The sequence below is a fragment of the Heteronotia binoei genome, chromosome 1 (assembly GCF_032191835.1).
Source record: "Heteronotia binoei isolate CCM8104 ecotype False Entrance Well chromosome 1, APGP_CSIRO_Hbin_v1, whole genome shotgun sequence".
NCBI lineage: Eukaryota > Metazoa > Chordata > Lepidosauria > Squamata > Gekkonidae > Heteronotia > Heteronotia binoei.
In genome coordinates, this window is record NC_083223.1 from 122,726,851 (window position 1) to 122,975,799 (window position 248,949).

The 248,949-nt window shown below is 42.6% G+C and overlaps 3 protein-coding genes across 3 annotated transcripts; 1 reads left to right on the forward strand and 2 right to left on the reverse strand.

The window, feature by feature from the left end:
* Nucleotides 1-33,120: 33,120 nt before the first annotated feature.
* On the reverse strand, nucleotides 33,121-42,549 carry LOC132572731 (p53 apoptosis effector related to PMP-22-like). Its single transcript, XM_060240101.1, has 3 exons — nucleotides 41,988-42,549; nucleotides 37,536-37,679; nucleotides 33,121-36,664 (listed from the first exon to the last, which is right to left on the reverse strand). The coding sequence occupies exons 1-3, from the start codon at nucleotides 42,187-42,189 to the stop codon at nucleotides 36,447-36,449; spliced, it is 564 nt and encodes a 187-aa protein (XP_060096084.1). The 5' UTR covers nucleotides 42,190-42,549; the 3' UTR covers nucleotides 33,121-36,446.
* A 6,155-nt stretch (nucleotides 42,550-48,704) lies between these two features.
* LOC132572738 (p53 apoptosis effector related to PMP-22-like) lies at nucleotides 48,705-58,367 on the reverse strand. Its single transcript, XM_060240113.1, has 3 exons — nucleotides 57,880-58,367; nucleotides 50,387-50,530; nucleotides 48,705-49,078 (listed from the first exon to the last, which is right to left on the reverse strand). Exons 1-3 carry the CDS (start codon nucleotides 58,091-58,093, stop codon nucleotides 48,861-48,863), a joined length of 576 nt encoding a protein of 191 aa, XP_060096096.1. The 5' UTR covers nucleotides 58,094-58,367; the 3' UTR covers nucleotides 48,705-48,860.
* A 32,143-nt stretch (nucleotides 58,368-90,510) lies between these two features.
* ARFGEF3 (ARFGEF family member 3) lies at nucleotides 90,511-243,273 on the forward strand. Its single transcript, XM_060240126.1, has 34 exons — nucleotides 90,511-90,601; nucleotides 100,748-100,799; nucleotides 122,320-122,401; nucleotides 125,547-125,678; nucleotides 152,227-152,295; nucleotides 154,239-154,361; nucleotides 156,802-156,841; nucleotides 158,779-158,857; nucleotides 176,667-176,771; nucleotides 182,865-183,189; nucleotides 185,876-185,988; nucleotides 188,231-189,141; nucleotides 190,195-190,361; nucleotides 191,751-191,916; nucleotides 194,693-194,800; nucleotides 197,307-197,522; nucleotides 197,872-197,982; nucleotides 200,360-200,510; nucleotides 203,478-203,792; nucleotides 206,407-206,540; nucleotides 206,651-206,796; nucleotides 209,304-209,483; nucleotides 215,911-216,055; nucleotides 217,590-217,712; nucleotides 226,150-226,253; nucleotides 226,429-226,573; nucleotides 227,179-227,307; nucleotides 227,473-227,649; nucleotides 230,862-230,976; nucleotides 232,292-232,394; nucleotides 233,070-233,201; nucleotides 234,290-234,420; nucleotides 238,162-239,389; nucleotides 241,696-243,273. The coding sequence occupies exons 1-34, from the start codon at nucleotides 90,517-90,519 to the stop codon at nucleotides 241,885-241,887; spliced, it is 6,534 nt and encodes a 2,177-aa protein (XP_060096109.1). The 5' UTR covers nucleotides 90,511-90,516; the 3' UTR covers nucleotides 241,888-243,273.
* The last annotated feature ends 5,676 nt before the right edge of the window (nucleotides 243,274-248,949 follow it).

A 248,949-nucleotide genomic window follows, 5' to 3' on the forward strand; every position in this document is an offset into this window, starting at 1 on the left:
GCCCTCTATTTCAACCCAAAGCATTTCTAGAAGGGAATCTAATTCTCTGACCTCAGTCTTACTGGACCATATGCCCTCTCTGACATACAGAGTCACCCCACCTCCAACCCTTCCCTCCCTATCCTTCTGATATAATTTATATCCAGGAATCACCGTGTCCCACTGATTCTCCTCATTCCACCAAGTTTCTGAAATTCCCACGATGTCTATGTTTTCTCCCAACACTAAACATTCCAACTCACCAATTTTACTTTGAACACTTCTAGCATTTGCATACAAACATCTATAATTTCCCAGGCAAGCTAGGCCCGCAACCTTCCTCCTGTCGCCTCGAGAGTTTGGCAGACAGTCCATACTGTTTGTCACCATCTCAGTGGACAACTCTGATCCATTACCCGGTAGAAAAGTAACAGCTAACCCTTCATCTCTATGAGATGAGTCCTCCCGAACCAGAGACATTTCATCTCCTGTTGGCTTTCCCCCAAGATTTAGTTTGGAAACTCCTCTGCCACCTTTTTGATTTTAAGCGCCAGCAGCCTGGTTTCATCTGGGGACAAGTGGAGACCGTCTCTTTTGTACAGCTCCCGCTTGTTCCAGAAAGCATCCCAGTGCCTAACAAACTTAAACCCTTCCTCCCTACACCATTGTCTCATCCACACATTGAGACTTCTAATTTGCGCCTGTCTCTCTTGCCCTGCACGTGGAACAGGTAGCACTTCTGAGAAGGCTACCTTGGAGGTCCTGGCCTTAAGTCTCCCGCCTAGCAGCCTAAATTTTTCCTCCAGGACCTCACGACTGCATTTCCCCACATCGTTGGTGCCAACATGCACCACGACCACTGGCTTCTCCCCAGCACTGTCTATCAGCCTATCTACTACACGCGTAATATCCACTACCTTCGCACCAGGCAGGCAAGTCACCATACCGTCAGTACGCGGTTTCACCACCCAGCTGTCTACTTGCCTAAGGATCGAATCACCAACTACCAAGACCGCCCCTCTCTCCCTGCCCAGGGATGGTTCCTTGGCGCAAAAGGATACTCGCTCACCAACTGAAGAAGAGGTCCCTTCTGAGGGTGCATTCCCCTTATCCTTAGCACGGTGCCCTGTTCCCTCTCGACCCTCATGCTCCCTAGCAGCAACAGGGCTGCCATGTTCAGAGTGGAGCTCATCTAATATGTCCCCAAGAGTCTTTCCAGAGTGCCTAACTGACTGTCTCTGCTTCTCCAGGTCAGTCACCTCGACCTCAAGGGTACGAACTCGTTCCCTGAGGACCAGGAGCTCCTTGCATTGAGCACACACCCAAGACTTCTGTCCTGTGGGCAGATAGTCATACATGTGACACTCAGTGCAAAACACTGGAAAGCTCCCACCCCCCTGCTGGCATTCTACCTTCATGATAGCTTTTTAAAAAAATATACAGTCCCCTTTTAAATCCTGTTTGTTTATGTGGCTCCCATTCTGGAGGTCAACTTACCTTATTGGGAGCACAAGAAAATTAGGGATCTGGGTTCCTGGTCCTTACAGAGCCCCCAGGCTAAGAGCCACAGGCCAAGAGCCCTTTAGCTCTCGCCCTCAGAGCTCTCTGAAATGTGCTCAGCCTCTGGCAAGGCACAGCTTAACAATGCAAAGAGGGTGGGGAACACAGCCACTCCTAATCAATCAGCAACAATCACCTTCACCTTCAGCCCACTCAACCAAACAAACAGCAGTTCCCCAGCAACCACAAACTCAGAATTTTCAAGTCACACAAACTCAGAAATTCTCAGCAACTTCCCCAGCTGCTCACCCTTATATCAGTTATTCTCTGCTCTATCTCAGAGCTTCTCTGCTCTCTCTCTCAGAGCTCTCTGAAATGTGCTCAGCCTCTGGCAAGGCGCAGCTTAACAATGCAGGGGTGAGACAAAGAAGATGCCAGCATGGCAACCATCGCTGTCCTTATGCAAAGGCTTGGTGGAACATCTCTGCCTTACATGCCCTGCAGAACTGTAAAAGATCCTGCAGGGCCCTGATGTTTTCTGGCAGAGCGTTCCACCAATTCGGGCAGCCTGACATAGTGGAGGAGGCGGTCCCATAGATATGTCGGTCCCAGACCGTTCAAGGCCTTAAAGGTCATAGCCGAAACCTTGAATCTGACCCTGTACTCAACCAGCAGCTAGTGTAGCTGGCACAACACAGGTAGAATATGTGCCACCCATGGTGTTCTTGTCAGGACTCACAGTGCCGCATTCTGGACCCATTGAAGCTTCCAGATCAGACTCAAGGCTAGGCCAGCATAGAGCAAGTTACAGTAGTCTAGTCTGGAGGTGACCATTGCATGGATTACTGTGGCTAGGTCTGAGCAAGATAGGAGGAGAGCTAGCTGCCGGGCTTGACTGTGATGAAAAAATGCCACCTTGGCAATATGCAGGACCTGGGCCTCCATTGAAAGTAAGGTATCCAGTGTCACTCCTAAGCTCTTGACGGTAGGCACTGGTGTTTGTAGTGCCCCATCAAGAGTTGGCAGTCTGCACTCCAACTCCAACCCCACTCCCCCCAACCACAGAACCTCCATCTTTGATGGGTTCAGCTTCAACCTGCTCTTCCTTAGCCAGACCACCATGGCCTCCAAACCCTCAGCCAGAAATGATGGAACTGTAGCCAACTGGTCATCCAGCCCGAATCTCCATACCAACTGTGCAAAGGGGTGCGTATAGGCATTGAATAGCATTGGGGAGAAGAGTGCCCCTTGTTGAACCCCACACAAGAGGAGATATCTAGTGGACACATCCTCACCTTGCGCCACCCTCTGTCCCCAACTCTGCAGAAATGAGGAAAGCCATTGCAAGGCCACTCCACATATTCCCACTTTGGCGAGGCAGTGAGACAAAAATGCATAGTCAACCGTGTCAAACGTTGCTGTAAGATCTAACAATGACAACAGTGCCGACCCGCCTTGATCCAGCTGCATACAGAGATCATCCATTAGAGTGACCAAGACACTTTCAGCCCCATGGCCAGGGCAGAAACCAGACTGAAATGTGTCTAGCACTGATGTGTCCTCCAGAAAGCCCTGAAGCTGCTCAGCTACCACTCTCTCAATTATCTTGCCCAGAAATGGCAAGTTTGAAACTGGGCGATAATTAGCTGGATCTAAAGGATCCATTGATGGCTTTTTAAAGAGCAGTAAGATCACTGCTTCCTTCAGGCCCTCTGGAAACACCCCTGTCTTCAAGGACAGGTTGATGATTTCCTTCATAGAGCCCCGGATCTTCTCGTCACCAACCTTAACCAGCCACGAGGGACATGGGTAAAGTAGACAAGTGGTGGGCCTAACAGCACTCAGGACGAGTCGAAAACTGAACCCAAAGACAGCCACGGGGCCTCCAGTTCACTTACTGTATCAAGATTGGCAGACAACCTAGTGGTGCATAATGCAAAAACAGTTAGAATTTAGGGCTGCCAGACAATCTTCAGATTTCCTAACTATACCACACAAAATGCCATATGGTAATTATTTATTACTGGTTTCAAAACCTAAATTATAAGGGCAATCATAATGAGTGTTAATCGTAGTTAATTGCCTATTGTTATAACATTACACCTGTATTTGTGAAGGGACAGATTCATATCACCACTGTTATGCTATCATATTATAAAGTTTAGCTTTCCATATAGCAGGAGCTGCATGATCAGCCACAATCATCTGAACTGTCCAACACATGCTGGGTTCCAGTTACACAATGAATGAAATTGGAAATGTGGGTGACCTTGGCAATGTTCCCTCTAAGCTGCAGAGTCTTGTGAGCAAAAATTCTACTTTTTGAGCTACTGGCATTAAAGTTGTGAGCTACTCCATAAATTATTGTGCTCTGGGGTCATCCTTCCTGAGCTAAGACAAAAATGTGTAAGCTGGAGGCTAAAAATCTGTGAGCTAACTCACGCTAATTCATGTTAGAGGGAACACTGGACCCTGGTATGATTTTTCTGCAAATCTGTGAACTCTAATTATAACCAACAGGACATGCCAAAGGGGGAAGCTTTGGTCAATGTCATACAACTGTATCATGTTGTGCATAGAACTGATATTTGTATACAGATTCTACATGCTATGGAATCTAAAATTATTTTTAGTATGTTGCAATGGGGGGCATTCATTTTAACAAAAATATATTTGTTAAATCTGAAGTCCTATTAAATATATCCTATGCAATTACTGGCCCTCAGCAATTAGTGGAATAATTGTTTTAGAATCAGCAGAGGCAGCTTAAAGAACTTTTTAAAAGTTTGGTGTGGCTGGTAATATCTGACTAGCTGCTGACACATTTGTCCAAACCTGTTTCTTGTGAAGTCATACATCTACAAAATGAATATTCTGCCCCACCCAACCCAGCCAATCTTTCCACAGAACATCCTTTCAATTTCCTAAAATAAACACATTATTTATTTATGGTGTACATTTTATACTGTTCTCTGAATTATTTGGCTTGTTTTTCTAGTATGATTCTCTACATATATAGAGAGGGGGGAGGGGGGGAGAGAGAGCGCCTAGTGTGCCTAGCGCAACAGTAATGAGTCATAGTTGTAATAGCACTATGTCTACCATGCAATGTACAGATTTAGTTTGTGGGGTTTTTTATTCTAAAGGAACTACAATCTACCTGTAAAAATGCATAAACTCTTAACTGGTCTCAGAAAAATGATAAAGACTGACATTCTTTTGAATTTATAAACTATATTTCAAGCCACAAAATCAACGTTTATTTCATTTTTGCCTTTCTGAGTTTCATTAACAAAAACAAACCAAGAAGAATCTAGAGAGGTATACTGTCAAATATGAGTCAGGCAGATCTAGATTAAGAAACTTCTTCTGCTATGAGGTAACCTGGGCAATGCCAGGCTAGTCACTGTTTCTCACACTAAAATAATTCACAAACTTGTGAGAGTAACACTGTGACTGATTTCCCACTAGCCTTATGCTGCTCTCATGCTCCTCTTCTCCATGGGGCTTCTGTCAGATTTCACACTATCTGTCCCGGGTCTGCAGCTAGCTTCACCTTTTTCATGCGGCAAACAGAAACTGGTTTTTAGAGGATCTTGTTTGCTGTGCGAAAGAGGCAGGGCGAGTTGCTGCCTCAGGGTAGCTTGTGCGACACCTGATGGAAGCCCTGCTGAGAAGAGGAGAGTGAGAGTGAGGAAAGGCTAGTGGGAAATTGGTCTGTATATACCAATGTGAGGTCCTTAGAAGGTAATGTAATGAACAGTGTAATGAATAGATTGCAAGATTGTGTGATGAACAGAAAAATGGTACATATATGTAATCTTTCCTGTTAAAAGATAATCTTCAGACAATGATTACTGATTTTTAACACATATTTACTATTTATTCACACAGCCTCTTATTGTTGTACCTGAAAGGGGGGCTGGGTGAGAGTCAAGAAAGGTGTTGTGCTAAGTTGCTTTTGCATGCCCAAATATGTCTCCTCTTTCTAGCAATGTGATGTAGTGGTTAGAGCAGTTTGGGAAGGAGCTGTGGCTCAGTGATAGAGCATCACTTGGTATGCACAAGATCCCAAGATCCTGGCATCTGCAATTGAAAGGACCAGTCAGTAGGTGATGTGAAACACCTCTCCCTGAGACCTTACAAAGCCACTGCACCAGTCTGAGTAGACAATACTGATCTTGATGGACTGAGGGTCTGCTTCAATATAAGGCAGCTTTGTGTGGTTGCTATGTCTTGCTTTCTGCATGTACTGTACTTTCTACACTTCTAACCAAGCTGCCTACATTTCTCTTTATAACAGTAACAAATAACACTTCAAAGAGCTCTAATCATCAAAGGACTGTAGAAACATGGATTCATTAGACACCTCCAGTCATTGACAGTTTGTTCTTTCACTTTGGTTGTTTATTGCTTTCCATGTATCTGTACTTCTAGCAACTTATTGTATCTTCTCAGAATAAAATCTGTTTCCACATGGATGCTGAGATCTGCCTCACCTCCCAAATTACAGCTTTGATATTGGGACTTCCATATGATAATATTGGGTGATTGTCCACCTTCCAAGTATTCTCTTGACTCTTCGTTATTATTATTTTTAAAAACAAACCTGCTTTGGTACAACTTGTTTGGAAATATCACTGTGTGGAAAGGTGCAGATTTTCAATCTTTCTTGCCTTTACCATACCTGGCAAACCAGTGTGTGTGTGGGGGGGGGGGGTTAAATTTTTTAAAATGCAATTTAATTTAATTGATAGCAGTTATATCTTGATGGACTGAGGACTTATTAACTGATTTGTTAATAAGCTGGAAAACAACCAAATGGTGGTGTGGGAGGGTGATGGCAGTCACAAGGGGATAGAGAAGGGAATGTGGAGAATCTCCTGTGTGAATGCTCTTCTGTCATTGTGAATGCCTCTGGCAATAAGTGTACCTGTGTAGAAGTGGCTTTTCTAGGTAAGTGAAGCAAAAACTAGCAGTTGGCTCCCACAATAGCTGTCTTCTCTAAAGATTTTGATCATTACAGCAGCATATCCAGTCTATGCTGGCTACCTCTGAAACATAAGATAACAATCTCTAAATGTTCCCTCTTAGGTGCTCATGGTGAATCTCTCAGGGAATTAGATAGATAGCAAACAAAGAGAATAAGGCAAGGGTTGGGCAGGTTTCTTAATAGCAAACAGCTTGCAAGTTGAAACAAAATATTTCTTTGCAGCTGGCAAAAACTGTTTGATGAGAACAAATTAAGCTGGAAAGCAGATTGCTAATTATCTCTATAGTACTTTCATACCTTGATCACAAGCAGATTTATTTTGGTCACATATAGGCACACTGGACATGCATGTTTGTAATTGACTTCCATCCTTGGTTTATAATCCTGCACATTGTTAAACTGCTTAAATCCCACTGATGTCAATGCAATAGGATTTAAGCAACTTAATTTTGCCCAGAATTGTAGCAACGGCAGTTTAAACATAAATGACAAAGCATATTTAAGCCATATGATTCTATATGACTCCTGAATGTGTATGTATTATATGAGTTCAAAGCACGTTACAGCTAGCTATCTGGTGATGAAATCGTCTCATTGCTTTTGTTTCACAGTCAGATCCATTTTCAACATATGATGGGGTTCTGAATAAAAACTACAGCTCTCACTGAATGTTGAAAAGTGCTTTGGCTACCAGGAAAACCAACTGTAATACGCTTTGACCTTGTTTCAGGCCCAGTATTGGGGTCATAGAAACAAGCTTCCTTTTCTTTGCAATTGTGACAGACTGTCAAGGGTTAATGTTCTTACAGAGTCTGAGAACCTTTGAGTAAGAGGTAGATCAAATGGAATTCTGTTGAATGTTGCTTAAGAAATGACAGTTGAGAACTGACAGTTGAAGAAGAGACAGTTTAGCACTGACTGTGGACTGGGAAAGAGACTGAAGGAGTGAGTGGATCACAGTGGATCCCCATTAAAGCCAAAAAGGGACAGAGCTTCTAGTCAAGAGAAAAATCCTTGGCCAGTGGAAAGGGAAACAGCTGTAAAACAAGGAGTGATCCCTAGTATGTGTATAGAGAAGGATTTTGGGAACTTGGTTGTTATATTCCTGTCTTCTAAACCTAAAGTCAGTGAGACATAGGAAACCATACTTGAGTGTTTAAGCAGACACTGAAAAAAAAGCCTCTGTCCTCAAAGTTTGAAAGACCTTGTTGAGAAGCAAGAACATTTACTTGTTGGCAACATATTATCTGGATTTAGTGTGATTATAAAGTTACCTCAGTTTTATTATTGGTTCACCTCATACATTCTACCCCTGATTACACCTGACTTTCCCCCCTCCAAGTTAAATAAAATATTTTGTTTATTTTGAACTTTCAAAAGCCTCTCCTGTGCCACTATAGGAGTAGAATATAAGAAGGTGATTTTGCTCTTTTTCTCAAGTTCCTGGGCTGGGCCAGCATAAAAATATATAATAATGTGACAGGGTGGGACAGCCATAGAACAACAAATAAACAGGAAATAGATATAAGGGGCACTCACAATCCTGTGAGGGAGCAAAAAGCACAAGACTGCCATAACATCACACGATCAGTTGCACATTTAAGCAGAAAAGAGCCATTTTAAAAATTTAATATATATTCTTAATCAACACAAAGTTTATTGTGTTGTCGAAGGCTTTCACAAATGGAGTTAATTGGTTGTTGTAGTTTTCCGGGCTGTATGGCCATGGTCTTGGCATTGTAGAACCTGTGTTATACTTCTGAGGATGCCAGTAACAGCTGCTGCTGAAACATCAGGTTCTGCCATGCCAAGACCTCAGCCATACAGCCCAGAAAATCTACAACCAACAAAGTTTATTGTTAAACTGCAGATACAAGAAATGCAAAGATCATTTTGGATCATTCTGACTCTAAGTGAATATAGAGCAAGGAACTCTATTATTGTTTATATGCAATATATTACATTGAAGCTACCACCTTTCATGTTTCCTGTGAGTATATTAGTTATTACTTCTTTGTGGTCATAAGGGTATGTAAAGGCAATTGAAAAGGAAGGAGGGGAAGGGAGTAGGCTTCCCAAATCCCCCGCCTGGGCAGGGGACCCCCGATTTGGAGCCTCCTCTCCCTGCTCGCAAAAATCCGGAAAGCAGGGGGGAGGGGGAATGGCGGCCCTTCCCACCCAGCCCCGATCCCAGCAGCTTCCGCCCCTTCCCTTCCCACCGATCCCCGATCGCAGCAGCCGTTCTTCCGTTTTCCCAGGCTGCTTCCCGCAACCCTAGAAGGGAATGACAAAATACACAGTCAAATTGGAGTAAAGCAGGCCACAGCTTTATTGATTATAGCAGATGGAGTATTGCTGCAGTATGGGGCATGGATCCAGGCAACGGCCCAGCCCACACGATTGGAAGCTAGTGGTCCCACAAAGGTACAAGCTTATGAGTGGAAACTTTGCCACCTGGAAGTGAAGCCAGGCAACTGCCTCCAAGTCCGACATGCCGCTATAAGGCTCAACTCCCAAGACTCCTTAAGGGGGTTCCCACCTGGGAAGATAGGCATGCAGGGGCAGCCTCCTACCAAATGGATCCAGCCAAAGCCTGAAACCATAATAAAACTGTGACAAGAACAAAATAACAAGAAAATTTAATGACAAAAACAACATAATAAAGAGAGCGAGGAGTGCTTGAAGAGGACTGCATGGGGACCACAGGCTCCTGGTCTTTAAATAGGGCTGGAGTGGGCCAGGCCAAAGCTGACTGTCACTCAGGCCCAGGCTCCCACTCCCAGTGCCTCTTGGAGTCTTTGAGAGGCACGGGCTGTGGGGCTTTCTTCCTGCTTTTGCAGCCTGGGGTGCAAAAGCAGTAAAAAGATCTCTCCCCTGCAGCTCTTGGAGTCTCCATGAGGCATGGGCAGTGGGGTTGCAAAAACAGGGGGGGAAACTGTGATGCAAAAGCAGGAAAATGATCTCCCACACACACGTCTCAGAGTCTCTGAGAGGCATGGATTGGTGGGACAACCCCTTCTCTGATGTGAGGCTGCAGCAGCAGCCCAATCTCTCTATTCTATCCTATTGGTCCAGGTGTGTGTATGCATGCCCACACATCTGGAAGTCATGTCAACCTCTGGTGACTGACCTCTACTGGGGGCCTGGAGGATATTCAGAGAGGGGGCTGAATAGAACCTGCCCTCCCAACTTTGTTATTTCAAGGAGGTCTCCCATCCAAATTCTTGCCAAAGTTGGTCCTGCTCAGCTTCCAAGATCTGACAAGGTAAGGCTTGCCTGTGCTACCCAGGTCAGGGAGCAATTTCAAGTTTTGTGTTTTTCATTTTTCCCATAATTCATCTTTTTTTGAAAATTGGTTATCAGTGCGGGGGTGGGGCACAAGTAGTTAGCCTTGCCTAGAGTGCCGAACAGTCTAGGTCTGGCCCTGCATTTAAGTACTAAACAGGTCTTAGCTTCTAAGGTCTGATAAGACCAGTCTAGCTTTGACTATCCATGTCAGGGCATGGTGATAGACAGCCAAAAGAGTCTATGTGCTCTTTTTATCAGTAGGAAGTTGCAAAGGAAGTGCTGTAAGCACAGGATTCCTAAAAGCCTCTGTGACAGGAAGACCATCCTACTAAGCACTCCCCTGGAATGATCACCCTGTCATTGCTTCGGGTGTCAAAATTTACCTTTCAAAAAATGGCAAAGTAGGCACAGGTAGAGATTTAAAACAAGTTTTGCAGGGCCAGATCTACTCATGTTTTGAGTAGGGGCAAAACTAAAAAATGGTGCCCCCACTCAAAATGTTACAGGGCATCCCCCCATTCCCTTTGGGCAAAGCATCCCCAGTCTTCTCCCTCCCACAGGTGCCTGTACAGACTCCCATGCAGACCCTTACTAGATTGGTGGCAGCCAGTATAAGGCCCTTCCTGGTCTCCTGCTGTGTGACATGCACCCACAATGTTCCCAGGTCCCCTCAGGCCCAAACACACAGACCCTCTAGTCAGAACCTACCCCTAGGTAAAATTTCTGGTTATTCACCACTAGCGGAACACATTGTACAATTAAGAGATCACATGTTTGGTGTAGTAGATAAGTGCACAGACTCTTATCTGGGAGAACTGGGTTTGATTCCCCTCTCCTCCACATGCACCTGTTGATGTGACCTTGAGTTCTTGCAGAGGAAGGGATGATGCTTTCTGCTCACCCTGTGAATCACTGCTGTCAGAGTCCTGCTCTCCATAGAGCCCCAGGGACAGATCAGGGGAAGGAAGCTTGTAGTCCCCTGATAATGCCCTGCTAGGCAGTGGACTGGCAGGATGAGTTTGGAGCCCAGGAACAAGAGCCTATAGTATGCAGGGGTCTAGGATTTCTTTACCACACAACAAGCACCCTTTGCACCCAGCCTCACCCTCATGGCACACAGATGTGTTCACAATCAGGACTGTTGGGAAGGTATAAATGTGGGTCCTCAGCTGAGGCACCCAGAAGCTAAGCCCCCCTGCTCAGTGTGAGCAGAGAGACAGGATGGCTCAGAGCCCTGAGTTCACCCAACACCCAAACCCCAATATGGGAAAGATGTTCACAATCAGGAATAAATGAATGTGCTCTGCTTTTAACAAGTTCCCTGCCTCTCTAACTGCCAACAAGCAACAGAGGAGAGGGTGCAGAGCTGAGCTGAGGGTACATATAGCATTATGATCCCACAGAGCAAAATTGTTACTGGCAGCAAACTGTGCCTGTTAAGCTTTGGCGCCCCTATTGGTGTTTCCAAGGCTGGTGAATTCCACCCCCACCCCCATTGCTTTGAAGTTTGGTAAACATTTTGACTGAGCAGAGTCAGTCTGTCTGGAAATTTAGCCATTCATGAACTGCCACAAACTACCACAAACTGCTTGAAAGTTTGTGTTGGTTGACCAAGTCAAAAATTTCAGTTTGCAAACCATGAGCCAGCCAAAATTCATTATGAACTTCAGTTTGTGAGTTGGTTAGTACCCATCCCTATTCAAAGCTCACCTCAGCCACAGAGTCACGAGAGGGTCTCAGGCACCACTCCCCTGTCAACTTCTGTCTCCTCCACTGCCCCATGGGATAATAATAGTGAGTTCACTTCCAGAGTTGTTGCTGATATATATAAAGTACTTTAAGCACTTTAATATCAAACTACTGTTATTATATAACAATAAAGGAAAGCATCACACTGCCAGTACATAATAACCAGATGAAAGAATGATCTTGTAACTTCATTTTAGGATCAAGCTTCCAGCTCCCCTTGAGGTATGGTTTTGTTCTAGCGCAAAGTCTAATTTTGTACTTCAGCCATGTATAACAAAACGGAAGAGAAGCTTTTGTAATGCAACTCCAGTATTATGTTCAGGTTAGTTTTTACATTCATAGTACCAATCCAATGGAAGCAAGAACCATTTCCAGCCTCACTCATGGTTACCAATCCCCAGGTGGTGCCTGGTGCTCTACTAGAATTTCAACTAATCTCCAGAATAAAGAGATGGTAGAGGGTGAGCTCTGTGGCATCACATTCTTGCCAAGCTCATCCCCTCCCCAGACACTGCCCTCCCCAGGCCCACCATCCAAGGAATTTCTCAAGCCAGAGTTGGAACCCTAGCCTCACTTGTTAAAATTTTCCCAAAAAGCCTACCTTCCTGACTTTCCTAAGCAAACCTTCAGACCTGCAATCCCTTTATCCAGGGGTTCCCAAACTTTTCTTTCCCGTGACCCGGTTATTTTTACACTTCTCCTTCATGGCTCATTAAAATTTGGGAGTGGAGCCAGGAGACTTTGGGGGTGGAGCCGGGAGACAGGAATTATGTCATTTCCTATGGTGTCAAGGGCCAAGTGATGTCACTTCCAGGGCACACTAAACCAAAACTCCAAAATTTTTCCTGTGATGTCACTTCCAGGGCATTCCCCCAAACCTGCCTCTTCTTTGGAAGTAAATTCATTTTCAGAAAAATCTCTCTGAAAGTCATGCTGAGCCAAAATAGGGGTGGAAAGTGGGTGGTCCTCTCTTTCCAGTCCCACACCTGCATGCACCTATCTGTTTGTGTGTTCTTCTCCAGCTTGCAAGCACTCCTAATGCCCATGTTCAATTGCCTGCACCACCTACACATCCCTTCCTCAACAGCACTAGCCAGTGTATGCAGTTGGGAGTGCTGTTGCCATTGCCATCAGGAATGCCAGCACTGTGTACCACCCATACTGGGCCTTGGCAGCTGCTCTACCTCAAAATATGCTGACACATTTAGTAGTCTCTTCCTTCAGCTGCTACTACTGGAACCCTGCCTCAAGCTACAACCAAGCTTGCTTAGTTTCAAGAAAATCTTTCGACAGCTATTTTTCATACTTTTCTTTTGTTGAAACGCTAGGAAATTGCTGTGAAAGGTAGCAGAGAATTGTACTACAATTAATGAATTAATTTCAAGTTATATGTTCATACAAGCTTTTCTGCAGTTATCCCAAAAAGGATATTTATAAGGGGCTTGCAGCTTTTTACTGGCTGTGTTTCTCATGTCTTTAAAAGCAACCTGTTGTGCAGATACTTAGCCAGTGAACTTCTTTCATCCTTTTTAATATCTACAGGAGGAGTTTAATTTTGGTGTCAGACAGATATTAAAAGCAGGACCAGTTAAATGGTGCCAAGTTCATAGTACCATCACTTCCAATGCTGTTGAGATACATCGCAGTAATCTCCAATAATCTCTTTCTGCCCCACACCTCTCACTCTCACTTACTCATACAGAAATCTCATAGAAGGCCAGCTGGCTACAACTGGGGGTGCCAACTTTTAATTGGCAAAGCTCCTGTATCTGCAACACCAGTATGATGAACAGAAAAGTTTCATCCAGTAAAAATGGAAGGAAAGAAAGAAAGAGAAAGGGAAAGAATGAAAAGGAAGGAAAGGAAAAGAAAAGAAAGACATGGAAAGAAAGAACATAAACATAAGAGGAGCCATGTTGGATCAGGCCAGTGGACTATCCAGTCCAAAATTCCCTCATACAATGCCCAAAAAGCACCAGAATGTCCTCCAGTGGGGTTAGGGCACTAGAAGCCCTCCTGCTGTTGCTTCCCCCAGCACCAAGAATAGAGACAGAGCATCACTTGCAGGGAAAGAAAAAAAGAAGGGAGGGGGCAAAGGAAAAAAAGCCTTCCTCACCATCAGATGACCCCAGCCAGCAACAATTCTGCCCAGAGGTTGTTTGGTAAAAAAAAATAGCTACTGGAATGCCCACTCCCTGCCCCTCCCAGCTGAAAAAACACATACACCCTTCTTTGCCACTCAGGCCTCCTAGCGAAATCTCCCCAAAAGAACATACTGCAAGGCACATGAAAGCTCATACCTTGAAGAACACTTCATGGGTCTAAAGTGCCAGTGGATGCCAGATTTTCTCACAAACACTGGGAGCGGGGGAGAAGGAAGGAGAGGCAGCCCAGCTCCTCTCTGCACAACACAGAGATGGGGCGGGGCTAGCTATGCTGGGGGCGGAGCTAGCTTTGGCTATTCTTGTGACCAGGTAGTGAGGATTCCGTGGCCCGATACCGGGTCACGACCCTGCAAATGGGAAACACTGCCTTATGTGCTCTCTTTGCCTTTGCACCTGTTCTTTTCAAACACTGCTTCCACCTGTGGATTTTCCCCTACATGGCAAGTGAAGAGCCTCCTCAGTTAAGATGAAACAACATCATGCCAAGTCTGGGCATTAATAATCTGTTTCCCTTTTGTACTAGAGAAAATAAAGCTTTATTTTCTTCGGTTCATATAGGGAACTATGGTGTGACTGTGGGCAGAATGTCCATTTGGGTACTCCCATAAGTACTAAGGGAAATGGCATGGTGGCACTGAGCTACACCTTTTCATTACGCACCATTTAACTCTTTCCATACTGAATCAATACTGTAGCATTATAATGTGGCTTGATAAAGAAAGAGAAGGCAGGATTAGGATCACATTGACCATAGTGAGCAAGGGAAGAAGTACACAGGGTGGTGGCAGCAGCAGACAGCATACCAAAAATGGATATCCATTGGACCCAGAAGGTTGGACCAGAACCAATGGGTTGAAATCACTTACGAAGAATTTTCATATGAACATATGAAGCTGCCTTATACTGAATCATACCCTCGGTCCATCAAAGTCAGTATTGTCTTCTCAGACTGGCAGCGGCTCTCCAGGGTCTCAAGCTGAGGTTTTTCACACCTATTTGCCTGGACCCTTTTTTGGAGATGCCAGGGATTGAACCCAGGACTTTCTGCTTTCAACTAAACATTAGGAAAAACTTTCTGGTAGAGCAGTATCTCAGTGGAACAGGCTAACTTCCTCGGAAGGTGGTGAGCTCTCCTTCTTTGGAGGTTTTTAAAAAGAGGCTAGATGGCCATCAGATAGCAATGCTGATTCTGTCAACTTAGGCAGATCATGAGAGGGAGGGCAAAAACTTAAATTTAATAAAGATACCATTTATCAATAATGTTTGGAACCTCTTCTTGCATAATCAAATAATCTAAAATTGGAAACCAAATAGTTATGAAGATAGTCGTCTGAGTTGGATATGTCATAGATCTTATGTTTTCTGTAATTTTACTCATTATATATATATTCCAAATCTTTTTGTGCCATAGTTCAATTGTAGACTTTTGAGTACTTTTCCATAGCACTGCTATCGTTGTTTTTGCAGCATATAATAAAATTGATATACTTTTATTTTCAATAGATGGTATATTTTCATTCAATCTCAAGTTAAATAATAAAGTTTGCGGGGAGATCTCAACTTGGTACCCAGGGATAATTTTAATTCTTTGAAGTACTTCTATCCAAAAGGGATTAATTGCTGAGCAATATAGCCAACAGTGGAGATAATTGCCTTCTTCATTGCAATTTTTCCAGCAATTTGGTGTTACATTTGGAATTATAAGTGATAATTGCAAAGGAGTAGTATACCAGAATGTAATTATTTTCAAGGATTGCTGTCAAATTTCAATTATTGGTGAAGTGTTTTCAAAGCTATTCCAAATTTGATCCCAATGTGTATTAACCAGATCAGTTTTGCATATTTTTTGCCATCTGGTTTGATAAGATAAAGTCTTATTTTCCGTACAAGTTTGCAATATTTGGTATACATTTGAAATTAAATGTTTGGATTCCCAATATGCTGCCTGTATTATTTTTTTCAAATGGATATAAAGGTTGTTTTAAGATGCCATTTAATTTTATAGATTCACAGAGACTTTTAACTTGAAGATATGTTAGCCAGGAGGTTTTTGTGCCTAATTTGCCCTCCAATGAGGTTTTATCTAATAGTTTTTTATTCATAGTTAGGTTCTGCAGAGAAAAAGCCGGTTCTCTTTGATGTGTGCTGCGGCAATTACACAGCCCCCACCCTGCTGCCAGAAGAGGCATGGGCTGCACACATGCAAGAGAAGCATTCAGACTGCTCCTGTGCATGCAGGGGGGTGCATCACACACCCCGGCTGTTCAGACAGCTGGGAAATGCACCCTGCATGCGCTTTAGAGATATGCTACCAGGAATTTCTGGTAGCTATTTAATCTGGTCCCAGTCCATCCTAAGATGAGGTAAGTATAGCTGGGACTGGGGGCAGGGGAGATGTGTGCATGTGATCACACACATTAAATACAGAGGGGAGGTGTGGCTAGGTCAGGGCAAATCTCTTGTGTGATCACACCCACAGACAGATTGGCTGAGCCCCAAATGGAAATATCATACAGACCAGATGTAGCTGGAAAAACATATTCCTAGCCACTGTTTTAAAAACTCCTTTATTAAAAGAAGCACAGGATCTAATAGAACTCCCAGACTTTTCATAGAATCTTGACAGACCCCATCTAACATGGGGTCATGAATCCCATCAATGCCATCAGCCTTACGCACTAGCATCTTGGCTGATTCAATCAGAGTTAGGCATTCAATTAAAGAAAGGTATGTTGCTTTTGCATTAGAGAATAAGGCTTTAGAGGGTCTTGCATTAGAGAATCAGTAAGATAAAGTGGTTTAATAGTCATTTCCTCTCCCCAGGAGAGGAAAACTGAAGTAGCTTAAGGGGACTGTAGCTTAAGGGGACTGTACTCTAACAACAAATTCTCAGCAGTCTCACAGAATTACAGTTGCCAGCATTGTGTGTCAAGTCGCATGGTAATTAAATTGCTATGAGAGTGATGCACATCTGCCCTGTGCTCTAGGATGAAATCTTCATTATGTAAAGCTGTCACTTTTCTGCCATATATAAACTCCACACCTTCTAGCCCAGTTCTGAAAGGCTCTATCCAACCTCATAAAGTCTATATCATGATAAATAACTTTGTCTTTATCTTTGCCTTTATCCCCTCCCCCCAGTGTTGCTGCTAAACCTACAGTTTCTCCGCTGTTGTTAATAGCTCTCAGCCCATTTAAACTTCCTGCCCCATGCTGCTGGTACTGACCTTGATGCAGGAACATTTTCTGGGAATCTTGTTGGCAGTTGCCGGTGTTAGGTGGTGCTTTAAAAAGATAGGGAGCATGGGGTCTGCCAGGGTTTTTTTTCCTGGGGAAATGTAGCAGAATGGAGTTCCAGAATCTTAGTGGAAACAAAATCCTCAAAGTTCTCAAAAAATGTTAAAAAGTTCATGAGGGGCAACCATGTGTTTCTCCTTCTTGAGAGTTCCAGCACCATTTTTTCAAAAAAAAAAACCCCTGGCGTCTGCAGAGCCAGCTTTCCCTGATTAGCTGCCACCTGCAGCTTAATACAAACTTCATCTGCATTTTTCCAAGTGCATTTACCAAGTGCATCCAAGTGCACTTACACTGTAGCATGGTATTTGCAATCAGAACTAGGAAATGACTGTATCTGTCTTATGAGGTTTCCCCAAAGCTAGCTCATATGAGAATTTCAAATGCCTTATTTTGTCCTTCCTGTACTCCAGGACAGTATTCAGTTTGAATGCACTTTAGGGCATGGCTGTTTCCGCCTCTGTGCTGATGTCCAGTCACCCTGAACATCTCTGTAGCATACTATGGACCCAAGTTAGAAACGTGAAGCAGGTAAAAACTGAGGAGGCCCCTGCACTAAATGGGAATATTCACACAATATTGTGCTCATTCTGACCATAGTTCATGGTGTTCCCTTATGGATATTTCCTCTGTCACCAGTATGGTAAGGGGGATAGAGCTGAATTCCATTTTCAAAATGGCATGGGGTGACTTGCTGAACCATACTGCCATATTACAGTGTAGCTTAGTATTGGTATAAAAGGGGGAGGGGCCATAGTGGGTACCTGCACAACTGCTTAACAACTGCATTTTTTAATAGGCGGAAGGGGAAAAGGGGGAGGAGTGGGTGGCAATGACAACAGTGAGCAGCCTGAGAACAGGAGTGTGTGGATGCTTTTGTGGTCTGTTCCCACAATGCTTGCTGCTGCTGTAACAGAGACATATGTTCTCTGTTACAGGAAACAGCCCTGGTGTGAGTGTTTTCCAATCCATTCTGCCTGTGAAGTAATTTAGTAGCAGAATCTGATGGCTCAGAGCTTTTTAGGTATACATTTCCAGGGGTGAATTCAAAGAAATTAATGGAAAATTTCATAATCCTGTAGCAAGAAATGTTGATAATGCTGTCACCAAGAGTTTATGACTGTGTATGAACTGTTAGCATATCAGCTAAATACAGTTATTTTCAAGTTCAGAAATTTTTACTTATTTATAATAGGCATTTTCCTTACCCCAAAATATATTTTTCCTAAGTCATCTCTTACCAGAGGGCAGACTAGACCTTTGAAATGGTCCAGAAGTAGGCAAAGTCTACTAGCCCTGAGACACTGTGAGTCATGCCAAAGGGCTATTCAGCTCAGCCCTGACCAGCTGCACTGCTTTGAATCACTCATGGCTTCCTCCCTCGCACTTCCAGCCAGAAGCAACTGGAGAACTGATGCCAGCCACCGTTGCCTCAAAAGGGTCTGAGCCACTCAGCCCCCTATGGAGCTGGCTGAGCTGCTTTCCTTGTTTCTGGCTGCCAGGGGCCCTCCAGGATAGCAGCCCACTAAGAATTTCCTTTTAACAGCCAATCTGCACCATGTTCTGCTCAGTCACTATATCTAAAGAGAGACTTTCTTCTGCTATGATCACATAAGTGTGATAAAGGATATAGTGATCTTGACAAATATTCCCTAAGCAAGGGCAAATCTTGGGTGGGTAGAGTTGGGAAGAATAAGCAGGTGAAGTTGGAGCACTGCTACTTTTAGAGGAGGCACCATTAATTTTTTTAAACCTAGGAACTGTCCTTGGCTAAAAACAAGACCTCATTATTTGCATGGAAGTTGTTATTACCACACATTTAAAAAGTCTATTGGTGTTAATTATTAGGTGGGGCAAATCATTGCATTCACTGCCACTGATCACACCTGGATGCAACCGTGAAGCAAGGACAGGGAATGGAGCTAGATCTGCACTCTGGATGAAGTGAGAACCAAACTATACTTTATGAGATCATCGTCCATCATTTTGTATAGCTCTTCTAGTGCTGCTCTTAAAAGTATTAAATTATGCCATGAAATGTTCCAAGGAATCACGGCTAGTCAAGGAGCCTCAGAGCATAAATAATCTTCACATTTCATTACGGTTATTGCAGAAAACAATGCTGTAATATAATTATTCTATCTTCTCTTTTTCTTGCCTCTTTTGTTTTTTTTAATTTTGCTTTGGAGCAAAGTAATGTGCTGATTAATTTTATCCTCTTTTGCTGTTCCACAAAATGATTGTATGTGACTTGCTTGAAACATTTGTAGCATGGGCTTGTACTAACCAGTTGGGAAAATGTGATTGAAAGGTGGGGCAGCAGAATACAATTATAAGGCTTTTGAAACCACCGCTGCAGCTCTGCCATGGGAAAGAGTCACGTAACTTTGATTTCCATGCTGGAAAAGCTTCCCTAGCAATCACCTTAATGCCCTCCAGCAATGTTAGGAATGCAGCTTCTTGGTACACAAAGCAAAGGCATTGCTTATTGGCTGTCTCATCCAGCAAGGTGTGGCTTTGTCCAGCCCTAGCTTAAGGCAGAGGTGCAAAACAAGTTCCAACTAATGTCTGACACTGTCATATTAATAAATAAGTGTTCTGCTGATTCAGGATTTCAGCTTAGTGTTTTTCGTTTAAAACAATTTTATTGGTAACATATGGTCTTTCATCTTTAATAACTTCTTTTATCTATCCCATATATTACTTTCTACCCACCCCTCCCCCCGTTACTTGACCCCCGCAGGTGTTATTTATTTAAAATGCTAATATTTAAAGGTACCCTTAACTATTAAATCAAAAAATTATATTCTTCTTCTTTCTAAAACTTAATCATTATCAAAAATTGTCCAATGTCCTTTTATTTTCCACTCTTTTTCTACATATCTTCTAAACTTTTTCCACTCTGTCTTAAAAATTTCTAAATCGACTTCCGGGATTTGGAGAATGCTGAACTGACCTGCCTCTCTAAGGGGGGGCAGACTGGAGCTTCTGTTCAGGGTAGTAAAGGGCAAATTTTTGCCTTCTGCCTACTTTTCTTAGTGAGAGATTAGTCCAAGATATGCACAGGAAACTTTGAGGTGATTTACCTTGGCTAAAAGGGAGTCCCGGGGGGGGGGGCTCCTTTGAGGCTTTGAGGGATCCCCGGAGAAGAGTTGCATATTCATCCTCTGCAGAAGCTTACAGAGTCATTTATTTGACATAAGCTTGACAAGATCCTAATCTTCTTTGAGACCGCTAAACATCTGATGCTGTACGAGACCAGTGTTGATTTGGATAACCTTAGAAAAAGGTACTGATTGCTATCTGCCATTCTGGGACTATTTTAAAGCAAACAAAATAATATTAGAAGGTGGGAAAGAGAAAGTTTGAAAGCTTGGAAGAAGAAGAAGAGAAGGGGTGAATTTTGGACTTTGTTAAATTAAGGACAGTGTTAAAAATTGGAAAGGAATTTATTGTTTTGTCTACCTGCGGTCGTGCAGTGAAAGCACCATCATCAGAGATCTGCAGTTTCTACAGTCAACACAGGAAATACATCAAGTATCATGAGACTTTGTTACCAGTGAGAACATGACTTGGGGCAAGCAAAGCAGGAAATAACTATTGAAGAAGTGGACCTACTCTAGGATTGTTCTACCATAGAAAAACATGGGCGGCCATTACTGGGAGGCTAATTTTTTAAAAAAAATTAGTATCTGAGCCTGGGAAGGTTGGAGGACAGCAAAATTAGGCTCATTTGAAAGGAAAAGTTCTACTCTATCAAACCTGATAGTTGAAATTTAACTTGGTGATATCAAATTTTTCGCTGTTGTTTTAATGTCATAGTCAAAGGTAACTTGTGCAAGGACTGCCTTATTGGAGAAAATGCAAGATCAGTTAGAAGCAATGGAAGCTAGGATGATGAAAGGGGTGGAAAAGATGATAAATGCTTGCAAAAAAGAACTTTAAAAAGATATTGAGGACTTTAAAAAATAAATGGAAGATGTCAGGGATCAGTTCCTATATGAGAGAAACTAAACACATTTTTAGTACTAGTCATTTAGATGTCTGTGAATGCACTGCTTAGGCACACACCAGGTGCAATTGATTACTACTGTGGGGGAGATGACATCACCTATGCTTATGCAAAATGCTGAGTCAGAGACTGATGCAATCTCTGGCCAGGTTGCATGATTGACATGCGTATAAAGTGGGGACAGCAGGTTGTTCTGCAGTCTGGTTAGGATTGTGAGTTCTGCATAGCATGCTGTCCGTCTGTTTGGTGAAACCGTGAATCGACCTAGGGATCTGTATTTGGACCATTCTCTGTAACTACTGCTATCTTTGACTGAACTGTATGATTGACCCTGGCATGGCTAAGATTTCGAGTATTGGACACTGTTCTGGTAAATATATTCACTGAAACCAGAGTTTGCCTCTGTCTGCTAACTGCGTGTGCTCTTCTGTTCATACTATACGCTTCCCCAGCAGCAGCTTCCAATAACTATGCTCTGCTAATTCTCTAACAGAAGAGCTTAGAAAGGAAACAGTGGTGGTGTCAAAAAAAAGTGCAGGAGGTAGAAGGGAAAGTTAAACTCCAGGATTCCACCTTATTAAAAATGCAAGAAAAAATAACAATCCATGACTGTAAATTGATGGAGACACAAATACGTCTGAGAGGAGTACCTGAAGAAGAAGGGACAGACTTAAAAGAACATGTAATAAAAATAATTGCTGATTTCTGGAAGGAAGATCCTGAAGGGACTAGAAATATGTATGATTATATGTATAGAGTGAATTCATCATATGCCAAGAAAACCAAGAGATGTGGTTATAAGATATATGACAAAAGGAATGGTGGGGAAAATCTTGAATAAAAATTTTGAAAAGACATTGATAGTGGGAGGAAGCAGAGTGAGAATAATGAAAGAATTGCCAAGACAAGTGATAAATGACAGGAGAACATATAAGAAATTAACAGAAAAACTACATGACAATGGAATGAGGTATAGATTGATAATACCTGAAGGTTTGAGCTTTGAGCTACAAGGAAGAAGGATTACAATTACAAATGCACAGGAGCTGCGTAAATTTTATGAAGAGAATAAAGCATTTGCACCATGATGGATTATAAGTTATTATCTTGGAATGTAAATGGACTAAATTCACCACAAAAAAGAAAGGCAATATTTCATTGGATTAAAAAACAAAACTGTAATATAATTTGCTTACAAGAAGTTCATATTAAACAAAAGGATTATAAATTTTTATGGAATAAACAATTGGGACTGGAATTTTTTTCATTGGCTGAACAGAAGAAAAGGGGTGTGATTTTTTATATTAAACAAGAATTGAACCCAAAAATAATATTTAAAGATAAAGATGGAAGATTTGTGGCAGTGAAAGTAATAATAAATGCGAAAAAAAACTTATTATTGGGACTATATGCACCAAATGGTGCAAAAGATATTTTTTTAAAGACATTATAAAACAACTTGATGAAGTGACATATGACCAGGTCATGATTATGGGAGACTTTAATGGAACAATTCAGAATACATTGGACAGATCTGGGGGAAAAAATAACAATAAAGAAAGAAAATGGCCAAAATCATTCTTTGAACTGGTTAAACAAGAAAACTTGGAAGACATATAGAAAAAATTTAATCCTGAAGTACGAGATTATACATTTTTTTCAGCAAGACATAATACTTTTTCCAGAATTGACATGTTATGGGGTACAAAGGACTTAGGCCTTATAACTAAGAACATAGAGATCTTACCGAAGATAGGTGCAGATCATAACCCAATATTATGGATTACAAAATTGTCTAAAAAAGTGAGAAGATGGAGATTAAATGAAGATTTACTACAAAATAAAGTATTAGTGACATCTCTAGAAAATGAAACTAAAGATTTCTTCCAAATAAATGACAAAGATGATATAGAATTTCAGATGTTGTGGGATGCTTAAAAAGCCATAATGAGAGGAATATTGATTACATTAAACAATAAGGACAAAAGGGCAAAAGAAAAACAGATGTTGGACATTCAAAATGAAATAAAGAAAAAAGAAGGGGAACTGAGGAAAAGGCCAGGGAAAAAGAAAATTATAAGGGAGATTACAATACTACAAGCACAAATGAGACATTTGTTAAATAAGGAATTGGAATGGAATTTGAAAAAATTACATCAGAAGTCCTTTGAGGGAGCAAATAAACCTGGAAAGTATTTGGCCTGGCAACTGAAGAAAAAGAGAGGAAGTAAAATTATTAATAAAATTGTGGTTGATGGAAGAGAGATGGTAGATCAAGAAGGAATAAAAAGAATTTTTCAAGTACTATGCTAAATTATTTAAAGGTGTTAAAGTAAAGAAGGAAAGGATGGAAGCGTATTTGTAAAAGATTAAAATAGCACCCTTAACTGAATATATGAAAAAAAATTGAATGATCCAATTGAAAAAATAGAAATTGAAGCAGCGATTAATGCAATGAAAATTGGAAAAGCATCTGGGCAAAATTTTTTAAAATTTTTAAAGAAGAATTTGTACCAAAACTTCAAAAATTGATGAGTATGATAAGAATAAAAGGGAAAATACCAAATACATGGAAGGAAGCTGTAATTTCTTTGATTCCTACAGAAGATAGAGATGTCACAATGTAAACAACTATAGACCATTACTAAATAATGACTATAAGATATATACAAGAATTTTGGCAGAACGACTTAAACAATATTTGATATATTTCATAAAGGAAGATCAAGCGGGATTTCTCCCTAAAAGGCAAATGAGACAATATTAGAACTGTTGTAAATATTGTAGAATATTATGAAAGACATCCAGAGAAGGAAGTTGCATTATTCTTTGCGGATGCAGAGAAAGCTTTTGACAATTTGAAATGGGACTTTATGTTTGCAGTAATGGAGAAAATAGAGTTGGAGAAAAACTTTATAAGAATGATAAAGGCAATATATACTGAACAACGCGCAAGGTTACATATAAATGCAGATCTTACAGATGAAATGATAATCAGCAAAGGTACAAGACAAGGTTGTCCGCTTTCACCTTTGTTGTTTATAATGACTCTTGAAATTTTATTGATGCAAATACAAGATGATAAAGAAATAGAAGGGTTGAGAGTTAAAGGTTTTATTTACAAATATAGAGCATTTGCAGATGATATAGAGCATTTGCAGAAAATCCTACACAAGTAACACGTTTGTTGTTAGCTAAAATACAAGAATATGGAGAACTGGCGGGATTTTATGTTAATAAAGAAAAATCAAATTTTTTATGTAAAAATATGCAAGTAAATAAACAAAAGGAGTTGCAGAGACTAACAGGATGTGAAGTTACCTCTAAAGTAAAATATTTGAAGAATATTGACCTGTTCAAAAATAACTATGAAAAGCTATGGTGTAAAATGGATGAAGATATGATAAAATGGAATAAGCTTAACTTGTCATTGCTTGGAAGAACACCTGCAATTAAGATGAATATTTTGCCAAGAATAATGTATTTGTTTCAAACTATTCCGATTGTGAAAGACAGTAAACAATTTAACAAATGGCAAAGGAAGATTTCAGAATTTGTATGGGCTGGGAAGAAACCAAGGATTAAAATGAAAGTTTTAATAGATGCTAAAGAAAGAGGAGGATTCCAATTACCACAACCAAATACTTTACCTTGGAGGTAACTTCACAGCCTGTTAGTCTCTGTAATTCTTGTTGCTTATTTATTTGCATATTTTTACATAGAAGTTTTGATTTTTCTTTATTAATACAAAATCCCGCCAACTCCCCATATTCTTGTATTTTAGTCAACAACAAAGGTGTGACTTTAGTTAACAACAAAGGTGTGACTTGTATGGGGTTTTCATTTATAAACATTATATCATCTGCAAATGCTCTGTATTTGTAGGTAAATCCTTTTATTTTTAATCTTATTTCTTTATCTTCTTGGATCTGCATCAGCAATATTTCAAGAGTCATTATAAACAACAATGGGGAAAGTGAACAACTTTGTCTTGTACCTTTGCTAATTATCATGTCTTCTGTAAAATCTGCATTTATACATAACTTTGCACGTTGTTCAGTGTATATAGCTTTTATCATTCTTATAAAGCTTTCTCCCAGCTCCATTTTCTCCACTACTGCAAACATACAGTCCCAATTTAAATTGTCAAATGCTTCCTCTGCATCCGCAAAGAATAATGCTACTTCCTTTTCTGGATGTCTTTCATAATATTCTACAATATTTACAACAGTTCTAATATTGTCTCTTATTTGCCTTTTGGGAAGAAACCCTGCTTGATCTTCCTTTATAAAATTGATCAAATGTTGTTAAGCCGTTCTGCCAAGATTCTTGTATATATTTTATAGTCATTGTTTAATAGCTAAATTGGTCTGTAATTTTTAACATTTGTGACATCTCTATCTTCCTTTGGCATCAACGAAATAACATCAACAGCTTCCTTCCATGTGTTTGGAATTTTCCCTTTCATTCTTATCATGTTCATCAACTTCTGCAATTTCGGTATTAACTCATCTTTAAAGGTTTTAAAATATTTAGCTGTATATCCATCTGGCCAAGGTGCCTTTCTATTTTTCATTGCATTAATTGCTGCTTCAATTGCTATTTTTTCAATTGGATCATTCAAAACTTTTCTCATATTTTCTGTTAAGGGTTCTATTTTTATCCTTGTAGATACTCATCCATCTTTTCTTTCTTTATTTTAACACCTTTAAGCAACTTGGCATAATACTTAAAAAATTCTCTTTTTATTCCTTCTTGGCTAACCACCCATCTACCACAATTTTATTAATAATTTTATTTTCTCTCTTTTTCTTCAGTTGCCAAGCCAAATACTTTCCAGGTTTATTTGCTCCCTCAAAAGATTTCTGCTGCAGTCTTTTCAAATCCCATTCCAATTCTTTATTTAACAAATGTCTCATTTGAGTTGGTAATATTGTAATTTCCCTTATAATTTTCTTTTTCTCTGGCCTCTTTCTCAACTCCTCTTCTTTTTTCTTTATTTCATTTTGAATGTCCAACAGCTGTTTTTCTTTTGTTCTCTTGTCTTTATTATTCAAAGTAATCAATATTCCTCTCATTACTGCTTTATAGGCGCATCTCAGACCATCTGAAATTCTATATCCTCTTTGTCATTCACTTGAAAGAAAGCTTTAGTTTCATTTTCTAGGTATGTCACTATTTTTTTTATTGTGTAGTAAATCTTCATTCAATCTCCATCTTCTCAACTTCTTAGACAATTTTGTAATCCACATTATTGGGTTATGATCAGCCCCAATTTTGGGTAAAATCTCTATTTTCCTTGTTATAAGACCTAAATCTTTAGTGCCCCACAACATGTCAATTCTGGAAAAAGTTTTATGTCTTGCTGAAAAAAAGGTATAGTCCGGCACTTCAGGGTTAAATTTCCTCCATATGTCTTCCAAATTTTCTTGTTTGACTAATTCAAAAAAAAGACTTTGGCAATTTTCCTTCTTTGTTATTATTTTTTTCCCCCAGACCTATCCAGTGAATTCTTAATTGTTCCATTAAAGTCTCCCATTATCAAAACTTGGTCATAAGTCACTTCATCATATTGTTGTATAATGTCTTTTTAAAAAGCATCCTTTGAACCATTAGGCGCATACAGTCCCAATAAACTTTTTTTTTTGCATTTAATATTATTTCTACTGCAACAAATCTTCCATCTTTATCCTTAAATACTAATTTTGGCTCCAATTCTTGTTTAATATAAAAAAATCACTCCCCTTTTCTTCTGTTCAGCCAATGAAAAAAATTCTAACCCCAATTGTTTATTCCATAAAAATTTGCAATCCTTTTGTTTAATATGCACTTCTTGTAAACAAACTATATTACAATTTTGCTTTTTAATCCAATGAAACGTTGCCCTTCTTTTTTGTGGTGAATTTAGTCCATTTACATTCCAAGACAATAATTTGTAATCCATCATGGTGCAAATTCTTTATGTTCTTCATAAAATCTACGCATTTCCTTTGCATTTGTTATTGTGATTCTTTTCCCCTGAAGTTCAAAGCTCAAACCTGCAGGTATTATCAATCTAAACCTCATTTCATTGTCCCGTAATTTTTCTGTCAGTTTTTTGTATGTTCTTCTATCATTTATCACTTGCCTTGGCAACTCCTTCATAATTCTTACTCTGCTGCCTCCCACTATCAATGTCTTTTCAAAGTTTTTGTTCATGATATACGAACATATGCGAAGCTGCCTTATACCGAATCAGACCTTTGGTCCATCAAAGTCAGTATTGTCTTTTCAGACTGGCAGTGGCTCTCCAGGGTCTCAAGCTGAGGTTTTTCACACCTGTTTGCCTGGACCCTTTTTTGGAGATGCCAGGGATTGAACCTGGGACCTTCTGCTTCCCAAGCTGATGCTCTACCACTGAGCCACCATCCCTCCCCAAAATGAAACACGCTTATGAAAATGAACATATGAAGCTGCCTTATACTGAATCAGACCCTTGGTCCATCAAAGACAGTATTGTCTTCTCAGACTGGCAGCGGCTCTCCAGGGTCTCAAGCTGAGGTTTTCCCCACCTATTTGCCTGGACCCTTTTTTGGAGATGCCAGGGATTGAACCTGGGACCTTCTGCTTCCCAAGCAGATGCTCTACCACTGAGCCACCGTCCCTCCCCGATGATCTTTCCCACCATTTCTTTTGTCATATATCTTATGACAACATCTCTTGGTAAATTATTTTTCTTGACATAGAGTGAGTTCACTCTATACATATAATCATACATATTTTTAGTCTCTTCAGGATCTTCCTCCAGAAATTCTGCAATTATTTTTATTATATATTCTTTCAGATCACCATCTTCCTTTTCAGGTACTCCTCTCAGATGTATCTGAGTCTCCATCAGTTTGCAGTCATGGATTGTCACTTTTTCTTGTATTTTCAACAAGGTGGAGACATGTACTTTCATTCTCCCTTCTACCTCCTGCACTTTTTTAGATGTTTCCTCTATCTCCTTTCTGAGATCGTCCATATATTTTTTTAATCTCTTCTATAATTTCTTTTTTTGATGCAGTTATCATCTCTCTCATGCCTTTCATCATTCTGGCCTCCATTGCCTCTAATTGATCCTGCATTTTCTCCAATGAAGCAGCCCTTGTATGGGTTTGCTTGTGTTCTGACATTTAAAAACACCAAAAATTCTGATCTCACCAATTTGAAATTTGACTATCAAGTTCAAAAGATTAGAGCTTGCTTTTTACAACAAGCCTAATTCCGCCGTCCTCAGAGCTTCCCAGACCGAAATATTAATTTTTAAAGTTTTTAAATCCTTCAAAATGGCGGTCGCGACTTTTTGCTTCTCTCTAAAAAAAAATTTTCCTTTTAAAAGCTTCTAAAGTCCATTATAAACAATATGTCCAATAGTATTTATCCTCTTATCATCATCTCAATTATTTCCAACAGTTTTTAATGTCCCGAACACTTTAAAATATTATTTTAATTTTGACCTCCTTGCAATGGCCGCTGATGTTTCTCAATGGTATTATAATTCTAGAGTAGGCTTTTTGTCAGCTACTTCCTGCTTTGCTTGCCACCAAATCTCATTTTCACTGGTAAAGAGATCTCACGATACTTGACGTACTTCCTGTGTTGATTGTATATGCTGCAGGTCTGTGACGATGGTGCTCTTTTTTCAAAACCACAAGTAGACCATACAATAAATTCCTTTCCACTTTTTAGCGCTGTCCTTTAAATTTACAAAGTCCAAATTTCACTTCTTCCTCCCTTCTTCTTCCAAGCTTTCTAGATTTCCATTTCCCACCTTCTGAATTCATTCTGTTTAACTGTAAATAGTCTTGGAATGAAAGATAGTAATCTGTACCTTTTCTGCCAATTAACCAGATCCACACCGGTCTTCTGTAGCTTTAGATGTTTAGCAATGTCCAAGAAGGTTAGGATTCTGTCGAGCTTATGTCAAATAAATTATTCTGAGAACTTCTGCAGATGATGAAAATGCAACTCTTCTCCGGAGACCCCTCAAAGCCTCAAAGGAGTCCCCCCTCGGGACTCCCTTTTAGCCAAGGTAAATCTTCTCAAAGTTTTCTGTGCATATCTTGGACTAATCTCTAACTGAGAAAAGTAGGCAGTAGGCATTAATTTGCCTTCCACTACCCCGAACAGAAGTTCCAGCCTGCTCCCATTATGAGAAGCAGCTCAGCTCGGCATTTTCCTCCCCCGGAAGTCCTTCAGCTTAGTGTTTTTCAAAACTAAAAAGCAGAACAATCTGTTTCTTTCTAAGTTTAGACACTTTCCTAAACAAACAAGCAAACAAAAATGAATTCTAAAATATTTTTGTATGTAATGTGATCATTGGCAGAAAGATACATGGTTTCCAATATGTGAAAAAGTTGAGTGACAATGTATCCCATGTTCAGCAACAGTCAATAAATTATTTAGCCAAATATGACCCATTAAGAGCTGACCCTTTGTCCACCAGCCCCCATGTTTCTCTTCTGCACCTTCTTTTCCCTTCATTCCATCTGTTCCCCTTGCTTCCTCTCTGGTTTCTTTCTTTACTTATTCTGATGCCACTTGTAAGCCAGTGTGGGCTTCTATGGCAGAGTGGGGCTTTGAGCCTGGGTTTTCCAGATCCTAGTCCAACACCAACACTTTCCATGCTGGCTCATATGTCTCCAGTGCTTTCATCATTCTCTGCTCCATTTGCCAGGAGAGGGCGAAGGGAAGATGGTGGTTAGCAAGGAGAGATGACACAACAGGAGGAAAAGAGTTCCATTATACCCTCCTTACTGTAACCTTACTCCACCTCCATTGCTCATGTGCTAGTACCTCATGCCCATGTATATATATCACAACTGTAAATGCAGGACGAATCTGCAGTTATTTAGGGAAAGGGTTGCTGCAATTTTTATAATGAAGTTGAACACCAGCTTCACCCCACACCTCCTTGACTGTATTCAAAGAGAAGACATACATTATTTCCACAGTAAGGCTGCCTGACAAGTCTTGCTTTTATTAACGCTTTCAATTAGCTTCATTCTCCCTTTCTGAAGAACTGGATCTCACACAAAATAGTTACAGATGGTATGAATTTGTGTTTCATTTGGCTCAGGCACTGGGTGATTCAGAGACACACCTGAGGAGTGTCTGTGGGAGAGCTGACATACAAGCTGAGGCACATATTTGGTTTTCATAGGCTTTTCTCACATGTTAACCCCCCTCCCTTTTGCAGCTTTTTCACTTCTTTATTTACATTTATTTGTCACAAATGCAAAAAGGATCCTGATTTCTCTGTTTTACTTCTGTTCTTTTCATCCACACAATAAAAACCATTCCAGGTATTCAGGATCTGATCAGATGTTTTCAGTTGTTGATACTTTCCCCACTTGCTGTGTATTTAGCAGCAATTTCATTGTATTTTAACTTCTCTGAGGTTCCATGGGTAAGCATGTGTGGATTGCTAAAAGAAATAAGCAGACTATGTACCCCCAAAGCTGATAGAACATCTTCCCTCCTTCCATCACATGGCCAGCTAAACTTCTGGTGTGTCTGACACACATGATAAGAACATACTCTGCTGGTCCATCTAATCCAGCAAGCATCCTTTCTCACACAGTGACCAACCAGTTGCCCTAGAGCAGGGTTTCCCAAACTTCCTCCGATGGCCTGGTTTTTTCCCCGTGGTTCGGGCGGAGGACGCTAAGGGAGCGATACAGAGACTGCACGCTGGCCAGGAGCTCTCCCCATCCTTCTCTGATGTTTCTGAACATCAGAGAGGGACAGGGGAGGGCTTCTGGTCAGTGTGAAGTCTCAGTATTGCTCCCTGAGCGTCCTCTGGGCAGAGGACGATCAGGGAGCGATACCGAGACTGCGTGCTGGCCAGGAGCTTTCCCCACCCTCTCTGATGTTTCTGAACATCAGAGAGGGACTGGGGAGGGCTTCTGGTCAGTGTGCAGTCTCAGTATTGCTCTCTGATCGTCATCCACCTGGAAGATACTCAGAGAGTGCTACAGTCAGCAGTGGCATGGGGGGCAGGGGCTGGAGCATGGCGCCGCATGCAGCGCTGAAGATAGAGGGGGGAGGGGGCTGTTGGGCTGCCCCTGGTGACCCAGTATTAAGGCTTGTGTGGCCCGGTACTGGGTTGCAACCCTGCAAATGGGAAATGTTGCCCTAGAGGGTCAACAAACAGGACATACAGTAAAGCCTAGCATGAGCTAGGAAAGAAATGGTAATCATTTCTGCTTAAGGTTGCCAATCCCCTGGTGGGGCCTGGATATCAACCATAATTACAACAGAGCTCCAGACTACAGAGATCACTTCTGCTGGGGGAAATGGCTCCTTTAGAGGGTAGCCTCTATGGCATTGCACCACACTGAAGTGGCTTCCCTTACCAAGTTCTGCCTTCTTCATGTGCCACTCGCCCCAAATCTCCAGGAATCTACCAACCTGGAGCAAGCAACCCTGTTTCCATCAGTGGATGGTTGCCGCTGGTAGTGCAAAGGAAAGGCTATTTCAGCTTCAATGAACCTAAACAGGTAGGTTCAGACTCTAATCTTATAGAATTCTAATAATATATTTAAACAGATGATCCTGCACATTCCTAAAAGTGGGTTACTTTCTAAAAATGACACAATAACAATTTAACAACTAATTTTAATGACACAAACTTTAATAACTACTATAATACATAGCTGGCTATTGAAAATTGTAATAGAATGGTGTGGGTGACTGGAGTTAAACAATGCATAGTGCAGTGCAAAATGTAAATGGGCATAGAAGGGGCACATAACTATGCTTAGAATTGTATTTGTGTCTTACTCTTAAGTACCATCAAGTTGCTTCGGACCTGTGGCAGCTAATGACTTCCCAAATGTCCCGTGCTATTACAACTATTTAACATTACTCTATCAATTATCATCTAGTAAGGCAGGGCATTGTGGGCATGTTCCTCTCAGTGGCCAAAACCCCCCACAAGATCTTTGTCATGTCTTCTCAGTTGCTCAGAACTTATCTGAAATTACATGTAGTACAGCAATGCTTCTTATGCACAGATGGCATTCTCCCTGATTTCATGAGTTCTGATAGAACCAAACTAATTCTCTGTGTGGATATTTCACCTTGACCAGTTTCTCTTTTCATTTTTCTTTAAAAGATTCCGCACAAACACATACATTGCTATTATAAAGTCATAAAAGTCCATCCCTGCATATGAAAAAGTTTTTATGGATGAATGATGTCAAGAAATTCTGGCAATCAGTGAGAATATCTGTGGCCTGGAAAAAATATTGATGATTGGCCAGCCTTGCTCAGTCCCATCAGAGCTTGGAATCTAAGCAGGATCAGCAAAGATTAGTCCTTGGATTGGAGAGAGACTACCAGGGAAGACTGGGGTTGCTGTGCAGAGGAGGCAATGGCAAACCACCTGTGCTCATCTCTTGTCTAGAAAATCTTATGGTCCTGGGGAGTTGCAATGAATCAATTGCTACTTGAAAGCACACAATTAGTATTATATATAATGGAATATGACTGATAATGGTTTTAAAGCATGACCATATTTGAGCAGATGGCATGATTGTGGCAGACCCACTGCCAACCTGAGGGGTGATTCTTCTCCTGGTGGAGGGTCTTGACAGGGAGTGATCCCTGTTTTAAAAAATGGCTCCAACAAAATGTATTTGGAGGAGAGGGAGAAACACAGGCGGAGCTTCAGCTTCAGTTCCTCCCCTCCAGTTTACCCAAGCTATACTTTACCCACCTACACCTCATGCACTATTACCTTTAGTTCTATCAATCTACCAAAATACATTATATGCAGAATTTACCCAGTTTCTGTCCAGATAATCAAAGACTGAAATCCTATGTGGATTTAATTGGATTCAAGAACAGAATTGAGCTGTAAAATGTTCAGAATAAAGAAAGGGTTTGGTAAACACAGATATACTGAAACTAATTACCAATTGGCATTTCCCTATGATCCTCATTTAATCCTTTAAAGGAGCTTTCTAATTCTCTATACTCTGTACAGATTACTTCTTCCTTTCTGTATCAGCATTCAGTTTGAAGTGATAGAGGTACTGTGGTACTTCTTAGCAATTGTGGTATAATAACTGCTTCCGTGAAAGAACCGTGATAATGATTTTTAACCATGATACCATCTTGTTACAGATTTTTATTCAAATATTGACTTCAAAGGAAAGCTGTGTAGTTTATTTAAAGTTCAATAGCACTATTAAAAGATACAAATACAAAAAAGCAGGAACTTTAATAAAACATTATTTTACATAGTTTTGCTTTCACTGTAGTAAAATGAAATCCCATTCAAGGCTTTTTTTTCTGGAAAAAGAGTGATTCTATGGCTTGGCACCCTGCTAAGTTCCCTCCCCAAGCTCCACCCCCAAACATCCAGGAATTTCCCAACTTAGAATTGGCAACCCTGTTTCAGGAAACATTGTATATATAAATATGTATTCCACATAGGTATACAGTAGGTATGTATTCCATAAGTAAGGGTAACTTAGGTTACTATCCCAAATCACATGTTAAAACTGTGTGTAATGGTGGCAAAAATTTTCCTAGTCATCTTTGCAATGTGAGTACAAACACTGCTACAGGAAGCTTTATGAGCTGGATGCTCCAGACTTGCACTAGATAATCTCCACATTATATATTTGCAGCCATTGTCTGATTCTGCATGTACATTTCTGAAGTGCAGACAAGTAAAATATCAGTAATAGAGCAGTAGTGCTTTTTGAGTTCCTAACAAAACTCTGGTCAAGCAGTCTGGCTTCAGAGATCTTAGCTAAGCCTCTCAACGTCAAAAACTCTCTCTCATGAGGGCTAATCGGTATGGAATGTGGCCTTCAAGTATCAACCACCTGCTGGAAGCTGGTACCATCTTTAACAAGCTTCCAGTTAAGAGATTCTTTACAGCTGAGGGTAAGCATCTAGCCTGAGAACCAAGGACAAATCAATAGTCATGTGGCACTTGGTCTCCGGCGTCAAGGAAGAAGATTACATCGCTTCATAGACTCTGATTGGCTCCAAGGCCCAGGAGGCAATCTGACTCTATTCCTATAAGTCACCCTATACTTTGCTTAGGGGTCAGCTGCTTAAACCATTGACTCCTCATCATCATGTCAGTGGCAGCTGGCAGTTTGAATACTGCACCCAACTAAGGGCTGAAGCTGTTGTCTTGTTCTGAGAACATATTGTTCATTTGGAATCTTGGTAACTATATGCTTTGTGGCTAGTTAGTCTGGAGAAGAATAGGTTATATTGTTTTGTTCCTTCACAAGTCTTGTCTTTAAAAATATATTTGCACTTAAATAAACCATTTATTTTTAATAATCCTATATGAATTTTGTTTCTACAGCCTCAAAGCTAAATCCAGGTACCTCGACTTGCTAATTCACTATTAAAAGTTTTGTTTGGAAACTCAGTCCTGCATGCCTACCTTGCAGGATGGACTTCTGGAATAACTCCCCTGAAAGGCTCAGAGGCTGGCTCTGCCTCTGGAGTTATTCGGAATAGTCTCAGAGCCTTGTGGCAGTCTACTGTTTTAGCCTGAAGAAAGGGTATAGACTTTCTAAGATTTTGGTAAAAGTATTTGTCCCTGCCTGTGTTGAAAGGGCTTTCCCTTTTCCTGAGCTTGGGGGAGGGGAAACCCAAGACAAGAACTAAATGGGCCTGGAGGGCAGGGTCTTCTGATTTTGGTTACACCTGCATTACAGGGAAGGGCCTAGTAGTTACATCTCCCAGATACTGTCAGATTCATATTCATCTAACTGGTTTTATTTAATCTTGAGGGAAATACAGGCAATTGGTATATCTCTGGGCTCTCTTTTTGTGTTAGATGAACTTCAAGTATTTAGATCCTTCAAACAGAGACTCCTTGACATTGAGAAACAAACTCTCTGATCTCTTATAGCTAAAACTTGTTCCCCTCTGCAGTTTACTATGACAGCAAGACAGTGGCTTTCAGCTGCCTATTTTACACAGCTTACAGCCCCACAACTACATCATGCTTTTATGTTCACACCATTTAATGTCTTCTCATCAGATGTTCTCTACGGGAGATTTGTGAATTTGCCTTACCACAAAAGAATCTGCCCATGCAATAGTAGAAAAACAGAATCAATTGCTCATATTTTGCTTTGATGTGAATTTTATGTCCAAATACAGCCAGGATGTATTTTATACAACAGGGACAGCCTCCCAGAAGTTGCCCTTATTTCCCATCTTTATTGGATCAGTGTTCTCATATCACCCTCTCAATAGCAAGGTTTCTTCTGATTCCTATAAAGTTCTGGAGAGAATCATCGATTTCTGATTGCATTCTGTATATTTTATTATTGGCTTTCCTTTATTTTAATTTATGCCAACAAAGATATTGACTGACTGGCTAAATTAATTTTCTTTTGTGCCTCTAAAATTCATTTTCCAATCATTAGTATAATGCTCTAAAACAGTAAAACTCCCTTCACTCATTCAGCCCTGTTCACAAATTACAGTGAATGCACATACAATTCATTTACACCGTACACTTGATTGGTCTTTGTGTATGTGCACTAAGGAAATCTCATGCTTCGATACCTGTACAACAGAACATGAGATGCTAAGCCTACATTTATCTAGGTAGTTTCCAGTTTCATTTGTGAAGTGTACACATGTTGTCTGTTTTTTGCAAGCAGATGTATACATGTACAGGGAAGATGTACGTGCATTCATTGTAATATACCAACAGGGTGAAAGATACCTCAGAAGAAAAGCATTTACCTGCAATATATGAGCATCAAATTGAGAAGGCCATAATACTTACAGATGTCAGGAGCTCAGATGTCAGATAATTAAATAATTCCATCACAGATAACAGATTTGATTTTAATTAATATACTAGCCAAAACAATTGTTTCATACCATAATGTTATTGAATATTTTAATAAAGATACCAGAATCCCTTGGCTAAATAATGCCATCACTGACACATTATTTCTTCTGCCTGACACAACAGATCTACATTACAATGATGTGATATTTATAAGTATATTTATAAGTGTCATAAGTACAATTCAGTTTTACTGGAGACAGAACAGGTTGAGTTAAATATATAACAAATCAACTGCACCATTATAAATGGATCATGGATTAATCTTCTCTACTTAAAAAATACAACTGTATTGTGACCTGCTCAAAACACACAACCATAAAAAAACTTATTATTTCAGCCCCATCTGGGGAGCTGGAGAGGTTTAATAGCACAGCTAATTTAAATCAACCATAAATTGAGATGTCTTATTTTAACACATTTAAAATGTCCTTAGTGTGTTTTTTCAAAGTTATGGACTCTCTTTTTAGTTCTAATAATGCGTAGCCAGGTGGGTGTTCATAGGGATACAAGGGAAAGTTTTCCTCTGTATGCATCCTTGGAAACCAAACACCCAAGGAAGCAAGACGGTGGCCTTGGTGCTCTTAGTATCAGTTATATATCAGGATAATAATAAGGTTTGACATTGCCCAAAATATGGTCCTCATAGAGGGGGAGACAGCAGAAGAAGAAGCCAAGACCTATTCCCATAATACACATGGTCCATCCAAAGCCATAGGACCAGTCAAGCTGAGTAACCATACCAGCTGTAGGAGGAATATATTTTGTGATCATTACTGCATAGATGACAAGGCCCATTAATGAGAACACCGCTGAAAAAAAAGAAAAGATGGAAAACTTAGTAAGTAAATTTTAAAAAACAAATCTGGCAATACTTACATCAAAGAAATGTGATGTTCTGAACTTAAACCTGACATTAGAACAGCTAAGACAAAACATATCATACATTTAAAATTTAGCAGATCATATTGCTATAGGAACATGCAAGCTTTTGAACTGCTCAGAAGCTTTCAGTGGGAAGAATGAAAGAGTAGGCCCTCAGATTCAAAAGTTTCCATAAACAAAAACATGTCTAATAAAGTATATCCTATTATTTTTAATATCTCTTCCTCATCTTATTTCTAAGGGCGCCATTTAGGAAAAGTCGGTCTTCTGTTTCCATAACGTTTCAGGATTCATGTATTTGTATTTTACTCATGGTTTAAATTGCTGTAAACTATTAAATGGACCTTTACCTTTTTTATGCCAGGAATGCATATCAAAGTATAAATTCCTTTGCTTATTAAATGGGGCTTGAGTTGCCTCCATGTGGAGCCCTGAGATTTTTTGGAATTACAACTGATTTCCAGACTATAGAGAATGGTTATCCTGGAGAAAATAGCTGCCTCGGAGGATTAGACTCTGGCATTATACCCCACTCAGGTTACTCCCCTCTCCAGATCCCACTTTCCCCAGGCTACACCTTCAAACCTTGGCAACCCTAAGTGGTGTGTGTGTGTGTGTTTGGACCTTGCTGAATTTTATATGTCCTTCTCTTTCTCTGACCTGAAATGACATACTTTTTAATGCTTACTTGCTTTTTAAAGGTACCAATATTTTATTACAGTCACAGAAGCAGTTAATCGTTAACTCCAAACCCAAACCAGTTGAATTTCCTATAAAATAAACTGTATATAGTCTTACCAGCCACAAACAAAAGGCCTCCTATTCCTCTAATGAAGTTGAAACGAAGCGTAGGAATGGCAAATGCAATGATGGACAAACAAAAACAGATTACGATGAGTACAAATCCAACCATGAATGTGCCAGCTGCACCTCTTCCCCAAGCTGAAAAATACAAATACAATGAGGCCAACTTCTTAATCTCAGCTATGATATAAAGATATACTTTTTGTATGTAAACTGTATTGAGTAAAAATCTGTGTGTGGATACTTGCAGCCGAGACACTTCATTTTAGGTAGTTCTCATCCCTTTTTGTATGAATGGTAAAATTAGGTGGATGCTCTCCCTCTACCAGTTTAAAAGAGGGATTACTGCTCATGATTTGCCTCTGGTAGGTGGATTTTGAGGGAGTGGGGTTGGTGTTGTATTATTTCAAAATCCTATAAAACCTGTTTAACTTGCGATTGCTGGTATATGCATTATGGAAAGCAACTTTCAAATGACTTTTGGTTCTTTAAATCTTGAGACTGGTAATCATTTTTAAAAGCCTTATCTCAACAGCTCTCCTGGTCCATTTGGATTTGGTCCATTTGGATTGCATAGAAAGGAAAGAGGAACATGTTTTATTTATTACATTTCTCTGCTGCTTTCCACCCAAATAGGGTCCTCAAAGTGGCAAACATCAAATATTTCAACTTAAAAACATTTTAAATAAGGTATATATACAATAATTCAATTTTAAAAACTTTAAAACAGACATAACACCAAAATTTGAGAAGCAGGCTAGGCTTGCCAGGTTCCTACTTGTGAATAGGGGAAGAAAAATAAGTGGAATAATTGGGACACTCCCCATCACCCCTGACATGCTAACGCCACTACCTGGGTGCCTGGAAGTTAGTGCATTACTGGGGATGTTTTAGCACTATACTAAAACCACAGAGTTTAGCCCAAATGCTAGTTAGCCACCAACACACTTACTGATTTCTCACTAGCATTGCTCTGCCCCCAGGCTTCTGCCCTCCCCTCCCCCCCCCCAACAATCAATTTCCCACCAGTTGCTCCAGGCGCACATTTTGAGGTGTGGCTCCCTGCAGTTTCCCTTACAGTTTCTTAATCCTTAAAAGACAGCGTCACAAAGCCACAAGGGGCACTGGAGGGAGCTGTGCCTTAAAATGCACCTGCAGAGCAACTGGTGGGAAATTGATCGCTTGCACCAGTAGCAACAGTAGCAAGGCTAGTGAGAGATCCGGGACTGACATAACTTTCAGGAGCACAGGGAGGAAGTGACATCAGCATGTCACCAGCAACATCATTACATTGCTGGTAGGCCCTTCCACCAGTTACCAGCTTTGTGGTGGCAATTCTAAAGGAGCAGAATGACATTTATAGGGAAGGGAGGTTATGTCAAACCATCCAAAATATGTAGGAATGGACTGAAAATAGAGCAAAACCCAGGAATCCCTTGCAGCTCAGTGCTTAAAGTTATGGGAGGAAAGCATGAGCCTATGTTGATTTTCATTGCTGCTGTCATGAGATATTCTAATCATGTGCATAGAAATGCACACTAATCTTAGGACAGTTTGAATCTCACAGACTCTGGCACATAAAATTCCAATGGTTGGATGCTTCCAAATACTTAACACTTCAGTTCCGGGTTTCCACACTGGAATTTTGATATTAGCAGCAAAACACAATATACATTTTCAGATTTTTTTTTAAACGATTTCTAGCCTTCGGGTCTTTAACAGTACAATCCTAAAAAGAGTCACTCCCTTCCAAGCCCATTGACTTCAGTATACTTAGAAGCATTTGATTGCTCGGGATTGTGCTATAATTCTGCAATGCATGGGAGAAATGACCAATAGGACCAAGACTAGTGATCTGAATAATGTCATAATTCATCTAACTCAAAGACTGTTGCTGTCTTGGTACAGAATCTGGATTACACCTTGGCACTGAATTCTTTTTGAATATCCAGGGTATATATCTGCTTGAAGATAAGAAGCAACTTCAATTTTTGTCCATTAAAATAGTTAGTATAAAATGCACTGTTTTTGAAAGCAGTTCACATGCCTTTTATATATACAATTTATAAAAGGAGTCCACAAAAACTTCATGGCTGCAAAAGGCCTTTGCAAAAGGCATAGCCTTGCAGAACTTTTTAGAAATCTCCAAGAACACTCCTCCCCCACAAACATACACACCTCTTCAAGGCAGGGGCCAGAGGCTCTAGTAGATAGCAGGGTTGGAGAATTTACCAGAGGGTGATGATCAGCAGAGTGTAATTACTTGGGAACAATCTTAAAATCTGCAAGCAGCTGCACCCATGAAAGGGCATAACTGTTTGGCTGTTCCTCTCACGGCAATGCTTTAACAAAAAGGCCACAAGTGTGCACTAGTAGTTGGTTTTCCTGCTGACTTTTTACTACCTCATTATCAAAATATTCACTTTTAGCTGAAATTCATAGCTATATACAGACAATACTTGTGATAAGGAGGAACAGGTGTTTGCTTGTATAAACAGTTAGTGTTCAGGGGTTCTCTTTACCCATTTCTTTCCTGTGAAACCAGGATGACCAGTGAAAATTTCTGTTCTGATATGAAAATAGTGCAGAAGTAGCAAATGCCATTTCCCTTGGTTAAAGGGCAGAAGAAACAGAAGTCATTCTGTAAAAAGCCATTTATCTGGTAGCCAGTTCTCATTATGGTCCAATAACTAAAACTGGTACCTCTATGGTATTTAACTGTGACACTGAAATGCGGTGCTAAACTGGATGTTAATGCCCAGGATTAACTTTCCCTTGCTTGTAAATGTACATGTTTATAAGTGCATATTCTGGAAATCTAATTACAAAGAGTAAAAGGAACAGAGGCTCATGACCATAGTGATCTGTGTCTTGGGTGCTATAAAATGAAGTCAAACCATTATCATTTAGAGAAATATCACTTCTAGTATGGTAATATGGGTACCTTAATCCAAGCCAATATGCAGTCTAAACCCTAACATATGGTTGGGTACAGCACTGTTATAGAAGTTCTCCTTCTCAATAGGAGGTTACTTGGGAATTCTATACACGCTGCCTTCAATTCCGTGGTGGAAAGCCAGGTGCTTTTGATGATAGCTCCAACTTTATGGAATGTACTTTCAAGTGAGATCTGGGCCCTGCGGGAGTTAGTTCAGTTCCGCAGGGCCTGTAAAATGGAACTGTATCGCCAGTCTTATTTGTGAAACCATGGAGTTTTTGTTTATATACTGCCCTCTGCTTCTTTCCTTCATCTCTTCCCCAGGAACAGTGACATGGTTTATACACTATCTGGTTAACTGTTGATTTTGAACATACAGATTTTAACCTTTAAAAAATTGCTTACTTATGCTGTAATCTGCTCTGAGTCCCACAATCATGAGGGAGGGTGGAAGAGAAGTTGAATAAATATGATAATATATACAAAAATAAGTTTATAAAGGCATATACTATACCCTCCCCAGGAGTATGACACATCAACAGGAGTATGACACATCATAGGCTTGAATGCACTATTACACAAAACATTGCCACTGATAGAAATACCAGAAGACTGAGAAGAATCATTGTCCCTGAAGTGCTACATTCACATTAAATCATACAATTGCTTACATATAGATAGTTGTGATAAATCCAACAAGGATTCTAAGTGTGATAGTTCTGAATGTAAAGCAAAGCTGTATGCCAATTTCTCTGTCCATTTTTGCTTTAGCTTTCTCTGATTTGTTGGTCTCTGCATCTTTACTTTCTATATACTCCTTGTCATCCAGAAAAACAGCAGACTTATGTACAAGAGCTGAGTGTGAGGTTTTAGATGTCAAATCATTCTTGTGAGCATATTAAAACAATAGTCATTCATTCCATCAGCTAGATCCAGAATGTAACTGCCTTCTCCTTCTTTCTCTAGATTACTGGTCCCTCAGAAAGTTGCCCCTGACAAGTAGGGGCTTCTCATGAACTGTGTGGAATATTGTGCAGTGACAGGCAATAAGATGGGGAAATTGGCAGATGTCCCCTTTCCCACACAATCTCTCTGTCTTAGGCATACTCCAAAATGAAGCGAAGAACTCTATGAATTCTGCTCCATTTGCCAAAGTTTGGATCCAACTAATTTTTAATCAAAATTTATCACAAGAGTTGATGTTCAAAATTGTTAAAATCAAATTTTCCCTGTCTGTTACAGTTCCCTTTTAAAAGCAAAAAATCCCAAATGCTAAGCATTAGAAGACAGACTTGGGAGCTATTGCTACACTGGTGAAAGGGGCAGGAGCAGTCAAGTATGCAGTAACAGAAAAACATCACAAAACTGCAGCAATAGATTTTCCCCATCTTCTTCCACAAAACCTCCCCACATGTTTATTCATTTTCTAATACCTGGTACTGCTATAGCTTTATGAAGCTGCACATTTTGTCTCACCGGAGCATAGCCAGCAGTGCAATGATCCTTACCGTAATTCATTAGAGACCTGCATGCCCATCCTTCTTCCATAAGACATATATTCCATAAAGAAGCACGCCGTATATATGGGAAGGTTTGTGTGGTCATCCAGCCCCTACCAGCCAGCGCAATGATGCCAAAGATCATTGCCAAGCCCACAAGAAGAGGCAAGATCCACCTGCACCGGGTATAATCCAGGCCATATTTAACCATCTTGCTTAAGTTTTCTGTGGCGTTGGCAACAAGCAAAAGTGCACTCTTTGTTACTCAGTAGCCTGGTCACAGCTAAGCTTCAGGGAAAGCTTCTAAAAAGATTTGTGTGAGTGTGTGAGAGAGACAGAAAAAGAGAGGATAAGAAAAAGGAAGGCAGAGATCAGAACAGACACTGAAGAAGAGAACTCCACCTAAATTTCCTGAGTAAGTAACTGCAGCAACAACCTGCTGAGCTGGAAAGAAACTTCAGGGCTGGAACTCATCTTGGAACCTCTTCTCTTGCCAGGTGATAATTAAATTAAAATGAGATGACACACCCTACTGCTCTTAGCATTTAACCTTTGCCTGACTGTTGAGTTTCACAGCAAGAGCAACACAATCTTTCAAGGGGGGGGGGGGGGCTAGGGCAGGAGTGCAACAGGGATGCCAACAACCTGGAGGAAAAAAAGTGCTCCTTAATATAATACTATTTAGCAGATGATGTTACTCTCTCTAGAAAGCTTCAGCTGCCCTTTTCTACATATTAAACCTCTGTTAAAGGTGCAAGAAGTGACCTTTTTAGTTAATTTTCCTTCACTGAAAATTCCTTTCAAAAAGCAGTTCATCAGCAACTGTGCAAGACTTCTGTCCAAAGCTATTCCTAATATGTTATGCCACCCAGAAGCAGACTCTGGATAGGTAAGGATTCCAGGGGAGCAAGGAAAAATAGAGTTGCAAAGAGTTGCACAGGCAGAATTACTGTGGAATAGTCAACAGGTAAATAGTAACAGTCAGGGCTTTGATTTTTTAGCAGGAACGCAGTTTCTGCTGGCTTTGCATCAGGGGGTGAGGCCTAATATGCAAATAACTCCCAGCTGGGCCTTTTCTACAGAAAAGCCCTGTGGGAAGCAATGGTGCCATCAGGGAGTGTGGCCTAATATGCAAATGAGTTCCCACTGGGTTTTTTTCTACCTAAAAAGAGTCATGCAGATGAGTACAGAATGGTGGTGGTTGCTGATACAGTTCCAGAGTCCATTCTTAGCTTAAGGGGCTGTGATCGGCAATGGATAGTGATGATACATCTGAAAGAGGGAAACTAGGACTCCAGTCAAGCTGTGTATGTGTAAAATTAAATTTGTGTTTGTGTATGTATAATTTCATTTATACTAGTTGTACTGCACTGTACATAACCTGATTAAGAGATCTAAGCTGCTCATGAGCATCCATGCTGCCTGATGAAAAATCAGCCCCACTTGCAGAAAGTGAGCCAAACCAGCAGGTACTCAAGCATTTCCAGTGGTCTATCAGCTATAAGTAGTTCTGCTCACTGTACCCCATTCCATTGTCTGATGAAGTAGGCATGCACACGAAAGCTTACATTCTGAATAAAACTTCATTGGTCTTAAAAGGGCTACTGGCCTCCTACTTTACCCTTAAAATATATTGAAGGAAAGAGATGTAAGTTACTGAGAAAATACGAGTGTTGTGTGTGTATTGGTAGCATTATTTTCAGATCTTCAGTGCTGCTGAAATTTGTAAATACAAATTGGAAAATGTTGGGAATCTTGATCCCACCCCTCAAATCTTCCCATCCAGACAGGATTCTATGAACTCCAGGATCTGAGCAAGCTAATCCCCCCTCCCCACAATTCCCTTTTACTGACTCGGCTGTTGTCAACATTCCAAGCCTCCGGAACATATTCTGTTACCATAAGACTTTATTAGGGGAATTTCTTCTTCTGGTTAATTTACAAATATTTTATGCCTGTTGGGAAAATCCCTAGACTGTTGATTCAGCTTCCCAATCTATGAAGGGCATGGGAACTTTCTGATCTGACTAAACTGTGTCCAGTGGCACCTTTAAGACCAACAAAGCTGGATGCTAGGTATGAGAATTCATGTGCAAGCACACTTCTTCAGCTACAGTAATTCTGCTGCCTTATTGTCTGATTTCATTCACCTGGGTAGTGAAGGCAAGCAGGGCAGCACAGGGAGGCAAAAACCCAAGAATATGTACCTTACAGGGATGTCATTCAGGCTTCAGCAGAACAGTCAACCAAGCTTCCTGTCAAACAGGATCATCCCAGCAGGCTTTTCTGTGTAAGTGCTGCCACGTTCTGCTACTTTTACACCATATTAATGGCTTTAGGATGGCTTTTTGACTTCAAATAAACATAAGCCTCATGCTTGAGCTATTTCGGTCTCTAAGCCTACGCCTGCCTTCTTAGAGGCCACAAAGGCTGGCAAAGTGGGTAAAAGGGGGTGCAGGGGATGGGTATAATATTGAATTTAACACAAAACTACTGAATTGAGCATGTTTCTGCACAGGTTATTTGTCCCAAATTTGGTATTGTAGGGAAGTAGGAGGTTTTTCTGCTACCTTACAGCAATATGATACATTTGTGCATCTCAGGGTTTCTCCTAGTTTTTCTCCAAAATCTTTCTCAAACTTGCTTTGCGCTGAAGTTTTGGGAGACTGTAGAAAAGTCTAGATGACTGGCATGTGAGTGGGAAAGTTTGGATCTTCCTGGTCGACATAGAATCCATTTCCTGCATGCTAGCTGTTTCTTCTTCTTACTGCAGAGATAAGCTTACTGGCCAGCAGTTGGCAACTGGCAGGAATCATGCAGTGCAGGAACATGGTAGTGTCACTGTTAAATCATTTCCAGGGAAACCCTGTGACATTGTGCCTTTCTACAAATTTCCATGAATGTTGTTAGTCACCCTGAGTCCGCTTGTGGAGAGGGCGGGATAGAAATTTAAAGTAATAATAATAATAAACTCTCTAGTTTCTGACAATTCCTAGAGGCTGTGGGCATGATGACACTTCACAATTTTCCCTACAAGTGATGTAACACCATCTCACTAATGACAATTTTCAACCTAAATTTTCTCCTATTGGCTCCCAGAGCAACAGCAGGCAATAAGAGCTGGGTGGGGAGGGAAATCTCCCTCCCAGTGTAGCTGGCAACCCTATGCAATAATGCTATAAAAATCACCATTAAAAAAAACTACCACCAGGAAAATGTGGTGCGGGAGCTGCGATGCCTTTATGCTATAGGAACAGCTGCAGCAAGGGAACTAACCAAGCCTGTTCCAATGTGGTAAACACCCTTGATTAATCCATTAATTCAATACTATTTGTATAATCCTAGTTCAAGAATATCAGCTTTCTCACTCACTGTAGGCATTAACGCTGTGCAAATCCCACATTTTATGAATTTGGCTATAACTTAATAACTTTCTAATTGGGTCTGCATTAAGGATGGGCACAAACCATCTCTCCCACATGATCAGCGTTTCTTAAGGCTCTGCTGAGGTACCCGGTTGAAACTGGGCAGCACAGCAAAGCTGGCAAAGCAGCCAATCCTGCGGGGAGAGGTTTCCCTGCAGGACCAGCTGTTCTACAGACTCTGCTGTGCTGCCCAGTAGAAATCAGCAGAGCCCACGGGGAGAGGACTCCCTGTCTTTCTTTGCTCCCCCAGACAACCTGCCAGGATTGAAGGGAAGAAAGGTCAGGGAGCGATCTCTCCACTGTAGCCTATGGGCCCATAAGATACAATGGAGAGCACTCCATTTAAATGCCACCCCCTCCCTCTGCCAGCCATAACAAACCATGAATCCCCAAGCCATGAATGGTTTGGGGAAATCATGGTTTGATTGGTTTGTGAATCAAACAAACCACAAACTGAAACAAACCACCTTTTCCCCCAGTTCATGCCCATCTCTAACCTGCATACATGTTTTATCCTATAACTTCCTGGTTTAGAGTTCAAGTTAGTACTACTTTGCCCACTTATTAACAGTTGGTTGTGGTCCTCCTCCATTCCAAATCATTTATTATTATTCTCATTTGGTGTTGCTTCAAACTGGTTGCTGGTATCACCCCCCTTCTTTCTGTTGTTTGCAGCCTTTAACATAAATGTATCAGCCTAAACACATGTATCAACCTTAATGCATCTCATGAAGTGAGTTCAGGAAAACCTGTGCTTGAATACATTTTACTCGTCTTTAAGGTGCCACGGGACCCATATTTTGTTTTGCAACACCCTTGTTAAATCTTTATGATCCTTTTAAGAGTATTCACTTCTAAAATGGCTACCTTTTAAATGTCATAATTTTAGAATTTATATGGTGAAAATTCAACATTTTTAACACTTTTTTATTCTACTTGTAACATTTTTGTCTTTGCACTTAATACTGACTGAACAGTTTATAAATCCAGAGATTTCTCTTTTAAATCTCTTTATAAATCCAGAGATTTCTCTTTTTAAAGCGGATTTAAAAAGGTAAAAGCAATGGATAAGTTTTATTTTTGAATCAAGTACTCCCAACTGAATGTATAAAAAGGTTTATTTAACTGAAGTTCATATGCTATAAAAACTATCATTAAGGTAATATCACTTTTTGCTTAATGGGTTGCCAGCCTCCAAGATCTCCTAAATTAGATCCCAGGTTACAGAGATAGTTCCCCTGGAGGAAATGGAAGCTTCAGAGGGTAGAATCATATACCCACTGAGTTCCTTCCCCCACCCAGATTCTATAAGAATTCCCCAAGCTGGCAATCTTATGACGGAAATGACAATTCCTTGCTTTTTTACTTTTTACTTCTTCCATTTAACCATTTCTAATTACTTGTTTTCCCAATTTTGATTAGTACAAAAATTTACAAAATGTAGCAGATACTTTATTTTCTTCAGAAAATTATTTACACCACTATTTCTGTTCTTGCATGTAGCTGGGCCACAATCTAATACACAAAAAGAAGCACACATGAGACCCCTGAAGTCAGTGCAGATTGCAGCTTCAGCATTTTTGTAGGAAGCCCTTGTTCAAGAATCTTGATTAATATTTGTGCCATAAAGTCATAATTAGCACAGATTCCTCTGTCCAATTAGAATGATAATGTATCAGCCATACTGCAAGTACAGTTGCCATATAAAACATTTCAACTGATTTTAAAAAACTACAGTCAAAGGTATAATACAGATGTGTGCAATACAAACTCTTATTAGTGACATATTTAATTCAATAGCTATCACAATAAATGTAACATTTGCAGGTTTAAATATTCTCAAGTAAATAAAAATATACCCACATTCCACTCCAATTCCCAGTCACTTTATGTCTTTAAAAATGTCTTTAAAAATGTCTTCAGAATGAGTGCTAGGGTTGCCAGTCCTCAGTTGGGAGAAGGGAATCCCCTGGTTTGGAGGCCCTCCCCCCTCTTCAGGGTCATCAGAAAGGGTTTTTGGGGGGAAATGCCTGCTAGGCACTCCATTATATCCTGTGGAGACCAATCTGTGGGTATCTGGGGGACTGTTTTTTGAGGTAGAGAGGCACCAGTTTTTTCAGCATAGCATACGGAGTCTCTCTTCAAAACACCTCCCAAGTTTCAAAAAGATTAGACCAGGGGTTCCAATTCTATGAGCCCCAAAAGAAGGTGTCCTTATCCTTCATTATTTCCAAATGAAAGGAAGGAATTTAAAAGACATATGGTCCCTTTAAATGTGATTGCCAGAACTCCCTTCAGAGTTCAATCATGCTTGTCACACCCTTGCTCCTGGCTCCATCCCCAAAGTCCCCAGATATTTCTTGAGTTGGACCTGGCAACCCTAAATGAGGCACATTACTTTAAAATCTAATGGCTTTTAACATCTACAAAACCATCTTAATCTCAGTTGGAGAATATATAATAGACTGCTCACATCAAGCAAGTATCATGAAGTCATCTTACATTTTGAACCATTGGCTCTAGGAAATTTATATGCTGGCACCATATTTCCCTTTTTCTGTTGTCCTATTGAAAATGTGGGGAAGCATACAACTGTGTTTTGATGGCAGCTATGACTTCTGTTATATGGCCTTTTGTAATTCCTTAGTGGCACTAACGTGAATTTTACATCTCTGAAAAAAACATTAAAACTTATCTAGTAATTTTGATGTCCATTTAGCAAAGAAAGAGTTATGATACAAGATACTGATGTGGTTGGTGATGGAAATATAACCGCAAGGCTGTTTTTTACCTCCCTAATTTAAAAATTCTCAGTTATGGCACAAATTAAATGAATAGGAGAGTTTGAAATATTTTGTGGATTTGCATAAATCACAAGGAACTGAAAAACGCCAATATGTATTATATACTAAACACACAGTTTCTTTAGGTTATAATCCTCATAATTCTTACTCTAATGTGAACTTCACTGTGTTGTAGTTCCTACAAGCATTGCTTCTGTATAGGGTTTTTAAGACGTTTATAGCCATCTCTTCTAAAATCCATTTTAGAAAAATGAAACATAATGATCCTAAATGACAAAGCTAAGAACAAAATCAATGAAATTATTCTTACAACCCACTTACTCAGTAATACATTAACATAAAGGAACATCACACCATCACATTTCTTCCCCACAAAAAAAGCAATAATTATGAAAAGGAAATCCATATTAGCTGTCAAAATACAGGATGCTGTTTCTTTTTCCTTCCTGTAATTTAACAGCTCCCAGACCGAAAAAAGAGCACATCTAAAAACAAACTGCAAAATTGGTATATTTATTAGAAAAAAAACAAACTAGTACCTCAGTAATTATCTCAGACAATAATAATGGCATCACAGCAAGTTCTGATTTTTCATGTAAAGCAAAAACAACATTGTTTGTATTATTTATTCAAATAATCTTTTCAGCTTCACATCAAATTCCCTCTGCACCATAGTAGAGGGGCTTTATGTTGCCCAGGACTTCATCTTCCCAGTTGGGAAGACAGCAGAAGAAGAATGCACAGCCAATCACAATAATAGTGGATGCCCAACCAAAGCCATAGGCCCAACTGAACATGTTTGCTCCTGTCAGCGGAATCTCTTCCGTGTACATGACGGGATAGATCACCAAACCTATAATTTGGAAAGCCGCTGAACATAAAAAAGGAGGGGGGGGGGAGAAAAAAAATTAAGAGTTGCAAATAATCATACTTTTGCCTCTACAGTCATTTGGGACAAATCTGTATTCTTGTTACTCCTAAACTAGTTACTCCTTAAGCTACACAATGCAGAGACTAAAAGAATCCAAAACATTCAATACAGTAATCAACACAGATATTCTGAGCACTTTAAGTCATGCATTATCAACTGAGTACTTGGTTTGCAGGTCAGATGTTACTGCTTTTCCATACTACAAAAATAATTGCTTTAACAGTAATTTCCTCATCCCAGCCAAACCCAAACATTGTTGGCTGAAGGAACCAGGGATAATTCTCAGCATCTAAATAGACAATAAATTCCCAAAATCTATAGGGTAACAATGCACTGTAAAACAGCAACCCCCTGGAATTTGGGAGGGCTTCCTCCACACCAGTGTCAAATGTTCCAAAGAGAGTCATCATTGAAAATCTCTACATTAGAAAAGGTGTTACTTACTATATTAGAGAGCAACAGAAAGTTGCTATCATGTAAATCAGGAAACACAGTCTGGCTATGAATGAAGTTGCTTTTAAACATGACAATACTAGCAGACTGAAAGCTCTATGTGTTTTTCATACGTATAAATCAACAAGTGATTAAAGCAGATATTGTTACATTAGGGATCATGGCTCAGTGGTAGAATATCTTCTTGGCATGCAGAAGGTGCTAGATCCAATGCCCAGTTTTCCCAGTTTTAAAAGAATGCAGTAGGTGATGTGAAACACCTCGGCCTGAGATGCAGGAGAGCTGCTACCAGTCTGAGTAGACAACACTGATGTTTGATGGCCCAAGGATATGATTCAGTATAAGGCAGCTTAACGTGTTTCTGTGTACATTACCATAATGATTCTTTTTTAAACACATACTCAGGTTTCATCAGAATCAACTGGTGGTGGAAAGTTCCATTAAGTCACAGCCAACTTATGGTGACCCTGTAGGGTTTTCAAGGCAAGAGACAAAGGTAATTTGCCATTGCTTGCCTCTGTGTAGCAACCCTGGACTACTTTGGTGGTCTCCTATCTGAATACTAACTACTGCTGACCCTGTTTAGCTTTCACTTCATTTGAGCATTAAAGATCAATCCAGCAATTTTATGTGCCCAGAGCATTATATCTTATACTTCGACCACGTAATGTCCTGTGTCCACATTTCAGATAGACAGTCTTTTGAGTGTGTGTGTGTGAGAGAGTGTGTGTAACAGAATTGGCCAGAAACAAAACATCTGGGGAAACATGTTTTTAAAATGTAGGTCAATCTTACCAACAATGAAGAGAAGGCCTCCTATTCCTCGAACAAAGTTAAACCTCAGTATTTCAATAGAAAATGCGATGACTGCTAGGATGAAACAGATGACCAAGATGACAAAGCCAACAAGATATGTAGCAGCTGCAGCTCTACCCCAACCTTTGAAGAAGAAGAAAGGGGGAGGGAAAGAAAATATTTTATATTCATTGACATAGATCAGGTCTTAGTTGGGTCTTTTTCTTGACTAAAATAATACAATGCAAGTATAGATCCCAGAATGCAGAAGGTAATTTTAGAGTGTTTTATCATCATTATCCTATTATATATTCACCATTGAAGACCAAACTATCATTTGGTTAGACAGCTAACAGAGCAGTAATGCATGTGTCATCGTAGCAGCATGGGTTAACAATGTGGTAGCCCATAAAGCATTATTTAATTGAAACATTACCATTCCTTAACTAAAGAGGACAAATTCTGGGTCACAGAGTTATAAAATTTTAGCCTGAGAAAGAATACATGAATCACAGGGTTTATCCAGTCCAAAACTTTATCATCTTAGTCTGCAAGCTTTAAATTTATTAAGTATGTAAAACTACAGTCCTATGCATATACTTAACAGTAACTACCATTGAATAGTATGTGTTTATTTATGAAAAGACATGCAGGATCAGGCTGGAATACAGGGGTATTGACTTCTCTAAGAGAGAAAATGTGTATGACATTTTTGCAGTCGAGTGTTACATTCCAGGAATGCTCTCTCTCTCTCTCGGCTTGGCTTCGCGAACGAAGATTTAAGAAGGGTGCAATAGTCCACGGAATGGTTAATATCCAGTTTTCTAAGGTTACAGCATGATGCCCCCCCCAGCAGCTCATCCCCAGGCCTGTGTGAGAGCAAAGGAACACAAGGAGAAGCAAGACATGATGGACTAGATGTGGCCAGTATCCCTTGTCATCATCCCTCTCACTATTGTTTCTAATGTAAACTATCACTGGCAGAGGCAGCATTGATTTACTACAATGAGTTTCTCCTTCCACTATGCAGATCATCTAAGGATACAATTTGAGAAGACATTGAGGACCCAGTGTGTATAAAATAATTCCCCCAAACAAGAAGGGATAATTTGTAAGAACAGGGACTAAGGATGATCACATAGTCACACAAAGAACCTCATTCACACTACAGGCAACCTGTACTGTGAAAGAGATGGTGTCATGGTGGGGCTCTTTCACTGTGCCTTTTCAGCATTAAGCCCAGCTGAATGTATGAAATCAAGAGAACAGGTGAAAGAGCATTTTGCAGTAGCCACATGCATAACCTGATTTGTATACTATAATGCTGCTCCAAAGGATATTTTGCCCACTATTACATTAGTGACGATCACAAAGAGGGAAGGTATCCGTTCATCATACAGACTAAAGCTATGAACCGAGTTATTTTAGAATTATAGAAAACCTAAAATGGCTGCAGTCAGACATCAAGTTTGCCGTGCTCTGGAGCCACCTCTGATTTATCTGAGTTTCTTTGAAACGGAGAGTTTTGATCAGACATCCCCCCACCCCAACTTGTCTTACTATGCATTCACCCCATGGTTGATAGATCATATGCAGCAGCCATGGAGAGGGGCAGAGGAGCAGTTTTTCTTAATCATTTGTCTTCTGGCCATGTGCATAGGCACATTAGGGAAGCAGCACTTCAAACTCCTGGCAGGATGGCTGCAGTTGGTGGCCAGTGGGATTGCTGGAGGAGGCTGCTGGGATCTGTAGTTCAGTGTGGGGGGTTTTAAGCTGAGCTTTTAAAAGCCAAGGGGAAGGGAAGAAAAAGAAAAGCCTCCCGCCAGTTCAGCTGTAGGGGGTGGGGGGGGGGGGTAGAGAGGCAACAAAACCTACAAGTACTGCAATGACCACATTGGTAACACAAGAAGTCAGCAAACTGACTTCCCAAACAGCTTCACAATGCAAGAGCGATCACACATCCACAGAAGCGCTGTGAAACATAAATACTGCATTTTCTGCGATGCTGGGAAAGTCCGGGGTGAGCACTGGGGGCTGATGACTGTAGGATGGGAGACAGATATTGCTGTCTGGATGAGCACTTTAAATCCATTGGGGAAAAGCAACAACAATGGATCATAGTGCTCGTCTAATCGCAGCCTAAGTCTTAGAGGACTTGCTCCAGTAGGACTTCGCAATGGAACGTGGATCCATTTAGTTGTCATGACAGACATTACAGATATTAATACAGCTTACTGCAATACTGCTGTCTGCTTCACATCCTCTTTCCCTTCTGAATGGAGCTTAGGAAGCTTTGAATCAAACTGCAGCTGGCCACAACCATTCAAATGCAGCAGCTGGGCAAATGTCTTCCTTCAACAAAAACAAGAATTTAAAACCTCAGTGTAACCCCCCTTCAGAATTTCCTATTACTATGGTGGGGAAGTGGAATGATTTAAATCCAGAAGCAGATTCAAGATGTCCCATTATATATGCAAACACTGAAACTTACTGATAACTCTGCAACAACTACTACATGTTTATCGCACTGCATTTATTCATTTTGAATACTTCTGTGTCATCTCTTCAGAATGCTGCTCAAGGCAGCTTATAATTAAAAACAGCACTTTTATAATTAAAAGCACAATTATAATTAAAAGCAGCACTAAAAAAAACCCCATAAAATTGACGCAAATAATGAAGAAGCCTGGGTAAAAAGATGTATTTCAACCTGTTGCCTAAAATAAAATGAAATAGGCACTAGGTAAACTTCAAGGAGGAAAGGAGTTCCAAAGGTGAGGTGCTGCTACAGACACCATCTACCTCACTTCTGATGGTTGGAGCCACAGACAGCAAGGCCTGAGAGGCTGGTCTTAACTAGGAGTCTGGATAGTACTGGAGGGAATGGTCCCTAATAATGATCACCTGCTCCACTACCTTTAACTATGACTAATACTCACTAGATATCCTAGTATTAACTAGGTCAGGAGTGTCAAACATGCAGTTCAGTGGCTGAATCAGGCCCCCAGAGGGTTCCTATCAGGTCCCCGTACAACTGGCTGTCATCTGCTTCCTTCTCCCTATATCTTGCTTCCTTCTGCATAACAGCTTTCTTTGCAAGGCTTGCTCAATCGCACAGGAGCTATAGAGCAAATCATCTAAATCTAGCACCTAATTTATTGTAGTTTTAAATTTTTATGTAACTGTTTTTAAATGTATTTATTAACTGTATTTAAAATTGTTTTATACAAATCATGGCGTAGACCATGTCCTGTTAGCCGCCCTGACCCTGCTTCGGCGGGGAGGGCGGGATACAAATAAAATTTATTATTATTATTATTATCATCATCTATTTTCTCCATTGGCTGGGGCTCCTCCCTTGGGGAAGAAGTGGGAAGGGAGAGTTTGCTTTGCCAGGCTCTCTCAATCACACAGCAGAGCTACTGAGTCAAGCCTCTCTTCCTTCAATTGGCTAAGGCTCCTCCCCCCAGTCCCCTCAGGAAGGAAGGAAAGAGCCAGAGCTTCCTTTGCTCAGTTCCCTGGATCCCATGGGAGAAAAACAAAGAAAGCATCTTTAAGACCAATGAGTGCTAATGTTATAAGCATGTTTTAAGTTTTAAAAAAAAATATGTTTGTGTTTGTCTGTTCTTTATAAAACATATCTCTGCTACCTAATCTTAAATAGGTACACACATGGCCAAGCCCAACATGGCTCATCTCAACCCGACACGGCCTGCTCCAACAAGGTCTCATTTATTTCAGTTCCATCCTTCATAGCAAATGAGTTCAACACCCCTGAACTAGGTTATAAAGCCAGTGTCTAAAGGCAGTTTGAAAACTGTGGTTAATATGAAATCTAGTGAGCCTTGGCTATGGTTAAGATCAGAACTGATGGAGAAATTTGTCAAGGCATAAGATGCATAGCTGTCTCAGCTCACACCCAACACTTCAGTTCTGGTCACCCGCCTATTAATTAAGCCTTGCTGCTGGGACTGAATATTAATCAGCACTTCTACAGCTAAAAGGATTAAACATTATTTTATAATCATAAGGATGAGGCTAGCTCAGGTACATTCTTCCTATACTGCTCCACCTATTCTAACAGCCTATAAATATGTGTCACACAAAATAATGCATGTAACTCTTAATTATAAAGCTGTTACTCCATTTATTAGAAATACTTTGTACATATATAAAAGTCTGGAAAGGCTCATACACCAAAATAAACTTTTTTGGAATTGATTTCAAGTCATGTAAATTGATGGGGCTACAATAATAACTCCATCAAGCAAGCCTTTCTAAAACATGTGTGTCTACTCATGGCTCAATAAATTACATTTATGGAATCACATACACCTTTCATACAGCATCATCTTTACAGGGTAATTCCACCCTTCTTCCACTGCCCTACATTATTCCAGAATTACACACAGATAAATGTTAACCACAGTTACAACTTTTAAAAATTTCTTCTTAATCAGAGCTTACTAACCACCTTAAAACTCTAGTAAAACAAGGACACCAGTGAACATTGACTATGATTAATATGACAAATATAACACTCATCCATGGTTAAGTCCAGGGAAGAACAGAAGTTCACAGGAGATGATGGAGTCAAGATGAAGTCCTGTGTAGATGACTCGTAATAGTTTGGATTGGGGCACACAAATCACACACTGTTCCCCAATCCACAAAACTCCTAGTTTCTCACACTTCAGTTTCCATCCCCAATAAGCATTCTGTCAGCACTGGCATAAATCTTATTGTTAACCATTGACTCTATTTAACCAGAGTTTGAAGGGAATCTGGTTTGTCCTAGCCATGGGTAATATTTATGCTGGTTAATGAGAGAACACACTTCTCTGGATACATGAGTCCCATCTCACACTTTTGAACTCTTGAGGTGAGTTTCTTGAGCTGATTTGGCTATTATGAAATCCATTCATTCTCCCACATTTTCCTACACACACTTCTTTTATTCTATGGAACTGGTTTTACTGTTTGCTTTGTGTTTCAGTTATCCATTGGAGTTGGTCATATGCTATGATTTCAGTACTAAGATTAGTTATCACTTGCTTGATTCCTAAACATATAGTGGAACCCTAAACTAAATTCAAATTAAATTTAAACCAATGAGCTTCTAAAGGTGTAACTCTACTTCCAGATAGCACTTATATCTTTCCCCCAGAGTTTGAAAAGCAGCTGCAAGGAGGCAAGTCAAAAGGGAGAATCAGCCAGGAAGGAAAAGGTAATGCAGATTCACACCTCTCCTTGCCTTGTTCAAATTCTTAGGCTCCCCAGGCTGCTTATGCTTAAAGAAAAAAAAAAAACCCTATCAAAGGTAAAAGATGCACACAACTGCATGTTATAGCTAGTTTGGTTCTGTGACAAGTTTTGAATTAAAAGCTTTAAATTTAGGAATCATTCCAAACTGAGGATTTTTTCCCTTATAGAAGGAGTGGTTCTTTCCCATCTTTCTATAGCAGAAATGCCAAACAAGTACAAACTTGACTGCAAAGCTTCATCCAATGAAGGTTTATATTCATGAAGGGTGGAGTAAAAGCGAGGGATGAGTTTTGTTTGGCCTTTAACTTATGCACTGACTACTTCTGCTCCACTTCAAGATATTTTCATTGCTACTTTTTACAAATAGGTGCTGAAAACTGATGGTAAGCAATATGCATCAGGGCATCTAAGAAGGCCTGTGGCCATTTTACAGGCCACACCACCTGTATAGGATTCCAGGTGCAACATACAATAATGTTAGACTATATAACAGTCCAGTTTTGAAATTTTATTATTTTTAAACTACTTGCAATCTTTTATTCAAAAAGGGGTGGTGAGAAGCATCATAGAATGCATGGAAGTCATCAGGCACATGTGAACTAGTTTTTGGGATTCTTGCATTCAGACATTTATTTTGTTTACAGCATATCTGTCTAATAGCAAGCTACTTGACCCTTTATGGATGGATAAAAGCTGCAAGCCCAGACCACCCACAGACACATTAGTGTTTTTTGTGCCTACTCTGGGAACTCCCCAAATGAACAAAAAGAGATTACTTTGTAAATTAAGGACTGCCCCCCACACAAACTTAGCTGATTTAAATTGTCTTACAAATCAAAGAACAGTTGTCAGCAACTGTCAGTTAAATAGGTGGATTTTTTTAATGGTGTGGAATCAGGAAGATCAAGGCCTGATAGCTTACAGAATTTGAGAGAGATTTTGAGGAGTGGGCTTTCCAAACTCCCCCCCCCCCCCCCGCCAAGCTGGTTTATACCTAACATTAAGTCCTTTGTAACTTATTTGGTTGGCAAAACATAGCTTGTTTTTTTATTTTACTTTTTTTGAACATTGCTAGCTAGTGCAAAGTATGAGATTCTGTATGATCTGGAATTATATATTTAGGCTATCTAAATGTGAGGTGTTCAAGTTACACGCTGAAAGAAAATGAGTTAAATTTTTTATTTTTAAAAAAATAGGCATTCTTTTGCAGGCTGTGCCATCCGGTCTCTTGGAAGCTACTCTCTTGTAGCGATCAGTGCCCTATGACAAACATTTTTGTGAACTTAAACAAGCCTGCCTTAGCCAACTAACACTACTAGAGGTTTTTTAAAAAGTGTGATAAATTAAGTGGTAGTTTTGTAGTCTCATCCATAACTTTTGAAGGGATGGAAGAGATAGCCTAATTGAACCATGCTGTCTTTCTACAATTTTCTTGTTCTCCCTGCTGAACTACATGAAAGCGAAAGGCAGCCACCTGGTTTTAACTGTTCTCTTCTCTCTCTGCTGCTCTTTTCTCCTGTGCATGCTTTCCTTGCCCTCTCCCTAGGGTTGCCAACCTTTTCAAGTGGCCTCAGCAGCAGCATCTTTAATTACACTTTTATCTACACAGCTTGCAGGTATTAATATTTAGCTCCATACCATTAAAAGACTTTCAGGGTGATTTCTGCATATAGACTCTCTGTTAAAGAACAGGAGGAGCAGGCTGAGCCAGTTTGTATTTTTATGACTGGTGGGAACCCTCTTTCTTTCCCGCCCTCTGTTGCTTTTGACATCATTTCACTTCTTCTATGAGCATTCCCTTGATCAACCCCTGCCCACCAAATCACAGCTAGATGGAATTTACAACCATTTCTTGCAAGTGATAACGGATAAACATATTGTAGCCTAGCCTCCATAACAAAGAACCATTTCTTCAAATCCAGGTCTGTTGCCCAAGAAAATGTAGCTCATTTTAATTCTAATTTTGTAACTCTCAGTATTAGATATGACCTTTATATGGCTTCCTCAGATATGTTTTACACAGAATAAGATACTTTAGCCATGTATTTGACCACAGAATCAGGATGCTAAAAGCATTACAAAATTGTGGCCTCCTCCCCCATTCTCTCAATGCATGTTTATACATGACAGGTCAGTTTAAATTCCTATTAATATCTGGAAAGTCAGCATAAATTACCAGCAATATGGTTTAGACGCCATCAGGTGGCTTCCCTGCAGCAAATACTTACTATAATCCATGAGAGAACTGCAAATCCAGTGGTAATCATCTGCGCTTTGTTTGATGCAGTCAGACCACAGAGAGGCTTGGCGGACATAGGGGAACGTCGCTGATTCCAGCCAGCCTCGGCCAGCCAAAGCAATTATGCCAAGGATGATCGCTAAACCCAAGAGCAGAGGCAGTAGCCATCTACAGCGCCAACAGGCCAGGCCGCACCTCACCATCTTGCACAGACAACCTTCAGCAACAACAGCAGAATCGGACAAGACTGAGGGACTGGACGGAATATTCTTCGAGAAAGTTTCCTTCAGCAGGGCTTGCGTGTGAGGAGTGAGTAAGCTCAGGTCTTTTTAGTCAGCAGAAAAGCTCCTAGGGAGGAGAGGGCCGCACCTAGATTCCTTTCCCTGAGAATGAAATGGCTGCAGCAACCTGTTGAGCCAGAGAGAAACTGGCTGATAAACAAACCGTGGCTCCAGGAACACTCCCAAGCCTTTAACCCTTTCCTGGTAGACTCGGTAGGCTGCATATGCAGAGGGACTACTGCTGCATTCTTCCTACAAAGAAAAATGCTTAAACCCATGGTAAGCATGTGTATGTGCAGGTCTGTTAAAGTAAATAATATTCCTTTGCAGATGTTAGTAGCCTGATTCTGTGCTTGCTTTTTTTTTAAAGTTCTGAAACATTTATTCTTCTTAGATAAGGCTTACAGGCCTATACAAATTTATTTGGAAGCTGATTGAAATCATGGTTAGGATTAGAGTCTAATCATTAGATAGTCATTTTTCTCCTTGAAAATCATTCATGAATTAAAACCCACCGCACACTCCTCCCAGTTGTTATCTAAATGGTAGGGATTTTTTTTTAAGAAAAAATTGTGCTGGGTATTTTTTCACCCAGCCTACATTCTACACTAGACCTTTAATTCTGATTCAACTTTGTCCCTGAATGGACATTCTGCACTGAACCTGGTTTTATCTTGGGTTAGTTTTCATTTCTACACACAATAGAGGTTGCCCTGGGATTGCCCCACTGTTGTCCAAGGTTATTATGACACTGATTGCTCCAGGGTTTTCTTGTGTGTTCCGTGGTGATCCCAGGGCAGATTAGTGTAGAAACATTAACTTGGTTTGGACCCTTTCAGCCCCTTTACCCCTTCACCTGCAGTTTCATCAATCTGCCATCTGTCGGCACATTTCGGTAGGAGGGTTCTGTTATATATTTTTCACCCTTCTGTTCTTTGTCATTCAATTTGGGTTGCATGCTGTGCAGTTGCTACCAGCAATCCATCTTCTTTTGTGTTTGGGTTGTGGCTCTGTCAGAAGTAGGCTGGGGGGGGGGAGACTGGCTTCTCCCCCCACCCACATCAGATGGATTTGAGGGACTCGAATGTGTTTTGGGTGCCCACCCCTTCTGGATTGTGGAGGAGAGAGCTGAGTGGGCAGCCTATGTCAGACTGCTAAGATATTCTTTTTCTCCCATTGAGAGAAGAATGCCTTCCTTGCTAAAGCTGTCCTGCCTTGCTTTCTCCTGTGTTGATCCCCAGGGTGTTGGGGTGCAGGATCCCAAGTCTGGCTGCCCCTTGGTAGTCTGGAGGGCCCTCTACCAAACTGAGAAGGTCTTCCCCTCACACAGCCTTCAGATTCCCTAAAGGGAGAACTGTTTCTTTCCCCCCACCCTTCCCTCCAGCTTTCCCTCTGTGGATGACTAGGAATTTGGATGTAGAATTAATAACCTGGGACAGACAGGCAATTTGAACTGGGACATGCGGTGGTGTAGAAAAATAACCAGGGATAAATGGAAGGTAAATGGCCCTAAGTCAAATTCTTTTTTTTCCCCCTTTAAAACAGATTTAGGTCCTAGTGGGTTCTTTGTGACCTGACATAGATGTGTACATCAGGATTACTGGCACATTAGGTTGAAAGGAAGATGAGAATATGGCATGGTATATCCCCATTTCCTCAGATCTTGGAAGCTAAGCAGGGTCAGTACTTGGAGGGGGGAATGCCAAGGAAGACTTTGCAGAGGAAGGCAATGGCAAACCACATGTGTTCTCTCACTTGCCTTGAAAGCTCCCTGCTAGGGTCACAATAGGTTGCAATTTGATGGCACTTTTCTATGTAGGTTGAAAGAAAGCAGCACAAACTATGGATCCTCCAGAGAGAACTGTTGTAACAGTCCCTTCCCCCTTTATTTACCAATCCCCAGATTACATTCCTAGCCCATGAAGTCATGTGTTCTGTCTGTGCAGCCTATCTAGATCTTCAGCTTTAAAAAACACAGGGCTCAGTGAATATATAAATATAAATAATAATAATAATAATAATAATAATAATAATAATAATAATAATAATATAAATATATAAATAATAAACAAATATAAAAAAGCCCCTCACATATACTATATGATTTGGTCTAAGTAGGGACATAGGCAGGGCAGGGCAAGGCAGAATGGCATTCCAAAACCTCTTTGTGGAAACAATTTTTTCAAAAAATATTTAAAAGCTCATGAGGGGCGCCAATGTGTTTCTCCTTGACTTCCCTCTTGAGTGTTATGGCACTTCTTTTTCCAGAAAAAAAAGCCCTGGTCATAGGATGCTTAGCACATTATTTATAGGCTGGCTTTCCCACTGATACTCAAGGGGAATTACACAGTGTAAATCAATGCAGCCAGCAGGATGGGATATCCAGTAAGCAATGTAATAGGATTAGGACTGCAGAAATCTGAAACATGGCATGTTAATGCAGAAATTACATTATATGATATACATGCACACCAGATAGTACATACCATACACCATTGTATAGCCCATCCTTTCTGTTTGTGAAACATATTTCTAAACCATCATCATCATCTATATAGTATTAGCCACATCTGTGGATACCTAAATCTGCAGATCAGGGCCACATGGGAATGAAGAGATCTTTTTGTGTACTTGGGAGATTCCTCCAATGTGCAGAAAAAATTGAAATATTTTAAAAATACATGGGGGGAGCCACACAGGGCTCACTGTCATTGACAGTGTGTGGGGGAAGAAGGTTTGGCAGGCCTGCAGTTGGGAGCTGCGTGAGCTTGCTGCTGTCACTGAAGGGCGAAATAAGCCTTGCCTGGTCTGGGAGGTGGAAGCCAAGCTGGGCTCACATCCATTGATGGTGAGAGGTGAAGGCTCTGCTGACCTGTGGCTGGGAGCCACATGGGCTTGCTGCCATCATCACTAATGGAAGCGGAGGAAGAAGCCTTGATAGGTCCAGCAGCTGGGAGCTGCACAGGGCTTGCTACTAGGGTTGCCAATCCTCACGTGGGGGCAGGGGATCCCCCAGTTTGGAGGCCCTCCCCCTACAGGAGGGGGGAAGGGAAATGTCTGCTGGCATTCCATTATACCCTATGGAGACCAATTCCCATAGGGTGTAATGGAGAATTGATCTGTTAATATCTGGGACTCTGGGTGGGCTGGTTCTTGAGGCACCAAATTTTCAGCATAGCATCTACTGCCTCTCCTCAAAACACCCTCCAAGTTTCAAAAAGATTGAACCAGGGAGTTCAGTTCTGTGAGCCCCAAAAGAAGGTGCCTCTATCCTTCATTATTTCCAGTGGAGTGAGGGCATTTAAAAGGTGTGTGGTCCCTTTAAATGTGATGGCCAGAACTCCCTTTGGAGTTCAATTATGCTTGTCACAACCTTGCTCCTGGCTCCGCCCCATGTCTCCTGGCTCCACCCCCAAAGTCCCCAGCTATTTCTTGAATTGGACCTGGCAACCCTACTTGCTGCTACTGTTGTCATCAACAGTGGGGAGAAGCCTTGGTGGGCTCAGCAGTTGGGGGGAGCTGGAGGGGTCTCACTGCCATTCATGGAGGAGGGGGAAAGCCTTAGCAGACTTGATGGCTGGGAGCTGTGTGGGACTCACCTCTGTCCGTACTGGTAGAGAGGAGAGAAACCTTAGGAGGCCAGGTGGTGATGGCAGGGAGAAGCTTTGGTGGGCTGAAACCTCTGCTGATGAGGGGGCGAGTGCTGTGGTGGCCCCAAGGATGCTAGCTATGATGCGGGAGGGGGGTAATTAAGATGGGGGATGAATTCTCCCCCCCCACACACACACACACACTTCAATTGTTGTGAGTCCCCAGTTCTAAAAGCAAAGTTAGGATATCTTTGGATACTTCATTCCAGTGACTGGAGCTGTGAGCAGGCAAGACCAATCTTTCTACAAACCTGAAAAATACCCCAGGCTTGCAGAAAAATGTGAAATTTTTTATATATAAATGGCAGCTTAAAAAATCTGAAAATGATAAAAGGAGTACCTGTCACATTAAGCAACGGATTCTCTCAGAGAACGTTGTTAGCCAAGGTCAGTATTGTAGGCGTCAGTTTCTGTGTGTAAAAAGGCAGGGGGAGGGGGCAGTGCCCTTTCCAGCCCTACTATGGCCTTTGAGGGGGAACTCATTGGGCCCAGCTAGAGTTCACAGCTCCAGGTTGGGAGATTTGGGAGTGGAGTCTGAGGAGACCAGGGAGGAGAACAGTCATTTTATTCAAGGAGACAGATCTATGTTACCTGGAGCTCAGCTGTAATTCTGGGACATCTCCAGGTCCTGCATAGAGGCTGGCAACCCTAGGCCTAAAAGCAACCTCTGGGTGACTTGACACCACCAAACTTGCATGATGCAGCTAGGCCTGGCTGCTTGCTCCTGTTCAACAGCAATTACTCTATGACAGCCAGTGTAGGAGTTGCAGTTATAACTTCAGAGTAGACCCAGGAAGTCCACTGGATGATTTTAGAGCAGTTTCATATTTCTAGTCTAATCTACCAGACAGGGTTATTGTGCAGGAGAAAAGGAGAATAATGCAAGCTATTTTGGTTGCTACTGTGGAGGAAGGTGGAGTATAGGTGAATTGGGAAGAGTAGGATAGAAATGTGAAATAATAAATAGGGCTGAAGATGGGAAGCAAACAAAAAAGTAGGTTTGTGAATGGTTGAGAAGGAGATAATGAGGCAGGTAAAAGGGAGAGGCTATGGCACTTGCCAGGGTGAGGAAACAAGGAAATAATGTGGGGAGGGGGATACAGAGGAAAGTGAGGCATCCCCCCCGCATGTCTTTCAGGGTTCCCTACCATGCACATGGGCCTGTTGCAATGGCTGAAACCAAACAACTTGATCATAGTTTTCTAGGTTGAGGCTGCCAGAGGAGAAGGAAAGCTTAAGACATAGAGGCAGATATGTTGGCTGGGAAGTAGATAAGGTTGCCAACCATGGCCAGCACGTGGGAGTAAGCCATGCAGGCGGCTGCCTAGGGCACAGCATGGCCTATGGGGCACTACTAGGTGTCCCCTCCCCACACGCTAACTGGCACTGAACCACCTCTTTCACCTGCCCTATACTCAAGTGGAGGAAAGAGGTGGCTAAGCCTTGCTTCCAGGCTGCCTTCCCTTGCAGTTAAGCAGAGGTGCCGCCTCTTTCCCTCACCCAAGACTTTCTCATGACATGGGAAAGTCAAACAGGGGTGGTGTGGGAAAATCAAGAGGAGCCCTCCATGCAAATGGGGCCATCCAGCGCTGTTCAGCTTTCCCACAATGCAGGAAGGTATAGTGGGGCTGGTGTTTGCACAGCAGGCTCCTCGAGGGGTGCCTGCTGTGCAAATGGGACCATCTGACCTCGCTTGGCTTTCCGTGATATGGGAAAGTTGAGCGCGGTCGGCGTTTGCACGGTGTAATGCGGGAGGGTTGAGCAGGAGCAGCATTTGCATGGAGAGGAACCCACTGCGCAAATAGGGCCATCCGGTCCCACTTGGCTTTCCCACGGCATTTGTTCCTCCTGTGCAAACAGTGCCAGCATTTGGGTGGGCACTTGGGGCCCTCCCCCATTGGAGAGCAGGGAGTGGGACCTTGCCGGGAGTGACAAAAGCCCCAGCACCAGCCCTGTTGCCAACTCCAGGTTAGGAAATTCCTAGAGATTTGGTAAGTGGAGCCTGGGGAGGGTGGGATTTGAGGAGCTGTGAATGGGAGAAATGGATCTTTCCACAAACCAGAAAAGGGTCTCAGGTTTGCAGGAAAATATGGTAAAAAAACATTGCAGGGTTTTTTTTTTTTTTTTTTTAAGGGACAGAAGCCTTAGCCTTAAGCAGTGGATTCTTCAGTGGCTGTTGCTAGGCAACCACAGTATTCCAGGCTTTTGTTGTTATATATTTATTTCTTTTTTGGGGGGGGGGTTGTAATTGTTTTTTAAAAAATATTTTAAAAATACAGTCATACTGCCTGTCTAAAAAGTGCCCTACTGAATAAATCTGTTTTGCATACTTTGCAGAATGCCTGTAGGATGGGAGTCTTCCTGGCCTCATCAGGCAGTTCATTTCCTCATGGAGGAACCTCAACAAAGAATGCACATGTATGTGCAGTTGCTGATTTTGCCTCTTTGCATGGTGGCACCTAGAGATGCCAGCCTCCTGGTGGGACCTGCGGATCCCCTAGGGTTGCCAGGTCCAATTCAGAAAATTCCTAGGAACTTTGGGGGTGGAGGCAGAAGACTTTGGGGGTGGAGCCAGGAGACTTTCTTAATGCCTAAAATAAATAGATAAAAACACAGCAGTGCAGTTCCCCTGAATTCAGTCTTCATTTCTTCATCCCTCAGCAGCTGCATATCCACTAAATGAAAGTGATCACTCACTCAGACACACACACACACACACACACACTTACACTTACAAAGCAACCAAAATAGACAGTTTGCAAGCCCACACTTTTGTGATCTCCCTGGGTCAGTTTACTCAGGGGAGCTGTAGAATGTAGCCATCTCCTGTATTTCAACCAAGTTCTTCGGACTAACACAGGGAAACAAAAGGTTCAAGTTTACTCTTTACTATCTGTTTTATTGTGCAAATGACCTCTAAAACAAAAGCAAAACAAATGGAGGGTCTCTTACTTTCTCACAGCTTCACTATATATTTTACTGTGCAAACGACTTCTAAAATGAATGCAAAATGAAGGCTCTCTTACTTTCCCACAGTTTTTCAGACTCACCAGGAAGAGGAAGACCCATGTGGCTCTGCTGGCTCACCAGAGAGCCAGTTTGGTGTAGTGGTTAAGTGTGTGGACTCTTATCTGGAAGAACCGGGGTTGATTCCCCACTCCTCCCTATGCACCTGCTGGAATGGCCTTGGCTCAGTCATAGCTCTTGCAGAGCTGTCCTTGAAAGGGCAGCTTCTGGGAGAGCTCTCTCAGCCCCACCCACCTCACAGGGTGTCTGTTGTGGGGGAGGAAGGTAAAGGAGAAAGCCACTCTGAGATTCGGAGTGTAGGGTGGGGTACAAACCCAATATCATCATCTTCTTCACCCTGCCCCCATTAAGCCTTGCTTCTACTCAGATTTAAAGGCATACATGCCTTCCGAAGTACAAGGAGTTTTTAAGCTTCTTCCCACGTGGTGTCTATTGGGGCATGGAGTTGGCTGGTGTCATGGAGGAGCCTGCAAACCAGGGGGTATCTCCCACCAGGATCTGGGGACTGGCAAGTCTAGTATCCCATGGAATTACAGCTCTTTTCCAGTCAACAGAGATCAGTTCCCCTGGAGAATATAGCTTCTTTAGATGGTGGACTCTATGGCATTTTACCCCATGGAAGTGCCTGTCCTCCCCAAGCTCCATCCTCAAATCTCCAGGAGCTCCTCAATCTAGATCTGGCAGCCCTGTCTCCCCCTGCCTCCCCCCCCTGCCATTCCCTTCTAGTGGCCACCCCTAGTGGCACCTCTAGGAGACCCTGCTCTGATAAGTGAAACTGTTGCAGCAGAGTACAGGGGGAAAGGCAGTCCTGCCAATCACCGCGTAATTATTCCTTCCTACAAATTAACAAAAACCATTTCGATTTAGCCTGTTTTGCCAGTTCCTGAACACTTGGAGGTATGGTAATTCATATCTATTCTGAGTGGATCATTTGCTCCTTTGACTAGATTCCCTATTCACTTGTGATGTGTGCTGTCTTGCAATATTCCTTCTCTTGGAAACTGGGCCTTTTGGCCTCTCTTGGAATACTCTTTTCATCACCCCACATCTCCTGTTTGTAGCCCAGGGTATAAATCGCTATCAACTGAACATGAGGCTCTGTTATCAGATGAAGTCTAAGCTTTAAGTGTTTGTCCTTAAGGTGCCTGGCCCCCAGAATTCAAATAGTTTTGGCTGCTGAAGAGTCATACAGGTATCCTCAGGTGCTTCTCAGGGACAGAAAACATGTTCTCATATCTCAAGTATTTGAATAACATTTATCAAAAGATCTCTGCACAGTTTTATTTAGCTACTTGCTTCATTCACAGTTCATCTTTCTCACTGACACTAAAGATGGATCCCACAATTAAAAACAATACAGTCAAAACAGTATAATATATGCTATCAACATTGTGATAAAGCGGTATTACAAAATGAGATAATGGTGTAAAGAAAGCCCAGCAGGAACTTATTTGCATATTAGGCCATACCCCCTGACATCACCATTGTTTTGCATAGGGCATTCTTTGTAGAAAAAAGCCCAGCAGGGACTCATTTGCATATTAGGACACACACCCTGACATCACCATTGTTTCACATAGGGCATTCTCTGTAGAAAAAGCCCAGCAGGGACTTATTTGCATATTAGGACACACACCTGACATCAAGCCAGCTGGAACTGCGTTCCTGTGCATTCCTGCTTTTAAAAAGCCATGCTCAGTCTATACAATAAAACTAAACCAAGTTATAAAATCAGCAACTCGCATAACATTATAATGTATACTATGAACAAAGCAATGAAAATGACAATATTTCATGGACATTATGGCTCTATTCCCTTTATGCATTTATTCTCAGAGAATGCCATAAACTTATGCAAACTTACTTAGGAGCAAATACTATTGAAATCATTATTAAGTACTGACAAAGTTATTTTTTCCATGAAAATCATTCATTAATTAAACCTAAACTGTCGCCCCCCCCTCCCCAATACTTATCATCTAAATGGCAAGGACTGTTTTAAGAGCCCCATGGCGCAGAGTGGTAAAGCTGCAGTACTGCAGTCCTAAACTCTGCTCACGACCTGAGATCAATCCCAGCAAAAGCTGGGTTCAGGTAGCCGGCTCGAGGTTGACTCAGCCTTCCATCCTTCTGAGGTCAATAAAATGAGTACCCAGCTTGCTGAGGGGAAGATGTAGATGACTGGGGAAGGCAATGGCAAACCGTAGAAAGTCTGCCATGAAAATGTCATCATGTGACATCACCCCAGAGTCAAAAATGACTGGTGCTTGCACAGATTACCTTTACCTTTTTTTAAGGACTGTTTTATATTGTGTTGGTCATTTTGACCCAGTCCAGTGATCCTTTTTGTTAAAGAAATGTACATCACAATACATTATCTTCCCTTTAAATTGAAGAGGAGTTGGACGCACAACCTCCAGACAGAACAATTGCAGCAGCAATCCTACCTTTTCCATCAGCCAAGAAATTACACACTCTTTGGAATTACAGAAGTTTTGGATATGTCCTGACCTCACCAGGCAAGCCATTTCACCAGGTGGGAGGGAATCACAACAGAGAATGCAACAGTGGATCTTACCTATTTCCAGGGTGGCATCTTCATAAACCTTTGCTCAAATGAGCAAACCTGTCAAAGTGGAGCATAACAGGAAAGGTAGTCCCTTGTAGGTGTCCTTTTAACACCATTTAATTCAGGCCAGAAGCATTTTTCCCTCTGCTTCTCAAACTGCCTTTTAACACAACAAATCCCATACAAAGTATCTCACAAGAAAGAAAAGTTTGTTTTATTTCTGAAGTGACATTTAAGTAGATCATATTGTGACAAATGTGCCCCTGAAACTGTTGCGTCCACCTTGCTCTTCAGACTAGGGTTGCCAATCCCCAGTTGAGGGCAGGAGATCTCCTGGTTTGGAGATCCTTTTCCCCACTTCAGAGACCTGTCTCTATAGGGTGTAATGGAGAATTGATCAGTGGGTATCTGGGGCTCGGAGGGGGGGGGTGCTGTTTTTTTATGTGGAGGCACTAATTTTTCAGCATAGCATCTGGTGCCTCTCCTCAAACCTCCCCAAGTTGCAAAAAGATTGGACTAAGGGGTCCAATTCTATGAGCCCCAAAAGTAGGTGCCCCATCTCCCAGTATTTCCAATCGAAGGAAGGCATTTAAAAGAAACACAGTTCCTTTTAATGTGATGGCCAGAACTCCCATCGGAGTTCAATGAAGCTTGTCACAACCTTGCTCATGTTTCCACCCCCAGATACACAATTTCAAGAAGTTCAAAATGCAACAAGGTGTCTATATTCTTCAGAAAAGAAGACGCTTGCAAGACAATGAGGGGCAGTCACAAAGGTCCCATTTCTAAGCCTTCATCAGGTCTTACAGCCTCATTATATTCACATAGTACAAAATTGGAAGAACCCCCCCCCCATAACATTGAGTATGCGATAAGCCTCCATGTAACCCAAACTTGAAGCAACTGAAAATATTACAAAGTGTCAAAAGTTTATAACAATAAACTAACTACTTGTTACAATTTGATAAGCATACTATAAGGGTTGATTTCAGGGAAGAGTAGGGTTGCCAGATCCAAATTACAAAATATCTGGGGATGGAAACATGAGCAAGGTTGTGACAAGCTGTGTGTGACATTCTTTCTGTGTAGGCTGGCAACTAACAGCATTGCACTGGACACCTAGGCCTGATTCTGTTCTGCTTGACTGAGAATTGGTTTGCTAATCTAGAATGAATGTTTGATATCTGCAGAAATTATGTTTGGTAGGCACACTACACTCTAAGATATACTTTTATGTAATAACTTTTTCACGCTTTGGAATACATATCTAACATTTCACTAAGAATTAGCATTTCACATAAAAAGGTAAAGATAGTGCAAGTACAAGTCGTTTCTGACTCTGGGCTGATGTTGCTTTCACAATGTTTTCATGGCAGACTTTTTAATGGGGTGGTTTGCCATTGCCTTCCCCAGTCATCTACACTTTCCCCCCAGCAAGCTGGGTACTCATTTTCCCAACCTCGGAAGGATGAAAGGCTGAGTACATCATGAGCCAGCTATCTGAACCAGCTTCCACCAAGATCAAACTCAGGTTGTGAGCAGAGCTTGGACTGCAGTATTGCAGCTTACCACTCTGCACCATGGGGCTCTTTTTAGCATCTCACATACCCATGGTCAAGTAAGATGATACATATTATTAAGCACTGAAATTGTACATGGCACACAGACTCTGCACATGCCATCCACAGTGGGTCATTTATCTTTTCATAAAGACAAATGAAACTAAACAAGCTTATAAACTGAGAGTGACATCACAGGAAAAAAATGAGTCTAGACAAGAACTTTTTTTTTGCTACCTTGGCTTGTCTCATTCATATTTCTATGTAGGCCTAATAGTGTATCATTTTTCTAATGACAAGCTTGTCCTTTATCCACCAGTACCTCTTCTTTCAGGTTAGTACAGGCATTCTATGGGATGTTGTGCAAGAGTTTTCTATGCTGCAGTGCTGTTTGGGGTTATGCCATCCAATAATTTTGTAATAATCAGCAGTCTCCCCATCGGGTGTGCCAAGCCATCATACCTGCCACTTAAGCACCCTGAAGTGTCTAGTTTTACTTGGTGTAGCTAGTGTTTCAAATATGATCTTCAAAGAGTTCTCTTTCACAAGCTCTACTCAATTTATTGGAAATTAAAGTTGTGACAAGAGGCCATTGTGAAGGAAGGAGAGTGAGACATCTGGAAAGGTGTGAACATTAGGGTGTGTGATCATGACAATCCTGACCAGCAAGGTACTTGGAAATTTTTTAAAAAGCTTTAGTAACAAATTAATTTTTACACGGAGAAACCTATTTAATTTTTCTGAAAAACTGAAATAGATCATCTCCAGGTATGACTATGAGCGACAAATTGACAATCTGGCAAATTAGCATAGTAGTTGTGGTACTATAGCTGCTCTTGCCCTGGAAATGAGCAATATTTTCAAAAAGCAGAACAAAACTTTTATTTTGACAAGCTTTCTACTGGCTGTGACATTGTAGTAGAAAAGCCTTGTATTTATGGAGGTTTGTCAATTCAATTTTAATTGGATAGTTTTAAAGACAGACAATAAATATTAAACATTCAGTTTAGGGATGGGCCCAGACTGGGAAAGCCCACCTGCCAATTGGATGGCTACAAACCAAGCCCCTGAACCCGCCCCCCTCCCGCCCAAACTGAATTGGTTTGAGTGGTGTCAGGCCTAGGGTTGCCAAGTCCAATGCAAGAAATATCTGGGGACTTTGGGGCTGGAGCCAGGAGACATTAGGGGCAGAGCCAAGATCAAGGCTGTGACAAGCATAAATGAACTCCAAGGGAGTTCTGGCCATCACATTTAAAGGGACAGCACACCTTTTCAATGCCTTCCTTCCATAGGAAATAATGGATAGGGGCACCTTCTTTTGGGGCTCATAGAATTGGACCCCCTGATCCAATCTTTTTGAAACTTGGGGGGTATTTTGGGGAAAGACACTAGATGCTATACTGAAAATTTGGTGCCTCTATCCCCAGAAACAGCCCCCCTAGAGCCCCAAATACCCGTGGATCAATTCTCCATGATTTTCTATGGGAATAAATCTCCATAGGGAATAATAGAGTTCCCAGCAGACATTTCCCTCCCCTCCCCCCACTTTCTTACGACCCTGAAGTGGGGAGAGGGTCTCCAAACCGGGAGATCCCCTGCCCCCACCTGGGGATTGGCAACCCTAGTCAGGCCCCACCCCAGGTGCAATTGCATCATCTGGAAGTGACGAAAACACATTGCCCCCAACATGCTCACATCACTTCCGAGTGGTGCCAGGCCCCACCCAGGCATGCCTGCATTACCTGGAAGTGAAGTGAGCATGTCAAAACTTTGTTCTTACATCTATTGGTTAACTCTCATGTTTGTATGCTAATTTACAACCCAATCTCAGCTATAACTGCCCAGTTATTTATGCATCTTTACTCTAATAAGCCCTTCCTGGCAGCTAAACCCTCCACTTACGTGTAATGGTTGAGGAAAGTCTATTTCACTGTATCTGAAGAAGTGTGCTTGCACACAAAATATTATACCTTGAATAAAATTCTGTTGGTCTAAGAAAAAAAAGAAGAAATAGTTCAGACAGTCCTTTTCTGTCATAAGTGAGCTCCTCTCCTTGCAACCTTGCATATTCCTTGGTTGTCTACAAATCATGCAGAACTATGCATGGTTCCTATGCAGTTATAAACTACAGTCAAGCTCTAGTTTGCTGGTTTGGACAAGTGGCAGACTATGGTTTACAGACAACCAGAAAGTGCAAAAGAGTGTGGGTAAAAGGAAGACCCTCATGAGTCTGAGAATCATTAATACAAAAGCAGAGAACTATACCTGTACTCTATTAGATACTGATAAACAAACAGAAATATTATGGTTTGAAATGAGTGCTGATGCATACATTTTTTTAGAAACTATACCTTTCATTAAAACCAGTTTCTTGACTAAAAGTAATTCAAAGATTTCAGGTTTTCACGGCTGGTAACATCATTAGGGTTTGTAGAATCTTTCGGGATCAAGTGCCGTGTTCTACTGGAGAAAGTTTTCCTTCCAGGCGTTTCGTTCTCAGCTGCGGAGAACATCCTCAGTGGCGTTGCAGCCGGAGCAGGCGCTCAGACCTTCTTGGCTGCTGTGCATTGAGTGGGGCCAGGGCTGCTGGAGAGCTGCTATTTCTAGGCTGGAGGGGGTGTGATGAAAGGGCAATTGGTTTGTGGATGAGCCCATTGTTTGGTGGGGCTTCCTGGAAGGGTAGTGATAAGGAAACTGGCTGTTGAATGTGACCATTGTTCTGTGTTAATTGCTGGGAGGGTTGGAAGGGGTTTAAAGATAAGGAAGATGGTGGTTGACTGTGCTGATTGTTCTGTGGAATTTGCTGGTTGTTCTGAGACTTTCTGCAATTTATAGTCTGTAGGGTGTTTTGCAGAGCTGGGTACCAAGATTGGTGGATGAAAATGCCTTCTTCCTTTCTGTTAATATTGTGCCGGTGTTTGTAAGGAAGAAGGCATTTTCATCCACCAATCTTTCATCCACCAGCAATTAACATGGAACAATGGTCACATTCAACAGCCAGTTTCCTTATCACTACCCTTCCAGGAAGCCCCACCAAACAATGGGCTCATTCACAAACCAATTGCCCTTTCATCACACCCCCTCCAGCCTAGAATTAGCAGCTCTCCAGAAGCCCTGGCCCCACTCAATGCACAGCAGCCAAGAAGGTCTGAGCGCCAGCTCCAGCTGCAACGCCACTGAGGATGTTCTCCGCAGCTGAGAACGAAACGTCTGGAAGGAAAACTTTCTCCAGTAGAACACGGCACTTGATTCCGAAAGATTCTACAAACCCTAAAAGTAATTCAGTTAATCAGTTAAAACTTTTGTATCAATCTGTAGCCATTTGCTTCATATCAACATGTTACTAGATTTTCCAAAGTGTACCAGAACCCACACATCCATATATACAGTGCCCACCACATATCTTAAATATCTTCATCATTTTATTTGCTAATTTTCTGTTCAGCCTCTGCCTGTAACAGGGATGACCCAATTGTGACTCAGGAGCCACATGTGGTTCTTTTACACATATTGTGTGGCTCTTGAAGCCCCCATCACCCTGTGGGCAAACATGGAGAAAGCATTTGTTCCTTTAAATCACTTCTCCAAACCAAGACAGCTGGTGGCTTGGATAATGCATTTAAAGTTGCTTTCCTGCCACCTCTCCTTCCTTCCTTCCTTCCTTGTGGCTCTCAAAAATCTGATGTTCATGTCTTGCAGCTCTCAAATATTTATTCTATGTGGCTCTTAAATTAAGCAAGTTTGGCCACCCCTGGCCTATAAGTTTGAATGGTTATCTTCCATTCCATTGTATCTGAAGAGGTGTGCATGCACATGAAAGCTCACACCTTGAATAAAACTTTGTTGGTCTTAAAGGTGCTGCTGGACTCCTAACTTTTATTGCTTCAGACCAATATGGCTACCTGCCTGGATTTATAGTGCCCTCTTTTGGATAATGTTGGAACTATATGTTCTTAGTCCTATTGCCAGTGATCCAGATTTTCAAATGAATCATAACTTTGGGACAGGCTCTTACTTTAGACATTCCCATGTACCCATTATGAGTCAATATTGTTAAATGGGTGTGTTTCAGATCTTAACTGCTGATAAAGAACCCTACCAGTGTTGTTTTTGAGTCAACAGCTTGCATTAGGTTCAGTCGCTATATGGATATGAATCTGCCCAAGGATATGAATCTGCCCTTAAAAAATGGTCTTGTCCTTAAGTAAAATTGGCTTTGCTTTTAATAAGTTTCTTAAATCACCCAATGACTATGTATAAGGATTCAGATGAGATGGCAAACTGAGTTTCTTTGCATCTCAGATACAACCAACCATACTTGCTTCCCAGATAGATACAGTCAGTGGAGTTACAAGGGTAGAAATTTGCTTAGCCCAGCAAATAACACCTTAGCCCAGAAATCAGTCCTTCAAACTATGACGACACGCTCCTCCCCAGTTTCTGTTCATTCGAGGAAGTAGGATTTTCTCTTATTGGGCAAAAAGGAGCCTGGTAAAAAAATTGATATGGCCAGAAAGAAAAGGATTAAGAAGCCTCTTCCCTAGCTGTTCCTTAATTAAAATTAGATGTTTACACAAATAAGAGTGATAGTCCCCCAAAATGACAGCAGCACTCAGTAGAAATATAAGCGGCAGCTGGAAACTCTAACCAAGGGCAGCAGGTTCAAAAAAACCTCTAAATGTACATATGTTACTACAGCTTTGGGTACGTGAATGCATATCATGGACAACTTCTTTGGACAATACAAAAATACATGCAGCATCCTATGTCTGATTGGCCCACTGCATAAAAAAACAACACCTACACCAGAAGTCAGGGTCAAGGCTAGGCAAGAATTAAGAGGAACCAAGAGGAAAGGTGGGATATAAATGAATAAATAAAACCAGGGCATTGGTGTGCTACTTTTTCATGTTTGGGGAGGATTCAAATGTTCATTCACCTTATTTACATTTTATTTATATAACAGATATTTGTCATGTCCTATCCAGTCATCAAGACTTAGATATCAATTTTTCCACATGCATTTTTGTCCACAATTGATTATAATCAAAGTAATTAATGGCTTGTCAAATAAATTACTGGGATAGAATGGTTAGGAACCTGAGTTCCGTCCCGATGGTGGTGGGTGAAAGATATCTGCTCCCAAATCCTGGAATACCCCTCTATTTCAGCAAGGAAAAGATATATCTGATTGGGTAGAGTGAACAGATCATTCGTATTTTGAAATGGTACAATACTAGAAAAACTAAATCATATAGTTGATTGCAAAAGTGCAAAGACAGTTGATCAAACAAATCAAATCCTTTCACATTAATATAATATAGCAATTAGCAAACAATAATCCATAATTAAACCAAGATTTAAAAAAAAACATTTAAATACATGATTTATCTAATAATGGTTAACAACTATAACCCATTATAGTAAACCTATCTAACCAACATGCATAGAGGTGAAGGGGGAACAAATGTGGTTGCTGTGGTGTGGATATATAAATTCTATTCCTATGATAGAGATAATGTACAATTTGTATGTGCACAAAATGATGTGCCCATGTTCTGTTAAACCACTTGTGGGGGTGGGGCAAGCACTCAGGAAATAGAGGTTAGGACTATCAAGAAAGAACCACAGCTGTTGTTACTACTAAATACCCAGCTGCTGACATGTCATAACCGACATCCAGGCCCAGAGTGTTTACCACGCCCTAAAGGCCTGCTAAAGGAAAGGGAAGAACTAAAATAAAATACCTAGAAAAACTTAAAAGAATATCATGTAGGTTCTTTTGGTCAGTGCGTTGTCAGGTCCCCAGTCTACCAAGTAAAAGGCAAAACTTATAGAAAAATATATAAACTTTATTTACAAGATAAGAGGGAAAGGGGAGCACAAAATGGGATGATAAAAAACAAGTAAAACAAACATACTGTGCACAGAGGAACACCAAATAAAGTCCTGAGGCAATTTGCTTGCTTCCCTACGCTGGACTGCGTAGTCAATTAGCTAATTACCTAAGCTATGCTCACTGACGCTTATGCTGTCAGGCCCACAACATCAGAGAGACATCTTCAAAGTTCCGTCCTCCTTCGACCTTGTTGTGTTGGTACCTTCTTTTTGATGTCCTGAAGGACTCCTGGCTTCTGACTTGAAGAAGTAGAAGCTCGTTTCTTTGTGAGCACTTAGCCTGATTTTATTTTGGCTAGTTGATTGGTTAGCCAATCACTGACGCAATTTAGAAGCTGTCATCTAGCCTTGGCTAGATCTGTCAAGGCTAGATCTAAACAATCTATGTCACTGTGGGCTGGCTTCACAGGTGTTACGAATTAGTTTCCACCTTAATTGGTTAAGTGCCTATTATCTTGACACAATGTTTGTGCAAATCCTGAAAAACTTGCAAACACATACAGACATTGAATATGCAAACACTTAGGTGTCTCAGTTTCTTGACAAGGACCAGCATATTCAATCCCATTCATATTTCCAAGTATATGGAAACTATAGGTTCATCAAGAAATACTGGGTCTTGTCTGAAACTGGAATTCTTATTTAATGTTTATTTATGAATTGTTTATTATATTTCATTGTTATTTATTTATACTATGACAATGTGCCGGGCCGATTGCCCACTAGGCAAACTAGGCAGTTGGCTAAGGCTCCAGCAGGGTGGTGGTGCCGAATTCAGCCTCCCCCCGCCAGGCAAATGACTAGTTTGCCCCCTTGCCTCTTCCTCCCTCCTTTCCCCACCCCAGGTCTATTTCAATGCCCAGAAGGGCGATCGAGCACTGCTCCTGGGCTGTCTAAAGGCGCCCCCCCCACTGGTCAGCTGATCAGAGGATAAAATTGCACTGCCCGCTCACTCAGCGCCTGGGCAGGCCAGCAGCAGCACGAATGAACCATTTCCTGAAAGGGCACCGCCGCTGCTCCCTCCTCCCCACTTGCTGGCTGGGAAGGAAGTGGGGAGGAGGGAGCAGCGACAGTGCCCTTTTGGGACGCGGTTCGTTCGTGCTGCTGCTGGCCTGCCTGGGTGCTGAGTGAGCGCGCAGCGTGGTTTTACCTGTTGATCAGCTGATCGGCGGGGGCGCCTTTAGACAGCCCGGAAGGCGCTCGATCGCCCTTCTGGACATTGAAATGGACCTGGAGTGGGGAAGGGTGGGAGGAGGAGGCACAGGGGGTGCGGTGCCATGAGGGGAGGAGGCATGGGGGTGCTGTGGAGGGGGGCCACCAGTCTGCCTAGGGCACCATGCACCCTCAGGCCAGTACTGACAATGTGTAAAATGTTATATGTCACAAAAAAAAGAATTTCTGAAGTGAAGATCACAAGGGGATTCATCTGTCTCCCTAATTAGTTGAGCACATAGCATTCCTTTGTTTTGGGAGTCTTGTCGGTAATATTCAAGAACCTTAAATTTGAAAATTATGTTTAGATAATGTTTGGATAATCAGAAACAGCAGCTGTTTGCATTGCAATAGTGTGAGAACGTAGGTAATGTGTTGAAATGGGACAAAAGCTTAAAACACTCCAGCTGCCTGGGTCTAACTAGGTAATCTCTGTTAGCAATAACACACACCTCACTTCAAACACGTGACTCAATTCTAGCATGTATTAATTACTCCAGAACAGAACATCCCTCTGATTTGGGAGTATTGACAGTAAGATTCCAGAACCTTAAATTTGGAAACTAGCTGGCAGTTGTTTTTCAGAAGATTTTCTTGCTTTTCTTAGCATAGTAGAAGTTAAAACATTAATAGCAACTGTGATACAAGAAGAAAGAAATACATATTAACCACTAGAGGGTACTAGATGCAAAGTTAAAGAATCATAGACACAAAATCAGATCTGTATTATTTTAGTAGATCCACTATTCTTGTAGCGTCTATATATTTTCCCCAATGGGGCATATAAAACCACTGGAAGGGGGAGGTTTCAGTGGTAGGAATTCTGGTTGTGAAAATGGCATAGGGTAAAAGGAAAGCCCTTCCCTTGCTGAAATTGCTGAAATGTAACCGTTGTTTCTTTAAAAAGGTAGTGTGGTGTGGTGATCAGAGTGTTTAACTTAAACCAGGAAGACTAAAGATCAAATCCCCATTCTGAAAGGAGTACACACACACACTGCAAACAAAGCAAAGCCAACAACCGCAAAGCTACATGTGGACAGAATAAACAGATAATAGCAAATGTAATCAGACAGATGCTCACCAGTTGTTCCAGATCGCCGGCTCAGGGTGGCAGCGTGCTGACCCGGAAGTGAGCCAGTGGAGACTAGAGCACCTCGGCACATCCAGATGACCCGCGGAACAGGGATGGGTCTCGGGCGCCCCAGGGGAGCATCCAGAGTGCTCATGAGCTCCATCCACCACTCCCTGGATGCTTGCTGGGCACTTCCAGACAGCTGGGGAGGCACCTCAGAGGCACTCCAGCAATTAGGTACCACTTTCTATGTGGTACCTTTTTGAGCTGGCTCCAGGAACAGTGAGGACAGGTTGCGGGAGGTAGCAGGACAGCAGACAGATGTGCATGTTTGGACACACTTTTTTTAGTCCATTGGGGTGGCTTAAACTGCCCATCTGGCACCAGCCATTTTGTATCTTCACCAGATTTGTATTGAGGATTTGTACTTTCAGATGGGAAAACACCGTAGCCTGTCACATACAAAGCTGGCGAACATTGCATGTCTGTAGAAATCCAAAGGAAAATAATTTTGATGGAATGTCACCATACAGGATTGTTACTTCTAACCTCATCTACCAGGATTAGAACTGAAATGAATCCCTTGACAGATCTCCAGGCTGTTATCACATCTGGTTTGGTCTTTAAAGCAGAGATGTTGAACTCGTTTGTTACCAGATCTGACATAAGGGCTAGATCTGACGTTAATGTAACTTTGTTGGGCCCGGCCATGAGTGCCATAAAATGTAACACAAGGTACCATAGATGTATCCACCCGCTCTCTGAAGAAGTGTGATTGCACACAAAACCTTATATCTGGAATAAAATATCGTTGGTCTTAAAGGTGCCATCCTGGGACTCCAACTTTGTTTTCTCTCGGTCTCTTTCCTCCCCCTCCCATCCTCCCCAAAAGAGAGGAGCAACCCCAGAGAAGGAAGCAGAAGCTCTGGGTGTGTCCAAAACAGAGATAGAGGCTTGTCTTCATCTCTTCCCCACACGAAGCAGCCACCAAGTTCTGTGTGTGTGTGTGAGAGAGAGGGTGAGGGATGGGGGGGGAGGCAAGATGCAGGAAACAGGAAGCAAAGAGCCACTGATGGAGCTGGAAAAAATGCAGGCTACCATGCAGTTGCAGCAGCAGCCCTGGAAAAGGAAGGAGAAGGAAATTGCTTGGGGGTTGGATTTGAGCCCTGTGTGGGATGGATCTGGCTTTAGAAGCATAGGAGTTTGCCAGGTTATGTTTTGCTGACTAGTTTGTCTACTCTAGTTATAACAGAGTCACAATACTGACATTCCAAAAACAAAATAGGAGTCAATCGCACCTTTAAGACCAACTTAGTTTTATTCAGAATGCAAGCTTTCGTGTGCATGCACACTTCTTCAGACGAGGAATGAGGTACAGTAAGCAGAGACACATATAGCTGGTGGGGTTTGAAATGCCAAGTGGTACAAAGTTAAAAACCAGTAGCAGAATAGTAAAATTAACAAATTCAGAAAACCTTTGATCTGTGTTGCATTAGCATGGGAAGCCATAAAACAGTAACATGTCAGAAACTGAATGTGAGAATGCCTGTTAATTATTCTATTGCTAATAAACCTAGGTCAAAAAGAAGGCATTTCTTTCCCAGAAGTTTTCCTTGTCCAACAGTATTCCAATGTATTTCTCTTTTAGGATAAAGTAATGCTTTTGTATTGACATACTCAAACAAGGGATATTGGCTGTTTATCTCATTACATATAGTAAACCCATCTTCCACTATATTTTAATGTATTTTTTCCTAATGGCAAACTAGAATGATGTATATTTTTGTGTTACATGTTAAAAGGTAAATTAGTTGGACAGGAAAAACTTCTGGGAAAGAAATGCCTTCTTTTTGACCCAGGTTTATTAGCAACAGAATAATTAACAGGCATTCTCACATTCTGACATGTTACTGTTTTATGGTTTCCCACGCTAATGCAACACAGATCAAAGGTTTTCTGAGTTTGTTAATTTTACTATTCTGCTATTGGTTTTTAACTTTGTACCACTTGGCATTCCAAACTCCACCAGCTATATGTGGCTCTGCTTAATGTACCTTATTCCTCGTCTGAAGTGTGCATGTACACAAAAGATTACGTTCTGAATAAAACTACGTTGGTCTTAAAGGTGCAATTGACTCCTATTTTGTTCTACTACTTCAGACCAACACAACTGCCTATTTGGATCTATTCCAAAAACAATTTTTTGAAATACTGCACAGCCATGATTACATAATGACCTGGATGCAGGAGACAGTCACTCACAAAATGTCAGAGAGTGAGGTTATGTATACTTCTACTATTTCATGAAGAATCCCTGTGCATAATCACAAGCATGTCTTTTATAATGGACATATTGTTTTAAAATACATCCTTGCATACACACAAATTACCTTTAGTCACACAGTAAAGCTGCTTCTGCTGTTCTGGCAGCTACTGCCACAACAAAAATCTATACAGCCAATTGAATCTCCAGTGGTCAATTATAAGCCCCAGTGGGGTAAAACTTCACCTGGACCCATCCACTTTCAAAGAAAACATTTGGTAGACACCAGGAAAGGTGCTGGGGGAGCCATGGTGCTTACAAAGACCATGTATGGACTCCCTACTCTAGAAAATTGCCTTTGCTAGAGAGTGTTTTGTTTAAATAAAATAGTTGCACTTTCAAGTATCAAAAGATGCAATAACATATGGTTTCTTACAGTGCAGTCCCTTAAAAGATCTCTTACATTCTAATAGCAAAGTTGGATAATCTTTGGATACTTAAATCCAGTGACTGGAGCTGTGAAGGAGCAAGACAGATCTTTTTACAAACTAGAAAAGGACCCTGGGTTTGTAGAAAAAGTGTAAAATCCTTAAAAAAAAAAAAGAAACCCACATGAAGGACTTTAAAAAATCTGAAAATTTTAAAAGGAGCTCCAGTAGCTTTAACAAACCGATCCCTGAATGGCTGCTGCTGAATGGCTCCAAAGCAGCCATTTCCTTCAGGGGATACTGTGTTCTATCAGTAAAAGGCAAGGGAAAGAGGCGAGGCCCTTTCCTGGCCTATTTTGGCCTTTGAAGAGGATGATATGGTTACCAGCTCTAGATTTGCCAATCCCCAGGTCCTAGCGGGGTTTTTTCTGCTTTCCCAGGCTCCTTCCCGCCTCCAGTCAGCTGGCCAGTGGGGAGAAGCCCCGCCCCCAAAGCCACCATGTGACTTTCCACCTCCGGAGGCTTCAGACTCTGATTGGAAAGACTTTCTCTTGGAATGCTGGGAAGCAAATAAAAGGGTGGTGAATGGCTGAGAAGGAGCAAATGAGGCAGGTAAAAGGAAGAAGATATGGGGGTTGCCAGGAGGACAGAAAGAGGAAAATTTTTTGGGAAGGAAATACAGGGAAAGTAAGCCCTCCCATAAATCTTTGCGGTTTCCCTACCATGCAAGTGGATCTGGCTCACTGGCCAGTGCCACACAACTGGACCACAGCTGTCCTAGTTAGAGGCTACTGCTGGGGGAGGAAAAGCTTAAGACAAATGGATAGATTAAGGTAGGTTGGCTATTGGGTGGGAAGGAGTTCAGGTTGCCAACTCTAGGTTAGGAAATTCCTAGCAATTTGGAGGGTAGAGCCTGGGAACAGTGAAGTTAGACAAGGGGAGGAACCGCAAAGTGGTATAACGCCACCGATTCCATTCTCCAAAGCAGCCATTTCCTTCAGGGGATATAGGGTTACCAACCTCCAGATGAGTCCCAAAAGAGTCCAACACACAGTCACTAATGAATTTCAAAAGGGTAGCCCTCTTCTACAAAAGTAGTGACTTCCATGTTCCAAGACGATGGAGAAACAATCTTGGTGTATTTAAAGCAACAGTTCTTCAATTTATATTCTGTTCTCAATATACAAGAATAAATATTTCAAATGTTGTTTCATGTGTAAAATCCCGTATATACACAACAGGCTGTCAATACACCTGTTTCAAATTAATTTTCTTCAGGCAAGGGAGTATATTCAAACAACAGCACAAGGCAAATCTTTTATTAAATCTTGTATAACTTTTTAGTTGGGACACAAAGTCTGCAAAAATTTCAAAGTGACAACATGCTCAAAACAGCCCCTTTGCAAGATTTATTGTTGTATAAGGAGAATGGAGTATAAATGGAAGAACTGTCACTTTAAATACATCAGGATTGTTTCTCTGTTCTCTTGGAGCATGGAATTCACTGCTTTTGAAGAAGAGGAATACTCTTTTGGAATTCATTGGTGACCATGTGTTGGACTCTTTTGGGACTGGTATTTTGATTTTTTGTTTCAGTTATGACAGTGGATATGGAATGAGTGAATTTAATATAAATTTTTGCAATATTCTTAGTAATTTTTGTCACAATTAATTTTGTTGTTGTTTTGATCCTTTTTGTGACTGCTCTTAATGATTTTAACTTCCAGATGAGGGCTGGACATCATGTGGAATTACAACTGCTCTCCAGATGACAGAGATCAGTTTCCTAGAGAAAATGGCTGCTTTGGAGGGTGGATTCTGTGGCATTATAACCTTGATATATGGCATTATACCATTACAAGGAATAAGGCCCATTGTGGAAAAAAATTCATTGGGCTCTAGAAAGAGGCTCTGGGCAAGTCCCTGCCCTTGCTGTCTTTCCACCTATCCACTCAAGTGAAGACATTTACTCTCCCTGCTACCCTTGGTGTCTTCCCTCCCACCTTCCCCCAAATTCTACCCATCCCCAACCACCTCTTTTCTCAACTACCCTCACTCCCTTGGCACTCCTCCCCCCACTTGTGACATTCACTCACTCTCTATCCTTGCCAACTTCCTACCCACCCCAACCCTTGGCCTTCACTCACTTCCCCACCACCACCCTTGCTGTCTTCCCACCTACCCTCAACCCTTGGCATTCACTCACTGTCTTCCCACCCATTCCACAGTTGAAACAGATGCTGACTTCCCCCAACACAAAGATTTGTGTGTCCCTGTGTGTGTGGTGGCTCAAAGCCCTGAAACAGGCCCAGAATTGAGAGAAGGAAGAATAATTATGGGGGCTGCATGATGATGCTCACACAGATGCTGAAGTTCAGCATTCCTTTTGTTTGCCATGCATGTTTGCTGCCTTTTCCTGTCATGTTCAGCCTTGTAGAGTTTAGCAACAGTGTGAGCTTATAGTGTGATCTGTCTTTTTTGGCCTGGCCTGGTTGTGTTATGGTATACCATAGAATATGTGCATTTTCTCCAGGGGAGCTGATCTTTGCCTTCTGGAGAGCATTTGCAATTCTGAGTGATCTCCAGCCCACCTGGAGATTGGCAACAATCATTTTTCAGACAGAAATTGTTGGTTTGGAGGTGGAGTCTATGGCATTGTACCTGCCTGAGGTTCCACCCCTCCTCAAACCCCACCCTCTCCAGGCTCCATCCCTCAAATCTCCAGGAATTTTCCAACCTGGAGGTGGCAGTCCTATCTCCTTTCCAGGCAATTATCAGCCTACCTTTATTGGGCCCCTTGAGTTTAACTATCCATTTCCTCCCACCTCCCTGCAGGGTCTACCTAGGAAAAATGCAGTCTTTCTCCACAGTGGGGACCAAAGCAGCTTACATCATTCTTCTCTTCCCCTTTTGATCTACACAACCACCCTGTGAAGTAGGTTAGGCTGAAAGTCTGTGACTGGCCTGAAATCACCCAGTCAGCTTCCACAGCAAGAACCTGCATCTGGGAGACCCTGCTCTGAAGCACTGGTACGTCACACTGGATGTCATGGGGGGCCACTGCTGAACAGTAGGAAGCTGCCAGGTCTATCATAGCCAACCTCCAGGTGCAGCCTGAAGATCTCCTGGTATTATAGCTGAACTCCAGACAACAGATCTATCTTCCCCTGGAGAAAATAACTGCTTTGGAGGATGGACTCTATGGCATTATATTCAGGTGAGGTCTCTTCTGTCCCCAAAGCCCACCACAAAATCTTTAGGAATTCCCCAACCTGGAGCTGGCAACCCTAGTCAGGATCAACCCCAATGAGTTCTCCCTCAAATGCCAAAATAGGGCTAGAAAGGGCCTCCTCACTCAGCCTGTTACTGACAAAACCAAGTTTGGTTGGATTTCACTGACAGACGCAAACCTAGGAACAGCCACTGCCTAACAGCTTCCCCAGTGGCCAAGCAGTGGGAGAGAGGAACGGACTCAGCCAATAGGAGGTAAGTACAGTTGATTGGCGGTTGACATGCCAATGGCTGATGTGGTACTAGGCTTCCCTAGCTCCTGCTGGGGGCAGGAGTTTCCCTGGTTTCGGAGGCCCCAACCCACCAGCATGGAGTGGGCCACCAGGTGGATCCCCGCCCTCAAAAAGTTCTGTCATGTGCAGCACAATGACGTCACCCAGAAGAAATGTCACACTGGGCATGTTGCATGGGGACACTCTAGCAATTTGGAGGAAACTCTATGTTTTCATGCAGGGACACTCTAGCAATTTGGGGGGAAACAGAGTTTCCCCCGAATTGCTAGAGCAACTCCACGTGACGTGACTGGTATGACAATGCGTGTATGGAAAATGTGCGTGTGTGAAAAAAGTCCCCCACCGGCAACCATATCTGGTACACACCACAGCCAATGGGAGAACTGGAAAATGCCAGCATGCAAGGCTTTTATATATATAGCTTTTTATATACTTTCTACTTTCTTTCTATAACATACCCTGCTGAGGTTGCTTCCCTTCCCAAACCTCACCCTCTCAAGGCTCCACCCTCAGATCTCCAGGAATTTATTGATTGGGAGCTGGCAACCTGAAGGGAAACTGATCTCTGTAGCTGGGAGATCCTACTTGTACCCTTCTGAGTCCACTGCAGTCAGTAGTGTTATAAGGGTAGAAATTTGCTTAGCCAAGCAAAGAACTCCTTAGCCCAACAATTAGTCCTTCAGACTATGAGACACTCCCATCCCCAGCTTCTTTTCATCTCAGGAAGTGGGATTTTCCCTTGTTGGGAAAAAGGAGCCTAATAAAACAATTCTGAGCAGAAACATGGGCAAAGGAAAGGGATTAAGGAGCCTCTTCCCTAGCTGTTCCTTACTGCCTGAGAAGTTTTCAATTTAAACAAAACTTCAGACAAAAGGGGTGCTATGTGCATTGTCCATTGGCTGTCAGAATCTGGTAGTATCAGAAGATTATAAATGCTCACATTAAATCATGCCAAAAGAAAGCCATATATTTTATAAATGAAATATACCATAGTGATGAAGTGGGATCTGCTCAATTTGTGCTTAATTTTTAACTGTAACTGTGGGTGGAATTGGACATTCTCTTTACTTGACAAGGCACTTAACCTTTGCATTATACCTTTAGCTCTCAAGAGGTTGTGACAATCTGGAAACCCTTATACAAACTCAAGTCAACCCATTTTAACAGACAATGGTGGTTCCTCAGTTGGCATTATTAGGCCTCAGACTATGCTCACCACGGAGATGAATATAAGTGGTTTATGTATCATTGTTGCATGTTCCCTCTAGTTTTTTTTTAAAAAACTGGTACTTCTATTGCTTTCAGTAGCTCTGGATTTATATCACAGAAACAGAACTTAATTTTGAACTTAAGTTAACCATTGTCATTTAAACACACACACACAGATTTAATGGTCCATTTGAAAAAAGAAATCCTAGCCAAAATGTGTAATACAGTGAAGCAGCTATGCCCCACATATTCTAAATACAAACTATCTTGGTATGTTCTTTTGCTAGCAAAAAGTGCCACGGGGCAAAGGTGATGGGGCTGCTGTAGTGCTCCTCAGGATGAGATGCTGGGATTATGTCACAGTGCCAAAAAGAATGGGGGAATGGCCTTGTTTAAAATTAATGTTCCCACTCTGTCACAGAAACTTGCTGAATGACTAGAGTTGGCATCCCCCAGCTTGGAGATTTTGGGGCTCAACCCCCAACCTGGAGGTTTTGGGGATAGAGCTTGGGGAGGGTGAGCTTTGGAAAGAGGAAAGACTTCAGTGGGGTATAAGGCCATAGAGTTCACTTTCCTAGACAGCCATTTTCTCCAGGTGAACTGATTGGTTGTAGTTCTAGGAGAACTCCAGGTCCTACCTACCTGGAGCTTGGCAACTCCATGGCGACCTTGGGCCACTCATACACTCTCAGCCTAATCTACCTCACAGGGTTAAAATGGGAGAAAAGAAAGCCAGAAGCTGCTTTGGGTCCCCACTGGGGAAGAAAGCAGAGTATAAATGAAGTAAATAAATAAATAAACTAGAAGACTGAGAAGGAGTGCAAGGATTTTATTAATATGGGTTTTAAGGTACTAGTCAGATGTGTCACTAGAAAGTTATATGTTAATAAAAGGTTGGATAATGCATAAACTGTTAGACATGTAAATCTCAATTCTCCAAGGAAATGTAATAGTAAGAAGGAAGGTTATAAACAACAAAAGCAGGGTCTCTGACAGTGCTGACATTGTTCCTTGTAGTTTAAACAAATGCATAAATCTGTTCCTGCAGTCACACAGGATAGATGAGTTTGTATGGAACCCTATCTATTTCATTGCAAGCAGCTTTTTATCATGCTATTGGTGATGACATACTGCCATTCTGTTCACTGTGCTTCACCAATCCCTGCTAGTTACAGGAGAGTAATTGCCATGCACTTTTATACTAGGCACAGATAGATTTTATCTGGAATAAAAATTGGAAGGCTGATGGTATAGCAGTCAAAGGAATACTGCATATATAATAGCTAAATGGACAGTGCTAGAAACTGCTCTTCTTCAATGGAAGTCTTCATGGACAACAGTTTGCTATGCAGATTGGGGAAGTTTTTTTACAGGATGCAAGCCTGGTTCCAGATTGGAGGAGGAGCTGGGTTTTTTGTGGGTCTTTGGGAAGCACAGTATTTACTGGGCCCCTTTCTCCTCTAACCAAACCCCTTAAATTTTCCATCTTCCCTTTGGATCTACCATTTCTTCTTTAACCACACCTTTTAAAATTCTATTTGCTTTCACCAGTAAACAGAAATCATACAAAATGTTGCTTTCTTGGTTGCATAAAAGCAACACAGAAAATAAGCATGTGGATGCAGCCATAGTATAAGTGCTTGATTTTCATTGGAAAATGATTTAGTATATTAAAGGTAAAGGTAGTCCCCTGTGCAAACACCAGTCGTTTCTGACTCAGGAGTGATGTCGCATCACGTTTTCACGGCACACTTTTCATGGGGTGGTTTGCCATTGCCCCCCCCCCCACCTCCCCAGCAAGCTGGGTACTCATTTTACCGACTTCGGAAGGATGGAAGGCTGAGTCAACCTTATGCTGGCTACCTGAACCCAGCTTCCACAGGAATTGAACTCAGGTAATGAGCAGAGAGTTCAGACTGCAGTACTGCAGCTTTACCACTCTGCACCACGGGGCTGCTAGTATATTACTACTCTGTATACTTAACATGCAAAAAGAGTTCATGTAATTTGCTAAGTCAGGTGGGTCCCAGTTCATCATGGGCAGAATATTGAAAATTTCCCAGAAACAATCCAAGACATTTTTGTTTCCTTACCAGTCCCATTTGAATTCATAATTTATAATTCATTTACAATGCAGAAATAATTTCCTCATCTCTTTATGATAAAGCTGGCAGTTGTTTTTCATCCTAAGCACATCTGCCGTTCTGCCTAATTAGTATTTGTATTACTGTTTCCAGCTGTAGAGATTATACCCAGACCAATGGACCAGCAGTAGAGATTTGCATCTCTATAGATACGTGAAGAAAAATCGTATTTGGAAATCTTATTGGGGGGGGGGGAGTCAAGATTCAATGTGAACTGTTGCTATGGAGTTCAGTTGTTTTATTACCTTTTGCTTTTATGGTCCCTGGAATGCAGCAATCTTAATCTCTGCCCTTTACTGCAGCTGGAGATTCTTCGTGAAGTTTGCAGTGGCAAATAGTAGTTGTTAGTATTTGAGGATGTACTAATGGACTTTTGTTTTATAAAATAAACATAATTATTTCACTGCAGGGGCATTACATTTTATACCTACTAGTGGACCAGTGGGAAGCACTCAGGGTTTGGCATCTGCCCTACTCCACTGATGCTGATTCTTAGGCAATGGGGGTGGAGTTGGTGGTATCATGTTCTTCTGAAGGCAGGAGGCAGGGACAGCCTTTTTAAAGGGAGTCCATGTACTTGCTCTTGACCGTGCAAACTTGGCGATATTCTAAGTGGAGTGCACAATATTCCTTTCCAGTATTTTCTAGTTCCTTATTTTCAGCTTCCCCTGAAGCTGTATAAACATAATTGGTAGCCCCAGCTATTGGTACAGCTACAGGTACCCATGTTAGTCCATTGCATAAATGATGCCACTGGATCCTGTTTAATTCTAACAGACAAATGAAAGATTTTAAATACATGAACAGTAAAGGACACAATTAATGCATTCAACATCTTTTTGCTGTCTGCTCTAATACTTTCCATTTGAAAACTGAACTCCTTTTCCAGTATAAAACATGTAGAATTTTTATGTAATAAAGAATATCATTCAAAGGCCATAGAGAATAATGGGTAATAGTGACTTTCAATTTTTATTTGTAACTCAGGCTATGTGCTACTCTAGGTTTCTTTTGTCTCTGTGGCTGAGCTGGGAGAGACATGGAGGAAAGAGAAAGGACTAAAATTGAACTTACTGAACACCTTTAGGGCTGCGGCATGGACCAAAAACCAAAATCAAAATCCTTGTGATACCTTTTATTGGGACTAAAATTGACACAAAACATTGTGCAAGCTTTTGAGCTCATTAGAACTCTTCTTCAGGCTGAATGTTACAAAACTGAAAAGGATGGGAAGCCAGATTTTTAAGGTTATGGTATTTGACCTAGCCATGCTGGCATTCCCTGTAAAATGCATGCAGGATGAAGCTTAACTTTAGTACAGGTTTTAGGTTGGCAAATTCTCTGGGAAGAAGCAGCCAGTAAAAAGCTACGTTTGTCTGCTCAGTGACCAACCAATAAAAATGGCCTGTGCTAACTTTGCAGTTTTTAATTTAACTGCAGTAAACTGATTTTTTACGGTCCAATTTTGAGCAAAAAAAAAAAAAATCCCAAATAAGTATGTAGTTGTTTGAGCAGCAGACCATATAACCACCAAGTATAGTGTTTATTCCAAAATGAATGCCTTGGTATTTGAATAATACATGTACAGCTGTTCTACTTAGGCCCTTAAAAGTTCACATAACCAGATGTCTCAGTCATGTCTGTGTGCTCTTACATAGGATGGTACAGTCATTGGTTCTATTGTGACGTTGGCCCTGGTCTTCAACATGTAGGTCTATTCCATTTCTGAAACATGATTGATGCTAAAAAAAAAGTAAAGGTAGTATATATTAGATGACATTCTTGTTTTTTCCTGCAAGAGGAAACATTTGATGTCCAACCCTGACTTTTAATAATAGTACATATAAATATTTGTTACTAACTTCATTTGTTTTCAGATGGTTCAAAACAAACAGTGATCTGTGACTAATCTCTGCTGTATAGCTCAATCCACAGCTCAGCTGAGATTACGTAAATTACGCTGTTCAATCAATTTTCCATACCTATCTAACAATCTGATGCAGTCCTTAGAAGAATATCCACTAGAGCAAGTATTTGACAGTGGACAGTCTCCCAGCCATAAACAAAATGCTGTGAGCACTGGTGTAAGTAAAGAGGAATACTGAGTGGAGCCCTCATCTAGAGATGCCAGCCTCTAGGTGGGATTCAGGGATCCCCTGGAACTACAATTCCTCTTCAGACTATAGAGATCATCCCCCCTGGAGAAAAAATGGCCGCTTTGGAGGGTGAACTCTATGGCATTGTACCTCACTGCAGCTCCCGTCCTCCCCAGGCTTCATCCCTAAATCTCCTGGAGTGTCCCAACCTGGATCTGGCAACCCTGTCTTCCATCTCCTGCCAGTGACCAGTGGAGTTTTTGCAACCATACTCCCAGCAGATGCTGTACCTTAGTTTTTGGAGAAAGGCAGCTCGTTGTAGCAACTTCTTTATCTAGAGCAAAGTAGCTGTGGGCACTCACGTTTTACTGGCGCCACGACCCTCCTGACGCCGGCGAATCTGCATGGATTTCGCACCAGAAGCGCCGGCGCACCCAGAAGCGCCGGCTACTTCCGTCGCTAAGCCAGCGCAAACGCAAATCGCAAAGATGCAGGAAAACGTTTGCGCTGGCTTAGCGACGGAAGTAGCCGGCGCTTCTGGGTGCGCCGGCGCTTCTGGTGCGAAATCCATGCAGATTCGCCGGCGTCAGGAGGGTCGTGGCGCCAGTAAAACGTGAGTGCGAAAACACCCGATGTCTCTGATCTGATAGTTCTTAAGCAGTTACTTCATTTAGGCCCTGCCTCTCCCCCCCCCCCTCCTCCCCGTAGGGACCTGAATAGGCTTACACTGTTCTTCTCACATTTTATCCTCACAACAACCAGTGAAGTAGAATAGGCCGAGTGTGTGTGATTGGTCCAAGGTCACCCAGCAAGCTTCCATGGCATGAGTGGGGATCTGAACTTGGATCTCCCTTGTCAGAGTCTAGTAGTAATCTAGAATCTAAACTGCATTACCTCTAGCTCAGGGGCTAGAGCTAGCATGAGAGGGATGCAACTTTTTTTTTTTTTTAACTATGTCAGGTTGTTAGGTCAGTGAGAGGGAAATTATAAAACCCCTGTCCAAAATACCTCCTTTCAGAGTAAATCCTCACCAGTTTGCAACTCTATCAAGCCATCATTCCTGGATAAGGTGATTACGATGAAAAATCCTCACTCAAGAGGAGCCGCTGGGCTTATTCCAGAGAAAATAGTCCCTGAGCAGGTCCACTGTTCCTCCCCTCGGCCACTGTATATAGCGTGACACAGAAAGAATTGCTAAAGCAAAGGTCAGCCTTTGCAGGCCTGACCCTTCGAAAGTAACACTGGCGTAGTATTTATTATTATCGCACCTCAGACCCAGCGTTGCTGTGTTCTCCCGGGGCGGGCCTGGTCCGACCCTGCAAGCGATTCTGAGCTACCCAGCTTGGGAGAAAGCAGCCGCGGCGTCTTTCCAGTCCCTCCCTCCGGCTGGTGGAGCTGTGTCGGTAGGTCTGAGGCAGCCCAGCCGCCGCGCCACCGCAGGAGCCGGAGCCAAGGACTGGCAGAGGCACGAGCAGCCCCGAGTGACGTGGGCCTCGTCGTGGAGCTTAGGATGATTCATCAACAGCGGCGAGAGCGGGCTGCCGGAGGCGCGATGCTGTGCACAGCCCCGGCGTAGAGGTTGGCGGAGGGGCTAGGACCGCCACCATCCCCACACGCGCGCGCACACCCCGCGCCTTCGCCCGGTATCGTCTCGCTTTTCTTGGACAGCCGGGGTGGGAGGGGGGGAAGGCAAGATGGAAGAACTCCTCAAAAAGCTGCAGAAGGAAGCGTCGGGGAACAAGTACAAGGCGATCAAGGAGAGCTGCACCTGGGCCACCGGTAAGAAAACGGGCGGGCGAGGGGGCCACCTTCCTCCCCTCTCCCTTGTTGTGCATAATACTTGTGCGTCAGTCTCAAGACGGCAACCCCCTTTCCCCCTGTGTCTACGAAGAGCACGGAGGATGCATGATGATCCCCTTTTCCTGATACCTAATTGGAGGAAACATTCATTCCCATTAAAAGATCACCGGGCCAAGGAAAATATGAACAGAATCAGTGGATTTCCAGGCATCTTGCGGGTCTCGTTTGTGTCTGCTTTGAGTTGTGGTTTTCAGAGTGTGGGTCACCTCGTTAGCGCTCAATCAGTGCTGGCCTTCCGCCGAAGGTCAGCCAGGGGAGCAGTCCCGTTTGCCAAGCCTCTTCTAGGATGTACTACTACTAATATTCTTTGAAAACTGTCCCCTTCCTCCCCCCACCCTGCAAATCTTTTCTGTTCTACAGAGAGAAGCCTGCCTGTCGTGTGAATTTGGCTCTTTCAGCTCTAATAATATTGTATTACACATATTTCCTTTGTACTCTGCCAGTTCTTTAATAGGAAGATCAACTGCTTACCACTTTTGCTCTTCCATGTATAAAATGAAGTTGTGAAGTCCATTTTTAATTATTTACTTTTCATATCAGTAAATTAGTAAATATTAGTATCTGGATTTGGCACCCTGTTGTGTTGTTGGATTGAACTGAGGGACAGTAGCTCACCACAAAACAGGCAAGATAGGCTAATACAAAAGAGTGAATTTGTAGGTAATGAATTTTTAAAGGCAATCTAATGACATAATGAGGGCAGCTAACTTGTGATTTCAGTGCTGCTGGGTAGAAAGGCTTAATCGCTTCTATCTCATGAAAACAAATTTCCATTTTGCAAAGAAAAAATAATAAATATAGGGCTTATTTAAGATGCTTTATCTGGTCATGCAAAAGGGGCATCTAATTGCAGAGACTCAAACAGGAGATGACAACAGAAATGAAAGAAGAACATACCCTGAGCCACCTTTCTGCTAGCAGGTGTTTTCTTCAAGTAAAGCTAAAATGCCGGTGCCATTTAAATATGTAGATTGTCATGTGCTGCTTTCCTTTGCTTTGTGACTAGAGTTGGTTAACATTTCCACTAGTTAATACTCTGATATATGTGCTTGTTTGCTTGTTTTTAATTGTATAATGAACATTCTCTGTTTCTCTCTGTGATATGTGTGCTCTCATTCAGTCTGGATTAGGAATGAGTGTATCCATGTGGTTTTGTTTTTAATTTTCAGGGAGTTGTGAACCTTCATAGGCTGTAGCCCTGTAGCTAATGGGCACAATCTAGTGTAAGGTTTTCCTGTTGTTTTTCCTGTCAAGCCACAGCAGATTTATGGTGATCACAGAAGGTTTACAAAGCAAGAAATGTTCAGAGGTGGTTTGCCATTGCCGGCCTCTACATCACAACCTCGGTATTCCTCAGAGATCTCCCATCCACATACTAGCCGGAACTGACCCCACATAGCTTCTGAGATCTGGCAGCACTGAAATCAATGGGAATTAAAAGTACTTAGCCTTGGTAGGAATTGGTGGAGACCGTTGACTTTATGGTGACCACAGAGGGTTTCCAAGGCATCTCACAGAGGTCTGGGAGGAGCAGAGCAGAGCAGCTCTGATAGCTGAGACAGCTGGAGAAATTGCTGAGAATTTCTGAGTTTTGAAGGACTACATTCTAAGGTTTGTGGGGCTGCCTAAAATTCTAAGGTGTGATAGCTGGGGAACTGCTCTTTGTTTGGTTGACTGCTCTTTGTTTGGTTGACTGCCTTAAGGGTGAAAGAGATTGAGAGTGATTGCTGCTGATTGAGAGTGATTGCTGAGGAGTGCCCTGCTCCACCTCTTTGCATTTTAAGCTGCGCCTTGCCAAAGGCGCGAGCCTTTGGCGCGAGCCGAAGGGCGAGAGCTAAAGGGCTCTTGGCCTGTGGCTCTTCGCCTAGGGGCTCTCTAAGGAGCAGGAACCCAGATCCCTGGCTTCTTTGTTCTCCAAATAAGGTAAGTTCCCAATAAGGTAAGTTTAGGTAAGTTGACCCGCCAGAAGGGGAGCCACTTAAACAGCATTTAAAGAGGACTGTATATTTTAATATATATATATATATACAATGAAGATAGAATGCCAGCAGGGGGTTGGGGGCTTTCCAGTGTTTTGCACTGAGTGTCACATGTATGACTATCTGCCCAAAGGACAGAAGTCTTGGGTGTGTGCTCGATGCAAGGAGCTCCTGGTCCTCAGGGAACGAGTTCGTACCCTTGAGGCCGAGGTGACTGCCCTGGAGAAGCAGAGACGGTCAGTTAGGCACTTGGGGAAGACTCTCGGGGGCGTATTAGATGAGCCCCGCTCTGAACGTAGCAGCCCCGTTGCTGCCAGAGAGCGTGAGGGTCGAGAGGGAACAGGGCACCGTGCTGAGGATAAGGGGAATGCGCCCTCAGAAGGGACCTCTTCTTCGGTCGGTGAGCGGGAATCCTTTCGCGCCAAGGAACCATCCCTGAGCAGGGGGAGAGGGGGGGTATTGGTAGTTGGTGATTCGATCATTAGGCAAGTAGACAGCCGGGTGGCGAAACCGCGTACTGACCGTATGGTGACTTGCCTGCCTGGTGCGAAGGTAGCGGACATTACGCGTGTAGTAGATAGACTGATAGACAGTGCTGGGGAGGAGCCTGTGGTCGTGGTGCATGTTGGCACCAACGATGTGGGGAAATGCAGTCGTGAGGTCCTGGAGGAAAAATTTAGGCTGCTAGGCGGGAGACTTAAGGCCAGGACCTCCAAGGTAGCCTTCTCGGAAGTGCTACCTGTTCCACGTGCAGGGCAGGAGAGACAGGCACAAATTAGAAGTCTCAATGTGTGGATGAGACGATGGTGTAAGGAGGAAGGGTTTAAGTTTGTTAGGCACTGGGATGCTTTCTGGAACAAGCGGGAGCTGTACAAAAGAGACGGTCTCCACTTGTCCCCGGATGGAACCAGGCTGCTGGCGCTTAAAATCAAAAAGGTGGCAGAGCAGTTTTTAAACTAAATCTTGGGGGAAAGCCGACAGGAGATGAAATGTCTCTGGTTCGGGAGGACTCGTCTCAAAGAGATGAAGGGTTAGCTGCTATTTTTCTACCGGGTAACGGACCGGAGTTGTCCACTGTGAAGGTGACAAACAATATGGACTGTCTGCCAGTGTCTCGAGGCGGCAGGAGGAAGGTGGCGGGCCTAGCTCGCCTGGGAAATTATAGATGTTTGTATGCAAATGCTAGAAGTGTTCAAAGTAAAATTGGTGAATTGGAATGTTTAGTGCTGGGAGAAAACATAGACATTGTGGGAATTTCAGAAACTTGGTGGAATGAGGAGAATCAGTGGGACACGGTGATTCCTGGATATAAGCTATATCGGAAGGATAGGGAGGGAAGGGTTGGAGGTGGGGTGGCTCTGTATGTCAGAGAGGATATACGGTCCAGTAAGGCTGAGATCAGAGAATTAGATTCACTTTTAGAAATGCTTTGGGTTGAAATAGAGGGCCCAAAAGGAAATTTAACTATGGGAGTTTGTTATCGCCCACCAAATCAAAAGAGAGAGGACGATTATAATATGATGGAAGGCTTAAAGATAGCGGCTAAACGTAAAAACTGTGTTGTAATAGGTGATTTTAACTACCCGCAGATTGATTGGGTCAATATGTGTTCTGGTCGAGAGAAAGAGATTGAGTTTCTTGATGCTCTCAATGACTGTGCTATGGAGCAGATGGTCTCAGAACCTACCAGGGGTGGGGCGATCCTGGATTTGGTCCTAAGTAATGCCCAAGACTTGGTGAGAGATGTAAAAGTGATTGCGCCGCTTGGGAGCAGTGACCATAATGTTATTGATTTCACCGTTTGTATAAATAGGGAGTTGTCCAAAAAGACCACCACAACCACGTTTAACTTTAAAAGGGGTAAATACACTGAGATGAGGAGGCATGTGAGGAAGAAACTGAAAGGAAAGGTACATACGGTCAAAACCCTTGAGAAAGCTTGGACGCTATTTAAAACTATAATCCTAGAAGCTCAGATAAAATACATACCACAAGTTAGGAAAGGCACAAACAGGCATAAGAAAAGGCCTGCGTGGTTAACAAATAAAGTAATGGAAGCTGTAAAAGGTAAGAAGGACTCCTTTAAGCGGTGGAAAACCAGTCCAAGTGAGATTAGTAAAAGGGAACACAGGCTGTGGCAAATCAAATGCAAGACTGTGATCAGGCAGGCAAAAAGGGACTATGAGGAGCATATTGCAAAAAACATAAAGACCAACAATAAAACTTTCTTCAAATATATTAGAAGTAGGAAACCAGCCAGGGAGGCAGTGGGGCCCTTGGATGACCATGGGGTAAAAGGATTACTGAAGGAGGATAGGGAAATGGCTGAAAAGCTAAATGAATTTTTTGCCTCCGTCTTCACTGTAGAAGACGAGAACTTTTTGCCCGCCCCAGAACCACTAATTTTGGAAGGGGTGTTGAAAGACCTGAGTCAGATTGAGGTGACAAATGAGGAGGTCCTACAACTGATAGACAAATTAAAAACTAATAAGTCACCGGGTCCGGATGGCATACATCCGAGAGTTCTGAAGGAACTCAAAGTTGAACTTGTGGATCTTCTAACAAAAATCTGTAATCTTTCATTGAAATCTGCCTCCATTCCTGAGGACTGGAAGGTAGCAAATGTCACCCCCATCTTTAAAAAAGGTTCCAGAGGAGATCCGGGAAACTACAGGCCAGTCAGTCTGACTTCAATACCGGGAAAGTTGGTAGAAACCATTATCAAGGACAGAATGAGTAGGCACATTGATGAACACGGGTTATTGAGGAAGACTCAGCATGGGTTCTGCAAGGGAAGATCTTGCCTCACTAACCTGTTGCATTTCTTTGAGGGGGTGAACAAACATGTGGACAAAGGAGACCCGATAGATGTTGTTTACCTTGACTTCCAGAAAGCTTTTGATAAAGTTCCTCATCAAAGGCTCCTTAGAAAGCTTGAGAATCATGGAGTAAAAGGACAGGTCCTCTTGTGGATCAAAAACTGGCTGAGTAATAGGAAGCAGAGAGTGAGTATAAATGGGCAGTCTTCGCAGTGGAGGACGGTAAGCAGTGGGGTGCCGCAGGGCTCGGTACTGGGTCCCATGCTTTTTAACTTGTTCATAAATGATTTAGAGTTCGGAGTGAGCAGTGAAGTGGCCAAGTTTGCGGATGACACTAAATTGTTCAGGGTGGTGAGAACCAGAGAGGATTGTGAGGAACTCCAAAGGGATCTGTTGAGGCTGGGTGAGTGGGCGTCAACGTGGCAGATGCAGTTCAATGTGGCCAAGTGCAAAGTAATGCACATTGGGGCTAAGAATCCCAGCTACAAATACAAGTTGATGGGGTGTGAACTGGCAGAGACTGATCAAGAGAGAGATCTTGGGGTCATGATAGATAACTCACTGAAAGTGTCAAGACAGTGTGCGTTTGCAATAAAAAAGGCCAATGCCATGCTGGGAATTATTAGGAAGGGAATTGAAAACAAATCAGCCAGTATCATAATGCCCCTGTATAAATCGATGGTGCGGTCTCATTTGGAGTACTGTGTGCAGTTCTGGTCGCCGCACCTCAAAAAGGATATTATAGCTTTAGAGAAGGTGCAGAGAAGGGCAACTAGAATGATTAAAGGGCTGGAGCACTTTCCCTATGAAGAAAGGTTGAAACACTTGGGACTCTTTAGCTTGGAGAAACGTCGACTGCGGGGTGACATGATAGAGGTTTACAAGATAATGCATGGAATGGAGGAAGTAGAGAAAGAAGTACTTTTCTCCCTTTCTCACAATACAAGAACTCGTGGGCATTCGATGAAATTGCTGAGCAGACAGGTTAAGACGGATAAAAGGAAGTACTTCTTCACCCAAAGGGTGATTAACATGTGGAATTCACTGCCACAGGAGGTGGTGGCGGCCACAAGTATAGCCACCTTCAAGAGGGGTTTAGATAAAAATATGGAGCACAGGTCCATCAGTGGCTATTAGCCACAGTGTATGGAGCACAGGTCCATCAGTGGCTATTAGCCACAGTGTATGGAGCACAGGTCCATCAGTGGCTATTAGCCACAGTGTATGTGTGTATATAACATTTTTTGCCACTGTGTGACACAGAGTGTTGGACTTGATGGGCCGTTGGCCTGATCCAACATGGCTTCTCTTATGTTCTTATGTTCTTAAGAGATGTTCAGAGGTGTTTGCCATTGCCTGCCTCTACATCACAATCCTGGTATTCCTCGGAGATCTCCCATCCACATACTAGCCGGGAATGACCCCACACAGCTTCTGAGATCTGGCAGCACTGAAGTTCAAGGATATTTAAATCCAGTTGATTTAAGGCAAATGTAACAGTGCTTAGGCTTCTCCACCGAAATCAATGGGAATTAAAAGTACTTACCTTTGGTAGGGACCATACAAAAGTGATCTTTAGTGTTTCAAGACTTGGGTGTGCAGTCACAACAGATTCTTTAAACAGTAACAAGGACACAACTACCTCAAGAAAAGAAATTGATGCTTGTCAAGAAGCTAGGAAAAGGTGTCTTTGATATCTCGCTTTTCTTTGCAATGGGGACCCGAAGCAAAAACGGGATTTGGTGGCAAGCAAAGCAGGAAGTATCGGATGGAAAAGGGAAATCATTGAAGCAGCCAGCCTACTCTTGGACTATAATATCATAGAAAAACATCAGCGGCCATTGCTAGGAGGCTAAAATTTAAATAAAATTTTTAAAGTGTTCAGGACATTAAAAATTGCTGGAGCCGACAGAGGTGATGATTATAAGGTAAAGACTATTGGACATTACTGTTAATAACCATTTTAGAAGCCTCTAGAGGAAAAAGGAAAAAAAATTAAAGTGTAGCAGAAAGTCGCGACTGCCATTTTGGATAAAATAAAAACTTTAAAAATTAATATCTGAGCCCAGGAGGCTCTGAGGACAGTGAAATTAGGCTTATTGGAAAGAGCAAGCCTCACTCTTTTAAATCTGATAATTGAAATTTAATTTGGTGAGGTCAAAATTTTCGGTGTTTTTACATGTCAGACCACAAGCAAACCCGTGCAAGGACTGCTTCACTGGAGAAGATGCAGGACCAATTAGATGCAATGGAAGCCAGAATAATGAAGGGGATGAAAGAGATGATAACTGCTTCCAAAAAAGAAATTAAAAAAGATATTGAAGAGCTAAACAAAGATATAGAGGATCTCAGAAATGAGACTGTGGTGACATCAAAAAAAGTGCAAGAGGTGGAAGGGAGAGTGAAAGTACATGATTCCACCTTAAAAATACAAGAAAAAGTGGCAATTCATGACTGCAAATTGATGGAGACCCAGATACGTCTGAGAGAAGTACCTGAGGATGAAGGAACTGATTTGAAAGAATATATAATAAAAATAATTGCAGAATTTTTGGAGGAAGATCCTGAAGGGATTAGAAACATGTATGACTATATCTATAGAGTGAACTCACTATATGCCAAAAAAATAATCTACCAAGAGATGTGGTTATAAGATATATGACAAAAGAAATGGTGGGAAAAATCATGAATAAAAACTTTGAAAATACATTGATAGTGGGAGGCAGCAGAGTAAGAATTATGAAGGAGTTGCCAAGACAAGTGATAAATGACAGAAGAGTATAAAAGAAATTGACATAAAAATTACAGGACAATGAAATGAGGTATAGATGGATAATACCTGAAGGTTTGAGCTTTGAGCTACAAGGAAAAAGGATCACAATTACAGCCACACAGGAACTGCGTGGATTTTATGAAGAACATAAAGAATTTGCACCATGATGGATTACAAATTATTATCTTGGAATGTAAATGGACTAAATTCACCACAAAAAAGAAAGGCAACGTTTCATTGGATGAAAAAGCAAAATTGTAATATAGTTTGTTTACAAGAAGTCCATATCAAACAAAAGGATTACAAATTTTTATGGAATAAGCAATTGGGACTAGAATTTCATTCATTGGCTGAACAGAAGAAAAGGGGAATAATTTTTTATATTAAACAAGAATTAGACCCGAAATTAGTGTTTAAAGATAAAGATGGAAGATTTGTAGCAGTAGAAATAATATCAAATGCAAAAAAAAGTTGTTACTGGGCTTCTCCACTGAAATCAATGGGAATTAAAAGTACTTAACCTTGGTAGGAGTTGGTGGAGACGGTTGACTTTATGGTGACCACAGAGGGTTTCCAAGGCAAGAGATGTTCAGAGGTGGTTTGCCATTGCCTGCCTCTACATCACAACCCTGGTATTCCTCGGAGATCTCTCATCCACATACTAGCCGGGACTGACCTCACATAGCTTCCGAGATCTGCAGCACTGAAGTTCAAGGATATTTAAATCCAGTTGATTTAAGGCAAATATAACAGTGCTTAGGCTTCTCCACCGAAATCATTGGGAATTAAAAGTACTTAGCTTTGGTAGGGACCATACCAAAGTGATCTTTAGTGTTTCAAGACTTGGGTGTGCAGTCACAACAGATTCTTTAAACAGTAACAAGGACACAACTACCTCAAGAAAAGAAATTGATGCTTGTCAAGAAGCTAGGAAAAGTTTTCTTTGATATCTCGCTTTTCTCTGCAATGGGGACCCGAAGCAGTTTACAGCATTCTCTTCTCCATTTTGTCCTCACACCAACCCTAAGAGGTAGGCTAGGCTGAAAGAGCGACTGACCCAGGGTCACCCAGCAAATTTCCATGATAGCAGGGGTTCTCCCAGACCCTAGTCTCACACTTTATCCATGATGTCCAGTGTAAAAATGGTATAACTTTTTTGATCAAGAAATGCTGTGGCTGCATTTTGCAACACCATCTGAAGCCTCTGGGCAGACACCAAGAACAGTCCCATGCTGAGTACAATTCAGCAGTCTAGTGAACTCTGTGCTATAGTACTTTAATGAGCATGGTTTTATTATAGTACTTCCCCTTGAATAGTGACTGGTTTTTGCTCTGATTTACATATTAAAACACTTCTTAAACTTAAGAAGAAATACTTTCATAGATAAAAATTGCAGATTGAAACACTGCATTTATGGTGAAGTTTTGTATCATACCCCATTTCAGTGGAAAACAGTTTTCATATTTGAGCCATGAGAAGTAGACAGATTTGAAGGGGGAGAAAAGTAATGCAGAAGGCTAGCTTGGTTTGTGCATAGCAACAACAGACATGTTAAGATAAGAATGTTATCTGATGCATCATTGTAGGAGTTGGTGGAGACAGTTGACTTTAAGCATATACAAACATATGGACAGGTGTTACCTACACTGATTTCCAACACAGGTTAGCTGCAGGCAAAGACAAATACTGCAGGCAAAGACAAACTCATAGTAAATATGTACACAGGTCATTATCTATTCTGGCTCTGACAAGGTCAGCAATACAAATATGCTAGTATGGTTTTAGATTATATGAAGATGATATAATTTTATAAGTTTTTGATTTTGTTGTAAATTTCCTTACTAGAGTCCTACACTTCAGTCTCATGGTTAACAAGATCATACTCTTGTAGTCTATTTTTAATTACTTTACACGAACTTTGCCTGTGTTTCTAAAAATGGAAATATAGTTCAGATTAAAATTTTTGCCTTTTCTATAAAGATGCATTTTAGCTGAGCCACTGTAATTGTGAATATGGCAGGATACTCTGGTCAGGGTAGTAGCTAGGCATTTCTGTATCCTAGTAATTAAAGATTGCCCTTGCACTTGTTTTGGAACAAAAATGACAGTCTGTGAGCTTGATTAGCTGTCTGTTAATGGAACTTACTTTAAAGAGCTACAGGGTCTGGGCCCAAGATTATTAAGGAATTGTTCATTCTCATATGAACTAACTGCATGTGGAAAGATCATTTTCTTAGGTCCCATTCCTTGTATTTACATAATCTGAGATTTAGATTATGATGTAACCCGCCCTGAGCCTGTTCTATAGGAAGGGTGGGCTAAAAATCGAATAAAACTAATAAATAAATAGTGGGAGACAATCAGTAGAAGGGCCTCTTTAGTGGGGGCACCAAGATTGTGGAACACCTTCTCCCAAGTTCTGTTGTACTATATCTGGACAGTGTTCCCATCCTGACTGCCCTCTAACATGATTCTTTCCTCCTTTCTATACAGAAGCTATAGAATCTTCGGAGGCTGCTATCAAGATTCCCCCATATCAGCTCAGGTAGGAAATTTACATTGTCTTATTGTAGATGTAAGTGAAGTTTGAAATATTGTCAAAGGTAGCTTCTACAAAGACTTGCCTAAGTTTGTGGAAAGCCTGAAAACAATGGAGGGGGGTGTTGGAAGACAGTTGTCCCCCCCCCAATGGAAAAACTGTAAAACTTTTTCCTTTTGAAAAATCCAATGAAATGTTTTCTCTTCTGGAATGAATAAAATACTTTTTAAGATAATGTTTACTAAAAAGGCATAGTATGATGAGTTGACAACATCAGACAATGACAAGTTGGGACTTGCAACAAAATGTTATAGGTTTGTTTTTGTTTTTTTCGCTTGCCCCTCATGTAGCCTCAGGATTTTTTTCCTTTTTCCACCACATCTGCCTCCTCACATCCAGCTGATCCATCCAGACCATACCTCTCCCTACCCTTTTCAATAGCTGTCTGCTTCGTCTTCCCTGTCTCTTTCCATCCCCAATCTTCTTGTTCCCCTCAGATCATCTCCCTGACTCCTCACCCAGCACTTCCAATTCCCCTTCCTTTTTGTAGTTTATCTACTTACCTCTGTGTCTGTGTGAGACCACAGATCTGAAAGTGGGGGTGGAATCATTCTTCTCTGTGCTGAGGGACAACCCCAGCAGCCCTTCTTTTATCCAACCATGCCTCCCAGTTTTGCAGGCATCCTAAGGTTTGTTTAGAAGCTGCTTAGACAGTCCTGGCTGTTCTACTGACAGCCCTCTTCACTCTAAGGATTCCTGCAAAGGATTCCTGCAAATTCCAGCTTTGAGGGCACCATTGGGACTCTGTGCAGTTGGTGGGAGAGGAAACTCATTCTTCCTCTCCCTACTTTACTCAGCCTTCTGGCTCTGTTGTCCACTACCTCATGGATTTGCATCCTCTTCTTTTCACAGCTGCTTGTTCATGAATCCTCCTCCTCCATTCTCCACTACCTTCATTCTTTTCTCCCACCTTATCATTCTTCTGGTGCTGGTGGCTGCCAGCATAGCAATATGAGAGCCAGTGTGGTGTAGTGCTTAGAACTTTGGACTCACCTGGATCTGTGAGATCCAGGTTTGCATCCTCACACACTTTGACCAGTCACACATTCTCAGCCTAGCTACCTTACAGGATTGTTGAGGAGGCCTCCGTTGTGGAGAAAAGCGGGATATAAATGAAGGAAATAAATATACCTGGAGATGGAAGGCAAATAAAAAGTAGTTCGCTTGGTGAGAGGGAAGGAGATAAAGAGGCAAGAAAAGGTGAGAGTATGGGGGCTGCCATGAGAATAATAAGAAGAAATAGTGCACAGGTTCCCTACTGTGCAATTCTTCCTGGCTCAGAGGCCAACAATGCACAGAGTCTTCCCAATGAGAGGCTTCTAGGGGAAGGGGACGAGAAGCTGAAGATGGAGGGCATATGGTGGTTGGGAAAGAGAGAAAGAAACAGGCAAATGGGAGATGCTACATGGGGTTTCTGGGAAGTGAAAGAGGATACAGTGGGAGAGGGGAGAATGAAATGCCCCCGTAAGTCCTTGCTTGTCCTTCACTTGTATATAACATCTTCAAATATATGTTTCTTGCTTATGTGTGACTAATTTTGTTCACAATTTGTTATATGTTTGCGATGACAATATACTTATTCAGTGTTTTTGGAGATACAAAGTTTGCCTTCATATCCAAGTTTGCCACTTGCATGACTGTGACTGTATAAGGTTTTCTGTCTTATAATAAACTGACTGATGACTCCCTCCCATTTTTGCCATTCCCATCAACTACAAAACCTTCCTCACAGACTGCAGTAAGTAGGAAGTTGTGCCTTTGTGGAGCCTGAAGCCAATATGCTGAGCAAGACCCTACTACCCATATGCTGTTGGCTGAAAGGAGAACTGGGGTGAAATGGAACAGCTTCAGATGAGGGGCTGTTAGCACAGAACACCTAAATGCCCATGAGAGTGATCTGCTGCTCATTGTTATCCTGTTGTTTGGAGGAGAGAAAAATAACTCTTTAAAAATGGGTTGAAAGGGCTGCAAGTGTTTCAATAGGAAAGAGCTTTCGTTTTTGACAATGTTCTTTCCCTCTTTTGACGATGACTTTTTTCTCTGATGAGCCACTTGTATTCATTCACTTTAATTATTTATTGTTATTGGAAAGCTTGTAGTTAGAAAGGCAGAGAAAAATGCATGAATTTCATATGAAGGTTTACAATCTAAAGGCTACAACAAATGTAAGGGCAAGGGAACGGCAGGGATGGGGACAGTCTGTAGTATCCTAATCTGTGCAATGCCTATGTAAGTGAGTTCATTTTTACAAGCATAATTTATAATTTTTTATTTATTTATTTATTTCAAACATTTTTATGCTGCCTTTCCACCCAATCTACAGGACTTCCTGCCCCCATATGTGCCCTGGAAATCACTGCGATCCAGCACACAACATCTGCTGACCATCCCTGGCCCGAAGGACGTCCAGCTTGCCTCAACCAGGGCCAGGGCCTTTCTGGCCTTGGCCCCAGCCTGTTGGAATCAGGTCCCTCTAAAGATCCAGGCCATCATTGAATTGATACCTTTCTGTAGGGCCTGCAAAATGGAGCTATTCCGCCAGGCCTTTGGTTGAGGCAGCGGGCATCCTATTCCATCGACTGGCCCTATGCTGTGATACCACCTCTGCTATAACATTAATTTTATTTTACTCACTGTTCTAGACTCTCAATATATTTAATATGTGCCCAACTGAGCCACCATTTGTAACTTATTATGATCTGTTAAACTGTGTTGTTCATATTGATTTGGTTTAAACTCTTTTATACTGTTTTTAGAACGTTGTTATCCGACCTGAGCCCAAAGGGCAGAATATAAAGTGCTTAGAATAAAAAATAAAAATAAATCTGGTTCCTCAAGGACATAAAAACATTGAACAATTATAATCAGTATTTAAAATGATAAAACAATTCAATAAAAAACACATAAACAACATTATGCCAATGCCAGGGGATCAGCTGAGGACACTTAGGAGACTGAATAGACCACACTCTTTCCCTCGTATGCCCCCCATTATGATGCCAGTATGGATGCTCCAGTGCCTAATTTAAACTGTTGTGGCATTGGTACTACACTAGTGTACCTCTGCAATACACTGGTATGGGGTTTAATTGCTGTCCAGAGCAATTTGCATTGTTAACTACATTGTTAAAAGCTCTGCAAGGAAGAGGTCAGCAGTGAAGGAAAATTCAAGTTAGCTACATGTCATTTCCATGTTACTGTTTGGAAGGAATATTCTACTTTGTGTTCCTATCAAGACACTCACTGTAGTGGATCAGGGAACAACCTGTGTCTCTGGAGCCTGCATAGAGAGGACTGTATCATACTTTGAGACTTGAAGCACTGTTAGTAGACAGTAGCAAAGGCAGGATGGAGGCTAAAGGAGCTGCATTGGCCAGGATGGGACACAAGTAGCAAAGCTGGCACAGAATCATTCTTCTGCCTTCCTTTTAGAACTAATCATATATACTTTGTCTATGTGCTTCAATGGAAAGGAACTTCCCAGCATTCCTATGGCCAGCTGAAGCTTCTTGAAGTTGTGTTGTTGCAAATCAAGCACTGATGGTTTGAGTCAGCTTTGTCTCTTCTCAATGGAGTGAGAACTAGTGCCTTGGGAGTACTGTAACTTGGGAACCCACAGCCAAAGGGGGATATTACACTGGAGAGCCATTGCTAATCTGAATAGACCTGACGGGGGGCGGGGGGAGCTTGCAATGCTTTCCCATTTCATGTTTTCCCAGGCTGAGAGCATCTATTTTTAAGTTTCTGCTGTGATCTTTGTGCTTTTTCTTAATATTTTATTTTTAAAATTGCACTGCAAAATCCTACTATCACCCACTATCCCCCCTTCTGTTTTAAACAAAATATTTCAAGAGTATTAACCAAGTTTGCATTTTAAGTTTAAAATGATATCTTTAATTCTGTTGGCCTGTGTTCTCTATAAAGTCTATATCTCTGCTATCTTCCACTTACATTTTAGGACACACATGGCTCGGCCCCGCAAAGTCCTATTTATGTCAGATCTGGCCTCTTAGCAAATGAGTTTGACACCCCTGTTCTAAAGAGATTCATTAATGCTAGGTATTTATTTATTCAGGGAAATTATGTGCTAGAGTTCTTGGGCACGGGTGGCTAAGTCCCTTGTTTAATAATTCCCTGTGGTAAAGAAAACCTCTATTTGTGTACAAAATGAGTATACATCTGTTCTCTTTGATGTGTTCGTCTTCTGTATGAATGGAATTCTTATGGGACAGAAGATTTTTATTGAACATTTTATTGAACATATTCTTCAGCTTTCTGTCTTTGTGATGGGGGCAATGGGAACAGCAGAGAGAACTCATGCAGCAGCCATATTCAGATGTGTTAGATATGCTCTGAATCTGCTTTCATCTGAAAAACTTGCAAACATTAGGTATTGATGAAGAAGATTCAGCTGATGAGTGTTTAAATGCATGCAGATACACAGCTTCACAGGCATGGGTTAAGGTTTACTGCAAAAGACCATATGTGTGCAATGCCAATAATCTAATTTAATTCTTTGTGTGGCTGTTTAGTAATGCTATATTGCACAGTCTTGCTGTTACAGACAAACATAATTTCTCTTTTCTTCCTTGCTGTTGCATCTTTCATTTGTTTCTTCTTATAGTTTTGTTCTTGCTGGGTTAGGGTTGCCAAGTCCAACCCGAGAAATATCTGGGGACTTTGGGGGTGGAGCCAGGAGACTTTGGGGGTGGAGCCAGGAGACACTGGGGTGGAGCTAGGGGGGAGGGGGAAACGGCGCCGGGGAGCGTGGCGAGCGCTGCTGCCTCTTCTCCGCACGCCTATCTGCTTCCTTCTTTCCAGTGGAGGGAAGGCATTTCCAAGGCGTTGAGGTCCGTGCAGATGTGAGCGCCAGGACTCCCTTGGGAGTTTAATGGTGCTTGCCACACCCTTGCTCCTGGCTCCCCCCACCCCAAATCCCCTGATATTTCTTGAGTGGGACTTGGCAACCCCGCATGGAGACAGCAGCCTGCAGCCACCTCTTCCTCTGCCCGAGGCTCTGTTTACGCGCCAGGCGCCCAGCCCCAGTCCACCCCCCACTTGGCCCGGGCAGACCTATCGCTAGCTGGCGGCCGCCTCCAGCCAGGCCCGGTGTCCCCCTTCTCCCCGGAAAGCCCAGCTGGTCCTACCTGCTCCGGACCGGGCACACGCGGGGCTCGCCCCGGGCAGCGCGCAAAGGGTGCACTTGGCACGGCAGCGCACAAGGGAACTTGGCACGGGCCGGCGGGGAAGGCGCGAAAAGGAGGAGGAAGAGGCGGCCGTGGGCGGGGCCGAGCGGGGGCCCAATCGCCTGCCTTTGTCACCTGGCTGGGCCGCATTCCACGCTGGAGCCTGAGCGGTCGGGAGCGGAGCTGGAGCCTCCGTAGCGGGTGAGCCGAGCAGGGGCGCGCAGGGTGAGGGCGCATTGCTGGCTGCATGCCCAGGGGGCGCTGCTCGGATGCAAGCGCTTGGGCGTGCAGTGCAGCGGCGCGGCGGCCTCGCCCCCTCAACCCCCGCTGGTGATGCTGTTCACCCCCAGCATCCTCCCCGACGCCGCCAGCAGCAGCAGGAGGACGCTGCTTCTCCCCCCGCTTCCGTTTTTTGGGGGAGCGGGGGAAGAGGCTCGGAAACCTGGGGTCCCCCGCTAGAGCGGGGGGGTTGGGACCCCTATGCTGGGTTAGGATTTTGTTTCATTTTATGTTTCTGCTAAATTCGTCCCCGTCCCCTACCATGCAACTGAGATTTCCTGAGGGTGTTAGTATTTGCATTTTTGTTTAACTGACTTCAAATTTTATAGACATCAGACCTATGCTAGACACTCACTAAAATGCTGGGCAGTTGAAACACAGCTTTCAGTGTAGCTAGTGTTGCCAGGTCTGACTCAAGAAACATCTGGGGACTTTGGGGGTGGAGCCAGGAGACGTTGGGAGTGGAGCCAGGAGCAAGGGTGTGACAAGCATGATTGAACTCCAAAGGGATTTCTGGCAATCACCTTTAAAGGGACTTTGTGTCTTTTAAATTCCTTCTCTCCATTTGGAAATAATGGATAAAGGCACCTTCTTTTGGGGCTCATAGAATTGGACCCCCTGGTCCAATCTTTTTGAAACATGGGGGGGGGGGTGTTTTGAGGGGATACGCCAGATGCTATGCTGAAAATTTGGTGTCTCTATTATCAAAAAACAGTCCCCCCTGAGCTCCAGATATCCATTCTCCATTATACCCTATGGGAATCGGTCTCCGTAGAGTATAATGGTGTACCCAGCGACATTTCCTCCCCCTCCCTGGGTGCTTTTTGATGACCCTGAAACAGGGGAGGGCCTCCAAACCAGGGGATCCCCTGCTTCCAACTGGGGATTGGCAACCCTATGTGTAGCAAATTTCATAATACAGAAAAGCAATAACAATTTGTAAATTGTCCAGATCCTGCTCTTAGAATTCCGTTCTCATAGAGCAGGTTTTCTAGATAAAGACCACAATGTAGCTTGTATCTTTAATTTGTTTTTGTCCTGATATTGTACTCTCTCCTTTTTTGCTATAATTTAATCTGTCCAATGAAAAGTTGATATGACAGAATTTAAGGTTAAGCATCATAGCCCCAAAATATCCCATTTTTAAAACATATAGGGCTTTTTTTGTAGAAAAAGCTCAGCAGGAACTCATTTATATATTAGGCCACACCCCTGATATCAGCATTGTTTCACACAGGGCTATTTTTGTAGGAAAAGCCCAGCAGGAACTCATTTGCATATTAGGCCATACCCCCTGATGCCAAGCCAGCCCGAACTGCGCTCTTGTGCGTTCCTGCTACCCCCCCCCCCCAAAAAAAACCCCACAAACAAACACTGAATACTTGTAATGTAAACTTTAGGTTTGTACTGACAGTGAAACAATTTAACAGTTTCTCGACTCTTCTCCCCATTAAATGGAGTATTCATTTTCTGTTGTTTCAGTTCATTTCCGTCAAATTTTCATTTGAAAGAACAACCTAAAAAAAAAAAAAGCCTCAGCTGCTTTCTCAATGTTATTTTTATAAATGAAACCTTTCCAGAGAATGTGTTGTGCATTGCTGAGGCTGTTGTGCCTTTTGTTGGGGTTGTTTGGACCTCTTCCTCTCCTGTAGTTCAGGACGCAATAAACCTAGTTTTGACGTAATAAACCTAGTTTTGATGAAGACCTGTCAAACCTTGTTTGTTACTGCTGCCAGATCTAGCAGAATGGCAAATTAGGCAAAGGGGGGGGGGGAAAGTAAAAGGTGTGGTCTCAAACAGTTAAACCAATAGGAAGCAAAACCAGGTATACTAACAAAAAAACTTGCTGGACATCTTGTAGACATATTTGAGTTTAAGATAAAACTATTGGCTAACTAAATCCACTGTGAGAAGTTTAATAAATAATAGTAAAAATAATTTTAAAATAATTTATCAAATCAAATAGGGAGGCCACAGGTTGATTGTGCTTTGACTTGCTCTGTTCAGCTTGGCTTCATGTCCTCCCTAACCCATCTTGAACACCTCTCCCTAGTAATCTTTACACCTTAATTTTAGCTTAGTAGCCTTGTGCGTCAAGTGTTGATGTCATCATTCCTATTCTTACCTCACCTCTGATTTGTTTCCTATTATTCTTCAGAGGACTGACTGCTCCCTCTTGTTCATGGCAGCTTTAATAATTGCTACAGACGACAGCAAGTTTGCCGGCCATCTGGCACTAATTGCATTGTGCGTGCCAAGCAGATAACATTATGTAGTCTTGTCTCACTGCTTTTAGCTTTAGACCAAGATTTGGATGGGGTGTGTGTGTTATTTTGTGGGTAAGGATTGCTGTAACTGTAGCAAAAGCTGCCATGGGTCTAAAAGTCCACTATAAACTATGTGAGAATTGAGAACTACCTAGGGCTCCCAAATTAAAAGCTAGTAATGAGATCGTGCCTTTTAAAGTCACCCTGATGTTGTGTGTTCTTGTGCCATGTTTCCCTTCTCAATAGCCCCATCTGGGAGTTGCTGAGTATGCTAAGCTATTACACTGAGTGGTGTTAAATCAAAATGTGATTGATAATACAGGCAAAGAGCTAGGCAAAGAGCAGAGAATACTACCATAAAACTGATTAGTATGTCTACACAAAGCAACTATATCCAACCCCCATTTTGCAGCCAGATCTATCTTGTTTCTTTGGGGTTATTTATGTTGGTGACCTGGCAGATGCACAAAAAGAGGTGAGGGCCCTGCGGGACCTTGGGCAGTTCCGCAGGGCCTGCAAGACAGTCTTCTTCCGGCTGGCTTACAACTAACCGACACTGAGAATTTTAGATGGGGTAGTAAGCCGCCCTGAGCCACTTCGGTGGGAAGGGTGAGATACAAATCGAAATATAAATAAATAAAATCATATAATAGTAAGATCAGTCACTTACTCTGATCCTGCCCTATTTTTAATGTATCTTATTTTTCTTCCCAAAAGGAACTCACAGTCACTTATCACACTATTCTCTCCTCATCCACCTTATCCTCACATGACAACCCTGTGATATAGGTTAGATTGAGAGATTGTGATGGACCCAAGGTCACCCAGCCATAGCAATCTGAACCCAGTTGTGCCCACTTGCAGTCTGACACTAGCCACTATGTCTGTGCATTAAAAAAAATAACAAGGTCCACACAGAATTTATAGTTTGAAGCGAGGTATCTAGTTAGCCAGCTTCAGGCACACACCCGCTCAGGCAGGAGTTAGTGCTCCATCAGATAATTACACCAGACATTTTTATTTGAAAGCAAAGCATGCTCTTGTTCAATGTTATAATTATTATTATAGGTGTGTTAATTAATTATTCAAGGACTCTCCTTCATCTGTTCTAAAAAGAAATCTTGTCTGTTGATGAATGACTTCACCTAGCTACACTGTTGCTCCTTTAATCATGCATGTAGGAGGAAGGGGAGTAGACATATGTGCAGATCTGTCCAAAAAATGAGCAAAAAATAGCAACTCTGTATAGGTGCTCGTGACCCAACACTTAGGACCCAGTAGCAAGCAATCAGAGTAGCTCCATAGAATTCTACAAGGTGGAAATTCTTAAGCAGTAGCACTAGCCTAAGATGGAAACTTTTTTTTATTGTGTGTACTTTGAATGACCATCTCAGTAGCAGATAGGGTTGCCAGGTCCCCTTGCCCATCCAATGGAGGGATTGGGGGGGGCATTCTGGGGGTCGGCAGAGATGTGTGATGCCTGAGTGCAGTGATTTCATCTGGAAGTGATGCCATCATGTTGGGGACATCCTCAAAACCGTAGAATTTGCTCAAATACCGGAGCATCCCCTGGCGCGATGACATTACCTGGAAGTGACATTATTGCACACGATTTTCCTTTTTTGAGGGGTGGGGTTTCCCCTGCTGGCAAGGTGGCTGGTAGTGGATCAAAGTCCACCAAAATGGTGGAACCCCTTGAGGAGCCCTCTGTGGAAACATGCCCCCCCCCACTCAACCCTCCTGCGGTGCAGAAAAGCCAAGCAGGGCCAGATCACTCAGCCTTTCCCTTCCCCAGTGCCCTTGGAGGATGCTGAGGAAGGGAAATGCTGCTCTTTCTTGGCTCTGAGAGATCAGAGGAACTCCTCTGATCCCTCAGAGCCAAGAAAAAATGAGCGAGATGCTCAGGGACCATGTGAGCTGGGAGGGGGCACCCACCCCCTACCCCTGCTAGGAGTTGGTGCCCTAGGCAATCACCTAGTTCGCTGACTCCGTCTTCCGGGGGAGGAAAATGTCGAGCTGAACTGCTTCTCATAATGGGAGCAGGCTGGAACTTCTGTTCGGGGTAGTGGAAGGCAATTTAATGCCTACTACCTACTTTTCTCAGTCAGAGATTAGTCCAAGATATGCATAGGAAACTTTGACGAGATTTACCTTGGCTAAAAGGGAGTTCCTGGGGGGGGTTCTCTTTTGAGGCTTTGAGGGGTCTCCGGGAAGAGTTGCATTTTCATCATCTGCAGAAGTTTTCAGAGTCATTTATTTGACATAAGCTCAACAGGATCCATTCCTTCTTGGACATTGCTAAACATCTAAAGCTTTGCAAGACCAGGGGGAACTTGGATAATTGGAAGAGAAGGTACAAATTACTATCTTTCATTCCGGAACTATTTACAGCTTAATGGAATAAATTTAAAAGGTAGGAAAGGAAAATCTAGAAAGTCTGGAAGAAGAGGGGAGGAAGAGGTGAAATTTGGACTTTCTAAATATAAAAGACAGTGTTAAAAAGTGCTAAAAAGTGGAAAGGAATTTATTGTTTAGTCTACTTGCAGTTTTGAAAAAAGAGCACCATTGTTACAGACCTGCAGCACATTCAAGCAAGACAGGAAGTACGTCAAGTATCATGAGATCGCCTTACCAGTGTGAATGAGACTTCATGGCAACAAAAGCAGGAAGTAGCGGAAGGAAAACCTACACTAGGAATTTACTACCATTGAGAAACATCGGCGGCCATTGCTGGGAGGTCAAAATAAAAACAATGTTTTTAAAGAATTCGGGACATTAAAAATTATTGGAGTTAACTGAGAAGAGGGTAAGAAGTTAAATACTATTGGTCATATTATTTGTGTGAACCTTGGATATTTTTAAAAGGGGAGAAAAATGGTAAGGAGCAGTAAAAAATCGCAACCACCATTTTGGAAGTTTTAAAAACTTTAAAAACAAATATCTTAACTTAGCTCCGAGGATGGCGTTATTGGGCTTGTTATAAAGGGCAAGTCCTACTCTTTTGAATCTGATAGTCGAATTGGAAATTGGTGAGGTCCAAATTTTCATTCTTTTTTAAATGTCTGAACACATAGTACAAGGGCTACTTCATTGGAAAAAATGCAGGACCAATTGGAAGCAATGGAGCCAGAATGATGAAAGGGGTGAGAGATGATAAATGAGTCGGAAAAAAATATTGCAGAGATTAAAAAAGATATGGAAGATCTCAGAAAGGAAACAGAGGAAACATCTAAGAAAGTGCAGGAGGTAGAAGGCAGAATGAAAGTATATGATTCCACCTTGTTGAAAATGCAAGAAAAAGTGACAATCCATGACTGCAAATTGATGGAGACTCAGATACGTCTGAGAGGAGTACCTGAGAAGGACGATGGTGATTTAAAAGAATATATAATAAAAATAATTGCAGAATTTTTAGAGGAAGACCCTGAAGAGTCCAAAAACATGTATGACTATATGTATAGAGTGAACTCACTTTATGCCAAGAAAAATAACTTACCAAGAGATGTTGTCATAAGATATATGACAAAGGAAATGGTGGGAAGGATCATGAGTAAAAACTTTGAAAAGACATTGATAGTGGGAGGCAGTAGAGTGAGAATCATGAAGGAGTTGCCAAGGCAAGTGATAAATGATAGAAGAACATATAAAAAGTTGACAGAAAAATTGAGAGGCAATGGAATGAGGTTTAGATGGATAATACCTGAAGGCTTGAGCTTTGAACTCCAGGGGAAAAAATCACAATTACAAATGCACAGAATATGCATAGATTTTTTGAAGAAAATAAAGAATTTGCACCATGATGGATTACAAATTATTGTCTTGGAATGTAAATGGACTAAATTCACCACAAAAAAGAAGGGCAACATTTCATTGGATTAAGAAACAAAACTGTAATATAATTTGTTTGCAAGAAGTGCATATCAAACAAAAGGATTATAAATTTTTATGGAACAAACAATTGGGAGTGGAATATTTTTCATTGGCTGAACAGAAGAAAAGGGGAGTGGTTTTTTATATTAAACAAGAATTGGAGCCAAAATTAGTATTTAAAGATAAAGATGGAAGATTTGTAGCAGTAGAGACAATATTAGATGGGGAAAAAACGTTGTTATTGGAACTTTGTGCGCCTAATGGTGCAAAGGATGTTTTTTTTAAAGACATTATACAACAGCTTGCTGAATTGACCTATGACCAAGTTTTGATAATGGGAGATTTTAATGGAACAGTTAAGAACTCATTGGACAGGTCGGGAGGGGAAAAAAACAATAGTAAAGAAGGAAAATTGCCAAAGTCTTTTTTTGAACTGGTTAAACAAGAAAATCTGGAAGATATATGGAAGAAATTTAACCCTGAAGTTCGGGAATATACTTTTTTTTTTTTGCAAGACACAAAACTTTTTCTAGAATTGACATATTGTGGGGAACTAAAGATTTAGGTCTTATAACAAGGAAAATAGAGATTTTACCTAAAATTGGGGCTGATCATAACCCAATAATGTGGATTACAAAATTGTCCAAGAAGGTCAGAAGATGGAGATTGAATGGAGATTTGCTACAGAATAAAGAAACAGTGACATACCTAGAAAATGAAACTAAAGCTTTTTTCCAAGAGAATGACAAAGAGGATATTGACTTTCAGACGGTCTGGGATGCCTATAAAGCAGTAATGAGAGGAATGTTGATTACTTTGAATAATAAAGATAAGAGAGTAAAAGAAAAACAGTTGTTGGACATTCAAAATGAAATAAAGAAAAAGGAAGGAGAGTTGAGAAAAAGGCCAGGGAAAAAGAAAATTTTAAGGGAAATTACAATATTACAAACTCAATTGAGACATTTGTTAAATAAAGAAGTGGAATGGAGTTTGAAAAGACTTCAGAAATCCTTTGAGGGAGCAAATAAACCGGGAAAGTATTTGGCTTGGCATTTGAAGAAAAAGAGAGAAAATAGAATTATTAACAGAATTGTGGTAGATGGAAGAGAAGTGATTACTCAAGAGGGAATAAAAAGAGAATTTTTAAAGTCCTATGCCAAATTGTTTAAAGGTGTTAAAATAAAGAAAGAGAAGATGGATGAGTATTTAAAAAAGATAAAAATAGAGCCCTTAACTGAAAATATGTGAAAAATTTTGAATGATCCAATTGAAAAAAATAGAAATTGAAGCAGCAATTAACGCAATGAAGAATGGAAAAGCACCTGGGCCTGATGGATATACAGCTAAATATTTTAAAACTTTTAAAGATGAGTTAATACCAAAATTGCAGAAGTTGATGAATACGATAAGAATAAAAGGGAAAGTACCAAACACATGGTATTTCGTTGATACCTAAGGAAGATAGAGATGTCACGAACGTAAAAAATTATAGACCAGTTTTGCTATTAAATAATGACTATAAAATATTTACAAGAATCTTGTCAGAATGGCTTAAGCAACATTTGATAAACTTTATAAAGGAAGATCAAGCAGGGATTCTTCCCAAAAGACAAATAAGAGACAATATTAGAACTGTTGTAAATATTGTAGAATATTATGAAAGACATCCAGAAAAAGAAGTAGCATTATTCTTTGCAGATGCAGAGAAAGCATTTGATAATTTAAATTGGGACTTTATGTTTGCAGTAATGGAAAAAATGGAGCTGGGTGAAAACTTTATAAGAATGATAAAATCAATATATTCTGAACAAAGTGCAAGGTTGTTTATAAACACAGATCTTACAGAAGATATGAAAATTAGCAAAGGTACTAGACAAGGCTGTCTGCTTCACCATTGTTGTTTATAATGACTCTTGAAATATTATTGATGCAGATCCAAGAAGAAAAAGAAATAAGATTAAGAATAAAAGGATTTACTTACAAATATAGAGCTTTTGCTGATGATATAATGTTTATAAATGAAAACCCCATACAAGTTTCACCTTTGCTACTAGCTAAAATACAAGAGTATGGGGAGTTGGCAGGACTTTGTATTAATAGAGAAAAATAAAAAATTCTGTGTAAAAATATGCGGATGAACAAGCAACAAGAATTACAGAGACTAACGGGTTGTGAAGTCACCTCTAAGGTAAAATACCTAGGGGTGGAGATAACAATGAAGAATATTGATCTGTTTAAAAATAATTATGAGAAGTTATGGCATAAAATGGATGAAGACATGTTAAAATGGAATAAGCTGAATTTGTCATTGTTGGGTAGAATAGCTGCAATCAAAATGAATATCTTACCAAAAATAATGTATTTGTTTCAAACTATTCCTATTGTGAAGGATGGCAAACAATTTGATAAATGGTGAAGGAAAATCTCAGAATTTGTGTGAGCTGTGAAGAAACCAAGGATTAAAATTAAAATTTTGACAGATGCGGAAGAAAGAGATGGGTTTCAACTGCTGAATTTAAAATTATATCAGGAAGCAGTTTGTTTAGTGTGGATGAAAGAATGGATAATGTTGTTAAACAAAAAACTTTTAGTGTTGGAAGGTCACGGAAATAAATTTGGCTGGCACGTGTATTTGTATTATGGAAAAAAGAAGATGGACGGTTTTTTCTCTCACCATTATATAAGAAATAAGAGATAGGCGAAGAAAAGTGGTTGTCATATAATCAATTCTTAAAAATACAAAGTGGCAAAATAGAACTGAAAACTGCTGAAGAGTTGAATCATAAATATGATTGGTTTCAAATGCAACAAATAAAGAGCTTGGTGGAGAATGATATTAAAACTGAAGGAATAAGGAAAGAGCAAACAGAATTTGAAAAAGTGCTGCTTGGAGACAATGATAAATTAATTTCAAAAGTATATAAATTACTTCTACAATGGTCTACAGAAGATGAAGTAGTGAAATCACAAATGATTAAATGGGCAATTAATGTAAATAAAGAAATACAGATGGAAACTTGGGAATATTTGTGGAAGAACTCTATGAAACTTTCAACATTCAAAGTATTAAAGAAAACTGTTTTAAGATGATGTATAGATGGTATATAAGAAAGGTTGCTTTACTGCTCCCTGTCACTTGCATATATTTTACTATTGTTGTATAAAAGGTTGCAGAAGACCTGAAAAAAAAACCAACCTAAAATGGAAGCAGGACACAGCCCAGACCAAGTGTGTTGTGCTGTATGCTTTAGTTGCCTGCTGCATTGAGTCTGAGGACAGCCAGTAGTGTTTCATATTCTGCAGATGTCAGAAAATGGGATTTAATTTGTGTCAGCTATCATTTCCATGCCAATTTTCATTCAGATCTTGAGTTAATGAGCCATTATGATTCTCTTCACATGTACGTTCTTCTACACTAAAATGAAGTAACTGAACTTCTATTTTATTATCTAATTCTCTTAGTCCTTGGCTGTCTTTCTGTGACCTTGCAAGCCTTCTAAATTTTACCTGGCCTGCCATGAAATCTCATTCCTACTGACAGCTTCTCAGACCTGGAAGCTAAAGGTAGGCAGCTGAACCAATTTCAGACGCAGAATGTGGGAAATATCAGTGCTAAGCCCTTGTGGCATTTACATGTTAATAACTTCTCTAGCAGTTTTGTCCAGGAATTCTTCAAACTGTGCAAAAAACAACTTGAGGAAGATGCTTCAGGAAGATGACAGCAGCTTTCCTAATCATAAAGCTCCAATAATCAGAATCAGCATTATTTCTTTTATTTTATGTTATGTTAGAACATATCCAGTTGTTTAGAAGTACTCTGGGCTATATCTTACAGCCCCTTCAGGAAAGTGAGAAGATTCCAATTATGTCTAGTTTACTGATATCAAACATTACATCTGGAAGCAATTAGCAGCAACTAGTGTACAAATAGCATGGTGCATTAATCTCTTTAGCAACAAGGATCACTGAAATACATTTTAAGGCAACAATTCCTTTGTTTCCAAGACAGGCAGAATAAAATTTTAGGAATGGGGAATGTAGTATAGGTAAGAAAGGCCAATTGCAAAGTCAAGGCTGTCTGTATGCTACAGTAAAAACTATCCAACCACTATGATCATCTTCAAAGGCCCTGTTTTTGGTGTTCCCTACCATCTGGGCTCCAAGATCACTGCAGATGGTGACTGTAGCCATGAAAGTAAAAGACGTTTGCTCCTTGGGAGGACAGCTATGGCGAACCTAGGCAGTATAATAAAAAGTAGAGACATCACCCTGCCAACAAACATCAATATAGTCAAAGCTATGGTATTCCCAGTAGTAATGTATAGCTGTGAGAGTTGGACCATAAGGAAGGCCGACTGCAGAAGAATAGATGCTTTTTAGCTGTGGTGCTGGAGAAGAATCTCAAGAGTCCCTTGGGAAATCAACCCTGACTGTTCCCTGGAAGGTCAGATGCTGAAGCTGAAGCTCAAATACTTTGGCCACCAAATGAGAAGGGAGCACTCACTGGAGAAGATCCTGATGCTGGGAAAGACAGATGGCAAAAGATGAGATGGGAACTGCCAAACACAAGCCCTATAAGGCCAACGTTCCTTGTACGTGAAGCAGGTAGGGAATAGTGCTCAGAAGAACTAGAAGGCATGTTAGAGTAGCCTCATATGGCCCCTGAGACACTGAATATTGCTGCTGTTTCACTACTGGAGGTGCTTTCAACTGAAAACTGTCTTGCACCAAATTAAGCCACTGGTCTCTCCAGTACTGTCTATTCTGACTTGCACCTGCTGCCTGAGGCAACTGCCTGAGAAGAAGCCAGAGACTACATTGGGGACTCTCTTTGTACAAAACTTTAAGATGTGGGTTTTGCCCTCTTGCTAAATTGGGGTTTGATGATTTTTGAAAAATCCCTGGAAAAAGGATTGGAAATGCTATCTATGGCTGTTAGATGCTTTAGTGGGAACAGAGAAGCTATGGTAGCATTAATGAGATTTTCAGTTCACTGCTTTTTTCAAGAATAGGAAGTTTAATTGAATCAGTCCTTGTTTTTAATCCATTTGGTTGCAATGTTGTGCTTGGCTTCAGAGATTTACTGAGAAATTTAATTTTTATCAGTTAAAGGATGTGACTACAAATGACGAGCATTTGGCTGAGATGCACAGTAGGTATGCAGTGAGCCATAAAGGCTTTAGGTAACTGTCAGTGGTAATGAACCACTAGCTGGCTTGGTTTTATTGGAATCTGTCTGCTTCTTGTACTACTGAAGAGATAGGAAAGTCTGAATGCTTGCCAAGTGACCCAAAATGACAGGAGTGCTTGGGATTTGTAAAGTTACTGCTCTTTTTTTCGAATCCTTATATTTTATCTTATTTTCAAATCCTGTGAGGGGGGCAGCAGCAGGCAGTGTGGCACTGATCACCTCTGAGTGCACCCACTGCCATGCCACCCCCACTCAGCCTTCCCGGGTTGGTGCTTCCACTAGAAGCACAGACCTAGGAAGGCTAAGCAGGGTTGGTGGGGCAGTGTGTACACTTGGAGGCACTTGGAGCCTGGCTCTGAGTGCCTCCAAGTGTGCCCATCACTGCACTGCCATGCCACCCCTGGTGCCCCTTCCCTCCACCACCACTGCCTGCAGGTAGGTGGTGAGGTGGAAGAGGGTGGTGGAGAGGCAGGCAGCAAGGGTGAGCGGGGAGGGGGCGGCAGGGTGCCCACAGGGAGGGGCACCCACTGGCTGCTCTTGAGGCCAGGTAGTGCCTCAGGTGTCTGCCTACTTGCCCTACTGGGATGTGCTGGCCCTGGAGGTTACAGTGAAAGTGTGTGACTGGCCCAAGATTGCAGAGAGAGCTTTATGGCTGAGTGGAGATTCGAACCTTGGTCTGCTTGGTCCTAGTCCAGCATTCTAACACACACAATAGGAGGAAACAACCTGCCTCAAATGTCAACTTTGAAGGAGGGGTACCATTGGAGTTCAGGGGATTGCCTTACAGTGGTTCTCCTCCTTTCTCCATGGTCAGGGACAAAGAGTGGCACTTGGTGAGCAGATCTCCTCACTTGTGTGTGGTGTCCCTCAGGGGACAGTTCTCTCACCAATGATGTTCAACATCTATATGGGCCCCTTGCCAAGTTAGCCTGAAGTTTGGTGCTGGATGTGGATGACACCCAGCTCTATCTGTTAATGGACATCCAGACTCTTCCCCAGATCCTCTGACTGAGGCTTTGGGAGCCGTGTCTGGGTGGTTGCAACAGAGCTGGTTGAAGCTTAATCCAACCAAAATGGAGATCCCGTACCTTGGCTGAGATGGAGTAGAGTCGGATATCTGGCTCCCAGCCCTGGACGGTGTGTTACTTATGCCAGCCCAGAAGGTGAAGAGCTTGGGAGTGACTTTGGATGCCTCCCTTTCTATGAAGGACCAGGTCACTGCAGTTGCCAGATCTGCCTTCTACCATCTTCAGCAGATCAGGCAGCTAGCACCCTATCTCTCCCCTCAGGACATGGCTACAGTGACCCATTCAATGGTCACCTCCAGGTTGGATTACTGTAACTCACTCTACACAGGCTTGCCCTTGAGGCTAATCTGGAAACTCTGGCTGCTGCAAAATGCAGCAGCGCATTTGCTAACTTTATTGCTTTTACAGGCAAGCATACGGCCAGTGCTTCACCAATTGCACTGGCTACCTATTGAGTACCGGATTTGCTTCAAGGTTTTGGTACTGACTTTGTGCAGCCTGGGACTGACATATCTGAGGGACTGCCTCTCCCCATATTCGCCCCAAAGGACTTTTCATTCAATTAATCACCATCTGCTGGTTGTCCCCAGCCCGAAGGATGTCCATCTTGCCTCAACTAGAGCCAGGGCTTTTTCTGCCCTGGCTCCAGCCTGGTGGAACATGTTTCCACTGGAGATAAGGGCCCTACCTGAGTTACTACCTTTTCGTAGGGCCTGTAAAACGAAGCTGTTCCGCCAAGCTTTCGAGTGAGGCAGCAGACACCCATAGTACATCAAGTCTGGCCTCCCTGTCACAGCATTCCATCATCTATCGGGCCTACTGGGACATCATCGGTTCCAGCTCTGTTTGCCCTATGGCCTGATTAGTTGTCTTCCACCTGAATTGGAGTAATTGTATTGTTTTAATTGTTTAATTGTTTTAATTATTTGTTTATTTCTAATTTTATTGCTTATTGTTATTGATTAAGTCTGTTGTGAACCGCCCTGAGCCCACTTGCAGGATAGGGCAGACTAGAAATTAACACACACACACACACACACATAAATACATACATAAGCAGCTTATTTTCAGTGCTACTGATCTGAATATATCAGGTCTTGACAAATTTTCTTTGGCTGTAGAAACCATCCCAAAAACTTAGGGGCCAGGCATGCTTTTCAAAAGTCTTCAGAGTTTCTCTTATTAATTCCCAGATTTTCTAATTACTGCTACCACAAAACCTAATCCTAGCCTCTTCACAGTTTTCATAATTTTATTAAAGCTATCATTGAAGTGTTGAATATAAATAAATATAGAGATAGCCCTGGTTGTCATTGCTATAATAAAACATCCACTCCTAGCCCTAGCCTAACATCTCCCCTAGTTCTGATTATTCAGCTATCATTTTGAAACTTCCATTTGATTGAATATTGGAGCCAGTATAGAAAGCAACTGGTTAAGAAATAAATTCATCTACCAACAGTGGTTAAGAGATAAGTGTTTATCTCTTAACCATTGGTGGTAGATGAATTTATCTCTTAACCAGTGCAAAAATTAACATATAAATAAGCAGTGACAGGAGCTTTTTGATATGTATACTTATGCCATACACCAACCTTTCTGATGTAAAATGATAAATAAACTCATTGAGAGGCACTACATTGAAACCATTATGAATAATTCAAAATCATGTCTGTATGATGGAGGGGAAGGGTTGCATGGCTTTAAAGCTCTTCATGAGAATGGGGCCGTCATACTTGAAGGGCTGATTCTTCCTGCATTTTCCCATGTGGTATTTTTATTCTACCCAGCAAGGTCTGTGGTTGGTGCCCACTTTGTCTAAGGCATGTTCTGCAGTGATCCTGGTTCAGGCTTTTTCAGTGGCTGCCCCATGCCTGACAGCTTCTGGAAGGGGTTGGGTGAAGGAGCTTCTACTGTCCTTGGTTTGTGGGAAGGCTATGAGACAGAGCTATTCTGGAGAGCTTTTGGGGCAGCCTGATCCCTGGTAAATATAAGGCAAGAATTATAAAGAAATTGCTGTAATGTGACACTAAATACTAATAAATAAAAATAAAAAACTACAAAAGTTGTGTGTCATATTTGTTATCATCTCACACCAAAGAATCCACACAGTATAAAACCGCACTTATTACAAAAGTTCATCAACGTAAAAGTTCATCAATGTCCTGAAAATCAGGTAAGTGCATAGAAGTCCAATTCCAGAAGATGAGTTCCAGTAAGGATAATTATAAATTCATGTGAGAAATCCCAGGTAATGGCAATCTTGTTTCGGTCACCTTTTTCAGTGAACACATTTGAAGTACTGTTATTACATTTAGTGCTGGTGCCAGACTTTTTTGTGCTGTAGACAAGACTAACTATTTGTGCTTGCCCTCTCCCACTACTAACCAATTTTCAAAAATTTTATGGGAAAAACCCTCTTGCTTTGCTTTCTCCTTAGCTCTTTCTGCCTTTTGTTGTGGAACTGAGCTCCAGATGACTGGTGTTGGGGTTTTTTTTAAAATCAGCCATAGCTCCCTAAAAATGACTGTATTTTCTACATAAGTTTAAGAGCAGTCCAGGGATAAGACAGGACTGTAGTTAGCACAAACCCACAGTTTAAGCCAAGCAAAACCAGGAGCCAGTTGGGTTTAGGGTGGAGCAGTGCTGCATGGGAGTGAAGCTAGCCAATCATCTGGTGATCAATAGTGAAGTTATAGTATGTCAACCCATGTTATGTGACCCTTCACTCCAGGCTTTGCTGCTGGTGGAGAACAGATCAATTTATTAAATTTGTATTCTGCTCCTTTCCCTGCCACGCAGGGAAGATAAAATAGAAACAAAGCTAGAAGATGCCTCAAGGGTCAACTAGTCCAACCCTCCAAGGGAGGAAATTCACAACTACCTTCCCCTGCAGCTCCCCCAGTGACTTCCTCCCCCCCACTGTATACCTAGAGGAAGGCAAAAAACCCTCCAGGATCTCTGGACCAATCTGGCTTAGAGGAAGAACACCAAAGTATTAGCTTCTGTCATACCCAACATCTCAGTCAAGACTTTATAAGCCATCTTCAGTCCATATGAGGGAAAGTAGGATGGAAATAACTTAAATTTGGGACAGTGAAGATGTAATATTGCAGTTAAGGCAGGCCTCAGATTCAGTGGGAGCTCACAGGAGCACAGCTCCTGAACCTTTCTGAGAGTTCCACCTCCTACTAGTCGATTGAATAGTAGGTGCAGCTGCATAACAATCCCTGGATGAACTCTACCACCTATTTTTCTGCAAAACGACCCCTGAGTTAAGGTGTACCTTAACTGCTGTTAAGGAGCACATTGGAATCTATGTTAACCAGGATTCCCTCTAAGCATATTCAGACTCTGAATTCAAATACTAGTTAATAAGGAGCAATGGTTAAAAAGGTAGGAATTTGAACCAGAGATTGAAATTCCTGAACTTGCACAGTCTTCTTCTGATCTTTTAGATACAGGTAACAGGTGTGTATCTGTAGCATTATGTGTACACCAGCTCTTATTTTCATGACTTCTTCAGTGAATGGGAAAAATAATACATGTTCTGAATTTCTGTCAAGAGCAACATTTAAAGGTTACCAAATATCAGATTTTGCAGTGCTGAGTCTTAAACAGTGTTTCTCTTTCTTTGAACACCAGGGAGAAGTGTCTCCTTCCACTTCAACTAGCTTTGGAAAGCAAGAATGTGAAGCTGGCACAGCATGCTCTAGCAGGGATGCAGGTATATTGGGATGACTTTCAGCTCCATTTGGATCCTTCCATGAATTATCAAAGTGGTTGACCACAGAATCAAAGAAATAGGTAGTCTGTGTGTAATTCGGAACAAGACGTGGAGAAGTGTATGTGTTTATTACCACATTATATCAGCTCAGTATCATGTGACTTTTAAATCTGCAGATTGCAGAGTACAATCACAGCCTGTTTGCTGTACAAAGCATATTTGCAAAAGATGACAAAAACAGATATGAGGGTTTATCAGACACTTCCTGGACTGCCACATAGAAAGTCTTGAAACAACATATTTCCTGATAATCCACTTCTTTTTCATGCTACAAAATTTATGGCATTTAGCATAATTGTCTTTTAAGTATTCTGGTTTTCTCCTGGTTTATTGTAGTACAATGACTTTAAATTCATGCCAGTGTTCTTCATTTTTATTGTCTTTTATACAGCACTTCCCATTTATTTTTTGTCTTTTAATTTTTTAAAAATGGAGTACTTTGCTCTTCTGCTATGTTATGCAAAGTAATTCCTATAGATTATTTTAAGGGTAAATAAAAAGGACAGCACATGGACACTATGTTATATTTCCTATTTATAAGACAGGAGTGATGGTAAGAGTCTCAGTAGCATATTTTGTGTGGGTATACATTGTCCTTAAATGCATGGTGGAAGTGCAGAGGAGTCTACATAGATCCAGGTGGGCAGTTTTGTTGGTCTGAAGCAGTAGAACAAAGCAAGAGTCAAGTTGCTCCTTTAAGACCAACTAAGTTTTATTCAAAATGTAAGCCTTCATGTGCTAGAAGCACACTTCATCAGACAATAGTATGGAATGGCAAGCAGTCCTAAATTTTGAGAAAGTGGGCAGTGAGTTAGTATGCAGAGTCATGGAAATGCTTTTTACCAGATTAAACGAGTCACAAGTTGGGGTCTGGTGGTAAGTATCCTGGGTGCGAAGTGCAATAAATGAGAGTCTGTTTTAATGGCAAACTAGAATTATGTTTATATGTGTGTTACGTGTTTAAATCAAACCTCTGAGAAACCTATGCCCGCCTTTTAATCCAGAGCTAACATTACAACAGACTCTCATTTATTGCACTTCACACCCAGGATACTTAATGGGTTTAGTACATGGACATCAATGTGCTATTCCAAATTAATTACCCTTCGTTGTTTTTTCAGCTCAGTTAACATAAACCAACAAACACCTGACCCCAATCTGATAAAAAGCATTTCCATGACTCTACATACTAACTCACTGCCCACTTTCTCAATATTTAGGACTGCTTGCCATTCCATACTATTGTCTGATGAAGTGTGCTTCTAGCACATGAAGGCTTACATTCTGAATAAAACTCTGTTGGTCTTAAAGGTGCAACTTGACTCTTGCTTAGTTCTAGAGAAGTGTACAGTTCAGGTTTGGATTGGGTAGATGGTGCAATTGCTCCATATGCTGCTTTTTAGCAAGGTGTTCAGCTATACATATGCACACACACAATTCTTGGGTAGTGTCTTTCTTTAAGGATTATGTGATGCTGAGGTCTGGCTCAGCATTTAGGACAGCATTCCATTTGTCATGGGTTATAGGAATTGATTTCTTCCTCCCTTCCATAGTGAGAACAGCTGCACAATTTAGAGGTGAGAAAGGTCTTGCAATTCTAGTTGGCAAGAACATCAGATATTAGGTAGATAGAACCCAGTTAGCAGTCTACCTTTGGGAAAAGGGTATCTAGAGTATGCCCACCTAGGTGAATGAAAGAGACTGTAGTGGATGCCCATGTGGTAGTGTAGAGGGTTCCACATCATGGAATCACAGCGCACTCAGGAAGGGTGTGGGAGAAAAATTAACACAGTACATACCGGAAAAGTCTTACATACTGGTAGATGAGATTTGTGTGCAGCATCTGCCTCTTTATTGATCCCTACAACCTCATGCCTGCAAGCTGATGAAGTTATTGAATAGAGGCCTCCAGTTTCAGAAATACCACAGGAGTCCTGAGGATCTTAGTGCTTTAAATGCATTCCAAGTGTAAAGACTTTAAGCTTAGACACCTGGAGAAAAGAGGGAACTTTTGACTTGCTGTGAACTTCAGTCTGTTAGATGTCCAGAGGGCAGTCTACTCAGTCATGAATATTTTAGCTGGTTGGCAAGCACAGGACAGAGTTGCTCATTTGCCTTCACAACTTGTATTTTCTGTTTTAACATGGCTCACAGGTTTGCCCATTAGCTATATATTACAGTTGTTAAGGTGAAACGTAAACAGTGAGAGCTTACCTGTTTTTCCAGTTCTGGTTTGAAACTATGGTGGGTAGTGCTTCTCCCTGGGAAAAGCTGAAGACTGGTCCTGGATTATCTACCCTGTGTGTTCAATGCTGTTGGGAAGCAGAGGGATTGTTCCTAGTTATCCACAGCATTGTGATGCACTTCTTTACCTCCTAGTGTTTCCCAGCTTTTCTCTGATCCTTCCTAAACTGGTTTTGTTCTGAAGTTTTTAGAAAAATCTCAGCAGAACCTGTGTAGTAGCCATGTGAGAGTGAAAGTTCAGATTTTTTTCAATCCAGCCTACACAGCAGGCATTTTTCCTGGGTTTGTCACTACAGCAGCCATTTCCCACTTTACCCCTGGGGTGCTTTTTGTTTTTTTAATTAACAATCAAATATTGTTATAATAATATAACAATCTGTGTGCTGGATACTCTGGATTATCAGCTTTCATTAAAAAAAACAAGTAAATCTCCAACTCCTATAACTGTATATAAAACACTGGGGGAATGCAACAGGAAAATCTGGCATGTGAAAGCTGATGCACTTGAAATACAAAACAGTGACAACTGAAAAGACTGGAGCAAAGCTCACTCCCCCACTCCCCAACAGCATTGAATCTGGGGCAAATGACCCATCGTGACAATAGCAATAATCAGGGCAGATTTACACATGCATGTTACTCACTTGGATAATCAAGCAATGGGAAATTAAATGATGTACATATATGCATCGACTGAGCTTGTATGATCCATCAATACCTAGTTTCTGTTGGTACCAGAATTGGAAGAGGTATTTTAGATGTAATATGACTCTTTATAACAGTATTATGTGGCAAGCAAATCAATAGTCTCTGAGATTAAACAGCTCCATTTCTCTTGCAGAAGCTACTGTCGGATGAGAGATTTGTAACCATGACAACAGACTCTGATGACAAGCAGTTGCTTAATCAGATGCTGAATGCAGTCAGAGTAACTCCTTCCCTCAACGAAGACCTGCAGGTAGAAGTGATGAAGGTTAGTGTTTTACCGACGTCAGCACTTGTGCGGTTTGAGGGAAGACTTCCTGGTTAACTCAGGCCTTGCAGTTTGCTTGGATTGTCTGCATCCTTACTAAAACAGTAGGAAACTGGCTGTCATATTTTTGGGTGGAAGTAGAATTTTGCTCTGGCAGGTATGGATCTCTAGGATATCATATCACCTCAGTATTTTACTGCTTTCGCAGATTTACAAAGAAAGTGATAAATGAAAATGGCTCAGATCATACCATCAATTGAAAACCCTTAGCAGCTGCTACATGGCTGCATTTGATGCCTAATGTTTTGAGCAAGGCATTGCATTTCACTGTATAACAGGCCTTCACAACTTGGGCTCACCAAGCCAAACATAGCCTACAAGACACATATGGTATTCCATCTACTCAGAGATGGTCTTATTGACCCCAGGGTACCAGGAAGAGTTGCCCAGAAGCACTCAGATAGTGGTCAGGGGCTCCCGACAGCTAATCTCCCCCCAGTCTCAGGCAGTGGTGGGATCAGCAATAACTCTGTGGTGGCAGGAGTTTCATGACAGCATCTGGGACAGCTGGCTGCATGTATGGCAGCTGGGGCTCCCAGCACAGAGTACCCTGGGGTTAAGACCACTCCCGCATGTAGGGGTTTTTTTGGGGGGGGGGCGGGGAGTTGCCTTGGTGAGTGAGAGTGGCTGTCATGTGCAGCTAACCAGTGCCAGAACATTTAAAATATTATGTCTTTTTGTTCTGAGAATCCTCTGGGCCCTGAAAGCTCCCCCTTTGTACCAAAATATTCACATTTGGCACAGCTTAAGTGTATGACTTGTCTGTTCTTCATATATTTAATGTGGACTTCTGTTCCTAGAAGTGCACATACATCTTTGTTGGCGTAGATTTAATTAACAAGAGTGCTTCTTTGGCAGGAGCTGTGTGCATTAGAGGCAAGATTCCTGATCCTTTCCTTCTTGCTTTTCATCATGTCATGTCTTTGCTGAAAGCAACTGTGTGGTTGGTTAAAAGTACTGCTAGGATTGATGGCTTCTAGACTGCAGAATGTGGATTTTATATCTGATGCTTCTCATGCCTGCTTTTGTAACCCTCTTTCTAGACTACTGCTATAATGACTGTGTTTTTCAAAGGCTTACAATGACCTGTGCTTTGAATAGTACTGAGGAAGGTTCTGATGAACGGCTGATATTTATATTTTCAGTTATTTTTATCTTTTTATCCCATGAGCATCTTAGCGTACTTTGTAATCTAATTTTTACCCAGCACCTTACAACCTAAGTAGTATGCAGCATCCCTGGCCTCCATATTAAGAAAGTTACAACCCACAGATTTTTGGAATTGGTCAGCATGCCTCAAAGCATCCACCCCCCTTTCTCATCCAGTCTCCTCCTACCACTTTTCCTAATACACAACATCCGATCTGATTATGAGTCCTGTGGAAATTGAAAGCTGCTGTTTCCTATTTTGTGACAACTACTGATTTGGGATGCTTTCAGAAAATGAAGGCAATTCTGGCAAAATATTCATTATTGCATAGCCTGTTCCTTCTTCTGCATGTTGGAACCAAGTACAATTACAATGTGATGTTCTGAGGAAAAACCAATATCCCAGTGTGTACAAATGCTTAATTTGTCCTGTTTTATGTATATGCCTTAAAGGTGTTCCTTTGCTTCTTTCTCTCCCCATAGCCTTCAGACCTATACCCTGTTCTCAGTTTGGTAATGCAATCCTTGCTAATGCTATTGCTTTTTTCCGTCTCTGAGTTTGGGGATTTGTTATTATTGAGGCACACAAGACATATTTTTCTCTTGAGAATAATTATATTAGAAGACACAAAAGAAAAATTTCTCTACTGTATCTTTCCTGCATTGCCTTGACGATCTTGGGACTGTTCTTGGGAGGTTCTATTCAAAAAGCCAGCTGTATTCACTCACATTCTGATTGACAGTGTTCTTTGCCTGTGAATAGGCCAGGACTTCTTGAGTGGCTCATTGTGTAAAGTTATGCAGGGTTAAGCCCACTGAAATCAATAGTGTGGAGTACTTCTGCATAGCACTGCACTTCTCAAATATCTGCATCCAGTACTCCCCGTGGGTATAACTCCAGCATCACTTACCCACAGTTAGCTGCACAGTTGTCTACTGATACACTGTTGCATATTCTTACCTTTTATTTTTCAGGCTGTGTGTGCAAGGGAGAGAGAGAGAGAGAGAGAGAGAGAGAAGGCTAGATTTCATTGAGGCACCATGATCAAAAAAATGATCCTTATGCTTTGTGTGAAAGATGCTGAAACTTGCAGTGGGGTGTTAGTTTATTCCTATATTTGATGAGATACCACACAGGTGATCTCTATACTTTTATTTCATTAATAGCCAATCCTCCCTCTTAAGCCCTCTGAGAGATGTTTTTTTCCTTCTTCATAGGTCAGGCTGAGATTTCTTCCTTCACTCCATTTATACTCCAGCTTTCTCTTGAATGGAGACCCAAAGTGGTTTACATCATTTGCCTATCCTCTGCTGTATCCAAACAATAACCTTGTGAACAAAGCAGGAGTCAAGTCGTACCTTTAAGACCAACCAATTTTTATTTAGAACGTAAGCTTTCATGTGCTCTTAAACACACTTCATCAGACAAGGAATCCAGCACAGTGAACAAAGCCATACATAGCTGAGCAGAGCCTTCCTTAGCTGGTAGGCAGTGGCCCAGAATGCAACATGGTAAATCTATAGTAAAGCTATGTATGGCTTTGCTCAGCTATGTATGGCTTTGCTCACTGTGCTGGATTTCTCGTCTGATGAAGTGTGCTTAAGAGCACACGAAAGCTTACGTTCTAAATAAAAATTGGTTGGTCTTAAAGGTGCAACTTGACTCTTGCTTTGTTCAACTGCTTCAGACCAACACGGCTGCCCGCTTGGAATAACCTTGTGAGATAAGTTAAGTCTGAGACTGTGTGATTGACCCAAACTCACCCAGCAAGCTTCTGTGACAGGGTTGGGATTCATACCTAGGGATAGTGACTGTCCTAGTGTAACCCAGCAAACTTTGTGACTGAATAAGGATTTGAACTCAGGTCTCCGTGGTCCAAAGCCACTGCACCAAAAATTGCAGGAGAACCAGTAGTTTTCAATCAACTGAGCTATTGAAATTCTAACCCTAATCTAATCATTATCATTTCTTATTGTAGCTGAAATATTGTCAATGATATTTCATTGGATTTATGCAGAGGATTTCTGAATGATGTATGGTACTCTGTTAGATAGAGAGCATATTTGATTACCTCCAAAAATGTTGCACTCCTTTGAAGATACTATTTTAAGAGACACTACCATTTTGAGTGGATGACAACAGTAACACTTGACATTTGTACTTCCCTGAGAGAAATCTAATCCAGACTCATAAACATGAATAAAGAAGGAAGAAAAGGAAATGGGTTGCCCTTTTTTTTCAAATTGCTTACAGCTAATGCTACAAATCTCACTGATTTTGTGCTAGAAATCTGATTTGTGTATATCAATCACAATACTCTATATTTATCTACACACTGATTATCCTGGTTTTTAAAACCCGCTTCAGGATTCATTCTTCCTAAAATTTGTTCATATATAGAACAAGGAGTGGCTTTTAACGTTCAGGTACTTGTCTGAGGCACCTGAATGTTGTTTTTCATTGTTTAGTTTTTATTGTGACAGAGAGCATGGGGAGGGGGTAGAAATAATAGACATACATTCATATTTGCCTCTCTACTTTTAGAGAGAAGTTTATTGATTCGTTCATTTAGGGTGCATTCCTAAGAACACTTTCTTGGGAGTAAGTCCCATTAAATAAGATGGTAACTGACTTCTGAGTAGACATTAAAACCCAGCCAGTTCATAAAAAACAACACAAAGCAGTGAACAGCTTAACAGTCTTTCAGACTAGAAGCAGACTATTAAAATGATGGCAAAAGATCAGTTAATGTTGTGGATAAAAAGAAAGGCTTTGGCCTGGGGCCTAAAAGAGCGTGGAACAGGTGCTAGGTGAGTGTGAGGAACCGGTCAGGGTCAGCTTGGGAGGGTGACCATTAAGAAATTTTTCCCTGTCACTTTCCCTCTGTCCCTCAGGCACGCATACAGAAATGCTGTCAGAACTAAAGTAAACTAGGCACCAGATGGTTTTAAATTCAAAAACCAAAAAGAATGTTTAATAGTTCACAAAAGGTAAGGAAAAGGGATAAAATAATAACAATTAGTTGTAGTAAAAAGAAATCAGTTGGCAGGCAGGTGGTTGGTAAAATAATCAGTCTCTAAACTCCAGAGATTTGTCAGGCTGAACAAATATAACCAGGCAGAAGATTCTTAAATTACCAGACAGGCAGGCTTTAGAATTATGCAAAACTTTGGAAAGGCAGGCAGTGCCTACTGGACACTAGGAACGCTTATGCAGTCATGATGGTGTAGCCCTATGCTCAGGCTTCTCAAATCATAAAAATAATAAACTTACATTCACTCTTTTCCACACACACTGAGGACTCCTGACTTGTGCTAGATCAGGGGTGGCCAAACTGTGGCTCGGGAGCCACATGTGGCTATTTCACACATATTGTGTGGCTCTTGAAGCCCCTCCTTGAACATTGGCTTGGAGAAGGCTTTCTTTCCACCTCTCTCTCTCCCCCAGTTTATTTGCCTTTCTTCCCCCCTCCCTCCTCCCCTTCCTTCCTTGTTTTGGGACTGTTAAACACCTGACATTGTGGCTCTCAAACACCTGACATTTATTCTGTGTGGCTCTTATGTTAAGCAAGTTTGGCCACCCCGTGCTAGATCAATTCTCCCTCACAGATACTCACACTTGCATACTCACACCTTCTGAGTGCTATTTCCAGCCCCTCACTCCTGCGTGACCCACCTAGCTAGATTTCTAGTCTGAATCTTTGGATTACCTTCTAGTAACCAAAATCCAGTTCTCCTTTCTGAGTGTTTTGAGTGTTCACAGTTTACTAGGAGTCTGCCCTGTTGTGCTGACAGATCCTCTGAGAGAGCTCCTCCTCACAGAAGGTGCCTGGTTTTGACCCCCTTCTGACTACAAACTTGTTTTAGTTTTGTCTCCCAAGGAACTCAGCCCCACTGGCTGTTCTCAGTTCCTTTCAGTTACTTCACAACAACAGTTCAACTTAAAAACTCATCTTCACCTCACTGTTCAGTACACAAGCTCCAACTGAACTCAGTCTAACCCCCTGAACTCAGTCTAACCCCCAGGGGTGTGTGTGTGTGTGGTAATGGAAATTCGCTACATTGCCATTACCATAGCTGTGGCCCAGCCAATAGTTGCAAGTAGTTCCAGCTTTCAGGCTAACTTGCCTGAGTCCATTGCAGTGAGCCTTAAGGGGAAGGGCATTCCACTGGCAAAATTCCACTGCTGGAAAAGCAGTGTTGCTAGCTTCCTCACCAGGAGGGTGGGAGAGAACACATGATTTGTGAGGAAGAGGACTTTCCTTACAAGCTTTCTTTTCTGTTCCCCCAGCATGAGAGGTGAGGTGGGGGGTAACCAGAGCAAGAGTCTGTGGAATGCCCCCCCCAGGCTCATTTGGGACCCATCCTACTATGTTTAAATGTTTGTTTTTACCTAAGCTTTTAATTAACTGGTGGGTCTTTTGCTGTTCTTTTTATAGTTTCTAAACTGAACTGCTTTGAGACTCATTTTAAGTTGCTGGATGTTTTGTTTTATGCCCTGGCTGGATTTTTAAAACTGTTGTCAGTTTTTGTCATTTATGTTTTTATTATGTTTTACGTCATATGTCCCCTTGAGAAACGGTTCTCTGGTGAGGTGGCATAGAAATTTTCTAAATAAATAAACATGCCTGTTTAGGATTACTCCTGAGTCAACTAACAAATCTGCAAATACATAAGTAAATTTCACCTGATTGCTTCTGTTCAATGCACACAATTATTTTTAAACATGAAGTAGCTTGTGGAACTTCAGATAATGATTTTAATTCCAGTTAAGAGCAATGGTGGTCTGTAGCAGCAAAATAAAACAGTTGCCTATTATTGCCCTAGCTGATAACAGAATTTATTCTAGCACAGCTTTCCTTATTCAGAGTTCACTGGCCCCCCTGTTTTATTTAGGTAAAGATTTGTATTGCACATTCACAATTGTTTCCAGTGGATTTATGGTGCTTCCAGAGACCCAGGCCTTCCTAGGACACACTGGGACTCAGTGGAAGAGCACATGATTTGCACATAGAACATCCTGGATTTAGTCCCTCACATCTCAGGTTAAAGGATCCTGTGTGGCAGGTGTGAGGAAATACCTTTCTGTCTGTATTATCCTGAAGGGCCACTGCTAGTCCAAATAGATAATACAAATACTAATCAGGATGAACCAGTTTTCTTACTCAATAGAAGGCAACTTCATCTGTTCAAACATTCCTCATCTTTGGTTTGAAACCTTGAACAGTTACAGCTTTTAAAGTACAGTAAGAACTCTTCCTACTGTCTGTGGAGATGGTCAAGCTACCAGAATGCTGTGTAAAATTTAACATGATTTTGGAATTGAAAGAGTCAACATAAAGTACATAAATATTGGGAAGGCACTTGCTTAAATTTACACTCTAGAGACAAAACAGATTTTCCTACTGCCTGCTGTAAATGCTTTAAAAGTGTTTTTGTTTACATTTTTTTGCTGCAATTAGATAGTTCCGCTCTGTCTGCAAGACATAAACTGTAATGACAAAAACGCCAGATTTAATCAGGTCAGCTATATGGGTGGCAACTGATCTGCTAAAGCTAAGTGGCCTTAGGTATTTTGTGATAAAATTGCTGTTGATGTTTCCTGTATCATCTGTCACTTAAAAGCTGACTAAACTTTGGAGATGACCTTCTAATTCTGATTTTGCAAGGTATCAAAACATTTATAAAGCAACAACAAAACACCATCCCTGCCATAAGCTTCTGTTACCTGCAGAGATCCCTAAAGGGGAAACTGTTGTTAACATTACCAGAATCTTTAATAATTGCATTTACTGATAGATTTCTCAAGCTGTTTAAAGAGCTGTAACCTAAGCCCTGAACTGGTAATTCACGAAGGCCTAGTGAAAACTCAACATGCCAATCTTTAATCATTGCTACAAGATCGTGAGTGGGACATTGCATCCCCAAGACTCTCCATTCCCATGTGTGACTTCTCCTTGCCCTTGGTACTTTAGACCTCTGACACACACACCCCTTACAGTGAACAGTGACAGTCACCTATGAACATTTTTTGGTGAATGTCCAGCAAGTGAGTGTATACATATATTCTCTAATGCTGATATTCATTAATTTTAATCTAAATTGTGAACATTTGTATGTGAATGTCAACATTCAACCAGTTTCAGCCATGTACTATATAACAATACCGTGTTGGTGTTAATTTTGTTGCATCTATTGCTGGTGTTGTACACCATAAGATATTATTTAAGATTGTGCAAAAATGGAGTGGAGTTTACAGGGAGCACCCTCAAATGGTTTTGGAGTTTTTGGACAATATTCACCAAGCGTTTTCATGAGAGAGATCAATTTATCAGTCTGGTATCTCAGAAACAGAGTTCCCCAAATGCAGTTGCTGAATTAGATAATCTGTGATATTGGAGATAGGTGTAACCAATCTATCAATAACACCCATAATTTACCAGACCTTCAGAACCAGCTGCCTAGGTCCTGAATCAGTGCCTGAATGCTGTGATCAAGTGGATGAGCACAAACAAGCTGAAACTAAATCCAGACAAAACAGAGGATATGCTGGTGGGGAAAGATAATTTTCTAGATGGGATTGACCTACCATTGTTAGATGGGGCTCAGCTGTTTTTAGTGTGAAGAGCCTCAGGGGCATTTGTAGACGCAGCCTTGCTGATGGAAAAATAGACTGGAGCTACTGCTAGAAGCACTTTCATTAGTCTTCATCTTATCCGGAAACTGTCCTCTCCTAGATTCTCTGAACTTGTTACCACACTCTCACAACATGTGAATATACTTTCAGATTAACTTGAGGAAGTAGCGTGGGATGCAGAAAACTGGGACCTTTTACCTGAAGAGGTGGCTGTGAGTAGCAAGTTTTCAGTAGGAAAAGGATGGCAGAAACCTGATTTAAAAGGAATATAGAGTCTGTTGCCCTCATGGATTGCTGCCTTGACACGGCAAGAGGGCTTGCGCGGTTCAGTGAGGCTGTGGGTTATGCCATGCAGGGCCACCCAAGATGGACAGGCCACAGCTGAGAACCCAGACAAAATGTGATCCACTGGAGAAGGAAATGGCAAACCACTCCAGTATTCTTGCCAAGAAAATCCCATGGACAGTAACAAAAGGCTAAAAGATATGGCGCTGGAAGATGAGCCCCTCAGGTCAGAAGGTGCCCAATATGCTACTAGGGAAGAGCGAAGGGCAAGTCCAAGTAACCACAGAAAGAGTGAAGCGGCTGGGCCAAAGCCAAAAGGACACTCAGCTGTGGATGTGTCTGATGGTGAAAGAACAGTCCGATGCTTCAAAGAACAATACTGCGTTGGAACATAGAATGTAAGATCTGTGAATCAAGGTAAGCCGGATGTAGTCAAACAAGAGATGGCAAGACTGAACATCGGCATCTTGGCAATCAGTGAACTAAAATGGATGGGAATGGGTGAATTTAACTCAGAGGATTACTACATCTATTATTGTGAGCAAGAGTCCCGTAGAAGAAATGGTGTGGCCTTTATAGTTAACAAGAGAGTGAGGAAGGCAGTAATGGGATACAATCTCAAAAATGACAGAATGATCTCGGTCCATATCCAAGGCAAACTATTCAACATCACAGTAATCCAAGTCTATGCCCCAACCACTGATGCAGAAGAGGCTGATGCGGACCAGTTTTATGAAGATCTACAACACCTTCTATGTCCTCCTCATCATAGGGGACTGGAATGCCAAAGTAGGAAGTCAAAAGGTAACGAACAACTGACAAGTTTGGCCTTGGAGAACAAAATGAAGCCAGAAAAAGGCTTAATAGGGTTTTGTCAAGAGAACAAACTGGTCATAGCGAACACCCTCTTCCAACAACCTAAAAGGCGACTCTACACATGGACATCACCTGATGGACAACACAGAAATCAGATTGATTATATACTCTGCAGTCAAAGATGGAGAAGCTCTTTACAGTCAGCAAAAACAAGACCTGATGCTGACTGCGGCTCAGATTATGAGATTGTAAAATTCAGGCTTAAACTGAAGAAAACTGGGGAAGACATTAGGCCATTCAGGTTTGACCTTGATCACATCCCTTATGAATATACAGTGGAGATGAAGAATAGGTTTAAGGAACTAGAGTTGATAGACAGAGTGCCTGAAGAACTATGGACGGAGGTTTGTGACATTATACAGAAGGCAGCAATCAGCACCATCTCAAAGAAAAAGAAATGCAAGAAAGCAAAGTGGCTGTCTGATGAAGCTTTACAAATAGTTGAGGAAAGAAGGAAAGCGAAAGGCAAAGTTGAAAAGGAAAAATTCACCCAACTGAATGCAGATTTCCAGAGAACAGCAAGGAGAGATGAGGTGGCTGGACAGCGTTACTGATGTAACAAACACGAATTTGAGCAGACTTCAGAGGATGGTGGAAGACAAGAGGGCCTGGCGTGACTTTGTCCATGGGGTCACAAAGGGTTGGACTCGACTGTGCAACTGAACAACAAAGAGTCTATTGAGGAATTTGGTACGATTGTGGGGGGGGGGACTTAATCCTTCCTAAACATATACTAGGAGCACTAAATCAAAGCACAGACACATTTCTTACCATGAGTGTAGGAACAACAACCAAACATTCAACAGAGCTACTCCAAATTAGGAGTTACTCTTTGAACTAAAGATGCACATGCCAGATGATGACAGGAATTGAAAACAGTTGGAACAGAGGTGTCCAGTCTTCAAGATGTGAGGGCCTAAAGAGGAGAGGACCAAAGTGCCAGCTCTCTGTGTGGTGCAAGTCTGGTTTGGAAAATTGGGGGGAAGGAGAGCAAAGATTACCTGTTCTATTCTGCAAAGAAATCAGATAAGAGAACAAGGGATCCAGGGTGTGTTGGGAATCTCTGTTGCAGTACAGTTGGTATCTAGTATCAGACTTATATTAGTGGCTCTAAAGCCAGGCTAGTTATACTGTTTTTGTCCCATAGCATAAAATTATTTCTTTTTGAGAAACAAAAGTTTACAACAGAAGATAAAATAATAGTCGGCAGGCTTTTCTCTAGTATAGAATAATATTCTTCAGTATCTTAGAAAATATGAAACTGCTGAGATGGCTGCTGTGGAGAAAGAAAAGGGAGAGATGGAAATAACTAATTAATCCCAGCTCAACTATTCCCTTGAACTACTGACAGTAGTGACCTTTTCTACTATTTATGAGACTGTTTTTCTTTATGGTTAATTAAAGTGATAAAGAACCTCTGGATGGGTGCTATGAATATTTCTCATAATATTAATAGGTTTTTTCGCCCTGAGTCTAGCTGAACTAATTTTCATAAATTTAGCAAGCACTGTGTATGCAGTGTGTCATATGGGCATAGAAACAAATAAAAATCTGTGTTGTATTATAAAAATAATAAACAATTACAGAGAAAAGGCACAGCCTAAATAACATTCTTCACAGCATTTTTTTACTTAAAGGACATGGGGGCCATCTGTTTTCTTTCTAATTGACTAATGACATAAATGTGTCAATTCCCCATTTACCATTGATTTTCCTGTTGTGACTTCCATGGACATTGATGGCTGAAAAAATGTAATTAAACTTTTGTGGAAACTTATGGGGTTTTTTTCCCCTCCTGGGTCATTTAAACATGTGTTCTTTGCCCTGGTTTGGATGTTATTGAGAGCCAGGGGATATTCCCTCTTACCCACAGCATTAAGGTGTTCTCATGTACCAACTCTATTTCCCTCAACGTTACCAATATATCAACACCAGTGTTTAAAAAAAAAAAAACCAGGAAAAGCCTCCTCAATGGTGATGAAGGGAGGAATAGCTACTGCAAGAAGGGCGGGGCTGGGGCACTGAAACCCATCCTCAGGGAACTTGGTTATTACTTTTTTTTTCTTGGTTATCTCAGTAATACCAGGCCTGTGAAGAAAGTATTGGATGAGTTTACATGTACCTGTGTTATAAACTGTGTGATCAGACTCTGAGGTGCATCCAGGCTATATTTTCCATGAGTGGAACAGAGCTTCTCAATTGCCAATTTAGTTTGGCTCCAACCCATACTTTCACAGCTTTTCCACTCCAGTATTCCTAGGTCATCAGGGCATCTCCTTTGGCTTCTGTCTCCTGCTTTCAGAGCTATGGTGTTAATGGAGGTTTTGGGGAAGTGGTATGAAAAATGCATATAAGTTAATTAGAAAGAACTGAAATAACTTTGTCATCTTAATTTTTTATATAAAGTATAAATACTTATTCCAAGAATACGCATCTATTCATTAAAAGAATGTTTTAACTTTGAGTCAAGCCAAACCATATGTTAAAACCAAAATTAAGAGTATTTCAAAAACTATTTGTTTTAAAAGTTGTTGGTGTTAAAGGCTTGTTGAATATTTGAAGGGAGGTGGGTTTCCCCCCCCCCCCCACTACCATTATTTTCTGAAAGGTTTTGAAATTTAGTATCCAAACCAATCTTTCTTACTAGAACCACAAAAGCTTATAGAGGATTATGTCTGTAGCAATTGAAGTGTCTTATCTTCAGGGTTGTGGAGGTAATACCCTGGTAGCTTTAATAACTGTAGGAATATAATGGATTTTGCACCTCCTCATAACTGAACCATTAGAAATAAAGAAATGTTAAGGAAATTAAGGACTGGGAAGGGTTAGTTGTTAATCTGAGTACAGGTAAGCATTGAACTCTGAATGGTGTCTCAAGACTGCACTACATACACAGTGTGGTCCCTGAACTGGGTCATACCATATCTATTTCATGTGTGATTTCTCAGACCATATCTGCAAGCAATTTGAATCACTGAGAATCTTGCTGTCTCTTGATTCAGGCATTATGTCCAATGAAGAAGGCAAGGGAGAAGGCTTGTAAGTCCATGACCTTCTTCTGGTATCCATATTCTTGAGGGTCCCATGGTGGGTGTGGTGGGACTAGAAAAGATATGCCTCTTCATAGGAAATGATTACCCTTTTCAGTAAGTCTTTTTTATACTGCATAAGGAGGTTGGGTTGAAACAGTACTTCTTAAAAGTCTGTGTAAACAGCAGTGTTCTTGTTGCTGTGACTTTCTAACCCATAGCACTCATAATGACTAGTTTTATTGTAGGAATAAAAACTCATTTTGCTGTCCATAAAAACAGGAATTCATTGTAGTGGCACTAAAGAGGGTAAACTGAGACACTTTGGTGAGAGAGAATATCCTTGAGAATAAAACAAGAAGTCAGTTGATGATCTTAAACAGTTAATCTGTGCAGGGAATTTTTTTTCTGAAAAAAAATCCAGGAAATATTTTACATATGTCACCTAAGCCTCTCTCCTGCTATTGGCACATATGTGAAAAAGACAATAATGCAGTTTGGAATGCAGTCATATCCAGGTAGGCAAGAAAAACACCTTCTCACAATCTTAGCTACAATGGGGATGTGGCCATTTCAAGTTGAGAAAGTATGGTTTGTGAACACTAATGGATACTTGCCGAAGAGGAATCATAGAGTTTGAAGGGACCTTCAAGGTCATTTAGTCCACCCCCCTGCACAGTGCAGGAGATTCACAAATACCTTCCCCCACACCCCCATGGCAATTGCTTTATGACCAGAAGGTGGCACCCCCTCCCCCAAACTCCAGGACCCTGGCAAAACTGGCCTGGAGAAAAATTGCTGACTGACCCCAAAGTGGCGATTAGCATTTCCCTGGGTGTGTAAGAAAGGACCATGACAATTAAGCACTGACACAACCCTTCCTGCTCTCCTTCTCATGATCTACCTAAGTTCACAATCATCATTGCTGTCAGATGGCCATCTAAGCTGTTAAAAAACCACCAGGACAGTGTTTTCCAATGATAAAGTACTTCAGAATGAGCATGTGGCACATTTGCCCTGGGGGGAAAATTAAGGGGATGTATTTATTTATGTAAGCCACTGATCTCTCACTATTAAACATAAGAACATAAGAACATAAGAGAAGCCATGTTGGATCAGGCCAACGGCCCATCAAGTCCAACACTCTGTGTCACACAGTGGCAAAAAATGTTATATACACACATACACTGTGGCTAATAGCCACTGATGGACCTGTGCTCCATACACTGTGGCTAATAGCCACTGATGGACCTGTGCTCCATATTTTTATCTAAACCCCTCTTGAAGGTGGCTATACTTGTGGCCGCCACCACCTCCTGTGGCAGTGAATTCCACATGTTAATCACCCTTTGGGTGAAGAAGTACTTCCTTTTATCCGTCTTAACCTGTCTGCTCAGCAATTTCATCGAATGCCCACGAGTTCTTGTATTGTGAGAAAGGGAGAAAAGTACTTCTTTCTCTACTTTCTCCATTCCATGCATTATCTTGTAAACCTCTATCATGTCACCCCGCAGTCGACGTTTCTCCAAGCTAAAGAGTCCCAAGCGTTTCAACCTTTCTTCATAGGGAAAGTGCTCCAGCCCTTTAATCATTCTAGTTGCCCTTCTCTGCACCTTCTCTAAAGCTATAATATCCTTTTTGAGGTGCGGCGACCAGAACTGCACACAGTACTCCAAATGAGACCGCACCATCGATTTATACAGGGGCATTATGATACTGGCTGATTTGTTTTCAATTCCCTTCCTAATAATTCCCAGCATGGCATTGGCCTTTTTTATTGCAAACGCACACTGTCTTGACACTTTCAGTGAGTTATCTATCATGACCCCAAGATCTCTCTCTTGATCAGTCTCTGCCAGTTCACACCCCATCAACTTGTATTTGTAGCTGGGATTCTTAGCCCCAATGTGCATTACTTTGCACTTGGCCACATTGAACCGCATCTGCCACGTTGACGCCCACTCACCCAGCCTCAACAGATCCCTTTGGAGTTCCTCACAATCCTCTCTGGTTCTCACCACCCTGAACAATTTAGTGTCATCCGCAAACTTGGCCACTTCACTGCTCACTCCGAACTCTAAATCATTTATGAACAAGTTAAAAAGCATGGGACCCAGTACCGAGCCCTGCGGCACCCCACTGCTTACCGTCCTCCACTGCGAAGACTGCCCATTTATACTCACTCTCTGCTTCCTATTACTCAGCCAGTTTTTGATCCACAAGAGGACCTGTCCTTTTACTCCATGATTCTCAAGCTTTCTAAGGAGCCTTTGATGAGGAACTTTATCAAAAGCTTTCTGGAAGTCAAGGTAAACAACATCTATCGGGTCTCCTTTGTCCACATGTTTGTTCACCCCCTCAAAGAAATGCAACAGGTTAGTGAGGCAAGATCTTCCCTTGCAGAACCCATGCTGAGTCTTCCTCAATAACCCGTGTTCATCAATGTGCCTACTCAATCTGTCCTTGATAATGGTTTCTACCAACTTTCCCGGTATTGAAGTCAGACTGACTGGCCTGTAGTTTCCCGGATCTCCTCTGGAACCTTTTTTAAAGATGGGGGTGACATTTGCTACCTTCCAGTCCTCAGGAATGGAGGCAGATTTCAATGAAAGATTACAGATTTTTGTTAGAAGATCCACAAGTTCAACTTTGAGTTCCTTCAGAACTCTCGGATGTATGCCATCCGGACCCGGTGACTTATTAGTTTTTAATTTGTCTATCAGTTGTAGGACCTCCTCATTTGTCACCTCAATCTGACTCAGGTCTTTCAACACCCCTTCCAAAATTAGTGGTTCTGGGGCGGGCAAAAAGTTCTCGTCTTCTACAGTGAAGACGGAGGCAAAAAATTCATTTAGCTTTTCAGCCATTTCCCTATCCTCCTTCAGTAATCCTTTTACCCCATGGTCATCCAAGGGCCCCACTGCCTCCCTGGCTGGTTTCCTACTTCTAATATATTTGAAGAAAGTTTTATTGTTGGTCTTTATGTTTTTTGCAATATGCTCCTCATAGTCCCTTTTTGCCTGCCTGATCACAGTCTTGCATTTGATTTGCCACAGCCTGTGTTCCCTTTTACTAATCTCACTTGGACTGGTTTTCCACCGCTTAAAGGAGTCCTTCTTACCTTTTACAGCTTCCATTACTTTATTTGTTAACCACGCAGGCCTTTTCTTATGCCTGTTTGTGCCTTTCCTAACTTGTGGTATGTATTTTATCTGAGCTTCTAGGATTATAGTTTTAAATAGCGTCCAAGCTTTCTCAAGGGTTTTGACCGTATGTACCTTTCCTTTCAGTTTCTTCCTCACATGCCTCCTCATCTCAGTGTATTTACCCCTTTTAAAGTTAAACGTGGTTGTGGTGGTCTTTTTGGACAACTCCCTATTTATACAAACGGTGAAATCAATAACATTATGGTCACTGCTCCCAAGCGGCGCAATCACTTTTACATCTCTCACCAAGTCTTGGGCATTACTTAGGACCAAATCCAGGATCGCCCCACCCCTGGTAGGTTCTGAGACCATCTGCTCCATAGCACAGTCATTGAGAGCATCAAGAAACTCAATCTCTTTCTCTCGACCAGAACACATATTGACCCAATCAATCTGCGGGTAGTTAAAATCACCTATTACAACACAGTTTTTACGTTTAGCCGCTATCTTTAAGCCTTCCATCATATTATAATCGTCCTCTCTCTTTTGATTTGGTGGGCGATAACAAACTCCCATAGTTAAATTTCCTTTTGGGCCCTCTATTTCAACCCAAAGCATTTCTAAAAGTGAATCTAATTCTCTGATCTCAGCCTTACTGGACCGTATATCCTCTCTGACATACAGAGCCACCCCACCTCCAACCCTTCCCTCCCTATCCTTCCGATATAGCTTATATCCAGGAATCACCGTGTCCCACTGATTCTCCTCATTCCACCAAGTTTCTGAAATTCCCACAATGTCTATGTTTTCTCCCAGCACTAAACATTCCAATTCACCAATTTTACTTTGAACACTTCTAGCATTTGCATACAAACATCTATAATTTCCCAGGCGAGCTAGGCCCGCCACCTTCTTCCTGCCGCCTCGAGACACTGGCAGACAGTCCATATTGTTTGTCACCTTCACAGTGGACAACTCCGGTCCGTTACCCGGTAGAAAAATAGCAGCTAACCCTTCATCTCTTTGAGACGAGTCCTCCCGAACCAGAGACATTTCATCTCCTGTCGGCTTTCCCCCAAGATTTAGTTTAAAAATTGCTCTGCCACCTTTTTGATTTTAAGCGCCAGCAGCCTGGTTCCATCCGGGGACAAGTGGAGACCGTCTCTTTTGTACAGCTCCCGCTTGTTCCAGAAAGCATCCCAGTGCCTAACAAACTTAAACCCTTCCTCCTTACACCATCGTCTCATCCACACATTGAGACTTCTAATTTGTGCCTGTCTCTCCTGCCCTGCACGTGGAACAGGTAGCACTTCCGAGAAGGCTACCTTGGAGGTCCTGGCCTTAAGTCTCCCGCCTAGCAGCCTAAATTTTTCCTCCAGGACCTCACGACTGCATTTCCCCACATCGTTGGTGCCAACATGCACCACGACCACAGGCTCCTCCCCAGCACTGTCTATCAGTCTATCTACTACACGCGTAATGTCCGCTACCTTCGCACCAGGCAGGCAAGTCACCATACGGTCAGTACGCGGTTTCGCCACCCGGCTGTCTACTTGCCTAATGATCGAATCACCAACTACCAATACCCCCCCTCTCCCCCTGCTCAGGGATGGTTCCTTGGCGCGAAAGGATTCCCGCTCACCGACCGAAGAAGAGGTCCCTTCTGAGGGCGCATTCCCCTTATCCTCAGCACGGTGCCCTGTTCCCTCTCGACCCTCACGCTCTCTGGCAGCAACGGGGCTGCTACGTTCAGAGCGGGGCTCATCTAATACGCCCCCGAGAGTCTTCCCCAAGTGCCTAACTGACCGTCTCTGCTTCTCCAGGGCAGTCACCTCGGCCTCAAGGGTACGAACTCGTTCCCTGAGGACCAGGAGCTCCTTGCATCGAGCACACACCCAAGACTTCTGTCCTTTGGGCAGATAGTCATACATGTGACACTCAGTGCAAAACACTGGAAAGCCCCCAACCCCCTGCTGGCATTCTATCTTCATTGTATATATATATATATTAAAATATACAGTCCTCTTTAAATGCTGTTTAAGTGGCTCCCCTTCTGGCGGGTCAACTTACCTAAACTTACCTTATTGGGAACTTACCTTATTTGGAGAACAAGGAAGCCAGGGATCTGGGTTCCTGCTCCTTAGAGAGCCCCTAGGCGAAGAGCCACAGGCCAAGAGCCCTTTAGCTCTCGCCCTTCGGCTCGCGCCAAAGGCTCGCACCTTTGGCAAGGCGCAGCTTAAAATGCAAAGAGGTGGAGCAGGGCACTCCTCAGCAATCACTCTCAATCAGCAGCAATCACTCTCAATCTCTTTCACCCTTAAGGCAGTCAACCAAACAAAGAGCAGTCAACCAAAACAAAGAGCAGTTCCCCAGCTATCACACCTTAGAATTTTAGGCAGCCCCACAAACCTTAGAATGTAGTCCTTCAAAACTCAGAAATTCTCAGCAATTTCTCCAGCTGTCTCAGCTATCAGAGCTGCTCTGCTCTGCTCCTCCCAGACCTCTGTGAGATGTGCTCAGCCTTTGGCAAGGCGCAGCTTAAAATGCAAAGAGGTGGAGCAGGGCACTCCTCAGCAATCACTCTCAATCAGCAGCAAGCACTCTCAATCTCTTTCACCCTTAAGGCAGTCAACCAAACAAAGAGCAGTCAACCAAACAAAGAGCAGTTCCCCAGCTATCACACCTTAGAATTTTAGGCAGCCCCACAAACCTTAGAATGTAGTCCTTCATTCAGGGGTCAATGCAGCTAACATAAAATATAAAACCCCAAAAAATAACAAAAACCTGTGATTTTACTTGGAGGGAGAAAGGCCTTTCTATTCCTTCTTCTCCTTCTCAGTTTTATTTCCCCTGGCAGGGGAGTGATGGAAGTGATTTGGATTAGTAGAAGCTAATTGACAGTGAGGGTGGAAAAGGCAAAAACTTACCCCCATGATTTGGCAGAGTCTTAATTGGGGACTCATACACATACAGTTACAGAGCTTTCTGGATGACGCTTCTGTGCTAAACCAATCTGGTTTCCGCCCAGGTCATGGGACAGAGACGGTTCTGGTCACTCTCACAGATGACCTCCAGAGGCATCTGGATAGAGGTGACTCGGCGGTACTGTTGCTTTTAGATCTATCAGACGCGTTTGACACGGTTGACCATCAGTTGCTGACCCGCCACCTCATCGATGCTGGGATACAGGGGTTGGCCTTACAGTGGCTCTCCTCTTTCCTTCAGGGTCGGGGACAAAGGGTGGCAATAAGGGAGGAACTGTCTCAATGGCACCCACTTGTGTGTGGTGTGCAACAAGGGGCAGTACTCTAACCGATGTTATTTAACATCTACATACGCCCCCTTGCCCAGAGGTTTGGACTGGGATGTCATCAGTATGCAGATGACATCCAGCTCTATCTGTTGATGGGCAGCCAGTCCAACTCCTCCCCAGAAGACCTGACCGTGGCGCTTCAAGCTGTGGCCAAGTCGACTGAAATTGAATCCGATGAAGATGGAGGTCCTGTACTTAAGTCGTGGCGGTCTAGGAACTGAGGTCTTATTACCGACCTTTGATGGGGTGTGACTTACACCAGCGCCCAAGGTTAAAAGCCTAGGGGTGCTCCTGGATCCCTCTCTAAATATGAAGCCCAGGTGGCAGCCACTGTCAGATCAGCCTTTTATCACCTTCGGCTGATAAGGCAGTTGGTCCCCTACCTCGAATGCAATGACTTCGTAACAATGATCCATGCTAAGGTCACCTCAAGATTGGATTATTGCAATGCCCTCTACATGGGACTGCCCTTGTCCCAAACCTGGACGCTTCAACTAGTGCAGAATGTGGCAGCCAGGTTGCTATTAGGCCTTCCCTTACAGGAGCATATTCAACCTGGGCTGAAGGCGCTGCACTGGTTGGCTATTGCATACTGGGTTTGTTTCAAGGTGCTGGTCCTTACCTTTAAGGCCCTATACGGCCAGGGATCTGCATACCTTAGGGACCGCCTTTTCCCGCATGTTCCCCAGAGAGCACTTCGGTCTGGATCACAAAATCTCCTCTCAGTCCCTGATCCTAAGGAGACCAGGCTCATGATAACTAGAGCCAGGGCCTTCTCTGTAGTGGCCCCATACTGGTGGAATGAGTTGCCGAAAGAAGTTAGGGCCCTGCGAGAGCTCATACAGTTCCGCAGGGCCTGTAAGACGGTACTCTTCCACCAGGCATTTGCAAGCTAGACTGCTGGCCACTACAGTTCTCAGGAAACATCTGGACCACCTCTTGCAAGCTGCTCTATAGCAGCAGCAGAAAGGACCATCTAAGACTCACCTATAGAGAACACAAATCTGAATGTAAGATCATAGCATCGAAATGTTAATTTTCTATGTTTTTAAATTGTTTAATGCTTTTTATGTCCTATTATATGTTTATACCCATTAATACAAATGAGCATGTAAGCCGCCCTGAGCCCTTTTCGAGCATGGTAGAAATTGAGAATTCCCAAGAATGATTGTAACTCAGCCTTGTTGGTGGGAGCCAGTGCATGACAAATAGCCTTTATTTTGTCCTGGGCCGGATGAATGCCGCTCGTGTCCACCGTATACCCCAGAAAATCTATGGTGGGCACCCCCAATACACATTTTTCCCATTTTACCTTTAACTCTGCCCCACTGAAACGCTGTAACACCATTCAGAGGCAGTCACCGAATTCGTCTTCGGTGGCTGCCACAATCAGCATATCGTCGAAGAATGGCTGTACCCCGGGGATGCCTTTAAGAAGAGAATCCATTAAGTTCTGAAACAGTCCCAGAGCCACGCTGACCCTGAACTGCAAGCGTCTAACTTTTAAGGCCTCCCGGTGCGTTACGATAGTTTGTGCTTCTGCTGTGTCTGTGTCCACAGGGAGCTGTTGGTATGCTTGTGCCAAATCCAGTTTTCCAAAGATTTTTGCTCCCGCTAGGGATGCTAGCACGTGACTCACCACCGGAACGGGGTATGCATGGCCTTGCAACGCCTTATTTATCGTGCATTTATAGTCAGCGCAGATGCGTATGCTGCCATTGGGTTTGATCAGGGTTACTATGGGAGTCTCCCACTTTGCATTAGCCACTGGTTCCAGAACGCCTTGGGCCACGAGGCAGTCAAGCTCCTCTTCAATTTTGAGTCTGAGAGCTAGTGGCACCCGCCTGGCCTTCAGCCGTATGGACTGCGCATTGGGTCTAGTTGTAAGGCTACAGGGGGCCCAGTGTATGTCCCCAGAGTTCTGTTGAAAACCGCGGGGAACTCTTTGCACACCCTTTGAAAGTCCCTTTGAACGGGGGTGTAATGGATCCCTGTCACTTGGATGCCCAGTGCCTGGAACCAGGACCGACCTAGGAGGCTGCACAGATCACCCTCCACCACGATGAGGGGGAGCTCGCCCTTGAACTTTCCATACCTAACGTGGACCAGGCCCACTCCCCACTCCCCGGACTGCAACCTCCCGCTTTTGAAAGTCCCGGACGAGGAATGGGGTTGGTTTTAATTGCACTTCCCCCCCCCCGGGGCACATCTCCCTGAACATGTGGGAAGAAATGACTATCTGGCCTGCCCTGGACTCTACCTCCATTTTGCAGGGCTTGCCTTCCATGAACACAGTCACAGTCAACTGGCATACCTGGGTCCCCGAAGTGGTGAGTGCCTGGATGTCATCCACTAGTGCAACCTGGTGGCGACGGCCATTCTGTTGTCAAGGGAGTTTCCCTTGGCGCAGTGCCGCCAATCGACACACCCGAGCTATGTGCCCAGCCTTCCCGCATGTATGGCAGGTCATGCTCCTGAACTTGCACATGCACCACTCGTGTGGCTCCCCACAACTGGCACAGATCTTGGGGATCATCGATTCTGTTGCTCGTGGCGTGGGCTTTTGTTGGGTCGCCTGGTGCAGCTTGAGAGTGTCGTCCCCGTCTGAGTTGTCTGATTCTGCAGCCAATCGCAGTTGGTGGGTGTTGGTCCCTGGGCGGCAGGCTTTCTCTTTGTGTGCATCCTTGGCGGCGGTGGCTATTTGTAGGGCCTTCTTCAAGGTCGGCTTTGATTCTGTTGCGATTTTCCGACATGTCTTCCCATCCCTGAGGCCATGAGTGAACTTAACTCCAATTGTGTGCTGTACTCCGCCTTCCTGCCCAAGTCTCGCAGGTGGGCTAGGAAGGTTGCTACGGTCTCATTCGGCTCCTGGAAGCTGTTGAGGAACTGTAGCTTTTGGGTGAGGAGAATAGGCTTCGGGACGAAATGGCTGGTCAGTGCCTCGATGATCTTGTCGAAGGAAGACACCTCAAGTGTCTCTGGCACGACCAGGCCCTCCACTAGCTGTAGCATGGCGATGCCGCAGTTGCTCAGCAGGATGGCCTTCTTGATTTCATGTTCATCATCCTTGATTTGCTGTGCCACAAGGTGGTACTTGAGTCTTTTGACCCAGGCTTCCCAGGTCTCGGGCTGTGCTATACCAAACTCCAGAATGGAGTTTTGTGATCCGGACGCAGCGGCCATGTTCAGGCTGGGCGGTGGTGCCTGTTGCGCGGCGGTACTGGAGCTCGGTGCGCTTGGCGATGCCGGGTTGCCCTGAACCTCGCTCATCCAGATCCCATCCTCGTCGCCAGTATAATATAGTGGATTCTAATAATGGCAGAGTCTCAGAGTGAGTGATAAATTATAGTTACAAATCTGTCTTAATCTGGATATAGTATACTTTCATAGAATACATAAATTGTCACATATTATCTCTTAGCTTTAGAACATCAACATTTTGATATATTTATATTGTACGTCTTCTTGTTAAAGTACCTATTCAAGTTGACATTTCCAACAAAGGCAATCTTATAGTGAAAAATACAAGAGAAAGGAGATATAAACTCACACCAAAAAATCTTAAGAGTCTTGAGTATCTAGCCAAGCATAGAATTTCAACCAGTATTTTAGATTTCCCAGCCAGCAACTGGGGTAAGTAGTCCAGCTCAGCTGTTTCCAGAATTTTCCCCACCAAGTCCATTCTCGTGGGAGTCTCCTGAAGCTTCCATCTCTGTGCCAGAAGAATCCTGGCTGCTGTGTTAATATGCGCCAACAAGTGTCTCGTCTCTTTGGAGTAGTCCTCAGGAAATATATTCAATAAAAATAGTTCTGGTTTGAATTGAATCTGTGTCTTCATAATCTTCTGTGATAGTTCATGAACCATTTTCCAATAGTCTTTCACCATCTCACATGTCCACCACATATGATAAAAAGAACCCACCTGTTTAGTACATTTCCAACATTTGTTAGACATATTAGTATACATGTTACACAATTTCTGTGGAGTTATGTACCTTCTATAAAATATCTTATACAGATTTTCTTTAAAGGTTACTGACTTAGTTTAATGTTGAATTTCCGAAACCTCTCCCATTCTTCTAACGTGATGTTATTTCCCAAGTTTCGCCCATTGGACCATACAATCTTTTACTACCTCATCTTGCATCTTCATCTGTAATAAGTATGCATGTAGTTTAGAGATTAGCTTTTCTTGATGACATAAAAAGATTTTATCAAATGGATATTGCTCTGTGTTAAAGCCTATTATCTTGTCTTTGGCATACCTATTAAAGAGCTTATTCTTCCTCCCTCTTACCCTTTACCCCTAATTTCTAGAAAACTAATAAAACTTTTATAAAATAACAAGCTCTTTAATAGGAATCACATAATAAAAGGTTACAATACAAGAATGAGGATGGGGCCTACCGGCCCAATTTATATACATTTCTGAATTCCTGCGCTAGCACATCATTAGGTCATTCAAACCGGTGGAGGCTTGTGATTGGTCTAGGGCCGCAGGGATTTGGATCCTGCAGCCCTTTGTTCCCAAGTCCCCAAGCTCAGTCTGCCTGGCTCCAATGAGCCCAGCGGGAATATCCAAAGTCTTCTCTTGAGTCACATGCATAACATCACCTAATCCTATTCTTCAACCATATGAGGTTGTAATCCCATCTAAACTGACGGCTATCCCTTCTATCGCAGATTTTGTTCCATAGACTTCTTTGTTCTCTTTGAGACATAACATCTACCAGGGGAGTCAAACATATGGCCCACGGGCTGGCCTCAGCCCCCAGAGGGCTCCAATCAGGCCCTCCAGCAACTGGCTGTTGTCTGCTTCCTTCTCTCTCGCTTCCTTTCTTCAGTCGCCATTTTGTGTTCCTCCCCTGATAAGCCAGCCAGCAAAGCAGCCTCTCCTCATTCTTTCCCTCTTCCCCCTCCCTTTTCCCAAAAGGAGAGGGAGGGAGAAGGAACGTCAGTCAATGAAGGAGCTTGGCTCTATAGTTCTGCTGTGTTGATTAAGTTTGCCAGGCTCATTCAATCACATGGCAGAGCTACTGAGTCAAGCTTCTCTTCCTTCCTCGTGCATTGGGAAAGGAAAGAAAGAGCCAGAGCTCCCTTTGCCCAGTCCCCACCATCGTAAGTGATACAAAGAAAGCACTTTTAAGACCTGTGATGTTTTATTGAACTTTTTGCCTTGCTTCACGGAGAGAGAGTTTTGTTGTGCTTGTTATGGGTGTATCTGGGTTCTCCTCTTTTTCACTGTATTCATGCCCTCCAGTCTTTCTCAATAGGAAAGCATGTGAACTATTTAGAAGAGAAATAACAACAAGCCAGGATCAGGCTGAGAGTGTGTGTCCAGCCCAGGTTTACCCAGCAAATTTCCCTTGATTTTTCTGTCCTTTAATTGGGGATCTTGAAATTAGATTTCCCAGATAGTAGGCCGATACCAATCTCTGTACATGGCTATCTCTCTGTTCTTGCACAGCCACATAGGAGCTGTAGTTATTTTTCTGGAGAAGGGAAGACTATAGCTTTGTAGACAAGCACATAGCCCTCAGTCTTTGCCATGGTGCCTTCACATGTTCTTGACCAGCACATGAAGCAATTTATGTACAAAAGCTCACAATGCCCAGTTGCTTCATGCTTTCCTCTGAGTCTTAGGCTCAAAGCATTGAGATCTCTGTAATGAATGTCAATAAATCAGAAGTGGGTTTGCACCTTACAGATGTGCACACCTGAACAACACCTGAACAACTTATTGAAGATTGGTACAACATAGACATTGTCTGCAGTTTTTGATGCAATAATCCATAGCAAGAGATAGCATTTATCAGACTGTAAAACAAAAAATTGCAAGCGTGCTAATGTTTTAAGCATGTTTTATTTTAAGTTTTAAAAAACACCCTTTAATTGTGTTTGTCTGTGCCATTTATAAATTTTATATGTCTGCTACCATGTATTACATTTTATGACACGCATGGCTCGGCCCAACAAGGTCTCATTTATGTCAAATCCAGCCCTCATAACAAATGAGTTCGACACCCCTGATCTATACTGATCCTTCACTAGCTGTTGCTCCAACCCCGGGCTTCTGCTTTCCTCAGAACAAGCAACTGATCCCCCACTAAGTCGCTGTGCGACTGCATTTTGACTTGTGTCTCCTTCCAATTTCCTCTGCAGTGATTTGATCTTATTTTTTGGAGATCAGGAAACTGTGAGGGAAATTGGAGGGAGCTGTGAGTCAAAATGTGACCATGCAGCAGCTAGTGATGAATCTGTCATTTCTCTGAGGAAAGCAGAAGCCCAGGGGCAGAGCAACTGCTAGTGAGGAATTGGTGCTAGTGTCAGAAGCTAAACTGCCCCCAGTGCAATTTAATACAGGTCTCTCTCTTGGGAGGAGGCTTTGGACTTTTTTCATATTTAAAATGTCCCTGGTAGAGTACAGGCAAGATGTTAACCTCCTTTCCCTCTGAGTGTGCTCTCCTGGCAGGGTCGATGAAGTATTCAGAAAGAGAAGGTTGGAAGCCAGTTAATAGATATGGAATTGTATAAAGACAGGTATCCTGAAAAACAATGATCACTTAAGAAATCTTGGTTTGTGTATTTAAAATTTATGATACATTAAAGAGAAGTTATTTTGGCCTGATTTTTTATTTAATTATTTTAAAGGTTTTGGAGCCCCTATCCCTTCTTTTTCCATGCATTCACCAGCAACCCTGCAGGTTAAAATGGAAAATATGGCTTGTATGCCGTACAAAAATGGCCCAGTATGCTGCCCAACTCCCCTGACCAGTCTCTTTCAGAGAATCTTGCTCATTAGTTTGGGAAACTCAATAAATTATTAACATTTGCATTCTGGATAACCTGGGAGCAAAGCAATATTTTTTGCTTTAATACAGGAAGCACTCAGCAGTAATTAGTATGCACAGCCTTCATTATGAGCCACTCATTTATGGAAACAACTTTCATATGAATGAGCATTTGCAAGATAAGAAGCAATTTAATAGTTTGCCAATGCAAGTAGTCATCATAAGTAACAGGATTCTCTTTCATGCTCAGCAGTGTGCTTCCAGTGGTGTACTTTATAATGTCCACTCCCCTTCCCAAATGCTGAAGACAAAATACTGAGAACCTCTTTTAAGATCTCTGGGAGTTGAGAGATTATTAATTTTTTTTAACGGTTTGTCTTTTTGTGACCTTCCTCTTATTATTGCTTTATTAATGTTTATGTGTTGTACATTTCTTTAAAATTCTCATGATGGCCACATAAAATGGTGGGATGTATCCCTAGCACAGCTAGGCCCTAGCCTATAACCTTGCGATGCCCTAGCATTTTGTGGTTTAATCCCTGTGCATTTGAGGGCAACAATTACAAGACAGTTGCAAAAAATAAATGATTGTTGCGGGGTTTTTTTATCATGTCATTCATTTTATAGGTAGGGCTCTATATTTGCTGACATTAGGGAATGATCTTCCACATATTTTTACAAAGATGTAATAGCCAGAAATCTGAGATGGTGATCAAATGTAAAGAACAGCGGTGTATATTATCAAATTGCCCTCTTCCAGTCTCTTTCTCTAGGGTTTTCCCCTTTTCCTTGAATTATTTAACTTACATTGAGAGAGGACTGCTAAAATAATATGAAAAGCAAACATTAAAATTAATTCCTAACATGTTGCCTGGGTGGATTCTATTTCCATTTTTAGCCACATAGAGCTTGGGTAGAATCACTGTATTCCCACTTGCCAGTTGGATATGCTTTATGAAAAGTTACACACAGAGAGAGTGAGTGTACAATTATTTTGTAACCTTTTGGAACAAAACATTTCCAGGGCCTTTTTTGTAGAAAAAGCCCAGCAGGAACTCATTTGCATATTAGGCCACCCATCTCACTTAAAAAAATAAGTAACTTCCTAGCCTGTTTAAGCCCTGTAATTCTCTGATAAACTAAAAGAGGGGACATGTGATGTTCTTGCTTCTGATCCAGAGAACACAGCTTGGTCAGAAGAGCCCATTTCAGGGAGTCATCAGACTAGATGTCATATTTTTTTGTTGTTGCTCTCATTATAGGTTCTGCTCTGTATAACGTACACCCCTACATTTGAGTTGAATGGGAGTTCAGTACTAAAGATTGCTGAGGTAAGTCTTCTTTAACCATTGGTAATTAAGCTTGGGAACTTGATAACCTTTCATGTCACCATCTAGGCAGACTAGCTTTATATTATTCCGGCAGCTCTAATTGTGATAAGGAGCTGGGATGGATAGTCTGTATTGGTGACTTGATTTCAACTAAGGGAATGTTTTTTCTCCCAGATTCCAAGAGACCTTTTGGAAGTGTGAACTGCAAATTTAGATGTGTAGAATTGTCAAAATATTGTCTTTTTAAAAAAACAATGATTAAATATTTTCAGACAATATTATTTTAGACTCTGTTAATTATAAGCTAGTTTTGAGTCTTGGTTGAACCACTTCAGAATGCATGGGGTGGGGTCATATAATTGAAAAGCTCCCCCTACATTCACATACACATGCATGCAGGCACACATATGCATGCACACCCACCCACACCCATTAGAACCAACTTTTTCCCCCCCTGTATGGACGGATTGTTTTGTATGTAAGAGCAGACACTCGTGAGCTTAGTCAGAGACAGCTACAAGTTTATTACCTTAGTAAGAACTAGTGCTGTAAGCCAAATTATACCAAAAAAGAAAGGAAGTCCAATGTCAGGCCCCTTTCATGTCAGAAGCACACAGGCCATTCTTAACTGCACTATTTCTTTCCCCACACCATTTTCTCTGTGTGTTCTTTTCCACCTTTTTCTGCCTGTGATATAACACTGAGCTGCTATATTGTTCTAGCTCTATCGTGCAAAATTTAAAACTGTCCCCCTCCTCCCAAAAGAGCCAAAATAGAATGTACTACAAAAGGGCAGAGGAAAAGTGACTCCACAGACATTCTGAACAACCCACTACAGCAATTCAGAAGAGTAGGAATGATCGCTTGACATGTGTGTTTGGGAGAAGACAAGAATCTTTGCACAGAAGTGCAAAGAAGACCCAAAAACAGAAGAAAGGAGGGGTTGTTTAAAAAAAAAAAAAGGCTCAGCCCTCCTTTGCAAATGAGAGACAAGCAGATTTGTCTGAAAGGTTTTAAAAAGTTAGGCACCAGAAGACAAAACGGTCATGTCTGAAATGACACCAAAAATCCATTAACAGCTGGCTGCTGAAATGGATTATGAAAGCTGTTTGAACGGTGCCTCAGTGTCTACTTGTATGTGATACTTTTCTGCCTCTTACATTTTTCTTTCAGACCTTAAGCCAATGTATGTGTGATGCTGAAGATCCATGTTCTAATCATGCAAGTCAGTTGTAAAAAAAGTGTAATGGGGTAGGAATTGCTGTGAACTGGGCTACTTGATTATAAATGCATCCTCAGGTCAAGAAAAACAAGACAGGGCCATACTGACTTTGTGTAGTGGTGGGCGGGTGGGGGAGAGATTTTTGACTGCAAATAGCACCAGCACAGGGTAGGGGAGAGAAAAACTTTTCCAGCTCCTCAGCCCTGTCCTATAATGCTCTTCCCCTCCTGTGACTGATTTTTGCAGCTCATTTCCATATCTGGAGACCTGGGATTCCCAGCATCATATGTTTTGTGGCCCTAACTCAAAGGGCAACAAATAAGTATTATCCTTTAAAATGATGATGGTGGGGACATACGCAAATAGCCTTTGAATTTGGATTTTCTTTCTTTTGGGGTTTTATTATCATAGTGTAAATGATGTTATAAAAATGAATCTGTTTCTTTTAGATTTCTTTGTATTAGTGCTGTTTATGTGCTTTATTTCATGGTTTCCAAAGTTTTTATCAAATGTTGTGCATAGCCCAGAGCCCTGTAGTAGCAGGAACTGGGCAATTTAGAAATTTATTAAATAATAATAAAATGTTTCAGTATTAAGACCACTGCCCAAAATTATGCTGGACAGTTTATACTGATTGTATACAGTTTTTACTGATCTAAAATATTTTAGAATTCTATTTCTCTTAATATCATTCTGCTACCATTATTTTTAACCTCATCAGGTTTGCATTGAGACCTACGTCTCCAGCTATCATCAGCGGAGTATTAATACAGCTGTCCGGGCAACCCTTAGCCAGATGCTAAGTGACTTAACTTTACAGTTACGACAAAAACAAGATGAAACAGTAAGTCCTCTAGCAATAGAAAACAAATCTACATTCCTTTTTTTTTTCAACTTTTTAGTTTTATTATTATAAATAACAGGTTGCAGATCATACAGATTGAGAAAATATTACAGAGTTACTGAAAAATAATGATAAGAAAATAAAAATAATAAGAAAATAAAAATGTTCTGTAGGGGGTTCTCTTTCCTTCTAAGCCGTAATATTTTTTTGCAGTTGTAAGCATAGTCATGATTAAATCTTGTCTAATTTTGGATGAATCCATGTTTCTGACTGGGCCTTCAGTCTATTTTTATGTGTTTTATGGATTTATTTAAAAAAACCTCTTCAGTATCTTTGTAACTGCTTCAAACAAAGGCAAGACAAAACCCGACCTGTCCAGTATTTCCCACTGGATGTTGTAAAGATACACCAGTTTGTTTGTTTTTAATGACAAGGCCTTATCTAGTGGTAACTGCTACATCCTTTCTTCTACTCCAAAAATCTGCTGATCAGTCCATAGTTGGATGCACTGATAAGTGAGGGTCCAGGCAAATAGGTGTGATAAACTTCAGCTTGAGACCCTGGAGAGCAGGGGAGGGACGGTGGCTCAGTGGCAGAGCATCTGCTTGGGAAGCAGAAGGTCCCAGGTTCAATCCCTGGCATCTCCACTAAAAAAGAGTCCAGGCAAATAGGTGTGATAAACCTCAGCTTGAGACCCTGGAGAGCCGCTGCCAGTCTGAGTAGACAATACAGACTATGATGGACTGAGGGTCTGATTCAGTATAAGGCAGCTTCATATGTTCATATGTGAGTGCAACTTGAACACACACCTTTCAGTCTTACCAACATTTCGTGATCTGATTCCTTAATTTCCTTTCTCATTGCAGTCCTAATCCCATGGGGCTCAATGCCCTTGTTCCCCAGCATGGATTTTTTTGGTGGTTAAAATCATCTCCCTCTTTTACCATGGAAAAGCTGTAAAACACCATTCAGCATCGCTTCAGAACAACAGAACATTATACTGGGATTCATGACAGAAGACAGTAGACGCATAGCTACTCTTGTCTGTAGTTCTCTGGGATTCCAGATTGCAATCTTTGCTAGAGCTTTCACTTGAAATCCTTAACTAAAAATAACAAATTAAGAATCAGGTTTAGTGGATCAAGTAGTTTCATGATGTTTTTCCTTACAGGTCCTTTTGTTAAAAACTCAGATTGAGTGGAGGATCAGCTGAGGAAAGAGGCTATTTAATTCTTTCTTTGCCAGTTAATTCTATGTTCAAAATACCCATTCCCTGACATGCTGTTTTTTCTTCTGAAGGGGAAAAAAATGGAATTTATATCTTTTTTCTGTACAAATGAGAAAACTTTAAGAGAACAAACAGCAGAATTAAGGGGACGGATTACGCAGCCCTTTTACCCTTCACTTCTTTAGGATTTTAATATAGTAAACGTTTTGTGTTTCCAGTGACTGGTGGGTTCATTTCAGGTTTAATATTTGGGGTAGATTTGCTCATGATTTATGAGGATCAGGCTAGAGGACATCTGAACTTTAGTACTGCTGACAAAAGCAACATCATGTTATTAAGTTTTGTCATTATCATAATCCAGTACTACAATTTTGCACTACTGTAGATTGCCAAGAATAGGATATCAGTACTTTAGGCAGACTCAGTGAACATTGGCTGCTTTCACTGAATGGTGCTTCTTCAGATGCAAGATAAAAATTACTGTTGAGCTTGGTTAAGGTACATTAGTATTTAGGATGGTCAAGGATGCAGAACTGAAATAGATCACAGCACAGTGAAATTTATGCACAAGAAGTTTTATAAAGACTTCAAAAATACCATTTGCACCTGCGAATTTTAAGCAAACATTGACTATTTGTGAATGATCATGTGACCTGGAATTAGTTAGAGAAACCTCTGTCCTCTGTTGTTAGCAAGCATCCATCATACAATATTGCCTCATTACTGAGTCTCAGTAAGAAAGGTAGGATATAGACCAATAAATTGTATATTAACAGTACTAGATTCAGACCCAGCTTTCATGGCAATCTCCAAGCTAATAAACTTTGCAGACTGCAAGTTTGAAAATGGATGGGGTGAATGATCAGAACGAAAAGAAAAGGCATATATTTGACATAATTTTCAAGATATTTGTCTGGCCTTTTAAGTTTACTGATAAGTGACCACGTCTCTGAGTAACTCTGGTGACTGAAATAGGTTCAGCTAGAATATTTTTGCCGAGATGTATGCAACTAAATTGGAAAACTCCTGAATTATACAGCATTTCTAGCACACTGTGATTCTCCTTTCCTTTCTCCAATATAATTGCATGTATTCTAGCCATTCACTTCTAGACATGGAGCTAGATTCCTGTCTTCCTCCAATGTCTTATCAAGTAAAAAGTAGCCTTATGTAAGATGTGCTAATGTCAGTTCATTTATCTTTTCTTGATAGATAACTGAAAGCCAAGTTCTTCAAGGATTCAAGAGCCCAGGTACCTGTTCCTAATTTCATTTTTCTCTGTCAACCTTCTTTTGTTCTCCATCAGGCATTTTCATTGCCATTGTATTTACAGTTTCTGATCTTCACGTCTCGCTGCTCACAGTTTATTGGTAATGCCTGTTAGTTCGACCACTATGGCTTTTCCACATGAAGCAACATCTCTTCAGATACTAGAAAACTACCATCTTTTACATTATGCTTCATTCCTAATCCATATATAAAAGATATTTGATTATTTCACTGAGATGATTCTAAAATTTGAATGTTACAGGTGCAAAGAACATTTCTGACAAAAGCTTGCAAGAGTACTTTATAGCTTTTTTCCAGTGATTTTGTGCAGGACACGGGCAATTATCCCCTCTAATCCCATTCATGAGAAAACAGCAAGAGTCCAGCAGAACCTTAAAGACCAACACAATTGGTGGCAGGGGATGATCTTTTGTGAGTCACTGCTCACTTCTTCAGATACAGCTCATGCCTATTTGCAGTGACCTCTGTAAAGGACAGTATTGCATGGCTGCACGCAAGCCTCTGGAATAATCAGTTGAAATGGAGAATCCAGACAATGTTATTGATAGCTCATTGCATTCAAGTATATTCTGTGTTGTTTTTCTGTCTTTTTCATATCTTTTTCTTGTGATGACTAATGAGAAACGGGAAGCAATTTATTAATCTGGAGAGAGAAGCAGAAGAGGAAAATATGATGCTTGAGAAAACATTAGCAGCATTTTGACTGCCCACAGTAGACAGTCTGATGCTGCAATTGTGTGTGTGTGTTTTTAAAGCTACTATTCCTTTATGTTTTCCTCTTTCACTTAACATTCCATATTAATTACTTTTCTTTTGAGGCTGACAATTATTGGGGAGAGGACTCTCAAATATTGCTTTTTCCTTTATATCCGCCAAAGCCACCATGCATTTTATTGCATTTTATGATCATATTAGCCTAATTATAAAATCATAAATAAAAATTTTAAAAGTGAAAAGAACACTGAAAGTCCCCACTCTCATCCAGGGAATAAGAGCTAATAATTGCTCATTGATTAATGTCAGAATAAGAAATAATTAGGTTGAATACCAATAAATAAATTCTGTTGATAGAATCTGATCTGCTGAATGACATTTACTTCTAAATAAACATATGGTAAGATCATGCCCACAGAGATGGATTTGGGGGAGGGGAATAAAATAAGTAATGTGGCAGTTTCAGTGCTGCTTGCAACTAATTGCAGATGAGAAATCCTCAGGAGCACAATACAGTCTAACATGGCCAGTGTTCATATGTCATTCAGGCAGGGGTAGATGTTGTGTGCCCTCATCTGGATAGTAATTGTATGTGAGACCACCAAGGAAGTCCAGGGTCATGTCACAGAGGCAGGCAATGGAAAACAGCTTCTGAATGTCACTTGCCTTGGAAACTCCAGAGGTTCACCATAAGTTGGCTGTACTTTGACATCTCTTTCCACCATCACAGAGTTTGTGTGGAGAATTTGTGAATATCCACAGAACATGGGAGCTTCCTATTAACTTCACAAAATAGCAACAATCTATACAATCCACTCGACACAGCAAGATGTGGGATGGGATGGTATAGCCCAATCTTGTCAGAAGATAAGCAGGGCTAGATCTTGGATGGGAGTCCACCAAGCAAGACTCTTCAGAGGGAGGCAATGGCAAACCCCCTCTCTTTCTCACTTGCATGTAAAGTCTTTTGCTAGGGATGCCATAAGTCAGTTGTGATTTGTGGCACTTCCATACTTACTCTTCGCATCAGTTCTAACCACAGGAACATGCATGGTTTTCCCCAATGTTCTTGCAAAACCAATGCATATATTGTGTTCCCAAATGTTCTGCAGATGTCTAATGGGGATGTAGTTAGGTGTATATCTGCCTGCTGCTTCTAATATGTGCCCTTCGTTTCTTTTGGAGATTCTACAGTGGAGTCCCTTTGTGATGATGTTGTCTCTGTCTTCACGGTTCTCTGTGAAAAACTTCAGACAGTTATAAGGTGAGTGAGTTATTCTGAATATAAGTGGGGCTAAGGGACTCCACCGTTTTGCAGGTAACAATAATATATGCAGTTAAAAAAATATACAGTAAAATTCACTTTGCACTGCAAACTAATAATGCTAAAGTCAGAGGCTGTCTGAAAATCCTCCCAAAAGGCAGGAAGGGATGGGGCCTTCCAAATTACCTAAAAGGACCCCATTCCAAAAGGGGCTGGCAATAGTGTAAAAGTTTCTTTCTTTCTATTTAGCTACCTGTCATTCACATTTTATCATGCCCTTTCTTTGAGGAGCTCAGGGCAGCATACATGGTTCTGTAAACTTCATGCCTCCATCTGATCCTCACAACAGTTCTGTGAGGAAAGTTAGGCTGAAAGAAAGAGTGACTAGCCCAAGGTCACCAAGCAGATTTCATGGCACAGTGGAGTCTGGGACCTTCATCTCCCCGGTCGAAATCCAACCACTACGCCCATTGGCAGGCAAATGAGTGACATCAGTACATACTGGATACCTTGAGAACATGACAAGAAAGAGCTTCTGGGCAGAATGGAACTGGCACATGGATTCGTAAGGAGGGCCCATTCACCCTTATTAGCTTTATTAATTTATTAATTAGCTTTATTAATTGCTGGATATATGGTACAGTTTTGTTTCTTTTCTCTATTTACTTATTTTAATCTGGCTATGTAATTTTAAAGACAGCATAGCATAACACTCTCTATGATGTTACTTTAAAAAAAAAACCCTACACACAATTGTTCCACATTAGTAACTGATAATGTGTAAATTGTCTTTTGGTAATGAGATAATGGTAAATTTATTTATTTTATTACATTTATATCCTGACCTCCCCTAATGGGCTCAGGGTGGCTAACAACAGTTAAAACAATATAATGTTAAAATATAGTTACAGTAAAATCATTAAAACATTTCATACAGTTCAACATGTAATACAGTTTCAGATTCACTCCCTAGAGTCTAAGATGGCACATTTTAGCTCTTATTGAGCGCTACATATAGTGATTTTATAGGATGTTATTTGGCGCTCTGCATTTGTAGTGGGATAGGCTCAGGTGTCAATGCTGTGGGGTGGTGGAATAGTGGTCGCCTTCCCGTTAGATATTAAACACTAGTTTAAACAGTTCTGTCTTGTGGTCAACCGAGCTTCTTTTGGCCTGGGGATCATAAGGAGATTTTGTGAGCTTGATTGAAGTGCTCTCTAAGGCTCATATGGAGAAAGGCGGCCTCGAAGGTAGACAGTTCACAGGCCATATAGGGGGTTAAAGGTTGTAACCAGCACCTTGAAGCGAATCTGGAACACAATAGGCAATCAGTACAACAATTCCAGTTCAGGTTAAATGTACTCCTGTAAAGGTAGCTCCATTAACAACCTGGCTGAAGCATTTTGCACCTGTTTCAGCTTCTGAATTTGCATCAAGGGCAGCCCCATGTAGAGGGCATTACAGTAGTCTATAAATAAATAAATAAATTCTCAAGGTGTCTGTCGCATGGATCACTGTTGCCAAGATGCCACATTCTAGGAATGGGACCAACTGCCTTATCCACCTAAGATGATGAAATGCAGATTTGGCAGTGGCTGCCACCTGGGCCTCCATAGTTACTGAAGTCTCCAAGAGCACCTCTAGAATCTTGGCCCTAGGAGCTGGCACTTAAGGCACCCCATCAAAGGTCGGTAAAGGGATTTCCCTTCCCAGACCGTCATGGCTTGGGCACAGAACCTTCGTCTTTACTGGATTCAATTTCAGTCAGCCTGATCCAGATAGTGGGGGGAGGGGGAGGAGCCTTAAATACTTCCTAGGCTAACAGACATCTGAGTTTAAGGGAGTCAGTCTCTATCATTCTGTGCTGCAATACATGAAAGCACCATGGAAAAATTAATTCAGGAGTGAACTGAGTAAATACAAAGCAACTCATGTGTACTGGAAAGCTGATATTTACCATTAATTTTCTAGCAGACCAGTAATTAGTATTACAAGTGAATGCTGTATTAAGCTTAGCAGCTATAATTACTTGTACACCTAAATAACTGTAATTACTTGCAAGTGGTATCTGTCTAATTTTTAATTGCAAGCAGTTTATTCACAGTAGTAGCATTTGTTTTGCATTTCTGTGTTAGTATGTGTAGTTGTTATTTATCATTAAATAATATTAAAATTATTAAGTAGTCATAAGAAAATATTGGCTAATATTATTATACTAGCACAATCCCATCTTTGTATGGAGCTGTGCTGTCTAGGTGACCCTCAGGAATAACTCATATGGCAGTGGATTCCCTGTTCTTCTGTAGTTGCTTTCAGCTTTTGAAAACTTTACAGCTGTGGAAGTAGTGGAAGCCCTGCCACAACTGACAGGGGTCTTGCAGGCAATAGCTGTCTTGCAGTGCCTGCTGCAACTCCACTGTGCTGCAGTCGAAGTCCTCCAGGCTACCCAACATGGTCCAGATGGCTCTTGGTGGTAGGGTCCTTTGAAGAAGGACTGTAAATGCTTGTTCCACACTAAGGATTGCTGCAGTGAGTGCAGGCAATGGCAGTGGAGGTTTCTGAGGAGCAAGAAAGAGGAGGTAGAATTTACTTTTCATTCAGCCTTCACTCTCTTGCTGGCCAAGAAATTTGTTTCCTTTCACTTGTTCAACATGGACTTCTGATGTGTTGGCTTGTCTCCGATGAGAGGAGAATATGTTAGGATGAACTGTATTGCAACAGCTGGAAGCAAAAACTGTATTGCAACAGCTGGAAGCAAAAACAAGAGCTAGTTCAGACCAGGCTGATTCCACATGAGAGTTTTTCTCCCATGATCATGTTTCTGGTGCAGTTGTTGCTTAAGTTGTACTTGGAAGGTTCCACACAGCATAGGGTGATCCAGGGCTTTTTTTTGTAGAAAAAGCACAGCAGGAGCTCATTTGCATATTAGGCCATACCCCCTGACATCACCAGAAGTGCCGTCACCCATTCAGTAGGTTACTTTCCACATATTGACAGAGCAATACAGTGCCATCAGCTGCATTTTGTGGATGTGTGTTTTCACACAGCCCAATGTGAGAACTTGTTTGCCCCCCAACACAGCTGTAAAGAGTGTGATCTACATGTGATGGAGTGGACAGAGGCAGACCCAGCTTCTCTCAGGAGGGGGTGCTCATGGGTGGCTACATGTCTCTTGCACTCTTTGCAAGCCCGTTGGAGGCTGGAGGTGGCAGAGAGGATGGAGTGCATGGTCTGGGAGCACATGGCTTCCTAGTGCCTTCCCTCTGCCAGAGACCTCTTTTTGAGCCAGAGCCCTGGCCAAGCCAGCCAGAGTTGCGTTCCTGTGCATTCCTGCTCAAAAAAAGCCCTGGGGTGATCCAGTTTTTTTATCCTTGTTAGCCATGGCTTTTTACACTAGATGTGGCTTACACACATCCTGCCACTGTTTTGATTCTTTACTCCCTTTTTTTGGTACATATACAACACTGTTCAAGAATAGTGTAACACAGGGGAGTCAAATATGTGACCTGTGGCATGTATCTGGCTCTTATCAGGCCTGCCAGCAACTCACTGTTGTCTGCTTCCTTCTCCCTCTCTCTTCCTTTCTTCTACCCGTGAGGTGGATTAGACTGAAAGTGTCTGTCCAAACCAAGTTCACCTAGCACATTCCCTTTCCTTTCCTGGGGATTTTAACATAAGCTTCCCATGTAAGTAGGCTGATACTGACCATGATACATGGCTATCTCTGTATTCTTTTTCTGCCTCATAGGAATTGTAATTATTTCTCCGGGTAGGACTATAGTTTTGTAGACAAACACATAGCCCTCAGTTTGTGTCATAGTGCCTTCATAGTGTTCTTGACTAGCACATGAAGCAATTTATGTACAAAGCTTATAATGCCCAGCCATTTCATGTTTTCCTCTGGGTCCTAGGCTCAAAGCATTGGCCATGAGATTTCTGTAATGAGTGTCAATAAACCAAAAGTAGGTTTGCAATTTACAGATACACATCTGAACAACACCTGAACAGCATATTCAAAATTGCTACAGCACAGACATTGTCTCCTGATTTTGATACAATAATTTAGAGCAAGAGGTTTCAGTTATCAGAGAGTGTTAAATAAAATATTGCAAGAGTGCTAATCTTTAAAAAAAATCTTTAATTGTGTTTGTCTGTGTCCTTTATAAAGTTTATATATCTGCTACCTGGCATTACATTTTATGACACACATGGCCCAGCCCAACAAGGTCTCATTTGTGTCAGATCTGGCCCTCATAACAAATGTGTTCAACACCCTTGGGTTGTAACACTACTGTTTTGTACAGTGCTGCTCCAAAATAATGCAATGTTTGAGTCATCTGGTGATGCTGAACTTGTTATTTTTGTGTCTTCTTGGACAAAGACAGTAGATGAAATACTCTTAAACTTGCAGATTCCTTGCCCAAATTTTCCTTCAGATCTCCTTCTAGTTATGAATAAGGTACTTACTTAGAACAAAGGGATCATTTCATGATGCCAAAAGGAAATGTGCACCATGTTTCTAGGGACTAAGCACCCCATCATTTCCAGTCGTTCCAGATTATTTGAAAGCTCAGCTATTACAGCTTTTTGAAGGCTTTTCTTTTTGGCTAGACATAATGCCTTACCTCTTAATTAATTATTTGGCAGATCCTCAGACTGATTCAACAGATAGTCTGCCCATGTGGAAATGCAAAGATGGAAACACCTGCCCATTTTTTGTTTAGTTGTGAGTTATATTCTTCCATAAGATCTTTTATTTCCCCATTGATTTCACACTTTCCAGTATGTTCACAAGATTAAAAAGGTAAAGGTATCCTGTGCAAGCACCAGTCCTTTCCGACTCTGGGGTTATAGCGGTGGATCGATAAGAACAAGAATCAATACCAATACCTAATCAATATGTATGGTTTGGTGATGCTAGAATTAAATAACAGTGCTTTTAGGAAATAATCTTTTGTAGCAGTTTTAAGCAAAGGAGTATTAGCTTGCTGAGGAAAAGGGAACTGCAAGAGGTCGTTGCCCTTTCACAACTAACCGCAGGGTGAAAGCGCCATCAAGAAGCATAAAAGGAACTTCATCAGATGCTAGCAATGGAGCAAGAAGGTCTGTGTGTGTGTGCGAAATAATTCTATATAAGGGAACAGGGGCTCTAATAGGGGGCCAATTGAAGCCCTAACAGGGGCTCAGAGAGCTGATAAACACCCCAGATTGTGGTTAAAGTATGACGTAGACATCCTCCCAGGGCACTGGAAAATAGGGATGTTTTGAGGTATAAAGGGAGGTAATTGGGGGACGTGTTAAAGGTGCCAATTGGGGTAGAGACACCCGATAAAAGGCGGCCGGTAGTTGCAGTCATTGCTCAGACCCTCGGGTCTGGAGCCCGTGTATAGAGCGCTTATGCACGTTAAATAAAGAAGCTGTTTTCCTGATCTTGCCTCAGACCTCGTTTGTGAGTATGATTTACTATTAATTGGACAACACAGGACTTTCCCTGCTACAGGGTAACATTGCTTTTGCAATGTTTTCATGGCAGATTTTTTACGGGGTGGTTTGCCATTGCCTTCCCCAGTCATCTACACCCCCCCCCCCCCCAGCAAGCTGGGTACTCATTTTCCTGACCTCGGAAGGATGGAAGGCTGAGTCAACCTTGAGCTGGCTACCTGAACCCAGCTTTCACTGGGATTGAACTCGGGTCGTGAGCAGAGAGCTCGGACTGCAGTACTGCATCTTTACCACTCTGTGCCACAGGGTTGTTTTGTTCACAAGATTACCACTTATTATATTTACTATCTGGCAAAGATAAGGCTATTACCCTATCCATAGCTTGTTATTGAACTACTGCCTTGAAGATTCATCCAAAGGTATAATTAATATACGCCTAAATGCTGATTTTGCATGCAAGTGCTTTTTTTGCACTGGTAATGCTAATTGCTGGAAGGTACTTGGTGTTCCATTGCCATTATCTACGTTGAAGAGGCAAATTGGTCTCCTAATGCTTGTGGGAAGGGGAGAAAACATTTCAGAAACTTTTCAGATGTTATCTAGAGAGTAGAGAAAAATACATGCCACTTATTGTCAAAATGGAGTGTATTGCCATTGCCCTGACCCAGTTTTTCTATAATTCCAGTTTTGTGGGTATCAGCAATGACATCAAGGCCATTCACTATGAAAATGGAGAGGAAGGAGATATTTTATTACATTAAAATTTTACATTACATATTACATTGCATATTACATTAAAATATAAGGTGTACCTTCCCTTCCAGACACTTGAAAAAGGATTGTCCCTATAATGCCATGTCAGAAAATATCATTTTTTCCAGGTTCTAAAAAAAACAGTGCTTCCGGTGGGACAAAAAGGTTTTACACAATTTGTGCAGGAACAGGTGATGACATGTGTAGGAACAAACAAACAAAAAAGGCACACAACTAGAACAGTTGTCTCTGTCCTGACCAACAACCCATTTTCTGCAGAATTCTCTGCAACAACCATTATCTGCAGCCTCTGAACTTTTATTCCAACACAGAGGTGACTTTCAGGAGAAGAAGAGCAGGCTATCTGCAGAGAACAGAGAGTAAACTGCTACCATGGCAGCCACCCAAGAAAAGAGCAGGCTGGTAACAGTGGAAGTGGTGCCCCTTTCTCTGTGACCAGTTTGCAGCCTTCCAAACACCTTGGCAACCTTGCTCTCTCACCTGAGCTGCAGTCCCTCATGCTGATGAGAGAGTGGGATAGCAGAGGGAAGCCCTTGTTCCAGATATACAAGCAGGGGACAGGGAGGATACATTTCAACAATGGTAGGGGTGAGACAGTTTTACATGTTCAGAAGTAATCTGGTAATTTTAAAAGGTTATATTTACAACTTACATCTCACTGTGTATGTATATTACATGGGATGCCACACAGGGTATTCAGTAGTCATGCGGCTCTTCTCTCTGTGAGATCCTGAGTAAAGTACCATTGATCTGTAGCCTTCTGGAGAGTTACCCTTTGGTATAGTCTGTCAAATGGGGAGGAAACATCATTAGCAGAATTCAGAAAATGTGTCAAACAACTCTCTTGAAACGAACATTTGTTTCCTGACCTCTTATATGACTTCTTGTTCTGATGGCTATCAGACCGCAACAGTGGATTTTATTCTTATACGTGGGAATTTGATTTTTTGTGGTTTCCTTGGAACTGAGCTGTTGAATTTTTTAAGGCAGGCAGGTGCTTAAATTAAAAAAAGTCTGTTATTGATTTTATTGTTTGATTTTGTTAAGTGTTTTTGGTATTTGAATTTTTTTAACTGCTTCAATTGAAGGAGAATGTGGGTTCTTTTAAAAGCAATAAATATGTCTAGATGATAATCTCTCTCTCTCTCGGCTTGACTTCGCGAACGAAGATTTAAGAAGGGTGCAGTAGTCCACGTCTGCTGCAGGCTCGCTGGTGGCTGACAAGACCAATGCGGGACAGGCAGGTCCGGCCACAGTGGCTGCAGGGAAAAGTCTGATTTGGGGTTGGTGCTGTAGCAGTGCGATTCTTCCTCAATCTCCTTTTGTCCTCAAGACCAGCTATGCGTGCGTTCTCAAAGGAAGAGACAGCCTGGTGGATGGTGTGCCTCCATGCTTTGCGATCTGAGGCTAGGTCAGACCACTGGTGATGGTTGATGCAACAGGTGCCAAGGGATTTCTTCAAGGAGTCCTTGTACCTCTTCTTTGGTGCCCCTCTATTTCGATGGCCGGTGGAAAGTTTGCCATACAGAGCAATCTTGGGAAGGCGGTGGTTTTCCATCCTAGAAATATGCCCTGCCCAGCGCAGCTGCGTCTTCAACAGCAGTGCCTCAATGCTTGTAACCTCCGCCCTCTTGAGGACTTCTTGAGATGATAATACATGCTGTTTAAAAAGAAGTTTCAATAGAGCTGCACTGATTTACAAAAATGGAAATCCATAGCTGAGTCTGAAATTTGCCCGTTAATTCAAAATGATATCAAACACAATTAGTAATTGTGTGAACAATAAGCCCCCCCCCCTAGGGTGACCATAATGTCTGAAGGCCAGCCAGGGACACCTTGGGGGGGGGGTGGAAGGTAGGGGTGCGTGCGCGCGAAGTGACATCACTTCCGGTGACGTCATGCCACCGCCGGAAACAGGAAGTGACACCACTTCCTGTGACATCATTTCCCCCGCGCCACTGTTGGAGCAAGAATCTACATAAACCCAGTCTGACAGCCACAGTATGACAGCTGGTGATCTAGCTGCCAGGCTAGGTCACAGTGACCTGATCAGCAGACCGGCTTGAGCCGGCAGAAGCCAAGTGATGCAATCTGCTGAGTCAGCACGGCCAGGATTGGCTGCTTGGACTATATATGATCTGTGTGTGCATCACACAGGTCTCTCCCTGTGAGATGGTGGTTAGGCGAAGCACTTTGTCCGTGGAGGTGATATTGTATAGACTGCACAAGAGAGCACTTGTCGTGTATATATGTTAATACACCTTTTGGCACTAGTTGCACGTGTCTGCCTGATTTTCTTTCCTGAAGCCCTGTGTCGGGCAAGTCATCTCCCTCACTCTGCTACTCCCGCTCCGACAGGGTTATGGGCCCAGGGCGGTTCCGCTGCGCGGAGGAGAGAGTTGCGAGTTGAGCTGACTGTGAGTTTGGAAAGAGCCGGAGGCGAGGAACGCCGGTGAAGGACACAGAAGCACCACCGTTCTCTGTTTGAGAGCCAGAGGGACGTCGGCAGCCAGCCGTGAGGAGGAGTCGGCACGATGGCTCAGCAACAGCTTGGAGTAGCCGTTGAGAAGCTCACCTCAGCCAACTACGCGGTGTGGAGCCTGAGAATGCAACACTACCTCAAGCGTGAAGGGCAATGGCTGTTCGTGAGTAACCCCCCTGCTGACTTATCTCCTGCCGAGACTGTGTTATCGGATAAGGCACTGGCCAACATAGTGCTATCTATAGGAGATGACCAGCTGGTTTATGTGCGAGGGAAGGACACTCCCAAGGCTGCCTGGGACGCGTTGAGTGCGGTGCATGTTAGCACCACTGCTGGTTCCCTCATGGCCTTGACAAGGAGGATGTTCCGCACCGTTATGCCGGCTGGAGGGTGTGTGAAAGATCACATCAAACGGCTAACGGACTGTTTCGTTGAGCTGGAGGCAAGAGGCAAGACTGTAGCTCCAGACGACAGAGTGTACATTTTGCTGTCGTCGTTGCCACCTGAGTACACTCCCCTGATAACTTCTCTGGAGACGGTGGACGTAGCGACCCTGACCATGGAATACGTCTGTGCCCACCTGCTTGACTTCCAAGAGAGAATTGCGGCCGTGAGCTGTCCGGGGGTGTCGGCCGGGCAGCGTGCTGTTATCGGTGTGTCCGGGAAGACAGCCAAGAATGAGCCAGCTTTTGCTGCTGGCAGGCGTCCGAAGGTGGAGGAAGTGGAGCCGACTGCGTTTGCAGTCCGTCGCTGCTATGGATGCGGGTCGTCGCAGCACCTGCTCCGAGCTTGCCCTGAGAGGGAGAAGAGGCGGGGGCGTGTGCGGCGAGAGCGGAGGACCGCCAGCCCGTGTGAGGAAGCAACCCGGCTGGTCACGTCTGCAGTAGAGAGCACAGGGTCTGCTTGGATTTTAGACTCCGGGGCAACGAGCCATCTCTGCTGCGAGAAGGAGTTGTTGAAAAACATTGACAGTCCTGAGCATAAGTATGTGAGATTGGCTGATGGGACCACTGCCAATTCTGTTTGCTCAGGCAATGTGGAATTTCCTGCACTGAAATGTATGTTGCAAAATGTGTTGTATGTACCCTCACTGCAGTCTAACCTGTTGAGTGTTAGCACACTGTTTGACCAGGGATACCAGGTGAGATTTGAGAAAACCTGCTGCAAAATCCTGGGAGGTGGGGGAAAGTTGCTTGTGACAGGAAAGAGGGAAGGTAAACTGTATGTGGTCCAGAGTGATTGTGCCCAGGTGGCTCAGGTGTCGAATGAGCCTGTGCACAATAATTGTATACATTTGCTCCATAGGAGACTTGGGCACTGCGGATTTAGGGCGTTAAAGAAAACCCTGGAGCTTGTGCCTAGTTTGAAAGTAAATCCTTGCAAATGTTACTTGGATTGCCAGGTCTGCAAGAAGACCAAAAGCAAGGCGTGTGCTGTTGCTAAAGAAAGCTCAAGGGAAAGCACACGAGCCCTGGAACTAGTCCATTTAGACGTTATTGGCCCATTGCCAAAGAGTCTGTCGGGGAGGAGATACTGCTTGGTGGCCACCGACGACCACACGAGGTACGCGTGGGTTTTCACCATGGTGCATAAGTCTGAGGTGTATAAGACATTCACCAAGTGGGTCAAAGCAGTGGAGAGACAATTAGGGGTTAATCTCCTGGCTGTACAAACCGACAGAGGGGGGGAATTCTTATCTAACCAGATGAAACGTTGGCTGGAGAACAAGGGCATCGCCCACCGTCTGACGAACCCGGCAACGCCCCGAGAAAATGGGCATGGGGCTGTATTGCAGAATGTGATGTATTGCATGTTAGAGGATGCACAACTGCCAATGACCTATTGGGCAGAAACCATACATGCAGCTGTTTTTTTGCAAAATAGGGTTTGGTGTAATACTGTGAAAAATGTGCCTTACAGGTTACTGTTGAACAAGACCCCAGATTTGAGTTCTTTAAAAGTCTTTGGGTCACGGGCTCGGGTTGGCATCCACTCCACGAGTAGCGGGGAGGGGGATGTCCGGGCAGAGAGCCTAATCTTTCTGGGCTACAAGCCAAGGGCCAGGTGTTATCGTTTCTGCAATAGCAAAAGCAAGATAACACTTAGTAAGAGTGCCCAGTTCAATGAAGAAAGCAGCTGGCCAAGGTTGCACTCCTTGCAGAAACAATTTGTCCTGCTGCCAAGTAGCGATAACGATGTTGGAGCGCAGCCCAGAACTCCAGCCCAGGAGGTGGCACCCAGTGGGGCTGGAGAAGGTGAGCCGAATGCTGGCACAGAGCCTGACGAGCAGAGTCAGGAGGCAGAGCCTCAAATGCAGGAACTGGAGGTAAAGTGTGAGAGTCAGGAGGTTCAACACCCAATTACAGGGGCAGAGCAACCAGCCCAGGAGGTGGGAACAGAGCAACCCGAAGAAGACAAAGCTGGTCCAAGCACAGGGCCACGGGTGTCTGCCAGGTCCACCAAAGGCCAACGTCCCGCTAGGTACAAGTGTCCCTATGTCACTCTGACTGTCAATCCAGACCCACCCGGATTTGAGGAAATGTTAAAAGAAAAGGCTAAGAAATGGAAAGCCTGGGTGGCAGAGTGCGAGGCAAGGGAGAAGGAGGCTGAAGCCAAGCGTCTGAAAGAGCTGGCTGAACAGGAACACGATGATGTGTTTTACAATCATGATGAGTTCCTGAACGAATTCCGGAAAGGGTTCCGAGCTACGTAAATATGAACTGTAATGTTGCTGGTGGACATGTATGTAAACTGTGTAAAGTGTTTTGGTGCACTGGGTTTAAATAGATTAGGAGGTGTGTTGGAGCAAGAATCTACATAAACCCAGTCTGACAGCCACAGTATGACAGCTGGTGATCTAGCTGCCAGGCTAGGTCACAGTGACCTGATCAGCAGACCGGCTTGAGCCGGCAGAAGCCAAGTGATGCAATCTGCTGAGTCAGCACGGCCAGGATTGGCTGCTTGGACTATATATGATCTGTGTGTGCATCACACAGGTCTCTCCCTGTGAGATGGTGGTTAGGCGAAGCACTTTGTCCGTGGAGGTGATATTGTATAGACTGCACAAGAGAGCACTTGTCGTGTATATATGTTAATACACCTTTTGGCACTAGTTGCACGTGTCTGCCTGATTTTCTTTCCTGAAGCCCTGTGTCGGGCAAGTCATCTCCCTCACTCTGCTACTCCCGCTCCGACAGCCACCTGCCGGAAACGGGACGTGACATCACTTCCTGTGACATCACTTCCCCCAAATGACATCATTTCCCCAAATGCCACTGCCGGAAACAGGAAGTGACTTCACAGCACTTCCTGTGACGTCCCCAAAAATCCCCCAAATATCACCGCCGGAAACAATTTTGTTCTCAAATCCTGTATATACTTAATCAGTATATGGGATAAGGCACTTTCTCAACTGTGCTGCATAATGCAGCCTATTTATTTTGTCCTGTTTGCTCTGTTGGCTCTATCTGCGCCACCTTCATCACTTTCGGGGTGTGGATCCCCCAGTGGGGTGGTCTCGCGACTCCCTCCACCGGCTGTTTCTGATAGCCCTGCGCCCCCTCTTTCATTTGATATGTGTCCCGTGCGGGTGCCACCCTCCCGCCAGGAGATGCCGCAAAATGAGCCCCCTTGAGGCTTATGGCGGGAGGGCTCGGGGGAAGCGAGCTAGACTGCTGTTCTTTTGAGGGGTTATAGAGTGTTTCGAGCTCGTCCCTGTGGCATCGGTCCCATTGTTGTGGGACCCAGGGGGCCGGCGCAGCAGCACGCCGAAGCAGCCTGTCACAGGTCGAGATGCAGGACAGGAACCCGGAAGTGACCGACAGGCTGCTTCAGCGTGCCGCTGCGCCGGCCCCCTGGGCCCCACAACGATGGGACCGATGCCACAGGGACGGGCTCGAAACACTCTATGACCCCTCAAAAGAACAGCAGTCTAGCTCGCTTCCCCCGAGCCCTGCCACCATAAGCCTCAAGGGGGCTCATTTTGCGGCATCTCCCGGCGGGAGGGTGGCATCCGCACGGGACACATATCAAATGAAAGAGGGGGCGCAGGGCTATCAGAAACAGCCGGCGGAGGGAGTCGCGAGACCACCCCACTGGGGGATCCACACCCCGAAAGTGATGAAGGTGGCGCAGATAGAGCCAACAGAGCAAACAGGACAAAATAAATAGGCTGCATTATGCAGCACAGTTGAGAAAGTGCCTTATCCCATATACTGATGAAGTAAATACAGGATCTGAGAACAAAATTGCACCAGAAGACACAAACACAAAGCTCCCTTACACTGAATCAGTGCTTGGGTCCACCAAAGTCAGTATTGTCCACTCCAGTCACAAACACAAAGCTCCCTTACACTGAATCAGTGCTTGGGTCCACCAAAGTCAGTATTGTCCACTCCAGTCACAAACACAAAGCTCCCTTACACTGAATCAGTGCTTGGGTCCACCAAAGTCAGTATTGTCCACTCCAGTCACAAACACAAAGCTCCCTTACACTGAATCAGTGCTTGGGTCCACCAAAGTCAGTATTGTCCACTCCAGTCACAAACACATAGCTCCCTTACACTGAATCAGTGCTTGGGTCCACCAAAGTCAGTATTGTCCACTCCAGTCACAAACACAAAGCTCCCTTACACTGAATCAGTGCTTGGGTCCACCAAAGTCAGTATTGTCACATAAGAACATAAGAACATAAGAGAAGCCCTGTTGGATCAGGCCAGTGGCCCATCCAGTCCAACACTCTGCGTCACATAAGAACATAAGAGAAGCCCTGTTGGATCAGGCCAGTGGCCCATCCAGTCCAACACACTGTGTCACATAAGAACATAAGAGAAGCCCTGTTGGATCAGGCCTGTGGCCCATTCAGTCAGGAAGGGAGGAGGGAGGGAGGGAAGGAAGGGAGGGAAGGAAGAAAGGAGGGAAGGGAGGGAGGGAAGGAAGGAAGGGAGGAGGGAAGGAAGGAAGGAAGGAAGGGAGGAGGGAGGGAAGGAAGGGAGGAGGGAAGGAAGGAAGAAAGGAAGGAGGAAGGGAGGGAAGGAAGGAAAGAAGGCCAGCCGCCCCCCCCGCCAGCCCCCCCCCCCGCCAGCCCCCCCCCCGCTTTTGGCTTACCTGGATCCAGGGCGGTGGCGGCCTCTCCTCCGGGCTGCTGGCGGCGGCTGCGGAGGCCGGAGAGGCCGGCGCTGGTCTCTGGAGGCCTCCAGGGACCAGCGCTGGCCTCTCCACGCTGCCTCCGCTGGTCTCTGGAGGCCTCCAGGGACCAGCGCAGGCCTCTCCACGAAGCCTCCGCTGGCCTCTGGAGGCCTCCAGGGACCAGCGCAGGCCTCTCCACGAAGCCTCCGCTGGCCTCTGGAGGGCTCCAGGGACCAGCGGAGGCCTCTCCACGAAGCCTCCGCTGGCCTCTGGAGGCCTCCAGGGACCAGCGCAGGCCTCTCCACGAAGCCTCCGCTGGCCTCTGGAGGCCTCCAGGGACCAGCGGAGGCCTCTCCACGATGCCTCCGCTGGCCTCTGGAGGCCTCCAGGGACCAGCGGAGGCCTCTCCACGATGCCTCCGCTGGCCTCTGGGGGCCTCCAGGGACCAGCGGAGGCCTCTCCACGCTGCCTCCGCTGGCCTCTGGAGGCCTCCAGGGACCAGCGGAGGCCTCTCCACGCTGCCTCCGCTGGCCTCTGGAGGCCTCCAGGGACCAGCGCCGGCCTCTCCACGATGCCTCCGCTGGCCTCTGGAGGCCTCCAGGGACCAGCGCCGGCCTCTCCACGAAGCCTCCGCTGGCCTCTGGAGGCCTCCAGGGACCAGCGCCGGCCTCTCCACGCTGCCGGCGCTAGCCTCTGGAGGCCTCCAGGGACCAGCGCCGGCCTCTCCACGCTTCCGGCGCTGGCCTCTGGAGGCCTCCAGGGTCCAGCGCCGGCCTCTCCACGCTTCCGGTGCTGGCCTCTGGAGGCCTCCAGGGACCAGCGCCGGCCTCTCCACGCTTCCGGCGCTGGCCTCTGGAGGCCTCCAGGGACCAGCGCCGGCCTCTCCGGACCCCGCCCGCGCGCGCGGCTCGCCGGCTCCCCGCTGGCTATACCGGGACTTTGTAATGGTCCCGGTATAGGCAGCCCGGGAGCCGGGATTGGGTGGCCAGAACCGGGAAAGTCCCGGGAGACCGGGACGGTCTGGCCACCCTACCCCCCCCCCCACACACACACACACCAGTTGAGACAGCAGATCTTAATATGGCTGCCTCAAGCAGACAGTTCTTCTCCATTGCACTCAGTGCTGACTGGAAGTTATCTTCTTTCTCCTTTCCAGTCCTCTCAGGGCACTCTACAGTAGATCGTGTGCTATGGAGCTGCACTTTTTGTTCAGTAGCACAGTCGAGTGGGAGCAGCACAGGAAGGTGTTAAGATGACTTGTTCTATTGCTTTATGCCAGAACTACCCTTGCAGTTGAGAGTGTGTTGCTTGTTTCCCACTGAGCTAGAGGGATGGGGACAGGAGACTAAGCAAGACCAGATGCTGGTGTGTCTGCTTGTTGTGCAGGTGCCCAAGAGGTCTAATATGTTAGAGCCGTGGAAAAATGCCTGCACTTTGTAATAACAGACAGGAGAATTGTAATTTAAGCAGGTGGCACTTCTCATTACAATTCTGGACAATTACACAGTACTGATATAAATTATCTTGGTAGGGTCAATATAAATTAGGGCACCAGTCAATACAGAGAAAGCTCTGTGGATTCTTTTTCCTTCCCTTCTACTTAAAACATATACAGTTTGGCAGATGGCTATAATAATCAGTGGGAGCCCTCAAAGGTTTGTTGATTGAGCCATCCTTACTTGTCTTCAGAGCCATACAGATAGGAGAAGGTATCATCCCCATGTATGATAGTGATTTGTTAGCTTTTTACCATCTCTTAGGAAAAATCTCTCTCAGTGTAATAGTTTTAAATGACTAAACATGGAATATGAGGCTAGGACTGCTTAGCGATGTGACACTCTGGCTTAATGAAAGAAGAAAGTAGTTTATACTTAAATGATGTATTTGTTTCCCAAGAGACTTCTCTGGATTGGGGTACGTTTAGATGTATTTAACTATGTTTCAGAAGTTTGCTGCTCCTTTGTGTCTAAAGGACAGGGAGGCACAAATGTGTAATTTTAGCACTGGATTCCTTTTAATTAACAAGTGGCCGGACCTGCCTGTCCCACATTGGTCTTGTCAGCCACCAGCGAGCCTGCAGCAAACGTGGACTATTGCACCCTTCTTAAATCTTCGTTCGCGAAGCCAAGCCGAGAGAGAGAGAGAGAGAGAATGGAAGGTATTCTTGTTGGAGAAAAGTGACTATTGCTTTGCTGTATGAGCAGACCTACTTAAGGAAGTGCTTATGTGAGATTGTTAGATGGGAAAGGCTTATTCCTCATCCCTCCCACTGTAGCATCACCTTTTTAAAAGCAGGTCAGAGAGAAGTTCACTTGGAGTAGTTCTTGGTGTGGTGAGGCAAGGGCTCTCTCCTCACTGGATCCTAGTCATCAGTGTTTTTAAAACCTGAAATGAATGTTAGGCATTTTTCTGAGGGAAGGGAAGCTCACAGTGCACAACATGAGTGAGTAAAAGGGAATTAATATATTGTAATGCTTTGCTTGTCCCCGACACAATTTTCCCAATCCAGTGGAAGTTTAAGACATTGTAATTGAATATTTTGTTGTTATCAAGGAGCATGGCTCTTTAACTGAGCTTTATTGCTATTAAAATGCTGGGGGGTGGTCCTGTTTTGCACTTTGAAGAAGCCTCTGTGTTACTTTAATCTTAGTGGGCATTAGATTCTTCCATTAGATTGGATTTACTTTTTTGCTATCAAGTCACAACCATGGGGTTTTCAAGGCAAGATACATTCAGTGGTGATTTGTCTTTGTCTACCTCTGCATCACAAGCCTGGAATTCCTTGATGGTCTCCCTTCTAAATACTGAGCAGGGCCAACCCTGCTTCGCTTCCAAGATCTGATGAGATTGGACTAGCCTAAGCTATCAAAGTCACATTCCTTCTTAGATTAGGTGATCTAAGCTACTATTTGTTATAGGAACAGGAGTTTCCCTATGCATGTTAAATTGGGAAGTGTCTACAATGAAAAATGCATGATCCAGTGGCCCAATGTGCATGTAAAGTTGCCTGTAACCTTAGCTGTGCTCTGACCATCAGAAGTGCCCTCTGAGCTTGTGCATTCTTCTCTCCTCATCCCTTGCATGGGCATTGCTTCCTTCCTGTCACTGTTGGAGCTAACTCTGGTGAGTGTGGCATGTTACAGTGACTAGAGCCCAAATTGCAGTTTGCCTGCATCTATACTTGGGTGCTAGGTGTGGTTTGGCATGGTCAATGAAAATTAGGTGGCCCCTACCCTACTCTACCAACCCACAAAGCAAAGTTTGAAGTCTTCTCCCAGTCTAAGGAGGCTTTCTCCTACTTAAGCTTTGGGGCTAAGGACGATTTGCATTATTTCTGCAATTTTGCATTATTGTGCCATCCTCCAAGGAGCTTTCCTCCAGTCAAACTGAAGGAAGGTCCCTTAAGCTGGAGAAAAGCTCCTTGGGTCCTCCCCACCAAAGTAATGCAGATCACAGCTCAAAAAATTGAAAGAGAATGTTTATATCAAGGGAAGAAGCAAGAGGACTGTGAGCCTGCATAACCATAGTTAGGTAATGATGCGTTGTTCTACTAGGAATTTTAACTGGAAAGTAATGAAAGAATAGCTACAACTATTAAAGATAACATGATCAAATTTTGAGGCTTGAGGAAGCTGAAGTATAGTGCTTGAAAGCCCTATTAAGCATTTGTTTAGCTTTTACACTGAAATCAGTGACTAGCTTATGAATGAAGTGAAGTGTTCAGAGCAGTTGACATGATTCAGTCTGCCTGAGTACGCTATAAAATATCTCAGATGAAGCTGTCCATTTTAAATAAGAATTCATCTTTCTCTTTGGGTGAAATTGATTCTAGATAATTGCATTCAACTGCTGTCCTTTTTCATTGTCTTGGTAGAAAGCCTTCCTTTTATATCTCTTGTGTGCAACAGAGAGAATAAGCATACGCTTTTTTATTGCCTCTATTTAGGATGAACAATAAAACATACCTTTTGTTTCCATTTTTAGTGAGAATCAGCAGTTGCAGCTTCTGTACCTGGAATGTATCCTCTCCATGCTCAATAGTTGCTCTCCTACTATGCACCACCACAAAGGATTCACAGACCTTATCTGGTAAGTGTTCCTTCTTTGTATATTTCTTGGGAAAGAACCAGCATCCAGTCTCATACAAATAAGATCTGTTTCTACTCTATTTGAGCTATAATTAAATATTGTATATGTATTTACCATAGTGTTTTTTAGAAGTGGGGGAAAGTTTCATTGCCACTGAAGCATACTATGGGGTCACCATACTTGTGGACTTCATCATGTTTATGCATGCTGTTATGATTAGGACTCAGAAGCTGCATCTTAGCTGCTGAATAAATGGGGATGATTTCTAACAGCTGGGCTACAGACAGCTCAAAACTCAGGCCATCAACAAACAGTTTCCTCAGCTGTGCTGGTTCCTTAGAACTCTGTCCCTGTGAAGATCTTCTCGTCCTCTTTTCCTTGTAGACGACTTTGGGAGAGTGTTCAGGCTCCGTCGTTCCTTTTGCCAGTTTGCCTGCCTTTTTCCTGTAATTGAAGCACCTGTTCAGCCAAATCCTCCCCTATAAACATAGCCACTGGTGTGTTTTCATACACAGCAACTTTCCATGTTCCAGTCCAACCCTTATGCTGGATAGGTATCCTGGCCACTGGAAGGGTAACTCCTTCTGCTTCATTGATGCGCAGTACCTTCCTTCCTTAACCTGGGAGAAAATACTTCAGGTCCACAAGAGAATGATGTACAGATGTACAGAAGAGTGACGAATGGAGTGCCTCAGGGATCTGTCCTGGGACCTGTTTTGTTCAACATCTTTATCAATGATTTGAATGAAGGAATAGAGGAATGCTTATTAAATTTGCAGATGATACTAAATTGGGAGGGGTTGCAAACACAGAAGAAGACAGAAACAGGATACAGGATGACCTTGACAGGCTGGAAAACTGGGCTAAAACCAATAAAATGAATTTTAACAGAGATAAATGTAAAGTTCTGCATTTAGGTAGGAAAAATCCAATGCATGGTTATAGAATGGGGGAGTCTTGTCTTAGCAGTAGTATGTGCGAAAAGGATCTAGGGGTCTTAGTGGATCATATGCTGAACATGAGTCAACAGTGTGATGTGGTGGCTAAAAAGGCAAATGCAGTTTTGGACTGTATCAAGTATAGTGTCCAGATCATGTGATGTGATGGTATCGCTTTACTCTGCTCTGGTAAGACCTCATCTGGAGTACTGTATTCAGTTTTGGGCACCACAATTTAAGAAGGATCTAGACAACCTGGAATGGGTCCAGAGGAGGGTGAAGATGGTGAGGGGTCTGGAGACCAAGTCCTATGATCAAAGGTTGAAGGAGCTGGGGATGTTTAGCCTGGAGAGAAGACGACTGAGAGGTGATATGATCACCATCTTCAAGTACTTGAAGGGCTGTCCTATAGAGGATGGTGTGGAATTATTTTCTGTGGCCCCGGAAGGTAGCACCAGAACCAGTGGGTTGAAATTAAATCAAGAGTTTCCAGCTGAACATTAGGAAGAACTTCCTGACCGTTAGAGCGATTCCTCAATGGAACAGGATTTCTTGGAAGGTGGTGGGCTCTCCTTCCTTGGAGGTTTTTAAACAGAGGCTAGATGGCCATCTGACAGCAATGAAGATCCTGTGAATTTAGGGGGAGGTGTTTGTGAGTTTCCTGCATTGTGCAGGGGGTTGGACTAGATGATCCTAGAGCAGGGGTGGCCAACGGTAGCTCTCCAGATGTGTTTTTGCCTACAACTCCCATCAGCCCCAGCCAGCATGGCCAACGGCTAGGGTTGATGGGAGTTGTAGGCAAAAAAACATCTGGAGAGCTACCGTTGGCCACCTCTGCCCTAGAGGTCCCTTCCAGCTCTATGATTCTATCAAAAGGGAAGCAGTGTCTTGCCAAGCTAACACACCATGCCCATCCACAGACACTTCCCTGCGATGACACTGAGGAATACACTCAGGGTCCGGTTCAGAAGAAGTGGGTCCAGGACCCACTGGCATCATGTGGAATGCCACAGTAGTGGTAGACTTTGGGCGCTGACTCCGGATTCATTGCAGGAATAACAGCGAGGTACTTTCCAATCTCCTGTTGACTGTTTCACACCAGCACCTGTAGAAATAGGAGGCTGTTGTTGGGACAGTTCTTTCCTCACATCAGACTGTTCCTCGGCACCAGGGTCAGGAGGGAGCTTTGAGCTTTCCTTTTGCTGCCAATCACGACTGGTGCTGAGTCTCCACCTTCCATATGCCTCAGCCAGGCGGTCTGCCCACTGTCCAGCTTCTTTGATGGTGGAAGGACTCTTGTCAGTCAGCGTGCGTCTAATGTGCTCAGGAATAAGAGTCAAGAACTGGTCAATGCACATTAAAGCTTTTACATCATCTATAGTCTTAGCATCAGCTACTTCAATCCATAGGTTATAGGTCTTCCCTAGCCTATACATTAATTGTGGGTAGGTCTTCTTGGGTTCAGGTTTCACTTCCTTGAACCTCTTGCGGGCTCCTTCTTTGTAGAACCCCACCCTCTCACGCACTCTCTGTTTGAACAGCTTGTAGTCTGACTTCTCTTCACCTTCCAACTGTCCAGACACTGAAGCCATAACTCCACTTAGCTGGGGTCTCAGCTTCTCCATATACACTTCTGGGGGAAGCTTGTAGTCCATCCAAACTTGTTCAGAGTTTTGCAGGAATGCTTCAATGTCCTCCCCTTCCTTGTATTTCCATCTATCTTCCTGCACAGCAACATCTGGAGGAAGCAGCCCCTTTTCAATTTTTGCCAGTTCAAGTTCATGAGCCAGCCTCATTTTCTCTCTTTCCAGCTCCATCCTTTCTTTCTCTAATTCTATCTTGGCTGTGCTCTCTTTCTCCTCTCTCAGCATCCTGGCTGCATTTTCCTTCTCCTCTTTCAGCATCCTTTCTTTATTTCTGTCTCGAGCCTGGCCCTCTCAAGGTCTGCCTGCTTAATCTGCAGTTGGAGACGCAAGGCCTCTTCACTTGGGAATGCCATCTCTGTCTGTTTCTCCTCAGACATCAGACCAACAGTCCCTGTTTGAGTCTTCATTCTAGGGACAGGCGGGTCCTCTGGCTTCTCATACCAGACCGGAGGAGCATACACTAGCTATCTAGCCTCACTATCCAGTTGATCTGAGAGCTAGAAAATAAACAAAACATTCTTTCAGCACTTTTACCAGACCTTACTTGGTCTTGCCAGCACCTTCAAAAAATGTGGCTTCCTTAAACCAGCAGCAAAAAAAATCTGTCAAGGCCAAATGGCACTCTGTCTCACCAGGGTCCAAACTAGTCCACCCCACCGCTGCAGTCACCATGTCACAACTCAGAGGGGTCTTACCAAATTGCTGCCACCACTCTGGGTTAAGGGTTCCCCTTGAGAAGGCCGAGTATCTTCCCAAGCCCTTCAGGCCTCCCTTAGCTAGGCCAAATAATGGACATGAGGACAAGGCAGAGTGAACAACAACAAAAAGGTTTATTTTAGTGCAATATAAATTAACAAGGTGCATTAACCAGTAAAAGGGTGAAGGAAAAATAAACAAATACCCTAACGCGTCTACCTAGGGAGCCAGTTTGGTATAGTGGTTAAGTGTGTGGACTCTTATCTGGGACAACCGGGTTTGATTCCCACTCCTCCACTTGCAGCTGCTGGAATGACCTTGGGTCAGCCATAGCTCTCATAGAGGTTGTCCTTGAAAGGACAGCTGCTGTGAGAGCCCTCTCAACCCTACCCACCTCACAGGGTGTCTGTTGTGGGGGGGAGAAGATATAGGAGATTGTAAGTTGCTCTGAGTCTTTGATTCAGGGAGAAGGGTGGGGTATAAATCTGCAATTCTTCTTCTTCATCATCTCTACAGTCCCTATTCTAATACTACACTTACTCCTTCCCCCCACCTTTGGTAAGGGCCTTTCCCCTGCTTCCAGCTCTCCAGGCTATAGCCTGCCTCCAGCTGAGCCTTCCAGGGAAAGAGAACACCCACTTCCTGGGCTTGGCCTTTATATATTCTCTTCCCAGGCCCCACCCCTCTCTGGGCCTGTTTTCCTCCAAAATGCTCACTACCCAATCAAAGGGACAGAGGGGATCCTGGGAGATGTAGGCTTTTGCCAGTAACTCTTAAACAGGCTTCTCTGGTGCCTGCAGGCCTCGCTAGGCCCAGGATCATGACACAAGGTCTCATTTATGTCAGATGCAGCCCTCATAACAAATGAGTTTGACACCCCTGCTCTGGTGTTTCTGGTAGCAGTGTGGCATAGCAAAGATCCCTCTCTGTGATTACCTGGCAGCCAGCCACTGGGAGTGGTCTGTGGTAAAACAGACCTCACAGACCCCTATTTCTGTCACTGGATTTTGCTTAGCCAGCCCAAAGCTCCAGCTAGTAGCACCGAGTAAGGGTGTCACCACTTCAGATCCTCCAAACATACCCTTGCACAAATATGATTTAATCTTTGCTGCCACCAGCAGGTTGCCCTGTAACCAGACCCTCTATTCAAATTCAAAAATATCCTCTTTCCTTAAGTGCCATAGAAGCACAGGAATTATTTGGAAATCTCCTTGTTTGAAATATTTCCATCTAGGCAGGCTCTCCTTTCTTTGAACTTTTGTATGCCAAGTATAGTGTCTGGTTGCAAAAGCTAAATAACTCCTATTTCAAGGGGGGTTATCTTTAGTTGTATTGTTTATGAAACATGAAAGCATTCAGTTGAACAGCAATATACCGCAGCATCTGAGCAAAAGAAAATTAAAAGGTGCGTTTGTTTATTTAAAACATTTGAATGCCACCTTTATATCCAATTTAGGGTGGTGAATAATCACAACCATTAAAACAGCTTTTAAAATACATATCATAAAAGCAGTTAAAAACAACAGTTAGACTGAACACATGAACAGAAAGAATGATCAGTGAGGGAGCACCAAACAAAACAGTTAAATCCTTAATAGATGGTGGAAGACAGTGATTGAGGGGAATGGAAAATCTCCCTGGGGAAGGAAATTCCATAACTTTGGTGCCATAATTGAGAAGGCCTTTTCTCCGAGTGCCATCCAGTTAGCCTCAGAAGACAAGGCCACCAAAGAAGGAGCCCTGAAGAAGGCTGCAGTGATTAGGTAATTCCATGTGTTCCAGATCACCTGTAAGGTGTCGCCCATTCTGGATGGAGTTTCCCTTGCCTTGAAGGAACAGGCCTGTAGTTTGGAGTTGCTCTTGGAGACAGGCCTAGCACTAGATAATGTGGTCACGGCTGTAGCTAGGAGTACCTGAATCAGCTGTGGTTTATCCTGGGCAGAAAAAATCTGGCCACTGTGGTACATTATCTGGGTACATCAAGATTAGATTGCTGCATTGTCCTCTGCATGCCGTGACATTGAAAAGTGTTCAGAAACATCAATTAGTACAGAATGTAGCAGCCAGGATGTTGATTGGAATGGGTCATAAGGACCATATCACTCCAGTCCTGGTTCCTCTTTACTGGCTTCAAATCCATTTATGGGCACAATTCAGGGTGCTGGTGTTCACCTTTAAGTCCTATGTAGCTTGGGACCAGCATGTCTAAAAGATCACCCACTTACTGATAAACCTCATCCAACCACTGTGATCATTTTCCAAGGCCCTGCATTAGGGGGCTCTGCCTTCTGTGATTAGTTGGGTGGCAACCCTAGAGAGGCATTCTCAGTTGTGGTGCCAAAACTCTCTCTCCTCAGGGAGGCTTTTCTGTCCCCTTCTGTTGCCATCTTCTGCTAGCTTGTGGAGACTTTTCTCTTTTATTTGTCATTCCTACAATGATCCCTGCTTCCTACCGAATGGTTTAATTGTTGTTTTTATGGTTTTGTATGTGTAATTTAGCTCTGGTTTTAATTGTTTTAATTGTGTGTTTTTGTCAGTTTAAATGGTATTTGAGATAAGAGAAGTTTTGCTTATTTGTAGATGTCTTGTATTTCCACGAGTCTCATAAACTTAGAGTAGGAATTTTATAACTAAGCAAATGTGTGAAAATCCAAAAAAGTAAATTTATTTATGGATTTGTTAGAGTTTGTATGCGTACACACACTGTATGTGATATGGGATTAGATATTAAGAGCTGATTTCTACAATATAGCACATACAGTTAAGAAATCTATACATATTAAATAATTCTCTATTTTTTTTGTCTTTCTTAGGAAGCAGCTGTGTCCAGCCCTCATAGTAATTCTGGGAAATCCAGTCCATGATAAAACAATCACTTCTGCTCACAGCAGCATCTGTCTTGAGACTGATTCTCCTTCCTCAGGGGTCTCTGATCATGGCCGAGGGTCAGGTTGTTCTTCAACTGCACCTGCCCTTAGTAGTCCTGTTGCCCGGACAATCTATTACATTGCTGCAGAGTTAGTCCGATTGGTGGGATGGGTGGAATCCATGAAACCAGTTCTTCAGTCTCTCTACCATCGTATGCTTCTGTATCCCCCACCTCAGCACCGAGTTGAAGCTATCAAGATCATGAAAGAGGTAAGGTAACTTGAAAGAATATGTTGTTAAAAGCTTTCACAGCCAGAATTCATTAGTTGTTGTAGATTTTCCGAGCTGTATGGCTGTGATCTTGGCATTGTGAGACCTGATATTTTGCCAGCAACTGTGACTGGCATCCTCAGAGGTATAACCCAGAAAACTCTTTTTCTGGGTTATACCTCTGAGGATGCCAGTCACAGTTGCTTGCGAAATGTCAGGTCTCACAAGACGGTGGCTCAGTGATAGAGCATTTGCTTGGTAAGCAGAAGGTCCCAGGTTCAATCCCCGGCATCTCCAACTAAAAAGGGTCCAGACAAATAGGCGTGAAAAACCTCAGCTTGAGACACTGGAGAATTGCTGCCAGTCTGAGTAGACAAGACTGACTTTCATGGACCGAAGGTCTGATTCACTATAAGGCAGCTTCATATGTTCATATGCAGCAAGGAAAATCTAAGACAACTAACTTGAGAGAGTCTGTGTACGTAGTTTAATCTTTCTTGAATGAATGAAAACAGGGGTTTGATGTTTATTCATAAATTAATTTAATTGCAAGTTATTCATGGTTATTGCTATTTATTCAAAGCCACATTTCTAAAATTAAACTGAATACAAATAACAAGCAAGAAATCAACAGCAACATTCATTTCAGTAGTTAATAAACAACTACTTGAGAAGTGAAGCAGTTGTTTGAGTTCTAACAATGAGGATGTCTAATGGCCTTCCCTGGGCAGCTTGTTTCAAAGTTCAGATTTCACCACTATGGTATCCCTTCCCTGCAATATGCCTCACAATGTTTTACCATAAGCAGTAATATGGAGCAGTTCCTCTTCAGCCAAATTCAAGAGATGAAGAGCCTGGGCCTTGCATGGCATTGGTGCTTTGTAACCTGCACCTTGAATTGAACTCAGCCCTATAAAGTCAGGCCATGAAAGAAGGCTAACATGGGTTTAGTACGCTCCAGTTAATAAACAGGTAGCTGCCTAGCTGAAGCCTGCAAACCATTTACAAGGATGGACCAAATTAGACCAGATTAGATGATGGAATAAATTAGACCAGTCTAGGAGCATATGTGATGGTGCCTAACTTAACCTACTAAACTGATAAATATTAAACCAAATGGATGGAGTTAGTTGCTACAGTCAGGTTATCACACAAAGCAATACCTAAGGTTCTTTAATACATTTATGTAGTTAGTAACTGCAAGTTACTTTAAAGGAATGATTAGTGTACTGCTAGTTGCTTACTTTATGTTATGTGTATTAATTACTTAATTTTAAAAATATTTGAAAATAAATCTGAAAGCACTTGCACATTTTCCCCACGTTTCCTTTTGCACCATGATTACTGCTGTGGATGCTTCTGTCTTCATGGAATCCTTTGTATTTTACATACTGAATTTTGAAGACCTTCAAAAGTAGGAAGCTGCAGCTCAGCAATTAAACGCGATCCAGGAATAGCACTCAGTCCACTCTGAGCATAAATGCATTTCAGCCAGAATTTTGAAGGCATAAATATCTTCTAAATGAAAACTGCCTTATGATTTTCCTATGTTATGGAATAATTTATGTGGTTTCATCTGTCTTTGTTTTACATGTATCTTAAGATAATTTTCTTCCACAAGATTCTTAATTTATTTTCCCCATATAAGTATTTAACAGCCATGATCAGAATTGAAACTCTCAAAGTTGGCAAGTGTTTTGTGCTGCTATTTTGACAAATTGCCATCCACCATGAGTGTAAATGTGAAAATGGAAAACTAATAATTCTCCTTGCAACTACTTTACAACATGGTATTGACATATGAAAATACTAGCAGAAAAATATATATTTCTTTCTCATATGTCTTTGTGACTGCTTATAGTTTCCAGAAGCACATGCATCCAATTGATTATTTATCCCACTAGCAATATTCAGGTCTGTCCAGGTAATTATAGATACATGGTCAGACTTGACAAAGGTTGTACTACTCCCAGTATCTCCTCTTTGATAATGGAGGACTATCCATTGCATTTTGTGGTATCACCACTTTTGAAAGAATATTTTGATATTTACGATGACTATATACTAGAGGCATCATGCAGTGCTTTTCCTAGAGCTGTGCCATGGACTAAAGCTGATGTCTTTTGAAAAGTCTAAATAGCACTCTTCATAAATCCAGCCTAGCACAGTTTTTGAACCTGTAGAATGTGTATAACCAAGGAGTTTACTGTAATATGAGTCCTGTTTGATTGAACATGTGGATTGATTCCAACTGATTGGGTTTAATTCAAGGTCAGCAGAAAATTTGAAAAATTTACTCAAGACCTACTTTATTTTGTAATCAAGGCTCAGATCCTAAATTCCCTTTTTTCTTGCAATTGCCACTTCTGCTTACAGAAATTGACAAGACCAATTTTCACTGATTTCTCCCCCTCCGCTACAGCCCCCACTTGATCCTATGGCCCCCTTCCTGCAGTGGGAGGCAGGAAAGCAGCTCTGCTAATACTGCATACGATCCAAGTCAAAATCTAAAGCCTCTCAAAATCTCCTTTGCCTCAGAAGGCATGGTGGTAGTTTATATCTGTGTGTCCTCAGAAAAATTAGCCCACTTAAACATTCAAGACAATCCCAGTTATGCATTTGTTGGAGTTGCATACAGTTGCATACAGTTTCTGTTTTATCTCATATCAATTTGCATTCTGTTTAGATGCTTGGGAGTCCTCAACGGCTGTGTGATTTGGCAGGCCCCTGCTTCTCTGAACCAGAATCCAGAAAAAGATCAATTTCAAAAAGAAAGTCTCATCTGGATCTTCTCAAGCTGTATGTTCCATTTCTGTATTTTAATTGCATGCTGGAATTTTCCACCAAGTAGGTTTTCCTTGATTATGTATGGATGCAGTGGAATTTACTTAGCCACAATTTCCATACATTTAACTTTCTTCTTCATTTAAGGAATAGATAACCAAAATACAATAAAAGCTCTCAACAAAATATTGTGCAATACACAATATGCTTAACTTGAATAACACAAGCTTATTCTGAGCTCAAGGTAATTTAAAACATAGATAAAATAAAATACTTTAAAAACATAACAACCATAATTTAAAATCACAATTCAGGACTGCTAGTAAATTTTTAAAAATGTGGTCCTAAATAAAATTGTCTTCAGCTGCCTCCTAAAGATTGGAAGTGAGGGGGCCAGGCACACTGCCCTGGAGAGGTTGTTCTGCAGTTATGAAGCTGCCACTTGAAAAGGCCCTCTCTCGTGTACCCAGCAAATAAACTTCTCTGATGGATGGGACAGTCAGGAGGACCTCTCCCTCTGAACTTAATTCCCATGCAGGAACATATGGGAGAAGATGGTCCTTCAGATACTCTCGTCCCAAGCCATGTAAGACTTTGAAGGTCAAAAACAATACCTTAAATCTGGCTTGGGTGTGGGTCAGTAGCTAGTGTCATTGTTGTAATATTGGGGTCACATTCTCTCATGAACTACCCCCTACCAGCAATCCAGCCACAGTATTCTGCACTAACTGCAGCCTCCAAAAAATTCTTCATGAGTAGCCCCAAGCAGAGCATATTGCAGTAGCCCTGTCTAGATGTAAGTAAGGCATGGATCATTGAAACTAGATCTGCCTGACCCAGGAACAGGTACAACCAATGCACAAGCCAAAGCTGGGCACAAGCACTCCAAATCACAGAAGCCAGCTGGTTTTCTAAGGTGACTGCTTTGTTGGGTAGCATTTCAAGCTGCAAGGCTGGGTTTTCAAGAGGAGTATAACCCCATCCAAGATATGAAAGATCTGAAGTCCCCAGTCTACCAACCCAGAGCAACTCTGTCTTGTGAGGATTAAGTTTCAGCTTGCTAGCCCTCATCCAGCCCATTACTGACTTCAAGCACTGGTTCAGAATATCAACAGCATCCTCAACATTAGATGGGAAAGATTAAGCCCACAGGCCTTTGGCCATAGCACAGCAGGAATCTTCCAACACCACCCCAGAGCAACTCCCCAGATACACCATAACCCAGTGCCCCCCATTCTGTCCTGAGAGACAGCACAGTAGGTTCTATGGTTCATAATATTGGAGGCTGCTGAGAGTCCCAGCAGAACTAGCAGGGTCATATTTCCTGTCTAGCTCTCAGTAGGGTCATCAACCAAGACAACCAAAATCATCTCTGTTCTAGATTCTGGCCTGAAGGCAGACTGAAATCAGGCTCTTCCAAGAGCCCCTGGAACTGAGAAGCAACCACTGCCCAAGCATTTTGCCCAAGAACAAAGGTTGGAGCAGTGTGTATTAAGGGGTAGGGTGATCTATGAATTGAAACAATAAATAGGGCATAAGGAGGGTGTTTTCAGAACAGGTCTAATCACTGTCTCCTTGAACATGGCTGGTATAATTCCCGCCATCAAGGAAACTCCCTTTACCCTCTTAGCCAGCCCCTCTCTGGCAGCTTTGTCAGCCAAGAAGGTCAAGGATCAAGAGCACCGGTGGTAGGCCTCACCTGCTCCAAGGATCTTGTCCACATCTTTGGGCTCCACATCCCAAAGCTCATCCAATATAAATTGGATTGGATAAGTAGGTGCCAAAGATACATCATCTGAACTTACACTGAAGAAGCAGGTGAAATCTGGATTCCAAATTCAGTAAGTTTTTTTTTCTGGAACTGTGTCAGAGGTTATGATGATGCACCATTCTTAACACTGTCTACAGGTTTCAAAAGAGCAGGGATCTACATAGTACATATTGCTGGCTTCCTAACGTTGTCAGGACCAGGTTGGAGCTATGGTTCTCCAACAGTCTCTGAGGTCAATCGGTAGAGCAAGGGCAGAATGTGAGCTGAAATCTTAAGTACAGGAGGCAGAAAGTACTGCTCTGTTGAATAAAGGCCAGGCTCATCTCAACACTAAACACCGATGTCATCAAATTCCAGCTCATTTTTTTAAAAAAGCTTATACTTGTCTTTTACTTCTCTTTGAAAAAGGATTTGTTTATTCTTTGATATACAAGCGATGATACAATAAAAAGAATAAAGAGTGGGTTGTGTGCTTTTATATCCTAGCATCCTAGATGGAATGACTGAAGCTTGCATCAAAGGTGGCATTGAAGCATGCTATGCCTCAGTGTCTTGCGTATGTGCCCTCCTTGGAACTTTAGATGAATTAAGTCAAGGGAAAGGCCTGGATGAGGAACAGATCCATCTGCTTCTCCGACGCTTGGAAGAATTAAAGGATGGGGCTGAAACAAGCAGAGATTCCATGGAGATCAATGATGCGGATTTTAGGTGGCAAAGACGTATTCTGTCATCGGAACATACTCCATGGGATGCAGGCAATGAAAAAAGTCCTGACATTAGCATTAGTGTTACCACAGATACTGGACAGACTACTTTGGAGGGTGATTTGGGTCAGACTACTCCAGAAGATAATTCTGAAATTCGTAAAAATTCACTGCAATCACCAGGTGGACAAGTGGGTAAAGAGATTCATTATAATGAGCCGGAATCAGAAACTATTGACCAGCCAGATGTTGTTCAAAGAAGCCATATGGTTGTTTATCCAGATATAACTAATTTTCTTTCAGTTGATTGCAGGGCACGTTCCTGTGGATCCAGGTACAGCGAGAGTAATTTCAGTGTTGATGACCAGGATCTTTCTAGGACTGAATTTGATTCATGTGACCAGTATTCCATGGCAGCAGAGAAAGATTCTGGGAGGTCAGATGTTTCAGACATGGGCTCAGACAACTGTTCATTGGCTGATGAAGAGCAGACCCCAAGAGACTGTCCAGGTCACAAATCTTTACGAACTGCTGCTCTTTCTTTGAAACTGCTGAAGAACCAGGAAGCAGATCAGCATAGTGCCAGGTTGCTTATCCAGTCCCTTGAAACTCTTCTTCCTCAACTTATAGCTCTTCCTAGTGTCAAAGAGGTGGATTTGGCCCTTCAGAACTTTTCTTCAACTTTTTGTTCAGGTTGGTGAGATGGTGGTTTGTTTAACAGTTAGTGTTACATGAATTCTCTGAGTATCTTTTTTTTTTGAGGGGGGGGGATATCCATTACAGAGCATCTCCTTAAATATAAGCATAATTTTTTGCTGAATGAAAAAAATTAGCATTCTAACTGATGTGCAGCCTTCTTCCCTTCACAATTTTCCCAGACTGAAGCAACCCCTGAGGAGTGCTGTTTATTCTGTTGGAAGGCCGCACATGCAGTTCATCAGTATGTGTGCAGCCTCCCTATATCCCGCCCTATACTCTGAATCTCAGAGCAATCACAATTTCCTTTACCTTCCCCCCTCACAACAGACACTCTGTGAGGTAGGTGGGGCTGAGAGAGCTCTAACAGCAGCTGCCTTTCTAAGGACAACTCCTATGAGAGCTAGGGCTAACCCAAGGCCATTTCAGCAGCTGCAAGTGGAGGAGTGGGGAATCAAACCCAGTTTTCCCAGATAAAAGTCCATGCACTTAACTACTACACCAAGCTGGCTCTAGTTAAGAACTACACCAAACTGGGTAAATAACACTCCCCAAGGGCTTTTTAAATCATGAAAATGTTTCCAATCTAAATTGGAGCTCCTCATGCTTGGGAAATAAATTTTCTTGAACCTAATGTCTGTCCTTCAAAGTCAGGTTGAGGGAACCCCAGATATTACATGTAACAACATTGTTTGACTGCTAGTCTGTCATTACACTACACGGATTATTTTATTGCCAGTGTCAGCTCTTTTTTCCATCCAAAACTGGGCAGTCTGTATGTAGTGGGCTGTGAAAAACAATTTCATGTTACAGTAAAGTAGGTTACAATTTACCAGTTGTAACGAGCCATTATGGAAAAGTAGTACACTTGATTGACTTACAGGACAATCCTGAGGCCAGGAGCTGTTAGTGTTTAGGAAACCAACTAAGCATTGTGCTGGGGTATCCTGGAGTTATATCAGCATATCCCATGGTGTTGTGGCCAGCTCAGGATGAGGCTGCCCAACCAGATATCTAGTGCACAGTGGTTGTTACATCTCTGTTTGTCAGGTATGATGCACTCTTCAGGATTTGAAGGGAATACTGGCTTCAGCTTCCAGACACTGATGAATGCAGACAGTCTCTACATGGTTTCTCACTACACTCTTCTGCTTAATCTGAAGCTGTCCAATGCAGATTACTACCGAAAGAAGCCTGCCCAGTGCCCTGTGTTAATAGTAAGTGGATATAGAACGCAGAAGAAAATTTTGCTGTCCAGCGTGCCTGAAGTCATGGTTTATTATGATGAACGTATCCAAAGGTGGAATTCTAGCGGGAGCTCCTTTTACACCAATCCTCCAAGAGTTTACAGGGCTCTTTTTAAAAAGCTCTTGGAGGATTGGCTACATTAGGGGTGTGTGGCCTAATATGCAGAGGTGCTCCTGCTAGAATTCCACCCATGAACATATCACATCTGGACTTCTCTTACCTTTTTTTCTACTTCTCTGTTGATCTGAAAATCACTTACTTGTGCTTTAGAACCACAGGCTTAAATCGTTGTAACCGAGTTAAGGATTGGCTTTCAGATATGCTTGACATATTCATAGCAGAAATTTCATAGCAGGCCTTATAAAGCTGGTCTGCAAGACTGATGGGGATACAGATTTAAAAATGAAAATTAATGCAGATGTTTCCTCCTTTCTCAGCAAGAGAGAGGTGAAAGATTATGTATAGATCAAGCCACAGGCAATGAACAAATCTCATTTTTATCCATGATCAACACAAGCTTGGTTAGTTGGCATGCTTGAACACTCTCTCCTCTTCTTTCTTCTTCCTTTCCTCATGTATCATGCTGAGATTGACTAACTCCAGTGACTCATCAAGTCTGAGTTTGGGTGAGGGTTTTCCCTGTCCCAATAGCTGGGATTCTTACACAGTTTAATCCTTGTTAGGAATTGCAGTTACCTGGAGGAAAAGTCACCTCAGTTAATGGAGGCATCCACATTTGGACATCATGACTTCTGTCTTCAACCCTGCTGAGTGTCTAGGGGGAGGGGGAGAAACGAAAACAGCATGCAGGCACAGCAACAAGTCAGGTTGTGCCCATCACAAACTAAGATTTGGCCATGATGTCTAAATTGATTCTATGTATTAAAAATTTAAAGTGGTTGTTATAATTGTGCTAATATTTCTGGTGTGTTAATTATATAGCACACAGTTTTATAATTGGGAGAGATGTGAAGACAGAATATTCACAACAGGACTTAACTGCTTTGGTAACAGGAAAAATGTAATGCAATATTTCTCATAAAAAAATTTTTTTTCCTGTTACCAAATAGGATACCATCTGGATCAAGCTTGTTTCAGTTGCTACATGATTTAATATTAATTAAAGCTTTTGGGATTTATTTGACTAATTAGTTAAATGCCTGCAAGGGTTTGAGATTTTTCATTTATAAATGTTTTGAGAACTTATGTGTAGCAATTCTTTCATTAATTGTGTTGGGAGTGAGATACTTACCGTACCTCTGCACACACAATATATGTGAGGGGACAAAGAAATTGATTTTTTTTTGCCTCCTGATCTTACCTGTACTTCCTAACTGATGTGGTCTTTCATTTTATAGAAGGAGTTTATGAAGCAGGTCCAGTCCAGTGGAGTATTGATGATATTTTCTCAAGCTTGGGTTGAAGAACTTTACCATCAAGTACTTGAGAGAAATCTTCTTGGAGAGGCTGGATACTGGGGAAGTCCTGAAGAACACAGCCTTCCTCTCATTACCATGCTAACTGGTCAGTATTATAATTGTCATCTAAATATAGAGATAATGCAGAAATAAACGTGTAACATCAGCTAAATGCATTCTGATAGTACCAAAAACATTAGAAACAAATATCATCAGTGTTTTCCTTTCAGAAAAAATATTGAAATTACATCCTCCTTGTATCAGGGAACTTAGAGTGTTACTCTTCAGTTGACAATTGGCACATGGCAAGGCCGTAGTGTGCTTTGTTTGGTCATCATACCAAAAGGCCCTAATTTCTGACCCCACCTTACTTTATCTTATGCTGGATTGTTTTGCATAATCTTTAATGTGAACTAAAAGTGATGTACCCTGACCTGGAGAGCCCAGAAGAGCCTTATCTTGTCAGAACTCAGAAGCTAAGCACAGTGAGGCCTGATTAATATTTAAATAGGAGACGCGCACCCCCCCCCCCCCGGAATAACAGGAGCATTACACAGAGGCAGGCACTAGCAATCACCTCTGAATGCCTCTTGCTTTGTGAAAACCCTATATAAATCAGTTGCAACTTGATGGCAAAATAAAAAGTAATGTAGAGAGTGATTTTGGAGAGATTTTCCACATTTGAGTTGGAGTGGTTACTAGGGATGTGAAAGAAAAAAAAAATCAGTATTTCCATTCGGAGTTTTGGGACCCTTAGAAATTCAGTATTTGAATTCCGATATTGGTATTGTATTGGAATTTGGGTAAAATTCGGGGATCCCTTTGGGGTCAATTATACCCTTTGGGGCAATTATACTCAATGGCAAATCTCCTATGGAATATTCAGTGGACTGGAGGGGAGAGTTTGAGATAGAGGCACCAAATTTGCCATGTCACTGCTGGAGTTGCTCCCCAAAAGAACCCCCAAGTTTCAAAAAGATTGGACCAGGGGGCCGAATTCTATGGGCACCCAAAGGGGGTGCCCCCACTTCGCCATTGTTTCCAATGGGGGAAAACAGCAAGGCAGGCATACAACAAGCTCAGCAAATTTTCTCAGAATCTCTGCAGTAGAAAGTGAGATGTGGAGAGGGGACATATTTTCAAGGCCAGCAGGAGAAACAGTGCAATGTGCCCAGCAGTACCAGTGCCACTGTGGCAGCCCCAAAACCCAAAAGGACTAAATTGGATCTGAGAATCTCTGAAGTAAGGGGGGGCATTTCTACAAGGACAGCAAAACCAGCGCAGTTTACTAGTTCCCAGCAGCAGAACCCAGTGCCAGCCTACTAGTGCACATCCCTAGTGGTTACTTCCCCTCTCTGGTTTGGAGTATTATTTCTTCTAGACCTTGTGCAAATAAGTACATAAGAACACAAGAGCCCTGCTGGAACAGATTAGTAGTCCATCTAGTCTAGCATCCTGTCTCACACAGTGGCCAACCAGTTCCTCTGGAGGGCCAACAACAGGGCATAGAAGCCAAGAGTTCCCCCTGACTCTGGGATTGAGAGGATTGGTGCTTCTGAATATAGAGGTTTCCCTCAGTTGCCTCGGTTAATAGCCATTGATAGACCTATCATCGATTAATCTATCGAAAGTCCTTTTAGAGCTGTTTATTCCTGTGGCCATCACTATATCCTCTGGTAGTGAATTCCACATTTTAATCACTCTGTGTAAAGTAGTATTTCCTTTTGTCTGTCCTGAACCTACTGTCCAGCAGCAGAACATTGGATGTCCTCAAGTTCGAGTATTTTGGGAAAAGGAGAAAAATTTCTCTTTGTCAACTCTCTCCATCCCATGCATAATTTTATAAACCTTTATCATTTTCCCCCTTAGTCGTCTCTTTTCTAAACTGAAAAATCCTAGAATCTTCAGTCTTTTCTCATAGGAAGGGTGCTCCAACCTCTTAATCATCTTAGTTGCCCTTTGACTTTCTTCCTAAGTGAAATAATAATAATAATAATAATAATAATAATAATAATAATAATAATAATAATAATAATAATAATAATAATAATAATAATAAACTTTTATTTATACCCCGCCCTCTCCACCTAGGCAGGCTCAGGGCGGCTAACAGATCAGGGCTGCAGCATGTGAGTAGAAGTGGATTAAGCTGTCCTCCTCCACCATTTTCCTGACCTGAAGTGGTCTCAATGAGCTGTTATTTCCCCATTGTGGGAACTTACATGGAATGATAGTTTCTCCAGTGGGCAAGTAGCTCTTCCCCAGAATGGAGTCAGGTTGGGAAAACATCATTGAGGAAGAAAGTTTAAGTCCCCTGTCCTTATGAGCTGCAATCACAGTCTGAATCCAGACCCCAAACATCTGAGAATTAATTTGCCAGTAGGGAACTGTGTGTCCAAACATGTCTGTCCAAAACCTGCCTGGGCAACATGTGGACATATGAATTGGCCTGAGAACATATGTTTACATTCTCTTTCTCTCTCTCTCTCTCTCCTTGAATCCTTTTCAGAACCATCATCAGCTTTAACTGATAAAATGAAGATCCTGTGTTTCAAAACAGAGTAATAACTGAACTTCTAGAGCTTCTTTGGTTTGGTGCTTTGCCTGAGCCATCACAGAATTCAGTCATGTTGCTCACACTGTGCTTTGCAGCATGAAGTAATTTCTTCCATGTGTGAAATAGCAGAGATCAAATACCACAAAGAGAACTTTCATATTGTATACTGCTTCACACACAATATTTTAAAGTGAAGGTGTTTCACATATTTAGCTCCAAATAGCCAAGTAATGAGATACTGTAAAACACACACTTGGGACTCAGGTTTTAGATGGCTTTTCTTATCTCCAGATTAACCTTGTGCTCCTGTTGTTTTTCCTTTCAGACATTGATGGTTTGGGAAGTAGTACAATAGGTGGGCAGTTGATGGCTTCTGCATCTACCCAGTCTCCTCTCACCCAGAATTGGAAGCCAGATGATGCAGTTGTGGCAGGTAGGTGGCCTGTTTAGTGGAGATCATCATCCTATCTGCATGACTCAGGCATTGTATGAATTAAGAAAGCTGCTGAAAATCTTTTTCCTCACATTGACCTTCATCTTCCAGTTCTTCTCTTCCTCATGGTTAGGAAACTAAGATATTATTTTTCTGCTGTAGCACTGCAAAAATCACAGGACTTTACTGAGTGGGTCATCTTTAAAGGCTGATGAAAATTTATACTTTAGAGGAAAGGTTACTTAGTAAAGAAATAAATCACAAGTAAACATTCTAGTCTCTTGACTGACTAAAATAAATGTGCTAATAAAATGAACCAAACACACCTTCTTTCCTCCCCCCACCCCTCAACGTTTTTTCATTGCATGCTACTTTTCTTCTTGTTCATTTTCATTGGAAACCAAATGCATTTTTCTTGCAATTTTGGACTAAACAAATTATTTTAAACAGCTGTCATACGACTCTTGTGAAGATTCACACATTGCAAAGCTATCCAAGTATTATTAGATTTGTGTTGACAACTGATAATTTTATAATATTCTTGTTCTTAGGTGGATTACATCTCTTCCCATTTTCTTCTGTATAAAACTTTTATGAATGCTTGTATAGCAGGGGTGGCCAACGATGGCCAATGGCTGGGGCTGATGGGAGTTGTAGGCAAAAAACATCTGGAGAGCTACCATTGGCCACCCCTGTTGTATAGTCATCTTTTTGGTAAATTATCCACTAGTTATACAGGCCCCCCTCCCCGTAACATTTAGTCTTATGTTTTGTTCTGGGATACTGTTTCAAAACTATGGTAAATAGTAGGAATAAGGCCCATTGTGAAGAAAAATATAATGGGCTCTAGAAAGAGGCTCTGAGTGAGTGCCCCCCCCCCGACCTTGCTGTCTTCCCACCCACCTGAGTGAAGGCATTCATTCCCCCCCCCACCTCAAGAGGAACTAATCTCTGCCATATGGAGAGCAGTTGTAATTCTGAGTGATCTCCAGACTTCACCTGGATATTGGCAGCAGTGATTCCTCAGGATGAAATGGCTGGTTTGGAGGGTGGAGTCTATGGCATTGTACCTGTCTGAGGTCCCATCCCTCCTCAAACTCACCCTCTCCAGACTCCACCCCTCAATTCTCCAGGAATTTTCCAACCTGGAGTTGGCCATTGCTGAGCCACACTGGCTGTCATAGAAAGGCTGCTGTTGAACAGGAGCAAGGAGCCAGACCTAGTTAGTCATGCCAGTCAGGTGGCATCAAGTCACCCAAAGGGTGCTGCCAGACCTAGGGTAGCCAACCTCCAGGTGAAGCCTGAAGATCTCGTGGGATCACAACTGAACTCCAGACTGTAGCAAAGAATGATTCAAGGGTCAGTCTGTCTTCAGGCCGCAATCATGAGCTGACCTGCTAGGGTCTTCCCCTAGCCTTTTATTGAGTCATACAAGATAATCATGAATCATTGTCTGAGGTGGATAGCTGACATGTACAAAACTGTTTGGTCAGAGCATGAGACGTGCTCAAGAGCAGAGACCGACAATCATGTTTACTGAACTTAGCATTTTTCCCTGAGCATGCACAAAGTTTGCTGTACCTGGTTCCTTATTAACCAGTTGGGTGTGCCCGGAAAGGTCAAGGAGCAAGGTAGAACCACTTCACCAGACAACAGATCTCTCTCCCCCTGGAGAAAATAACTACTTTGGAGAGTGGACTGTATGGCATTATATTCAGCTGAGGGCTTTCCCTTTACTGCCTAACAACAGCCTCTGGCTGGCAGCCTCCCTGGTGGGCCAGTCCTCATCTGTCCTGGGGTGAGGCTTAGGAGAGAAGGGAGAGAGACGAAAGAGGCAGCTGCCATGGCCTCTAAGGAAATGCTTTGGTTGCCCTTTGACTTTCTTCCTAAGTGAAAACTGATTGACATGTTGCAAAGTCCATTATGGCCACAAAAGGACCAAGGCATGTGCTTTTGAGTTCTCCAGCTTGAAACTTAATTCCTAGGTGCACATGTGCCAGATTCAGATCAGGGCTGCAGCATGTGAGTAGAAGTGGATTAAGCTGTCCTCCTCCACTATTTTCCTGACCTGAAGTGGTCTCAATGAGCTGTTATTTCCCCATTGTGGGAACTAACATGGAATGATAGCTAAACATGTTTCTCCAGTGGGCAAGTAGCACTTCCCCAGGATGGAGTCAGGTTGGGAAAACATCACTGAGGGAGAAAGTTTAAGTCCCCTGTCCTTACGAGCTGTAATCACAGTCTGAATCCGGACCCCATGCGTCTGAGAATTAATTTACCAGTAAGGAACTCCCAAAACACGTCTGTCCAAAACCTGCCTGGGCAACATGTGGACATATGAATTGGCCTGAGCACATGTGTTTACATTCTCTCTCTCTCCCTCTCTCCTTGAAATCTTTTCAGAACCATCATCAGCTTTAATTGATAAAATGAAGATCCTATGTTTCAAAACAAAGTAATAACTGAACTGATTCAAACTGATACTGATTCTTTTTTTGCCTTTTAGGTGTGGCTTTTGCTCGATATCTGTTAATTGGTTGTTGGAAAAATATGATTGATACCTTATCAGCACCTCTGACTGGCCGTATGGTAGGGAGCTCTAAAGGACTGGCATTCATTCTCGGAGCTGAAGGAGTCAAAGAGCAGAATCAGAAGGAGAAAGATGCCATTTGCATGAGCCTGGATGGACTGAGGAAGGCAGCCCGGCTCAGCTGTGCTTTAGGTAAACTATAGTCAACAGCATAGGCTCCGTTTTTAGGAGAATTTTGTACTGTGTGATGTAATACTTGTTGTGCTCAAGAGTGACCTGAGGAAGGCAGCCCGGCTCAGCTGTGCTTTAGGTAAACTATAGTCAACAGCATAGGCTCCGTTTTTAGGAGAATTTTGTACTGTGTGATGTAATACTTGTTGCGCTCAAGAGTGACCTTGCAGATATAGAAGAGCACTAATATTGGTGCAGATAGTTGCATCTTTCCTTTCATTTAGCCATTGGGTAACAGGTATGTGATGACTGGACAGAAGGTAAATGCAAATTCTGTTCTGAGAAATAGCTGGCTTCTTTCTTTCAATAGGGGTTGCTGCTAACTGTGCATCTGCCCTTGCTCAGATGGCTGCTGCTTCATGTGTTCAAGAGGAGAAGGAAGAAAGAGAGACCCAAGAACCAAGTGATGCCATTACTCAAGGTACAGCTAATCAAGAAGCTAATTAGTTTGCTACTTAACATTGGAGCCATTGCAATTATATTACCTTATTGTGACAGCATTCTAAGCACTTAGAATCTTAGCTGAGATTGCTCTCTTTGAATCTTCTACAAAGGTCAAAATGTCAGTCTTGGCATAGAAACAAGGCCAACATATTGCTGACAGTAAAAATAATTCCAGCTGGACAAATACAAAGTCACCCATGTTACATGATTCAGGAGTAAATACCATAGGTTGTAATGGTATGTCCCAGGATTCTGTCCAAGAACATTCACGTCTGAGAATGTGCTGCATAGGATAAACATATGTAACTGGCCAGCCATCTGTTTATATGAAATGAAATGTTACTGGTTTTTAAGGTTTAATTGTTTTTATGAAATTGAAATGTTACTGGTTTTTAAGGTTTTAAATGTTTAAGTATCTAATTGTTTTATACTTAAAATTGTTTAAATTTTATGCTTGATCAATTGTTGGAAGCCGCCCTGAGCCACTTGTGGGAAGGGCGGGATATAAATCCCGAATAAATAAATAAATAAATAAACATATGATGTATAGGAACAGATTATTTCCCATGTCACCATCATGAATAGATTATATGTGTTACATTTAAATTTATTTATTTAGAATATTCCTATGCTACCTTTTCAGAGTCCTAGTCAGTTTAAAAAATAGAGTCCTACTCGATTTAAAAATACAATGTATATATTTAAAAACCATTAAAAACAAGCCATTGGACATAAAACAGAAGCAAACCACTAAAAAAAGCTGAGAAGATAAAATCCCTAATTAAACGCATGGATCAAAGCATGTGGTTTAGCGTGGCACCTAAAAGAAGGTAAAGTAGGTGCCAGGCAAGCCTCTAGGTGGAGGGCATTCCAAAGATAAGGTGCCACCACAGAAAATGTCCTTTCTCTAGTCACCACATGCCTCACCTCGGAAGGCAAAGGCACAGAGAAGAGGTCTTGAGAGGCAGATCTTAACTAGTGGACTGGATATTGGGGAAAGAAATGATCCTTCAGGTACTTTGGTCCCAAGCTATTTAGGGCCTTAAAGGTAATAATCAGCACTTTAAATTGTGCCCAGAAATAGATGAGTAACCAGTGCAGATCTTTGTGCACAGGGTGATACGATCCCTGTAACCACCCCTAACAGTACTCGGGCCACCTCATTTTCACCACCTGAAGTTTCTGAACTGTTTTCAAAGGCAATTCCACATAGAATACATTATGGTAATCTATCTTCAATGTGATCAGAGCATGGATTACTGTGGCCTGATCACTATTTTTGAGGTATGACAGTAGCTGGCAAACTAGCTGAAGCTGATAAAAGGCACTTTGTGCCACAGAGGAGACCTGAGCCTCTAGTTGTAGGCCAGTGTTGCATTCAGGGCCAAGCCTGGCACTATTGCTCTACTGGGGGTTTCTGTAACACACAAATACAATGACTACAAGTACAGAAATAACAGGAGCAAGGTCTACAAACTGGTCTGGAGTTGAATATCTGAAGGTCCAATCCAAGGGTCAGATTGGGAGGGTTGAAGCTCCAGTTCCAAGGCTTGGGAACAGATGCAGGATACAAAGGTCTAGGTCCCAGGCTTCAGGAGCAAGCACAGATTACCAGAGACAAGGCACAAGGCAGCATGGTCAGGGTCGAGCTCTGTTTGCTAAACAAGTCAGCACACAGAGGGGTGGCAAGCAAGGTTCCTTCCACACCATGGCAGCTGGCTGGCCCATGACACCTCAGATCTAGTAGTATCCCCAAGCTACAAACCTGGTCACATTCAGGGGAGTGCAACCCTCCTCCACGACAAGTTGGCTTCAGTTTATTGGTCCTCATCTACCCCATTGCCTTCACTAGGCACCTGTTCAGGATTCTCTAGACCTACCTGGCTTAGCCATTAAAGAGAAATAGAGCTGAGTGACGTATACATACAGGACTTTTTTGTAGCAGGAACTCCTTTGCATATTAGGCCACACACCCCTGATGTAGCCAATCCTCCAAGATCTTACAGGGCTCCCAGTGGTTTCATGCAGATGTTAAACAGCACGGGGGATAAGATGGATTGCTGAAGCATAGCATAAATGCCACGGAGCCAAGCAGCATTCTTCCAGCACCACCTTCTGGAATCAGCCGGTCAAGCAAGAGCAGAACCAATGAAGCATGGTGCCTCTTACACCCAAGCCATCCTTCTCCAGAAGGATTTCATGGTTGCTGGTATCAAAAGCCAGGAGAAATCCAGGAGAATTACTGGAATGCACTTTTTAAAAACCTATTTGGTTAAAAGTACCTCATAGAAAAACTTAGATTTGTTGTTTTGTAAATAACTGCAAATCTTTTTTTTTAACATATGATGAAACAGTGAAACAGAAAGTGGAACAAAAACTGGAGCAGATGGGCAAAGTGCAAGGAGTCTGCCTGCATACAGCTCATGTTTTGTGTATGGATGCCATACTTAGTGTTGGACTGGAGATGGGAAGCCACAATCAAGACTGCTGGCCGCATGTGTTTAGGTACAGAATTCGCCGCTGTGCCTTCATCTTCATTGACAGCCATTTTCAGTCCCATGAACACAGCATCCTTTGTTAGATCTTGTCCTTTGCTCTTTCATGACAGATTGGCTAATTTGTTAACCAGCATCTTTATTGCAATCTCTGTTGTAGTCCCATGAAAGCAACCAGACAGAAGCATTCTTCATGATGCTGAATAATATGAAAGACTGGATCTCTTTGATTTGCTGGTAGTTCTTGTCTTTCTAGATGGTTTGTGTTCAATGGGACTGGAATTTGGTACATTCTGTATTTCATTGTGTTATGGTTACTGCAATCCTGCCCCAGAATATTTAGATCATGTAACAGAAAGAGAGATGTATACACCATGACAAGTATGCCATGAGAAACCATGAGACACCATGAGAAAGTGACTACCTTGCTGGATCAGGGGAATGCTGTAGACATTGTTTATCTTGATTTCAGTAAGGCTTTTGATAAGGTTCCACATACTATCCTTGTTGACAAGTTGGTAAAATGTGGTTTGGATCCTGTTACTGTTAGGTGGATCTGTAACTGGTTGACAAATCGCACCCAAAGAGTGCTTGTGAATGGTTCCTCATCCTCTTGGAGAGGAGTGACAAGTGGAGTGCCTCAAGAATCTGTCCTGGGACCTGTTTTGTTCAACATCTTTATCAATGATTTGGATGAAGGAATAGAGAGAATGCTTATTAAATTTGCCGATGATACTAAATGGGGAGGGGTTGCAAATACAGTAGAAGACAGAAACAGGATACAGGATGACCTTGACAGGCTGGAAAACTAGGTTAAAACCAATAAAATGAATTTTAACAGGGATAAATGTAAAGTTCTGCATTTAGGTAGGAAAAATCCAATGCATGGTTATAAGATGGGGGGGAGACTTGTCTTAGCAGTAGTATGTGCGAAAAGGATCTAGGGGTCTTAGTGGATCATACGCTGAACATGAGTCAACAGTGTGATGGGGGGGCTAAAAAGGCAAATGCAATTTTGGGCTGTATCAACAGAAGTATAGTGTTCAGATCACGTGAAGTGATGGTATCGCTTTACTCTGCTCTGGTAAGACCTCACCTGGAGTATTGTGTTCAGTTTTGGGCACCACATTTTAAGAAGGATATAGACAAGCTGGAACGGGTCCAAAGGAGGGTAACAAAGATGGTGTGGGGTCTGGAGACCAAGTCCTATGAGGAAAGGTTGAAGGAGCTGGGGATGTTTAGCCTGGAGAGGAGGTGGCTGAGAGGTGATATAATCACCATCTTCAAGTACTTGAAGGGCTGTCCTATTGAGGATGGTGTGGAATTGTTTTCTGTGGCCCCAGAAGGCAGGACCAGAACCAATGGGTTGAAATTAAATCAAGAGAGTTTCCGGCTCAACATTAGGAAGAACTCCCTGACAGAGCGATTCCTCAGTGGAACAGGTTTCCTTGGGTGGTGGTGAGCTCTCCTTCCTTGGAGGTTTTTAAACAGAGGCTAGATGGCCATCTGACAGCAATGAAGATCCTGTGAATTTAGGGGGAGGTGTTTGTGAGTTTCCTGCATTGTGCAGGGGGTTGGACTAGATGGCCCTGTAGATCCCTTCCAGCTCTATGATTCTGTAATTCTATGATTCTAAGCACAGGAGGCAGCCACTGGAAATAATGGCTTCTAACACCAGTAATACATTACTTTTCATTGGTATTTTTGTGTACTCCTTCCAGTACTATTTTAAAAGAAATCAGTTTATAAATAAATATATAGCTGTCTTTCAAAAGAATTATAAATGGATCATTTTCTCTCCTCTTGATGTGTAGAGGAAGCAGCCACATTTTTCCCTTTCCCACACAGGCAGCAAAAGATGAATTTTGAGCTAAAGAGCTGCACATTCTCCAGTATCTCCTGTAACTAGACCACTCACTAAGACGTTTGCCCTAATTGCACCTGCAGAGATTTTCAGCTTCCTACCACTCATATTTCCCCTGCAACACTACCAGGAGCATGGGAAAGGGATCTATAGTGTATGTCAATACAAAGGGCGGCCCACATAAAATGTCTTGTGGGGTCAAATGGGATCAAAAAGGTCAAGACAAAACAGAGAACATTTTTATTCCTTTCATCTTTTTTCAGTTCTGTGCAAAAAAATTAATTAGAATTCAAATGACTGCAATAATTCTTTAGTAATAGAGTAATTCTTTGTTATCGTATTCAGACCTGTTTTTTCAATGTATATTGGGTTGGATTCTACCATCCATCCCTCTGGTGCATTCCACCAACATAAAGAAGCCAAGGGGCATTTCTCTGCTGGAGAGACAGGCTGATTCTAGCAGAAGGGAGCAGTAGGATCAAATCTTGTAACTTTTTAAATAAAATAAATGTTTTCTTAAAATATTTTTAAAAGACAAACTTTCAATGCTCATTCTTTGAAAAATTCCAGAATATTTTCAGAATTGTTTTTGTGTAATTATTTTTAGCATCTTGATTTTGTGAACTCTTTTAAACATAATCAGACTTTCCTTAGAATATTAGTATCTTAATCATTTTTTTTCTTTCCAGCCACCTTTCTCTCACTTTGTCTTACACCTGTGATCTTTTGGTAAGGCATTACAGCCACAAGCAATGCAATATAAGATTTCACCTATTCTTCATGTTCTGACTGCAGAATGGCAGAATTCTTCCATTTGAGTGAAAGCAGAATCCTATCTAAAATGATTATGGCTAGCAGTGGGCCATTAATGCAGTAGTGAAAGTAGTAAAATACAGTAGTGAAAGAAAAATTCATGTAACAAATATCAGGCTGCTTTTAATTTGCGCATAGCATATTTAATTCCTGTGTCAATGTCTGCAATGGGATTAGCTGCCAGATGACATCCTATGTTTACAATGTTGCATTTCAGTTCAGCTGCCTTAAAAATACTGTATGACATTGATTAATCAGGTTCCTCTGTTTCACAATTCACTTTTGCTGTTTTTTTTTCAGAGTGTGTGAATACATCAGTACTCTAGAACATACTCATTTCAGTGATGGCACATCTCAGCCACCAGTACCTATCACACGAACACAACAGGCCATAGGAGGGCTTCATGGAGAAGCTCAGTTGACAGACTCTCCCCAGGAGCTCCTGCAGGAACAAGAAGCTGCTCTGAGCAACAACCCCATCATCCAGCCAGTTTCCATTCAGGAGCTCCTCAAAGAAGGCAGCAAGGGAAGAACATTCGATTTCCGTGGAGGCAGCCTGCTGAGTGGAAGCAGTGCAGCTAAGGCTATTCTTACCCTCTCCACCCAAGCTGACAGGTATTGACTGTCATGCATTGAGAGTTGCCAAGGGGCTGGGTGTCTTCAAAAATACCATCTTGTATGTTTTACCATGAACATCAAAATCAGGCTGATTGCTGACAACTCCAGATACATTTTATAAATTCATGAAAATAGATGTATTTTTTCCCCAAATTTGAGAATTTAGTAAACACTTACAATCATATGCTTATTAATTAGTTTTTAAAAAGATAAAGGTAGTCCCCTGTGCAAGCTCCAGTTGTTTTCGACTCTGGGGTGACGTTGCTTTCACCACGTTTTCATAGCAGACTTTTTACGGGGTGGTTTGCCATTGCCTTCCCCAGTCATCTACACTTCCCCCATAGCAAGCTGGGTACTCATTTTACCGACCTTGGAAAGATGGAAGGCTGAGTCAACCTCGAGCAGGCTACCAGCTTCCACTGGGATAAAACTCAGGTCATGAGCGAAGGGTTCCGACTGCTGTTCTACAGCTTTACCACTCAGCGCCACAGGGCATATGTTCCAGTCATCTGTTTGTTTGTTAGTGTGCCTTTAAGGTTTTGGACTTTCACAACATTTTTCTGGAATAGACAGTTGACATTAAAAAAAATTGTGACTACATCAGGACTCTGCCTGAAGATTCCGAATGTAAATGCTGAAGATTCTGAATGTAAATGCTGTTCCTTTGAAACAGAATGACAAAGTGACAACTTTGTCTATAGGTCTACTCTGTGGGATTTATTCAGAATTTTTATTGTGGATATTTATGGAGAGAGCCAGAATTAAACATAAGAGTCCAGCTGGATCAGACCAGTGGTCTGTCTAGTCCAAATCCTACTTCACCTGGATAGCCACCAAACATGATATAGGTGCCAGGGCCTTATTCAGTGGTATTAGAAAGCAAACATTGTTAGTATTCTATGAAAAGCAATGTTCTAACTTCTGTACATTCTAATTTGCATTAATATATGTGGCATGTCATTGAGAGAAAACAGGTGATGAGTAATTCTTCTGTATAACTATGAGATGGTTCAACAGCAGATTCACTGTGGATAGGCCATTTACATATATTATCTCAGTAATTATTTTAAGAGCCTTTCAAAGTGGAAAGTTATTGTTGTTCCTATCTTTTCAGTTTATTTATTTATTTTACACTCTGCACTCTCTCCCCAGAGGGTACTCAAGGCAGTTTACAACATTTAAAAATATTACATTTAAAATACAACAAATACACATAAAATATAAATAAAAACAATAGACTAATAAAACCAAATAAAGTAATAAAATAATCTATATACATGGAGCTGAAACAGAGATAGTGGCCTGCCTAAGGACCCTAGCCGTAAGGACATAAGCTGCTCGGTCACATCAGTGGTCCATCTAATGCAGCCTACTGTCTCCTGTAGTGGCCACGTGGAGGGCCAACAAATGGGCCACAGAGGTTAAGGCCTTCCCCTGATGCTGCCTCCCAGCACTGGTTTGAACCTATTGACCTCTCCTCCATGAATCTGTCTAGTCCCCCTTTGAATCAAATATGTGGTATGAATCAACTCAGTATTTCCTTTTATGTCATGAATCTATTGCTCACCAATTTAATTGGGTGCCCGTGAATGCTAGCATTATGGGGAAAGTCTTATTAACCTTCTACACCATGATGGTTACATGATCGGCAGATTATATGCCTGCTGTTAAAGATTATTCAGAAGTTTCAGTTGTGGAAAATGTAACAGACTGTCTGCTGACTTGGACTATTTATATGCTTTTTTGCTGACATTGGAACAACTGAGCTAGCTGCAATTTGCTTTAGATCCCAATGCAAGATTCTGATACTTTCAATAGTAGGAACCTGCCTATCTGAAGGTGTATGTGTGTTTGTGTTTGCAAGCATGCATTCCATATTCATGCAACTCAGCGATGACATTTGTCATTATCTGAGGAAGTGTGCATATACACAAAAGCTTATGCCTTAAATAAAACTTTGTTAGTCTTAAAGGTGCCTTTGAACTCAAATTTTGTTCATTTGTCATTACATATTGTTTGTTTAAGTAGCACATTTAAATAGTCCACCCAAAGACAGGGAGAAAAAAACTGTCCAGCTTTTAGGAGGACATGCAAATCAGTATTATTCAAGAGAGCTGTCTGCAGAAAAACTGGACATTTTGTCTACATTTTTGCAGGTAGATTCTTTTGCCCTGTTTACTTATGGCTGATTAATTACTTGCTTGTTGTATAAATATGATTTTATTGTTGTCTATAACAATGCACCATATTGTTTTTCTCCATGATTACATTAAATAAGTTTTTTAATACGCTCCATGGGATATCTGACTGTTCTTATAATATATAGTCTTCCCTGTGGTTTTATTTTCCTCTTCTTTTGCTGGGCATACACTTCATTAGGAATGGAAAAGTGTTTTTTGTTTCCATAATTCATGACAAGTTGTTATACATGATGTCATACAGAGCTGCATTTGGTGAGTGGAAAGATATAACTGCTTCCTAGTACATATTAGGTCCGCTTCTGTTTCTGATTTTGCTCCCTGTAGCACAATTATAATAGATGTATCCCCCCACCCCTTAGACAATATGTTTTAGCCATATTAACTTCCGTGTTCTGTCTCCTTTCCTGCAGGCTATTTGAAGATGCTGTTGACAAGCTGAATCTGATGGCCTTGGGAGGTTTCCTATATCAGCTGAAGAAAGCTTCCCAGTCCCAGCTTTTCCATTCAGTCACAGACACCGTTGATTACTCTTTGGCAATGCCAGGTAAATGTATTACACTGGAGGCATGAAAGTGGAATGTAGCTTTTGTATATGTTCTGAGCAATATTATTGCTTAATTCACAATAATAGCTGCATTTTCTTAATTCTTGTAGGAGTAGTAAAATCTACCCAAGAGAAGAGAGGTGCACTCCATTTGTTCCGTCTAGGAGGTGCCATGCTAAGAATTGTAAGGAGTAAATCCCGCCCTCTACTGCATCTCATGCGCTGCTGGAATCTTGTGGCACCTCACCTAGTAGAGGTGAGACAAATGGGGGCAAGGGAACCCTGCTACTCTGTGAGTTGTATTGCCTTAAAATTGCTAATAGCAACCCCAGCATGTGGATGAGTAGTTGATTCATGAGGGGATGGTGCATTGGTGGATTGTAGCAGCATAAGAAAGATTACACTCTACTGATTGCCAGAGTCTTACTTTAAAGCAAATGGCAAAATATCACAAAATGCTAGACATTCCCGCTATCCTTTCCCCAGTTTTCTAAGGCTAAGAGTTAAGCTAACTCTTTTCCCTATACAGAACAGAATGTGTTTACTGGCCCTATGTAGCATAGCAGTTTGGGATGGTTACAAGAGATTTGTTTTCTTCATCTCTTTATTCGCTAGCTGAAAAAAGACACGAAGGGTTGAAAGGGCATAACAGAGGTTTATAAAATTATACATGGAGTGGGGAAAGTGAAGGGAGAACATTTTCTTTCTATTCCATAATACTAGCGCTCATGGGTCTCCAGTGCATTTGATGGGCAAGACAGACAAAAGGAGATACTTCTTTACTCAATGGCTGTGGTCACACTCACCATTAAATCCATCCCTAACACGTTGCTATTATACTCCGCAGCTTTTTTACAATGAATTTCCTGATCAGACATCCCTCCATCCTTCCATTCTAAGCCACGTTGGTCCCGTTGTTGGTTGATCAGAGGTCTCAACCAGACCTCATTTTATGAGATGGCATTCCGCACTCGTGCAAGCGCAATACTGTACAATATCGTGCTTGGCTTTTTTTTAAAAAAAAAAAGTGCCAGCAAAGGTGGGCAATCTGCCCCCCCCCCCATTTAAACAGCTGGTGGTGTTTAAATGGGGGGGGCACAGGAATTCTCTTTGCCATCTCTCCTCCTGGCAGGGAGATGGCAAAGGCGGGTCATCTCCCCCCCCCCATTTAAATACCCCACCTGGGTGTTTAAATGGGGGGGGGGAGCAAGGGAACTCTCTTTGCTGTCTCTCCGCTGAGATGTAAGGGGACAGAGCACAATGCCAGCCTCTGGGACCAGATTGCCAGGGGAAAAGGTAGTTTGCCAACCTCCAGGACTGGATTGCCAGGGAAAAAGCTACTCTGCCCACATCCAGGACTGGATTGTCAAGGGAAAAGTCCTCTGCCCACCTCCAGGACACTTGTTCATTGTGTTGACTTTTCTGGAAGATCCATTCCGGATTTTTGTTGCAGCCATTTCTGTGCTTCAATGTATTTCAATGGAGCCCATGTAAGTCAATTGGCAGTCTTCCTTCCCATTATATCCAATGGGCAATCCAGGCTCTTCCATTGTTTCCTATGGGCAATCTTGTCATTCGTTTTAGTACATCCCCTCTCCGCCTGGCAGGGAGAAGACAAAGGTGGGCAATCTGCCTTTTCCCCACATTTAAACACCCTGCCTGAGTGTTTAAAGGCGGGGGGTGGGGGTGAAGCCCGGGAACTGCCTTTGCCATCTCCCCACCTGGTGGGGAGACAGCAAAGGCAGGCGATCTGCCTTCCCCCCCATTTAAACACCTCCAAATCCAAGCAGAATGCGTGAAAAAAAAAAGCGGAAAAATTGCACAAGAATTAAAACATCATTTCTGGACTGGTTTGAAAAATTGATTGTGTTACTGGGCATAGAAGCAGTTACTAGATTTATCGATCACACAATCGCTGCCGCAATGATATCATTTGGAGTGGGCTCTCATAGGGAAGTGGATGTGCGCTTGCGACGAGTCAGCTATGATGGAGCGTTCAAAAATTGAAAGTACGCGCGGGAATTGTTGGAAGAATTCTTGGTCCGGATTTAATGTACTATCAAAAAAGTCCGCGTCTCAGTCGTGGCAGTGCGGGACACAAACAAGCCAACGATCATTGCCAGATGCTAATGTTTGGACAACTGCATAAAATCCGACATGCATCTAGTTTTCATCCATGCCCATCTCATCAGTTTATGTGCGTCTGACCTCGACCAATGAGTAGTTAAATTGAATCTATCTAATTGCCCTTTAAGAGCCCCATGGTGCAGAGTGGTAAAGCTGCAGTACTGCATTCCTAAGCTCTGCTCATGACCTGAGTTCAATCCTGGTGGAAGCTGGGTTCAGGTAGCCAGCTCGAGGTTGACTCAGCCTTCCATTCTTCCGAGGTCGGAATAATGAGTACCCAGCTTGCTGAGGGGGGGGATGTGTAGATGACTGGGGAAGGCAATGGTAAACCACTCCATAACGTCTGCCGTGAATATGTTGTGAAAGCAATGTCACCCCAGAGTCAGAAACGACTGGTGTTTGCACAGGGGACTACCTTTACCTTTTTAAAAAATTGCCCTTTACATGCCTGTGGCCATTTAGTGTGGCCACAAGCATGTTAAGGGCAATTAGACAGATTCATGGAGTAAAGCTACTTTCCTGGTCATCATTTTAAAGCTCGTCTCCATTTTGTGTTTTCCCCTGAATATTTCCTTGCAATTCTTGTTGAAAAGAAATTATTGGCTGAAATTCTGTTTTTTGTTCCTGTCTTCACAGGCTGCCTGTCATAAAGAAAGGCATGTATCTCGAAGGGCTGTCTCTTTCATACATGATATTCTGACTGAGGTTCTGACAGACTGGAATGAGCCTCCTCATTTCCACTTTAGTGAGGCCCTGTTCCGTCCCTTTGAGCGAATCATGCAGCTGGAACTCTGTGATGAGGATGTGCAGGACCAGGCAAGTTATGTCCTGATTACGATGGCATGATGATCCTGGAATCAAGTTTTAGATGAATGATAACTTATTCTCCCTAGGAGGCGGAGGACATCTTGGGTGTTTTCCCACCGTCCAATCAGGGAGGCAGGATTCAAAAAACTTCTTCCTCTTCCTGTTGGCTGTGGGAACCACCCCTCAGTTCTTTTCCTGCCTCGACAGGGAGAGCATGTGCTAGGATAGGTTCCTATCCTTTCCTGCTTACCTTTTTACCCTTTCTCTCTCTAGCCTAGTAGATTTCTTCCTCACCTTGTCCTTTGCCTTACCTGATTGTTTTCTTAACCAACTTGCTGCCTCTGATCCCTCCTCTAAGCCTCCCTCCCTCTTCCACCTTCTTCCCCTCAACGAAGAGGAGCGGCGCGCCGGCGGCCCGAGCTGTGTACTTTCAAGCCGCGGCGCGAAGAGAGAGAGATCAGCTGATGGCGCGCAGAGCGAGGGACGCCTTCTTGATGGACGACTCGGCCCCCAGCGCTCTGCGCGGGGCCGAAAGGCCGCCTTCCGGAGCCGGCATGACCGCGGGGCTTGCCACGGCTGCCGGCAACGTGCCCTGTAGGGGCAGAAGAGGAGCGGAGAACGAGCGCAGGCGGCGCTGGTAGTCGTCGGCAGCGGAGGAGGCCTCCTCCTCAGAATGCCGATCTGGCCCCGATGGCCATTCCGAGAAGCGCAGGAAGGCGCATAAGGACGGCGACCAGCAGCTGGGCAGTCTGCAGAGACGGGGACCGGCGGATGCCACCCTCCAGGCGGGAGACTTCGATCTCCACGAGGCCCAGGCACACCAGGAAGCTGCACAGACCAGCCAGCCCCGGGCGGGCTTGGGTAACGTACCCACTATGGGACCCTCTTTATTTGCTGATTTTTTAGAGTCGATAAGACAGACAGTGGGTGCTGCAGTGGAAGCAGCCACCCATAGGAGACGAAGGCCCTCTAGCCCACGTCCCCCCTCCAGATCTCCATCGCCTAAGAGGCCCAGGGTCCAAGACCACTACCCTAGGGCCACCAGGGGTTATTTAGTCAATGATCCTCTGGAAGGTGAGAGATCCCAGTATGGGGATCAGTCGGAGGAGTCAGAAGAGGGAGAACGGGAGGAGGGCGAATTTCTTTCTGATGAGGAGATAGAAGGTGCGTCTGTGCCAGAACCCTCCTCACGTTTCTTCAGGGCGGAAGAATTCCAGCCTCTTCTGGCCAAGGTGTTAGCTGCCCTGGACCTCCAGGCGGCCCCTGAGGAACAGGAGGCTCCCAGTTCTCTGACCAACCCCAAGAACAAGTCCGAGGGGAACTCAGAGTTTTTTCCAAAGTATCGTTCTCCTGACAGGGCCTTCCCCTTCCCAGTATTTTTCGAGCGCCAATTGAAAGCAGAGTGGGCCAAGCCAAGTGCCAGCAGGCAGGTTCCCAACTCTGTCAGGAAGTTGTATGAGCTGCCCACCTTTGCCAATGATATGCTACAGGTACCCCTGGTAGATGCGCCGGTGGCAGCTTTACAGTCCCATGGGTTGCTAGCAGAGGACGGCCAGGGGTCCGTTCGGGACAGCTGGGACAGAAAAATTGACCTGGCCGTGAAGAGGACACACGAGGCTACGGCCTTTGCCATTAAGGCTGCTGCTGCTAACTCCATAGTATCTAGAGCAGCCATAGTGTGGATAAGGCGTCTTTCACAGCTTCTACCAGACGCAGATAAAAAGATCCTTGAGGGCACCAGCAGACTCCTGCGGGCAGCTGAATTCTCAGCAGATGCTTCCCTGGACGCCCTTACCTTCTCTGCCAGAGCTATGGCGTCCAACGCCGTGACAAGAAGGGGCCTGTGGCTTAGGGCCTGGCCGGCCGACATACACTCAAAATCAATCGTGTCAGCCTACCCTTTTCAAGGAGAGAAGTTATTCGGAGACGCCCTGGAAAAGATCCTCGTGGAGACACGGGACAAAAAGAAAGCTATGCCCAAGTTCCTCAGACGTCCAGACAGACGAGGATTTGGACCTAGTTCCTTTCGGACCTCCTCCAGCGCCCCAAAGCCCAAGCAAGAGTTTAGAAAAGCAGCCTGGGGTCAACCCAAGCAGAATTTCCGTAAGGGCTTCTCCAACCCCAGATTCCACAGAAACCAGCCCGAGAGATCGGACAAGTTTGAGAGGGGCTCCAAGCCCAATAAAGCATGACTGGGAGCGCATCCCAGTAGGGGGCCGCCTGCTACACTTCCATCAGGCCTGGGCGGAGTCGCAGGCGGACTCTTGGACTCTAGAAATTGTATCTCGGGGCTACCCGATAGAGTTCAGGCGCACCCCCCCAGATCGCTTCATCATCTCCCCCCTTCGCTCGAACCCAGAGCGGAGGGAGGTCACCTTCAAAGCTATACGCCACCTTCTGGATATTGCTGCAATAGAACAAGTTCCTACGAAGCAGAAATATCTAGGTGTTTATTCTATCTTTTTCACAGTTCCCAAAAAGAATGGGGACTGGAGGGCAATTCTGGACTTAAAATTTCTGAACAGGAATATCAAGCTACGCCGCTTCAGGATGGAATCCATCAAGTCAATAACAGAGGCCCTGAGTCACGGGGACTACATGGCTTCGCTGGACCTGACAGAGGCCTACCTTCATATTCCGATTCTACCTGCCCATCGCAAATTCCTACGTTTCTGCGTGAACGGACGTCACTACCAGTTCAGAGCCCTGCCCTTCGGCCTGGCAACGGCCCCACGGGTGTTCACCAAGGTGTTGGTGAACCTGATCGCCCTCCTCAGGCAGAGAGGCATACACGTTCACCCGTACCTCGACGACCTGTTACTAAGATCCTCGTCGAGGAGGAATGCAGAGCAGGACGTCCGGAGTACCATCAACTGCCTTCAGCAACACGGTTTCCTAATCAATCTGGACAAGAGCCACTTGCGGCCAACCCAGAGACTGGAGCACCTGGGCATGATAATCGACACGAACCTGAGATCCATCTTCCTCCCAGAAGCCAAGATCTTGAAGACCGTGACGCTCGTGCGACAGGTGATTCAAGAGCCGGCATCGACGCTCCAGATGCTGGCAAAACTCATGGGCCTTCTAATTTCAAACCTAGAGGCCTTGCAATGGGGACGCCATCACACCAGGCAACTGCAGATGTTTCTACGTCCCTACCAGCTTCAAATCATGGAGAGAAGCTCCATATCACTGACGTTGCCCATGGGGGTAAAGGAGAGCCTGATGTGGTGGACCAAGGCCAGCAACCTGCGTCAGGGGAGAATCTTCTTCGCAGAGGGAGAGTTGCAACTGTTTTCGGACGCCAGCCTATCGGGTTGGGGGGCAACCCTAAACGAGACACCCACACAGGGTCGGTGGACGCCCAAGGAATCGAACCTGCCAATCAACCTCTTGGAGCTTCGGGCAATCCGGCTAGCCTTGCTTCACTTCCAGGACCAAGTATCTGGACAGCATGTCCTGATACGAACAGACAACATAGCAGCGAAAGCCTACATAAACAATCAAGGGGGATCCAGGTCCAGCTCCCTCTACAGGGAGGCCGAGAAGCTGTTCAAATGGGCGGAGTGCCACCTGAAGTCGATAAGAGCGGAACACATCAAAGGGACGTGCAACGTCAAGGCAGACTGGCTCAGCCGGGAAAACATCCAGGCGGGAGAGTGGTCTCTCAACAAGTCTCTGTTCCTGAAGATAGCGGAGCATTTTGGATCTCCAGCACTGGACCTATTCGCATCTCATCAAAACCACCAACTTCCCCGATTCTTCACAAGGTACTTCCACAGTCAGGCGGAGGCCACAGACGCGCTAACATCCCCGTGGCCTCAAGATCTGCTGTATGCCTTCCCTCCAATTCCAGTCATTCCGAGGTTACTCAGAAAGATCAGGACACTGGGGGCCGAGGTCATCTTGGTTGCACCCTGGTGGCCTCGACGTCCATGGTTTTCTTCAATCCAACAGATGGCCATGGAGGAACCACTCCATTTACCGACCCGGCCAGACATGCTGCTGCAGGGGCCTGTGTGGCACCCTCACCCAGAATGGCTGAGATTGACCGCGTGGAGGTTGAGAGGAGATCGCTATTAGATCTAGGGTATACTAGTGAGGTGACTAGCACCATACTAGCTTCTAGAAAAGAATCCACCACGCGGATCTATAACATGTCTTGGAAGGCCTTCCACAGGTGGTGCCGGAGGAAGAAGGTGGACCCCTTACGTCCTTCTGTCCCTAAGGTCCTCCAATTCCTTCAGGACGGTCTGCAGTCAGGCCTGAGGCCAGCCACCCTCAGGCGACAGATCGCAGCTCTGTCCTCAGTGCTGCAACAGGTGGAGGGCACGAGCCTGCCGTCCCACCCTCACATCCGACGGTTCCTTAGAGGGGCCTCCTTGAGCTCGCCGCCTCAATCTCACCGTTTTCCGACCTGGAGACTGAACCCGGTGCTGTCAGCCCTAACAGGTCCGCCCTTCGAGCCACTCATGTCTGTGCCCCTTAGGATGATGCGCATGAAGACGATCTTCCTGGTGGCAATAACGTCAGCCAGAAGGGTTTCCGAAATCGGAGCCCTGTCGGCAAAAAAGGAGCTATGCGTATTCCACAAGGACAAAGTGGTCCTCTACCCGGACCCTACCTTCCAACCTAAGGTCTCATCTAAATTCCACCAAAGTCAAGAAATCAACTTACCTTCCTTCTGTCCGGATCCCAAGCACCCGAAGGAACGCACGTGGCACACGCTGGACGTACGCAGGGCAATCAAGATCTACCTGATCAGAACAGAACCTCTACGTAAGACGGACTCCTTGTTCATCAACGTGACGGCACCCAGATTGGGCCTGAAGATGTCCAAGTCTGCCATTAGTTACGCCATCAAACAGTGTATAACAGAGGCGTACAAGACATTACGTCTCGAGATTCCACCAGGAATCACGGCACACTCGACCAGAAGCGCAGCCACCAACGCAGCCTTCAACAGGAACGCCTCAGTTGAGGAGGTGTGTAAGGCGGCTACGTGGTCCTCTATCTCCACTTTCGTGCGACACTACAAACTGAATACCTACGCATCGGCGGACGCGGCCTTTGGTAGACGAATCCTGCAACATGTCCTACCTGAGTAGGGCGACCCCACCCTAATTGACCTACTGCTCTAGGAGCACCCAAGATGTCCTCCGCCTCCTAGGGAGAACGACCCTTGGCACTTACCGTGAGGGGTCCTTCTCCTAGGAGGTCAGGAGGACATCTTGCCCTCCCGTCTATCGCCCTACCTCGGGCAACCTATACTCTATGTTTTCTGTCTTCGTCAACCTAAGCCTCTCACACCACTGTCTGTTGCCCGTTTGGCCTGTTTCTTGTTTCTCATTTCTCTGTCTGCTTAGGACCTGCCTCTTCTAGCCAGTCTATTAGACCTGAGGCTGAGGCCGTCGGCAGACGGTTAGTTATGTATGTTAGAAGTTTCTTGTTTTTCTAGATCAATTATATACATACTGCTGCTCGGAGTCACCCGAACTGAGGGGTGGTTCCCACAGCCAACAGGAAGAGGAAGAAGTTTTTTGAATCCTGCCTCCCTGATTGGACGGTGGGAAAACACCCAAGATGTCCTCCTGACCTCCTAGGAGAAGGACCCCTCACGGTAAGTGCCAAGGGTCGTTTTATGCCCCATGGTCACAATATATAACTGAAAAGATTCTCTGCAGGGCTGTTTTGTATACTACATTATAGTACAAGAGCAGAAAAACCACCCTTGTATATTGTGGACAGAACACAGTGTTCCAAGTATCTCAGCTTTCAAGAGTGGCTTTTATGAGTTTAGGTAGGATTACCAGATGTCCTCTTTTTTAGTGTCTGCCCTATTTTTGGCTCTTTTTATAAAAACTGATAAAAACATCCTCTTTTTGGGCTTGGGAGACTGAGTCTGTTTTGCCCTGTAGTCCCTCAGTAGACACAAGCTTCAGCTTAAATATTGGGGGTACTTAAAATGAGATATATTATAGTGATCAGTATTTTGAAGTTGTCAGTCAGGAAATATTCCCTTTTTTTTTCAAAATATGGTAAATTCAGTTTAAGGAATATCTGCTGAGATCTTTCCAAATCAAAGATTGTGACTTCAATCCGTACATAAGCAGACAGAATAAGTAGGCTAATTAAAAATGTCACTGTCAACTTTAAAAGTCTTTTAAAATTTATCTATTTTGTATGTAAAACAACTTTCAGGTGGGTAGCAGTGTTTGTCTGCAGTAAAAGAACAGATTTCCAACCTAGTAATATCTGAGTAGACAAAGGGAGCTTGACTCTTAAAAGATCATACCCCCGAAATGTTGTGGGTCTTTATGGTGCTACTGGATTTTGCTTTATGGTGCTACTCAAAGTTTGCTCTGTTTAAAACCATGCATTTCTCCCACAGGGAGTTCTGTTTGTTAACTGATACACTTTCTATATTTTGTACCAGGTGATCACCTCAATAGGAGAGCTAGTGGAGGTCTGCTCAACTCGGATCCAGTCAGGCTGGAGGCCCTTGTTTAGTGCACTAGAAACTGTGCGTAGCAGCAACAAGTCAGAAGTGAAGGAATATCTTGTGGGAGAATATTCCATGGGTAAGGCTTTTCTGGATCCTTTCCACCCCTGTCTCAGATAGTGGCATTTTTAAATAAGGAATATATTTTTGAAAACCTACAACAATCTATTTATTTATTACATTTTTATCCTGCACATTTCCCAAGAAGCTTAGATGGCAAATGTAATTCTTTGTTCCTGATTTTATCTTCACAAGACCCCTGTGAAGGAGCTTAAGCTATGAAAGAATGGCTAAATGTCACCCAAGTCTCCCCAGTTCTAACCACTATAATGCACTGACACAGTGTGAGGTTTTAAATCAACAGAGTTTTGGCAGATCTTGGCTGGAAAAAAAGTTAATAAGGTTTCCACCAAAGATTTAAAAACACAATCCCAGTAACATTTTGTTTCTATTTATGTTCTGTAAAACTGGCAAAACCTTTTAATGGCTCCAATTTTTCACATAATGTTAATGTGAATTGTAAAATGTCTAAGATGATCTAGCATAGGATAAAGCAAATTCTAAATCACAGGTCACCACATTTAAGAGCTCTGCAGCACTCTAGTTATCAATATATTGAAAAAGTAAAGCACAAGCAGGAAACTTCCACAGGTGTATGTATCAGCCCACAGTCTCTTCACTTAAGTTTATCATTTGTGAAATGGAGGTAGTAATTATCTTAATATAAAGTACTTTGTAAATAAACAGAGCATGTAAGCCATCTCAAAAACCATTTGGTTGTGAGCATGGCATAAAAATGCTTAATAAATAAGCAGGACTGATGTTAAACTGGGAGAGGGCAGAACTCTAAATTAGCTTTTTCTGTAGTCAGTGACATCATACTGTAGCCAAATCCAATTTGTTTCATATTACCAGAAATAAGAAGAGCTGTTTCTAAACAAATAATGGCATGAAATCTGCCACTGCAAACAACAGTGAATTTTCTTTCTTCTACAATATCACCTCTTTCTTGCAACCGTTCTCCAGCCGTGGTGATGGTTTCTTCTTTTATCCTTATTCTGCTGCTTTCTTCTTCTCTGCAGCTGCTGCTGTTGCTGACATACACTGCACATTGTTCACTGAGTTGCTAGGCACATATTTTATGCCACCTTTCTACACAATCATGGTCCGTAAGGCAGCAAACATAAAAACATTTAAACAATTAAAATACCGTTAAAATATAAAATTCAGCTAAAAGCACAAAAACACATAAAATATTTAAAGAGTGAGATCTTATGAGGTAATATAATAAGATATGGGTTTTTTTCCCCATTGGGGGAGTTAAAACCTCCATCACATTTTAAAAAATCTGCAAACTTGAGGGATCTCCGAGGATTGTAGAAAAATCTTCTGTATTGTTATATGACTCCCATTGCACAACCTTTTCATCATTTTTTTCCATCATTTATTTATTTCATCATTTTATTTATTTCATCATTTTATTTATTTTGTGATCCACTCTCTGTATCAGTGTTCAGAATTAAATATAAAGAAATATTTTCAGAAGTGTAATGCATAACTGAAAGTTTTAATGTGTATTTATATCAGTAATTCATATTTTTATGTATCTTCAGGAAAATGCCAAGCTCCTGTGTTTGATGTCTTTGAAGCATTTCTAAATACAGACAATATACAGGTCTTTGCCAATGCAGCCACCAGCTATATCATGTGCCTTATGAAGTTTGTCAAAGGACTGGGTAAGGTTTCCCTCTACCTCTCTTGGCAAAATAAGTTCAAAGATTCCATGTTCCTTTTTTTGAGGTGGGTGGGGGAGTGTTTGTAAGGTATGACAGTTACAGAAGCAGATGAAATGTGTGCATACCAAGCAATAACAGCCAAAATCAAGGAAATATATATATATAATATTTTATTGAGTTTTCACATTATAATATGAACAAAAATATTAACAATAATATTATAAGATAACCAGTTCTATGAACATATAATAGGAGCCTTAATACAAAACTGCATCATCTTTACATCAGGGAATTCTTGAGAAAGCAAAACTGCAAATTTTATAAAGCATTGCTTGTTTATTGCTGAGATAATGAATGTAGAACAATTTCAGTATTCTGTTACTTCCCTGAACATTTGCTCAAGACTGTTGGTGCAGTTCTCACTTTGTTCTGTTTTTCAACTTAAGTTTTTCTTCAGTCATCTTCAGAACTCTCACACGTGTGTGAGTTTCTTTCTGCAAGATTAATCATTCCTTGCTGGTAATGAGGGTGGAGTAGTGAGGAGGAAAAACATGCTGGTTGTGCTGTGCCAGAATGACTTCATACTATACTGTCCAAAGCTTAGAAAGGACAGGATGGAGGTGCCTTAATGATTTCTTGCACATCTCACCTAAAAGAACTTCCTTTAATGGCCCTGCTTTAAAAGAATATGTAAAACATATTCTTTTAAAAACAAGGCACTTTGTGTTACCACAAAGAATCTGTGTGCAAGGAGGGCCTTCTTTGTTCTTCCCCAGGCAACTGCATGTGGCTTTATACCAGCACACTGCCACATGTTCCACCATTTGGTGCAGGAGGGCAAATATATAGTGAGTTGTGGTGTATAGAGAGCAGCAGGAACCAGGCCTTGAGGCTACAGAACAGGGAAGAGGTTTATTGGACTCCAAGATATTTTTCCATGTACTATCGAGCAGTATCCATACTTATCGGGCAGTATCCTACCATCCATGTGTGTAAGGCACTCAGGGTTTTCCCACATTCCTCTCCATCTCTGCAGCTTTCATTGACCTTCAGAGAGATCACCCCCTGGGGACCCAGATTCACTCAGAGGAATAGCTGTCAGGGTTGGTGAACAGGAACAAGGAGGGACAGGGGGACAAAATTGTTCCCTCTCTTCAGCAGAGTTGTGTATGCAGAACAGAGCTGTGTGTGTGTTCCCTGCCTCCAGTCCTTCAACCCATGCAACTGTTCTTCTTGGATCCCTCCAAGGATCAGAAAGAGCCAAAGTAATTGAGTTGTGGGAGAATTGCACCTTCTGCAAATAGAGCAGTAGAATACTGCTCATTAAATTCTTAATATTAAATTCTTTGCGTATTTCTAACATTACTGCCCTGCCTTTCCTCAGTGAACCTCTATAAACCGTATTTGAATTTTTGGATGAGTAAATTCCCCAGGAATCGTAAATGTTGGCTCAATCCTCAATTTTTATTGGAAGTTGTGGCTACCACAGGAATGGCCTTGCACACCCTGTCTGTCACCACTCCCCCCTGTCATTGGGTAGCCTCACTGTGACTCACCTACTGCCAGCCCTGTCAGGCCAGAACCCCATCAGAAGGCCACGTTATGTTTGTGGACTCAAGAGAAGACTTTGGGTGTTCCTGTCTGGCTCATTGGAGCCATCTGGACTGAGCTTGGGGACTTGGGAACAATGGGCTGCAGGATCCAAATCTCTGCAGCCCTGGACCAATCACAAGCCCCCACCAGTTTGAATGACCCAATAATGTGCTTGCGCAGGAACCCAGAGATGTATATACATTTGGCCCTGTTGATCCTGCAGTCAGTCTTGTAGTGTAGCCATATACTATGCTACTCTTAATAAAGAGTTTGTTATTGCTGATTCTGAGACTCATCAGTGTGTAGAACCCAGTATACAATACCACTGATCTTCGAATGAGATAGTTCTCTGCTGAGAGGTTCTCCTGGAGCCTTACTGATTACTACTGCCTCTCCTCAGGGCCTGTTGTAAGATGTCTCCCCCACACACACACACCAACACAAACAATGCTGCTGCAAAGCAAACTGTGAAGCAAACAGTAAACTATGAGAGACATGTTTCCTCTGCCCCCAACTACTCAGGCACAGGAATATTAACAGTCTTACCTCAAAGACAGCCAACTCTTCTCTGTGTCCTCTCTGTTAACCAGCCTTAGAAAGGGCTGCAGAGCTATTGTGACCTCACAAATGGCCTCCCAGTACACATAGCTTCCAAAAGCTACACAAATAGCCAGGGAGGAAAGGCCCCACTTATTCTGCCCCCAGGGAAGTGCTAGCCAGAGGCTGTTGCTAGGAAACCCAGGCTGCTTTTCTCAGTAAAAGGAGAGGCCTCAGGAGAGTAGAATAGCATATAGTCCACAGTTATTTTCTCCAGAATGGGGAGAGAAATCTGTTGTCTGGAATTCAGTTCTGATCCCAGGAGATCTTCAGGCTCCACCTGGAGGTTGGCTACTGTAGGCCTGACAGCACCCTCTAGGTGACTTGATGCCACCCAGCTGGCATGACTTAACTAGGTCCAGCTGCTTGCTCCTGTTCAGCAGCAGTTCCTCTAAGACAGCCAATGTGAATTAGCAGTTGCTAAAGTAGTGGGAAATTCCTGGAGATTTGGTGGGTGGGGCCTGGAGAGGGTGAGTTTGAGAAAGGGTGGGACCTCAACCAGGTACCATGGCATAGAATCCATTTTCAAAATTAGCCATTTCTGCCTGGAGAAACATTGTTGCCAATCTCCAGGTGAGAGCTGTGCCATTATACCCTGCTGAGGTTGCTTGCTTCCTGCTTTTGTCCCCATTGTGGAGAAAGACTGTACTTTTATTAGGTAGATGCTGCAGGGAGGGGAGAAAGATGGAAAACTGAAATTAGATAAATTCCCCTACAGAAAATACCTTCCTTGAGGTGCACACTCACGCCAGGCCAAAAAAAAATCATGCTTGAAGCTCACGCTGATGCTAAACACCATAAGGCTGGATATGACAGGAAAAGGTGGCAAGAATGCACTGCAAACAAAAGGAATGATGTGCTTCAGTGTCTGTGGGACCATCATCATGCTCCCTCTGCACATACACACCTATTATTCTTCCTTCTTGGCATTGTTTCAGGGCTTTGAGCCACCACAAACATGGGCGCGTGCACACATACACACACATATGCCCGGGGGTGGTGGAAAGCCAGTGTCTCCCCCTGCACGTACACACCCTGCAGGGTGGGTGGTGTAATATACCGATCCAGGAGATGTGCGTAGAGAGACTATTGTGTCAGGGATGCCGTGTGTGCTAAGGGCCCTGCGCAGCGCTCGGATCGCAGCTGCTGATGACGTGGACGCCACTGGAATGACCTCCAGCCATTTGGTGTAGGTGTCCACAATAATCAAGAAGATCTGCCCCTGGAAGGGCCCCGCGAAGTCTATATGGAGCCTCGACCATGGTCTCCAGTTGGTTTCCCATCATGTGGCGGGGGCGCTGGGCGGTTCGGGACGCGACTCCTGGCACATGCTGCACCTCTGAACCCAGTTCTCTATCTCCTCGTCCATCCCCGGCCACCAGACACAGCTCCGTGCTAAGGCCTTCATCCTTACTATACCAGGGTGGGTTTCATGGAGTGACTCAAGTACTCGCTTCTGTAGCGGGGGGGGGGACCACTACCCTGCTTCCCCACAAGAGGCACCCTTTGTGGGTTGCCAGTTCCTCCCTCCTAACGTTGTATGGCCTAAACTCTTCCCCCATTTTCCCTTCGGGCCATCCCCTCACCACCCAGTCAAGAACCCTCGCCAGTGTTTTGTTCTTTCCGGTGGCTTTTGCAACCTTGGCTGCGTGAAGGGGCTGCTCCGGGAGTGTTTCTACTAGCATAACATGGTGTGCTGGGGCTGGGTCCATGGCGGGAAGCGGCAAGCGGCTGAGTGCATCAGCGTGGCCCATGGCCTTGCCCGGCCGGTGGACCAACGTGTACATGTATGAGTTGAGGAATTGGTTCCACCTCAGCACCCGCTGCGATAGGATTTGTGGGGTTTGGCGGTCCGGGGCCAGTAGACCCAAGAGTGGCTTGTGGTCGGTGGCTATGGTGAACTTCCTCCCATACAAGTAATCGTTGAACTTGTGGACCCCCGCCACGATAGCCAGAGCCTACTTGTCAATTTGAGCGTAATTACGCTCTGCCGGGGTTAGGGTGCGGGAGTAGTACACCACCGGTACTTCCCTCCCGTCCGGGAGTTGGTGCCCCAGGACGGCGCCCACCCCATAAGGCGACGCATTGCAAGCCAGAATGACAGGGAGGCTCTCATCAAAATGGTGGAGCACCGCATTTGAGACTAGGATGTCTTTTACCACCTGGAAAGCGGCAGCCTGTCACTTGCCCCATACCCAAGGGGCTTGTTTGTCCAGCAGCCGGTGGAGTGGCTCCGCAATGGCTGCCTTGTGGGGCAGGAACGAATGGTAAAAATTGAGCAATCCTAAAAAGCTTTGTAGCTCCGCCATGCAGGTGGGGGCTGGGGCTTGCACGATGGCTCGGGTCTTTTCTTCCGTCGGGTGGATCCCCGCGGCGTCCACTGCGAATCCCAGGAACTCCACCTGCGGTACCCCTAGCAAGCATTTCTCCCTCTTGACCTTGAGCCCCGCCGCTTGAAACCGGCGGAGGACCTCTCTTAGGCGATTGCTGAACTCCTCAGGGTCCAGGGCGGCGATTAAAACATCATCGAAAAATGGTTGGACTCCGGGGATCCCTTTAAGAAGAGCGTCCATTATACTCTGAAAAATCCCCGGAGCTACACTGACCCCAAACTGCAGCCTCCGCACCCTGAAGGCCCCCCTGTGGGTCACTATGGTCTGGGCTTCAGCCGTTTTGGCGTCAACTGGGAGCTGTTGGTAGGCTTGTGCCAGATCCAGCTTCCCGAAAATCTTGGATCCAGCTAGGGCTGCCAGTACATGGCTGACCACCGGTACAGGGTAGGGGTTGTCCTGTAGTGCCTTGTTTATTGTGCACTTATAGTCGGCACAAATACGCACCTCCCCGTTGGGCTTGACCGGGGTTACTATGGGGGTCTCCCACGTGGCATAATCCACTGGTTCCAGGACCCCTTGGGCTGAAAGGCGGTCCAGTTCTGCCTCGATTTTGTGTTTCAAGGCGAACGGGACCCTCCTGGCCTTGAGCCGGATTGGCCTGACCGTCGGGTCAAGCGGCAGGGAGATGGCCGGCCCCTTGTAGCTTCCCAGGGACCTGTCGAACACGTCGGGGAACTCACGGCATACCTCCCCGAACCCCTTGGATGTCAGGATTTGCCCCACCCCCTCCAAGCGGATTCCTAAAGGGTGAAACCATGCCAGTCCCAGCAGGGTGGTGAGCTGGCACTTGACCACTAGGATATCCAGCGGCCCTCTGAAAGACCCCCGCTCTGCTTGTACCCGGGCCCACCCCACTATCTGTACTGGGTTCTTCTGAAAGTCCCGCAGTATAAAGTCCGCTGGCCTCAGTTGGAGCCGGTGGCAGGGGCACAGTTTTCTCAGGGTTTCCTCTGCGATTATAGAGATAGAGGAACCCGAGTCCACCTCTATGAGGCATGGAGCTCCTTCGATGAGGACCGCCATTTTGACCTTGTCGGGGGTGGCGAGGGGCAAGTTCAGTACCTGCAGACTGGTGGATGCTGTGGAGTGGGACTCCGTTGACTCGTGGTGGGTGGTCGGTCTCCTGCGGCTGGACTTGGCTCGGCAAGCCCGTGCAATGTGGCCGGTCTTCCCGCAGCTCCTGCAGTCCCAGGTCTGGTACTGGCAGTCCCTTCGGTCGTGGGGGTCGCCGCAGCTGGCGCACTTCGTTGCGGGCAGCTTCTCCGTCGTTCGGGGTCGCTGTTGCGCTCTCACGTTGGCCCCGGCTGGGCGGCGCAGCTGGAACGCTTCTCCTTCCTCCTGTCAGTCGGGGTCCAGCTCCTCATGGTGGACCATGTCGGTCCTTGCCTTGGGGAATGTCCTTGAGGTCCTTTCGAACGCCACTGCTTCGCTGAAGGCACTCTGAAGGGTGAGCTCTTCCTTCGCGAAGAGTTTCTGTTGGAGCCTCTCGTCCCTTAGGCCCCACGTGAATCAGTCCGCCAGGGTCTCCTCCAGCTGTGCGAAGCCACAGTTGCCCGCGATCTGGCGCAGGGCTGCCAGGTAGTTGGCGACCGATTCTCCTACTGCCTGGTCCCTCTGGTGAAAAAGGAAACAGCGGGCCACTCTTGAGGGTTGAGGCAAGAAGTGGCCGGTGAGGAGTCTGACGACTTCCTCGTAGGACTTCTCCGTGAGTCTTGCAGGGGCCGAGAGACCCTTAGCGATCTCGAATGTGGCCGCCCCGCAGACGCTCAGGAGAACGTCCCTCTTCATGCTGTCCTCTGTGATTCGATTGGCCCTCAGGTAGCATTCAACCCGTTCCGAGTAGGACTCCCAGCCTTCGGGGTTCGCGGGGTTGAACGCCTCGACGTGACCGGTGGTTCCGCTCTGGGTAGCCATGGTGGCTGTGGCGGCGGTCATGGCCAGCGGTTGCCCTGAAGTCTCCGATGTAGCCCTGCTGTTACGCGGGCTAGAATCCCATCCTCGTTGCCACTGTAATGTACCGATCCAGGAGACGTGTGTAGGGCAACATACTTTATTGCAGGTACATCACACGAGAGAGGGAACACGCGGGCCGGGTCCCGCTTATGTACATTACCCGGGACAACCTCCCAGGCTGGCCAGTCCAATCCTGGCCAGTTAAACTTCCCGCCACTGATGGTGATAGGCGGGTTCTTGTGCGCTGCGCAGAGTCGCCTGGGGCATCCCCAGTCGCCTCCACTGCCTAGCCGCGCTGGGAGAAGACTAACGCCTTTGCGTAATAACGTAACAACGTGATAGGGTATTGTGGCCGTCCCGGCTAGCGCCATACACTACAGGTGGGAAGACATCAAAGATGAGGTCTGAGTGAAAGCCAAGGTTGGGGGGGGTGGGCTTCAGACCGGGGTCTGCCAGGCCCAGGTTTTTGCTTTGGAAGCTGAATGAGTGATTTCGGGCCAATCACAGACTTTTAGACTAACCTAACTTACAAGGGTGTGCAGATCAAAGTGGGATGAGGAGATTGATGTAAGCTGCTTTGGTCTTCCCCCCCACCAGTGTGAAGAAAGATTGTGCTTTTCCTATGTAGAAGCTGCAGGGAAGGGGAAGGCAATGGAAAGCTGAAAGAGGGACTCCAGGTTAGAAAATTCCTGGTGATTTAGGGGGTGAGGTTTGAGGAGGCATGAGACCTCCGACAGATACAATGCCATTTCCTCCTGGGGAACCACTGTTGCCAACCTCCAGGTGAGGAAATGACAGAAAAGATACTCTCTGTGTTACAAAACAATATCAAAATATAATTACAATACTTTCCATTCACAACATAGTATTAAAATGTAAATTTCAGTAACAAATTCAGTGACAAATACCATCTAAAGCCCACAACTTCACTACTGTCCATAAGACGATATCAGTTTCTTTCCAAACAATACAGTCTGACGATGCAAAACCAGTCCGTTCTTGTTTCGGATCCTTATGATGCTTCCTCTGGGACCGTCTTATTAATTTTGAATGCAATAGTCTGATGGTGCCTTATTTCTTTATTATACACTGTTTTATGTGAACAAATGTTACATTGTAATTGTAAAGCACAGACTGAGCCTCTCTAAACCTTTCTCAAGGTTTTACTCTTAACAAGTTTAATTTTTACAAAATTGCAAACTTACCCAGGCTTTCTCTAATTTATTTCATCACTAGAAACGTTACTGTTATTTCTCCATTGTTCAGCATTTCATTGCGTTCAATTTACCTTTCACTAGCCCTGGATAAATAAGCCTAGTAACACTGCACACCTGTTTCACTGTTTCACTGTGCTGACTGCTATTTAAAGACATATTACCCATTTCTTAATAAATGTATTACAATGTTTCACTGTGCAGTCAGCACAGTGAAACAGGTATCCAGTGTTACTAGGTTTATTTATCCAGGGCTTGTGAAAGGGAAATTGAATGCAATGAAATGCTGAACGATATTGATATTGTTTTGTAACACAGGGAGTATCTTTTCTGTCATTTTCTGATTGTTAACCTCCGTGGTCCCAGCATTGTTTGAAATCTCCAGGTCAGGGCTGGAGTTCATTCAGAATTACAACTGCTCTCCAGATGACAGACATCAGCTCCCCTTCTGATGGGGCGGGGAGTGCATGTGTTCCCTTGGGTGGGCGGAAGACAGCAAGGGTGGGGGGGCACTCAACCAGAGCCTCTATTTTTTTTCACAACGGGCCTTATTATTAGTCCATAATAATTGTACTGATACATAATTATTGCAATACGTACAGAATACAATACATAATTTTCAATCTGATGCACTTTTATTATTTTTCTCCCTTAACCCTCCTGTCTTCCCCATTCCTACCCTCCTAGGGGAAGCAGACTGCAAAGAGATTGGCGACTGTGTGCCAGGATCAGGATCCACATCTACAGACTTGTGCCTTCCTGCTCTTGATTACCTCAAGCGTTGTTCTCAGGTATGCTAAACAACACTAGAATTCCCCACATTGTCCTCAAGCACCAAGAATACAGAGCATCACTGCCCCAGACAGTTTCATCTATACCCTGTTGCTAATATCCACTGATGGACCTCTGCTCCATATGTTTATCCAACCCCTCTTGAAGCCGTTTTATTTGTATGTCCCTTTTTAGTTGCTTGCCAAAATCTACAAAATGACTATGAAGCCTATTTTCCTCAGTGGGAGGCTTGCTAATTTACCTCAGAGAACACAGGAGAGATCTGCTTGCAGCGAGGATGGCATTGAATGTGTACTCTCTGATTTTGATGATGACACAGGTAAGAAAAACTACTGTGAAGTTCTAAAGAGGAATTTGTCTAAATAGTAGTTACCTAGTTAGATATGTGCATTTGGATATTAACTGGTCAAAAACCCAACAAAAATTGCTCTTTTAACTAATATGTTTATTATAACTGATCTTAATTTAAAAAAAATCAAAGGGCATGAGGAGCTAGTATAGGAATTTGATAAATGTGTATTGTTTGGTTTCAGTAATGAGAGAAGTGAATTATTTGGGCAATAGAGATTGGATTAGGGGTTAAAGGGAGACCAAGGAAGACCACTTTAGACAGCATAAATTCAAATAACTTTGTATTCCTTCACCCCCCTGCATCTGACTGATATCTAGCACAGTGATCCTGAACAGAGTTACATCTTTTCAAGAAATCTGCAACTCTGCTTAGGTTTGTACTGTACAGCAGATGTTAGTGGGAGTCAGGAAGACAGACTGAAATGATCAGTGCCTCACTAATAAAAACAAAACAAAGTAGGGAGATTACTAGGAATCCATTACCTAGCAAAACTTCTTGGTCTCTTCTGTTACAAATAGCTTTTGCAGTATCACTTGTGTAGACTTCATTATACACACCTTTCTTTTTCCTAGGCCTTATTAATGTTTGGATCATTCTGCTAGAAGAGTTGACAACTGCCATATCCAACTGTCCCCGTCAGCACCAACCTCCCACTTTGGATTTGCTCTTTGAGTTATTGAGGGATGTTACCAAAATACCAGGTAATTGACTACATTTACTGACTTAAACAAATAGCATGTCAGATCTTGTTTCTGTTCAGGACTGGCTGCAAATTTTGCTGCTGTAGATTTTCCCCTCTCCTTTCTTTCTTGAGGGTGTTTCAAGTTCAGACCGCTTTCATCCACTTGATGTTTTTTATCCTCCAGGCCCTGCATTTGGTATTTATGCAGTGGTACATCTTCTGCTCCCTACAATGTCCCTGTGGCTCCATCGTAGTCATGGTGATCATTCTTACTGGGATGCGGCTTCTGCTAATTTCAAGCATGCTATTGGCCTTTCATGTGAACTAGTGGTGGAACACATTCAAAATTTTATACATTCAGGTAAGAAATGATATTCTCAACAACATAACTTATTGCTCTAAACAAACATGGCTATTTGCTCTGTACAGCAGAGCTTTTCAAACAGTAGGTTCCATTTGGATTAAAATTTTTGTGTGGACGCACACTCCAGGTTCTCCCCTCATGCTTAGTAAAGTTCTGTAGAACTTTCATATCCTTATATATCCTCAAAATATTAAGTGAAACCCTTACCAGTTACACTTCAACAGCAAGTTTACTTTTAAAAATGCTTTTATTGTCTGGCATGGTCTACAAGACAAGGGCTGTGATCATACATGCTAAATAATGCACTTTCATCCACTTTCCAGCTGGACTTTACTGTGTGAACTGGCAAAATCCAGTTGGAAAGGGCATTGAAAGTGCATTATTTAGTATGTATTTTTGCAGCTTTAGTTTAGAAAAAAAAAGTTGATTTTAGAAAGCCACAACTCAAAAAGCAATACCCACATTCCAACCAGTCTTACCCCTAGATTGGAAGGAACTTTGCATTACTGAGTGCAAAAAAACTTTCTTATTTGTTGGAAAATAGAGTGAACATAACTAGAACCATGCCTTTGGCAACAAGACAGCGTTCATAGGGCTGAGCTATTGATAATCAGCAACCAATCCGTTTGTTTTCTGGCTGAGGTGATCTGGAAGCTCCCAGTCTCCAAAAGAGGAAAAGCCAATTTTATCCGTTCTTGAGGTGAAGAATACCTGCCCCATGGATGTGGCATGAAAAGAACTTGCACCCCAGTTTGAGATGTTCTTCTCTACACCGTAATCTGTACTTTCTAACGTGGCTTATTAAAGCAGAGGAACAAAGCAGGAGTCAAGTGGCACCTTTAAGATCAACAAAGTTTTATTCAGAATGTAAGCTTTTGTGTGCTAAAAGCACACTTCTTCAGACGAGAGGATCAGGTACAGTGGGTGAAATACATGCAGTTTGTTGATTAAGAGGGCAAACTGGCTGGGATCACATGGTGGAACAGTGTGACAATTTAGAAGGCCATTTGGTCTGGATGGCCTTAAAAGGTAATAAAAGTTTCCTGCCAATTGGTGTTTCTGCAAGTCTAGGTAAATCACAAAAGGACATGTATTTCCTTGATGTTGTCCACCTAATTTACTTCTCAACATCAATCTATACGTTATAAACATCATTCTAGTTTGCCCTTAGAAAAAAAGAGTACATAAAATGAAAATGGGTTAAGTATATGTAATAAGATAAATAGCCAATATCCCTTATTATTCTGATACACTATTATTTAAGAGAAATACATTGGAATACTGTGGATGTATAGCAATACTCACTGAGAGTGGGTTTAACATATGTAATGAGATAAAAAACCAATATCCCTGTTCAGTCCTGGGGACGTGTTTGTTCCAAGGTTCATAATAATTTGTAATTCAGCAGTTTCTCTCTCCATTCTGTTCTTGAAGTTCCTTTGCAGTAAAACAGTTACCTTGAGGTCACCCATTGAATGCTTTAGAAGGTTAAAGTGTTCTCCCACAGATTTCTCAGTTCTGTAATTCCTAATATCAGATTTGTGTCCATTTATCCTTTGGCGTAGGGTTTGTCCTGTTTGCCCTATGTAGAGAACTGAAGGGCATTGTTGGCATTTAATGGCATATATAATATTGGAAGATGAAGTGAATGAGCCTGAGATGGTGTAGTTAATGCTGTTAGGCCCAGTGATTGTGTTGTCTTGGTGCATGTGGCTGCAAAGTTGGCACTTGGATTTATTGCAAGCTCTGGTACCAGTGTCCATGCTCATATGAGATGCTGTGTTGTTGTGGGTGAGGAGTTGTTTGAGATTGGGAGGCTGTGTATATGCAAGAAAAGGTTTACCCCCCAGTACTTTTGAAAGAGCTGTCACTGTCCAATAGAGCTTGTAAATTGTTGATGATACGTTGAACTGTTTTCAGTTGAGAGTTGTGTGTGACCACTAGTGGTGTTCTGTTATTGTCTCTTTTGGGAACAGTTCAAAGTTAAAAATGCCTTTCAAACCACCTCCCTTTCTTTCACAACATATATATCAATATTCTTAGCCTGGAGGCTGAGAGGTGATATGATCACCATTTTCAAGTACTTGAAGAGCTGTCATATAGAGGATGGTGTGGAATTATATTCTGTAGCCCCAGAAAGTAGGACAGGAACCAATGGGTTGAAATTAAATCAAAAGAGTTTCCGGCTCAACATTAGGAAGAACTTCCTGACCATTAGAGCAGTTCCTCTGGAAAAGGCTTCCTCAGGAGGTTGTGGGCTGTTCTTCCTTGGAGGTTTTTAAACAGAGGCTAGATGGCCATCTGACAGCAATGAAGATCCTGTGAATTTAGGGGGAGGTATTTGTGAGTTTCCTGCATTGTGCAGGGGGTTGGACTAGATAACCCTGGAGGTCCCTTCCAACTCTATGATACTGTGATTCTTTCTCTCTCATATATATGCATATGAAAACAGCTCTGTTCACTAAGACCAATAATTCATTTAGTCCAGCATTCCATTCCACATAGTGGACAACCAAGAGGCCAGAAGAAAAAGAAGAAGATGATGATGATATTGGATTTATATCCCACCCTCCACTCTGAATCGCAAGAGTCTCATAGCGGCTCACAATCTCCTTAATCTTCCTCCCCCACAACAGACACCCTGTAAGGTGGGTGGGACTTAGAAGACTCTCACAGAGAAGCTACCCTTTCAAGGACAACCTCTGCCAGAGCTATGGCTGACCCAAGGCCATTCCAGCAGGTGCAAGTGGGGAATCAGACCCGATTTTCCCAGATAAGAGTCCACACACTTAACCACTACACCAAACTGAAGGCCTGCAAGCCTTTTATTGTTGCCTCCTCCTTTAGCCACTTGTATTCAGAGGTGAATACCAGTGAAGATTGAGGTTCTAATTAGCCATCATGGTAATAGCCATTGATGGACATATCTTCCATGAATTTCTCTAATCTACTTCTACAGCCATCTATATCAATGACCATCACTAATCGTTTGGCATTGAGTTAACTCAAGTAAATCATTCTTCACTCAGAAAATTGTTCATCTCTCTTCAGTCTTCTGCCTATCAGTGTCACAATCCATCTAGCAGAATAGGACTGCTAGATATAAAATTTTATAAATTTATATAGATTTTTTAAATAAAACATTAACACCACATATTTTTCTACACTTTAAATCTAGTATAACCAAAACTCTTTTATTTCCTCTGTAGATATTGGCTATGAGAATATGATCAATGCAATGCTGAAAGACCTCTTCAAGTTATTGGTAGCCTGTGTAGCAGAACCCACAGAATCTATCTCAAGAGTTGGGTGTTCATGTATCAGGTAATGTAGATTTTCCTTTCCATATTCATTAAGACATTTAAAGAACAAAGTAAGGTAAAACTTTTTTGTTAGACATCATAGTATTAACTATCCATTAAGAGGACACTTGGGTTTTCCATCACAAAACATGGATGGATTGATGCACAACCATCTGAAATCATTCCTCCTTGCTGCCATTCTACCATATCTAAGCAGGGTATTGCTAAATTAGTAGAACTTTCTGAAAGAAAAGCTATAGCCCTGAGGAGTTAGCACTAGGAAGAGAGGATATTTAAAAAGGAAGGAAGGAAGGCTATGAAAGAGGAGAAAATGACTCTTAATTTGAAAGGTGGAGTAAGATGGTATTCAGCCAATTAATAAAATTATTATTTTACCCAACCCAAAACCTCCCTTAGGTGGCTAGGCTTAAACTAAAGTTTTCATCTCTGGCTACTGTGGAGACTTGGTGCCTAACATAAATTTTTGTTGCTGTTCTTAGGTATACAAGTTTCATGGTCAGAAGCTAGGGGTTTTTTTAAAGATGCAGTTCAGGATGGACAAAAGCAAATATTACTTTACAAAGAGAGTTATTAAAATGTGGAATTCACTGCCAGAGGATGTTGATGGCCACAGGCATAAACAGCTTTAAAAGGAGATTAGATAGATCCATGAAGGATAAGTCTATCCGTAGCTACTAGCCATGGTGACTGAGGGGAACCAGGTGGCAACATCAGGGGAAGGCCTCAGTGTCTACGCCCTGTTGTTGGCCATCCAGAGGAAATGGTTGGCCACTGTGTAAGACAGGGTGCTAGACTAGGTAGACCATTGGTCTGATCCTGCAGGGTTCTATATTCTTAGTATAGGTGAAATATTGTTAATAGAATCTAAGGCCTGGAGGAAGAAAAGAGCTGTGACATTTTGTTCATTAACTAACTTAAAAATCAGAAATTGTAAACAAAATTTAAAAAGAAAAAGCAATAAAATAGGATATAATAGTGGCCAGAAGGGGGAAATTTGGATTTCACGACGTTACACAATGACTAATGAAAACATCAAACTATAAATGATTAACACAATCTACTCTCCCCCCTCCCCTTTTCAAACTAAGCTCTGTTTCTTGCCAACATAGTAAGCACACTGTGAGATATTTATGAAATATATCTAAACTGGTTTAAAACTGATTTGAAGTTCCTAAACCAATTATTGAACCACTTTTTAAAGCTAGCATCTGAACCAAAATGGAAGTGGGGAGTTACTTCTGAACCAAATTTTTAATGCTACGAGACCCTGAATTTTTATAACCCTATTGCTTCAATGGTTTTCTTCTTGCTTGCAGGTATGTACTAGTGACAGCAGGTCCAGTTTTTACAGAAGAGATGTGGAGGCTGTCATGCTGTGCATTACAGGATGCATTCTCAGCTACTCTTGAACCAGTGAAGGTATAACCTGCATTTTATTGGATGCTGCAGCACGTGTTGGTTTCCCTCTACAATTATTTTCTTAGATAGGTTGCTCTGTTTATGTATCCCTGTAATACCCACATGAATTATTGCATCCATATGGATGGTGTATAAGCAGACACTGGATTTTCTGCAATGGTAGTATCTTGAAAAGTTGTCACTGCCATCATAGAAATCCTGGTAGTCAGTATAGACTATCTATATGGAAATGTTGGCTTCCATGAGCAGCACATCACTATAAGCCTGTCCTGGAGCCCCAATGATTGCATGAAGTCCTAGTTGTCTTATGTCATCCTCAGTGAATCAGTCCACAGTCATGAATAAAAATCTGTTTCCTTTAGTAGCATAAATGCTGTTGTGTAGAATGTATGATGTGGGCAAAATCCCACCATCTGGAATCATACCAGGAATCATACATCAGCTCCACCTCAAAGGGTATTTGTTGCAGGGTTTGGAAGCGTGTTAAATGTTTTTTTTTTAAATAGAGAAAATTTGATAGAAATGCATCATGTTTGGATAGAAATGCATCATGTGTGTAAGAGAGACTGCCTGATTTTAGCTTAATAGCACAGTATTACTCTGTTTCATGAATGTGGGAGAGACTGTTTGGCGAACAGGATAAATGCTAAATGCCCAGTGTTGTGTTTCTTGTAGAATTTGTTGGGCTACTTTCACAGCGGTTCTGAAAACTTCAGTGGTGATGCCTGTGAAGTGAAAGTGGCAGCTCCTTCCCTCTCTCCTAGTGCCGAAGCAGAGTATTGGAGAATAAGAGCCATGGCCCAACAGGTAAAAGGCACCTTCCCTAAAGCAGCATCCACATAGTGAACAAATGGAAACAAATAGGGATGGAAGCTCATGGACAAACACTTGTCAAGGATGCGATGATTCTGCATTGAGCGAGGGTTGGACTAGATGGCTTATTTGGCCCTTTCCCACTCTGCAATTTTATGGAATTCATTTTAAATTTAAGCTTCTTGAGCATGAATGCTGTTTTGAGACACTTCCAGTGAAATCAATGGGACTGCCAAGTGCTTAACTTAGACTGCTGTGAGTTTTCCAGTGAGATGAGTTTATCTTTCAAGCTCTCCTTTCAATATATTGAGTTTGTTCTTCTACTTAGATAACTTGGAAATGGTAACAAGTTATGTATTCAGATATGGAAGATGGCACTTAATGCCCAACCTTGAGTTGAATTCTGGGGCCTGATTTTCATGATTACATTTTTGGAATTTTAAGATTTATAATAATATTGATTTGCAGTATTATTTAGCATCTTTATTACAACATTTTCTTGTTTTATAATCTCTGGGTGGTGGCTGGAGATCTCCTGGGATTACACCTGATCTCTAGGTAACAGAGATAAATTCACCTGGAGAAAATGGATGCTTTGAAAGATGAACTCAATGGCATTCAAGCCAATGAAGTTCCTCCCCTTCCTGAAACCTGCCCTCAGGATCCTTCTCCAAAATCTCAATTTCCCAATTTGGAGCTGGCAACCCAAATCCACAATGGGGCAAATAGTTGCTGCCTGGGACTGTGAGTTTGAAGAAATGGTCCAGATGAAGGATTATGTCCTCTCTACCCAAGCACCATGGTTCTGGTGAGAATCAGATCTTTGTATGCCTGGGATTCAAGTTCACCTGGAAGCTCCCAACACACAGGTGCCTTGACAGTCCCTAGGGTTGACCAAGAATAGACCCAGGAACAGCATAAAATTAGGTTGTCAGTTCTATTACCTTATATTGCTTAAATGGAAACACCAGACGCTTTGACCAAGGACCTTACACATGGCAATTGTGTGTTCTATGGCTGACCTATATTGCCTCCTGAAACAGGCAGAGAGTTTCAGCAAGTTGCTGTAATTTGTTCTGTAGGTGTTCATGTTAGACACCCAGTGCTCTCCAAAAACCCCAAACAACAAAGAAGGATTTGAACATGCTCAGTCCTGTGTGCTTATCATTGAATTGCCTCCTGATAAGAAGCCCAATGGCCACACACAGAAAAGGTAAGACAAGTTTTCCTAAGGTTAAAGAAGTTAGTAAAAAGAAGGATGAGGCAGATAACTGTAAATAGTGGGGAAAGCTAGCTTCACAACTGTTTAAAATTGTTTAGGTTTCATTCTCATTGTAAAGCATGAAGGAAAGTCTTGTGTTTTCCGAAGTACTACATTCCACATGTGGTGGGAAGGAACTGCATGATACTTTCCTCTCTTGTCACTCCGCTCTTGCCTCAGGCTGAATGCTTGCTAGCGCTGGCAGACAGTGACATCGATCCTCATAGTATGCACAGAATGTGGAACCATCCCAAATCCTAGATCTGTGATTGTTTTTTCAAAGCTGGTTGTGAATTCACCACAGCATTAAAGATGGGAACTATGTAGAAGTATACCTTTTCACAAGCAATTATTGCAGAAAGTCACTGGCTCTTAAATTTCCATATGTAACAATAGGCATCTTATAAAAACTATGAGACAGATTTTAGGAAAAATTGGATCCCTATGTAATATGACCCAACTGACTATTCATGTTTTTACTTCTTGCAGTTGTTGTATTTAGTCTAGTTTCTCTAATACAGTTTATTATCATTTTTAAATGTTTATATAGTCCAGCACCCTGTCCCTAATAGCTGCCAGACGTATGCCTTTATCACATTTCCATACCAGTTCTGTAGTTTGTTCCTGTCCCCTGGCAACCAGTAATACCACCTCCTGTTATGAAGGTTCCATTTATGATGGCCAAGAGGAGACATTAAAAATCTTTCATGGATGAAGTATGGTCAGTAAGTGGGCAAGAAGAGAGACTGTTTTTTTCCCATGTGTACATATTTCCTTCTCCACATGACTCCTGGGCAGCCTTCATGTCTGTGGTCATATCTCAAGGAATAAACCTATGCCAGATGCCCAGGGTTAGGCATGATCATGGTGTGCCTTGGTAGTGCTTCAATAGATCCTTTTCCAATTGCCTACACTTTCTGAAAAAGAATTTCCCAGTTGAAAAACATATACGTGTACCATGATGTGTACAGTGCTTTATGTAGAGGCGTGGGTGGCTTCTCTGCTATTGTGATTACATGTGGCAAGCAGCTACTGCATAAACTATGCACTGAATAACATTCATGCCTTCACCCACTGTTTTCCACACAGAGTTATCTTTGTATTAGAAACAAACAGTGTATTAAGGGTACTCTAGCTTGGTCTGTTCACTTGATGCATAGTAAGGTATGTCTGCTCCCTGCTGCTGAAATTTCATTTTGACTTAGTGGAGTTTCTCTTTTTCCTTCTGACTGCTGCATCAATAAACAGGAAACTTGGGTAAGAGGAGCATTTATTATTCCTCCATGCAGTGTCATGACAAAAACAAAATAAAATGCATTTGTCAACCAGCATTGGGTTTATATTTTCTGTAGGGCAGACAGTGCTGTGAATGAACAGAATTGCTTTTTACCAACCACCTAAAGGGCTGTTGTTGTTGTTATCATCATCATCATCATCATCATTATTAATTGCATTTGATGAATCATTCTGTCCCGGCTAGTGCCAGGCTCTGGGCGATGTACAACATTTAAAAACACACATATATAAAATCAGTTACATTAAAAAAATTACAAACCCTGATGACATCTTTAAAGTGCTCTTATTCAGTCATTGCATCACATCAGGGGTGGAAGGATCCCCCCAAAAGGGGGTGGGGAGGAAAAGGTGCCAGCACAGCAATAATCACTGTCCTTATGCAAAGGCTTTGTGGAACACCTCTGCCTTACAGGCCCTGCAAAACTGTAAAAGATCCTGCAGGGTCCTGATGTCTTCTGGCAGAGCATTCCACCAAGTCAGGGCCAGGATTGAAAAAGTCCTGGCCTTTGTTGAGGACAGCTGGACCTCTTTTGGGCCAGGGACCACCAGCAGATTTCAACCAGTGGAGCATGACGCCCTTCCAGGGACATAGTGGAGGAGGCAGTCCCGTAGATATGTCGGTCCCAGACCGCTCAAGGCCTTAAAGATCATTACCAAAACCTTGAATCTAACCCAGTACACAACCGGCAAACGGTGTAGCTGGCACAACACAAGTAGAATATGTGCCGTCCGTGGTGTTCTTGTCAGGACTCATGCTGCCGCTTTCTATATAGTTGGGGCCTCCATCTGAAATGGCTTTGAAATGTAACGCTGGCTCCTACAACAACATTCCTGTGCATCTGCCCCCTTTATCACCACAGTATTGTGTGGGAGCACTAAATATGCCATAGTGGGACTTTTACTGGTTCACTAGCAGTGACCTTGGTATCGAGAAAAATGGCTCACATGCACAATGCAAGTATTGTTAATATCTCCCTGTGTGAGATGCATGCACTCTGAAAGGGCATCACATCCTTGTGTCTCTTGTCACTACAGTGAAGGCTGTATGCAACAGGACACATCATTTTGGCCTGTAATCAGCTTCTGCCTAGAATTTCTTTACAGACTGAAAAGCTCCCTGCAGAATATAGCCACTAGAGAGTGTCAAAGCACAATGTGAGGACTGTATTAAAATGAAACTGGGGTAGAAGTGGAAAGTAGTAAAAAAACCAAACAAATAGCAGTTCATTCCAAGACATTTTGATTTTCATAAGGGTTGATGGAAATATTAGCAAATTTGGTAACAGAGAAAGCAAAGTAGTAAAATGTGCTTATTTTTTCCCCACACCCATTTTGATCTGAAGCAATCTATTCTCTGAATTAAAACATCATATTAATATTCTTAATGTAGTATTTATATTATATCATCTTTTACCTAAAAGAGCACAGCATGGGGACAGGAACAAAATCTTGCTCAGATCCATAATCTAATTCATAGGAATTGTGACTTTCCAGGTCACATCTTTATGAGAGATCAACATGTGGCTTTTTTCAATATTCTTTGGGTACAAATCAAAAAGGTTAAGTACTGGTAGACTATTTCTCTAAATTGGAAGCTCCAGAGGTTCCTCGCATTGCTGCTGTTTAAATTTTGCATTACTTTGTTAAAACAGTTGTTTGTGCAATGTAATCCTGTTGGAATAACAATTAACACATAGTTCATGTTGTTTGTGCAGTGTAATGGCTTAATATTGTAATATATGATGGTGTAATACTGAAATTAATTCTATTCATGTAGGATTGTACTGTAAAACAAGAGAACTTTTTCAGTTTGCTTGATTATTTATAATGAAAACTGTTTGAAGGATAGAGAAATCAGAGGCATGCCAGTGACACTTCCTTTTAAGAAGTTCATGCGGCAGAGTTCCAGTTTATTTTTTACTTGTTGGAATTTATATGGTTGTTTGTGTGGGGACTATTAGGGTAATTCAGAGATGGAAACACAGAAAAATTGGGTTGCATGTTTTGTCCCCTGGATTATAGCCTATGGCATTCACATGTGAGGAAAAATTCAGTATTATTTTAAGTAACCAATATAATGATATAGGGTTGGATCACGAGTAAATTAACTATTTCTGGCAGTACCTCTTCCTGCTTCAGAGCCCTCTCATGACATTCCTCAGGGACCCCTATTTTCCCAAGGAGTAGCATTTTGTAGAAGTCAGTGGGCTGCAGTGGTGAGCTGGGAGGCAAGAAATTTCTATTCTGCCTTTGGAAATTTTACTCTGGACCCAATTCATGGTTTTAAGTACTCTGCTCTGAGAGTCTTGCAGTTAAGACAGGATAGAAATGTTAAGACTGATTATGAAACATGTTAATCTATTTCTCCCCCCACCCCCATCTTTTGGCTGTATGAAGTATTCCTTTCAGAACAATAGTTGTGAGCCTACTGTCCCACCAAGTCCTGCTACAGAATTTATATGATATTTTGTTGGAAGAGTTTGTGAAGGAGCCTTCTCACTCGGAAGAGAAGACTGTGCAACAACTGCCAGAAACAAAATTAGCTGGTTTCCTCAGATACATTTCCATGCAGAATTTGGCTGTCATCTTTGACTTACTGCTGGACTCCTATCGGACAGCCAGAGAGTTTGATACAAGGACTGGATTGAAATGCTTGCTCAAAAAGGTCTCTGGCATTGGTGGAGCTGCCAACTTGTACCGCCAGTCAGCAATGAGCTTCAACATCTACTTCCATGCCTTGATTTGTGCCATTGTGACTAACCAGGAAAACGTTACTGCGGAACAGGTGAAGAAGATCCTCTTTGAGGATGATGAAAGAAGCACTGACTCATCCCAGCAGTGCTCTTCAGAAGATGAAGACATTTTTGAAGAGACAGCTCAAGTAAGCCCACCTAGAGGGAAGGAAAAGAGACAATGGAGGGCCAGGCTGCCATCTCTAAGTGTTCAGCCTGTCAGCAATGCAGACTGGGCTTGGTTAATAAAACGGCTTCATAAACTGTGCATGGAATTATGTAATAACTATATTCAAATGCATCTAGATTTGGAAAGTAGCACAGATGAACTACCAGTCTTCAGGGGAGACTCTTTCTTCATCCTTCCATCTTTTCAATCTGAAACCTCCACTCCATCTAACGGAGGGCTATCTGGGAAGGACACCCCTTCTGAAGATGACAAAAGTCAAATCAGGGACTCTTTTACAGAGACTATCACTCCTAAAGGAGGAAGTGGAGATATGCTGCTGCTTCCACCTTTGAGTCCCAAAACTGAGAAGAAGGACCAAGCCAGGAAAAAGGAATGGTGGGAGAGTGCTGGCAACAAAATCTACACCATAGCCACTGACAAAACCATCTCAAAACTCATGACAGAATATAAGAAAAGGAAACAACAGCATAACCTGGCCACTTTCACCAAAGAGATGAAAGCTGACAAGAAAGGGGATCCACTAAGTACACGGGGGGCAGATTCACCCCTCCCACAAAGACCACAGAATTTGGTTGACCAAGGCCAAATGAGGCACTCCTTCAGTGCAGGGCCAGAGATTCTGAGGCAAGAGAAGAGGCCAAGGTCTGGGTCCACAGTCAGCTCACTCAATATATCTGTCCGGGATGGTGAGGCACAAATACAGGTAAGGCAAACAGGGCAGTGGTGTGACTAAAGTGAAAGAAAGTATGCCTTATATACTCTGATTGAAAGGATGCCTGCTAGAAGCTTTATTAGTTGTTTTGAAACACAGGGCTCTCTTTTGGGGGGGGATTGCAAGGCAACTGGTACATTAGATCAGGGGTCCCCAACCACCAGTCTGTGAACTGGTGCCGGTCCATGGCCTGCTAGCAACCGGGCCGCAGAGTGAGGCCACACCACCTCTTCCATCCACCTGGGTCCTGGACTGCCAGAAGGGGCAGCACTGCTGTGACCTTAGCCTACCCCTCTTTTATAGGCCCCCGCTGATCAGCTAATCGGTGGGGGTCTTTAAATGGGAGGGGGAGGCAACAGAAACAGCTCCAGTTTAAAGATCCCCATGGGGGGCATGGATGGGGCACGGTTGGGGGGGGCAGCCTGAGATGACAAAAAACCCAATGCCGTGCCCCACTCCCCCTGGTCCATAGAAAAACTGTCTTCCACAAAACCAGTCCCTGGTGCCAAAAAGGTTGGGAGCCACTGCATTAGATGACATATTAATGTGTCATACGCATTAAGCAGTGCAACTTCCTGGCCAGGATGCCTTAATTTGATCATAAGCAAAAAAAAACAAAAATCACTTGAATTAAAATATATCTAGTTAAAACTGACTCCATCCCATTCTTCTGTCAAAGCTCAGAAAAGACTATTTTGGAGGACCCTCAGCAAGATGATGCTAAATGACCACCACCACCCACTTCTCACTCCCCAGGACGAAGGGTGGCAGTTCTTGCTGCCAGTTGCCTAAGTGGCTGCTAATCCAGCACCACTTGCTCACCTGACCCTGTCTCACTGTGTAGCAGCCATGATAAGAGTAAGGCCTCTAAAAAGGATGACTGGGGCTGTCCTAAGGGAGAGGAGTAAGCTGTGGTGATCATTGGTTCTCCTGCTCAGTCTCTCACCCATGTAGGCAAACCAGCAAGTGACGATGGTTCCAAGGAGCAGCCATTTCCACTAATTTCCCTCAGGGGGATGGCAGCAAGATAGCATGAGGAAGGGAAAGCCTGCCATTAGTTCTCACTATAAAAACGTTGTCCTGCCAGTGTACTTTTAATGGTACAGCTATCAGTCTTTGTATTCCTGGTTGAAAAATCAGTTATATTTTAATTTTCATATAATTGTGCTTTGTTCTCAACATTCCTATTTTAAATATGCATACATTTGCAGATATCTATTGTTGTGAGTTTGGAATCTGGTTACTATAAAGGGGGCTTTCCTATTGGCCTGGCCTAAAGTGGCATGTCCACTGCAAGCTGGAGCTTTTGACAAAAGAAATCATAATGTTTCTTAAGGACTGTAGATGTTTCCTCAGTGGTATCAATTGCTGGGAAATGAATTTATCAAAGCACTCATAAGAGCCTGAAGGAAGTGATCCAGACCCAGCCAAAGGGAGGGGGCAGATGAATGTCTGTGTATGAAGAAAGAAGCTGCTTTCAGACAGCAACAGTTCTCCATGGAGCTCCTGGTGCCACTGCAAATCCAGAGGCATTCACAATAGCAATGCAGTCTACACATAGCAGCATTCCCCAGTGTGATGCAGTCACTAGAGCATCTAAATAGGACATGGGAGACACAGGTTCAAATCCCCACTCTGCCATGGAAACTTGCTTGGTGACTCTGAACCTACCTCTCAGGATTGTTGTGAAGATAAAATGGAAGAAGGGAGAATATTGTAAACTACTTTGGGTTCCCATAGTGGAGAAAGGTGGGGTATTAATGAAGTAAATAAATAATTCCCATGTATCGGCCTTTGTGGCCACTGTCCACCCCCCCTCTGACCACTGGGGGGAGGGCTTTTATAAAATCAGCAATCTCTAAAACAATTTAGCAAATTCCATTTTTAAGGCCTCAGGTGGTATACCTGAAGAAACTAAAACAAGGGAAATGATGCAGAAGACAGTACTGCAAAAAATCTTTGCTCTAGTTTGGATACCAAACTGAGAAAAACCTCCATGTGGAAGCAACCAGAGAGGAAGCAGACTGACACTGCTGTGAGCTGACTGAAGCATCTTGGAGTGCAGAGTATCTCCATATGATGTGGAGGCAGCAGTGAATCTGCTACACTGTGCAGGTGCCACAGTTTTCCAGTGCTCTCCTCTAAAGGGAACGACTTGGAGTAGTGGGGAGCATATCATATTGTTTACTACAAGATATAATGTTTAACCTGTTGTTCTTTTTGCTATTTATATGATGTTATTTTATGTGACACATCCCATTTTCTCAGTCTTTTTTAAAATTTCCTTGCTATTTCAGGCATGGACCAATATGGTGTTGACCGTTCTGAACCAGATTCAGTCCCTGCCAGACCAGATCTTTACAGCCCTCCAGCCAGCAGTGTTCCCCTGCATCAGCCAGCTGACATGTCATGTGACTGACATCCGGGTTCGTCAGGCTGTGAGAGAATGGCTAGGAAGAGTGGGGAGAGTTTATGACATAATTGTATAGCAGCTGTATTGTTTGCATTACCAAGTAGAGATCTGCATCTGAGGCGCTTCAAGGCATACAGACTACAGCTATTGAAAATGTACCTTTTAACACTGGTAGACAGCTGTACATGTAGCTGCCTATTTGGTGTTAATAACTGACCAGGTTTATCACATGCTGTTAACTGCTTAAGAGTATGACTCAGTCTTGCTTATATCTAGAACAGCATGTGATAAATACATTTTATTCAGTGCACTGAGTATCACACAATAATTAAAATCTGAAAATGCTATTAAATCAGGCTGACACATGGATACTCAGCACACACAATGTTGCATATTTTCCAAGAATGAAAAAGATAGGGATGTTTTTCTTCAAGAGATGGTAGTAAAATGCAGTTAGCTTGAAATGGTCATCTTCATAAAACATGTTTGTGAGGAAACAGATTAAGGACCTGCATTTTTAGACTTTCAATGTTACTGACAACCTCCTTATTCAAGTGCAATTTTGTCCTCATAAATTAAAAAAAATTATGTTTAAAGTTTTTAAGCTAGTACCATGGCTACCTAGATGCTTTTAGTTCAGCATCTCACTGTGCCCTAAAATCAGGCAGGCTGATATTGGAAACAATCTGTATTCATACCAATAAATACAAGAATCAGTGAAAGTAATAAACTAAGGTGGGATCCACATGTTTTTGGATATTGTGTTACTGCAGTCTTTTCCCCCTAGGATTTTCTTGGGTAGATAGAAAAATCAAAGATAAAAAGGATTACAACAGCACAATATCTCATGATCTTTATATCCAGTTCATTTATTTCAAGTTGATATTTCCTCTTGCAAAGCATGCAATGAAAAATGTGCCTTCCAATTAAATAATAATAATTAATTTTTAAAAAATTACCAGCACAGTGTCATGGCATGCCTTCAACAAGTGGTGCCCTTCCCCACCAAGTTGCCTATGAGCTTCTGAGACACATCTTATATAATTTCTTGCTATCCTAAATGCCTGAAACTATCCTAGCCCTGTAGTTAGCATATTCAGAGATGGAAAGGGTAATCCTGTGTGGGAAAGTATATGTCCATTGCCACAGACTTCAAGTGGATATTTCCACTTTTAGCATCTCATACAGGTCTCCAGAAGAGGAAAAAGAGATCATACATACTACTCTTCTTTATTCCTTGCAAAATATAATCCCCTAAACCAATTTAGTTGTTTCTGTGCTAACTACCTTCTTCTACCCCTGCATTATGTGTGAATATACTTCACACATTGACTAGGTTTTGAAGTTCAATGGCCAGCCTACTTTTTATTACCTGTCTTCAAGAGGAAATAACCTAGCATTTAGAATGTAGGACATCAAAAATTAGAGTTACTTCATTGGATGCTCACAGTTACCCTATGAAGTAGACTAGGCTGAGAGAAGATGGTTGACACATCATCCTTTCTGGTTCTCTTGAAGCCTTTTTCCAAAGCCAGCCTCTCCAACCTATTTTGCTGCATAGAAGTAGACCAAAGTTTGAATCCAGTGGTTATTCATTAAGGTCTACAAATGTGGGTGTGCCCACTAAACTATTGCTAAAACCATCATTCTCAGATATGTCTGCCATCTACATAGGTGCATGTAGGACATACTATGTTGTTCAGACTGATTCCTGCCACTCTGGTTTGGAGGCCAACTCCACAGCCAAGGTTAGCAAAAAGAGGTGTGTGCTTTAGGAGCACCATTGTAGTAGCCTATGATACAAGTGATGTAGTATCCTTTGCAAGTTCATAGAAAATGCTGGAGCACAACCTTGGATCATGCAGCACATCCTTTTGGGCTGGCCCTTATGATGTTTATCCAGATCCATTAGGAAGGCACACAGGAGCCTTCCTTCAGCAGCCTGGTTTCTGATGCATTGCTCTTTGCCTTGAAGGTATCTTTGCACCTCTTCTTTTTTCCTGTTTAGTTAAATCAATATAAGATAGTAAGTGAATGTGCAAGTTCTGTCAGCTGCTCGACCCTTGTGTCCATTGACTAGAGATTATGATGTTCTTTGCAAAAGAAGCTGCTACTATGCCCGGGTGACTTGATTACATGTACTGGTTTTATTTCTTATTTGGTTTTAAACTTAAATACGCAGTGTTTCTATGCCTCTCTTTGTGAAGTTGGATTTTTTAGGGGAACATTTTCAAGTGGTGCACGCCTACGTTGTTTGTTAGTGGGATTTTATATGCAATTCTAGCTTGTCACTATAAGCATTTATTTAGCAGAGTCATTAAGTAGAGAGACAAACATAAATCACACTCAGGATTTCTGCATTCATTCTCCCTGAACACCAAAAAAAAAAAAATCCTGGATTGTAAAAGTAGTTGTTTTTATGAAGTATGTTATATTTGGACCAATATTATGAATTCCAAATGTCCAGAAGGCACCTGCTTCATTATGAGAAAAGACAAAAAGTAGTTGCTTGTCTTAAGGTATACTTGACTGTACAACTAGCAGCCAGAGACCATATGGGATCTTTCTCCCTTGCAGTTGTTCACCTAATAGGTAAATGGTTTGTATTTAGCAACTCAGCAGGATATTTGCTCCACCACTGTATCAAATCTTTTTGGGTACTACCATATATCATAACATGAAAGCTGGCCTCAAGTACAGCATGTTCTGTATAGCATGCTCATGGTTCAGGGGTGAAATGGGGATTCTGAACAGAATAATATTGGGAGTTTAAGGGAGGGTTCTGTTGTCTTGGTGGACCATGAAGAATTGCCACAAAGTGCTACTGAAATGAATGTATAGCCTTAAGACTACAAATTTTAGAACAGCCATGCTCCATAAAGAATGATGATTCGCATATAGAGTTACACTGCAGCAAGAGCTTTCCTCTTCTCTCCAGTGGACAAAGTATCTCTTTATGCATGCAGAGCTGTCCCTCTCACTACAGCAAATTAGGAAACTGGTGCAAAGAGGAAGTTACATACATGTGCCAGAGTTCCTATACCTGCAAAGTATTCCTGATCTAATCAGTCATCTCGCCAGTGAGCATTAGGAAGCTTAAGTGCACAGGAACCCGTCATACATCCTTGGTTCTTAAAGTCATTGGCCCTTTTCCCTGTTCATAAAGGGGAAAGAGACCTGGCACCATTGCAAGCATGTGCTCCTGTAGAAAATGGCATCAGGTGGTTGGGAGAGGGTAAAGGTTTATGCCACTTCTCTAACACGCAGAGGTCAGGTGAGTGCATGACTAAGAGCCCAGAGTGAAATTACATAGGAGAAAAAAACTCTATAGGGAATGCCTGAGTCTTGCCATCTCCTTCCCTTCTATAACACTAAATTCAACTGATCTTGTATCCTGTCATCATTGCTCTGAACATTTTCTTGACCAACCCAGCCCCCTAACCCCAAAACAGTTCATTTGATCAGGGATGGGAAATTGCTCAGCATAATGATATCAGAATAATTGAATTACAAGAAGAGGAGAAAATTCAACACAAGATCGCCACTTTGAATGACAGACCCCATTTTTTTGCTAACATAAGTCTGCTCACAGGGAACACAGTGTTTTATCTAGAGGGAAAAAATACTTGCATTAAAGATTTACAGCAGCTGTCTTCTAGATCAGGGGTAGGGAACGTTGGCTCTCCAGATATTTTTTTGCCTACAACTCCCATCAGCCCCAGCCATTAGCCATGCTGGCTGGGGCTGATGGGAGTTGTAGGCAAAAAAAAATCTGGAGAACCAACGTTCCCTACCCCTGTTCTAGATCATCATCAGGGCTGTTTATTGTATGACAAGGTTATCGACAGAATACCAGATCCTGCAGCAACTACTGTTTGCCATATAAAATACTAAGCCAGTCACTTTTCTGTACATGAAGCAAAAACCTGAAAGAAATAGATTGTCCATTCTTTTATGCCAAAGATTTGATCAAAATGAAAATAATAATAATAATAATAAAGTCCTGTAACAGTGACGATTGCCATGCTATTTTCCATACAGCAATGAAATTACAGGAATTCAAAAGGTTTCTGCAAATAAAATGGGGGCCAACACAGCCACCGCTCTTGTAGTCATAGTGGGTGTTATATTGGAGGCTTACAGCCTCTCCACATCAAATTCTCTGAGCATGGGGAGGCCTGTTGACAGGAGGGTGTGAGTAGTTGGTAGGAAATTCCAAGGAGGGTGTGGCAAGCAACTGGGCCTCCTTCCCGTTTGTCCTCTTTGTACTCCATAAAGAGTGGCTATACAAAATCAGCTTTTATGCCTACAGAAGTATAAATTCCTGTTTTTGAATTGTTCTTGGCTCCTACCCTATGACCCTACAGAAATAAAATTATATCCCTGTCTGTTCTTCCCTTATTTTTGTGAAGCATATTTAATTAATTTTTCCTGTGTCTATGATCAACAGTTAACTGTAAGACAGTTTGCGAAATGTATTTTGTGTATATTTTGTTCAAATGGAATTCTTAAAGGAAGATATTTTAAAACAAATTATAACTATTTATGTTGCTCATGTTGTAGAATAAAGTAACTGCAAAACTAAATGTGTATGAGTTGTGTTTTTGCAAAATATTAGAAATAGTGAGCAAATGTTCCAAAAAATGCTGAGTTACTTTCAGAGTTCCCTTGGGCGGGACTTTGTGAAATCTAACCACACATTTAATCCGTAATTTTGAAATAATCTAGTTGATTTTATCAGAATGATTGAATTTTCTGCCTTTAGGCTTCTGAGATGGCAACTGTGAAAATAGTAAGTAAGTTGCTTTGGAATCTCAGCTATCCCCAAAATGCTGGAGTTAGGGGTGCATTATTTTATTCATCCAATAAATAATGTTCTGGGAGGTAAGAATAACTAAAGTAAAAAAAGTCAGCTAACCCAGCTTTTACTTTCTTTCTTTGCTATTGATTACATCTGCCTGACTCCACAAAAGGCTCTCTCTGTCAGATTGTTCTGGCTATGACCAATCAGTTCTTTCTTCAAGCCAACTTCTGGTCCTGGCTGGGTGGGAACAGGACCCTAATGCATGAATTGCTGATCTGGCATAACTGTTGGACTATCTTTTCTGAACATATCCCTAGAGGCGTAGCATGTTTTGCTAAAAATTTAGTAGAACCTGATCCTATTGAACTATGGGAAGCTGCAAACAGTAGCTTTTGTTATCACAGATTAGGCTGTAGTCCTTTGCACATTTAAACTTGTGGGCCTTCATTCTATTAGGAGTAGGTATAACACCTATAAAATATTGAAGTGAGGAATCTGCTTCTTATAATGGCAAATATTGATTTTTATGATACAGGAAGTATTTGCTTGAAGCTAGATTCTTCACCACTTCCTTTTCGTCTTTCTAAGGTTCTGTCTGAAACTACTAATGTTGCTTTGTTTTCTTGAGCATGAAGTTAGATCCCAATGTAAAATCAATTATACATTGTAGTTGCTTTTACTCAATACTGAGTACTCTTCTCCACATTTGTGTTTTCTTTACTCTTTGCTTCAATTCAGCCAAGGAGATGAGCTAAAGTTCTCTGTGCTGAATGAAGAATCTGCCTTGTGAGCTATCAGGGCTTAAAGGATTATGTATAAGAAAGAGCAGAGTATGAGTGGTCATTGTGTTCGGTTCTTTCATTCTTGGATCAGTGACAGTGACTACTTGGGTGTGTGTGGAAGGAACAGAAGCTATGACAGTCTGAATATGTATGCGTGTTGGAAGCTTGCATAGCTCATGACCATATGGGTTCCGCATTTGATAATACAGAAGAAAGTCAAGAAGTATGAGATGTATATTGGCTTTTAAAGCTGATGTTGATCTAAAGGTGCATTCATATTACCAAAAGCAAACAATACTAGGTGCTTTTATTCAGGACAGTTTTCAATGAGACTGGTATGTATTCTGTTTAGAACATTGTCCTCTGTTACCTCTAAGATAACAGGCCATCTGCAAGATGCCACAATCACACAGGAATATGCTGAGAGTTTTCTTAAGTAAACCAGTAAAGTATAACTTTATTCAGAATAAACAAAAGACTGCAAGGCCTTCCAGAGTCCTTCATAACAGCTTGCTTGGCCAGATTACTTAGAGCCATAAGTAAAACCTTGTCTGGAACAGCTCCAGATTTTCATGCCCTATTTTTTTTAAAAAAAAAAATAAGAAGTAGATCTTCTAAACCAGGGGGGGTCAAATGTTTAGCCCACAGGCCAAAATCAGCCTGCCCAGGGCTTTAAGCAGGCTTGTGGGGCTCTTTTCTCCCCTAAATTCCCCCTCCTGTCCTCACCTTTTGAAGCTCTGAGACTGACAAAGTTCCCTGGCCTTTCTGCCTTGTCTTTGCCAGCTGCAGCAGGAAGTAAAGCTGCAAGGAAAACATGGAATGGATCTCCATTAAGGCAGGGTTGTCAAATATGTGGCCCAGGGACTGAATCAGGCCCCCCAGAGGGCTCCTATCAGCCCTCTCTCAAGCAATTGGCTGCCATCTGTTTCCCTCTCTCTCTCTCTTGCTTCCTTCTGCATCACAGCTTGCTTTGCCAGGCTTGCTCAATCGCACAGGAGCTACACAGCAAAGCCTCTATTTTCTCCATTGGCTGAGGCTCCTTCCTTGGGGAGAACAGGGTGAAGACAGAGCTTGCTTTGCCAGGCTCTCTCAATCGCACAGCAGAGCTACTTAGCAAAGCCTCGCTTCCTTCTATTGGCTGAAGCTCCTCCCCCTCCTGTTCCCCTGGGGAAGGAAAGAAAAAGCTTCCTTTGCCCAGTTCCCTGGATCCCATGGGAGAAATTCAAAGAAAGCATCTTTAAGATCAACGAGTGCCAATGATTAAAACTTGTTTTAAGATTTTTTAAAAATATATATATATTTAATTGTGTTGTCTGTGTCCTTTATAAAGTTTATATATCCGTTACCTAATCTTAAATAGGTACACACATGGCCTGGCCTGACATGGTCCAGCCTGACAAGGTCTCATTTATGTCAGATCTGGCCCTCATAACAAATTAGTTTGACACCCTGCTCTATGGAGCCTGGAAATATAGCCATGCAACAAGAATACATAGATAAAGCAGCATGACAGTATGCTTGCCAGGTGGCCTACTATGGCAGGCAATTCCCT

Bases quoted from the DNA above. Each gene is read 5' to 3' on its own strand.
- ARFGEF3 (XM_060240126.1), top strand. From the start codon at position 90,517: ATGGAAGAACTCCTCAAAAAGCTGCAGAAGGAAGCGTCGGGGAACAAG. The intron at 200,511-203,477 runs GTACAGAATTCG...TTTTTTTTTCAG, and splicing joins TGCTGGCCGCATGTGTTTAG to AGTGTGTGAATACATCAGTA. The intron at 209,484-215,910 runs GCAAGTTATGTC...ATTTTGTACCAG, and splicing joins ATGAGGATGTGCAGGACCAG to GTGATCACCTCAATAGGAGA.
- LOC132572738 (XM_060240113.1), bottom strand. From the start codon at position 58,093: ATGGTGAGGTGCGGCCTGGCCTGTTGGCGCTGTAGATGGCTACTGCCT. The intron at 50,531-57,879 runs GTAAGTATTTGC...TCTTCTTCAAAG, and splicing joins CAGTTCTCTCATGGATTATA to GTTGGGGTAGAGCTGCAGCT. The intron at 49,079-50,386 runs GTAAGATTGACC...TTTTATGTTCAG, and splicing joins AGGCCTTCTCTTCATTGTTG to CGGCTTTCCAAATTATAGGT.
- LOC132572731 (XM_060240101.1), bottom strand. From the start codon at position 42,189: ATGGTTAAATATGGCCTGGATTATACCCGGTGCAGGTGGATCTTGCCT. The intron at 37,680-41,987 runs GTAAGGATCATT...TGTATTTTTCAG, and splicing joins CAGGTCTCTAATGAATTACG to CTTGGGGAAGAGGTGCAGCT. The intron at 36,665-37,535 runs GTAAGACTATAT...CTTTTTTTTCAG, and splicing joins AGGCCTTTTGTTTGTGGCTG to CGGTGTTCTCATTAATGGGC.